The 273,959-nt window shown below is 53.6% G+C and overlaps 6 protein-coding genes across 24 annotated transcripts; 2 read left to right on the forward strand and 4 right to left on the reverse strand.

The window, feature by feature from the left end:
* Positions 1-48,979: 48,979 nt before the first annotated feature.
* LRCOL1 (leucine rich colipase like 1) lies at positions 48,980-76,670 on the reverse strand. Its single transcript, XM_037817107.1, has 6 exons — positions 76,275-76,670; positions 52,011-52,131; positions 50,785-50,910; positions 50,570-50,695; positions 50,337-50,436; positions 48,980-49,386 (listed from the first exon to the last, which is right to left on the reverse strand). The coding sequence occupies exons 2-6, from the start codon at positions 52,116-52,118 to the stop codon at positions 49,268-49,270; spliced, it is 579 nt and encodes a 192-aa protein (XP_037673035.1). The 5' UTR covers positions 52,119-52,131; positions 76,275-76,670; the 3' UTR covers positions 48,980-49,267.
* P2RX2 (purinergic receptor P2X 2) lies at positions 76,276-79,884 on the forward strand. 2 transcript variants are annotated; one of them, XM_037817106.1, is made up of 12 exons: positions 76,276-77,046; positions 77,198-77,333; positions 77,434-77,505; positions 77,589-77,664; positions 77,738-77,834; positions 77,964-78,044; positions 78,165-78,303; positions 78,589-78,719; positions 78,846-78,936; positions 79,013-79,078; positions 79,155-79,232; positions 79,412-79,884. In XM_037817106.1, the coding sequence occupies exons 1-12, from the start codon at positions 76,877-76,879 to the stop codon at positions 79,514-79,516; spliced, it is 1,242 nt and encodes a 413-aa protein (XP_037673034.1). In that variant the 5' UTR covers positions 76,276-76,876; the 3' UTR covers positions 79,517-79,884. The 2 variants fall into 2 exon arrangements, with proteins under 2 accessions (XP_037673034.1, XP_037673033.1); XM_037817105.1 differs by lacking the exon at positions 79,412-79,884 and having other exon boundaries at positions 78,183-78,303; positions 79,155-79,396.
* A 2,763-nt stretch (positions 79,885-82,647) lies between these two features.
* On the reverse strand, positions 82,648-151,077 carry POLE (DNA polymerase epsilon, catalytic subunit). Of its 2 annotated transcripts, none has more exons than XM_037817063.1 (49): positions 150,985-151,077; positions 146,052-146,193; positions 145,533-145,613; positions 145,066-145,110; positions 144,818-144,910; positions 144,421-144,575; positions 143,512-143,653; positions 143,316-143,396; positions 142,575-142,682; positions 142,241-142,351; positions 141,877-141,962; positions 141,544-141,663; positions 140,595-140,727; positions 139,757-139,870; positions 139,216-139,428; positions 138,715-138,822; positions 135,354-135,482; positions 135,176-135,278; positions 134,934-135,080; positions 134,436-134,581; positions 130,673-130,821; positions 128,951-129,043; positions 128,605-128,749; positions 126,068-126,225; positions 125,539-125,734; positions 124,213-124,427; positions 118,910-119,012; positions 118,462-118,542; positions 118,219-118,341; positions 112,603-112,815; positions 112,121-112,330; positions 111,765-111,908; positions 107,552-107,692; positions 106,860-107,013; positions 106,675-106,781; positions 106,322-106,498; positions 106,009-106,232; positions 105,577-105,797; positions 105,030-105,234; positions 103,378-103,551; positions 102,344-102,469; positions 97,926-98,058; positions 96,089-96,290; positions 95,033-95,164; positions 94,722-94,915; positions 85,227-85,427; positions 84,663-84,788; positions 83,176-83,265; positions 82,648-83,075 (listed from the first exon to the last, which is right to left on the reverse strand). In XM_037817063.1, the coding sequence occupies exons 1-49, from the start codon at positions 151,044-151,046 to the stop codon at positions 82,962-82,964; spliced, it is 6,870 nt and encodes a 2,289-aa protein (XP_037672991.1). In that variant the 5' UTR covers positions 151,047-151,077; the 3' UTR covers positions 82,648-82,961. The 2 variants fall into 2 exon arrangements, with proteins under 2 accessions (XP_037672991.1, XP_037672992.1); XM_037817064.1 differs by lacking the exon at positions 150,985-151,077 and adding an exon at positions 148,396-148,542.
* A 153-nt stretch (positions 151,078-151,230) lies between these two features.
* Positions 151,231-163,465, forward strand: PXMP2 (peroxisomal membrane protein 2). Of its 3 annotated transcripts, none has more exons than XM_037817309.1 (6): positions 151,231-151,444; positions 152,947-153,063; positions 154,575-154,737; positions 157,690-157,809; positions 158,464-158,651; positions 160,943-163,465. In XM_037817309.1, exons 1-6 carry the CDS (start codon positions 151,422-151,424, stop codon positions 161,076-161,078), a joined length of 747 nt encoding a protein of 248 aa, XP_037673237.1. In that variant the 5' UTR covers positions 151,231-151,421; the 3' UTR covers positions 161,079-163,465. The 3 variants fall into 3 exon arrangements, with proteins under 3 accessions (XP_037673237.1, XP_037673238.1, XP_037673239.1); XM_037817310.1 differs by lacking the exon at positions 154,575-154,737 and adding an exon at positions 156,169-156,184; XM_037817311.1 differs by lacking the exon at positions 158,464-158,651.
* FBRSL1 (fibrosin like 1) lies at positions 161,952-242,179 on the reverse strand. 14 transcript variants are annotated; one of them, XM_037817298.1, is made up of 20 exons: positions 241,588-242,179; positions 226,729-226,929; positions 216,077-216,181; positions 213,734-213,769; positions 198,117-198,146; positions 183,371-183,416; positions 181,923-182,283; positions 180,738-180,979; positions 180,172-180,240; positions 179,789-180,003; positions 179,028-179,078; positions 178,737-178,832; positions 177,304-177,372; positions 177,088-177,117; positions 176,840-176,911; positions 175,075-175,330; positions 170,802-170,879; positions 170,554-170,637; positions 170,113-170,317; positions 161,952-167,966 (listed from the first exon to the last, which is right to left on the reverse strand). In XM_037817298.1, exons 1-20 carry the CDS (start codon positions 241,888-241,890, stop codon positions 167,102-167,104), a joined length of 3,414 nt encoding a protein of 1,137 aa, XP_037673226.1. In that variant the 5' UTR covers positions 241,891-242,179; the 3' UTR covers positions 161,952-167,101. The 14 variants fall into 14 exon arrangements, with proteins under 14 accessions (XP_037673226.1, XP_037673221.1, XP_037673233.1 ...); XM_037817293.1 differs by having other exon boundaries at positions 179,789-180,240; positions 180,738-180,976; XM_037817305.1 differs by lacking the exon at positions 180,172-180,240 and having other exon boundaries at positions 175,075-175,207.
* Positions 205,689-210,924, reverse strand: LOC119519581 (translation initiation factor IF-2-like). 2 transcript variants are annotated; one of them, XM_037817307.1, is made up of 2 exons: positions 210,395-210,924; positions 205,689-206,839 (listed from the first exon to the last, which is right to left on the reverse strand). In XM_037817307.1, the coding sequence occupies exons 1-2, from the start codon at positions 210,432-210,434 to the stop codon at positions 206,121-206,123; spliced, it is 759 nt and encodes a 252-aa protein (XP_037673235.1). In that variant the 5' UTR covers positions 210,435-210,924; the 3' UTR covers positions 205,689-206,120. The 2 variants fall into 2 exon arrangements, with proteins under 2 accessions (XP_037673235.1, XP_037673236.1); XM_037817308.1 differs by lacking the exon at positions 210,395-210,924 and adding an exon at positions 207,321-207,830.
* Positions 242,180-273,959: the final 31,780 nt, after the last annotated feature.

Genomic DNA, 273,959 nt, shown 5'->3' on the forward strand with positions numbered 1-273,959 from the left:
ATTGATATCCTGCATATATAAAGAAATCCTACTACTCAACAATAATACAAACAGCCCAATTATAAAATGGGCAAAAGATATGAAAAGGTATTTTTCCAAAGAGGAAATACAAATGTCTAAAAAACACATGAAAAAAATGTTCATCTTCACTAGCTTTTAGGGAAATTCAAATCAAAACCACAATAAGATATCGTCTCACAACAGTAAGAATGGCCACCATTAAACAAACAGGGAACAATAAATGCTGGAAAGGATGTGGAGAAATTGGAACTCTTATTCACTGCTCGTGGGAATGTATAATGGTACAGCCACTGTGGAAGGCAGTTTGGCGGTTTCTCAGAAAACTAGACATTGAATTACCTTACAATCCAGCAGTTCCACTTCTCGGTATATATCAAGATCTGAAAGCAGTGACAGGTACAGGCATTTGTACACCGATGTTCATAGCAGCATTGTTCACTTTAGCCTAGAGATGGAAACAATCCAAGTGTCCTTCAACAGATGAGCGGATAAACAAAATGTGGTGTATGCATATGATGGAGTACTATGTAGCAGTAAGAAGGAACAAGGTCCTGAAACATATGGGAACATGGATGATCCTTGAAGACACAATGTTGAGTGAAATAAGTCAGACACAAGAGGAGAGATATTGTATGTTACCACTTCTATGAACTCCATGAACAATGTAAAATCGATGTCTGATAATGTAGAATATTGGGGACCTAGTGATAGAAGCCAGTGAGAGGGAATGTTAATCTAATATGTTCAGATATGTTAATGAGGTTGAATTCAAAGGTATGGAACTGGATAGGGGTGATGATTGTTAATGGGGTTATAAGTATCAGAGTTCTATTGAAGGCAAATAGGATTGAAGGGGTTTCTTCAAAGGCATATATCCCACAGATCAGCACTACAAATATAGATAGGTCCTAGCATGATATACTTCTAAGGTAAGGCACTGGTACAGAGAATAGACAACAGAATGCTATATGGGAAAAATCTACCTATATAGCATATTAGGGACCATAATTAATAGGAATACCATACTAGTATTACACAAATACTAGGGACAAATAATTAAGGGCTGAAAAGAGCTACCAGGTGTTTTGGGTCACGAGAATTGTTTAAAATGGAGAGTGATGAGGGTTGTACAACTAAATGATGATAATGTGAGATATGGATGGACTATTGTAAACTTAGGAACCCCCTACTTTATAAATCAAGCCCTCAATCATGAGGCTTGCTCTGGTGAAACTTATGGCTGTAAAGGGGGGGCTAAGCCCACCTGTAATTATGCCTGAGAGTTACCTCCAGGGAACCTCTTTTGTTGCTCAAATGTGGACTTTCTTTCTCTAAGCACAAGTCTGCAAATAAATTCATCACCCTCCCACTGACGTGGGACAGGACCGCCCAGAAGAATGAGTCTCCCTGGCAATGTGGGACATGGATTTCAGGAATGAGCCTGACCCTGGCATCAAGGGATTGAGAATAGCTTTTTGACAAAAAGGGGGAAAAGAAGGCAACAAAATAAGGTTTCAGTGGCTAAGAGAATTCAAATAGGGTCAAGAGGTTGTCCTGGAGGTTACTCCTATGTAAGCTTCACCCAGATATGCCAAATGACTGCAATATAAGCCCAAGTCAACAGCAGTCCTAAAAACCTTAAAGAATACCTGGATCCCTATCTGAGACTCTATAAAATTTCACTCACTAAGTTTATTCTTCAGAAACAAATCCTTCAGAGATCTCCTATGACAGCTAAATCCCAAAATCCAGAGGCAAAAGCCTCTTCAAGAACATCAACCAGATATGTCCACTTTGCTCATAATGTCGACACCCCTTTTCAATATGAACACATTAGGGTGGTCACTGCCTAGACATCCCTGAAGATTAGGGAAGTGATTAAACTAGAGGAAGGGGTAGCAACAGACAAGATGGAATTTAACAAAGGATTATGAATACTGAATCTCTATATAATTTTCTTTTTCTTAGTTTTAAGAGTATTAGAATAGCTAGAAGAAAAGAATTGAAACAGTGGAACTGTAACTCATAGAATTCTTTGAAATTTGTTCTACAGCTATTTGTTAAATTGTAATTCGAAAGTTATTAACTTTTTGTATATATGTTATATTTCACAATAAGGAAATAACTGAAACCATGGTGCTGTAATATAACATTTGTGGAAATTTCCTATATAACTACTTGCTAAAACATACTTTGAAAGATATTATCTTTTTTGTAGACACATTTCACAATAAGGAAATAACTGAAACTATGGAACTATAACCCATAACATTCTTTGAAATTTGCTCTCTAACCACTTGCTAAATTGCACTTGGAAAGTTATTACTTCTATGTATATATGTTATATTCTACAATAAAAATATGACTTAAAAATTTTATAAAAGACAAAAAGGACACTAAATAATAAACAAAGCTATTCACCAAGAAGAAATAATAATCATAAATATTTATGCACCTAACCAAGGTGCACTAAAATACATGAGGCAAACAGTGGCAAAACTGAAGGGAATAATAGACATCTGTACAATAATAACTGGAGACTTTAATACCCCACACTTATCAACAGATAGAACATCTAGACAGAGGATCAATAAAAAAAAAAAAACAGAAAACTTGAATAAAATGATAAATGAACAAGACATATACAGAAATTGCAACCTGAACAGCAGAATATACTTTTTTTTTCAAGTGCTCATGGATAATTCTCAAATATAGTGTGAGAATAAAATTAAGTTTAGCTTTCACACAGAATAGGTGTGCCTTGCAGGGTGGGGCAGTTAAGAAAGTGGCAGAAGGTTAAAAAGACAAACTGTAATCCACAGTCAGTCCCCCTGCTTATCCGCCCACTATCTACTATCCTTGCAAGGTGGAGACTCAGGGTAGAGGTTTCCAAAATAGCCTCATAACTTGTTACCAAACTAGCCCAGACTGGCTCTAAAGAGGCCTGGGCATACCCATTATAGTCAGGGGTGGAGATTTGTTCCAAGGGTTCCTAATGTTGCAAATTTGCATGGGAAACATATTTCAAATGTTTCCAATTTGGGCGGGCTGCATGTTTCAAATTTGCTGGGCTAGTTAGGCTTGTAGAATAGAATGTAACCTCTGGAGTATCCAGCCAATGGAGAAACAGGGGAGGGACTTGCGGTTAGGTGTAGGGAATAAATACCGCTGGGTCTATTCTGCGCGCCAACCCCCACATTTTGGTTGGGTGCCCGTTCTTGCAAGACTGTGAATAAATTCTTTTCTTCTCCACAATCAGGTAAGCATTTATGCCTTTTTAGGAATAGTGCTTGTTTCTCACAGATAGAACACATATTGGGTCACAAAACAGGTCTCAATAAATTTTAGAAGACTGAAATTATACAAAGCCTTTCTCTGAACATATTGGAATGAAGCTAGAAGTCAATAACAGCTGGAGAATTGGAAAATTCACAAATAAACAACCAGCAGGTCAAGGAAGAAATTGCAACAGAAATAAGTAAATATTTTGACACAAATGAAAACAAGAACACAATATATCAAAATTTGTGGGAGGCAGTGAAGGCAGGACTGAAAGAGAAATTCATAGTCCCAAATGCCTAAATTAATAAGGAAGAAAGAGCTAAACTCAAAGATTTAACTGCACACTTGGAGAAACTAGAAACAGAACAGCAAAACTAATCTCAAAGCAAGCAGAAGGAAAGAAATAAAGATTAAAGCAGAAATAAATGAAATTGAAAACAAAAAAAAATAGAAAGAATCAATAAAACCAAAAATTGGTTCTCTGAAGAGATCAATAAAATTGACAAACTCTTAGCCCCACTGATGAAGACAAAAGGAGAGAAGATTCAAATAAATGAAATCAGAAATGAGAGATGAATCATTACCACAGACTCCATAGAAATGAAAAATATCATAAGAGGATATTTTGAACAACTGTATGCCAAAGACCAAGACAACTTAGAAGAAATGGACAATTTCCTCAAAACACATGAACAACCTACACTGACATGAGAAGAAATAGAAAAACTCAACAAACCAGCACAAATAGAAATTGAATCAGTCATAAAAACCTACCAAGAAAATCCCAGGACCAGATGGCTTTACAGGTGAATTTTACCAATCATTCCAAGGAGAATTAATACCAATCCTGCTCAAACTCTTCCGAAAAAAATTTAAGAAAAGGGTAAACTACCTAACTCATTCTATGAAGCCAACATCACCTTGATACAAAAGTCTGAAAAAGATACTAAAAGAAAATTACAGCCCAAACTTGCTACTGAATATAGATGCAAAAATCTTTGCAAAATACTTGCAAATCTAATCCAACAGCCCATTAAAATAATTATACTGAAAACTTCAACTGTGTGAGACCAAAGTAAGAGATGTTTATTAGGTGCAAAATCTGTATTTTTTTTGTAACACACTATATAATTAAAAAAAAAAAAAAAGAATTATGCCCCATGATCAAGTGGGTTTCATTCCAGTTATGCAAGTGTGGTTCAATGCACGAAAATCAATCATTATAATACACTACATATTAATAAATTGAAGGGGAAAACCATGTGATCTTATCAATTGATGCAGAAAAGATATTTGACAAATCCCAGCATTGTTTCTTGATAAAAAACACTTTGAAAGGTAGGAATCAATGAAAACTTCCTGAACCTAATCAAGGACATATATGAAAAACCTAAAGCAAACATTGTACTCAACAGTGAGACTGAAAGCTTTATATCTACCATCAGGAACAAGACAAGGATGCCTGCTGTCACTGGTATTCAATACTGTGCTAGAAGTTCCAGCCAGAGCAATCAGGCAAGAAAAAGAAATCAAAGGTATCCGAATAAGAAAGAAAGATGTATAATTTTCACTATTTGCAGCCCCCCCCCCCCCAAAAAAAATACAATAGCAGGTGGGTCAAGATGGTGGCATAGGGAGGTATGGAATTTTGTTAGTCCCCTAGAGCAACTACCAAATAGCCTGGAACAACTAGAAAATAGTCTGGAACAAAATGACAGGGTACATCTGTGAACAGACAACATGATACACTAGTCATGATTGCAGGCAATGGCTGAGATTGCAGCACAGAGCTGTACATAAAGTGCTCCAAACTGCTACAGCTGGTGCCCCTCCCACATCGGCATGGCAGGCTGAATTGCAAAACTCTGCTGCAGGAAAAAGCAGTCCCTGCCAGGAGCAAAGGAATATACTTCAACCAAGCTCCAACTATGGTTTTAATTAACAAATTTGGACTACCGAATACATATTATGAGCACAGATAAACCCAGAGCAGTCAGGAAAGGAACCTAGAGATTTATCCTGGCAGAGAGGAGGCAGGGCTGGTGGAAAAAAAATACATAAATAAATAAAACAGAGGCTTTTGGAGTCTGCTGAGCTCAGAATAATGGAAAAGGGCTGTGTCCCAAGAAAAGGGGCATATAGAACCAGGTAGCAACTCCAATTTTTGCCCTGTGAACTAGAGGGCTGGGGACTGGCTCTGAAAAGGGGACTTCTTGTTTTTTTCTTTTTTTTTCCCCCTCTAAGTCGCTCATTAGAGTATGACTCAGGCAGTTTCAATTGTCAGCAATAACCCAGGTAAGGGTGGAGTTAAGATAGAGTCAAAGGAGAAATTCAAATGTAAGAGACAATTCCCTAAAGGATGTATCTTCCTCAAGAAAAGGGTGTGTGTGGCTCAGCTCAAGAGGCAGCCCTCTCTGAGAACTCAGACCCCAGGGCCTGGCGTAAAGAAAACAGAAACAGCCTAAGCTTGGCTTCTGGCACCCTTGGTCCCAGGCTTGGAGAGGGTCCACTGAGAATTAAATACAACACACCTCTTTACCCTGGTGGGGAGCTGCAGGCTGACAAGCACCAGCTGCTGGGCAGGATAGGAAAAGTACAGAGTCTAGAGGCTCCACAGGAAAGTCTGACATCTTCTAGGACTCACCCTCAGGGAAACCTGATATTGAATACAGTCTCCTCCTGAGACCTGGGCCCATCTGGTCTGGAAAAATCTGGGGTAATCAAGGAAACCAGATGTCTAGAAAACAAAAAATTAAAAATCACATTAGGAAAAATGAAGATATGGCCCAGTCAAAGGAACAAACTTCCACTTCCACTGAGATACAGGAATTGAGACAATTAATTATTAATCAAACAAATCTCCTAAATTAAATAAAAAATCAAACCAATGAGTTGAGGGAAGATAAGGTGAAAGAGATGAAGGATATAATGAAGACACTGGGAATTAAACTCCCCATTAAAAGGTATAGATTGGCAGAATGGATTTAAAAATATGAACCATCAATATGTTCCTTACAAGAGACTCACCTTAGACCCATCATTGCAAAGAAATTGAAAGTGAAAGGATGGAAAAAAATATTCCAGGCAAGCTACAGCCAAAAGAAAGCAGGGGTAGCAATATTAATTTCAGATAAAATGAGTCTTAAATGCAAGAATGTCATAAGAGACAAAGAAGGACATTATATACTAACAAAATGACAATTCACCCAAAAGAAACAACAATCATAAATGTTTATGCACCCAAATAAGGTGCTCCAAAGTACATGAGATAAACACTGGCAAAACTGAAGGAAACAGAGGAGAGATCCAAGATGGCAGCATAGAGAGGAGTGGAAGCCACTCAGTCCCCCTGAAACAACTAATAAACAACCAGGAACAACTAGTAAATAACCTGGAATAACTGCAGGGGGACACATGTGACCATCCACTCATCATACATCAACCTGAATTGGGAGGAATGCCCAAGATCGCAGCATAAAATCTGTAAGTAAAAACTGTGGATCCAAGCCAGGAGCCCCCTCTGCACATGGCCCAAGCTGCAAAGCCTCATGGAGCTAGAGAGCAGCTCTCTCTGAGCGAGCAAATAGCTCCAACTGGGGTTTTAATTAATAAGCGTGGACTGCTCGATATGAATCTCCAACAAGCACAGAGGCTTTGGGTGAAGAGTGACCTTGGAGAGCCAGAGGGTGGCTGCAGACTGGCCCTGAAGGGGGCTTTCTGTCTGTGTTTTGGCTCAGTGGAGAAAGCCTCAGCCATTTTCAGTTCCCAGTGCTCTGACCCAGACAAGGGTGACGATAGCACAGAGAGAGAGAGACTGTTGAAATGCTAATGACCTCTCCCTAGGGGGTCTATCTTCTCTAAGAGGAAAGAGGTGGGGCCAAGCTCTACTACCCTCCTTCCATTCAGAACCAGACCCCAGAGCCTGGTGGAAAACAGCCACAGGCCACACCTCTTACACCAGTCTGGAATTACAGGCTGACAGCACCACCTGCTGGGCAGAAAAGCACAGTGACCTGAGGCATCACAGAGTGTACCAATTTTCTAAGACACACCCTCAGGGAAACCAGATACTGAATATTTCTTCCCTCTGGGACCTGAGCCTGTTTTGGTCTGGGGAAACCTGACTGGGGTAACCAAGGAAACCATGCCTAGACAACAGAAAACTACAACCTACACTAAGAAAAATGAAGTTATGGCCCAGTCAAAGGAACAAACTTAGATTTCAACTGAGATACAGGAATTGAAACAACTAATGCTATATCAATTCTAAAAGTTTACGGAAGACATGGCAAAAGAGATGAAGCATACAATGAAAACACTGGGCATATACATGAGGTAGAAATCAAAAGTTTGAAAACCAACTGGCAGAATCTATGGAAATGGAAGGCACAACACAAGAGATGAAAGACACAATGGAAACATACAACAGCAGATTTCAAGAGGCAGAAGAAAACACTCAGGAACTGGAGAACAAGACACCTGAAAGCCTACACACAAAAGAACAGATAGAGAAAAGAATGGAAAAATATGAGCAACGTCTCTGGGAACTTAAGGACAAAATGAAAATCAGGAATCTGCACATCATTGGTGTCCCAGAAGGAGAAGAGAAGGGAAAAGGGGCAGAAGCAAAAATACAGGAAATAATCAATGAAAATTTCCCATCTCTTATGAAAGACATAAAATTATGGATCCAAGAAGCACAGCATACCCCAAAGAAAATCAATCTGAATAGGCCTACACCAAGACACTTAATAATCAGATTATCAAACATCAAAGATAAAGAGAGAATCCTGAAAGCAGCAAGAGAAAAGCGATCCATCACATACAAAGGAAGCTTGATAAGACTATGTGCGGATTTCTCAATAGAAACTATGGAGGCAAGAAGGAAGTGGGGTGATAAATTTAAGATACTAAAAGAGAAAAACCACCAACCAAGGTTCCTATATAAAGCAAAACTGTCCTTCAAATATGAGGGAGAGCTTAAAATATTCTGAAACAGTCAATGATAGAGTTTGTGAACAAGATACCTGCTCTACAGGAAACACTAAGGGAAGCACTACAGACAGAAAGGAAAAGACAGGAATGAGAGGTTTGGAAAACAATTTTGGGAGATAGTAGCACAGCAGTGTAAGTACACTGAACAAAGATGACTGTGAGTATGGTTGAAAGAGCATGTGGGACACAAAAACAAAAGGCAAAGGATAAAGCCTGGGACTGTGTAACTCAGTGAAACCTAGGGTGCTCAACGATTGTAATAAAAGGTACAAATATTGTTTTATATGAGGTAGAACAAATGAATGTCAACATTGCAAGGTGTTAAAAATAGGGTGGGATTGGGGGAAAATACAATCAAAGCAAACTGGAGACTATAATTAACAGAAACATTGTATTATGCTTCTTTTAATATAACAAAGGCAATATACCAAAGCGAAATGCAATATACTAAAGCTAAATGAAGGATATGGAAGGATATGGGACTCCTGGCATTGGTGATGTTGCCTGACTCTTTATTCTACTTTAGTTTAATGTTATCTTTCCTCTTGTTGCTTCCTAGCTGTCATGTTTTTTGTTGTTGTTGTTGTTTCTCTCTCTCTTCTTTTTCTTTTGTCTCTCCACCTTCTTTGACTTCCTCCTTCTTTGTGGAAGAAATGGAGATGTCCTTATATAGAGAGTGGTGATGGTGATGAATACATAAATACGTGAATATACAGGGAGCCAATGATTGTTTACTTAGGATGGAATGTATGGTGTGTGAACAAAACCGTCTTAAAAGAGGTTGATGAAAAAACCTTGAGGGCACTATATTGAGTGAAATAAGACAGACACATAAGGACAAACATTGCAGGGTCTCACTGATATGAACTAATTATATTATGCAAACTCATAGACATGAAATATAAGTTACCAGGATATAGAATGAGGCTAAAGAATGGGGAGCGGTTGCTTATTATGAGCAGAATGTTCAAGTAGGGTGAACTTAAATGTTTGGAAATGGACAGAGGTGATGGTAGCACGTTGTGAGAATAACTAACAGTGCTGAATGGTGCATGAAGGTGGTGGAAAGGAGAAGTTCACAGTCACATATGTCACCAGAAGGAAAGTTGGAGATTAAAATATGGGAATGTATAAAACAGTGAATCCTGTGGTGGACAATGTCTGTGATTAACTGTACAAATATTAGAAATCTCTTTCATGAACTAGAACAAATGTATGATACTATATATAATTAATAATAGAGAGGCATATAGTAAAAAAATATACCTATTGCAAACTATATACTACAGTTAGTATTTTAACATTCTCTCAACAGTAACAAATGTACTATAGTAAAACTATGAATCAATAATGGAGGGGAAGTGGTTAGGGGTATGGGAGGATTGGAGTTTCCTTTTTTGTCTTTCTTTCTTTCCTGGAGTAATGAAAATGTTCTAAAAATTGAAAAAATTAATTGTGATGGATGCACAGCTGTATGATGGTATGGGCAATAGAGCATACACTTTGGATCTTTGGATAGTTGTATGGTATCTGAACAATCTCAATTAAATATATATATATATATATGTTCTAGTTTGCTAATGCTGCCAGAATGCAAAACAACAGAGAAGGACTGGCTTTTATAAAAGGGGGTTTATTTGGTTACACAGTTACAGTCTTAAGGCCATAAAGTGTCCAAGGTAACACATCAGCAATCGGGTACCTTCACTGGAGGATGGCCAGTGGTGTCCGGAAAACCTCTGTTAGCTGGGAAGGCACATGGCTGGCGTCTGCTCCGAAGTTCTGGTTTCAAAATGGCTTTCTCCCAGGACGTTCCTCTCTAGGCTGCAGTTCCTCAAAAATGTCACTCTTAGTTGCACTTGGGATATCTGTCCTCTCTCAGCTTCTCTGGAGCAAGAGTCTGCTTTCAATGGCCATCTTCGAACTGTCTTTCATCTGCAGCTTCTGTGCTTTCTTCAAAGTGTCCCTCTTGGCTGCAGCTCCTCTTCAAAACATCACTCACAGCTGCACTACACCTCCATGGAAACTATCCAATCAGAGTCATCACCTACAGGTGGGTGGGGCGCATCTCCAAAGAAACACTCAAAGAAATCTAATCAAAACTGATAATGTCTGCCCACACAAGATTACATCAAAGATAATGGCATTTGGGGGACACAATACATTCAAACTGGCACAATATATATACACAAAAAAAACTGACGGAAGCAATAGATGTTTCCACAATAATTGTGGGAGACTTCAATACATCACTCTGTCCTATATATAGATCAGACAGACAGAGGACCAATAAGGAAACTGAGAACCTAAAAAATGTGATAAATGAATTAGACTTAACAGACATATATAGAGCATTACATCCCAAATCACCAAATATACATTCTTCTCTAGTGCTCATTGAACTTTCTCCACGATAGATCATATGCTGGGGAATAAAACAAGCATCAATAAATTTAAAAAAGACTGAAATTATTCAAAGCACATTCTTTGATCACAGTGGAATACAACTAGAAGTCAATTACCATCAAAGATCTAGAAATTCACAAATATCTGGAGGTTAAACAACACACTTCTAAACAATCAGTGGGTCAAAGAAGAAATTGCAAGAGAAATTGCTAAGTATCTAGAGACAAATGAAAATGAGAACACAACATATCAAAACCTGTGGGATGCAGTGAAGGTGGTATTGAGGGGAAATTTATAGCTCTAAATGCATACATTAAAAAGGAAGAAAGAGCTAAAATCAAAGAATTGACAGAACTGAAGAAGCTAGAAAATGAATAGCAAACTAATCCTAAAGCAAGTAGAAGACAAGAAATAACAAGGATTAAGACAGAAATAAATTATGCGGAGAATAAAAAAATAGAATAAATAAATCAAAAGTTGGTTCTTTGAGAACAAGATTGACAAGCCCTTAGCTAGACTGACAACATCAAAAAGAGAAAACCCAAATAAACAAAATAATAAATGAGAGAGGGGACATCACTGTGGACCCTGAAGATATTTTTTAATCATTAGAGGATACTATGAACAACTGTATGCCAACAAACCAGATAATTTAGAGGAAATGGATACTTTCCTGGAAACACATTAACAGTCTAGACTGACATGAGAAGAAACAGAAGACCTCAACAAACCAATCTCAAGCAAAGAGACCCAATCAATCATCAAAAAGCTTTCTACAAATAAAAGCCCACGGCCAGATGGCCTCACAGGGGAAATTTACCAAATTTTCCAAAAAGAACTGACACCAATCCTACTTAAACTCTTTCAAAAAATTGAAGAAAATGGAACATTATCTAACTCATATTATGAAGCTAACATCACTCTAATACCAAAACCAGATAAAGATGCTACAAGAAAGGAAAACTACAGGCCAATCTCCCAAATGAATATAGATGCAAAAATTCTCAACAAAATACTTGCAAATAGAATCCAAAGACACATTAAAAAAATCATACACCATAACCAAGTGGGGTTCATTCCAGGCACACAAGGATGGTTCAACATAAGAAAATCAATCAACGTAATGCAACACATTAACAAATCAAAAGAGAAAAATCAATTGATCATCTCAATAGATGCTGAAAAAGCATTAGACAAAATTCAGCATCCTTGTTTGAAAAAAAACACTTCAAAAGGTAGGAATTGAAGGAAACTTCCTCAATATGATAAAGGGCATATATGAAAAACCCACAGCCAGCATAGTCCTCAGTGATGAGAGACTGAAAGCCTTCCCTCTAAGATCAATAACAAGACAAGGATGCCTGCCGTCACCACTTTATTCAACATTGTGCTAGAAGTGCTAGCCAGGGCAATACAGCAAGACAAAGAAATAAAACGCATCCAAATTGGAAAGGAAGAAGTAAAACTATCATTATTTGCAGATGCTATGATCTTATATATGAAAAACCCTAAGAAATTGATGACACAGCTACTTGAGCTAATAAACAAATTTAGCAAAGTAGCAGGATACAAGATTAATGCACAAAAGTCAATAATGTTCCTATACCCTAGAAATGACCTAACTGATGAGTCACTCAAGAACAAGATTCTATTCTCAATAGCATCTAAAAAAATCAAATACCTAGGAATAAACTTAACCTAGGATGTAAAAGACCTCTACACAGAAAATTACACAACTTTACTAAAAGAAATATAAGGGGACCTACAGAGATGGAAAAATATTTTGTGTTCCTGGATAAAAAGGCTAAACGTCATTAAGATGTCAATTCTACCCAAACTCATCTATAGATTCAATGCAATTCCAATCCAAATTCCAACAACCTACTTTGCAGACTTGGAAAAGCTAGTTATCAAATTTATTTGGAAGGGAAAGATGCCTCGAATTGCTAAAAACATTCTAAAAAAGAAAAATGAAGCAGGAGGTCTTACACTTCCTGACTTTGGAACTTACTATAAATCCACAATAGTCAAAACAGCATGGTACTCACACAAAGATATACATATTGATCAATCAAATTGAATTGAGAGTTCACAAATAGATCTCCAGATCTAGGTCAACTGATTTTTGATAATGCCCTCAAATCCACTAACTGGGAGATAACAGTCTCTTCAACAAATGGGACTGGAAAAACTGGACATTTATATCCAAAAGAATGCAAGAGGACCGCTACTTGACACCTGTGCCAGTTTGGATGTATTATGTCCCCCAAAAATGCCATTATCTTTGATGCACTCTTGTGTGGGCAGACATATTAGTTGTGATTAGATTGGAAACGTGTGGTTGAATGTTTCCATGGAGATGCGACTCAATCGTGAATGAAATGTTTGGATAATTTCCATGGAGGTGTTACCCAACCCATTCAGGGTGTGTGTTAATTGGATCACTGGAGTCATATAAAGGAATTCATAGACACAAGGACCTCAGAGCAACTGAGAGTGACACTTTGAAGAGGAGCTGCAGCTGAGAAAGACACATTTTGAAGACGGGCATTGGAAGCTGACACTGACATACTGGAGAACGCCATTTTGAAATGCAACCTGGGAGCAAGCAGATGCCAGACATGTGCCCTCCAAACTAACAGGTTTTCAGGATGGCAATACCTCTCTCCAGTGAAGGTACCCATTGTTGATGCCTTACCTTGGACACTTTATGGCCTTAAGACTGTAACTTTGTAACCAAATGAGCCCCCTTTATAAAAGCCAATCCATTCCTGGTGTTTTGCAAAAGGGCAGCATTAGCAAACCAGAACACACCGTACACAAAAATTAACTCAAAGTGGATCAAAGACCTCAATGTAAGAGACAGTATCATAAAATTCCTAGAAGCTAATATATCAAAACATCTTCAAGACCTAGTATTGGGAGGTCACTTCTTAGACCTTACACCTAAAGCACAAGCAATGAAAGAAAAAAAGAGATAATAGAGAACTCCTCAAACTTAAAACTTCTGTACCAAAGGAATTTGCCAAAAAAGTAAAGAGGCAGTCAACTCAATGGGAAAAAATATTTGGAAACCACGTATCTGAAAAGAGACTGATATCTTGCATACATAAAGAAATCCTACAACCCAATAACAATAGTACAAACAGCCCAACTATAAAATGGGCAAAAGATATAAAAAGACATTTATCGGAAGAGGAAATACAAATGACTAAAAAACATGAAAAACTGTTCATCTTCACTAGGTATTAGGGAGATGTAAATCAAGACCACAATGGGATATCATCACACACCAATTAGAATAGCTGCCATTAAACAAACAGGAAATAAATGCTGGAGAGGATGTGGAGAAATTGGAACTCTTATTCACTGCTTGTGGGACTGTATAATGATACTGTGGAGGACAGTCTGGTGATTCCTCCAAAAACTAGATATCAAGTTACCCTATGCTCCAGCAATTTCATTTTTTAGCATATACCCAGAAGATCTGAAAACAGTAACACGAATAGATACTTGCACACCAATGTTCATAGCGGCATTGTTCACAATTTCCAAGAGATGGAAATAATCCAAATGTCCTTCAACAGATGAGCAGAAAAAATGTGGTATTATACACATGACGGAACACTATGCAGCAATAAGAATGAATGAGGTGAAACATATACAACATAGGTAAACACTGAAGACAATTTTGAGTGAAATAAGCCAGACACAAAAGGAGAGTTGTTGTATGTTACCGTATGCTGGTTTGGATGTATTATGTCCCCCAAAACTCCATGTTGATTCAGTCTTGTTGGGGCAGATGTATTAGTGCTGATTAGGTTGGAATTCTTTGAGCGTTTCCATGGAAATGTGATTCAATCAACTGTGAGTGAAAGTTTTGATTGAATAATTTCCATGGAGGTGTTACCCTGCCGATTCAGGGTAGGTGTTAATTGGATCACTGGAGTTGTATAAAGGAATTCACATTCAGAAGGATGTCAGAGCAGCTAAGAGTGACATTTTGGAGAGCAGCTGCAGCCGAAACAGACATTTGGGAGAACACCATCTTAAAATGCAACCTGGGAGCAAGCAGACACCAATCACATGTCTTCCCAGCTAACAGAAGTTTTCCCAATGCCAATGGCCTTTCTCCAGTGAAGGTATCCTATTGTCGATGCCTAACCTTGGATACTTTATGGCCTTAAGACTGTAACTCTGTAAGCAAATAAACCCCCTTTTATAAATCCAATCCATTTCTGGTATTTTGCATTCTGGCAGCATTAGCAAACCAGAACAGCATCCCTTGGGATTTCCTCTATTGCTGCTCATTGAATTGTGCCTTGAAGGTCTTCACCTTTCTGTATATACCTTGTACTGAGTAATAAGGAGAGAACTGAAATTGTGGAACTATAACTCATAACAATTTTTGAAATTACCTATTGTTCTAGTCTGCTAATGCTGCCAGAATGTAAAACACCAGAAATGGATTGGCTTTTATAAAGGGGGTTTATTTGGTTACACGGTTACAGTCTTAAGGTCATAAAGCATTCAAGGTAAGTCATCAACAATCGGGTACCTTCACTGGAGGATGGCCAATGGTGTCCGGAAAACCTCTGTTAGCTGGGAAGGCACGTGGCTGGTGTGTGCTCCAAAGTTCTGGTTTCAAAATGGCTTTCTCCCAAGACGTTCCTCCCTAGGCTGCAGTTCCTCAAAAATGTCACTCTTAGTTGCTCTTGGGGTATTTGTCTTCTCTTAGCTTCTCCGGAAGAAGAGTCTGCTTTCAACAGCTGTCCTCCAACTGTCTCTCATCTGCAGCTACTCTTTCAGCTCCTGTTCATTCTTCAAAGTATCCCTCTTGGCTGTAGCAGGCTCGTTCCTTCTGTCTGAACTTATATAGTGCTACAGTAAACGAATCAAGGCCCATGCTGAATGGGTGGGGCCACACCTCCATGGAAATTATCCAATGAAAGATCCCATTCACAGTTCAATGACCACATCTTCAAGGAAACATCCAACCAAAAGTCTGCAACCCAATCAACAATACTTTTCCTGCCCACACAAGACTGCATCAAAGATAATGGCGTTTTGGGGTACACAATACATCCAAATCAGCATGCATATATGACTGCTTGTTGAGCTGTACATCAAGAGATGACAGCTTTCTGTATGTAAGTTATATTTTACAATAATGGAAATGGCTGAAGTTGTGGAACTGTGACCCATGAATTCTTTGAGATTTGCTCTTTAACTACTTTGAAATCATACATTGAAAATTATCACTGTTATGTAAATATGTTAATGTTCACAATTTTAAAAAAATACCAAAAGAACAAAAAGAAAGAGAAGACATTGGGAAAACATAAGGAAGAACTCAAAAGTTTGAAGAAACAATTGGCAGAACTTTTTGGAATGAAAGGCACAATACAATGGGGACATACAACAGCAGATTTGAAGAGGCAGAAGAAAGGATTCATGAACTGGAGGACAGGACAGCTCAAATTCTACACACAAAAGAACAAATACGGAAAAAAATGGAAAAATATGAGCAGGGTTTCAGGGAACTGAATGACAACATGAAGCGCACTAATATATGTGTCATGGGTGTCCCAGGAGGAGAAGAGAAAGGAAAAGGGGCAGAAACAATAATGAAGGAAATAATCACTGAAAATTTCTCATCTCTTATGAAAGACATAATTATAATTACAGATCCAAGAAGCACAGTGAACCTCAAACAGAACAGATCCAAGTAGACTGACTCCAAGACATTTAATAACCAGATTATCAAAGGTCAAAGACAAAGAGAGAATTCTGAAAGCAGCAAGAGAAAAGTGATCCATCACATACAAAGGAAGCTCAATAAGACCATATGCGGATTTGTCAGTAGAAACTATGGAGGTGAGAAGGCAATGGTATGATATATTTAAGATACTGAAAGAGAAAAACTGCCAACCAAGAATTCTATATCTAGCAAAACTGTCCTTCAAAAATGAGGGAGAGTTTAAAATATTTTCAGACAAACAGACACTGAGAGAATTTTGAACAGTATACCTGCTCTACAAGAAATACTACAGGGAACACTAGAGGCAGATGGGAAAAGACAGGAGAGAGACGTTTGGAGAAGAGCATAGAAATGAAGACTGTCAGTAAGGGTTAAAAGAGAGAGAGAGAGGGAAAAAATAAAAGTAAAATAAGATATGACATATAAAATCCAAAAGACAAAATGGTAGACAAGCCATTATATTGAGTGAAATTAAGCAGAAATAAAAGGACAGATACTGTATGGTCTCACTAATATGAACTAACATTGATGAGTGAAATTTGAGAGTTGAGAACACAGGTTATCAGGAGACAGAGGTTAGAGATCAGGCATTTGATGCTAAAGGAGGGCAGAAGGTTCAACAGGATTGATTGTATAGATCCAGAAATGGAATGGATAGCAAATAGCATGTGATGGTAACACAATATTGTAAGGAACTCTGAATAAAGATGATTGTGAGTATGGTTGAAAGAAGAAGGCAGGTATGACACCAGATGGAAAGATAGAAGATAAAGACTGGGATTGTGTAACTTAGTGAAACCTAGAGTGGTCAATGATAGTGATTAAATGTACAAATACTAGGATGTTTTTAAGTGAGGGAGAACAAATGAATGTCAACATTGCAAGGTGTTGAAAATTGATGGTATAGGGGAAAAATACAATCAATGCAAACTAGAGTCTATAGATAACTGTAACATTGTAAGATGCTTCCATTAATTGTAACAAAGTCAATATACCAAAGCTAAATGTCTATAAGAAGAATAGATAAGGGAGTGATATGGGATTCTTGGTGGTAGTGATGTTGTCTGTCCTTTTCATTGTATTTTTATTTTTCTTCTATCTTTTGTATTTTTATTCTTCATTTTTTTTCCCTCGTTTTCCTTTTTCTTTGTGGAAGAGATGGAAATGTCCTCATATATATTGTGGTGGTGAATGCATAATTATGTGGTGATTCTGGGAATCACTGATTGTTTACCTAGGGTGGATTGTATGGTTTGTGAATAAAACCATTAAAAAATAAACAAAGGGATACAAGTGCTGGAGAAAACGCGAAGCAAGGGATTTACCTATTCCTTGGTGGGGAAGTAGAATGGTGCAGCCCATCTGGAGGGCAGTGTGGTGGTTCCACAGGAAGCTAAGCATGGGGTTGTGATATGGTCCTGCAACCCCGTTAGTGGGTATATAGTTGGAAGAACTGAGAGCAGGGACATGAGTGGACACTGAACTCTGATGTTTATGGCAGCCATATTAACAATTCACAGTGGCTGGAGGTGGCCTAAGGGTACACTGACTGATAAACGGAATGGTAAACTGTGGTGTGTACATACAGTGGAATACCAAGCAGCGGCAAGAAGAAACGAAGTTGTGAGGTATGCATGTGGGTGAATGGACCCTGAGGACAGTATGTTGAGTGAAATAAGCCAGAATCAAAAAGAGAAGCATTATAATGCCTTACTAATATGGATTAACTACAATGTGCAAACTCTGAGAATTGAATCTGAGAGCATAGAGCATAGGTTATCAGGGGGAGGCTTATGGTAAATTTTCCTAGATTATAAGCTCTTACAGCAGTCACATCTATTCATAAGTTGTAACGGTTATCTCTAAATTCTGAGATGCTAAGCTGGTCAGTCCCTGTAACTTTGGGTATCTGTATGACACCTAAGACTCAGAGCCAGAGTTTAACAGCTATGAATGTCAGCATGACCTCATACAGCAAATGGTAAAAAAGCTGAAAAAGAGATCAGACTTCAATTAGAGATATGAACAAAGCGGACTTGATTAGAACTAAGGTAAACCAGACTAAAGGGAAAAGGATGATATTGACTGTGTTTTAAAGCCTCAACTTCTGTGTGAGACCAAAGGAAGAGATGTTTATTTGGTGCAAAATCTATACTTTCTGTAGCATGCTATATAATTTAACTTGTTAGTCAAACACCATAATTACACAGAACCTTGAAAGGGGGTGCGATCTGGTAGGTTTGTACAGGTTAGTGTGAAACCCTGACACATCCCAGAGTAATTTGGGCAGAGAATAAGGAATATTTGCAGGGCCCCCTTGAGGGCCTGGGGGAAAATGTGGAAACATTAAACTTTCCCACCTGGGGAATTCCTAATATTCTGGCAAGCATTGGGGACTACCATTGTAGTAGGCCAAGTCCTCAATCTTGGGGCTTGCCCTTATGAAGCTTGTTACTGAAAAGGAGAGACTAAGCCTACTTATAATTGTGCCTAAGATTCACCCCCAGAGAACCTCTTTCATTGCTCAGATGTGGCCTCTCTCTCTAAGCCAACTCAGCTGGTAAACTCACTGCCCCCCACCCCCTTACGTGGGACATGACCCCAGGGATAAGCCTGGACCCGGCATTGTGGGATTGAGAAAGCCTTCCTGACCAAAAGGGGGGAGAGAAATGAAACAAAATAAAGTTTCAGTGGTTGAGAAGAGATCTCAAATGGAATGGAGAGGTCATTCTGGAGGGCATTCTTATGCATTACATAGATATCCCTTTTAAATATTGGGATATCTGTGTAATGATATTAAATAATATTTAATAATAGCTAGAAGGAAATACCTGAAACTGTTGAACTGAAATCCACTCTTCTTGATTCTTGAAGACGACCATGTAACTATATAACTTATACAGTGTGACTGTGTGATTGTGAAAACCTTGTGGCTCACACTCCCTTTATCCAGTGTATGGACAAACGAGTAGAAAAAAGGGGGACAGAAAGTAAATGAATAGTAGGAGGGAGAAAGGAATATGGGATATTTAGGTTGTTCTTTTTTACTTTTATTTTTATTTTTATTCTTATATTTTGGCGTAATGAAAATGTCCAAAAAATTAATTGTGGTGATGAATGCACAACTATGTTATGATATTGTTAACAACTGATTGTACACTTTTGATAACTGTATGGTATGGGAATACATCTCAATAAAGTTGCATTAAAAAACTACAACAAAGCTATGAGAGCTAATAAATGAGTTCAGCAAAGTGGAAGTATATAAGATCAACACACAAAAATCAATAGTGTTTCTATATACAAATAATGAGCTATCTAAACAGGCAATCAAGAAAAAAAAATTCCATTTATAATAGCATCTAAAAGAATCAAATATCTAGTAATAAGCTTAGCCAAGGATGTAAAGGGCCTGTATAAAGAAAATGAGAAGAAATCAAAGAAGATCTAAATAAATGGAAAGACATTCTAAGTTCATAGACAGGAAGGCTAAATGTCATCAAGATGCCAGTTCTACCCAAATTCATTTATAATTTCAATGCACTACCAATCAAAATCTGAACAGCCTACTTTGCAGAAATGGAAAAGCTCATTATCAAATTCATTTGGAAGGGTGAGGGGCCTCTAACAGCCAAAAACATCTTGAAAAAGAGGAATGAAGTGGGAGGAGTTACGCCTCCTGACTTTAAAGCATATTATAAAGCCATAGTGGTCAAAACACTTTTGAGACATATTGCTCAGTGGAATCAAATTGAGAGCGCAGAAATAGACCCTCACATCTATGGTTAACTGATTTTCGTCAAGGCTTGGAAGTCCACTCAACGGGAAAGAATAGTCTCATCAACACATGTTGCTGGGAGAAACGGATAAGCATATCCATATCCAAAAGAATGAAAGAAGACTCCTACATCATACGCTACACAAAAATTAACTCAAAGTAGACCAAAGACCTCAATATAAAAGACAGTACCATAAAACTCCTAGAAGAAAACAGAGGGAAAGTATCTTAAAGATCTTGTGGTAGGAGGTGGTTTCTTAGACCTCACACAAAGAGCATGAGAAATGAAAGGAAAAATAGATAAATGGGACCTCCTCAAAACCAAATATATTTGGGCTTCAAAGGACTTTGTCAAGAAAGTAAAAAGGCAACTGACTCAATGGGAGAAAATATTTGGAAACCACATATCCGATAAGAGTTTAATATTCAGAATATACAAAGAAATCCTATGGCTCAACTATAAAAAGACAAAGAACCCAATTAAAAATGGGCAAAAGACATGAATAGACAATTTTACAAATAGGAAACACAAATGGCTAAAAAGCACATGAATAGACGCTCCTCTTCAGTAGCTATCAGGGAAATGAAAATCAAAACCACAATGAGATACCATTTCACCCCTACTAGAATGGCTACTATCAAAAAACCCAGAAAATTACAAGTGTTGGAATGGATGTAGAGAAACTGGAACACTTATTCACTGCTAGTAGGAATGTAAAATGGTACAGTCGCTCTGGAGGACGGTTTGATGTTTCCTCAGGAAGCTAAGTGCAGAGTTGCCTTTTGACACAGCAATCCTGCTACTCAGAACATACCCAGAAGATTTGAAAGCAGGAACGCGAACAGACATTCGCACACTAATGTTCATGGTGACGTTATGCACGATTGCCCAAAGATGGAAGCAACCCAAATGTTCATGCACCAATGAATGATAAACAAAATGTGTTTACGTATGAGAGAATATTATTCAGAACTACGAAGGAATGAAGTCCTGAAGCACGCGACAACACAGATGAACACGGAGGTCATTAGGCTGAGTGAAACAAGTCAGATACAAAAGGACAAATATTGTCTAATCTCGCTAATATGAACTAATTATATGACGTAAACTCACAGACATAAAATGTAGAATACAGGTTATCAGGAGGTAGCATGAGGCTAGAGAAAGTAGAATCATTGCTTAATATGTGCAGAATGTTTAAGTAGGTCGAATTTAAATTTTTGGAACTGGATAGAGGTGATGGTAGTGCACTATTGTGAGTATAATTAACAGTGCAGAATGGTGTGTGAATATGGTGGAAAGGGGAAGTTTAGAGTCGTACATCACCAGAAGGAAAGCTGGAGGCTAAAACATGGGACAGTGAATCTTGTGGTGGACGATGACTCTGATTAACTATACAGATATTAAAAAGCTCTTTTATGAACTAGAACAAACATATGACACTATTACAAGGACGTCATAATAGAGGGGTATATGGGAAACAATGCACCTATTGCAAACTATGAAGTATAGTTAACAGTTAAATCTTAATACTCTTTCATCTACAGTAACAAATGTACCACATCAATGCTGGCAGTCAATAGTAGGGTGGGATAAGGAATATGGAATGTTTTAGGGTTTCTTTTTTTTTTTTTTGAGCAATGAAAACGTTCTAAAATTGATTGTGGTAATGATAACTATGTGATGATACTGTGAGCCAGTGATCGTATACTTTGGAAGGACTGTATGATATGTGAATACATCTCAAAAAAATTGCATTTAAAAAACCTCCCACATACCCTTCATCTAGATTTTCCAGTGGTTAACATCTTGGCATATTTATTTCACTTTCTGAACCATTTGAGAGTGGGGTGCAGATCTCACGACCCTTTACCCATATGCCTTAGTGTTTATATCCTAGGACAAGGATATTCTCTCACATGACCTCAGCACAGGTATCAAAATTAGGAATACAGTACTGCTAGCTAATTTACAGTCCATCTTTAAATACCACCAACTGTCCCAATAACAGCCTGTTCCCCCCACATGGCATCCAACTGAGAAACACCTGTGGCATTCAGTTATCCATATAGTCCTTATTAGCAGGGAAGAATTCTTCAGTGGCGTTATTATTATTTTTTTATGATGTTGACAATGCTAAAAAGTACTGGTCAGTTATTTTGCAGAATGTTCCCTGATTTTGCGTTTTGTGCATTTTTTTTGGCCCAAATACTCTGCAGTGCTGTGTTCTCGCAGCATGGCAGCAGGAGCCCACTGTTGCTCACTGTTTTATGATGGGGTCCCTCCAGTTTCATAACTGTTCATCTTTCTGTATTTATTTGTCTTCCTACTTCTCTTAGTACGCACGCATGTCTGTGTGTGTTTGTGTGTTGGTAGGTATGGTCTTATGGGCACAGACAATTTCTTATTTTATTCAGTGGGTGATAATCCATTTCTGGCTTTTAAACTTTGATGCTAAAACTGACCCAGTCTTCCCCGGGGAGGGAATCTCCTGGGACACAACTCCCAGGAACGAGCCTGGCCCTGGCATTGAAGGATTGAAAATCCCTTCTTGCCCAAAAGGGTGAAAAGAAAGGTAACAAAATAAGGTTACAGTGGCCAAGAGATTTCAAATAGAGTCAAGAGGCTATCCTGGAGGTTACTCTCATGCAAGCTCCAGCTAGATATCCCAAATGCCACCATATGCCAAGCCCTAACTCACAGTATCCCCGAAATACCCAGGTCCTATCTGAGACTCTAAAACAGATTCACTCACTAAGTTTATTTTTCAGAAACTTAAATCCACCAGAGTGTTCCTATGCCAGGTAAATCCCCAAACCCAGATGCAACAGCCTCTTTAAGAACAACAACCAGATGCAGCCCCTTCACCATAATGTAAACACCACTTGTTAGCATGAACAAGTTAGGGTGATCACTGCCCAGACACCCCTGAAGATCGAGAAAGTGATTAAATGCAAGGAAGGGTAGCAACAGACAAGATAGGATTTAATAAAGGATTACAAATTCTGAATCATTATATAAAATTTTTTTTTTAGATGCTAGGGTATTAGAACAGCTAGAAGGAAATAACTGAAATGGTGAACCTGTAACCCTTAACATTCTTTGAAATTTGCTCTGTAGCTACTTGTTAAATTGTTCTTTTGAAGTTATGACCTTTCTCTATATATCTTATATTTCACAATAAGGAAATAACTGAAAGTGTTTTCCTTAATCTTTGAAATTGTCTATATAACTACTTGTTAAATTGCACTTTGAAAGCTATCACCTTACTGTATATATGTAGTATACATCATAAGAAAGAAAAGGCTGAAATTGTGTAGCTGTAACCCATAATATTTTTTGAAATTTGCTCTCTACTTGTTAAGTTGTACTTTGAAAGCTATCACTGTTCTGTATGTATATTAAATTTCACAATAAAAAAATGTATTTTAAAAAACTGACCCAGTCTTTGCTTTTTAGAAGTTCCCTGGAGTTGCACTATATGGCTGACTGTGGTCACAGATACTCATCCTACAGGTGTAAAGAACAAGGTCTGTGGTCGCTGCAACCCACAAACTCAGGTGTGCAGAATGAAAATTTCTTTAACTCTTTTTCCTATGTCATTTTTCGGTAATTCCTTCTAATCTCGGGTCTCATGCCGTGTCTGAAGGCAGAAGCCGCCTCCACCAACCTCCCGGGGCGGAGACGCGCGCCCCGAACCGCCTGCCCCGGGGTCCCCGCGCCGGCTCCGGGGCTCAGGTGTGCAGCCGGGCCTGGCACCTGCCCGCACCTGGGCGGGAAGGCGTCCCCTGCAACGCGCGGGAACCGTTTATGCGCCGCTCGCTCCCCTTGGAGCCGAATCCCGGATTTTCCAGTGTTTTTCCTATGTCATACTGGATCCAGCCGACCACTGGTCCTGGGCTAGTAATCCTCTGCTGCCTGCTTAACCCAAGGGACAACAGATATAAATACAGGAGGTAAAGTGGTTGCAAAAAAAAAACCAAAAAACAAAAAACCTTAGTTCCTTTAAAAGTGAGAAGACTCTCCCTCAGCATAAAACACAGGTTATTCTAAGACAAGGAATCTGGTCTTCCAGGGCATTACTCAGAAGGTAAAGAAAGCTTTTTATAACCTGTTGCTAAGAGCAAACTCATGATGCAAGAAAATCTCCCTCATTTTAACAGAGGAAAAACCAAATTCTAGTCTTGCTGGATATGAAGGCTGTTTTAAAAATCTTGTAAAAAAATCCAACAAATCTTACCAAGCTTTGACCACAAAGAAATAAACTTCCTTTTTCACAGACCTTCTATAACTTTCCAATCCATTCAGGTTTGGGCTTAAATTTTCCTCTTTCTCCTTCTGCACAGTTTACCTTTTCCTTAATAAAAGCACACCCTGCACACCTTGCATACTTGACTTCACATAAGTCGAAGGTTTTAAGTTTTCAAAAGGCTTTGGAATCTATCTTTAAGCTGACAACCTACAAAACATAATTACTGTTGAAATAAAGTTTGTCAGAACAATGACTCAATTTGTTTTAATGCAAACTTACATTTTTTAAATTGTAAATATCTAATAGATACAATGCTAGCTTATTTGCTCAGTAAACCTGTAGGAGTTCTGGAAGCACATCTCCAAGTGGAATAAAAATGTGTGCTCGCACTTAACACTGGCAACTCAGAAGACATGGCCACTTTTCTTAAACCAACAATATTAAACTGGTCTCATTTGCCAAAAGCTGGGGTGACAATATTACTATGAGACTAAGTAGACGTTAGACCGCAAAGCCACCACGTGGTGATGAAGACGCATGCGTGAGGGAGGTGTTTACACCTGTGAGCCCCTAGTAACACAGCTGTAAACCCTCACACACATCCTTCCACTTACACCAATGACCTAGAAACAGCCAATCAGCAGAGACGGAAACTAGAACACAGGTGGCCAGGGATGTGGGTCAAGAGGAAGGCGGAGCTGTCGTTTGGAGAGTATAGAGTGCTTGGAAATTTTAAATAAAAGCATTTTTTAAAAAAAGTACAGAGCTTGCTACTAGAAAAAAATGCAGACCAATATCACTGTAGAAAAGGTGTGATAATACCTCTGTGACCTGGGGGAGGGCAAGGGCTTCTTAAACACAGTCAGCTTGCACAGACGACAAAGTGAAATCCACCTTCTTATATTCACATTAAAGATTTCCAGTCAACAAAGGACAGGGTGGACAAAGTTAGCAGATAAATGCTGTGTTGGGAGAAGATATCTGCAGCATCTAAAACCAAAATACACAAAACTCTGGCTCACACCCCCTTTATCCAGTGTACGACAGATGAGAAAAATGAGGACAAAAACTAAATGAAAAATTGGGTTGGGGGAGGATGGAATGTTTTAGGTGTTCTTTTTTATATTTATTTATTTATATATATTTTTTGGAGTAAGGAAAATGTTCAAAAATTGATTCTGGTGAAGAATGCACAACTATACAATGGTACCGTGAATAATTTATTGTACCCTGTGAATGACTGTAGGGTGTAGGAATATATCTTTTTTTAAAAAAATTCAGTTTCATTGAGATATATTCACATACCATATAATTATCCATGGTGTACAATCAGCTGTTCGCAGTACCATCTTATAGTTGTGCATTCATCACCCCAATCTATTTTTGAACATTTTCCTTACACCAGAAAGAATCAGAATAAAAAATAAAAATAAAAAAACATCCAAATCACCCCTCCCCATCCCACTCTATTTTTCATTTAAGTTTTGTCCCCATTTATCTATGCATCCATCCACACACTGGATAAAGGGAGTGCAATCCACACAGTTTTCACAATCACACTGTCACCCCTTGTAAGCTACATTGTTACACAATCATCTTGATTCAAGAGTCAAGGCTACTAGATTGGAGTTTGGTAGTTTCAGTTATTTACTTCTAGCTATTCCAATATATTAAAACCTAAAAAACACTAATCTTTTAATATCACATACATTTCTAACTAGTTTAATGCACTGGTAAGAGCATGGGCTTGAGAATGAGCTTGGAGCTTGAAATCCCATTCTACCACTTTCTGTGTGATGTTGGGTAAGTGACTTAACCTCTCTGCATTTCCTCATAAGTAAATTTTGTATTATTATACAATTGTTATAAGGATTAAATCAGGTAATATATGTAGGATATACAGTGCTTGACAAGTACATTCTCAATACATTATAGTGTTCATTTAAAAAATAAACACATAAAAGGGATGATGCACTAAAACTTCCTCTTTTAAAAGCTTAACTCAAAGCCAATGGCAGGCAAGATGGCGGCATAGAGAGGAGTGGAAGCTAAGTAGTCCCCCTGGAACAACTACAAAAAACCAGAAACAACTAGTAAATAATCCAGAATAACTGCGGGGGGACAAATGAGACCATCCAATCATCATACACCAACCTGAATTGGAAGGAATGCCCGAGAACACAGCATAAAATCTGTAAGTAAAACCTGCAGAACCAGGTCGGGAGACCCCCTCCCCCATAGTCCAAGCTGCAAAGCCTCGTGGTGCCAGAGAGAAGCTCTCTCCCAGCAAGCGATTATAGCTCAGCTGAGCTCCAACTGGGGTTTTAAGTAGCCAGTGTGAACTGCTCACTACAGGTACGCAGCCCCAAAACACAGACAGAGGCTTTGGGTGACGACTGACCTGGGAGAGCTGGAGGGTCTCCTTGGACCGGGTCTGAAGGGGACTATCTGTTTCTTTTTTGGCTCAGTGGAGAAAGCCCCAGTCATTTTCAGTTTCCAGGGCTGTGACTCGGGGAAGGGTGGAGACAACACAAGCAGAGAGCGAGACCACTGAAATGCTAATGACCTCCACCTGAGGGCTCTGTCTTCTCTAGGAGGAAAGGGGTGGGGCCCTTTCCATTCAGAATCAGACCCCAGAGCCTGGGGGAACACGGCCATACCTCCTCACACCAGTCAAGAATTATAGGCCAGCAGGCGTCACCTGCTGGGCAGAAAAGCACAGTGACCCGAGGCATCACAGGGTGGAGCAATTTTCTAAGACACACCCGCAGGGAAACCAGATACTGAGTATTTCTTCCCTCTGGGACCTGAGCCTGTTCTGGTCTGGGAAAACCTGATTTGGATAACCAAGGAAACCATGCCTAGACAACAGAAAATTACAACCTACACTAAGAAAAACAAAGTTATGGCCCAGTCAAAGGAACAAACGTACACTTCAACTGAGGTACAGGAATTTAAACAACTAATGCTAAATCAATTCAAAAAGGTTAGGGAAGATATTGCAAAAGAGATAGAGCTGTAAAGGAAGCACTGGGCATGTATACGGCAGAAATCAAAAGTTCAAAAAACCTACTAGTAGAATCTATGGAAATGAAAGGCACAACACAAGAGATGAAAGACACAATGGAAACATACAACAGCAGATCTCAAGAGGCAGAAGAAAACACTCAGGAACTGGAGAACAAAACACCTGAAAGCCTACACGCAAAGGAGCAGATGGAGAAAAGAATGAAAAAATATGAGCAACGTCTCCGGGAACTCAAGGATGAAACAAAGTACAATAATGTACGTATCATTGGTGTCCCAGAAGGAGAAGAGAAGGGAAAGGGGGCAGAAGCAATAATAGAGGAAATAATCAATGAAAATTTCCCATCTCTTATGAAAGACACCAAATTACAGATCCAAGAAGCACAGCGTACTCCAAACAGAAGAGATATGAATAGGCCTACACCAAGACACTTAATAATCAGATTATCAAATGTCAAAGACAAAGAGAGAATCCTGAAAGCAGCAAGAGACAAGCGATCCATTACATACAAAGGAAGCTTAATAAGACTATGTGCGGATCTCTCAGCAGAAACCATGGAGGCAAAAGGGAAGTGATGTGATATATTTAAGAGACTGAAAGAGAAAAACTGCCAACCAAGAATCCTGTATCCAGCAAAGCTGTCCTCCAAATATGAGGGAGAGCTCAAAATATTTTCTGACAAACAGACAATGAGAGACTTTGTGAACAAGACACCTGCCCTACAGGAAATACTAAAGGGAGCACTACAGGGTGTTAGAAGACAGGAGTGCGTGGTTTGGAACACAATTTTGGGAGATGGTAGCACAACAATGTAAGTACATTGAACAAAGATAACTATGAATACGGTTGAGAGAGGAAGGTGGGGAGCATGTGAGACACCACAAGAAAGGAGGAAAGATAAAGACTGGGACTGTGTAACTTGGTGAAATCTAGAGTATTCAACAATTGTGATAAAATGTACAAATATGTTGTTTTACGAGGGAGAACAAGCAAGTGTCAACCTTGCAAGGTATTAAAAATGGGGAGGCATTGGGGGAGGGATGCAATCAGCATAAACTAGAGACTGTAACTAATAGAATCATTGTATTGTGCTTCCTTTAATGTAACAAAGGTGATATACCAAGGTGAATGCAGATAAGAGGGGGGGATAGGGGAGGCATGTTAGACACTTGACATTGGTGGTATTGTCTGATTCTTTATTCTACTTTGATTTAAGGTTATTTTTCCTTTTGCTGCTTCCTAGCTGTCATTTCTTTTTCCTCTTTCTTTTGCCTCTCTACCTCTTTGACTCTCCCTCCTGCCTTGTGGAAGAAATGTAGATGCCCTTATATAGATAGTGGTGAAGGTGGTGAACACATAAATGTATGACCATGCAGAGAACCATCGATTATTTACTTGGGATGGGATGTATGGTGAGTGAACAAAACCATATTAAAAAAAAAAAATGGGTTGATGACAAAACCTCGAGGGCAATATACTGAGTGAAATAAGCCAGACACATAAGGACAATTATGGCAGGGTCCCACTGATAGGAATTAATTATAATATGTAAACTCATAGACATGAAATATAAGGTACCAAGATATAGGACGAGGTTTAAGAATGGGGAGTGGTTGCTTAGTATGAGCAGAATGTTCAACTAGGATGAACTTAAATGTTTGGAAATGAACAGGGGTGTTGATAGCAAGATGTGAGAATAACTAACAGTGCCGAATGGTGTGTGAATGAGGTGGAAAGGGGAAGCTCAGAGTCATATATGCCACCAGAAGGAAAGTTGAAGGTCAAAAGATGAGAATGTATAAAACTGAATCCTATGGTGGGCAATGTCCATGATCAAATATACAAATACCAGAAATCGCTTCCATGAACCAGAACAAATGTATGACAATACAATTAGAAGTTAATAATAGAGGGGCATATAGGGAAGAACTATATACCTATTACAAACTATATACTACAGTTAGTAGTATTTCAACATTTTTTCATAAACAGTAACAAATGTACTATATCAATACTATGAGTCAACAATTGAGGGGGGTTGGTTAGGGATAGGGGAGGATTCGAGTTTCCTTTTCTTTTTTTCTTTTTTCATCTTTCACTTTATTTCTTGTCTGGAGTAATGAAAAGTTTCTAAAAATTGAACAAAAATTAAGTGTGATGGACGCACAGCTGTATGAGGGTACCAGGGGCAAGTGATTGTGCACTTTGGATCTTTGGATAATTGTATGGTATCTGAACAATCTCAATAAAAATGAAAAAAAAAAAAGCCAATGGCAGTCCGACATACATGTGGCAGAGGGTTAGAGTGGGAAGGGCACTTGGAAATCATCTATCCCAAACCCTCGTCTAACTCAAGAGGATAGGAATTCTTTGAGGTGTTTGGACTTCCCAAAACCATGCTGCTTGTGAAGTTTAATTCCCAGCTCAACTGCTAAGCCTCCTGACTCCCAGTGCAAAGCGCTTTACAAACAGCAACCAGCTTGCATTTTCCAATTGTTCTAGGTGATGATAGTGAAAGTGTACTTTGGATGTTTTTTTTTTTTTTTTTTCTCAATTGTGGAACCATATATACAGCCTAAATCTTCCCATTCCACCCCCTCCCTAGCATTCCATTACTGGGATTAATCACATTTAGAATGTTGTAATGCTCTTTCCCACCATCCATTACTAGAAATTTCCCTTCACCTCAAGCAACAACCCTACACTCCTTTCTTAACTCCCCATTGCCCCTTCCCCCATTTCTCTTAACCCAAACTTTACATTTCATCTCTATGGCCATATTCTCTGATAATTTCTTTGTGTTTACTGTGGGGCTTAAAATTAACCTCTTAAATCCGTAACAATCTTGTTTTTCTTTGAAACCAACTTAACTTCAATAGGACACATAAACTATGCTCCTATACTCCTCCATTCCCCTACCTTTATATAGTTCTTGTCAAAAATTACATATTTTACATTGAGTTCAAAACTACTGATTTGTCATCAGAGTTTGTGTATTTTATATCATGTAGGAAGTAAATAGTGGAGTTACACAATTCAAAAATTATTGACTTCTATTTGTATTCCCTTGTGGTCGAGAATGTGCTTTGAATATACTCAATTTTTTTTTTTAATTTATTGAGGCTTGTTTTATGTCTCAGCACATGGTCCATTCTGGAGAAGGATCCGTGATCACTAGAGAAAAATGAGTGTCCCGCTGATTTGGGACGTAAGTTTCTATATATGTCTGTTAAAATTTTCTGTATCTCTTTCTCTTTTCTTTGTTTCTCTGTCACTAGGGCTCCCTTTAGTATCTGAAGTACGGCAGGTCTTTTATTGGCAAAGTCTCTCAGCATTTGTTTGTCTGTGAAAAATTTAAGCTCTCCCTCAAATTTGAAGGAGAGCTTTGCTGGATAAAGTATTCTTGGTTGGAAATTTTTCTCTCTCAGAATTTTAAATATGCCACTGCCTTCTCCCCTCCATGGTGGCCGCTGAGTAGTCACTACTTAGTCTTACGTTGTTTCCTTTGTATGTGGTGAATTGCTTTTCTCTTGCTGCTTTCAGAACTTGCTCCTTCTCTTCAATATTTGGGAGTCTGATCAGAATATGTCTCGGAGTGTGTTTGTTTGGATTTATTCTATTTGGAGTTCACTGGGCATTTATGCTTTGTGTATTTATATTGTGTAGAAGGTTGGGGAAGTTTTCCCCAACAATTTCTTTGAATACTCTTTCTAGACCTTTACCCTTCTCTTCCCCTTCTGGGACACCAATGAGTCTTACGTTTGGACGTTTTATTTTATCTATCGTATCCCTGAGATCCGTTTCAATTTTTTCGATTTTTTTCTCCATTCTTTCTTTTGTTCTTTCATTTTCTGTTCTGAGGACTTCTAGGACACTGAGTCATTGTTCAACTTCCTCTAATCTTGTATTGTAAGTATCCAGAGTCTTTTTAATTTGGCCAATAATTTATTTTATTTCCATAAGATCTTCTATTTTTTAATTTACTCTTGCAATGTCTTCTTTATGCTCTTCTAGGGTCTTCTTTATGTCCTTTATATCCTGTGCCATGGTCTTCTTCATGTGCTTTATATCCTTTGCCATGTTTTCATTCCTCGATTGTAGTTCTTTGATTAATTGTGCCAAGTACTGTGTCTCTTCTGATATTTTGATTTGGGTGTTTGGGATTGGGTTCTCCATATCATCTGGTTTTATCATATGCATTAAGATTTTCTGTTGCTTTTGGCCTCTTGGCATTTGCTTTGCTTGATAGGGTTCTTTGCAGTTGTAAAAAAAAAAAAAAAACCAATCTAATTTTTCAGAAATACCAGTTGGTGGCATACACTTTCTCTAACCAGCAGATGGCATCTGCGAGTCACCTATACCCCTCAAGTCAGTTCTCCCCAACTCTCTCTGTGGTGTGTGGGGAAATGATTCTTGTGGGGTTTAATTGGTGAACTCAGTTTGGGTTTCTTGTTGGAGCCGTCCGCCCTGAATGTGGGGTGTGTGTCTGGGTGGTCAGGGAGGCAGGGCAGCTTTAACATTCAAACCCTCCAGGTGTTCTCGGAGATTCAAGGCCACTGCAAGAGCCTAAGCCTTCATTTCAGTTTTGCCCCAGATTTTCTGTGTCGCTGACCCACAAACCACTGGCATTGACACAGCTTCCCTGGGTTCTCCGAGCGGGCCCCCCTTCTCAGCTGTGACCTTCCAGGACCTCTGCCGAGGGAATGCCGTGCTGCATCACCAGTGCACGCTGTCCCTCAAGGGAAGCCCTGGGCCGCCGGGCCGTGCAGGGGCGCTCTCAGCCTGATGCAAAGATGGCCGAATGGGGTGTCTCAACCCTCCCTCCTCGCACAGTTCCTCCTTCCCAGCTCCAGGACAACTGGCGCAGCTCTGGGCTGTGGGCACGGCCCCAGGCAGGGGTGTCTCCAGCCCTCCGGGGAGCAGCTGCAAGCAGCGGGGTTTCTTTCTCCTTCTGGCTCTCTCCTCCGCTCCCCTGGCCCTGAGGGAATCTGCAGCGGGCTATCCTCCACAACAGATACCGAGTGGCTGGCTCAGCCCGCTCCTGCCGTGCGTCACTGTGTGGTTCCCACTGTCGCAACTGCAGCCGCTCCTGGGTTTTTCCCTTTTTTTTTTTAAAGAACCAGTCGGCCTCCAAACGCAAACCCCCGGCTTCCCCACATGGCAACGTGGCCGCGGGACTTTCAGCCTGCTCGTCATATTTCAGCCTCGTTTCAGAACGCAGACTCCTGGTTTCACCAAGTGCACAGTCCCTGTGGTTCTAGCAGACCTCGTCCAGCTGGTGCATCGCTGAAACAGGTATTCTGGGCCACCTTCTGGTTTTTATCTAGTATTTTTCACAGAGGTGTTTTTTTGCTGTCTCACCTAGCTGCCATCTTAGGTTCTCTCTGAATATATCTTAATAAAACTGTATGTAAAACAGTTTTATTATGAAACTCCACAAGAACAAGACAAGAATCCCCCACTAAAAAAGGTCAAAGAAGATTCCTGACAAGACAGTCGGGGATTTGTGCTTTGGACTAGATACAGGAAATTTGCCCTGATTCCACAGGTCCCATTTCCTCTGGAATAAGACGGCTGATTTGAGGTAAGGGTCTTCTCCCTGGACCCCACTATCCATCCTTATTGCGGAAACCTCTGAGCAGAGTTTCTGGGAAGAGGCCAAACAGGCCCTTGACGAGCTGCCCCAGCCTTGTTCCAAAGAGAAGCCCAGGGAGCTGTCACTTCACTCACTGGGCTTTCCAACTTCTCGATTCCAAAAATTCTGTCTGAATATTTTTAGTAAAAATAAGAAGAACTGCAGAAGCAACCAAATCTGATGTTTTGTTTCAGGTTCAGGAAGCAGCCAGAGGCACCTCTGACTTAAGCTTACTGGAGAACCGCATCAGGAAGAACGGAGACTAAGCTGCCTTCTTGGACATCATCAACAATGCGGAGATTCTGGGGGTGGGGGTGGGGTGGGGAAGGAAACCCAGGGGAAGACGAGGGGAAAAAGCAACTAGTGAGTCTATTCCGGTTTGCTAACAATGCTGATTTGCAAAATACCAGAAATGGATCGGCCTCTGCTTTTATAAAAGGGGGTTTACTTGGTTACACAGTTACAGCCTTAAGGCCATAAAGTGTCCAAGGTGACACATCAGCAATCAGGTACCTTCACTGGAGGATGGCCAGTGGCGTCCGGGAAACCTCTGTTAGCTGGAAGGCACGTGGCTGGCGTCTGCTTGCTCCCAGGTGGCATTTCAAAATGGCGTTCTCTTGGGGCATTTTGTGCTCTCTTCGCTGCAGCTCCTCTTCAGTTGCTCTGTGGTCCTTCTGTCTGTGAACTCCTTTACAGGACTCCAATGATCCAGTTACCACCCACCATGAATGGGTGGGGTAGCAGCTCCATGGAAATTATCCAATCAAACCTTTCACTCACAGGTGATTGAGTCACATCTCCATGGAAACACTCAAAGGATTCCAATCTAATCAACACTAATACATCTGTTCCCGCAAGACTGCATCAAAGAATATGGCTTTTGGTGGGACATAATACATCCAAACTAGCACCGAGTCCCTTTAAGCTCATGAATACAGCAACATGAACTCAGGTGTAAACTCCTGCTGCTTTCCAGTCAGCCGTTTTGTATGACATCATGCAGCTAAGACGTACTCTACGTCGTCTTTGTCGTGCAGTTAGCATCAGCTGGAAGTCAAGGCCGACGTTTCATGACAGGCTCAGGGGCAGCTATCAAAGAGGAGCTGCCCTTGCTGGCATTAGGGTTTGGAAGCACAGGGAGGCTGAGCCCCACAGAGAGGGCACAGCTTAGCAACTGTGGGCCCAAGTGCAAACTCTGAGCTTAGCCTGGGCTGCCAATGAGAATCTACAACTCATAATATTGAAAAATAGTTCAAAATTTATTCTACTTTGCATAATAAAAGAGCTTTGTGACACCTTCATAATTCTCTTCTAATTAAACCTCATTCCCTTCTTAAAGGTGGGATTTCATCTTCCTGGTTTCACAGTTTTCCTCCATAAACTCAATTTTTATCTTCTGCTTCCACAGTATTGTGATGGTTTGAAGCTGCGTGTACCCCGGAAAAGTATCACCTTAAAGTTAATGCATTCCTGCGGGAGTGGATCCATTGCATGTAGGATCCTAAGTTAAGATGTGACCCACCTCATTCAGGGTGGGTCTTAATCCTTTTACTCTTTATAAGAGAATGAAACTCGGACAGGGAGAGAGAAAGCCAGGGAAGCCAGCAGCTGAGAGCAATGGAAGCCAGAAGAGAAGGGAGAGACAGACAGACGCCATGTGCCTGGGCACGTAGCAGAGGAGCCAAGGATCGCCGGCAGTCGGGCTTCAGGGGGAAGGTCTTGTCTTAATGACTCCTTGACTTGGACATTTTCAGAGCTTCAGACACTGTGAACTTGTAGGCTGACAAATGCCCATTACTAAAATCCAGCCCATTTTACGGTATCTCCTTTGATCAGCTTAGCAAACTGGGCAAGGTATAAGCAGCACTCTGCTGTGCTAAGGAAAGTGCAGAAGCTCCAGCAGGACTTCCCGGGGCTCTGGTGCTGTCCCCCGCCCACCCAGGCAGGGCTAGGTCACTGCGGGAGAGCCACGTGCCGAGCAGAACATTGTTTTTCACTAGACATTCTCAGGTTTTCTAGGTTTGCCTTCACTTGGCTTCTTTTTCAATATTAAAGTCACGTATTTCATTTCCTTGTGTTACTAAATTCATTGGAAACTACTAAACTAAGCCAGGGTCTTTCTTGAGTCCAAGTGCACAATTTTTGTGAATATTCCAAGCACACACAAAAGAAGGTAAGTTTTCCTTTTGAAGAAAGTGATGTTCTTTCATTTCAATGGAATTGAGCTTGGCTGTATTATTCAGTTCTTCTATGTTCCTATTAATTTTTGACCTATTAGAACTGTTTAAATCTGGAGGGGATTGCTGAAGTCTCCCAGTGAAATTGTATGTACTTCATTAGTTTAGCTCTAGCTGTAGTTTTCTTTACTTTTAGCTTTATAAATCAGTGTTTATGGATTATGTATAGTCTGACATTAATATTGCTACCCCCTTTTTTACATTTGATTATCATTTTTGTTACCTCTTTAATTTCAAACTTTTTGTATGACCTTGTTTTTTTAATTCAATTTTATTGAGATATAGTCACATACTATACAATCATCCAAAGTATACAATCAGTTGTTCACAGCACCATCATATAGTTGCGCATTCATCACCCCAATCTATTTTTTTGAACATTTTCCTTGTACCAGAAAAAGTGAAAATAAGAATAAAAAAGTGAAAAAGAACACCCAAATCATCCCTCCCACCGTATTTTTCATTTATTTTTTGTCCCCATTTTTCGACTCATCCATCCATACACTGGATAAAGGGAGTGTGATCCATAAGGCTTTCACAATCACACTGTCACCTCTTGTAAGCTACATTGTTATACAATTGTCTTCAAGAGTCAAGGCTACTGGGTTGCAGTTTGATATTTTCAGGTATTTACTTGTAGCTATTCCAGTGCATTAAAACCCAAAAAGGGTTATCTATATAGTGCATAAGAATGTCCACCAGAGTGACCTCTCGGCTCCATTTGGAATCTCTCAGCCACCAAAACTTTATTTTGGTTCATTTCTCATCCCCCTTTTGTTCAAGAAGATGTTCCCAATCCCACGATGGTATGACTTTGTTTTAAATACTTTTTTTTGAAAAAAACATATACTGGTTTGCAAACCAGTGTGACAGTTTGTCCTTTTTTTAAAATTCAGTTTTATTGCGATATATTCATATACTATACAATCATCCATGGTATACAATCAACTGTTCACAGCACCATCATATAGTTAGTTATGCATTCATCACCCCAATCAATTTTTTTTTTTTAAATCATCATTTTATTGAGATATATTCACATACCACGCAGTCATACAAAACAAATTGTACTTTCGATTGTTTACAGTACCATTACATAGTTGTACATTCATCACCTAAATCAATCCCTGACACCTTCATTAGCACACACACAAAAATAACAAGAATAATAATTAGAGTGAAAAAGAGCAATTGAAGTAAAAAAGAACACTGGGTACCTTTGTCTGTTTGTTTCCTTCCCCTACTTTTCTACACATCCATCCATAAACTAGACAAAGTGGTGTTTGGTCCTTATGGCTTTCCCAATCCCATTGTCACCCCTCATAAGCTACATTTTTATACAACTGTCTTCGAGATTCATGGGTTCTGGGTTGTAGTTTGATAGTTTCAGGTATCCACCACCAGCTACCCCAATTCTTTAGAACCTAAAAAGGGTTGTCTAAAGTGTGCATAAGAGTGCCCACCAGAGTGACCTCTCGGCTCCTTTTGGAATCTCTCTGCCACTGAAGCTTATTTCATTTCCTTTCACATCCCCCTTTTGGTCAAGAAGATGTTCTCCGTCCCACGGTGCCAGGTCTACATTCCTCCCTGGGAGTCATATTCCACGTTGCCAGGGAGATTCACTTCCCTGGGTGTCTGATCCCACGTAGGGGGAGGGCAGTGATTTCACCTTTCAAGTTGGCTTAGCCAGAGAGAGAGGGCCACATCTGAGCAACAAAGAGGCATTCAGGAGGAGACTCTTAGGCACAAATACAGGGAGGCCTAGACTCTCCTTTGCAGCAACCGTCTTCCCAAGGGTAAAACTTATGGTAGAGGGCTCAACCCATCAAACCACCAGTCCCCTATGTCTGTGGTCATGTTAGCAACCATGGAGGTGGGGTAGGCGAATACCCCTGCATTCTCCACAGGCTCCTCAAGGGGGCACTACATCTTTTTTTTTTTTTTTTTCCCCCTTTTTTTCTTTTTTTTTTTTTTTTTTTTTTTTTTTTTTTTTTTTTAACTTTCCCTTCTTTTTTCAAATCACCTGTATGAAAAAAAAAGTTAAAAAGAAAACAAACCATAGCAAGGGAGTAAGAAAAAGACAACTAACCTAAGATAACTGCTTAACTTCCAACATGTTCCTACTTTACCCCAAGAAAGTTACATAATATAGCAACATTTCAGTGAACTTGTTCCTACTACAACCATCAGAAATTAACAGACCATAGTCATTTCTGGGCATCCCCAGAACGTTAAATAGCTTATCTGTTCTTCCTGGATTATTGTTCCCCCTTCCTTAATTGCTCTCTACTGCTAGTTCCCCTACATTCTACATTATAAACCATTTGTTTTACATTTTTCAAAGTTCACATTAGTGGTAGCATATAATATTTCTCTTTTTGTGCCTGGCTTATTTCGCTCAGCATTATGTCTTCAAGGTTCATCCATGTTGTCATATGTTTCACCAGATCGTTCCTTCTTACTGCCGCGTAGTATTCCATCGTGTGTATATACCACATTTTATTTATCCACTCATCTGTTGAAGGACATTTGGGTTGTTTCCATCTCTTGGCAATTGTGAATAATGCTGCTATGAACATTGGCGTGCAGATATCTGTTCGTGTCACTGCTTTCCGATCTTCCGGGTATATACCGAGGAGTGCAATCGCTGGATCGAATGGTAGCTCTATATCTAGTTTTCTAAGGAACTGCCAGACTGACTTCCAGAGTGGCTGAACCATTATACAGTCCCACCAACAATGAATAAGAGTTCCAATTTCTCCACATCCCCTCCAGCATTTGTAGTTTCCTGTTTGTTTAATGGCAGCCATTCTAACCGGTGTTAGATGGTATCTCATTGTGGTCTTAATTTGCATCTCTCTAATAGCTAGTGAAGCTGAACATTTTTTCATGTGTTTCTTGGTCATTTGTATTTCCTCTTCAGAGAACTGTCTTTTCATATCTTTTGCCCATTTTATAATTGGGCTGTCTGTACTATTGTCATTGAGTTGTAGGATTTCTTTGTATATGCAAGATATCAGTCTTTTGTCAGATACATGGTTTCCAAAAATTTTTTCCCATTGAGTTGGCTGCCTCTTTACCTTTTTGAGAAATTCCTTTGAGGTGCAGAAACTTCTAAGCTTGAGGAGTTCCCATTTATCTATTTTCTCTTTTGTTGCTTGTGCTTTGGGTGTAAAGTCTAGGAAGTGGCCTCCTAATACAAGGTCTTGAAGATGTTTTCCTACATTATCTTCTAGGAGTTTTATGGTACTTTCTTTTATATTGAGATCTTTGGTCCATTTTGAGTTAATTTTTGTGTAGGGGGTGAGGTGGGGGTCCTCTTTCATTCTTTTGGATATGGATATCCAACTCTCCCAGCCCCATTTGTTGAAAAGACCATTATGGCTCAGTTCGGTGACTTTGGGGGCCTTATCAAAGATCAGTCGGCCATAGATCTGAGGGTCTATCTCTGAATTCTCAATTCGATTCCATTGATCTATATGTCTATCTTTGTGCCAGTACCATGCTGTCTTGGCAACTGTGGCTTTATAATAAGCTTCAAAGTCAGGGAGTGTAAGTCCTCCCACTTCGTTTTTCTTTTTTAGAGTGTCTTTAGCAATTCGAGGCATCTTCCCTTTCCAAATAAATTTGATAACTAGCTTTTCCAAGTCTGCAAAGTAGGTTGTTGGAATTTTGATTGGGATTGCATTGAATCTGTAGATGAGTTTGGGTAGAATTGACATCTTAATGACATTTAGCCTTCCTATCCATGAACATGGAATATTTTTCCATCTTTTAAGGTCCCCTTCTATTTCTTTTAGTAGAGCTATGTAGTTTTCTTTGTATAGGTCTTTTACATCTTTGGTTAAGTTGATTCCTAGGTACTTGATTTTTTTAGTTGCTATTGAAAATGGTATCTTTTTCTTGAGTGTCTCTTCAGTTTGTTCATTTCTAGCATATAGAAACATTACTGACTTATGTGCATTAATCTTGTATCCCGCTACTTTGCTAAATTTGTTTATTAGCTCTAGTAGGTGTATCGTTGATTTCTCAGGGTTTTCTAGATATAAGATCATATCATCTGCAAACAATGACAGTTTTACTTCTTCTTTTCCAATTTGGATGCCTTTTATTTCTTTGTCTTGCCGGATTGCCCTGGCTAGCACTTCCAGCACAATGTTGAATAACAGTGGTGACAGCGGGCATCCTTGTCTTGTTCCTGATCTTAGAGGGAAGGCTTTCAGTCTCTCACCATTGAGTACTATGCTGGCTGTGGGTTTTTCATATATGCTCTTTATCATGTTGAGGAAGTTTCCTTCAATTCCTACCTTTTGAAGTGTTTTTATCAAAAAGGGATGTTGGATTTTGTCAAATGCTTTTTCAGCATCTATTGAGATGATCAATTGATTTTTCCCTTTCGAGTTTTTAATGTGTTGTAATACATTGATTGTTTTTCTGATGTTGAACCATCCTTGCATGCCTGGAATGAACCCCACTTGGTCATGGTGTATGATTTTTTTAATGTGTCTTCGGATTCGATTTGCAAGTATTTTGTTGAGGATTTTTGCATCTATATTCATTAGGGAGATTGGCCGGTAGTTTTCCTTTTTTGTAGCATCTTTGCCTGGTTTTGGTATTAGATTGATGTTAGCTTCATAAAATGAGTTAGGTAGTGTTCCATTTTTTTTCAATGTTTTGAAAGAGTTTGAGTAAGATTGGTGTCAGTTCTTTCTGGAAAGTTTGGTAGAATTCCCCTGTGAAGCCATCTGGCCCTGGGCATTTATTTGTGGGAAGATTTTTGATGACTGATTGGATCTCTTTGCTTGTGATGGGTTGGTTGAGGTCTTCTATTTCTTCTCTGGTCAGTCTAGGTTGTTCATATGTTTCCAGGAAATTGTCCATTTCTTCTACATTATCCAGTTTGTTGCCATACAGTTGTTCATAATATCCTCTTATAATTTTTTTAATTTCTTCAGGATCTGCAGTTATGTCACCTTTTTCATTCATTATTTTGTTTATATGGGTCTTCTCTCTTTTTGATTTTGTCAGTCTAGCTAGGGGCTTGTCAATCTTGTTGATCTTCTCAAAGAACCAACTTTTGGTGATATTTATCCTTTCTATTGTTTTTTTGTTCTCTATGTCATTTATTTCTGCTTTAATCCTTGTTATTTCTTTTCTTCTACTTGGTTTAGGATTGGTTTGCTGTTCATTTTCTAGCTTCTTCAGTTGATCCATTAGTTCTTTGATTTTGGCTCTTTCTTCCTTTTTAATATATGCGTTTAGTTCTATAAATTTCCCCCTTAGCACTGCTTTTGCTGCATCCCATAGGTTTTGGTATGTTGTGTTCTCATTTTCATTCGTCTCTATATATTTAGCAATTTCTCTTGCTATTTCTTCTTTAACCCACTGATTGTTTAGGAGTGTGTTGTTTAACCTCCAGGTATTTGTGAATTTTCTAAGTCTCTGATGGTTATTGACTTCTAATTGTATTCCATTGTGGTCAGAGAATGTGCTTTGAATAATTTCAATCTTTTTAAATTTATTGAGGCTTGTTTTATGTCCCAGCATATGATCTATTCTGGAGAAAGTTCCGTGAGCACTAGAAAAGTATGTGTATCCTGGTGATTTGGGATGTAATGTCCTGTAGATGTCTGTTAAATCTAATTCATTTATCAGATTGTTTAGGTTTTCAATTTCCTTATTGGTCTTCTGTCTGGTTGATCTATCTATAGGAGAGAGTGATGTGTTGAAGTCTCCCACAATTATTGTGGAAACATCAATTGCTTCCTTTAGTTTTGCCAATGTTTCTCTCATGTATTTTGTGGCACCTTGATTGGGTGCATAGACATTTACGATTGTTATTTCTTCTTGCTGAATTGCCCCTTTTATTAGTATGTAGTGGCCTTCTTTGTCTCTCAAAACATCCCTGCATTTGAAGTCTATTTTATCTGAGATTAATATTGCTACACCTGCTTTCTTTTGGCTGTAGCTTGCATGAAATATTTTTTTCCATCCTTTCACTTTCAATTTCTTTGTGTCCCTGTGTCTAAGATGAGTCTCTTGTATGCAACATATTGATGGTTCATTTTTTTTGATCCATTCTGCGAATCTATATCTTTTAATTGGGGAGTTTAATCCATTTACATTCAACGTTAAAACCGTGAAGGCATTTCTTGAATCGGCCATCTTATCCTTTGGATTATGTTTGCCATATTTTTCCCTCTCTCTATTAATATCCTTTATTGTACCCATACCGAATCTCTTTAGTACTGAACCTTTCTCCAAGTCTCTCTGTCCTGTCTTTGTTTCTCTGTCTGTAGGGCTCCCTTTAGTATCTCCAGTAGGGCAGGTCTCTTGTTAGCAAATTCTCTCAGCATTTGTTTGTCTGTGAAAAATTTAAGCTCTCCCTCAAATTTGAAGGAGAGCTTTGCTGGATAAAGTATTCTTGGCTGGAAATTCCTCTCTCTCAGAATTTTAAATATATCGTGCCATTGCCTTCTCGCCTCCATGGTGGCTGCTGAGTAGTCACTACTTAGTCTTATGCTGTTTCCTTTGTATGTGGTGAATTGCTTTTCTCTTGCTGCTTTCAGAACTTGCTCCTTCTCTTCTATGTTTGACAGTGTGATCAGTATATGTCTCGGAGTGGGTTTTTTTGGATTTATTCTATTTGGAGTTCGCTGAGCATTTATGATTTGTGTATTTATGTTGTTTAGAAGATTTGGGAAGTTTTCCCCAACAATTTCTTTGAATACTCTTCCTAGACCTTTACCCTTTTCTTCCCCTTCTGGGACACCAATGAGTCTTATATTCGGACGCTTCATATTATCTATCATATCCCTGAGGTCCATTTCGAGTTTTTCAATTTTTTTCCCCATTCTTTCTTTTATGCTTTCATTTTCCATTCTGTCATCTTCCAGGTCACTGATTCGTTGTTCAACTTCCTCTAGTCTTGTACTATGAGTGTCCAGAATCTTTTTAATTTGGTCAACAGTTTCTTTAATTTCCATAAGATCATCCATTTTTTTATTTAGTCTTGCAATGTCTTCTTTATGCTCTTCTAGGGTCTTCTTGATTTCCTTCATATCCCGTACTAGGGTCTCATTGTTCATCTTTAGTTCTTTGAGTAGCTGCTCTAGGTGTGTCTCTTCTGGTCTTTTGATTTGGGTGCTTGGGCTTGGGTTATCCATATCGTCTGGTTTTTTCATATGCTTTATAATTTTCTGTTGTTTTTGGCCTCGTGGCATTTGCTGTCCTTGATAGGGTTCTTTTAGGGTTTGTAGACCAGTTGAAGTCCTTATCTCTAATTTATCAGATCTACAGCTTCGTGGAGTACACTTTCTCTAACTAACCAGCAGGTGGCGTCCACGAGCCACCTGTTCTCCACAAGCCAGATCTCCCCTGCTTAGCCTTTTTGGTGAGTGGGGGAGTGAGTCTTGTGGGGCCCAATTGGTGTCCCAAGCTTGCGTGTGTAGTTGGTGTTGCCTGCCCTGTATGTGGGGCGTGTTTCTGGGCAGTCGGGGAGGGGGGGTGGCCCTAACAATCAAATCTCCCTGATGATCCTAGAGTTTTAAAGCTACTGCAATAGTCTAATCCTTCAGTTCAGTCCTGCCACAGTTTGTCTCTGCCACTGACCCACAAGTCTTTGGTATTGGCGTATGGCTCCTGAGACTTGCAAGTGGGCCCCTCTTCCAGGCTGTGCACCCCGGGTCCTCTGTTGAGGGATGACTGTGCTATGTCACAGGTGAGTGCCGTCCCCCCAGGGCAGTTCTGGGCTGCTGGGCTGTGTTGGGAGGCTCCCAGTCTGCTCAAATGATGGCTGAATGGGGCTCTGTTAATTCACACTGCTCCCCCTTCCCAGCTCTGGGACATTCAGCTGAGGTTGCAGGGAAGGCTAATGTCCACGCCCAGTTTTGTGGTGTGTGCCTGTTATTTGAAGCACTTCCGTCACACTGGGTTGTCTGGGGCAGCTCTGGGCTATGGGGCTGGCGATGGGCAGGAGTGTTTCCTGTCCACCAGGATGGTGGCTGTGAGCGGACACCCCCCTTTTCTTGGGAAGTTGTGTTGTTTAGTGAATTTTCTCAGCCACTGGATTATTGCCTTTTGTCTCAGAGCTCTCTTATTTCTGCTCTTGACTTGACGTGCCCAAATTTCAATTCTTTGAAGCTTTCTGTATTGAGCTTCTTAGAGTAATTGTTTTAGAAAAAGCAAAAAGGATTTAAAAAAAAAAAAAAAAAAAACGGCCCTCCTCAGAGATCTAATGGGTTATTGAAATGCTAATAGACAAAGCAACCAGGGCCATTAAGGAAAGGTGCCCTGGGCAGAGAGATCAGCCTTGCTTCGGGATTTGCATATGCGCCTCAAGGCCTGATCTCCGCCCTTCCCCTTTCTGTGTTCACCAGAACTCCAAAAATCCTCTGCTTTTACTTTGGAGCTTCCCGTGTTGTTTTCCTTCTATGCCCGTCTCCTCTCTGCTGGGCTGGCTGCTCTCAGAGTCTCTGGTGTCTGGCCTCAGTCTATCTATGGTTGGAGTTTGAATCAGTAGAATGAGTTTCCGATGAGAGCAGCCACTGCAATTCTCCCTTCTCCTTCCCGGAGCTGACAGCCCCTCCTCCCCCGGGACTGAGCCTAGCAGGGAGGGGCGCGGGTCCCCTGGCCGCAAAAACTTACAGATTTCGCTGATCTCAGCAGTTCCACGTTTTCATGAGTGTTGTATGAAGTATGCCCAAAGACAGATTGCTCTGTGGTGTCCAGTCCACGCAGTTCCTGGCTTTTTACCTACTTTCCTGGAGGAGTAACTAAAACATACAGCTCACCAGTCTGCCATCTTGCCCCGCCTCTCCCCAATCAATTTTTGAACATTTTCCTTACAACAAAAAGAATAAAAATAAGAATAAAAAATAAAAGAAAAAATACCCAAAGCATTCCGTCCTTCCCATCCCACTCTAATTTTCATTTAATTTTTGTCCCCTTTTTTCTACTCAGCCATCCATACACTGGATAAAGGGAGTGTGAGCCACAAGGTTTTCACAATCACAGTCACACTGTATACGTTATATAGTTACACGATTGTCTTCAAGAATCAAGGCTACTGGGTTGCAAGCAAAACACTGTCAACCAAGAATTCTATATTCTGTTGCAACCCCCAAAAAGAACACACTGTTGGTTGTGGGAAAAAAGTAAAGAAGCTCGCTGAGCCGAAAGACACAGGTAAACACAGGACAACTCAAACGTCAGAGAAGGAAGTTGGAGTGAAGACCGTGTCCTCCAGCAATTGAGAAGCATTAAACAGAGAACAGCACATGCCTTCAAATTCTCTGCAGTGAGTTTGGGAGGGGCTGCAAAGAGGCCCATTTAACCACAAATGAGACACGCTGTTCCCACTCTCCACTCAGAATGAGCTCGCCTTGGTGTGAGAGGGACATGAAACATCTGCAAGTTATTATTCTTTTATTAGGTAGATATTTCCTCCTCTTAAAAATATCTATTTTGATATTAACCTCATTTTAGGTTTGTGCTTAACTGGAGGTTATGCATAAGTCTGATGTTTTTCCAGGATAGAAAATGCACATATCCTAACAAATTGATAATTTTATTAAGTCTCCATGGCTATGAATGCTGTTAGAGACAGAGAAAGGGAGAGAGAGAGAGAGAGAGAGAGAGATTTTCCAAATTAAGCAGACTATGCTGCATCCACTTTTTAAATAACTGTTCTGCAAGTACATTTCTTTAAAATGTCAAAATAAAGGGTGATGCTGATGACAGCTAGTCTTCAGTGTGAGATTAATTTGTCAAAAGACTAGGAAATTTGACTTTGAAAATAGAATAAATATTATTAGCTTGCTATGACACGCTGGCAAAGGAACTTGTATTTTCATTCAAACTGTAACAGTTGGTTCTACCGTTAAAAGAAATTTTTACTTTTTTGATATTCTGGGCCAAATTAACTATAAACTTGATTACCACAGAGAGATCTGTGGAAACATCTGAGTTTTGCTGCACTGCAAGCAAGAAACTACCTTCTGTACAAGTTCAAACCTCTATGATCTAAAATAAATTCAATAAAATATAAAATGTATCCGTAAATATAAAACATAGAATAAATTCAAATAAAAGTCACAATGTGTCATGAAGAGAAGAAATTTAAATGAAAACATAAGCTGTATATTCCATTGATACGTACCATAAAATAATACCATAGTATAGAAAATCCCAAAGAATCCTCAGAGAAAACTGCTTGAACTAATAAATTAATTCAGCAAAGTTTTCAGGCTGCAAGATCAGCTGTGCTTCTATACAGCAGCAAAGAATATTCTGAAATGGAAGGTTTTAAAAAATTCCATTCACAATAGCTCCAAACAAGAATAAAATAACAAGGAATAAATTCAAGCTGGGAGGTGAGGGACTTGTACACTGAAAACTACAGAACATTGCGGGAAGAAATTAAAGGAGACCTAAATAAACGGCAGAACATCTTGTGTTCAGGGATAGGAAGACTTAAGATGACTGAGATGTCAATACTACCCAAAGTGATCTCACAATCCCTATCAACATCCCAGCAGCCTTTTTTGCAGAAACGGCAAAGCCCATCTTCAAGCTGATATGGAACAGCAGGGGCCCCAAATACCCAAATCAATACTGCAAATGATGAACAAAGTTGGAAGTCTCACACTTTCCAATTTCAAAGCTCACTACAAAGTCACAGTAATCAAAACTGTGATATGGGCATAAAAGTAGACATACAGACCAAAGGGGAAGAACTGAGAGTTCAGAAATAAACCCATATAAATTTGGCCAATGATTTTTGACAAAAATGTCAAGCACATTAATTGGGGAAAGTGAAAAGCACATGAAAAGATGCTCAACACCACTGGCCATTAAAGAAATGCAAATCAAAACCACAAAGAGTTACCATTTCACACTCACTAGAATAGCTACTTACAACAACAACAACAAACAAAGCAGGAAATAAGTGTTGGAGAGAATGCAGAGAAACAGGGACACGGTCCCTGGGAATGTAAGAGGGTGCAGCTGCTGTGGGACGGGCTGGCGGGTCCCCAGAGGTGAAGTGTAACTCGCCATGTGACCTGGCAGGCCCCCCACTAGGGGTACTCCCCAAAGAACTGAAAGCAGGGGATCAGAAAGATGTTCCCTCACTGATGTTCTTAGTGGCATTATTCACAACCACCAAAAGGTGGACGCAACCCATGTCCACCAACCGATGAACACATAAACAAAATGTGGTCCATACACACGACGAATATTAGTCAGCCGTAAAAAGTAATGGGGGCCTGATACACGTGACAACCTGGACAAACCTCGAAGACATCGTATCGAGTGAAATAAACCAGAAAGAAAAGGACAAGTATCGTATGAGCTCACTGATATGAAATAATTAGAATCAGCAAACTCATCGAGTCTGAATCTGGAATCCAGGTTACCAGCGGCTGGGGCTGGCATAGGGAATGGGTGTTAATTCTTTATTGGTACCGGATTCCTGTCTGGGGTGACAGAACGGTTTTGGTAACGGATGGTGGTGATGGTGGCACAATCCTGTGAACATGATTAACATCTCTGAATTGTATATTTGAAAATGGTTAAAAGGGGAAAATTTTAGGTAATATGTAAGTTACTACAACAAAAACTTTTTCAAAAGGCATGACATTTAAACCACATGCTCAGAATTTAATCAGCTCTCAATAAATGTTAGTTACTATTGAAAATCCTTACCGCGGTGCTCGGGAACAGCTGGCCGTGTGCTGGTCCCAAGTGACGAGTGGGCGTGTGATGAGGGTCCGGACGCTGGGCCAGAGGAGGTGACCCAGCTTCCGGGAAGTCTTGGTCCGGCCTCATGCCCTGTAGTAACGCACTTGGGTCTTAGAACGGTCAGCAATGCCTGGGGAGGCCCTTTCAGTTTGGAACAACCCATTTATTATTTTACTTGCAATGACAAAATATCCTTAGAGCTCACCAATATGGACTAACCACAATGGGTAAACTCAGAATTGAATCTTAGAGCACAGCCTAACAGGGAAATGATTATTATAATGGCCCCTAGATTGTAAGCTCTTACAGCAGTCACATCTATTCCTGAATTGTAACGGCTATCTCCAAACTCTGAGATGCTTATCATTGGTGTATAACCTGATTGGTCTCTGGAATATTGGGTATCTGTGTGACACCTAAAACTCAGAGCTAGAGCTTGGCAGATAAGAATGTCAGTATTAATGCATAAAGCAACTGTTAAGAATAAAAAAAAAAAAAAAAAAAAAGCTGAAAAAGAACCCAGACTTCAATTAGAGAAATGAATGAAGCAGATCTGGTTAAGACTAGGGCAAACCGGGCCAAAGGGTAAAGGTTGAAACTGGCTGTGTGTTAAAACTTCAACTTCCATGTGAGACCAAGGGAAGAAATGTTTATTTGGTGTAGGATCTATATTTTCTAAACAACGTAACTTCTACAGTCAGTGTGTTCAAACACCACAATTACATGGAACTTTGAATAGGAAGTGAGATATGGCAGGTCTGTATAGGTTAGAGTGAAATAACTACACATCCCAAAATAATTTGGGTGGAGAATAAAAATATATATGCAGAGCCCCCTGAGGAGCTGAGGGAGGATGTGGAGGTGCTGGACTTCCACACCTGGATTGTTGCTGATGTTCTTACCAACACTGGGGACTGACGGCTTGACATGCTGAGCCCTCTATCTTGGGGCTTGCAAATGATGCTTGTTACTGCAAAGGAGAGGCTAAACCTTATAATTGTGCCTAAGAGTCTCCCCCTGAGTACCTCTCTTTGTTGCTCAGATGTGGCCTCTCTCTCTAACTAAGCCTCCTTGGCAGGTGATCTCGCTGCCCTCCCCCCTACATGGGATCTGACTCCCAGGGGTGTAAATCTCCCTGGCAACACAGAATATGACTCCTGGGGATAAATCTGGACCCAGCATCATGGGATTGAGAACATCTTCTTGACCAAAAGGGGGAAATGAAATGAGACGAAATAAAGCTTCAGTGGCTGAGAAATTTCAAACGGAGTCGAGAGGTCACTCTGGTGGACATTTTTACGCACTATATAGATAACGCTTTTTAAGTTTTAATGTATTGGAATAGCTAGAAGTAAAAACCTGAAACTACCAAACTCCAACCCAGTAGCCTTGACTCTTGAAGATGATTGTATAACAATGTAGCTTACAAGGGGTGACAGTGTGATTGTGAAAACCCTGTGGATCACACTCCCTTTGTCCAGTGTATGGATGGATGAGTTGAAAAATGGGGACAAAAACTAAATGAAAAATAGGGTGGGATGGGGGGAATGATTTGGGGGTTCTTTTTCACTTTTATTTTTTATTCTTATTCTGATTTTTTCTGGTATTAGGAAAATGTTCAAAAATAGATTGTGGTGATGGATGCTAACTATGTGATGGTACTGTGAGCAGCTGACTGTACACCATGGATGACTGTATGTTGGGTGAGTACATCGCAATGAAACTGAACTGAAAGAAACACGTATCCTTAGAGCTGTAAAAGCAGCTTTACTGAGGAATTTCCTGCAGAGGAAGGAAATGTGTAATTGCGAATCTGAAAAGCTCTAGCAGCTGCCCTCTCTTTTCCAAGTAAGACGATTGTTTTTATAACGTGATCTTTCCTTAAACAAGCTTCTTAGGAAGGGACTTATTGTATTATATCTGAACAGACTCTACTTTTTTATCTCCAGATTTTCTACAGCTTTTCATGTCTTTGTTATCTGACACAAATAGGGGCGATAAAACACACCTCCTTGTTCAATCGATAACATTTATTGATGCCTGTCCAGGACGTGCGATTCGCTCTCAGGGTACAGACCGTTTCGCTGTCTCGGGCTGGGTGTTTGGGAAGGCGGCAGGTGTGTCTACTCTCAGCAGTCGTAGCAGCTGGAGAAAGGGCAGCAGGAGCTGGGAGCGGACTCCAACCTCGTTTGAGGCCCGGGCACGGCCTCATCCAGCAGCCGCACGTTCGTGGTCCACGTCCACGTCACTGAAGGGAACATCGACAATTAGAAAATGTGCAGGAAGACAGAGCATCCACAAAGCAGGAGTGGGAGCACGTCCCCTGAACGGGTCGGGTCGACTCGCTGATAAAATGCAGGCTCCTGCCTGGGCTGAAGACCCCGTGGGAACGGGGTGGCTCACGTCAGGCTCTTCCACGGGCCGGCAGCTCAGAATCAAACACCTCGGGGAAGGCGCGCAGAAAGGAGCGTGGCTCTTAAGCTTCTGGGCTCAGGGGCCCCTTTGATGATCACACAGAAGTCCCAGAAAGGCCAGCATCCAAACGTGCACACAAACACCCCCACAACCGATCACACGCGTTCCCAAGGACACTGGCGGCCACTGTGCGCTTCGGTCTCCTTCTGCCCCCTGACCCGCTCTCTCCAGCTCTTGCCCACTCTGGGCCCAGGAGGCCGGCCGCTACGGCTCTGGCTCTCGAGTCCTCTTTCCTCCTGGATTCCCAGGTAGGTTCGCCCGCTGGAAGGCGTGGGGAGGCGGTCCGAGCATGGAGAAGAGAGAAGTCGGGAAAACCCCTGTCTCTCCCTCCAGCGCCTCGGCCAGAAGCCGCAGCTCCTGGAGCGCAGACCTCCCGGGGCTCTCACCGGCCTGGAGGTGGGAGCACCTCCCACTGCCGCTCACCCCTGGGGGCTGCACTGTGTGAAGTGGACATTAGACCCTGATAGCTAGATGGTGGCCTCTTAAAAAGGGATGCCTGTGCTTTTCTCTCTGCCCTCTCTCTGTCCGTGTCAGGTTTTGGAGATGGTAGACTGGGGCTCCGACCCTGCTCTGCCGTTTACTAACTACACGATCGTGGGCAACCTCCTTCAATCTCGAGTGACTCGGTCTCTTCCTCTGTGAACGGGGCGGTCAGGGAGATGGTTCACGCGGAGACACGAGTCCCAGGGCCCCAGTCCCACCCCCCTGGCCCGGGGGACTCACTGAGGGCAAGCACTGGGCCAGGATCCCGCTCCGGGGGGTGCACTGCAAGCTGCTGGCTTCGGTGGCCCTGAGGCAGCACCTGCTCTTGCACTCGCTGTGACTAATGCAGAAGTCTCCGTCGGGCTGGGGTGGCATGGCAGTGAGACGTCGCCCTCCCAGAGCCCCGTGGCACTCCTCCCTCCACCCTGGGCAGCCACAGGTGTGGGACGGAGCCCCCTCCAGGCAGGACCCACCTTGCGCCAGGGCACACACTGGAAGAAGATGGTCTTGGGTGTGCAGAACCACTGCGGGCTGTAGTGATGCTGCACACAGCAGCTGCTGTGGCACTCGGAGTGGTCCAGGCAGCTGTACCCGTTGGGCTGCAAGGCAGCAGGAGAACACACCCTGTTCCACACGAACCTCCCACCTCCCGCCCGCCCCGTGCCCCGCGCGAGGAGTCAGGGCACACCTTCCGCCACGACAGACACTGCAGGAAGACGGTCTGGGGGCTGCAGAATTTCTGCGGGTTCAGGCTGGTGGTGACGCAGCAGTCACTCTGGCACTCGGAATGTTTCTCGCAGGCCTCCCCGATCCCCTGCAAAGTCGGGGCTTCATCACCAGCTCCGGGACAAGAACAACTGCCTGGGGCATCTGTCCTGCAGACCTGGCCTTCTGGAAGGGGCTCTCAATTTAGAAACAGCTTCTACCTCTGCTCCTCAGTTCTTCCCTGGGGCGCCCCATCCTCCAACTTGGATCCTGTGCTCCGTTCCCTGGGACGCTTTCTGGAACCAGAAATCCTTCCCTGCTCCCGTTTCTCCAACAGTAGGTGCCCAGTGGGAAGGGGTCTGGCCAAGGAGGGGAAGGGAAAGGGGATGACCGACCACCAGATGTCACAGAGACAGAAGGGCAAACCGAGGCTCAGAACCACGAGGGAGGCCAGGGAGAGGCAGGAGGTGGGAAGGGGGAGGAACGCAGAGAAGGTTTCCAGGCTGAGCCCTGCAGGTCACGGGTGAGGGGCTGAGGCTCAGAGACATCTCCTGACCTGCCCGAGATCCCCGAGCTAACGAGCAGTGGGAGTCGGGACACGGACCCAGGTCTGCTCCACCAAGCCCGGCCCGGCCCGTCACAGGCACCTGTGGGCAGAAGGTGCTTCCTGCCTGCAACCAGAGGTCGGCAGTCCTTGGGGTCTCAAACCCCACTGCAGTCTCAAGAAGTCAGCGAGACCCCAAGCAGCTTCTGTGTGTGTGGGCTTTACCACTGGCTTTTACTGCATTAGGCACTAAAACTGAGAGAACTTAAAAATATTTGTGGATTAATGTATTTTAAAATAATATTACATTCATTACATGTTAACATAGTGTATTTTTATGAAAAACGAATTTCTGTGCAAAAACACAAAATTAGTGAGAGACTGGTACGGTTTCACATTTTTGCCACATTTTTTTTCTGACGTAGAAGACAGCTGGATGCCACTTCTGTCTCAGCATCTGCTGCATGGCACATGCAGGCTCTGGAAAATGCCGGGCCACTCGTGGGAGAATGTTATGGTAGAGACGACTTCCACCTCGTGGCCCCCAGAACGGGGCTGGAGACCCCCGGGGGTCCCAGGGCCTCTGGGGCTGCCGCCTGGAGGGGGGTGGCTAGAGCCGGGCAGCCCCGGAGAGACCCCGCGCGCGGCCAGGGCGCGGCACTCACCTTATGGAATCGCCGCCTGGCTCGCAGGACGCTCTCGGGAGCGAAGGACACCAGCGCCACCGAGGGCAGGAGCAGCAGCAGCAGCGGCGGCGCCCCGAGGCCAGCCATGGGCTCTGCAGACCTGTCAGTGCCGGGGCCCTGTGAGCCGGTCCCCACCGCCGGCGCTCCCAGCGGGACGGCGCAGGCTCCCGGCCCCGGTGTCGGTTATGAACCCGAGCGGGGGCCTCGGCGCACGGGCTGCTCCTCCGGGTCTCGCCTCGGGGTCCCCTGTCCGGGGAGGCCTCCTGGGCCCGGCACCTGTGCCCCTCACCGGCACCGCCCGGCCCGGACGGCGGCGAATGCGCCTTACCTGGTGGAGACTGTGCCCAGCGTCCCTGCCCGGGCACCTGTGCCCACGCGATGCGCCCGGAAGCCCCAGGAAAGCCGGGTGGTCGCGGCCCTTCCCGGGAACCCGCGGATGGGGGCCGAGGGCGAGGGTATGCGGGAATCTTGCTTTCCTTCTCCCAGGACGCGACCCTAGGGCGCCGGCAGCCACGCGCCCCCCGACGTGGGAGGCCCCCAAGGACGAGAGCGAGCGAGGGGGGTCGGGCGCGCTGCCCCAGCCCCCGTCCCCGGCCGGGCCCCAGCGCGTCGCCTGTGGCCTTCCTTCCCTGCTAACCGGGTTCACGGCGTTTTCTCCACTCGCACCGGGGCGTCCAGACCAACTCTCAGCCCCCGGAGCCCGCGGTCAAGGCAGGAGGAGCTCATGCAACAGCCGGGAATAAACTCCTCAAGGACGGGGGCGCAGCTAAAAGCCAGCGCGAGGGCCGGGGGCCGGAGGGGCCCAGCGGGCCCGGGAGGACCGAGGACGCGGCGCCCGCCCATTTGGAACACCAGGCGCGCGGACTGAAGGCCCCGAGGCCTCTTTCGGGGCTTGGCCCTCCCCGCCCCGCCCCCGGGACCGCGCACTGCGCCGACCGAGCTCCCGCAAGGAACCGGCGAGGCGAGCGCGCTGCCCCGGGCTGCACCTGGGAAGCGGGGCGCAGCTCGCAGCAGGCGCTGGGCGCACGTCGGTCCCCTCGGTGCCTGTTTGTGGGGTGCCCGCTGCATGGCAGCACTGTGCCAAACGCTCGCCATGCGCCATCGCATTCAATCCTCACGAAGACACGGGTCCCGGGAGCTCAGGAACTGTTCTGGGAGGAGAACCACAGCGAGGGGCGCGACGGGGCACTCCCCTCGCGGACCCCTCCAGCCCCGGCCGTGCACGGGCCTGAACTTCAGCGACCTCCGGAGTACGATCCCTGCGTTGTGGGAGGCCTCTAACATCCTGAGGTTCCCTTTTCTAACACAAATCTGTCTCCCATATTGTCCTAACTCGAGCAGTCAGAAGCCCCTGGACAAGTCTAAGCGCCTGTCCTTGCGACCCAGCACAACCGGAAGGGAAATGGGGCGCTGCCTGGTGTCCCCCCTCACCCCTCCCTGCGAGAGCGCCTCCAGGTCAAACGGGCCAGCGCGGAGCTCCTTCTTCAGGCGACAACGTGCTTGATCCACTCATTTTGTCACTCGGCTGCACCCTTTGAAGAGGGCCCGGAGGACTGACAAGGCTCCCAGGGGGCTCTGGGGACACCCGCTCTTGTTCTCCAGAGCTGCTGTGTGGCCTCGGGTGACCTACTCACACTTCCTAACGCTCCAGCTCGTCAAGTCCCTACGTCCTTTTACTCCAAGAGTGGAACACGCCATGCCCGTCCACGGACCCAGGCACCCAGCGCGAGGACCAGCGCCACAGGCTCCGAGGGGGGAGACGCCTCAGAAAGGGGGGCCCAGGAGATCAACCGACAGGTAAGAAGCAGGGGTGACGGCGGCAGGAGTAATGTCAAAAATTCAAAGGCAGAAATGTCGGCCGAGCCGAGGAAAGCCGTTGTCTGTGGTGGGGGTAGCTTAGCGTCTCCTCCAGCCCAGCTTTCCCGGAGCAGACCATTTCAGGCCTGTCCCTGCCACACGCCCCCCCAGGCAGCCCTGGGACCTGCCGGAGCCGGGTGGGTGCAGCGCAGAAAACAGCAGGTGCAGACAAATGGGAGGTCCAAGCACCATCGTCCTCACCTCTGAGGGCTGGAGATAAACCAAGGGGGAAATCCCAGGGCAGGGCGTGGGCAGGAGCCATGGTGGTGGTGCCTGGGGCTCTCCCGACGTGGGCACGTTCTGTCTGCCAACTCATCGAAGCCTCGCTTCAATCCACCCGGGGTGGTAGACTGCCGGCGCTGTCCCCTGCTGCACCCCCGTCCTGCCCTGTCGTCTGGGGTGCACGCCCGCTCATCCTGGGCTCGGCCTTGGGCCTGCGGTGGCCAGTGGGATGCTGGCAGACGTGAAGAGGCGAGCCAGGCTTGAGGGGGACTCACTTCTTCCAAGCGGGCATCCAGTAGCCCCAACTGGTTTAGTAAAAAGGTCTATTTCACCTCCACTGAGTGGCAACACAGTTTCACACACTAAATTTCCTTACATGTTTTGGACTTCCTCCTGGTTTTCTATTCTGTTCCACTGAGCTATCATTTTACTGTTTTAATCATTAAAGCTTTATTGTTTGCTTTAGTGTCTGGTAGCCACTGCTCTTTTTTTCCCCCTTAGCATTTTGATCTTAAAGATTTTTTAAACAAGCCTCCCAAAACATGAACCATATGCTGAAAATTTGATGGATTTGATTAATCAGAAGGATTTCTGTTCAATGAAGGATGCCATATACAAAACCAAAATATGTAGTTGCAATATCTAATATGTGGAATTGGAAAGAAATTACAGTAAATCTACAAGAAAAATACAGAAACCCCAATATGCAGTGAGACATTGATATGGATAAGCTAGGAACAGAAGGAAAATTTAAATGACTAACAAGACTATGAAGAGACATTCAAATTTACTAATAGTCAGTGAAATGCAAACTAAAATGACAGTGAGTTAACGCTACCTCATATGAGCAAAACAGTTAGGGAGACGGATCATTCTGAGTTTGGCCCAATGACCAGACCCTATATAAACAGAGAACTCGGGCCCCACCCCGTGTGGCCACAAGTCCAGGAAGCAAAACACAGCGTTTGAAGGTCCCAAACCGTCAGGACGGAACCAGCAACCACCAGCTTCCCAGTTCTGGCCCTGTTTCCAGTTCAGGATCAACCAGCAAAAGCCAAGTTTGCCCCCCAGACAATCACCCTGGACGCCCACTTCCAGCGAGCCGCCCCCAGCCCCCCACCCCACGGCCACCTCGGGGCGCGGCTGGAACCCCCCTTCCACTCTGAAGCCCCCCCACGCCCCCGCCAGCCTCAGAGGCCCCCCCAAATGCAGGTGGGGTGACTGCATGGAGACACATACGTATAGGCAGCCCCTGCTCCCACGTTTCCTGCCTTCCCAGCTGCCCTCACTTCTGTTTCCCCCGCAGGACATCAGTCACATGGTTCTGCAGAAAGGGCACCAGTAATTCAGTCACAGAAACACTTTACAGGATAAATGTGCAAATCCACAGCCCCTGTGAGAATTCTGCCCTGTTGCCACGTCATATCAAGCCTATTAGATATAATTTTATATAACTACTAAGAGTTAAATTGAATCAAATTTAAACACTTACTAATTTCAAATTTGCAGTATCCTTTTTTGTATTTTGAACCGGTAAATTTTTCGCTGGTCTCAAACTTTTTCACAGGCCCAGTTTCTGGCCTCAGGCACGCTGTGCCTGAGAGAAAACAGCCCCACACGAGGCACAAGAACAGCACATTCACAGCCCAAATAATTTTGAAATATTCTTCTATTTTTTGGAGTCTCTTTTCTGGGATAGTTGTTTATAAATCTCTCAGATCACAAATCTTTCCATTTTTCCTTCTAACCATGAGCTTCAAGTTTGAGTCCATCGAACTCAATCTCGATGCCAAATCTTGCCAAACAGGTGACAAATCCCAGTAAATTATTCCCCGAACAACAGCCACCACGGGTGAGCCGACCCCCGGAGGACAATGCCATCCCCACGCTGCTGTGTTTGGTCTTCACAGCGGCCCGGCGGCGGGAGCGTGGCCTCCTGGTTCCCACCAGCAAAACTGAAGTCGCCACCCAGGGACACAGCTGGGAAGGGCCCCGGGTCCTGCACGAGCCACCTCTTGCGTGTGTCCACACGGAAAAACAGAGAGGGTCAAGTAAATCCATGAGATCAAGTGCCCCTTGCAGGACAGTGCCTGCTGGCAGCTAATAATGGCTAAGTATTCGGTGCCTACCTTTTGGTCCTGCGCCCACCCACGTCTCCGAGACCGACCAGGCTCAGCTTGCGGAGGGGATCCCAACCCCAGAGCCCAGAACCGGGTTTAAACAGGAAGGAGGCTCGCCTGCCTCCCGAGGCAAAACGAAGCCAGCCCCTTCTCTCCAGACGAGGCGTCCCTTCTAGCTCCTGCTCTCCTCTTCAAGCCTGTGGGAGAGAAAGCCTTTGATCACGACAGGAGAGACTGAATGTACAGACGGACAGTGGCCAGGCCAGAGGTGACAACAGGACAACAGGACCGTGACCGTGAGAAGCCCGGAAGCCAAGGCTCAGCGGCCACAGCAGTGGGCCAGGCGGGCAGGACTCGCCCTCCACTAAATCAACCAGAGAAAGGCAAGCACACCCCAAAGCAATCACCCCGGACACCCCACTTCCCACGAGCCGCCTCCAGCCGGAGCACAGCTGCTGCCCTCCCACCCCCCTGCCTGGCCTGGAGCGGGATGGTGGCTGACAGCCAAGATCCGAATAAACAGCCTGTTTTTCTCTTTGGGGTGGTCTCTGTTCATTCAATAAGCTTCTATTCAAGGTCACCGTATGCCAGGCTCTGGGAGGGAAAAGATTGTGCCTTGTCGACGAGGGATCTCGTTCTTGCAAGGGGACTTTGCTACAGAGCACGCCACAACTGTCAGAGGAAGCCCAGGGTCAGAGACCGGGCAGGAAGTCTTGCCAGAGACACAAGCGGCGCCAAGTGGCAAAGAGGGGTAGAGCGTTCAGCAGGCAGAGGGAGGAGAGCGGGTGAGGACGGGGACCTGGGGCAGTGCAGCCTTGCCACAGAAGAATGGTGAGGAGGCAGAGAGCAGCCCTCGGACGGCTGAGGGGCTGTGGGAGCCAGCGGAAGGCGAGGGTCTCCCTTCCAACAGCGAGGAGGCGAGGAGGCGTGTGTCTGTGCAGCTCTGGGGGCGGTGGGCAGGCCTGGAGCCGAGAGCGTCAGAAAGAAGAGCCTGCAGGAGTCCAGGCTGGGGGTGAGGACGGCTGAGTCAGGCAGAGCAGGGCAGCAGACGCCTAAGAAAGTGTGAGAACCTGGTTGTGGCCAGACGTGGGAAGTGAGGGAGAGAAGCATCTGGAACACAGTGGGTGAAGGCTCCTTTCACTGGGGTGGAAATTAGAGGGCAGTACAATGGGCTCAGTTTATCACAGAGCTTCAGTTAGCTGCTGCTGCGTAACAAAGCACCCCAGAATACTGTCCCAAACCACCGTTGGTTATTATTCCCTGGGCCTGGGGGCTGACCGGCCCAGTGAAGCAGTTGTCACCCAGAGTCCCTTGGGCACCTGCAGCCAGGAGCCGGCTGATCTGGGCTGTGTCCAAGGCGGCTGCCTCACTCAGCATCTGCAGCACAGCAGGGACAGTGGAACGGCTGGGATCTGACCCAGCATCTCTCCCCACGCACCGTGCCCCCGTGGCCGGCGTGGGCTTCCCCCCGAGCACCGGCTCCAGGAGCCCAGGACCCATGAGGCTCCTGCTGACCAAGCCAGAAGTCGGGCAGCCTCCCTCCCATGGGGCTCTGTTAGTGAGTCTTCGAGACTGCCCAGGGCTTGTGGCGGGGAGAGAGACAAGAGTCTTCTGAGCTGGGGTTGTGTGGCTGAGAGGGGCCAGGGGGGACCACCCAGCGGAGGGGAAGAGTGAGAAGGGAGGTGGAGTGGAGTGACGAGAATGGAGGATACCAGGAGGATGGCCTCCTTACGGGATCATGACGAGGGCATGAAAGGCCACTGGGACAAGCAGTCAGGGACGGTCACAGAGGGTCCCGCAGCCCCCCACACGCCCCCTCCCTCAGGAACAACAGCTTCGCAGAGACGTCAGCAGCAGCACGTCCACCGGCGCTGCCCATGCATTCTCCTTCAGGGCACGTGCAGGGAGAGGGCAGGAATGGGTGCCCGCAGGGTCCAGCAGTGAGGTGTGGTGCTCAAGGACGGTGCCTACTTGAGGATGCCCATTCAAACTGGAAGAGATGTGCAGCGAGGGACTCCCAGCAGCAGGGGCAGTTCCCCCTGGAGAAAAGCCCCGGATGGGGCCAGAGCTGTGCCTGAGCTCCCAGAGGCCCTGCTGGCCACTCGGCCCAGCCCACACCAGCACGGCACACCCTTGAGCGGTCACCCCCACCCCCCCCCCAGCCCCCAACAACCACTAATCTAATTTATGTCTCTGTGGATTTGCCTATTCTGGACATTGCACATCACTGGAACTGTTCTAGTTTGCTAATGCTGCCGGAATGCAAAACACCAGAAATGGATTGGCTTTTATAAAGGGGGTCTATTTGGTTTCACAGTTATAGTCTTAAGGCCATAAAGTGTCCAAGGTAACACATCAGCAATCGGGTACCTTCACTGGAGGATGGCCAATGGCATCCGGAAAGCCTCTGTTAGCTGGGAAGGCACGGGGCTGGCATCTGCTCCAGAGTTCTGGTTTCAAAATGGCTCTCTCCCGGGATGTTCCTCTCTAGGCTTCAGCTCCTCAGAGATACCACTCTTACTTGCTCTTGGGGCATTTGTCCTCTCTTAGCTTCTCCGGATCAACAGTCTGTTTTCAAAGGCCGTCTCCAAAATGTCTCTGTAACCTGCAGTTCCTCTCTCAGCTCCTGTGGGTTCTTCAAAGTGTCCCTCTTGGCTGTAGCAAGCTCGCTCCTTCTGTCTGAGCTTATATAGTGCTCTAGTGAACTAATCAAGGCCCACGCTGAATGGATGGGGCCACACATCCATGGAAATTATCTAATCAGAGTCATCACACACAGCTGGGTGGGGCACATCTCCATGGACACACTCAAAGAATTACAATCTAATCAACACTAGTATGGGTTAACGGCAAGGGACCTGGGTGGATCTAAGATGGCGGCATAGAGAGGCGTGGAAGCTAAGTAGTCCCCCTGGAACAATTGAAAAAAAAACAAAAACAACTAGTAAATAATCCAGAATAACTGCAGGGGGACAAACGTGACCGTCCACTCATCACACACCAACCTGAATTGGGAGGAATGCCCGAGACCACAACATAAAATCTGTAAGTAAGAACTGCGGATCCAAATCGGGAGACCCCTCCCCCACAGCCCGAGCTACAAAGCCTCGTGGTACCAGAGAGAAGCTTTCTCCCAGCAAGGGAATATAGCTCAGCTGACCTCTAACTGGGGTTTTAATTAGCAAGTGTGAACTGCTCACTACGGGGTACAAATCCCCAAGAAGTAGACAGAGGCTTTGGGGGACGACTGACCTTGGAGAGCCGCAGGGTCGCCTTGGACTAGCTCTCTTCCTTTTTCGACTCAGTGGAGAAAGCCTCGGCCATTTTCAGTTCCCAGTTCTGTGACCCAGACAAGGGTGTAGCACAGGCAGAGAGAGACCACTGAAATGCTAATGACCACCCCCTAGGGCGTCTATCTTCTCTGAGAGGAAACGGGTGGGGCCCAGCTCTGCTACCTGCCTTCCATTCAGAACTTACACCAGTCAAGAATTATAGGCTAATCTTTGCATCAGGCTGGGAGCACCCCTGCACGGCCTGGCGGCCTGGGGCTTCCCTTGAAGGATGATGTGCACTAGTGATGTAGCACAGCCTTCCCTCAGCAGAGGTCCTGGAGAATCACAGCTGAGAAGGGGGACGCTCGGAAAACCCAGGGACGCTACGTCAATGCCGGTGGTTTGTGGGTCAGCGACAGAGAGGGTCTGGGGCAGAACTGAAATGAAGGCTTAGACTCTTGCAACAGCCGTGAATCTCCGGGAACACCTGGGAGGTTTGAATATTAAAGCTGCCCTGCCTCCCTGACCACCCAGACACACGTACCACGTTCAGGGTGGACGGTGCCAACAACAAACCCAAACTGAGTTCACCAACTGAACCCCACAAAAATCATTTCCCCACACACCACAGAGACAGAGTTGGGGAGACTGACTTGAGGGGTATAGGTGACTCGCAGATGCCATCTGCCGGTTAGTTAGAGAAAGTGTATGCCACCAACTTGTATTTCTGAAAAATTAGATTGGTATTTTTTTTTTTTTACAACTTGAAAGAACCCTATCAAGCAAAGCAAATGCCAAGAGGCCAAAAACACAGAAAATCTTAATGCATATGATAAAACCAGATGATATGGAGAATCCAGCTCCAAACACACAAATCAAGATATCAGAAGAAACAATGTACCTCGCACAATTAATTTTTTTTTTTTTTTATGGTAGGGCCAATATAATTATATATGAGGACAATGAAGAACAAATGGAGAGGGAACAAGTCGCACAATTAATTAAAGAACTACAATCGAAGAATGAAAACATGGCAAAGGATTTAAAGGACATCAAGAGGACCACGGCCCAGGATATAAGTGACATAAAGAAGACCCTAGAAAAGCATAAAGAAGACATTGCAAGATTAAATAAAAAAATAGAAGATCTTATGGAAATAAAAGAAATTGTTGGCCAAATTAAAAAGACTCTGGATACTCATAATTCAAGATTAGAGGAACTTGAACAACGACTCGGTGTCCTGGAGGTCCACAGAACAGGAAATGAAAGACAAAAGAAAGAATAGAGAAAAAAATCGAAAAAATCAAAATGGATCTCAGGGATACGATAGATAAAATAAAATGTCCAAACTTAAGACTCATTGGTGTACCAGAAGGGGAAGAGAAGGGTAAAGGTCTAGAAAGAGTATTCAAAGAAATTGTTGGGGAAAACTTCCCCAACCTTCTACACAATATAAATACACAAAGCATAAATGCCCAGCGAACTCCAAATAGAATAAATCCAAATAAACCCACTCCAAGACATATCCTGATCAGACTCTCAAATACTGAAGAGAAGGAGCAAGTTCTGAAAGCAGCAAGAGAAAAGCAATTCACCACATACAAAGGAAACAACATAAGACTAAGTTGTGACTACTCAGCGGCCACCACGGAGGCGAGAAGGCAGTGGCATGACATATTTAAAATCCTGAGAGAGAAAAATTTCCAGCCAAGAATACTTTATACAGCAAAACTCTCCTTCAAATTTGAGGGAGAGCTTAAATTTTTCACAGACAAACAAATGCTGAGAGACTTTGCCAATAAAAGACCTTCCCTACTTCAGATACTAAAGGGAGCCCTAGCAACAGAGAAACAAAGAAAAATGAAAGAGATATAGAGAATTTTAACAGACATATATAGAACCTTACATCCCAAATCACCAGGACACTCATTTTTCTCTAGTGATCACGGATCCTTCTCCAGAATGGACAATATGCTGGGACATAAAACAAGCCTCAATAAATTAACAAAACAAAACAAAACAAAACAAGTGAACATATTCAAAGCACAATTTCTGACAACAATGGAATACAAATAGAAGTCAATAATTTTTGAATTGTAACTCCACTATTTACTTCCTACAGGATATAAAATACACAAACTCTAATGACAAATCAGTGGTTTTAGACTCAATGTAAAATATGTAATTTTTGACAAGAACTACATAAAGCTGGGGGAATGGAGGAGTATAGGTACATAGTTTATGTGTCCCATTGAAATTAAGTTGGTATCAAAGAAAAACAAGATCGTTCTGGGTTTAAGAGTTTAATTTTAAGCCCCACAGTAAACACAAAGAAATTATCAGAGAATATGACCATAGAGATGAAAAGTAGAGTATGGGTTAAGAGGAATGGGGGAAGGGGCAATGGGGAGTTAAGAAATGAGTGCAGGGTTGCTGTTTGAGGTGAAGGGAAATTTCTAGTAATGGATGGTGGGAAGGCGATAGCATTGCAACATTCTAAATGTGATTAATCCCACTAATGGAAGGCTAGGGAGGGGGTGGAATGGGAAGATTTAGGCTGTATATATGTTTCCACAATTAAGAGAAAAAAAAAAAAGTCTAAATAGATGACAATTGAATCTCAAGGATGACCCTAGATGGGATCTGAGGATGGAGGACAGGAGGCTCAAAGGGACACAGTTGAGACATAAGGAAAAGGAAATATAGAATGTAAGCTTCGTATCAATGTTGCATCTCTTGTACTTCTTAGCTGCACTTAATGGGATTGCATAAAAGAATGTTCTTGTTCATGGGAAGTGTATTCGTGAATTATAGTGTTTGTTCAAGAATGTGTGCAGCTTGCTCTCATATGTTCAGAAGACAGAGAAATAGATGATGGATGATAGGGAGGGAGAGAGGGAGGGAGGGAAAGAAATAGCGGTCTGACAACATGTTAAAGTTAGTAGATTGGGGTATCGGGGGGGGTCAGGGAATGCTGAAGTTCTGTGTATGGGGTTTGTATTGTTTTTGCAACTGTTCCCATAATTCTGAATTTATTTCAAAATAAATGTAAAAAAAAAAAACAAAAACAAAAACACTAGTATGTCTCCCCACACAAGACTGCTTCAAAGATAATGGCATTTTGGGGGACATAATACTTCCAACTGGCACAGTCGGTGTGAAGTGGTATCTCATTATGGGTTTGATATGTATTTCCCTGATAGCCAATGTTGAGCAACTTTTTATATGCTATTGGCCATTTGCATATCTTCTTTGGAGCAATCTCTATTCAGATCCTTTTTCCATTTTTAAATTTGGTTATTTGTCTTTTTATCATTGAGCTGTAAGTCCTTGCATTCCTGGGATTAGTCCCCTCTGGTCATGATGTACAATCTTTTTTATATATTCTAGGTACAAAGTCTTTATCATATATAGGTTGAGCAAATGTTTTCTCTCATTCTGTGAGTTGTTTTTTCACTATCTTGATATTGTGCTTTGAAATACAAAAGTTTTATTTTTGATTCAGTCCAATTTATTCTATTTTTCTTTTGTTGCTTGTGCTTGAGGTGTCATATTTAACAAACAATTGCCTAATTCAAGGTTATGAAGATTTCCTCCTATGTTTTCTTCTAAGAGTTTTACAGTTTTGGCTCTTACATTTAGATCTTGGATCTGGGTTAACTTTCATGTCTGGTATAAAGTAAGGGTCCAACTTCATTGTTTTGCATGTGAATATTCAGTTGTCCCAGCACATTTGTTGAAAGACTATTCTTTCCTCCATTGAATTATTTTGACACTATTGTCAATAATCACCTGTTTTTACTCTATTTTATATATTTGTATTTTATTTCTGGACCCTTGATTTTTCTCCACAGATCTATGCATCTTCTTTATGACAGTACATAAGAGTGGAATTGCTATGTCACATAGTAACTGTGTTTTGATCCCTGTAGCTTTGTAGTAAGGTTTGAGATTTGGATGTGTGAGTACTCCAGCTTTATTCTCTTTCGAGGTTGCTTTGGCTACTCTGGATCCCTTGCTTTTCCATACTAATTTTAGGATCAGCTTGTCAATGTCTGCAACAAACAGACAAACAAAAACCCCAGCTGGGTTCTAATAAAGACTGCACTGAATTTATAGATAATTTGGGGAGTACTGCCATTTTAACAATAATAAGCCTTCCAATCTATGAACACGGTATGTCTTTCCATTTATTTAGATCATCTTTAATTTATTTCAGCAATGTTTTGTAGTTTTCAGAGTATAAGTCTTGCACTTCTTTTGTTAAATTTATTCTTAAGTATTTTATTTTTCTTGATGCTATTGTAAATGGCCTTGTTTTCTTAATTTCATTTTCAGTTTGTTCATTCCAAGTGTTGGAAATATTACTCATTTTTGTATATTTATAAATACTTGCATCCTATAGCCTTGATAAGCTTGTTGGTTCTAATTTTTTTAGTGGGTTCCTTAGGATTTTCTATATATAATATTATGTCATCTGCAAATACAGTTAGTTTTACTTCTTTTAAAATGTGGATGACTTTTATTTCTTTTTCTTCCCTAATTGCCTTGGCTAGAAACCTCCAGTACAATGTCAAATAGAAGAAGTAAAAATGGCCATCCTTGACTTGTTCCTGATCTTAAATGGAAAACGTTCAGTCCTTCAGCATTAAGTATGATGTTAGTTATGGAATTTTCATAGATGCTATTCTAGTTTCTAATGCTGCCAGAATGTAAAACACCAGAAATTGACTGGCCTTTATATAAGGGGGGTTATTTGGTTACAAGGTTACAGTCTTAAGGCCATTAAATGTCCATCAACAAAGGGTACCTTCACTGGAGAAAGGCCATGGGCATCCAGAAAACCTCTGTTAGCTGGGAAGGCACGTGGCTGGTGCCTGCTTGCTTCCAGGCTGCGTTTCAAAATGGCGTTCTCCAAAATGTCTGCATTAGGTTCCAACGGCTGTCTTCCAAATGTCTGCCTCAGCTTCAGCTCGCTATGAGCTCCTTCTCTCTGAGCTTATATAGTGCTCCAGTAAACTAAACAAGGCCCACGCTGAATGGACGGGGCCACACCTCCATGGAAATTATCCGATCAGAGTTATCACCTACAGTTGGGTGGGTCACATCTCCATGGACACTGAACCAATAGATGCCAACCCAATCCACACCAATACGCCTGCCCCCACAAGAATGCATTAAAGAATATGACTTTTTCTGGGGGACATAAATATACAAACCAGTACAGATGCCTTTTATCAGGTTGAGAAAGTGCCATTCTATTCATAGTTTTGTTTTTGTTTTAGTGTTTTTATCATAAAGAGGTATTGGATATTGTCAAATGCTTTTTCTGCATCTGTTGACATGTTTATGTAGCCTTTGTCCTTTCTTCCATTGATAGGGTGTATGATTTTAACTGATTTTGGGAAATTAAACCAATCTTGCATTCCTGGAATAAGTCCCATTTCGTCATGATGTGCAATCCTTTTTACACATCACTGGGTTTCCTACTCAAAGTTCCAAGTACTTATGGTGTTTGAGTAAACTGACTGTACAAGTTAAATTATCTGGTGTGCTACAGACCCACTTATTCTTGAAGGGTATTTTCACTGGGTTTAGGATTCTGGGTTGATAGTTCTTTTCTTCAAGCCCCTGAAAAATATCGTGCCATTTCTGGCCTCTATGGTTTCTGAGGAGAAATCTGATATCATTTAAATTGTTTTTCCCTATAAGTAAGGTATCATTTTCCCCCTCTGGATTTTTTCAAGATTTTTCTTTGTCTTTAGTTTTCAGAACTTTATTAACGATGTATTTTGACACGGATTTCTTTGGGTTTATTCTGTTTGGGATTCACTCATGCCAGTTTGGATATATTATATCTCTCAGAAAAGCCATATTCTTTAATGCAATCCTGTGGGGGAGACTGATTAGTCTGTTGATTAGGTTGGAACCTCTGACTGAATTATTTCCATGGAGGTGTGAGCCCCACCCATTCAGGGTGGTCTTAATTAAATCACTGGAGTCCTATAAGAGAGCTCACAGACAGGAGCTCAGAGCAGCTAAGACAGACTTTTGGAGAAATGCTGGGAGCTGACAGAGATACTCAGAGATACTTAGAGATACAGACAGAACATCTGGCAATGCTAAGCTAAGAGATGAAGCCCAGAGTTTATGCTGGAGAAGCTAAAAGAGGACCGCCAGATGCTTAGAGAGAAACATCCTGGGAGATGGGAGAAAGAAGCAACACGCAAGAGCTGAGAGAGAGGAGTTGAAATACAACCCAGGACCAGCAGACACCAGCCACATGCCTTCCCAGCTGACAGAGGCATTCCGGATGTCATCGGCCTTTCTTCAGTGACGGTGTCCTCTTGTTGATGCCTTAGTTGGGACACTGTTATGGTCACAGAACTGTAAATTTATAACCTAATAAATCTATTTCTGGCATTCTGCATAATGCCACATCAGCAAACTGGAACAACTCAGATTCTTGAATCTGTAGGTTTATGTCTCTTTCTAAATTTGGGAAGTCTTCAGTCATTATTTTTTTGCAAGTTCTTTCTACAGTTCACCCTTCCTCACTTCTTCCAGGACAAACGTTGGATCCTTTGTTATAGTCCCCCAGTTCCCTGAGGCTCTGTTCACTTTTGTTTTTTCAGTCTATTTTTCTCCCGATTGTTCAGTATGAGTAATTTCTACTGTTCTATTTCCCAGTTCACAGGTTCTTTCCTCTGACCCCTCCTTTCTTCTGTTTAAGCCCATCCACTGGGCTTTTAATTTCAGTAAATGGACTTTCAATTCTAAAATCCCACCTGTTTCTTCTTTATATTCTATTTATTCACTAAGACTTTCTTCTTTTCCCATTTATTTAAAACATTTTTGTAATTCTCATTGAAGCATTTTTATTATGCTGCTTTACAGTTTTGTCAGACATTTGTAACATCTCTGTCATGTCAGTATTGGCACGTATTGTGTATTTTTTCCACTCAGTGTGAGATTTTCTGGTTCTTGGTATGACGAGTGTGGGGGTTGAATTATGTACCCCATTATCACCAAGCCCGCTCCAGAGGCCTACTGCTTTGACGCTGCTGTCCGTTCTGGCAGCCTGTCCACCTCGTCTTCAGTGGTTAGGTGCCACCGCTTGGTTCCTGCCAACCCAGGGTCTGCTCATCCCCATGCAAATACTTCAGAAGTAGGCTGGCCGAAGTACGGGTAGAAAGAGGAATGTCTGTCTCCACTTCAGCAGCCTGCTTCTCCCAGGGAATCCAAAGTCACCTTCCTCAGTTTTCAGCTTGTGGCTTCTCTTGGGGAATCCAGCTTCACCTTCGAGCTTCCAACTTATGGCCTGCCCTATGGAACTCGGACTTACCACCCTCCATGGCCCGTGAGCCAATTCCTATAAAAAATCTCGTAATATTTACATATCCTGTCAATTCTGTTTTATTTTAGCCATTCTGAGGAAGTGAGTGAATCGATCTCATTGCTGTTTTAATTTGCATTTCCCCAGTGGCTGATGATGTTGAACATATTTTCACATGCTTATTTGCCATCTGTATAACCTCTTTGGTGAAATATCTATTCATCTCTTTAGCTCATTTTCTAATTGGACTGCTTTTGTTTTTTCCTATTATTCATTTATTTAATTAGAGATGTTGTGGGTTTACAGAACAATCATGCATAAAATACAGGATTCCCATACACCAGCCCACCGCCAACACTTGGCACCGGTGTGGAACATTTGTTACAATTGATGAGAGCACATTCTTATATGTATTATTAATTGAAGTCCATGGGGTAACTTAGGGTTCCCTGTTTGTGTAGTGTAGTTCCATGGAGTTTTAAAAATTTTTTATTTTGTTACCATATATACAAGGTAACATTTCTGCTTTTAATCATATTCAGATATAAATTTCAGTGCTGTTAACTGCGTTCACAATGTTGTGTTACCATCACCACCATCCATTAACTAAGCATTTCCAACATGCCAAATAAGAAGTCTGTATATTTAAGTCTTAACATCCTATTCCCTATCCCCACCCTTCCCCTGGTAACCTGTATTCTAGATTCTGACTCAACGAATTTGCTTTTTCTAATTATTTCATCGTGAGATCATACAATATTTGTCCTTCTTTGTCTGGCTTATTTCACTCAACAAGATATCTTCAAGGTTCATCCATGTTGGTGTATGTACCAGGGTATCAGGACTTCATTCCTTTCTACAGCTGAATAGTATTCCATTGTGTGGATATACCACATTTTGTTTATCCATTCATCAGCTGATGGACACCTGTGTTGCTTTCATCTTTTGGCAATTGTGAATAATGCCTCAATGAACATCAGTGTGCAAATATCTGTTTGAGTCTCTGCTTTCAATTCTTTTGGGTATATACTTAGAAGTGGGATTGCCAGGTCAGATGGTAGTTCTATATTTAACTCTCTGAGGAACCACCAAACTGTCTTCCACAGTGGCTGTACCATTTTAGATTCCCACCAGCAATGAATGTGTGATCCTATTTCTCTGCATATTCTCCAACACTTGTTATTTTCTGTTTTTAAAATAGCAGCCATCCTAATGGGTGTGAAATGCAATCTCATTAAGGTTTTGATTTGCCTTTCTCTGACGGCTAATGGTGTTGCCCATCTTTTCATTTGCTTTCTGGACATTTATGTATCTTTTTTGGAAAGATGTCAGTTCAGGACTTTTGCCCATTTTTTAAATTGGGCTGTCTGTCTTTTTGTTTTTAAGTTGAAGGATTTCTTTATATATTCTGGATATTAAACCTTTATTGGATATGTGGTTTCCATATAGTTTCTCCCAGTGTGTCAGTTGTTGTTTTACTTCTATGATAAAGTCCTTTGAAGCACAAAATTTTTTCATTTTGATGAGGTCTGTGCTAGTTTGGATATATTATGTCCTGCCAAAAGCCATATTCTTTGATGCAGTCTTGTGGGGGTAGAGGTATTAGTATGGATTAGCTGGAACCTATTGATTGAGTGTTTCCATGGAGATACGTCTCAATCAACTGTCGGCGAGAACTTCGATTGGATTGTTTCCATGGAGATACGGACCATGCCAATACAGGGTGGGTCTTGATTTAATCACTGGAGTCCTATAAGAGCTCACAGACAGAAGGAACTCAGAACAGCTGAGAGGCGTTTTGGAGACGGCTGCTGAAGTAGACTTTTGCTGACACTTTGGAAATGACAGCCCAGTGTTTGCTCCAGAGAAGCTAAGACAGGACAAAACGCCCCAAGAGCAACATTTTGCAGAACACACAGGAACTGAGAGAGGAACTGGAACTCAACCCAGGATCAGCAGATGCCAGCCATGTGCCTTCCCAACTAACAGAGGTTTTCTGGATGCTGTTGACCTTCCTTCAGTGAAGGTATACTTGTGTTGCAGCCTTAAGTTGGACATTTTCATGGCCTTCAGACTATAAATTTGTAACCAAATAACCCCCCCTTTATATAAGTCAATCCATTTCTGGTATTTTGCATAACAGCAGCATTAGCAAACTGGAACAAGGTCCCATTTATCTACTTTTTTTCCCTTGTTGCTTGTGCTTTGGGTGTAAAGTCTAAGAAACCATTGCCTAACACAGGTCCTGAAGATGCTTTGTTACGTTTTCTTCTAGGAGACTGATAGCTCTAACTCTTATATTTAGGTCTTTGATCCATTTTGAGTTGATTTTTGTACATGCTGTGAGATAGGGGTCCTCTTTTTTTTTTTTCCAAATAGGTAGTTTTCCTAGCACCATTTTTTAACAGACTATTGTTTCTCAATTGAATAGTCTTTGCCCCCTTATAAAAATAAGTTGGCCATAATGGAATCAATTTAATTCCATTAGTTCATATGTCTCTTTGTGCCAGTACCATGCTGTTTGGATTACCATGGCTTTGTAATATGATTTAAGATCAGGAAGTGTGGGACTGCTTGCATTTTAACATTGAGTTTTGAAACCTCTTTATGTATCGTAGATAATAGTTTTTTCTCATCTCTGTGGCTTGCAAATATGTCCTTCTACTCTGTAGCTTTGTTTTCATGCCCTTAGCAGAGTCTTTCACAGAGTGAAAGCTTTAAATTTTTATGAGGTCTAATTTATCAATTTTTCCTTTATGGATTGTGCTTTGAGGGTCAAGTCTAAGAACCCTTCACCCAGCCCCAGGTCCCCAAGATTTTCTCCTAAAATTTTTATAGTTTTACATTTTACATTTAAGTCTATGACCCAATTTGAGTTAATTTTTGTATAAGGTGTGAGGTTAAGGTTCATGTTTTTTGTCTACGGATGTCTGGCTGCTCCTGACCACATGTTGCAGAAGCCATCTTTCCTCCACTCAGTGGGTTTTGCACCTTTCTCAAAAATCAGTTGGGTATATTTTTGTGTACAAACACTGTGCCCAATGTGTTCAATTATTTTTAGCAAGAAGGCCTTTCCAAATGACCTAGAACATGTTCATCAGAAACCATTAGTCCATGAGTTGCTCATTTTGAATAGCTCAAGCAAAGGAAAATGAAGGTCCTCTCCTACACAGTTACAAATACAATACCTAATACTGTCAGGTTGTTTACCTGTTTAGTTAATTATTTACTCAAAAAGTTCTTAAGCACCTACTATGTACCAGGCAGCACCCTGGGCACTGGACACAGAGCAATGAGCACAACAGACCAAGTTTCTACTTTCATGGAGCTTACACAGGGATAACTGTATAATGTCCCAGGTGGTAAAAATAAAAATAAAACATGGTCAGGAAAACAGAGACCGACTGGGAGGAGCTGTATTTTATACAGTGTGAGGCTTGTGGGTATCTGGGGGAATATTCCAGGCGGAGGAGAAAGCGTGTGGAAGGTCCTGGAAGTGGGAGCGTTCCTGGACTCTCTGGGGAAGAATTCAGAGGCGCGGGCGGCTGCAGCAGAGTGAGCAAGTGGGGACTGTGGGAGTTGAGATCTGAGAGGTGACAGTAGGCCAAGGTGACGGCTTGGGATTTACTTCGGAGTTAAGTGGAAGCCAATGGAGTGATGTGTGCAGAGAAGTGACCAGATACAACCTCACATTTAATAGGCCACTCGGAAGAGTCCGAAGGGGGCAGGTGCTGAAGCTGAAGCGAGCAGGCAAGTTCATGCAACACACAGGCCAGAGGGGGTGGTCAGGATCAGGATGAGGCAGTGAGAGGCGCAGGGCTCTGTCCCCCACAGCAGCTCTGTATAATCAGAAAGAACTGCAGAAACATTTTTTCCAAAGCTCCAGGAAAGTGAGAAGCCTGCAGTAACAGGGTGGGCGCCGAATAAAGAGAAAGGCGACCTAAAAGCAGAGCTCAGGCGCCCTGGCTGGCCCCTCTCTCTCACCAGCTCAGTGCAGAGCCGGCCGTGCTCCAGTGTGGGTCCGGGTCCAGGTCCCGGTTCCGGAGATGGCAGCGGAACCTCCGGCACATCGGGGGCGTGTGTGCCGGGTCCCGCCTGTCTGCTGGTGGCCGAGGGGCCCGCCGTCCCAGAACTCGCCCCGTGTGTACAATGCGGCTCACCAAGCTCTGCTCCAGGACGCCGTGGAGGTGCTGCCTGGGGCAGGGGACACAGTGCAGCGCCCGGGGCCGTGCGGAAACTGTTTCCAGGGAAGAGGGGGCATTCGGACCAGGTAAATGGGGGGATTCCTAGGCCGCACGTGCCTGCCCCAGACAAGACAGGCACAGAGAGGACCAGGGAGGCCCTGTGCTCCGGCCTGGAGCTCGTCTCCAAACTCATTGTACGGAAAGGCCCTGAAGGAGAGCACTTGCACAGGTCAATCTGCGAAGACTCGGAAAGGCATTTTCTTTTTTTGTCAGCTTGCGGCATTCAAGGAAAGCTCTGTCATAACACTAGCTGGATACATGTTAAGGAACATTCGCCTCAGAATCTCAATCCCAGTGATAGCACATTAAAACATCAAAGTGTCCAGGTTTCAAAAAAAGATTACAAAACATACAAAGATACAGGAAGCAATGGCCCAGCAAAGGAGAAGATTAAAGTATCGGAAACCACTGAACAAACCAGACAAAGACTTGTTAAAAAGGGTCACAAATTTGCCCAAGGAGCAAAAGGAAAACATGGACAAAGAACTAAAGGAAATCAGGAAAATAACAGATGAACACAAAAAGAATATCAAATAGAGATGGAAACTATGAAAAGGAACCAAACAAAGCTGAAGACCACAGTAAGAGAAATTAAAAATTCCCTATAGGGTTCAACAGCAGATTGGAGCTGGAGAAGAATCATTGAACTTGAAGGTAAGACAACTGAAATCATTCAGTCTGAGGAGCAGAAAGAAAAAGGATGAATAAAAGTAAGCAGAGCCTGAGGAACCTGTGGGACACCATCAAGCTTACTGAACTACGCATTGTGGGAGTCCCAGAAGAAGAGAGAGAGAAAGGGGCAGAGAATATCTAAAGAAATAATGGCTGAAAACTTCCCAAATTTAACAAAAGCTATGGATATACACATCCATGGTGCTCAATGAACTCCAAACAGGGTAAGCCCAAACAGACCCACACTGCACCTTGTTAAAATCAAACTGTCAATGCCAAAAATAAAGAGGGAATTCTAAAGGCCACAAGAGAGAAGCAACAAGTCATGGACAAGGGGGCCTCAATAAGATGAAGTGCTGACTTCTCATCACAAACTCTGGAGGCAAGACGGCAGTGGGGAAACATATTTAAAGTTCTGAAAGCAAAAAACAAAACAAAAAAAAACTGCTAGCCAAGAATTCTATATCTGGCAAAACTGTCCTTCAAAAATGAGGGAGACATTAACATTCCCAGATAGACAATAGCTAGGCCATCCCCACAAGAGATGCTAAAGAGAGTTCTGCAGGTCGAAAGGAAAGAATACTAGACAATAGATTGAAGCCGCATGAAGAAATAAACATCTCAGGTGAGGGTAAATAAAAATACCAGTATTATTCCATTTTTTTGGTTTGTAACACTACTTTTTACTTCCTACAGGATCTAAAAGGCAAATGCATAAAATGTAATGATAAATCACTGGTTTTAGACTCAATGTATAAACATGTAATTGTGACAAGCACCACATAAAGGTGGAGGATGGCGGGGTACAGGGACATAGTTTGTGTAGACTACTGATGTTAGGTTCGAATCAAAGCAAATGAGATGGTTGCAAATGAGATTGTTATAGATTTAGGATGTTAAATTTAAGCCCTATGGTAACTGTAAAGAAAATACTGGAGAAGATGCAAGCTCACAGAGACAGAAATGAAAGCACAGGATGCCAGGAGTGGGGGCAGGAGGAACGGGAGAGTTAATGCACGATGTGTGTTGAGTTTCTGTTTGGGGAGATGGGAAAGTTCCAGTACCGGAAGGTGGTGAGGGCACCATAATATTGCGAGTATGATCCCACTGAACAGTGTGCTTGGGAGTGGTTGAGATGGGAAAGCTTATGTTCTGTACACGGTCCCACAATTACAAAAAAATAGAGAAACTGAAGAGACAAGGCAATTAAAAGCAATACATGATCCTGGATGGGATGTAACAAGGGAGGAGAAAAGGCTTACAGGGACATTACTGGGACATAGGAAAAACTGGAATATAAACTAAGCTTTATATCCATGTTAAATTACTTGAATTTGATAATTGCACTTAAGGTGGTTACACAAGTGAATATCCTTGTTCTTAGGAAACGTACTTGGCAGTATTAAGTGTTCAAGGAGCATGATATATACAACCTACACTCAAGTGTCCAGAAAATGGATGACAGACAGATGGCTGGGTGGACAGACAGATAGAAGGACAAGGTAAATGTGGCAAAATGTAACATCGCTGTGTCTGGGTATCTACGGGGAGAGGGGTAGGTTGAAGTTCTCTGTATTTCTATGGGCTTGTATTATTCTTCTAACTGTCCTGTAAGTCCGAAGTATTTCAAGATAAAAAAAAAATTTTTAAAAGATGTTGGTCACCTAAATCAAGGAAGAGGTGAGAATTGATGGTGAGAAAGAATTTAATGCTTTATATTTTTCCTGTTGCTTTTTATTGAGGTAAAGTTCACATAACATAAAATCAGTCTTTAAGTGTAGGATTCAGTGCATTTTTACATGCACAATGTGCAACCGTCACTTCTATCTAGTTCCAAATTATTTTTAGCATCCCCAAAGTAGACCCTATATACTGTAAGCAGTCACACCCCCAGTTCCTCTCTCCTCATCCCCCAGCAACCGCTAAGCTACTTCTGTCTCTGTGGATTTACCTGTTTTGAGCATTTCATACAAATGGACCATACAATATGTGACGTTTTATGACTGGCTTCTTTCAGGTGTCCTAATGTTTCCCAGGTTCATCTATATTGCAGCATGTGTCAGCACGTCACTCTTCTGCACGGCTGAGTGATTTTCTACTGTATGGATATGCTGGGTTCTGCTTAACTTTTCATCAGTTGAAGGTCATTTGGGCTGTCTCCATCTTTGGGTCATTGACAATAGTGCTGATACGAACCTTTGTGTACAAGCATTTGTTTGAATACCTGTTTTCATCCCTCTCAGGTACATACCTTGGAGTGAAATTGCTGGGTCATGTAACTCTAGATTTAACTTTCTGAGGAACTGCCAAACTGTTTTCTACATCAGCGATGCCATTTGACATTTCCCCAGCAAGGCACAAGGGTTTTAATTTCTACATACCCTTGCCAATATTTACTATCTGTCCTTATTAGCACAGCCAGTCCAGTGGGTATGAAGTGGTACCTCGCTGTGGTTCTGATTTGCACTCCCCTGACCACTAAGGATGCAGAGCATCTTTCCATGTGCTTTTGAGCACTGGTATATTTTCTTCGGAGAAATGTCTACTCATACCCTTTATCTACTTTTCAATTGGGTTGCTGCTGTATATTGTTGAAGGTAAAGCCCTTATGGTTTGTTTGCAGATGGCTTAGATGGGGATAATAGGAGCTAAGGATCAATACAAGGTTTTAACAGGATTTAAAATCATTTTCCTAGATGAGAAAGTCTGCAAGAGCAGTGGCCCGAAGGGGTGAACATCCAGTTTTGTTTTGCACCGACGATGCCGAAATGCTTCCTAAGCGTTTGGGATAGTGCTGAGGAGCCCACATGGATGTGGAGAGAGGGCAGGACGTAACGTGGGAGCTGCCACTGTAGCCGTGGTCTCTACGACCAAGGAAGGGATGGTCACCCCTCACCTGAGGATAAAGCTTCCAGGTTCAGAGGTCTGGGAGGCAAGGAGGAAAAACAAAGGAGCCTGAGAAGACGCAGTCAGGGAGGCAGCAGGAGAGCCAAGGCGGCGGGTGAGGAGGGCGAGGCTGGGACCGTGGGCGCCGATGACGGGCCTGGGGCTGCTGGTGGCTGGGCCGGCTGCAGGGAGAGCCTGTTGTAGTGAGCTCAGGGGAGGAGGGGAAGGTCCAGAAAAGCTGAAAGCCAACAACTCTCCCATACGGATTTGCTATGAAGAGAAGCTGAAATAAGCCAAAGCTGGCATGGCCCATGTAACCTGCAGAACGTCTGCTTTAATGTGGGAGATATCAGAGCATTTTTTGTTGAGGAAGAGGGAAATATTGCAGATACAGGAAAGAGTGTGGACGATTCCGGGGGTGTCTTGGAGCAGGAGGGAGTCAGGGTGGAGAGCCCAGGGGTGAGGCCGGGCAGGCCCGGGAGGGTTGCCCACATTCCGTGCGAGGGGCTGGTGCACCCCAGGCGGGCGCGCTGCTGTCGGGTCACCGCATTGGAGATGGGCACGCGAAGACGATCAACACGCCCCAGAGGAAATAACAGAAACTGTGGAATTGTAATCTATAAACCTATAATATTCTTTGAATTTGCTTACTAACCACTTGTGACCACTTTTATATATATACGTTTTACTCTACAATAAAAAAACATTATAAAACACACACACACACACACACACACACACACACACACGCACCAGAAAAGTGCAAGGAGGAGTGCGCTAGGAGCGTAGGGGCGGTAGGACCCAGGGGCTGAAGGGCGCGGTCCCGGGCTGGGGAAGGTCGGGCCGGAGTCAGGAGTCAGGACTCTGCACCCACAGCGAGGCGACCAGAAGGGGTGCTCCGGCTCGAGGTGCCACGGAGGTCGTGCCGTCCCCTGCCCTCCCCGCCCCGCGCACCACACACTGAGCCCCTCGGGCTCCCCACCCTCCCCTCGACAGCCCCTCTAAGAGAAGGGGCGGGAGGCCCTGCAGACCCCTCCCTCCCCCACTCCCAGGTCCCGTGAACTTGTGCAGGGGGAGGAAAATCCTTCTCTTTAAATACGTTTCTGTTCAATTGGTTTCTGGAAACAAACTCTCAAAACTCAATAAGAAAACAATTCATTTTAAAAATGGGCAAAAGTGAACCGGAGACATCACAAAGAAGACATGCAAATGCTCCGTATCGTACGTCAACAGGGAAAGGGGAATTGAATTAGACACCACTTCCCACCCACGCGGAGGAAATCAACGACACCTGCCGCTGCGGAAAGCAGAGGTGCCGCCACTTGGGGGGACAGTCGGACAGTGACTTGGGAAGGCAGACGCACACCTCCCGGGTGCTCGGCCCCTCCGCTCCTGGGGGGGCTAACCCAGAGAAACGGGAGCACAAGTCCATGCACAGCAGCTGTGTGCAACAGCAAAAACCTGGAACCCACCCAAAGGCCCAGCAACAGGTGACCAGAGCGCGCCGGTGTGCGCACGCGGCGGAAAACAGCCCCGCAGGAGAAGCGGCCAACTACCGGCCAGGATGAGCCGACAGCGACGATGCCGAGGCACGGGGGCCCGCCAGGGAAGTCCGTAACGCAGGTTCCACTTACGCGACATCCGGTGGCCGCAGGCAGGTGAGCGGCCCCGGAGCGAGGTTCCGCTCGCGGTGAGCGCGGCCCCCCGACCCGCCGCCACACCCCCGTCCAGCCGTGGAGAAGTGGCCACTCTGCTGAAATTCTACGACGTCTACGTCTGCCTCCCAGCAACGGCGCGGGGGGGAGGTAACAAGTGTGGAAAACCAAACGCGGTGGTCGCCGAGCGAGGCACGGGGGGCGGGGAAGGACGCGGCTCCGCCCCGGGGCTCGTCCCGGTCCCTGCGCGGACGGCGCTGCCTCCACGGGCGGCCACCGCGCGGAGACTCCACGCAGCCGCCGGCCGCTCTGCGCCCCTCCCGGGCCCTAAGGCAAGCTCCCGCGCAGGGAGGAGGGGGCGCACCGCGCCCGGGCCCCCCCAGAGCCCGCCCCCCCCGGGGCTCACCCGGACCCCCTCCTCGCCCCGTCTCCGCCTCTCCCACGTTCCCCGCGCCGGGGCACGCCCAGGAGGTGGGGCCTCCGCCGGGCCCGCCCCCGCCCCCCACCCCGCGCTGAGCCGGGGTCCCGCGGCGCCGGGGAGCGCGGGGCACCGAGCGGGGCCGAAGGGCCACCCCGCGCCCATGGCGGAGCCCACGTCTCCCCGCTGGGCGGCCGGGGCGCGGCGCCTGGCCCGGGGCTGCTGGTCGACGCTCTGGGACTACGAGACCTCCAAGGTGGTGGTGGTGAAGAACCGGCGCCTGGGCATCGTCTACCGCGCCGTGCAGCTGCTCATCCTGCTCTACTTCGTGTGGTGCGCGGGCCGAGGTCGCGCGGGGGGCAGGGGCAGGGGCAGCGGGGTCCCTCCGGGTGGCCCCGAGGGTCCCGCCTGGCTCCCCAGTTAGTGCCGCCGCGGCGCCAGCCCCCGGTCGCCTCCAGAGCCGCCCGGACCCCTGTCCCCATAGGTACGTGTTCATCGTGCAGAAAAGCTACCAGGACAGCGAGACAGGCCCGGAAAGCTCCGTCATCACCAAGGTCAAAGGCATCACCACGTCGGAGCACAAAGTGTGGGACGTGGAGGAGTACGTGAAGCCCCCCGAGGTGCGACCTGACCCGCGGCGGGCCCCCAGCCTCAAGCAGCACAAGGGTGGGCACCAGGGGGCAGGGGGCCTGCCGTGCCGACCTCTGCTTTCCCACCCAGGGGGGCAGCGTGTTCAGCATCATCACCAGAATTGAGGTCACCCCCTTCCAGACCCTCGGAACCTGCCCTGAGGTGAAGTTTGGTGCTAAGCAGCCAAGCTACGGTGTGGCAGGGGAAGGCTTGTCAGAACCCCTGAGAACCCGTTTCCACTCTAGAGCATAAGGGTCAGCAACGCCACCTGCCACTCGGACGATGACTGTGTGGCCGGGGAGCTGGACATGCTGGGAAACGGTCAGTGGGCGCCAGGCGGTGGGGAGGGGTCAGAGCCCCCCTCCCCAACACTGCCGGGCCGTCTGTCCTACAGGGCTGCGGACGGGGCGCTGCGTACCCTACTACCACGGGGCCGCCAAGACATGTGAGGTGTCCGGCTGGTGCCCCGTGGAAGACGGAGCCTCCGTCAGGTGTGCAGACGCCCACCCCGCCGTGTTTCTGCCCTTTCTCCTTGCTGACCAGACGAGGCCTGCTCCGGGGGTGTGTGGTTTATTTTTGGTGCTGCTGGTGGGGTAAACAAGTCTTCTGTGCTTCCTCAGCCAATTTCTGGGTAAAATGGCCCCCAATTTCACCATCCTCATCAAGAACAGCATCCACTACCCTAAATTCCAGTTCTCCAAGTAAGAGCCAGCAGGGGGGTCACAGGGGATCGGTGGGGTGGGGGCGTACCTCCTTTGCCCTCCAGCCTTGGGGGGGGCCCCTGCCTCTCACCCCCACCCGACCGGTGGTCACCCCCTTAGGGGCAACATTGCCGACAGGCCAGACAGCTACCTGAAGCACTGCACATTCGATGAGCGCTCGGACCCCTACTGCCCCATCTTCAAGCTGGGCTTCATCGTGGAGCAGGCTGGGGAGAACTTCACGGAGCTTGCCCAGAAGGTGAGTGGTGAGCATAGGGGCCAAGCCGCCAGAAGGCCCGCGTGGGCAGAGGACGGAGAAAGGCGATCGCCTGGAGTCTGGGTGTGGGTGGCGCCCGCTGAATTATTGACGCCGCCTCGCACCTGGGCCGCCGGGTGCACACCCAGCCCTGCTCCCCCGGCCCCTCCTGGCCTCGGGGCTGGCCCTGGCGCTCTGGGATGGCTCAGGGGCTGGACCGTCAGCCCTGACCCAGGCCAGGGCCCTTGAGGGTCCCTCCTCTCCCGCCCCCCCTCGCTTCCTTTGCAGGGAGGAGTCATTGGGGTCATCATCAACTGGAACTGTGACCTGGACCTGGCGGCCTCCAAGTGCAACCCCAAGTACTCCTTCCGGAGGCTCGACCCCAAGCATGTCCTAGCCTCATCCGGCTACAACTTCAGGTATCCTTGGCCTGGGGTCCAACAGGCAGGTGGTGCGTGAGCCCCTGCTAGAGCTGCCCACGACCCCCAAAGGCCCCAGTCCTGGGTGGGCAGCAGAAGCAGGCCCCGACGCGGCTCCCGCTGCAGGTTTGCCAAGTACTACAAGGCAAATGGCACCACCACTCGCACTCTCATCAAAGCCTACGGGATCCGCATCGACGTCATTGTGCACGGGCAGGTAAGGCAGCTGCTGGGTGCAGGGCCCCCGCCCAGGGGCCATGGAACAGCCCCTGAGGCCAGCCCGTCCCTCCCAGGCAGGGAAGTTCAGCCTGATCCCCACCATCATCAACCTGGCCACGGCACTGACCTCCATCGGGGTGGTAAGGAGCTCAGGCTGGGGTCTGGGCGGGGTGGGGGGCCTGCCGGCCATAAGCTCTGCTCTCTGCCGGCCCCCAGGGCTCCTTCCTATGTGACTGGATCTTGCTCACCTTCATGAACAAAAACAAGGTCTACAGCCACAAGAAGTTTGACAAGGTGTGTACGCCGGGGCGCTCCTCGGCCAGCTGGCCTGTGACCCTGGCTCTGGTGCTGGGCCAGGCCCCGCCCCCGCCCCGCCCCGCGGACCGACCACCCAGCCCTCCCTCGGGACAGGCGGGCCGCTCGCGGGGAGAGGGGCAGAGCTAGCCCCAGCCCGCCCACCCTGGTCTGAGCAGATGGCAGCCGGCCCTGAGCAGAGTCCAGGACAAGGGCTTTCTGCCTCCGAGCCTCCCCACCAGGGCTCCGTGCCCACGGACCCCAAAGGCCTGGCCCAGCTCTGAGCCCCGTGCACCTGCCTGCCCAACACATCAAGCTGCAGACCTGGTCTCGTGGGGTCTGGGGGAGCCTGGCCCACACACTCTCACAGCCTCACCTCTCCATAAAGCCAGGAGCCCGAAGGACCCGCCATGGAAGGGGGCAGTGCAGCTGAGAAGGGCTGCACTCCTGCCCTCACGCCCCCTTGCCCATCCCAACCCCCCAACCTGGGTAGCCAGACTGGGGCAAGCTCCTGCCTGCCCCTTCCTCTCCCTGGCCCGCTTGGCCTCCAAGTCCCTCCTGCCTCCCCAGTGCTGGGTGTTTCAGCTGCCCTGCCTTCAGAACCCCATTGCAGCCAAGAAGCCACAACATGCTCAGAGTCCAATAAACCCTGTACTAGAAACTTCCGGCCCCCCTCTTTTTTTGGGGGTGGGGGGCAAGAGCATCTTCATTCTGGGCTTGCACCGACTGGAAGAGGCCAGGGGTGCCCGGTCTGGGCAGTGTCCCCTCACTAGGCACCTGCAGTGTGTGTGGAGACCTCGGCCTTGGGGGTCACAGGTCATTGCCGAGCTCAGGACCCGTCGTCAGGCACTGGCTAGGTCCCCGCCCCCCCCATACGAGCTCACTGAGGAGAGCAGAGCCAGGGGGAGGAGAGGGGAACCGGATGCAGCCACAGGCTCCTAAATCAGAATGCTTGTCCCTATCCCCACATTCACGCAGAACAGGGAGCTGGTGTTAACTGGGTCAGGGCCTGCAGCCCCCTGGAGCCAGGAGAGGCCACTGGAGCAGCTCAGACTGGCACCTGCCTAAAGCCAGAACTTGGCTTGGTTGGCAGCCACTCCCAGCAAGCATTTTCAAGCAAGGTCCAGCTCCAGGGGCTTGACGTGTAACAGATCTTTGCGGCACTGTGGCTGTGCGCTGCCGGCGTACGACCCTCCGTTTCAGATAAGGAAACGGAGTCCCATGGAAAGGCAGCCACCTCCCAGGTCACGAAGCTAAAGAGGAGCAGGGTTCAGACCCAGGCCTGGACTCGGAGGCCAGAGCTCTGAGTTTCTTTTCATCTACCTCCAGGATCCCAGCGGTATTGCGCAGGAGGTGGCTGGGAGGGGCACCGCCAGGTGCAGAGACTTCCAACCTGCAAGGGGCCCCCCACCAACAGGCTCCAGCCATCCTTAGGGCATCAGTTTTCAGGCCATCGGAATGCGGTGACACCCTGAGCACTTGGTCCACAAGATAACCAACCCTGAGGCTGGAGAAACTGGCTTTTCCAGTCTGGCTCCTGGACACAGCTCAAGAGCCTGGCCCAGCTCAGGTCTCCCTGCAAACCGTAGCCCACCCTTGTGGCCAAAGCCCTCGCCCTGAAGTTGGCTTCGAGGTGTACTAGCGGAAGCCCCTGTCTACCTGGAGCTGCTGGAATGGGGTGCCCTGTCCCTAGCCCCAGGTTTGGCCACGGCCACCCAGCTGCACCCCCACCCCCACCTGCAACAGGATTTCGGGAACAAGCAGGCAGCATCCGCGGGAATCCCTGGGGCCGGATCACTTTCCTCCTGGCTCCCTCCACAGCCCTCATGCTGCCCCTTCCAGGAAACCTAGTTAGCCTGCCGTCTCCTCCCTCTCCAGCCTAATTTGATTTGGTCTCTTCTCTGACTCTTGCTCCCGCCATGCCGGGAGCTTTGGGTTTCTTGCGTCAGATCCAACTGCTGCCTGGCGCCCAGTGGCACTGCGGGCTGAGCCTTCCCCAGCGGCCAGACTGCCCCGACCCCAAGTTACGTATTCATCTCGTGCCAGAGAACAAGCACCCACACAATAAAACTTGGAGTAACCTTTGGAGAAACCAGATGGCACAGACAAGCTTAAAGCAGACAGGCAGGCCCCAGGAACCAGCAGTTCCAAGAAGGGCGGCCTCCTGGGAGCCCAGGGTTCGTCGTCTGGCTTCCCGGGAGCCTGGCCACCTCCCTAAACTGCCCACGTTCTTGTTTTTCTGCTTCCTGTCGGTCTTACAAGAGGTCTTCAAGACGGAGAACAGGAGAAGGCCTGCATCTCATCAACCGCGAAGTGGACAGGGCTGGTTCTTCTCCCTTTCCTAAGACCCTGGAGCAGAGAGGCTCACACCCTAGGAGAGCAGAGAATCGGTTCTTCCCACACACGGGCTCCAGGACGCCAAGCAAGAGTTTACGGGAGGGAGAATGGTCACTTCCAGCGCCTAAAACTCTCCGCCCCTTACGACTGACACCGGCAAACATCCTTCCGGCTCTGCATTCAGCTGTGGGTGCTCGGCAGGAACATCAGACTCTTTACAAATTAGGTAAGTTTTCCACTTCAGAAAGTGGTCACGTGGTGGGGGTTATTGCTAAATGAGTGCGAGTTTTGCTTTAGGGTGATGAAGACAGTCTGGAAACAGGTGCTAGTGAAAGCCACATGGTACTGTCCACGTACTTTAACCTCACAGAACTGACTACCTAAAATGGTTAAGGTGGTATCTTTTTGTTGTATATATTTTACCAATTAAAAATAAATACTCTTTAAAGAGTGGTGGTGGCCGGCCCTGGAGAGCAGCCTGCGGGGACAGAGCCCTCCTGCCTGCAGCAGCCTCAGCACACTGGACAGACAGATGCCCGCTGCCGGGAGGAAGCACAGACCAGAAGGTAAGGGCACGCACACGTGAGAAGACAACGCCTGTGCCCTGGGGCGGCCCTGCTCGGCCACAGGAAGGGCCTTGGGCCTGAGCCTCTGGAGCTGGGAGTGGCGGCCAGAGCAAGTGGCTTCTGTTCTGTTTCCCTCCTCCCCAGAGCCCCCACTCCTTCCTCAGAGCCAAAAGAACCTAGTCTTCCCAAAACTCAGGTCTCGGCATAGATGCAACACTGCGATAAATGACGCACACCTGGGCCCCTCCGTCCCTCAGGGTGGAGATCCCCACCCAGAGTCAGGACTGACAGACGAGGCAGAACCTGGGTTTGGGCCTTAAGTAAGACAAGCAGGCATTGCCCATGAGAAGCCGCTGGGCTGGCAAGCCCCCCATTGCACCCCCCTGGCCCGAGCTCCCCCTGCTGCACCTTTCCCCCACGCTCAGCCCTGGGGCCCCAGGGCACACAGTCAACCACCTTGATGGGCACACCTGCCGCCCCCACCCTGCGAAGCGCAGGAAGCAGAGGGCCGAGGGTGGTACAGTGTGTTTATTCCAGGAGAAGGCACCCGGGGCCACCCACATCCTCCGACGTGGTTGGCAGCATCTGCCCACGGAAGGCCCAGGAGAGGGGCCCTTTCCTGCCCGCCTGCTCACGCTTCCACACGCTTCCACCTGAAAGCTCCTGGAGAACCTGTTTTCCTCGGCCTGCCCCCTCTTCTCTGGACCTGGGCTGCTAGTTCAGAAAATCGGACGGCCAGTGGCCTGGTCCACCAGAGGAGCCGCTCCCCTCGGACTGGCTGACGTGGCTGGGGACGGAGGATGCCCGGCCTCGGGCCATGGGCAGGCTAGCGGCCAAACTGCGGGTTCTTCTGCAGCAGCCACTCCAGAGTCTCCAAGAGGTAAGACATGCCGTAGTGCTGGGCAATGTTCCGGAAGATTCCAATGTGTTCCATGAAGACCTGCAGGAGTAAGCAGACAGCTGGACCCGAGTCCTACACAAGGAACACGAAAACAGTGGCCAGGTGGAGGCTCAGATGGTGGAATGGAGAGAGGACCCACCTGGCCAGGGATGGTGAGGGCGAAGTCCCCCGCACAGCTGCAGAAGACAGGCATATGGGCCTCCTTCACACCCCTGCACTTGAGGCAGACCTGAAATGAGCAGGAGCCTGATGAGGGAGGTTGGAGACCCAGGCACGGCTGTGCAGGCCCCGTGGGTGCTGCCCGGGCTCTTCCCGGCCTCCGGCAGGAACACTCAGGCCACTCACCTCCCCCACTGCACTGCAGCAACTTTAAAGGCCCAGAGCACATGCGTGCACATGTGGCCAGACACATGGACACACACAGGTGTCACTTGGGGGATGCGCGGGGCGCTGAGCCCACCCGTGGACCCCCACTAGAGTCTACTAGACGTCATTACATCACGTGTGCATTCTTCTGCTGGTTTATCTGGTATAGTCCAAAATAGAAATCAAGCCCAGTGCCCACCAACAATGGAAGGAGCCTGTAAATCAGGTCTATTTACATGCTGGAATGGACTCAGTAATGAAAAAGAACAAACTTAATTTTAGCCTTCCTAGCCCTATGGCCTCGTACAACTCACCTCTGCCCCTGGGTTAGAGCAGCTGGACAACAAGCAAACGAATGAGTGTGGCCGTGAGCCAGTAAAAACTGTATTTATAGGCACTCAAATTTGCATTTCCTATAATTCGTGGTTACAGAACATTATTATTATTTTGATTTTTCCCTCTGACCATTTAAAAGTTAAAAACCATGATTGGCGTGGGATTTTGCCCCCAGGCCGTAATTTGCTGAGCCCAGTGAGATTCCACTGATAGGAAGTTCAGGACAGGGACAAGCCATCAAGGTGAGAGTGGTGAGGGCAAGGCCTCTTGCTCCCAAAAGGCCCAGGTGCCATCTGCGTGCCAGACGCCCAGACAGCGGCCCCACAAGCGTACGCATCCCCCCAACGCTCAGCAAGCTTCACTCAACGAGCAGTGTGAGTGGTCTTCCAAGACCTAAAAACAGGCTTTGTCCAAACCAGGCAGCACCCCCGCCCTTTTCCTCCTCATCTCAGGGTCCCGCGATGGCCTGTGCCCTGGCACAGTCCCTCTGGTGCCGGCTGGTCTCGGCCTGGAACCCGCTCCCCAGAGGACCACACAGCTCGCTCTGGCACCCCCCCGAGAGCTCCTTCACCACCCACCTACACCGCACAGCTTCACGCACGCACACTCGTGCACAGACACTTCCCCATCCACTCTTAGACTTACCACCGTGGATGTATCTTACTCATCTTGCTAACTGTCTAACCCTCCACTAGAAAAGCCCCATGAGGCCAGCACCTGGCCCGATGCAGGTGTCCGACACGTGCAAGAACAGGTCAGCTGACTCAGGGGCTCGGGCACACCACACCGGCCCGTCTAGGGGAGATGCCTTCCCACTTGACACCTGCACGGGACCTGAGCTCCCAGGGTGTGCACATCATGGCTAACCCCGTGGTGACCGGGCAGAGGGCCACGGGTCCCGAGCGCCACGCCCCGGCGCCTCACCAGGTCCTGCAGCGTGAAGGCCATCAGCTTCCTCTGCAGGGCCTCCACCAGGGCAGTCTCGATGATGCTGGAGTCGTAGGCGGCCCCGCAGTTGGGGCAGAACCACTGACGCAGTGCAGCCCCATCCTAGGCAGAGAGAAGGGGATGGTGACTCCTTGCCCAGCCCTCTGCCAGCTGCCCCCAGAGGCAGCGCGCGTCGGCAGTGCCGCTCTGGGCTGGACACGACGGGGCGTGCGCAGGTCTCAAGAGGGAAGTGACTGGGCAGGGAGAGGGCTGCGAAGGGCAGGTTCGTGGGGTGCTGCCTGTCGCTGTGCGTGTGCACGGCACAGCTCCAGGCCCTCTCATGTTGTGGCCACTGTGCACCCGTGTCACATGACGCCAATTACCCAGCACGTGGCAGCACAGCGGCTTCAGCAACAGCGCCTTTCTCTAACCCATGAAAGCTGGCAGGGTCTCAGCAGGAACAGCCCACAGGAAGCTGGTGGTGGTGGAGGGTCAGGGCTCCTGGAGAGCAGGCCCAGTGGCCTGTCCTGTCAGCTCGGACCACAAGTAAGGGGCACACACCTGAGAGAAGGCGGAGTCTTTGCACAGGTCCAGGTCCCGGCAGAAGTTACAGCTGCGGCAGATGATCTCAGGGAGCACGTACGAGCGGCAGGGGTCTCGGAACTGAGCCTCCTCCGAGAACTCGCCAACGTCGACCAGGCGAAGCAGGTCGCGGTGCAGCTTGTTCACCTGGTTTGTGATGTTCGTGTCCAGAGACAGCACCTGTGGGACAGCCCGCGTCAGGGGGGCCTGAGGCCTCCAGGCTGCACGCCCTCTGGATGGGGAGACCCCACAGGAGACCTTCTCAGCATCACCTCTTTCTTGGCTCCGTCAGGAGCAGCAGAGGGAAGAGCTGACTTCTCCAGGTCAGTTCTCGAGCCTCAGGGAGCCGGGAATCACGTGAGGACGTGGAGACCTCCCCTGTTCAGGCCTTGGAGGCTTCAGCAGCTCCAGGTGACTCTGAAGCACCTAACTGCAGGTGGCCCCGAGTTTACAGAGCTTTCTAGTCTCCTTTGCAAAGGAGGGAGGCTCAGCTCCTCTGTGGGGTGGGACTCCGAGTTCAGCATAAAAAGCCTCTTCGCCACATGCCTGCTCTTAGAAAGAGCCAGGAGCCTGGTGCTCAGCCGCAGGCGCATGTGTTGGCCCCCTGTCCATACAGTGAGGGGGAGGGACCCGCAACATGCTGGCGCCCCCCCCCCCCGCCCTGCTCGGGGCTGACAGCACAACCAAGCGTGGCTGGATGGTTTTCTGGAGACTGTGTTTATGGGCTAATTTGGAGCCTGCCTGACCAGTGAGTCAAATTCCCTTGTCCTTCCCCAAGATCTGAATCACTAACAGTGGCCCACAGCTGCCGTGAGCGCCTGAGCGAGACGCTTCAGACTTGTCTTCCCTGTCCTCCTCCTCATTCCTACTTGGTATAAGGTGGGAGGCCTGAGGAGGGGGAGGGAGGCCGGCCCCACTGCTCCCCTCAAGCACGCCCTGCCTTTATGAGCCGGTGGCTAAACAAGACCAGGGAGACAGACAAGCCCACCACTGGTCCAGCCTTGTGATAGCCCCCGCCGCGATCCGAGTCCACTTTCTTTATGGGCTGACTTGCCCTTTTAATTTAAACAGGTCCAGGGAGGACCAGACACACCCCTTAGCTGGGTTTGCGTTTGGAGATCGACTGTTTCTTTTAAAAAAAAAAAGGAAAAACCCAGGAGCGGCTGCATTTACAATGGTGGGAACCACACAGTGAAGCACGGCAGGAGCGGGCTGAGCTGGCCTCTCAGTGTCTGGTGTGGAGGATACCCACTGCAGATTCCCTCAGGGCCAGGGGGGCAGATGGGAGAGCCGGAAGGAGAAAGAAACCCCGCAGCTTGCAGCTGGCTCCCCGGCGGGCTGGAGAAACTCCTGCCCGGGGCCGTGCCCACACCCCAGAGCCGTGCCAGTTGTCCCAGAGTTGGGAAGGAGGAACTGTGTGAGGCGGGGGGGCGGGGTTTGAGATGCCCTGTTTGGCCATCTTTGCATCAGGCTGAGATGGCCCGGGGCTTCCCTTGAGGGACGGCATGCACTTGTGACACAGCACAGCCTTCCCTCAGCAGAGGTCCTGGAAGATCACAGCTGAGAAGGGGGGCCCGCTCGGAGAACCCAGGGACGCTATGTCAATGCCGGTGGTTTGTGGGTCAGTGACAGAGAGGGTCTAGGGCAGAACTGAAATGAAGGCTTACACTCTTGCAACAGCCTTGATTCTCTGGGAACACCTGGGGGGTTTGAATATTAAAGCCGCCCTGCCTCCCTAGCCACCCAGACACACGCCCCATATTCAGGACAGATAGCCCCAGCAACAAACCTAAACTGAGTTCACCAACTGAACCCCACAAGAGTAATTTCCTCACACACCACAGAGACAGAGTTAGGGAGAACTGACTTGAGGGGTATAGGTGACTCGCAGATGCCATCTGCTGGTTAGTTAGAGAAAGTGTATGCCACCAACTTGTATTTCTGAAAAATTAGATTGGTATTTTTTTTTTTTTACAACTTGAAAGAACCCTATCAAGCAAAGCAAATGCCAAGAGGCCAAAAACAACAGAAAATCTTAACGCATATGATAAAACCAGATGATATGGAGAACCCGATCCCAAACACCCAAATCAAAATATCAGAAGAGACACAGTACTTGGCACAATTAATCAAAGAAGTACAATCGAGGAACGAAAACATGGCACAGGATATAAAGGACAAGAAGAAGACCATGGAGCAGGATAAAAGGGACATAAAGAAGACCCTAGAAGAGCATAAAGAAGACATTGCAAGAGTAAATAAAAAAACAGAAGATCTTATGGAAATAAAAGAAACTGTTGGCCAAATTAAAAAGACTCTGGATATTCACAATATAAGACTAGAGGAAGCTGAACAACATCTCAGTGTCCTAGAAGTCCACAGAACAGAAAATGAAAGAACAAAAGAAAGAATGGAGAAAAAAATTGAAAAAATCTAAACGGATCTCAGGGATACGATAGATAAAATAAAACGTCCAAACTTAAGACTCATTGGTGTCCCAGAAGGGGAAGAGAAGGGTAAAGGTCTGGAAAGAGTATTCAAAGAAATTGTTGGGGAAAACTTCCCGAACCTTCTACACAATATAAAATACACAAACCATAAACCCAAAGAATAAATCCAAATAAACCCACTCCGAGACATATTCTGATCAGACTGTCAAATACTGAAGACAAGGAGCAAGTTCTGAAAGCAGCAAGAGAAAAGAAATTCACCACATACAAAAGAAACAACATAAGACTAAGTAGTGACTACTCAGCGGCCACCATGGAGGCGAGAAGGCAGTGGCATGACATATTTAAAATTCTCAGAGAGAAAAATTTCCAGCCAAGAATACTTTATCCAGCAAAACTCTCCTTCAAATTTGAGGGAGAGCTTAAAATTTTCACAGACAAACAAATGCTGAGAGACTTTACCAATAAGAGACCCGCCGTACTTCAGATACTAAAGGGAGCCCTACTGACAGAGAACAAAGACAGGAGAGAGATTATAGAGAATTTTAACAGACATATATAGTACCTTACATCCCAAATCACCAGGACACTCATTTTTCTCTAGTGATCATGGATCTTTCTCCAGAATGGACCATATCCTGGGACATAAAACAAGCCTCAATAAATTAAAAAAAAAAAAAAAAATTGAATATATTCAAAGTACATTCTCCGACCACAATGGAATACAAATAGAAGTCAATAATTTTTGAATTGTAACTCCACTATTTACTTCCTACATGATATAAAATACACAAACTCTAATGATAAATCAGTGGTTTTGAACTCAATGTAAAATATGTAATTTTTGACAAGAACTATATAAAGGTGGGGTAATGGAGGAGTATAGGAACATAGTTTATGTGTCCTATTTAAGTTAGTATCAAAGAAAAACAAGATTGATATGGATTTAAGAGGTTAATTTTAAGCCCCACAGTAAACACAAAGAAATTATCAGAGAATATGACCATAGAGACGAAAAGTAGAGTATGGGTTAAGAGAAATGGGGAAAGGGGCAATGGGGAGTTAAGAAACGAGTGTAGGGTTGCTGTTTGAGGTGAAGGGAAATTTCTAGTAATGGACAGTGGAAGAGAGATAGCATTACAACATTCTAAATGTGATTAATCCCACTAATGGAATGCTAGGGAGGGGGTGGAATGGGAAGATTTAGGCTGTATATATGTTGCCATAACTGAGGAAAAAAAAAAAAAAAAAAAGACAGTCTAAATAGATGACAATTGAATGCCAAGGATGACCCTGGATGGGATCTGAGGATGGAGGACAGGAGGCTCAAAGGGACACAGTTGAGACATAAGGAAAAAAAAAAAAAGGAAACATAGAATGTAAGCTTTTTATCAATGTTGAATCTCTTGTACATCTTAGCTGCATTTAATGGGATTGCATAAAAGAATGTTCTTGTTCATGGGAATTGTACATGTGAATTATAGTGTTTGTTCAAGGATGTGTGCAGCTAGCTCTCATGTTCAGAAGACAGAGCAACAGATGATGGATGATAGGGAGGAAGGGAGGGAAAGAAATAGCAATGTGACAGCATGTTAAAGTTGGTGGATTGGGGTATCAGGGGAAGTGGGTCAGGGAATGCTGGAGTTCTGTGTATGGGGTTTGTATTGTTTTTGCAACTGTTCCTGTAACTTTGAATTTATTTAAAAAAAAAAAACAAACAAACAAAAAAAACAAAACACATAAGCATCCAAATGTGGGGCAAGGGATCACAAGGATCTGTCCACACGACAAAACACGACTGCTCTCAACATGCGGGGAAGGAGTATTTAATAACATGGAAAAATGTTGCTAACTAAGTGAAAAAGGCCAGCAGACAGCATGCTACCCTGTTATGTTTAAAAATACATACACTGCACTTAAACAGAAAATAGCCTAAATTGAACAAAGAGAGAGAGAGTAAAAAAGGAAAAGAGGCTCCATTGGTAAATGCTACCAAACATTTGAAGAAGAAATAAGGCTAATTCTATAGAGTATCTTCCAGAAAAGAGAAGAGGGGGCACTCCCAGTCCTTTCACGGGGCAGCGTCAGCCCGACACCAAAGGTCAATGCACAAAATCCCGTTCCTGTATTTTATGAATAACAGCTGGAAACCGTGGCAACCCTGCCAAGCCACCACTGGCGCCATCTTCCAACCATGTGTGCTCTCTTCATGTACCTGCGTTACATTCTGGTAATTCTCGTGATGTTTCAAGCTTTCTCATTATTGTCATATCTGTGATCAGTGATCATTGACACTACTATTGTAAATGTTTTGAGGCATCACAAACCACATCCTTTAAGACTGTGAACTTAATGGATAAATGTTGGGTGTTCTGACTACCTCACCCAACAGCCATATCCTCAACTCTCTCCCTCTCCTTGGGCCTCCCCAGTCCTTGAGACACAGTAATTCCTAAATTAGGCCAATTAATAACCCTGCAATCACCTCTAAGTATTCCAGCGAAGAGCTGCACACCTCTCACTTTAAATCAAAAGCTAGAAGTGCGTAAGCTTGGGGTGAAAGGCATGTCAGAAGCCGAGACACACTGAAAACTAGGCCTCTCGCACCAGTCAGCCAAGTTGTGAATGCAAAGGAAAAATTCTCAAAGGAAACTAAAAGAGCTTCTCCAGGGAATGTGTGAACGATAAGAAAGGCAAACAGCCTCACTGTTGATGTGGAAAAAGCTTCAGTGGTCCGGATAGAAGACATAACCAGCTACAATATTCCCGAAGCCTAATCCAGAGCAAGGCCGAACACTCTTCAATTCTGCAAAGACAGAGATGAGGAAGCTGCAGAAGAAAAATCTGAAGCTAGCAGAGGTGGGTTCACGAGGTTTCAAGATAGAAACTGCCTCTATAACATGAAAGTGCAAGGTGAAGCAACAAGTGCTGACGCGGAAGCTGCAGCAAGTCATCCCGAAGGTCGAGCTGAGATCGCTGATGAAGATCACTCCACAAGTGAGATTTCGGATGTAGATGTAACAGTCTTCTGTGGGAAGAAGATGCATTCTAGGACTTTCCTGGCTAGAGAGGTTAAGTCCATGCTTGACTTCAGGGCTTCAAAGGACAGGCTGACCCTCCTGTCAGCGGCTAATGCAGTTGCTAACTTTAAGTTGAAGCCAGTGCTCATTTACGATTCTGAAAATCTTGGGGCCCTTAGGAATTCTGCTAGGTTGACTCTGCCTGTGCTCTGTAAAAGGAACAACACAGCCTGGATGTCAGCACATCTGTTTACAACATGGTTTAGTGGATAGCAAACCCAGTATTTCACCCAACGCTGAAACCTGCTGCCCATTGACAAGGCACCTGGTCGCCCAGGAGCGCTGATGGAGATGTACAATGAGATGAACGTTGTTTTCATGCCTGCTAACACAATCCATTCTGCAGCCCATGGATCAAGGGGTAATTTCAACTTTCAAGCCTTGTTATTGAAGAAATACATTTGGTAAGGCTATAGCTATAATAGTGACTTCTTTGCAGATCTGGGCAAAGGAAATGGAAATCCTGGAAAGGATTCACCATTCTAGATGCTATTAAGAACATCTGTGATTCATGGGAGGTCAAAATACCTGCATCAATAGGAAGAAGTGGATTCCAACCCTCCTGGATGACTTTGAGGGGTTCAAGACTCCAGTGGAGGAAGTAACTGCAGATGTTGTGGAAACAGCAAGAGAAGTAGAATTAGAAGAGGAGCCTGGAGATGTGGCTGAGTTGCTGCAATCTCAGGATAAGAATTTAACCAATGAGGAGTTGCTTCAAGGATGAGCAAAGAAAGTGGTTTCCCGTGATAGAATCTACTCTTGGTGAAGATGCCGTGAATGTTGTTGAAATGACAACCAAGGATTTAGAATATTAAACAAACTTAGTTGATGAAGCAGTGGCAGGGTTGGAGAGGACTGACTCTAATTTTTAAAGAACTTCTGTGGATAAAATGCTATCAAACAGCACCACATGCTACAGAGAAATCTTTCATGGAAGGAAGAGCCAATATATGCGGCAAACTTCATGGCTGTCACTTATTTTAAGAAATTCCACTGCCACCCAACCTCCAGCAACCACCACCCTGATCGATCAGCAGCCTCAACATCAAGGCAAGACCCTCCACCAGCAAAAGGATGATGACTCACTGAAGGTTCAGATGGTGGTTAGCATTTTTCAGCAATAAAGTAATTTTAAATTAAAGTACTGTGATGGTTTGAAGCTGTATGTACCCCAGCAAACAGGTCCTTAAACTTAATCCATTCCCGGGGAGGTGTGAACTCACTGTAAGTGGATCTTTTGATGAGATGCCTTCAGCTAAGGTGTGGCCCACTTCAATCAGGATGGGTCTTAATTCTATCACTGAGTCCTTCATAAGACCATGAAACTCAGACACAGAGAAAAAAGCCATAGAGGGGACAGCCAGAAGTTGAACATCAGCAGACTGCAAGAGAAGGGAGAGACCAGACACAGGACAAGCTAAGGACCAGGGATCACCAGCAGCCACCCCTAGCACACCTTGGTCTCTGGGGACAACGCATTGCCTTGATGATGACTTATTTGGACCTTCTTTTAGCCTCAAAACTGTAAGCAATTAAATTCCCATTGTTTAAGCCGAACCATTCCATTGGCATTTGCTTGAGCAGCCTGGGAAATTAAAGCAGGTGTGTACATTGTCTTTTAGGTATAATGCTAATCCACATTTAAGAGATGACAATATAGCATTAACGTAACATTTTGTGCAGTGGGAAACCAAAAAATTCATGTGCTCCGCTTTATTGCAATATTCACTTTATGGCAGTGGCCTGGAACCAAACCCATCATTTCTCCAAGGTAGATCCTGTACCATTTACAAGAGCATCTAAAAGTATGGAAACCTTGGGGGTAAATATGTTCAATGTGCTGAGAGCCACAAAGCGTCGATGAAGGCAATCAAAGAACACCTGAGTAAATGGGAAGATGCACTGGCCTGTGGGCTGGGAGTCCCAACATTGTTAAGAAGTTAATTCTCCCTAAATGAATCTATCAATCCAAAACAATTCCAAGAAACACCTCAGAAGGATTTTTTTGTTAGCAATCGATATGCTGATTCAAAGAATTATATAAAAACGGAAAGGAACTAGAATAGTTAAAATAATTTTGAAAAAGAATAAAGGTGAAGCTTCCCCACTACTGATTTAAAGCCATATTATAAAGTTACAGTAATAAAGAGAGCATGGTGGTGGTGAACTGACAGATATTCAGAACAAAGGGGAGAGTCCAGAAATAGACACTTACTTTGTATGGGCAACTAAGTTTTGAAAAAGGGGCAAAGATGATTTAATGGGGGAAAGGATAGGCTTCTTAACAAATGACTGGAATAACTGGATATCCATATGCAAAAATATGAATCAATCTATAACATGCAAAATACAAAAATTCTAAATGGATCTCAGACCTAACTGTAAAACTATAAAACTTCTATAACATAGGAAAAAAATCTTTGTGAACCTAGTTAAAGCAAAGATTTTTTCTATACAACACCAAAAGCATAATCCATTAGGGAAAAAGTTGATAAACTGGATCAAAATCAAGATCTGCTCATTGAAAAATACAGTTAAGAGTAGGAAGGCAAGCCAAAACCCATGCAGAAATATTTACAAATAATATATCTGATAAACGATTTATACCCTGAATATATAAAGAATTGTTAAAACTCAATAACAAAAACCCAATAAAAAAACAAATGGGCCAAGGTTTTGAACAGACATCTCAACAGAAGACACACAGATAATGAATTAACACATGAAAAGAGGCTCAACATCGTCGGCCACTAGAGAAATGCAACTTGAAAACATAATGAAGCACCATCACACACGTTTGAACAGCTAAAATGAAAAACGAACGATGCCGGGTTCCGGCGAGGAAGTTCGTCCAGGTCAGCCGTCTCCTACAGCTGCTGCCCAACACTCACCACGTGACCCAGCTCCTCTACCCCCAGGTTTTTATTCAAGACAAAAACTTAGGGTCACAAAAACCTGTAAGAGAATGTTTATGGCTTGATTCATAATCGCCAAAGGTGAAAACAACCCAGATGCTCTTCAACCTCTGGACGGACGTACAAACCACGGAACATCCACACAACGGAAAGGAGTGAGCTGTGGATGTGCACACGGATGATTCAAATGACCCAAAAGGCGACACAATAGAGGAGTCCATTTATATGATATTCCGGGGGCAAAACCACAGGGACAGAGGACGAGATCAGTGGCTCCCAGCGGCCAGGTCTTGGGGGGACCTCGGGAATTTGGGGGATGATGGGGCAGAGGTGGTGGGCACATGTGCCTTTGTCAAAACTCAGGCTGTACTCTCAAAATGGGGGGGAAGTCATACCTTAATAAAAAACAAATTTCAGAAGCTTGGAAGTGAACAGAGGAATTAAAGGTGTTCACTAATGATATTCCTTTCACACAGACAGATTTCAAGGGGGCCACCTAACCTCGGGGCACTGCGCGGCGTGGTGAAATGCAGCTCGCCGGGAGAATGCTAAGTGGCTGTGGACGCACTTGGCACGGTCTTTATGTAGAAGTGTCATCTATCCATTCGACTCAACCTGCCTTGTCCGGAAAGCCATGCTGGTGTCCACGTCCGCTCTCACTGCAGTTCCTCAGCACATCACCTCTCCCAGCACACCGAGTTGAGGCCATGCTGACCTCGGCCGCTGCCCAGAACACTCTTCCCTCCGGCCCCTGTGGCGGCCCCCTGGTCCTGTGTTCTCGGCTCCAACACCCTTCCGGAAGGGCCTCCGTGTAGCCACGCGGCCGTGCCAAGCGCTCTCACACCTCTCACCTCCGCAGCACTCACCTAAGCTAACCTGGCCCCTCACTGGAACAGGAGCCCCATGAGGACATGGGCCCTGCCTGCCTGTGCACGCCCGAGTCCCTCACACCCAGTGCAGTGTCCGGCACACCCTAGGGGCTCTGCCACCGTCGTGGAGTAAGCAGATGGCTCCTCCTTGCACCCTCACCTTGCACACAGACTTTATGAACTCCAGCGCAGGGTTACTGAGCAGCAAGTGTGAACCCGGGAGGCGAGGGAACAGCTCCGAGAGCTCAGCTGAGTTACGAGAGCCTGTGACTTTCTTCTGAATCTTCTGGGTAATGGTGAAGAAGTTTTGGGTGAGCTCATTTGCCACGTACTCCTGAGAGAAGGTGATCATTCCTGGGGAGGGAGGGCACGGCTGAACCCGCTGCTGCTGTGCACAGTGACTGGGCACCAGAGAGGGGCCCCTCTGGGCGAAGCTCACCCCTCTGCACGGAAGCCCCGGGGGACACTCACCGGGAAGGGCGCCGGCTGCTCCCTCGGCCTCCTGGGTGGACCGGCTGGGCCCTCTCCTCCCCACGGGGGTGCCGCCCGGGCCGCTGCGCCGCAGCTCCTCCTGCATGCTGTGGTACACGGCCACGATGTAGGCTGCGGAGGGAAGGGCCGGCCCTGAGAGGAGGCCCTGCGGCCAGCCAGAGCCAGACGCCGCCTGGGAGACGTCATTAGCTACTTTCAACAAGCCAGAAGTCACCTCGGGAAGTGGGAGTAAGTGATGCCCGAGTTGACTTTGAGAAGAGGGTTTAGTAATAAAAAGACACGATAACCTTCGTGCTGGAAAGTGAGAGCAGAAACGAAGGCCAGACTCCCGGGCCAGCCGGCACATCCCAACGTTTCAAAGGAGAATGTGGAGAGTTAAAGACCCAACGACAGGTAGACAAAAATACAAGACAATCGCAAATCAAACCACCCTTGTCACTATCTATATGTGTCTATCTGTCGATGGCTGAGTTTATGATGGTCATCGTGAACTCTTCTGTTTTAATGACAAAGGGTGTAACTTGTATCCTTCATCTGTGCACCCACCTAGATAACGGGACTAGCAAACAGTAAACGCTCAGCCCTAAACCACCGCTCACCTTACACGAGTACATCAGGCCTCAAGGGGCAGCCAGTGGACAGCTGCTTCGGGAAGTTTCTGGTCTCCCCACTACTCGGGGTTTACCTCTACTGATTGTAAGTGCATCTGCTCCCAGCTGTTCCTGGAAACTGTACGTGAAAGCCTGGAAGCAGATCTCTATATAACACCCAGATCCTCAACATGTCCTCGAGGAGCAGCCTTTCCTGACAGGCCTCACAAGAACCAAGCCCAAAATAGAAGGATGTGCTGCCCCCAGCCCTCCGCAGCCTCCCCACTGTGCAGCAGAGGAGGCACTATGGCTGCTTTGGGCAGCCGGCTCCATCTCTCTCGGCCTGCCAGGCACACTCCTCCCGGACATGCTTTTCCAGCAGCAGCCCTGACCCTAGATGCCCCCGAGTGCAGACGGTGGTGGGCAGCGCGGCCCCGAGGCTCACCTGACACAATCATGAGAAAGTAGCTTTGGCAGGAGGCTGCCTGCGGCAGAAACTGCAGAATATTCCAGTTGTTTTCCAGTAAATCCTCCACTCTGGATTCCTGCAGGCCCTCCTGGTCCTGCTCCTCATCCTGCTCCCCCTCCTCGTCCTGTTCCTCCTCCTCGTCCTGCTCGCCCTCGGCTCGCTCCCCAGCAGGGGTGTCCTGTGGTAACAGAAGCGCCAACCCCAGCTGCATTCTCCCTGCAGCTGCATGACATGGAGCATCACAGCAGCACGTCACTCGCCAAGTGTGACTTCTGTCCAGTGTCTTTCTCGGACCCCTAGTAAACGTCCTGCAGGATGGTGAGAACGCGCCCGGCACAGCAGGGGACACGCGGCAGGTCTCCCCACGAGGTGCTGTCACCCTCGTTCTGCTCTTCAGAGAACTCACCACGACACTGACCCCACTCCCAGACGGCGCTGCCCTGAGGTGCAGACTCTGCTCCTGGGACCCCCTGCAGCACACTCCAGAGCGTCTCTCCCGAGCGAGCCCCTTGGCCCTGCACGGTGGGACCTCACATCTCACTGTATCACGGCCACCCCACTTCCCTCCATCCCACGCACCCTTGCTCTCCCCCTCACAGCTAAACCCTGGAAGTGGGCCGTTCACACCTCCTGCTCTTCCCTTCTCCCATCTTCTTCTGAACCCTCCCATCAGGTTTTATCCTCATTCCATAACGGCTCCCGTCAAGTTTCCAGTCATCCCTGCATTGCCCAAGAATACCTGCCCCTCGGCCGCATCTCACCAGCGGGTCCATCCGCCCTGTTTCGATTCCCAGAATATTCTCCTGCCTGCCAGCAGCTTTGCGAGAGGCCCCTGGTGAGGCGCACAGGACCCGGGCCACTGGCCTCTGCTCCCGAGCCCGGCGCGGACACCCAGCCCAAGGGCCCAGGTCCCCAGGTCACATCTGGGAACAGACACTGTAGGACACTTGGGCAAGCTCGACCTCTGCCCCCTGACCTCACGGATGCCCCAGAGATGTCCGCGCTGGTGTGAAGCTGTATGTAGGGCAGAAAAATGTTCTTGAACCTAATCCATTCCCCTGGGTGTGGAGCCACTGTAAGTGGGATCTTTTGATGAGGCTCATTCAGGTTGGGATGTAATCCTACTACTGGAGGCCTTTATAAGAGAAGGAAATTCAGACACAGAGAGAAAGAGAAACCCACAGAAGTAAGAAGCTGAAAACAACAAAACCTGGAAGAGCAGGGAGAGGCCAGGAGACGACCACCCTCACATCTCCCATCTGTCCCCCCATCTCCCCCTGGACCGACACTGACTGCCCCCCACCCCCACCCTTTCTTCAGCTCACCCCTGGCTTTACCTCCTGCAGCCGTTATCCAGAGGGGCCGGCGAGGAGTCAGGTCCTGGCACTTACCCACACAACACCTCCCCTTCTCTACTGAAACCCAGTCCCACCACAGCCCACGGCCCCAGCCTCCTCCCTCCCTGGTGTTCCTCACACACGTCGCGACACACCTGCTGTGGAGCCTGTTAGCCCAGGGCTGCCCCTGTCAGAGCTCCCCTCCCACTGCTCGCTCCATTCTGCTTTCACTTCACCTCCTCACTGCTCGCACTGCGTCTGTTCACAGCCCTCACCACTGCCGACGCTGTATCCTACATGTGCTGGTCTAAGAATGACCTTCCCCCTGAACCCAAAGACAGCGGGGACGCGGCCTTCTGTGTTTCCTGCTGGGCCACCAGGGTCTAGAATCGGGGTGGCCGAGTAGGTGAGCCCTAAGGAACTGCCGAAGGAGTGAGTGCTGACCTCTGAAATCCTTCACTCTCCAGACCTCTTACCTGTCCGCAGTAAATACTCGATGAAACCTTTCCTTTGATTCCCCCATAGTTAGACGGATCCATCCAGAGAAGAAATTCCCAGCATCGAGAGAAAGAAATTGTCAAGGAATGGAAGATATCCTTGGAATGAATGCTGCAGAAGAAGCGAAACAGAAACTGCTTAAAATTGATAGTGTTTCCCATTTTCTCCATGTTCTACTCTCCACTTATTTAAAACTGAATTTAAAGTGGATTCAGAATATATTAACCCTTAAACTTTCTAGGGAACAACAATAAACATGATTCTAAGGAGACTTCACTTCCAGCCAAGACCAAATTCCCCTCCTGCCCCCTGCCCTGCCCCCAGCAGGCAGAGCCTGGCAGAGTCTCAGCTGAGGAAAAGGATCGGAAAATCTGGAGGAGCCTGCAGGGAAGAGGAGCAGGAGGGGAGTGCTGCCCTCAAGCACTCAGCAGTGGGCTGCAGGCCACGTGCACCTGCGACAGCTGTGCCAGGCCCGGGAGGATCCGCTGGAAGCTTGGGGGGGACCGTGCTCAGCTGTCACCAAGAACGAGAAGTGTACCCGTTTCTCACCACCGCGTGCGGAGAGCCTCGCAATTCACAAGGCACCGGGTCCAGCACTCGGAAGAGACTTGCGCCAGCAGGGGGGACACGCTCTAGATTAAATGCTGCTCTGACCCTCCCAACAAATCTTAAAAATAAAAAAGACCCGAAAGGACCAAACTGTTTCCAAGTAAAAGTGATGCACCATAAACTACAACTCAATCGTATTTACAGGGATGCAAAAACATGCAACACACAAGTAAGACTCACAACATCTGGCATCTATTAAAAAATTATCAGGCAAGAAAAGAAGCAGGGAAATAACACACATAACGAGGAGAAAAACCAATCAACTGGAAAGAGTCAGACGTTAGAATTAGAAGAGCAGGACATTAAATGAAAAATATGTGGCAGATTAGACATTGCAGAAAAGAAGATCAATTAATTTAAAGACATAACAATAAGACTACCCAAAATGAAAAACACAGAGAAGAAAAAAGGCTTTCAAACAATGGACAGAGTTAGTGAGCTGAGTGACTACTTCAAGTGGCCTAGTATACCTAGTTTACATGTAATTGGAGTCCCCAAAGTAGTTGGGGGAAGGGGAAAAATATTTGGGGAAATAATGGCTGAAAATTTTCCAAATTTCATTAAAATTATAAACCCACAGATCCAAGAAGATTAATAAGCCCAAGCACAAGAACCATGAAGAAAACAATACCAAAGCATGTAATAATTGAATTGTTTATAGCCTGTGATAGAGAAAAATGTTTAAAAGTAGGTGGAGGTGAACAAAAAGGCACACTAGAAACACAGAATCAAAGATAAGGATGACAGAAGACTTCTCCCTGTAAACAATGCAAGCAAAGACAGTGGAGAAACATCTTAAAAGTAATAGGGAAAAAACTGTCAACGTAGAATTCTATACCCAGTGAAAATATCTTTTAAAAACAAATGTGAAATAGATACTGATATAGAAAAGGTGCATGAATTCATTGCCAGAAGATCCACATAGTAAGAAATGCTAAAGGAAGTGCTCCAGGCAAAAGGAAAATGGTATCAGACACAAGCAGTGATCCAAACAAAACAATGAAGAGCTATGTAATGTATATATTATTCTTTTTCTCAGTATTTAAATCTCCTAAAAAATGCAGGTTATTTAAACCAAAATAAAAACAATATAATGTGGGGTTTATAACACATGTAAAAAAAATGTTTGATAACAATACAAAGGCCAAGAGAGTAAAAATGAAGTAAACTACTGTAAAATTCTTACACTACATGTGAAGTGGTATAATACTGCTTGTAGGTTGTAGTTAAGTTAAAGATGTATATATCAACCAGAAAGCAACCACTGAAATAAAAAAACACAATTAAAAAAAAAATCCAAAAAACAGGTAAAAAGAAAAAAGAAAGAAAAGAACAAAGAACAAGTGGGATAAAAAGAAAACAAACCACAAGATGTTAAATCTAAACCCAATCATATTAAAATTCATATTAAATGTAAATGGTCTAAACACCCCAATTAACAGGCAAGAGACGGTCGGATTGGAAAATAAAGCAAGACTCAACTAACTATATGTTGCCTTTAAGAAATCCACTTTAAATATAAATACACAAATAGGTAGAAATCTTCTCTTAGGGTATAATAAATTCCACTGAAGTTAGAATAAAACTTCTGAATGATTTAATTCCTCAATAAATATAGCCCGTGTCCATGACTTGGGATAAAAGGAATCACCTCAATGGTCAGAGAATAAAACAAATCAGCAAATTTTAATGAGAATAATGACTGTACTGCACTCATCACATTGAAAACACAGGAACTACTAAGGGAAAAAATGTGATTTTGAAGAATTCAAAGTTGCTAAAATGTGTAATAAGCAACTTAAATTGGCCTGTTGCCCAGATGAGTGAGGGCTACAAATAGGAAAATCGGATACATTCCTGTGCTCACCGGCAGGCTAAGAGGTTAACTTCCTCTGCTTCAGGACCTCAGACAATCTGCAACTAATTACAAGCAACCAATAACATTGCTTCCTGTTATAAAGTACGCATATGTTATCTTCATTATTATCACTTCAAAGTCAAGTCTGCATTGGAGGCCTATTAACAAAAAAGAAAAGGAAGGAAACATAAAGGCAGGCAGGCAGGTGTGCAAGAGGGAGAGAAGACTGACAGAAAGGAAGGAAATCCTAAATATACTATCCATCAAATCACAACTCCTCCAGGAGGGTTTTGTTAGTTTGACTGTTTTTAAGATATTCCTAACTCAAGGGGGCAGAGAAAGGTGACCTGTTTCTTAGAGTGTCCCCAACCCAGCCATCTAAGGGCACCACGCCCTCCTGGAGCTGCACCTACATCACAGTTCCTATCAGTAGTTCAGACACAGCCTGGCTGAGCCAGGTTCATCCTCACCTCACAAAGGAAGGGTCATACTGGAGAACACAGCACACCTTGTGAGAATTAGATCAAGTTTAGCTTTCATACAGGGTGGGGGCCACTCAGGGGAATGGCAGAAGGTTAAGAAGTCAAGATGTAATTGGTGGCCAGTCCTCCTGTTTATCCGCCCACTATCCTTGCAAGGTGGAGACTGAGGGGGTAGAGGTCCCTAAAATAGCTTTATAACTTGTTACCCAACTAGCTCAGACCGGTTCTGCAGTTACAGAACAAAGGAAAGAAGGTGGAGACTTGTTTCAAATGTTTCAAGTTTGCACAGGAGACTTTCCAAATGTTTCCAGTTTGCACAGGCTGCATGTTTCAAATTTGCTGGGCTAGTTAGGCCTGTGGAATAGAATGGAACCTCTGGAGTATCAGCCACTGGAGAAACAGGGGAGGGACTTGCGGTTAGGTGTAGGGAATAAATACTGCTGGGCCTATTGTTCTATACGCCAACCCCCCACACTTTGGTTGTGCACCCATTCTTGCAAGATCGTGAATAAATTCTTTTCTTCTCCGTAACTGGGTGAGCAAGTTTATTCCTTTTTAGGTATAGTGCTTGTTTCTCAGAACCTGGCGCTGGCCCACAGGAGCACAACCACACTGGTTTTGTGTTTTAAATTACCCCAGTGCATGTATTTTGAGTAGAACTAAAAATCTTAATTCTACCTCTTACTCTTTAGTAACAAGATCTATCTTCTATTTAGTGACAGCTTTTTCTGCCAGGCTCGGTGCTGCCCTTGCACACACACTCAGGCAGACCAGCTTTAATCCTAGTGTCACCCCTCCGTGCACTCACTAGCAGTTTCTCCGTGCTGAGACGCAAGCTTTATTCATGTGTTCAACATAAACACCCTGGGAGTGTGAGCTTCCCACTAGAATTCAACCAAAAGGAGAGGCACTGTCGGGGGCACTTTGCCATTGCTTTGTCTTCTGCTTACATTTAGAGAATACCCAGAGCCCGATGTGCCCAGTCAGATCCGAAGAGGCATTTCATTAGCATGATGTGAAACGCAGGCAGGCACTCTCTAAAGGCAGAAACTGTAACACCCAGCGCTGATAAGCAAAACCTTGGCGTGAATGTTATCACCCATGTGCACACACTCTCAGCTGATGACACCATCATCTTTGAAAGGTCTGTGCTCCAACACCCTCCTGGACGCTCTCAGCAGAGGCAGCGTGCCCAGGGCATACGGCACAGCGTATCTGAAAATCTGAGCGTAGGCTATGTTTTGAACCAATCATTGGATGATTAAAAATGACCCTTTTTTAAATGTTATTGCTTTACTATCGTGTGTGTGCTTCAGGGTCTGCAGCGCAGCCCCTGGAGCATCAACCCAAGAGAGGATCCTCCAGCTTCTCGGCCTCAAGTGCGAGCAGCGCCCCAGCAGCTCAGGCCGCAGCCCCAGCACCGCCACGAGCACGTGCCCGGCCCCACCTGTTGGTGATGTACTCCACGTAGGCCACGGCATCTCCAATCCGGCGCTTCTTTGTGCAGAGGATGATGCGGTTGAAGTTAGCGTACACAACCGATGACCCCAGGCGCTTGAACTCGGTGATGAGCCTGGGGAGCAGGTTCAGAACTAATGGTCAGAAGCGACAGTGCACGAGACACAGGCTACCAGAGGAAATCATGAGAAAAAAAATGTTGTATAATCCTGAACAGGAAAACCATTCTAAATGCACTTAAAATGCAGACGTGGTAAAAGAACAGTGATAGAGCCAGCCGACCATATAAACATTAGAGTTCTGCAGGGCATAAACAAAGCCAAAAGACAATCAAAGGCTGAGGGGAAAAATTTTGCACATCAAAGCAAAGAAAAATGGCTAATTTTTATATGGAAAGAGCTCCTCCAAACTAATAAGAGAAAAACCAACAAAATTATAGAAAAATGGGCAAAGGATATGAAGAGAAAGCACAACTTCATCCATAAGAAATACAAATGAAGAGAACACTGGGACAGTATTTTAACTAGTCAGCTTGGCACTAAATACTGTGGAGGGCTTTGGGAATATCTATCAAATTATCACTTCTTACCTAATTATAATTACCTATCAAACCTGCAACAGTTTTACTTCCTGGAAACTGTTCTCCAGGTATTTTTGCTTGACAAGGTCACTTGTTGATATGTTAGATGTGTGAGCGAAAAGCTAGAAACAGCTTGAGTGGTTATTAGTATGCTACTTCCATACAATTCCACGATATGTTATTAACAAAAACAAGCTAGATGCAAAACAATAACTACATTTTGTGACTTGTGCAGAAAAGGGTGGAGAAAACACGATGTATTCACCTAACATTTCTCTGGAGGATACTCAAACGCAAAGCTACAAAGCCAGTTAAGCTTTTCCTGGGCTTCTCTCGATTTTTATCATCAACCTAGCCACAGACTCCTCCTATCCAAGAAGTGCCCACAGCCATTTCTCTGGGTTTGGGGCCTGAGGTCCCTGAGGGCAGCCGCCCCGACTCACTGCAGGAAGAGCTTCTTCATCATGCTGTGCAGCGTCCGGTGCAGTGCAGGGTCGTGCAGCAGTGACGCCGGCGACCGGAGCCAGCGGTAGAAATGCACCACCTGGTTGTCGGCATAGGCGTTGTGGTACTGGGTTATCTCCCTCACCCAGCCCAGCACCATGCTCTTCAGGATTCTGAAAGGCAGACCAGAGGGTTGTGGCTATGTGCGAGCCCCCAGCCCCACTCGCGGTGCCGCTGTGGGCACCCTACTGCGGTTGGTGCCAGGTTGTCACTGCCCTGCTGGCTCCACGTCTTTATCGCCTGTGCCTGTGCCCTCCTCACCGTTCCACTAGGTCACGTGCCAAATGCCAGCAGTAGCTCATCTATTTTTTTTTCTGCTTCACCCCTTCATCGAGGCCAGGCCTCAGCACCTCCTGACCTGACTCACTAAGCATTCCTCAAGTCTCAGTGCCAGGACGTATAAGCACGACGGGGCCCTCGCCTTAGAGAGAACCGCACGTGAGGCAGTGAGCGGTGAGAGCCGGGATACTGTGTAGGAACCCAAGGCAGGGAGCACTTGGCCTGGGGACAGAAAGAGGAACCTCCCGTTGTCTTCTTGGCTCCAGTGCCACCTTCCCACATCACCAAGGGCACCAGGACCTTCCCTTGCTGAGTCACCTCTGGGGGCACTGGAAACAAAGCCCATGAGTGTGACGGTTTAGGCCGGCCGCCATCTGACCTGACCTGCCTTTGGGACGGTACTATAAGCCCATCTGTCAAGCACCGGCCCTGGCCCAGAATGCGTGATGCACACTCTACCCCCACGCCATTCTTTCCATCCCCCCTGCCTATTCCCGAGTTCCAGCTCAAATCCCCTCTTTTGTGAGAAAGCAACAGTGTCATTGTTAGAGACCCAGGTTTGGGACTCACGGATGTGTTTCCAAACCCCAGCTCTTCCACTCAACAGCAGCCTGAACACAGGCAAGACAGTGACCCTCTGGCCTCGGTCCCCTCACCTCTAAAAGGGGCAATGACTGCACTCACTCCAGGGCTGTGCGAGGACCAAGGCAGAAACAAGCAGTAAACGTTCAACACGTTACTCGTCATCAGCAGTGCCCACAGGAGCTGTCCTCGACCGCCCAACCCACAGGTCTCTCCTCTGACGTCTTGGTGATTCGTGCTCGCCTGGCTGTCTCTGCCTCCCTTTACACATTTACCTCCTGTCTGCAGGCCCTCGGCAGGCATCTGATCAACACTTACACGCCCACGGGCTAACGAGACTGACAACCGGCACACCTCTACCACATGCACAACGAAGCTGAGCCCAAGAAAGTTTCTCTACGTGAGACGTCCCAGGCCACGGGACGATCGTCCAGGCAGCCAGACAGCACCACGTGTTCCCGGGTGTGTCACGAAAGGAAGGGAATCTCGTCCCTTTTCAGTTTCTTGTGCTGCCAACCTGGGCTAAGGAAAGCCCAAGTGACATCAAGTCTTGGACTTTGATTTTCCAAAATCAGGGAAAAGGACAGAATTATTTCTGTGTTCCTTCTGCATCTAAAATTCAATCATGCCACCTTAGGAGAGGCAGAGGGACCACAGGAGAACAATACCAGGTATCGCTTCAAAGGGGACGAAGGTCAGATGTGACCCCACTGCTATGGCTCAGCCGCACCTGAAGGTGTTGGAGCAGAGCGCCGTCTCGTCATAGCTGGCGGGGACACTGGAGGCCTGGTTGCCCGTGATCATGTCCTCCAGGGACGCCTGCTGGATGACGTCGAAGCTGATGCCCACGCTGTCCGCCCCCTCCATGTCGTTGACGTGGTGTGACTGCATGATGGTGCTGACGGCAAGGTTCTGGAGGTCCAGCTCCACACACACTGCAGGGAAGCCACCGCCGTCACTGACCTCGCCCTGCCCACCCGTCATCTCTCTAAGTTCAACTCCCACCGAACATCTCCTTGGGAAAGGCCCTGCCCAGCGACCCTCGAGCCGCAGCGCAGCACGATTGAGCATGTACCTAACGCTGGTGCCAGACTCAGGCCCAAATCCCCTCACAAAGCTGCCGGCAGCTCGACCTGTACCCACCAAGACTCAGTGGGGCCCTGCAGGCCTGTGAATCTGAGGTCCCCACCTCTGGCTTCTGCTCTCGCCATGCAGAAGGTTCCTGTGCGGCACAGACACCATCGGGCCCGTGTGCCCGCTCCCGGCCCACCACTCACCTGTGGAGTAGCAGCCTGGGCTGTTGATTTCCACGGTGGCCTGGTCATCGAACTCCATGACCAGACGGTTGTCGTCGGCCTCCTTCCCGCCCAAGTCGGGGCGGGGTGTGGGGGAGAGCCAGAGCAGGTGGTTGTGGCGCTGCAGGTGGCGGGCAAAGAAGAGGTCAGAGCCAAAGGTGGAGATGTCGTCCGGCAGATTCCCAACAGGAATGTGGAAATACCTGCACGGAGGGCACGGAATCAAGTCAGAGAGGAAGTGGCACGCAGGTGAGGGGCAGACTCGGCCCCCGGAGCTGAGCGCAGCTGTACTGCCTGGGACTGCACACCTGGCAATGACAGAGGAGCAAACCACAAAGCGATGCTTGACCCGGCTCAGCAGCGATGCCCAGGCGTCCAGCTTCCGTATATCAGCACCCCTTTTCTCCCGCTCACCTGCTCATCTCAAAGGCCTGGGACAGGCAGGTGTCCAGGTGGAGGTAGTGCTGGATCATGCGTCGGGCTCCGTGGCGCTGCCAGTCCAGGACGCTGTAGCTGACCCTGTCGGCCACGTGGACAGGCACCAGGGGGAACTCCTCCAGGACGGGAATCTCTGCGGCCAGCCTCTTCAGCTCCCAGGTGGACTGAACAGCAATGAGTGTGGGGCCGCGGCGCTCTTCCTGGGTTCAGAACAGATGGGGAGGGGACCCAGGTAAGCACAGCCTCCTGGGAGGGGAGGCATGCATGGTGCTGCCCGACGGCCCCTCACCTTGTAGGACAGCAGGAAGCGCTGGACGGCTCTGCAGATGGTCTTCAAGTCAGTTTCAGCGCGAACCTCAAAACTGTGTTTGGGGGGAGGGAGGAGCTCGGGACCCACTTTCTGCAGCAGGAGGCTGTGCTCTGAGGAGTACGTGCTGCTCAGGCTGGGCATCTGGTTACTTCGCACCTGGACGCACAACAGCTGCATCAGTCCCTCCCGGCCCTGGGGCCCTCCTGACCGGCTGCACTACTCCCTCACGGACAAAGGCTCAGACGAGGGTGGGGAGGGCACCTGAACCACGCCCCTCCCCTGAATCCTGCCCAAGCACATGCTCCCACCAGCCTCTAGGCCCGGGAACTCACCGTATCCAGCACAAACACAGATGCTCTCCTCTGGGAGGGAATGAAGACACCAAACAGCGCTTTGTGGCCCTGCGAGTGATGGTACAGGTAGATGTGGCGGATACTCCCTGCAGGGGGGAAACGAGCTGTGGCCCTGCTGTCTGCAAGGAGGCAGGCCTGGGGGAGGGCGGCCGGCACCGGCGTACCTGGTTCCAGGTAGCTAAACTGGGCCAGGGACCGCATTTCCAGGTGCTCCAGAGCAAAGGTCTCCATCTCCAGGCCTGAAAGGCGTCTCGCCAGCTGTCTGCTGACCACACACACACAGCCAAGGTGCACGAGGGCCCGGAACAACAGCGGCACCTTGGAAGAGGCGGGGGGGCCGGCTCGAGAGGGCTCAGGCAGAGGCCACGCCCGCCGGACACAAGGTCCTCCTCGCAACCCCAGGTGCCAGCTGCACCCACTCCCCAGGATGCACACCGGTCCTGGGCCACGCCCTCTGCCCTCTGGACACAAGGTCCTCCTCGCCGACCCCAGGTGCCAGCTGCACCCACTCCCCAGGATGCACACCGGTCCTGGGCCACGCCCTCTGCCCGCTGGACACAAGGTCCTCCTCGCCGACCCCAGGTGCCAGCTGCACCCACTCCCCAGGATGCACACCGGTCCTGGGCCACACCCTCTGCCCGCTGGACACAAGGTCCTCCTCGCCGACCCCAGGTGCCAGCTGCACCCACTCCCCAGGATGCACACCGGTCCTGGGCCACACCCTCTGCCCGCTGGACACAAGGTCCTCCTCGCCGACCTCAGGTGCCAGCTGCACCCACTCCCTGGGGGCCCCACCACTGCTGCCGTTCTGCCCTCGCCCTGAGGGGTTCAGCCGGGAGGGCTGGAAGACCATTACCTGAGTCTCATACACACCCTCGACGTCTGGAGCCGACAGCTCAGTGTTGATCTCGTTGATGTGCTCCTGGTACATGTCCTCGGGCACTGAGTACTCGTACAGGTTGTGGACCACGTTGGAGCGAGGGAGGACGCGATTCACCTGATAAGGTGGTTGTGACAGTCGATGACATGGTTTAAAGGATAGTGTTTTTTAAACACACTCACACACAGTATGGTTTAAAAGCCGTGAATGGAATTAAACATATACCCCTCTTCTCTCCGGAAATTCCACTGAATTTAAGACAAGAAATTATTAAAAAAAAAAACAAAAAACAAAAAACAAAAAAGAGGGACAAGGGAGTGGGGAACAAAAGTGTGCCACCCCTGGAACGCAGGAAGGGCACCAACTGGGAGTAAAACTTTTAGAAGTTTCTAGATGGGATCACACCGGTGAGCAAAGCGGTCGCCTCCACACAAAGCGGAGTCCACACTCCACCCTCCCCCCACCTCCCAGGTTCCTAAAAGAGACCCACAGAAACCCTCCAAACTGGAAGTAACAGGGCCTGGAACACGGGCAGACCGTGGCTCTCCCACAGCCAGGCGGTCACTGCACAGCCAACCCCATTTCCAGACGAAGTGTGGGATCTGCTGAGCACTGGGCCAAAGAGAAAAGGAAGACAGCGCTCCACGCTAACTCAGGGAAAAGCAAAGCACAGCTCAGCCCAGGCCAAAACCCTACAGAGTTCCCAAGGAATCACAAAAATGATTTTAGTTAGTGAGTTCAGCAGGGTCTCAGGACACAAGGTCGATATGAAAACTGCAGTCATATGTCTATATACTAGCAAAGAACAAATGGAAACTGAAATTTAAAAAAGTAATTATAATAGCTCCAAAAATGAAATACTTAGGAACAAATCTAACAAAATGTGTAGGTTCTATATGCTGAGAACTTTAAAATGCTAGTGAAAAAAAACAAAGAAGACCTCCAAATAAATGGAATATTAGATATGATACCAAAAGCAACATCCATAATAGGAAAAATTGATAAACATACTTAACATGTGGGGAAAAAAGATGATTAAAATTGATCTTAAAATATTAAACAAAGATTCATGAGTCCACAGTAATACTTAGAAAAAAAAGTGAAAGGAAAAAATCCACTTGCCAATAAATAAACTTAAGCATTTATCTTGCCTTTTAAGGAAGAAACTATAGTCCATCTCCAACTGATAGGCTAATGAAAGGTGACAGAAGGATAGAATTAGGAAACCCCAGTACTGGAGTGCGATGAGATAACGGGCTCGGGGGAGGCTCGGCAGACTCCACGGCCAGCACGGGCCCACGCCAGCCTGTGCTTCCAGAGGCAACTTGGCCACAATGGAAAGAGAGACCTAAAAGGGCATTTTCCTATATAATCACAATCCCACAGCACATCCAAAACATTTTGTAAGATTCCATAATTCCATCTAAAATCAAGTCCATATTGAAATTGTCCCCAAAATGACTTTTTTAAAAAACTGCGATCCAATTTAGCCTCATCTTTCTATTTCGTCTCTTTAATCTCATTTATTCTAGCACAATCCCTCACATTTTGGTTTATAAGTTTGTTTTTTAAATTTATTTTTATTTATTTATTTACTTATTTTAAAAGTGTGTTTTATTTACTAGATATTTAAACTAAAGATGAAATTTTAAATCAATGGAAAAATGGACACAGTCCACAGAAGAAAAGCAACCTTGCTCATTTTTGCAAATAAAGAAAGGTAGACTGCCTGCCTCATACCACTCCTAAAACTAAATCCCAGGTGGATTCAGGATTAAAATATACAAAATAAGCCCATAAAACCACTAAATAACTTATTTTGGAGTGGTGAAGGCCTGTCCTAAACCCAGCACAAATGCCAGAGCACTCAAGGAAAAAACTACAAATGAGGCTGGAAAACGTCATCTTGGCAAAAGACGTCCTACACAAAGCCAGCTGGAAAAAATGCTTTCAAAGTAAGTACATACCAAAGGACTGATTTTCATAACATACAAAGAGCATCCACAAATTAGAGAAGGGACAGCTCAGTAGAAAAATTAGGCAGCAGACACAGGTAATTTGCGGGAGAAAGACAAATCCATGAAAACTTGAAAAGACGCTCGGGACAGATTTCCGTACCCTAGGAGCACATGGTCCTGAACCACTCCTGGGTGGGAGGCCAGTGAGTAGGAGCTCTGGGATGTTACTCTAGCTAAGGTGTGGCCACCTGAGACAGGTCGGGTGTTGTCCAGACTGGCAATCTCCACAAGCAGAAGAAATTCAGTCGCAGTGAGAGAAGCCCCGGGAGCAGCCAGGCACTGCAGGTCAGCGTGCCCGGAGGAGAAAGGAGAAGACCCCACCGTGTGCAAGGCCACGTGACGGAAAAGCTATGGACCAAGGATGGCTGGCAGCCGGCCCCAGAACACCACAGTCTTCAAAGACTGACACCTCGATTGTGGACGTCTCCTAAGCCTCCAAACTGTGAGCCAATAAATTCCTGACATTTCAGTCAACCCACAGTACGGTGTTTGTTTTCGCAGCTAGGAAAGTAAGACAACGCTCAACCTCAGAAATAAGTGTAGTTTTTGACATTACTGAGATTTTGCACACCGTCAGACTTACAGATTGTTGAGCCCTGACAACCAGTTAAGCAGGTGAGAACAGGTGTCCTCACTGTGGCTGGGAGGGCAGAATTGTAAGACCAGCTTGGGGGCAATGTGGCAACACTATTCAAAAGTGAAAACGTCCATCTTCAGGTTAAATAAATTACGGCGTACACATACACCAAGAGGCTAGATAATCGTTAAAGTAACAAGAAAGAAAAAAGAGAGCTCTGTCTATGTACTGACACCTCCTGTCCTGTGACAAAAGCCAGTTTCAGTACATGTGCGTGGTAGATGCACAGGAGAAAACCGGAAGGACAGACAGCAAATGCTAACCTTTATCTCTGAAGGGATAAGGGATACTCTCAGGTTTTCCTTCAAGACTTACTTTGTTTTAAACAACAGATTTCACTACATCTATGAGGAAAAAACAGAAGATGCTTAAGAAGAACAAAACCCTCACGGATGTTCCCTACAGGGCCGGCTGTGGTGGCATCGGCCTTCGCCCCAAACCCTGGGACGGAGTGAGGCTGGGGGCCCAGGGGCAGCTCGGGGAAATGCCCCCTCTCTGCCCAGTCCCTGTGCCTTCGGCTCCAAATCCTCCCGGCACACTTTCTCTGAACCTCCCAGTAGAGCTTCTCCTGCCCCCTCCCCACCCGAGAAATCCGCTCCCAGGGCTCAGCGCGCCGCTCCTCCCAGCCCCAAGCCCAGACGTCCCGCCCACACCCGGTGGTCACTGCTTGTTCTGCCACCAAACAGGCTCACTCTGTTCTGTCCTGTGTCCTGCCCTGTCCTCTTTAGTGCCCACATCCTGCCGAAACTTCCAGTTGAAATCAAGTATTGGCTTCTCCAGAAACCTTCTGTCTTGCTCTGAGATACAAATGTGGATGCGCTGTCCTCAACCAGACTGACAGCCTGTTGATGCCACTCACAGCTTCCCGGAGGAAACCGTGCCAGGACCATGCCAGGAGAGCCTCAGCAGAGGCGGCTCGGGGGGCGGAGCCTCCCGGGGACCCAGGCCTGTGGGGGCCACGCAGCCCCGGGAGACACTGGTCAGAGAGTCTGCAGAGGGGACAATCCCACTGCAGTGAAATGTGCAGAACAAGCAAATCTATGGGCAGAAAGTGGATCTGTGGGCATTGCCAGAGGGTGAGGAGGATGGGGGATTGAGGGGGTGACAGCTAAGGGGTACAGAATTCCTTCTTGGGGTCATGAAAGTGTTCTGGAATTAGTGGTGACGGTTACGACTCTGAATATACTCAACACCACCGACTTGTTCAGTTTAAATGGGTGAATTATATCCCAGTGAAGCTGCTGAGAACAAATGAGCCTGTGGAAGCAGAGCCTGCAGCCTCTGGCACACGTCTCCCCAGCCCCCACTCCACCAACGAGCATCGCAGAAGATGCCGGAAAGGATGTGCACCAAGGTTGCCCAGATGATGAGGTCACCAGGTCAACACCCCGGTGGCTCCGCCCCCCAAGCACTGAGCACATCGTTTCAGTTAATTCTTAACACACCCCGACAAGACCCTCAACAACGGGGCACAACAACACCTCACGCAGGGCGCTCTCCAGCCCCAGCCCCCAGACTCCAGCTCCGCCCGCACCTTGCGATACGAAGGCCCTTCTTCTGCTTTCGCCACCCGCTGGTTGACATAGAACACGCGTGGGATGTTCAGCTTGATGCAGTGCAAGTCACTGCCGATGACAGCCCACAGCCGGAACAGGCCGGCCTGGCAGGTCTCGCTGATCTGAAAGGGAAGAGGTGGTGCATGGGGCCCCGGACAACAGTGGACAGAGCCTGGCCCAGGGTGAGCCCCAGCACGCAGCCTGAGTGCCCCTCTCCCCTCCATCCCAGGCCCTGGGAGGGCTCCTGGGCCTGGGCCAAGGACCACCCCAGGACTGCGAGCCGGCCTGGCCCCCACCCCACTCGTGAGCTGCTGTAGACAGGGCCTGGGCACACCTGCACAATCTGCCAGGGAAGGTCCAGGACACTGCGGGCCGTTCTGCGCAGGAAGCTCCCCAGCCCCGCAGTGAGCCCGTCTCGGATCGCCCCGGCCCGTGGTCCACCCTCTGCAGTCTGCAGACACCGCCTCTTTCTGCGCTCAAGCCGCTGTTGGGCTTGCAGCTGCCACTTCTTCTTGTGGAAACGGAGCCAGACCAGCCACTCTTCCTGGGACAGGCCGTGGAATTGGCCATGGAGAGGAGACAACAAACATACAGGTGAACATGCAGAAGCCCTACGATGCCAGCTTCCCTGTGCACCCAAGGACCAGGCACCTTCTCACAGCCACCCTCTCTTGGGCTCTGTTCAGTCTCTCACAGGCTCCAAACACAGATTTAAACATGCACAGTCAACACCCCTGGGCGAGGCAGCCCTAGCCTAAACTACCTCTGCTCCCTTCTCGTGGGGACCTGTCTCTTCTCACTCTGGACACTTCTTACCTTGGTGGTACCAAGGGCAGGAGGCTGCCCCAGGACGTCCTGCCAGGGCACAGTGAGCTCCAGGTCCTGGGGCTCCTCCTGGCTCTCCCAGAGGATGCGCTTCCTTTTTGTAGCCACGGGCACGGCTGGGCGCAGAGGCTTTGTGAAGCCGAAGTCCTCCATGTCAGGGGTGCCGCGGCTCTGAATGTCGTCCGGAGCCTGGTTCATCGTGACCTGGAAAGAACCAACTGGGCCTCAAAAGTGCCGATCACTCGTCTCTCCAGAAATTCTGCTTCAAAAAAGCTACCATAAGTACATGGTATAAAATGGGACAAAATATGCATATGTACAAATGTGTTCATTCACAGACTGTTAACTTGTAATTTTTAATAGTGAAAAGGTCACACAGTAAAATGAGGAAAATAACAACACCCAAGTACCTGCCACCAGTACGAAGCAAATGTTTACATTTTGCCATGTTTGCTCCAGAACTCTTTCTAAAAGAAGTAAAATATTGCGAGTAATGGCTAAAGGCCCTCCCTCCTTCTAAGAGGCAACCCTAACCCCAAGAGCATGCTATGACGCCCCAGTTTCATTCTGTTCCTGCATATCGATAAACAAAAGGACACTGCTTTGGATTTTAAGCTCATATAAACAGCAACACAGAGTATACATCCTTTTGTAACTTACTCTTTTCACTCAGCAATTTATTTTTGAGGTTTATTTCTATTGGTACACGTAGATGTAGTCCGTCCATCCGAACTGTTGTAGAATATTCCATCATACAAATAAAGCAGTGCACTGATCCATTACATTCCAAGTGAGGAACAGTAGTTTCCCCTTTTCCAAAACCACAAACCGTGCCTGAACAGCTACACCGTGCCCAAAGCACCTGTGTGCATTCCTCGAGGGTGGGCGTGGTGGTGTCTGGGTGCCAGGGGACAACCCTCCTCACCTCTAACTAATATGAGCTAACACTGATGAACAAAATTCGAGAGTTGAAGTTGAGAACAGAGGTTATCAGGAGACAGAAAGAGATTAGAAATTGGGCATTTGATGCTGAAGGAGGGCAGAAGGTTCAACAGAATTGATTGCACAGATGCAGAAATGGAATGGATAGCGTAATACTGTGTGATGGTAGCACAACATAGTTAAGTACTCTGAACAAAGATGAGTGTGAGGACAGTTGAAAGAGAAAGGCTAGGGGCATGTATGACACCAGAAGGAAAAATAGAAGATAAAGACTGGGATTGTATAACTTAGCGAAACCTAGAGTGGTCAATGATGGTGATTAAATGCACAAATATAAGAATGTTTTTAAAAGAGGGAGAACAAATGAATGTCAACATTGCAAGGTCTTGGATGATACAAGGGAAAAAAATAGTCAGTGCAAACTGGTTAATGTTAACATTGTAAGACGTTTCCATTAATTGTAACAAAGGCAATACACCAAAGCTAAATGTCTAAAAGAGGGGGTTATAAGGGAGTGATATGGGATTCTTGGTGGTAGTATTGTTGTCTGACCTTTTCATTATATTTTACTTTATTTTTATTTTTTCTATCTTTTATATTTTTATTCTTCGTTTTTTTCTCCTTTTCCTCTTTGTTTGCAGAAGAAATGGAAATATCCTCATATAGGTTGTGGAGGTGAATGCGAAACTATGTGATTATACTGGGAATCACTGATTATTTACTTAGAATGAAATGTATGGTGTGTGAATAAAATTGTTTAAAAAATAAACAGAGGGATACGCGTGCTGGAGAAAATGTGGAGAGGGATGTACCTATTCCCTGCTGGTGGGGAAGGAGAACGGTGCAGCCCAGCTGGAGGGCAGTGTGGTGGTCCCACAGGCAGCTAAGCACAGGGCTGCCATAGGGTCCTGCAACTCTGTTACTGAGTATATACTTGGAAGAACTGAGAGCAGGGACATGAGTGGACACTGCACACTGGTGTTTGTGGTGGCAGAACTCACAACTCACAGTGGATGGAGCTGGCCTAAGGGTACACCGACTGACGAAAGGAATGGTGAACTGTGGCATATACATTCACTGGACTACTGAGCGGCGGCAAGAAGAAATGAAGTTGTGAGGTTTGCATCTGGGTGACTGGACCTTGAGGACAGTAAGTTGAGTGAAACAAGCCAGAATTGAAAAGATAAACATTATAACACCTCACTAATATGGACTAACTATAATGTGCAAGCTCTGAGAGTTGATTCTGAGAGCTGAATCTTGAGAGCATGGGTTATCAGGGAAAGGCTTATGGTAAAGGTTCCTGGATTGCAAGCTCTTACAGCAGTCACATCTATTCATGACTTGTAATGGTTATTTCTAAATTCTGAGATGATGTGCTGCTTGTGTATAACCGCTCAGTCCCTAGAACTTTGGGTATCTGTGTAACACCTGACACTCAGAGCCAGAGTTCGGCAGCTTTGAATATCAGCATTACCCCATACAGCAAATGTTAAAGAAGCTGAAAAGGAGATCAGACTTTAATTAGAGATATGAACAAAATTGACTTGGTTAGGACTAAGGTAAAGCAGACTAAAGGGAAAATGTGATAGATTGTGTTTTAAAACTTCAACTTCTTTGTGAGAACAAAGGAAGAGATGTTTATTTGGTAGAAAATCTATACTTTCTATAGCATACTATATAATTTAACTTGTATGGTGAGTTTATTCAAACATCATAATTACATGGAACCTCAAATGGGGGTGAGATCTGGTTGATTTGCATAGGTTAGTGTGAAGCCCTGATGCATCCCAGAGTAATTTGGACAGAGAATAAAAATGTATTTGCAGGGCTCCCTTGAGGGCCTGGGGAAAAATTGGAAATATTAAACTTCCCCACCTGGGGAATTCCTGGTACTCTTGCAAGCATTGGGAACTATCCTTGTAGCAGGCCAAGTCCTCTATCTTGGGGCTTGCCCTTATGAAACTTTGTTACTGCAAAGGAGAGGCTAAGCCTGCTTGTAACTGTGCCTGAGTGTCTCCCCTGGAGAACCTCTTTGTTGCTCAGATGTGGCCACTCTCTCCAAGCCAACTCAGCAGGTGGACTTGCTGTCCTCCCCCCTACATGGGACATGACTCCTGGGGATGATCCTGGACCCAGCACTGTGGGACTGAGAAAGCCTTCCTGACCAAAAGCAGGGAGAGAAATGAAACAAAATAAAGTTTCAGTGGCTGAGAGATTTCAAATGGAGTCAAGAGGTCATTCTGGAGGGTATTCTTATGCATTTTATAGATATCCCTTTTTAGTTATTAATATATTGGAACAGCTAAAGGAAATACCTGAAACTGTTGAACTGCCATCCTGTATCCTTAATTCTTGAAGACAACTGTATAACTAAATAGCTTATATGGTTGTGACTGTGATTGTGAAAATCTTGTGGCTCACACTCCCTTTATCCAGTGTATGGACAGATGAGTAGAAAAAAGGGGGACAAAAAGTAAATGAATAATAGGGGGGTAAAAGGAGTAGGAGATGTTTTAAGTATTCTTTCGTACTTTTATTTTAATTTTTATTCTTATTTTTGTTTATATTTCTTGGAGTAATGAAAATGTTCAAAAATTGATTGTGGTGATGAATGTACGACTGTATGACGATACTGTCAACAGCTGATTGTACACTTTGGATGACTGTATGGTATGTGAAATATATCTCAGTCAAATTGTATTTTAAAAAAAAGAAACATCTCATCTATTTTGATTTCAGTTGTTCAAAGTTTTCATCAAGAACAGATATGGAAGACTTTCAGATTTTTTTTTTGCATATCTGAAATGCTCCTATGCGTCTTTTCCTTCAGTGATGAATTAAATTAACAGATTTCTAAAGTTAAACAATACTTGCTGTTTCCAGAATAAACCCTACCTGGTCATAGCATTACTGTTTTTACATGTTGCAGGATTTAGTTACTAACATTTGTGCATTTATCGCTCATAATTAAAAATGGTTCTTATGCTGCCCTTGTCAGTTTTGTTACCAAGGTAACAAGTGTCACCAAGGTTACCAATTGAGCTGTGGAGCTTTTTCCTATTTTCCGGAACAGTTTGTATAAAACGATTTGATAAAACTCCTCTGAAAACCCATCTGGGTTTCTTTTATCTTCATAATTATGATTTCATTTCTTTAAAGGTTAAATTTCTATTCAGAGTTTCTATTTCTTCTTAGGTCAGTTTTCATAATTCTTTAAGACATTGTCTACTTCACCTAAGTTTTCTAACTTTTAAGCATAAATTGGTAATTTCTTTAAATTTTTAAAGTCTTTAATGTGTTTGTAATTATGGCTGTTGTCATTAGAAAAATAAAACAAAAAAATCTACCTTGACAAAGATTTGCTATTTCATAAGTCTTTTCAAAGAACAGTTTTGATTTCATTGATTCTTTCTTAGTATTTCATTTATTCCTGCTCTTGCCTCTGTAATTAATTTCTACTTCCTTTCGGTTTACTCTGTTGTTCTCTAATTGCTTCAGCTGGAAAATTATAAATTTTTGTTGTTTTTCTTTTCTAATGTATAAATTTAAATATATAAGTTTGCATATAAGTACTTCTTTAGCTTCATACACCAAATTTTGGTATTTGGTATTTGTATTTTCATTCATTTCTAAGTAATTCCTAATTTCCATTATGTCATCTTTGATACAGAATTGTTTATAAATGAGGTTTTTAATTCCTCAATAACATGGTCTGCATGTAAATAATTTCGAATCTGCCTCAACTTACTTTATCAGTGTTTTATGTGTTCTCAAAAAGAGTATGTATCCTCTAATTGCAGGGTTGTATATTTGTCCACTAAATTATACACACAATTAGTTAACTGATTTTTGGTCTGCTTAATCTGTCAACTATTGGAAGAGGTATACTAAAACCTCCCATACTGACTGGATGTCAATTTCTTCTCTAATTAGGTAAATTTCTACATGATTTAACTTGAGGCTTCATTATTAGAATTATTAGATAAACCTGGTGACCTTTGACCTTTAGTTTTATTTAACCACTGTCCTAATTCTCACCAACACTGAGTGCTGAAAGGCCATTTTACCCGGCACTAACACAGCTCTAACAGCTTTCTTTTGGTCAGCATTTACCTAGCATCTGTCTTTTCTCAGCCTTTTACTTTAACCCTTTCTAAGGTGTTATGTTTCAGGTGTATCTCTTATATGTAAGATATAGCTTGAATTTAAAATCCAATCTGAGAATCTGTTTTTATCAGGTGAGTTTGTGCACTGCTCTGATCATTTTTAGCATTGAGAATTTTCTTTTAGTTCTGATTTCAGCTGTCATTACATTTTATCCAGTATTTCTAAGTGTTTGTAACAGATAGGTTTTCATTTTACAGGTTAGAAAAAGGTACCTCAGGTCCAGTGACTCATTCCAAGTCATTAGGCCTAATTAGTGGGACCTAACGGTCTTCACTTAACTGATAACTCACAAGTAGTTACTAACATGAAAGGAAGCTCTGGAGGGAATTAAAGGGAAAAGGGGAAAGTATCAGCAAGTAGGTAAACAGACAGCCATCACGGATCGCTGGCAGGGAAGCACCACGAGATGCCAAGCAGCTCGGGGCCTGATGGCTTCGGGCGGCGCGGCCCATGTGCCCTCAGGAGGACCAACGCCCCACCATCATGGCCCCTTACCTGTCTCTTGCCCTCGAGGACAAATAACTCGCTGATCTTTTTCTGCTTGTAGATGTCACTCTTCTCCAGCAGCTTTTTGTGTAGCCAGTCGGGGTGTTTGACCCGAGGCACTGGGTTCTTCACCTGTAGGGAGACGACTCAGCTCAGGGGAAGCCCTGGCTGATCCCGTGAGGCCAACGTGGGCCTGGGTCTCCGCAGGTGTTTAAGCCACCGTGGGCTCTGCCATTGGGCTCTCAACATCACCTGTTGCAGAGCTGCAGGAATCGTGATGATCTTCTGTATGGCACTCCCCAGCCGCTCAAGGTAGTAGTCCCAGTCCAGGATCTAGGCAGGGAACAGGTGGTGATGGGGACAGATGTGCGTAAAGACAGACAACAGCAGCAGCTGCCGCTAGATGCCCATTTTAGGGAGGACACTGAGGCATGGAGCTCAGTGACCCACCAAGGGTCCCAGCGCCGGCACTGGAGCTCTGAGCATGCGCCACCCAGGAGGACCGTGAAGGGCCTCCCTGCATTGAGCGTGCCTGATTCTGCCCCAAAGTGCTACTATTTCCTCTATCCCTCAGCACATATCAGAAAGGACATCGAGAGTCAAGACTCCAGACAAAAAGGCGACCCGAGTCAGACATGCTCTGCTCTGCCCAGCTTTCCTGATAAACGTTTGCGAGTAGACAAAATAATTAGGCACTCACAGTCCGAATATCGAAGTCTTGTAGGGAAGAGCTTTTAAGCCATTTCCGGAGAAAGTGCTTCCTCACCGTGTGTTCCGCTTGGAAGATGGCGAGTGGGATGGCCCTGGGAGAGGACAGGAGGCAGAGTCCACACACTGCAGCCACCCCACCGTCCCTGTTAACTCTCAGCAGGCGGCCATGCACTTTCCGCAAAGTAAGACAGGTGTGTAACCCAGCTTGTGGCCACGTTTTCACTTGTTGTTTTGTACAAACTGCACCTTGCGTCCAGGACTTACCATCGTATTACGATACCCGGCTGAAGGCACACCCCTCCAGCGCTGGCCTTGGTCCTGTTTCGGTGTCTCGTCGCTGGAAGGAGAGGTGCTCACCCACGTCTTTATATAAACTTTATACTCCCCACCCTCTTGGAATACTTTTCTCTTAAAATGTTATTTGCTGGGCAAAACATAGGCAGAGTCAGGCTGTTTTTTGGAAAGAATAAGCCAGTTTTCAATCACTAGCAAAGCAAGAGGGCAACACTGCCTTTCTTTCACTGGAGAAGGTAATTTGTTGTGAAATAAAAGCACAAAGTGACTTTGGTGGGATACTCCCATGGAGGCGTGACCCGACCCATTCAGGGTGGGCCTTGATCAGTGGAGCCATATAAAACGTGCTGACTCAAAGAGACTGGACGGAGTGCAGCTAGGAGTAATGTTTTGAAGAGGAGCAAGCTTGCTAGAGAGGAACGTCCTGGGAGAAAGCCGTTTTGAGGCCGGAGCTTTGGAGCAGACGTCAGCTGCCTTCCTAGCTAACAGAGGTTTTCCAGACGCCGTTGGCCATCCTCCGGTGAAGGTACCCGATTGCTGAGGTGTTACCTTGGACGCTTTGTGGCCTTAAGTCTATAACTGTGTAGTGAAATAAACCCTCATTTTATAAAAGCCTATCCATCTCTGGTGTTTTGCATTCCATAGCATTAGCAAACTAGAACAGCTAGCTTTGCTGCTTTCTCTCTATAATGGAGATAATACACAAAACAAAGATCTAGATGAAGCCCTGTGTGGGCTTTCTGATGATCTCCCTCCTTAGACAGAAGTAAATACAATCCTTATTTTGGTATTTATCAATCCCATGTGTGTTTGTACACTATTCCTATTTGTACCTGTCTATTTTAAAAGAGTATTTTTCTGTCTTTAGATTTTATATAAATCCAAGTACACTGTACATATTACCCTGCAGCTTTTTGTCTAACACTGTTTTTTTAGAAGTATTTATTTTATTAAAAGTAACTATTTGCTAAAATTTCCAAGACAACTACTGAAAACTCAACAAGAAGCTCTATAATATACTAATAGTGATTTCATGAGTGAATAATTTGAAGTGATCAAAATAATACTTATAACTACTTTTCTTCTTTCTGTTAATTATATCTCTACTCTGCATTGATTATATTTTCCCCCCAATCCTACCCTATTTTTAACATCTTGCAATGTTGACATTCGTTTTCCCTCATGTAAAAACATATTTGCACCTTTTATTACAATTGCTGTGCACTCTAGGTTTCACTGGGTTATATAGTCTGTCTTTGTCTTTCTTGTTTCCTTCTGGTGTCCCACATCCTAACCTTCCACTTTCAACCATACTCACTGTCATCTTTGTTCAGTGTACTTACATTGCTTTATTACCATCACCCAAAATTGTGTTTTCACTCCTGTCTTTTCCTATCTATCTGTAGTGCTCCCTTTAGTGTTTCCTGTAGAGCAGGTATCTTGTTCACAAACTCTGTCATTGTTTGTCAGAGAATATTTTAAGCTCTCTCTCATATTTGAAGGAGAGTTTTGCTGGATATAGGATTCTTGGTTGGTGGTTTTTCTCTTTCAGTGTCTTAAATATATCACCCCACTTCCTTCTTGCCTCCATGGTTTCTACTGAGAAATCCACACAGTCTTATTAAGCTTCCTTTGTATGTGATGGATCACTTTTCTCTTGCTGCTTTCAGGATTCTCTCTTTATCTTTGATGTTTGATAATCTGATTATGAAGTGTCTTGGCGTAGGCCTATTCAGATCTATTCTGTTTCCGGTATGCTGAGCTTCTTGGATCTGTAATTTTATAAGAGATGGGAAATTTTCACGGATTATTTCTCTATTATTGCTTCTGCCCCTTTCCCCTTCTCTTCTCCTTCTGGGACACCAATGACATGTACATTCCTGCATTTCGTTTTGTCCTTAAGTTCCCGAGACATTTGTATTTTTCCATTCTTTTCTCTCTCTGTTCTTTTGTGTGTAGGCTTTCAGTTGTCTTATTTTCCAGTTCCTGAGTGTTTTCTTCTGCCTCTTGAGATCTGCTGTTGTATGTTTCCATTGTGTCTTTCATCTCTTGTGTTGTGCCTTTCATTTCCATAGATTCTGCCAGTTGTTTTTTTGAACTTAGGAGTTCTGTTATGTACGCCCAGTGTTTTCATTATACACTTCATCTCTTTTGCCATATCTTCCTTAAATGTTTTGAATTGATATAGCATTAGTTGTTTAAATTACCATATCTCAGTTGAAGTATAAGTTTGTTCCTCTGACTGGGCCATAACTTCGTTTTTCTTAGTGTAGGTTATAGTTTTCTGTTGACTAGGCTCTGGTTTCCTTGGTTACCCCAATCAGGTTTTCCCAGACCAGAATGGGCTCAGATCTCGGAAGGAGGCAATAGTATCATGTCTCACTGAGGGTTTGTCTTAGAACATTGGTACACCCTGTGAGGTCTCAAGTCACTGCGATTTCCCGCCCAGGAGGTGGCCCCTGTCAGCCTATAGCTCCAGACTGGTGTAAGAGGTGTGGCCCGTGGCTGTTTTCCTCCAGGCTCTGGGGTCTGGTTCTGAATGGAAGGTGGGTAGTAGAGCTTGGCACCACCTTCTTCCTCTTAGGGAAAGTATACCCCCTAGGGCAAGGTCATTTACATTTGAATAGATCCTATGCCTGTGCTATTTCCACCCTTGTCTGGGTCAAAGCGCTGGGAACTGAAAACGGCTGAGACTTTCTCCACTGAGCCCAAAGAGGGACAGAAAGCCCCCCTTCAGGGCCAGTCCACGGCCACCCTGCGGTTCTGCAAAGTCAGTCGCCACCAAAAGCCTCTGTCTGCTTGCTGGGGATTCGTATCTCGTATCGAGCAGGGCACATTTGTTAATTAAAACCCCAGTTGGAGTACAGCTGAGCTATATTCACTTGCTCCAAGAGGGCTGCTCTCTGGCTCCACGAGACTTTGCAGTTCGGGCCATGGGAGGAGGGGCTCCCAGTTTGGATCCGCAGTTTTTACTTACAGATTTTATGCTGCGATCTCGGGCATTTCTCCTAGTTCAGGTTGGTGTATGATAAGTGGATGGTCACGTTTGTGCCCCCGCAGGTATTCCAGATTATTTACTAGTTGTTCCTGGTTGTTTATTAGTTGTTCCAGGGGACTAACTAGCTGCCACTCCTCTGTATGCCGCCATCTTCTTCCATCTCCCTAACACTGTTTCTGAGCTCTCTGTGTTGGAATATGGACTTGTAGCTTACTCACTGTAACTCAGGCATAGTATTTCACTTTACAAAAAAACCACATTTATTCATTTTATAGTTGATAGACATTCATGCTGTTTCCAAAATTTTGCTATTAAAAACAATGTGAGAAGTATTCCTGCCTGTACATGTGAGCACGGGGCATATACTTAGAAGCGGAAGCTAGATTTTGGAGGAAGCAGGCAGCTTTCCTCCAAAGGAGCTTTATCACTCACGGCCTGTCAACATTGCACGGAAGCCACTGTATGTTGTTTTCATCAGTAACTGTTTGCACCAATCCAACCCATGCTTTTAAAACCTGCATTCCTATGACCTGTGAGCTGAACATCTCATGAATTGGCCATTAATTTCTTCATTTGTGAATTGCCCATTCAAATATGTTGCCCGTTTCTCTACTGGGTTGCCTCTTTCTTATCGGTATCTAGGAATCCTTTATTTTACTCCTTACACTAATCTATTTTAGCCTTCTGTCAAAGTTCTCCTTTTGTTATGACTCCAGGGTTTTCTCTGCAGCAAAATATTTCTGTGTTCTATTTCCTCTTTTGTGCAGGCCTGTGTAGGTTAGGCCAGTGTGACTTTCAAAGTCACAAGCCTAGCCTGTTACCTACTGCTGTACAGCAAAACACTCCAAAACTCAATGGAATCAAACCACATCCATTTTTCTCTGCTCCCCATTCTGTAATCTGGGCTGGCCTTGCCTGGGGTCACTCGTGCAGTTGCAGGCATCTGGTGGCCAAAGCGGCCGTGCTCCCATGGCAGACAGTGGTGCTGCTGGGCCTTCCCCACGTGACCTCTCAGCCCCAGCAGGCGACACCAGGCTTCGCAGCACCCGGGTGCAGGGCAGGAGCAGCACCGTAAGGCCTCTTGTGACAGACTTGAGGAGTCCCAGCCTTGCTGCTGCACACCTCCCAGGAAGGCAAACCCAGGACACCTGAGGCCCCTGAGCTCCTCTTGACGGTGCTCGGCAAAGTCGTGCGCTCTGTGCACACATGCCCCGGACCTTCCCATGCACCCCCTTCCAGTCAGCAAGTTCTCGGGGCAAGCTCTCCCTTTCACTCCAGGGTGGGCAGGGTAGTTCTCTCCTCCTCTGTGCACCAACAGGAAAAGCCAGCCTTTACCAACCCTGCATTTTCCTGTCTTGCTCATGCAGTCCTTGCAGAGCTCCAACAGCCCAGGGCACACTGGGTGACAGGAGAAGGGCCTCTGCCGCCCCTGACGGTTCTGCTAATCCAATGGAAGCCTTTGCTGTGACCCTGCATGTGTTCCAGAGGTAAGAGGACATTTCTTTCTCTGTAGTAAAAGTGGTTTAGGGGAGCAGGAACTGGGAGTAAAGAGTCTTTTTACATGGGAGCGCTGTAGACGTCCTCGGCTCTGCGAGGCACGCACGGGAACCAACCCAACAAAGTGGCACCGCCTGTCTGCAGGTGGCACAACAGGAACCTGCCCTAACCCCGAGTTTGACCTTGTGATGGGGACTCTGGACCTGACCCTTCGGACGCCTGTGACAGGCAGAGCTCTCGCAGGCTGACCCCCAAGAGCCCAGTGCCTCTGGGACTTCAGGGACTGGCTTCCAAGGCCCCCCTGGGGCTTCCCTGAGAGGAACTGACAGGCCCCAGCAAGATCTTCCCATTGTCTGATCTGCAGGGCATCAAAGACCCAGTTCCTTCTTTCAACACTGAACCGCTCCATGTTCTTTTTACATAGGCTCATCCCTCTACAGAAGTAAGCCAAAGGTCTAGAATAGGCTCAGATTTTTCCACCCGAAAGCCGCGGGAACCTTTACCTCTCCGTGACAGGAGACCCTTCAGGCTTGCGGGAGATGATGTAGCGGCAGCTCAGTCCTGCATCCTTTACCATCTGGTCTCCCAGGAACTCGGCCAAGCGCTTGGCTGTGCTGATGGAGGTGGACTTCTGATCCCCGTAATCTTCCAGCTTCCGCGACATGGAACGGTTCTCAGAGATCAGTTCAAACAGCTCGGAATCAGGCATGTTGGCTGCCTAGAGAGCAGGCAATGGTTAAAACAACACTGCAGAAGTAAAGAATCAAATCACAGCTCACCCAGCACCTTTCTTCTCTGGAACTGTGTGTTTCACTAACCTGACAACCTAAAGGAAATTAATTTCAGAAGGCTGTCTCATACGAGTGTACAGCAATACTTAAAAAACAAAAAAAAAACCCACAAAAAAACTTAGCTTTTACTTTAGTAAACTGTGCACAAAATATCAAGAAGCATTTATTGAATTCTAAACACCAAGACTGCAAAAAAGGGAGAAGTGGTGATTTTTCTCCAGAAAGGAAAAGAATGAAGGGGAAAGTGGAAACAGAAGGGAGGGAAGTTAGGAGCGCTGGAAAGGGTGGGGCCAGGGGAGCCGCTGGCTGTGCCGCTGCACCCTGAAAGCCTCTCCTGGGCCCGGAACAGCCCTTGCCCGCAGTGCTCCCTTAAGGCCGCTGGACTCCTGAACGTTCTGTGTTTTCTCCCCCTTGGGCTCACTTTCACACATGGGTCAACTCAATCTAGAACAAAGATAACCTGCCAAGAAATGGCAGGCCGGGAAGCAAAGGACGTCGGAAAAATGTTCCAGAACACTAGCATATTCAAGTATTCCTTTTGCCCAGAAAGCTGATTCCTAGAACATTACACAAAAGAGGGAGGTAAGGCATATGGATCAAGACACTCACTGCCACCTGATAACGACAGAAACATAAGAAACCTGATATTCAACTGTGAGCTATTTCAGCAAACTGTGGCATGTAAATGTGTGAAAAGTTATATAGCCTCTAAAGGTACAGAGATGACAAAGCAACACAGAAATCATTACATATTCTGTGCAAGTATACGTCAAGAAAAGCCAGCAGTGTCGCAAAAACTAAATACTGGGTCCATTTAGGGCCTCTGAAGACTTCTAAAGATCAAAGAAGCTGATGTGGTTGCTGCTAAACTTTTCTCTTGCGATCCCTTTTATCATGATGCTGTTTTGAGAGTGTCCCTCCACAGAACTCTGTCACTGGGTGCGGTCGGCAGGGCTGGATCTCATGGGGACTGGCCCTGACCCTGCACCTGCAGCCCCAGGCCCCGAGAGGTGGCCAGCAGGGAAGGGAGGCGCTTGCCTTGCTGTACAGCACATCCAGCCAGTAGTCGGCTACTTTGGCGACTGAGCCGTACACTTCTTCCAGCGTGCTGCCTTTGAGAAAGGCCTCAAACACCGAGGACTGGAAGATTTTAATCAGCTGCAGTTCCCCACGACGCTTGACCTCAAAGCCCTTCAGCTCTGCCAGGGAACCATCTTCATTGAATACAGCATATCTAGGAAAGAGGCAAGCAGGGCAGTGAGAAGTCCCTGGGGTAGTACCTGCTTTCACCCCTGCCGCCATCCCCTGGCCTTCCCCCTTCTCTTTCTATCGCCCAACAGACAGTTATGCTTCTCAGGAACAAACGCATTCAAGGCCTGTAGCTTACACAACAAATGTAACACATCACGAATAAAGCTGCAGGCATCAGTGGCTACAATCTTTCCACATGTGAGTCACTGAGAAACAATGACTAGCTCCTGGTCCACTATTCTGATTGGACTGTTGAATCTAATCCACCCAACTCAACCCACTTCCTTTCCCAAGCACAAGGGTGTGTGGTTCTTACCTCTTCTTCAGCTTCTTGCCTTCTTCCTTGGAGGCGGGCAGGATCATGGCAAGGTAGGGCCCATCGACTTCAAAAAAGATGCTGTTCTCGGAGCGGGTGACGTAGGTGAGGGAGGAGGGCCCGGCAAGCTCCTGGTACTGGTCATTGGTGAAACCTTCCTGCAAGGCAAGGGAGCAAAGGGGCAGCAGCGCCACTCACCATGGCCAGCCCTGGACACAGCCCAGATGCCCCCTCCAGCATCGGGACGAACAGCTGCGGCTCTGCCGCACCAGGGAACACCACTCAGCAACCACCTGGACAGTCTCAGGTGCACAGTGCCAAGAGGCAGAACCAAAAGGTTACATAATATATTTTTCTGTTTATACGATATTCTAGAAAAGGCAAAATTACAGGGACCAAAAACATCAGTGGTTGCCATAGTCAGGAAGGGCTAGCATTGATGACAAGGAGGCAGCACGATGGAGCTTTTGGTGGCAGGCAGGAGACCCCACACATCTCTCAAGACCCACAAAGCAAACACAATAAAGAGTGGATTTATCGTATGCAAATTTTAAAGTCTGGGGAGCCCCACATAGAATGCAGACTGGGGCGCATTAACCTAAGTGTGTCATTAACAACAGCGATGAAGGGGTGGGGGGAACAGGAGCTGACCCCAGTCACTTTGGAAAACCATGCTTTGCCTGGACAGAGTAAGGCCAATACAAAAAGAACTGCAACCAAGGACTGAACCCTGCTGGCAAGTTTGTTTCTCACAGGATCACAATTTCGTTAGCAATTCTGCAGCTTTTTCACACATGACCATGAGAGTTCTGTTTTCACTGCAGTAAAAAAAGTTACTAATAAGGAAAAGGGGAGAAAGGAGACGATATCGAGGATGCCTGCTTCTAAGTGCAAATGCACAAGGACAGGCACAGAAATAAGCAGGCATGTGTGAGCAGGGGTCATCCTACACACGTGTCTCCTGGCTGGAGCCTCTGGGGGCAATGGGGAGCAAGGGCACCCCTACCAGATCAGGGTTTCTAAATCCACTCTCCCATACAGGGGACCAGGCTCCCTGAGACAGGACAGATTCCAGGCTGGAAAACACAGGATGAGCCTGGAGCAACCTGTGGTACCAGGAAGTAAGCAAGTGTTCAAAAAGTAAAAGTTAAAAAATAGGATGGGGGCACATCACAAAACACATGGCTCCTGACAGCCAAAGTAGAACAACACAAGCCACGAAATACATAACCAGGGGGCCGAATCATGACCCAGAAAGTAAAGAAAGGGCCACGAATCCATACGGATGGAAACGAATGGGGGAGAGGTGGGACAACTCCTCCTTACAGAGGAATTCCAACTACAAATGAAGAAGGAATGAGGGAAAGAGGGAAAGAGAAAACCACCACCACAGTAATAACTGCTGCAGATGAGCCACCAATAAATACCGAAATTAACGGGCAAAGGTTAAGGAGACACTGGATACTTGCAGTCTCTGCAGTTCTCTTCTGTACCATTTATGGTGGTGGCTTTAATATCTGCCAAGGAATTCTTTGCTACCCCTCCCTCCAGGAGGGGACACTGAATTCCTCCCCCCTGGCGTGTGGCTCCCAGAGAACAGAGTGTGGAGAGCAAAAAGCAGCCACGGCCCAGGGGAAGTGCCACCCATGCCCCTGGTGGAAGGCGACAAAGAGGCACCGCGGCCGAGCTGCTCCCGAGACCAGCGATCACAGCCCCGTGAGACGCGGCAGCCCTCGTGCCAGGGCATCCTGCAAAACCTCCGACCAGCACTCTCCAAGAGTACAGGATCACGAGGGGCAGGGACAGACCGAGGGACAAGGACAGACTGGAGGAGAACAGGGAAGCTGACGGCCAAGGACAGCGTGGGGTCCTCAGGCAGAAAGGGGGCACTGGTGGGAAAATGGGGAGCCCCGTGGAGTATGCAGTCAGGTCAGTCTCGCACCAACGCATGGACCAGGTCATACAAGATGCCAACAAAAGTTGGCTGAAGGGTGCATAGAGGTTTTGTTTTTACAACTCTTCTGCAAGTCTAAAATGATTTCAAAATGAAAAATTAAAAGTAGGTCCAGCATAAAAGGGTATATGAGAATTCTACTTTCTGCACAATTTATCTGTAAAACTAAAACTGTTGTAAAAAATACAATCTATTTAAAATTTTTAAAAACAATTCATTGGCTTTGAGAGCACTAATTTGCAACGGAAGTTTACAACTGAAAGTTAAAAGCAAAACAGTCTTGGGTGCTTGACTGAAAGAGAAAAAGCAGAACTAACTCAGGTAACCTTTGAACATAGTACTTTGGCTACAGATTCTCAGGCTAAAGAAAATCAATATGCACAGCTGGAGTGGAACGGCCTAAAACTAAGAACCTGCCGGCCGAGGTGGGACAGTCTAGACCAGGAATGTGGGCACACTGACTAAGGCGCTTTGAGAGAGCCCACATACCGTCTTTCCAAACTCCCCTGGTGAAGTGCCCACCAGGAAACCTTCCAATCACCAAACAGCCAGATCCCAGCCCTAGCTCATTCCCCAAACTCACCTTGACCATGAGGTTTAGCATGGCCCCAGGGTAGGAGATGGTCACCTTGGGCTTTTTCGCATCAGTGGTCTTGATGACAAAATTTTCTGGAAAACTATTGGGCAGGACACACCATATTCCATCTGTGTCCAGCTCCAAGGGTCTCCTGAGAAGCAAGAGAGGCAGAAAGCTGCATGGAGGTCGGGCCACCACTTGAAAAAGCAGCCCCCGGAGGGCAACAAGGCCTGTTCCCCCACCTCAAGCACAACGACATAAAAGGCTGCAGTTTCCAGTACCACCTCCACCAGCCCGCGACTCGCCCAGTTGCCCTTCCCCTCCGGCGGCTGCAGGACCTCGCAGTGCTCACCCGATCTGCTCCACCAGCTCCCGGGCCTGGGTGATGATGTTGGCTCCCGTGAAGCAGACGATGCCGGCCATTTCCATGGAGTACCAGCGGGCCCTGAGGAGCGGGGGCCCAGCATGAGGGGCCGGCACAAGGCACATGCCTCCAGGAAGCCACCAGAGAAGAGAGAAGGGGAGGGAGGAGCGGCAGGTGGCTGAGCAGGACTAGGAGGGGCTGCTGAGGAGGAACTTTGCTCTGCCCCAGGGAGAAGTCCTGGAGGTGCAGAGCGCAGCGAGGGGGCCAGTGTGCACTGCGGCCCCCAGGCCCAGAGGCTCCTGCTTCCCTGGCATGAGCACCACTCCCCCGGGGCCCAACGCGGGCCTTCTCCAGTCTCTTCCACCCTCCATCGGCCTCCGCTCTCATCTCTGACTTCACAGAGGAAACGAGAGCCATCAGAGCCCCTCAACTCCCTGCTGTCAGGTCTGGGCCCTGAGCCCCTCTGCCATCTCCCTGTTTTGCAAAACCAGGCTGCAGATCAGACCCTGCCTCACACAGCTGCCCCCTCCCTTTCCCCATTTTCGTGTGCCACTTTCTTTGTTTGCACCCATCAAATGCCCCTGTACCTTTCCCTCACAAATTTATTCCCTACCTCCCCTCTCCTGTTCAAATGCACAAACCAGGCATTGCCAAAGTTACGAGATAAACTACGTGTAACCCCCTATTGGCCAAAGTTCACATACCTTACACCGTGTAACCTCCCAATTGGCAAAAAGCCCTATAAAAAGAAATCCCACCACCCGACTGCGTGCTTTCCCCTGAGAAGCCCTTCTGTCAGCGGGGGCCGCCCTGAGGCTTCTCTCAAATAAAACTCTCTTTAATACCTGCCCCTTTGGCTTCATTGCCGTTCTTTCAAACCGAACTACCTTCCACTTGCCCACCCACCTGGAGCTGCGATAGTTTCCTCTCTGTCCTTCCTGACCACTAGCCTCTGCTCCCCTGGGGCTGACCGCGCCTCCCGCACTCTGGCCCCAGCCCTCTGCTCCAGGAGCCTTGCTCCGGGCTTTCGTCCTGCCCTCCTCACCCTCTCCCCTGCAGCTCTCCCAGCAGCATTTACAGATGGGGTCTCTGTCATTAACAAACAGCAAAAATAAAACAACCCTCACACGCACCCCTGGAGTCACCTGGGGCGGCTCCCCCACATTCCCTACACTGACCCCCAAGGCCATTAACAATCTGCAGGTAGTTAAACCCCAAGAGCATGCTCGGCCCCTCCCGCCCTGAACATCGCAGGGCAGCCGGGATGGCCACTGGAAGACCCCCCACTCCTGGTTTTCCTGACTTGTCGGCTTTCAGCCTCTTACATTACTTGCTCCTCTGCCCATCCTGTAAAAATGCACCAGTGTTTCTTAGCAGTTGCTCTCCCTGTGCAGCCAGAAACGTTAAATCACGATATTCCCATGAATACCTCCAGCTGGTACTGCTCTCTCTTAGCCCAGAGGCCACGGAGCCCCATGGCCTCCCAGTCCCCTCACCTTCCCCAGCCCCAAAGCCTTTATCATTCCCTGAACCCAGTGGGCGTCCCCTGGCCGCGCCGGGTGCCTGCAGTCAGGCCCGACTCTCCCTTCTCTCCAGTCACCTGGGGCTCCCCAGCACGGAGCACCCACTCCTTTCGTCCACCAAGCACCTGCCTCATGTCAACTGCTTGGGAAGCTGGAGAGAGCAGTGACCCCCACTGCCGCCACGTACCCCTTCCGCATGACATAGCCGTAGAAGGAGTTGAGGATGCACTTGTGGGCCAGCTGCAAGGAGTCGTAGAGGATCTCCATGTTCCTGCAGCGCTTCACTTCAGCCGCGTCGCCTTTCTCCATGGCTGCAGCCAGCTTCTTCTTCCACACCTGAGGACAGCAGGCTGACCGTTGGACACGCTCCCCACCCACCTCGACATGACCAGTGGCCAAACTCTACCTTCCGAGAAATTTCAAATCTACATGAAATTTGAAAACGCGGTGCATGAAGACTTCACACTCTTCTCCTAGAGCCGCCATTGCTAGCATTTCCCATTTCCTTCACGTCCGCCTGTTGATTCAAGCATCGCGGGTTGGCAGACAGCGTGACCAACGCCCCTACCTGCTTCAGGGCACAACCGGGGCCGGGGCACCGCCCCCCTGCCAGCCCTGCCACGACAGCGGCACAGACCAGGCCGCCCTCCCCGTGCCCCCAGGAGCACCCTTCGCGGGAGCCTGCCACACGCCTGAGTCCCTCTGTGAGAATTAGATTAAGTTTAGCTGTCACACAGGGTGGGGGCAGAGGGTTAAGAAGATCAGCTGTAATCGGTGGCCAGTCCTCCTGTTTATCCGCCCACTATCCTTGCAAGGTGGAGCCTTGGGGGTAGAGGTTCCTAAAATAGCCTCATAAGTTGTTACCAAACTAGCTCAGACTGACTCTGCAGTTAAAGAACAAAGGAAAGAGGCCAGGTAAGCATAGAAGTGGTGTCAGTGCCTTATATGGGCATAACAGTTACAGTCAGGGGTGGAGACTTGTTTCAAATGTTTCTTGTTTCAAATGTTTCAGATACGCAGGGGAGACTTATTTCAAATGTCTCAATTTTGCGTGGGCTAAATGTTTCAAATTTGAGCAGGTTAGTTAGGCCTGTCAGATGGAACCCAACCTCTGGAGTATCAGCCACTGGAGAAACGGGGGAGAGACTTCTGGGTTAGGGGTAGGGAATAAATACTGCTGGGCCTATTGTTCTGTGCGCCAACCCCCACAATTTGGTTGGACGCCCGTTCTTGCAAGATTGTGAATAAATTCTTTTCTTCTCCACAATCAGGTGAGTGTTTATTCCTTTTTAGAAATAGTACTTGTTTCTCACACCTTCAGGCCAGAACTGCACTGCCCGAGGCAGGTGTTCTGAAGGGATCCCAAAGATAAGGACAATTCACATTGCGTTTATATTTCCTGTGAAACCAGGGATGAGAAGAAAACACTCAATTACGGTAGCAACCCACGGATGCACTGCCAACTTTGGGCAGCCTCAGCCCTCTGGGACAGGTCCCAGGACCCAAAAAGACGAAAGCAAGATGTGAAGCCAATATCAAAGACCATGACGTAGCAGCGCTCCTCTCCTTCCAACAGGCCATGGCTCCCAACCCAAGGCCTTCATTCCATTTACTCTTATTTAACGCACTTGCCTCGTGAGCTTCTCCAACCACAGAACTCTGAATCTGCTAACAGACCAAGAGGAAAGGGTGTATCATGAGAAGTAAGCAAGGTGGCAAAAGACTTACTGTGCTAAAATTTCATTCATTTATCAAATATTTACAAACTATTATCAGACTCTGTGCTGAAAGACACAGACAACCAAGCTAACGCAGAACTGTCTACTAACCTCTGCATTTCAAGTGGATAATAACCAAGCCAAGGCAGAACCGCCTGCTAACCTCAGCGTTTCGAGTGGGTGACGACCAAACCAACGCAGAACCGTCTGCTAACCTGTGCTTCACACAGAGAAAAACCAAATCAACGCACAACCGTCTGCTAACCTGTGTTTCGCACAGAGAAAGACCAAACCAACGCGGAACCGTCTGCTAACCTGTGTTTTGCACAGAGAAAGACCAAACCAACGTGGAACCGTCTGCTAACCTGTGTTTCGCACACAGAAAGACCAAACCAACGCGGAACCGTCTGCTAACCTGTGTTTCGCATAGAGAAAAACCAAACCAAGGCGGAACCGTCTTCTAACCTGTGTTTCGCATGCATTTGCTTCTGCACATTGACTGTGGCAGAGGTTATGTAACTCTATGCGTTTGTGGAAGTTCATAGCACTGTACACCTAAAAAGGCTGAAATTTACTGTGTGTAAACTTTACCTGAAAGAAAAGTGGACACGACTGTGAGGACTCCAGTGGTGACAGATACTGGGCACTCAGGAGCAGGGAGCTGAAAGCCATACCTGCCTGAGCTAGAATGTCTTTCCATGTTGCTCTCCAAGTTAGATAAAGTTACTGTCGTCAAACATTGCACATTCTCTTTTTCTCTCAAAACGTTTCACCTTCACTGACCCCCGGTTGATGGATTTCCAGCACGAGTCACAGGCACTTGATAACTATGTGCTGGGAGAGTGAAAGGACACAGAGAACCTACACCAGAGCAGCCACCAGCAACCATGAAGGCCGGGCCTGGGCAGGCATGAGTCCCAGGGTGTACAGGTGCCGGTGTCCACAGCACCCAAGGACGTCAGTGGATGCCACAAGCCTCCGAGAAGAGGTCAAGGTAAGGCTGAGGAGCAGTGTCCCCAAAGTAGTAGTAAAAGGCACATTAGGAATTCGCTCGGCCTGCCCCTCCCACCACGTGGCAATGTGGCAACGAGCATGGACTGTTAGAGGTAAAGGAAACAGCTGTGCTGAGAAAACTCTGCAGTGTTACACCAGGATGAAGTGCCTGACTCAAGCGGGTCTCAGCTAAGATGTACTGTGGAGCAGACTTGAGACAGGGCGCAGCCGGCTTCCGTTGCGCGTCTGCCCCTTGTGAGGTCAAAGTGTCCCACGAGGAGAGAGAGATTTGTCTGTTTCTGTACTGAACCCAGGAATTAGGGGCATAGTAGCTACCCACAAGGCTCCAGTTAAAGGTACTCTACAAACAAACGCAGACAAGTCCATAAACATTGCAGCCAATTTCCCATTCAATATGAGAATTTTTTTATTTACTTAAAGATTTGGTGTTTAAAGTGAAAGAATGAATGAAGACCCTTGTTGAGTGCCTACTACCTGCCAGGAGCTAGCTCAGGAGCGGAGACAGATGCAGTCGCTGTACTGTGGGCACGCATCTGACAAGGGAGACCCCTCCACAGCTGGTATCACTTGGTCTGAGTGGGCGAGGGGCTATGGGGCGCGTGGGGTGCCGGGGGCCTCTGCGAGCCCAGCAGCTGGGAATGGTTCTCAGAGGAAATGGCCTGAGGTGCTTAAATCTCTACTACATCCTGGTGATGTCAGGTACCTACAGTGCTCCTCTCTATCCTTTGATCCCATTGGAGGATTTAAGTCAGTACAAGCCCCTAAACCCTCTGGACCAGAGGTCAGCAGGACTCTTCTTAAAGGGCCAGGCGGTAAAAACCTCAGGTTTGCGGCCCTCATGGTCTTGGTCGCAACCATACAACGCCATGTTGTTGCGCAAAAGCAGCACAGTGTGTGATTGTGGCTACGTTCCAATAAAACTTTATTCACAGAAACGGAGGCCAGCTCAGCTGCAGTTTGCCAACTACTGCCCTAAATAACGAATTCCAAAACCACCATTCAGAGCAACCCAGAAGCCTCAGGACGATTGTGACCCATCTCTTTCTGGACCTTAATTCTGCAAAGTTGGTCAAATCTGCGCATTTTTAAATGCATGTGCAAGCTCAGAGAGTCCAGACCAACATACTGCAGCTCAGGGAGCCAAGAGCACAAAGACCAGGCAAGCACAGCCTGCTCGTCTCAGCAGCTACCCCCGCCCCACCCGTACCCCAGCCTCACCTTGTGGAGCCCCTTGAACTCGTAGCGCCGGTCCCGGAAGGCGCGCACCGTGTCCACGTAGAAGGAGTTCTCCCGCTGGCAGATGGTGGTGAGGCGCTCCTCCACCTTGGTGACGTGGACCTTTTTGTACGCTTTCCGGCAGTAATCTGAAACAGGACCACAGAGGCGCCACATGAGAGCCTGCCCACGACACAGCCACCTCTTCTAGAGCACAGCTAGGGAAAGAGCTGGGACATAATGAACACGGGGTTTCTAAATTAACACCAAGGCGGAGAAGCCAGAAGAATGTGCTGCTCATCTGTCACAGAGAAGCAAGGAGAGCCCCTGGGTAACAGGCCAAATGCAGCAGGACTACAGGAAAAGCGTTTGGGATCTGCATACTTCCTGAGGGAGAAAGGAAGAAATGTGAAGAGAGGAGCTCTGCAGAAAGAACATGGCACTCTAAACCAGACTGCGGGGCAGGAGGTGAAGGACACAGTGAGCTCCCGAGGTGCCCACCTGCCAGCCTCCTCTTCTCATACTTCGCCTGCTCCTCCCGAGACAGCTCGTGAAACGCCCGGGCTGGCCCCTCCGGGAACAAAGGAGGGAACTTCTCAGACTCCAGCTGGTGCTGGATGCGATGGAACTCACTGCGACTGGCGGGCACTACACGGGGGGACAGGAGCAAGTTCAGAGGGAGAAGGGGGCAGGCTGCCGAAGACATGCTCACCGCGGAGAGGCCTGCCCTGGTCGGCACTCACTGAACTCGCCCCTCCACTGCCAGGCCATCTTCCTCTGGCAGTTCGCTCCTGGCCTGTTAAAGTCGCAGGCAGCACAGGTTGCCTCGTCCACCATGGCAGAGGGCTGGACAGGAGAGAGGGAAAGGGGTTCAGGGTTTGGGAGGGGGAGTTTTCCGACTGATGTGGGAGCCACACTCACCTGCAGCCGGTTAGTGAGGATGATGTTGGGGTACATGGCTCCCACGTCCAGGTGATAGATGAGTGGACACTCGATCCGGTTGGGGACATCCCTCAGGGAAGTGAGCTGGGTCTTAATCTGATCGCACACCTACAGAGAGAGGGAGACAAGTGGAAGGTGGGGACCGACATCAGGGGGTACTCAGCAACGCCCAAGTGCACCGTGTCGGTGGGACATGGTAGCATCCACCCCAAAGGAATTATCCAGTAGGGGGAAGGTTCTGGGTCTGCCTGCACGTGGCATGAGCCCGAATGCAGGCTGCATGTGGTAAGCGTTGTACTTGCTGCAGAGCGGCCCGTCTGCCAGCAAGGGGTGCGTCATCCGGCCAGAGCAACAACAGGGATGCTCTCCTGAGGGCCCACTACCTGCCAGCTGGTGCCAAGCCTGTGATGTGCAGCCCTTCAGTGCCACCACCCTCCCCAAGGGGTCAGTGTGGGCCCGTGTCGCACACAGAGAACTCAGGGCTGTCCGTCCGAACGCCAGGCTCTGAATAGTGTGCTGTGCTGTCTCCAGCATTACTTTATAAACCAAATGAACCAGACTCCCGCTTCCACCAACAGGTTAAACAGTTAGCCTAAAAACCCTCTGGACACTAACAACCTAGAAAGGCCACAATAATATGAAAACTACCCTTACAAATGCATAGTTGAGATTACAACAGAAGCCATCAATCCCAGAGAGTAGAAACAGGAGAAGTTGAGACCTGAGCAGCAGCAGTGCTGTCTCGGAAGGTGCCCAGGCAGGGGCAGCTCTCACAGCCGCGCAGGGACCGACGCGCAGAAGGAGACGGAATGCGGAGTGCTCCAACGTCACCCCTCTGCTCAAACCTCATCAATCTCAGGCTTGAAGCAAAGAAAAGAGCCTTCCCTGAGCGTCTGTCACCTACAGGGCAGTACCTGACAGGTTTGGGATTTAGATGTGTCCTCCACCCGGTCAGGGAGCCCAAAGAAACCAAGATAAAAAGCAACCCCCGGCCTGCAAGGCTCCTGTAGAACCAGGCGAAACAAAGGCAGAACCAGCAGAGTCCTCCCTGGTTGCACAGGGCCCCCACTGAGGTGCCTTCCACCCTACACTGCAGAGCGCAGGAAGACACAGCCCACCGTGCTGAGAGCAGACGCCACAGGCATCACCCGACAGAGCTCCGGGATTAGGAACTCTGAAGTGAGTGCATCTGAAAACATTAAAGACAAAGATCCAACACACTACACTAAAAAAAAAAAAAGGAACCAACATAAGCTTCTAGAAATAAAAGCAGACACTAAAAAACAAAAAGTCACTGAAACTGTACAAAGCTAACGGTAGACAGGCTTCTGATCATACGTTTCTATTCACTCCCCAAACCTTAATCCCACTTTTAAATGAGAACATTATATGTGTGCTCATGTGACAAATTCATTCCATACAAGATGTGTGCAACACCAAGAAACACAGCACCAAAGCTGAGAGTCATTCTTTTACGAGCTCAATAATTACGAGAAACGTAGTTTAATACACTGGCATTCTTAGACAAATTGCTAAAAAAACACCCTTTAGATCAGGGGTTAGCGAACTTCCGTACAGGACCAGATGATCAATATTTTAGGTTTTGTAGTCACATACAGTCTGTTGTATATTCTTTGATTTTCTTACAACTCTTTGAATACGCTAAAACTATTCTTAGCCTTCAGGCTGCATGAAAATAGGCCTCAGGGGCTGTAGTTCACCCTTGTTTTAGGTATTGAAACGTTGGGAAAGTGGGAGAAACCTAAACAGAGTAAAAACTGACCAGAAGAAAAGTTAACCAGAAGAGTAGCCATCATTTTTATGAAATACATTAAATTTGGCAAAGTCATCTTAGAAAATCACCTGAATGCACAACTTTCTAGCATTTAAAAAAAAAAAATCCTTAAATCCTCCAAAGTTGTCAATTGAAAAAAAACACCCAGAACTTTAAGGAAGAGTGCTGGGACACTGGGCGGCTGAGAATCCCCGGCCACTGCCGGGAGAGGGTCGAGCAAGCACGTGGGTGTTTCCCTTCTCCCCGAGGACCGTCTTCAAGGACGCTGGGAGCGGCTGGCGAGAGAAACCGCGTGAGCTGTGACAACGCACCTCCTCTTCCCTCCGCGTCCTCCCTGTATTCAGACACTCCTGGCCTCACCTCCTTGCGTCTTTGCTTGTATCTTACTGGCAAGTAATTGTCCTTGCTCCTTTAAGATGTTCTTTAAATCGTTTTTGTTAGCTCAGACTAGTCTTTCTTCTTCCCACGTTGACTCACTCAGAGTTCCCTGAAGTATAATAACGACCATAGTAACAACATCCAGACGGCACTTTACAGTTTGCAAAGAATGCTCGTACATTCTTGTCTGACTTTGGTCTAGCAAACTAGTTGCAAGATGTTTCTTGACGTCAATGCTAAAAGTGTTCAACTCCAAGCTACCGCAGTGACTGGATATGCCGTCGTGCTGAACAGTGCCACGCCGCCGCGTCCACAGGAGCAGGCCGACCAACCCAACGGGCCCTGGGCCTGGGTTCTCCATGCACTTGGTCATTGGCACTTTCTAACCATTATTTCAGTAGCTTTTTATATTCACTACATTCTACTCTGTAATTTGTATGAACTTAACTGTCATCATTTAAAAAGTCTGCTTAACACCAAAAAACAAATGAAATTAAAAATCTCCATTGGCTCCCCGGATCCAGTGAATGGGCAGATGGATAATAAAAAGAAGACAAAAAATATATATAAATAATAGGGGGGATAAGGGATATGGGATGTTTTGGGGGTTCTGTATTTTTAAATTTTTATTATTTTTGGGGGTAATGAAAATGTTCTAAAATTGATTGTGCTGCTGAATGCACAACTTTACGATGATACTGTGAGCCACTGATTGTGTGCTTTGGATGGATTATATGTTGTGTGAATATATCTCAATAAAATCGCATTAAAAAAAATTTTCACTGGCTCCCACTGCCTACAAAATAAAGCCCAGCTGCCTTAAAACTGGGCATAAGATCCACCACAATGTGGCCCATACTTGCCTTTTTCCTTCTGTGCTACCCAGCTCTTGTTTCAAAAGCCAGCTTGTCTGACGCCTGCTCAGGTAGCCCGGGCCACCTCATCCAGCCACACCCCATCCTTCCGGACTGGAAGCCCTTGAAGGAGGAGCTCCTGGCCCGGCCTCGGTGCCCACGGGACCAGCACACACTACGTGCTTAATGAACATTTCACAGGAAGAAGCCCGCAATGACATCAAGCACGAGGAGAAATACTGTCACCTCAAGCCCCCCGTCTTGGCCTCTTCCCTAAGAGCAGACGGTGGAGGCACTGCCCCGGGACCCTCACCTCCTGGAAGTTGGTGACACGCTCCACGGGCACCTTCTCCTCCTCTTCAATGGCATGGCGCATCGTCTTCTCGACCCGCTGCAGCAGGAGGTCGAAGGCGGCAGGATTCTAGCACAAACGGCCACAAAACAGCACAGATGAAACAGGAAAACGCGACTGCACCGAGCCGCCTAGAAACACGTCAGAGAGGCTGCCGCGGTCAGCGCCACTGACGCCCTGTGTGACGAGCACACGGCCGAGCTCCAGGGGGCCGGGGCATCACCGGTGCCCGTTCCCGCCGCACTGCAGGCCGGAGGCGCCCGCTGACATCCTGCCCCCTCAGCCAGGAGGACAACACGAAGGGCAGCCAGATGAATACAAGGGAGACAGAGGGGCATCAACAGGGAGAGAACGGGAAGGATATTACACGAACTCCAGCCCTCTGTGGCTTCTAGATCTTACCACGGGGCCAATTGGGAAGAAGCTCAAATCCTAAGGAGAGAAACCAGAAAGGAGGCGCACCATCTTAAACCGGCAGGGGATGTCGCTGCGGAAGACACCTGACTCGAGGGCCTCCACGTGGCCCCCGACGTAGGTCTCTGCGTCCAGCACGTGGCCGTCATCGGTGAGCTTGTTGAACTCCTGCTCCTGCTTATTGGGGAAGACTATGTTGGCGTGGAAAGCCTGGACCATCAGCAAGGCTTCACACAGAGTTCCGGAACCCTTCCGTAGCACCTGATGGGAAGAAACACAAGGCTTCCAACCAAAAACTATCCGAGTTCCCCAAAACCACACCAAAGCCAACAACCGGAAAGGCAGCTAGTTGGCTAGGAAAGAAAAGGTGAGAAAGCCAACCGATGAAGTGCTATCACCCGGCGCCACAGCCATCTCACAATGGGGTCCCAGATCCCCAGGACGGTGGTGGTACCCTACTGCGGCACGCCACACCCGCTCACACACGGCCACCCGTCTGTCAGGGTCACTGCATCCAAAACTGTGCAGGGCGGGGAGCAGGGCGCCCTGGCGTCAAACGCACAGACCCGTTTGGCAGGGTGGCACTGACCTCATCGGGCTCCATGGGAATGATGGTGCAGAGCGCGAAGATGAAGGGGTGAACGTACTTCATGTACATGTAGTAGGTGGCAACGGCGTCCGACACGGAGTATGTCGCCAGGGTCTGAGGAGAGGGCACCGGAGAAGCTCACTCAAAAGTTACATCGAGGCAAAAGCCGGGAGCAGCCCAGGGGCCCATCGACAGACAAGTGGGAAAACCAGACATGGTTTGCCCAAACGACAGGCAGCCCTGACACACACGGCAACACGGACAGAGCCCAGACAGCAGGTTGAGGGCAGTAAGCCAGACCCATGAGGACAGGCGCGGCATGAGTCCAGTTATGGGAAATATCCAGAATAAGCAAGTTCACGGAGACAGAAAATGGATCAGAGGTTACCACAGGCTGAGGGGCTCTGAGGAGTTACCACTTAATGGGTACAGAGTTTCTGTTTGGGGTGAGGAAAGGAAAAGTCTTGGTAATGGATGGTGGTGATGACTGCACGACACTGTAAATGTCATCAATGCCACTGAACTGTCCACTTAAAAATGGTTAAAAAGGGAAATTATGTGTTATGTTACCATCATATAAGTTACTGGCAAAACCAAGGTGGTGGGCATACAGGTGCTCACTAGAAAATGCCTCCAACGCTATGTTTGAAAATATTGACAACAAAATACTGGGATAAAGTCTTAATGCAGTAAAAAGTATGAGTCCCCCCCACCCCCCTCCCTCAAGGAAGACATGTCAAACAGAGCCACCAAAACCAGGGGCTCAGGGACCCGAGGGTGGGGCAAGACCACGCAGGCGAGGGCAGCGCACGTGTCTGAGTCCCGGGCTGCTCAGCACCTGGGGCCGCTCGCTGGCCATGCGGCACATGTCCTCGGGGTCCAGCTCCACGGGGTCGTAGCCCAGCTTGGCCTTGGCTGCCGCCTTGAGGTTGTGGCTGCCCACGGGGAGGTAGCTGTCTCTCTTGACCCACCTGTGGATGCAAAGGGGAGCTGAGGGCAGGGGTGTTTCCAACCTGGAGCCTGAGAGCCAGTGGGAGCAGGCTCCCCGGACACAGCGCAGAACGTAGAGCCCTGACAGCCCCAGGGGCTCACACCAAGACCCTCCGCAACGTGCTTCATCCATGGCAAATCCACATTTCCACACAGAACGTGAGGAAAGGCCCGAGCCAGTCCTGCAGGCCCCTTGCCGTAACTCTCACCCTCCACAAATAGGCAGCTCCTGCTGCACAGAGGGAAAAGCAAAGCAAATGGGGCCCTTGCGGGAAGCCACTCCTGCCCCCCACCCAGCCCTTCCCCACAGCTGACCGGCCTTCCTGGCGGTACCTGTGATACTCGCAGCCTCGTCCTACAACCTGCCATCAAACTGTGCCCCCTCAGCACGCTCAGGCCGTCTACCCCTTCTTACAAGAGACCGTCACCAGCCTCCATCCTGTCTCGCTGTCTCCACCTCCTTCCCAAGCCCTCTGCCGACCTCTCCCCGGCGAGGTGAGCTGCCCTCCGTGAGCTCCCACAGGCCTAGAACTTCACTCTTCCCCAGCTTCCCCTTCTCGTCTTTCCACTGAACCGAGGGTGGACACTCAACATATGTTTGCTGGCTAAATGAATGCACGATTAAAGGCAGTGGCCATCTTTCTGAGGCCACGTTCTTCTCTCACAGGTTTGTCACTATGGACAAATCTGTACCAGAAAGGAGACTGTGGCCATCAAACCACCCCACTCATAAAACCCTTGCAGTAAGACGCAGTGGTGAACCCCCAGGTACACGGCCAGTCCACGATCCACTGTACCTGAGGCAGTCCATGTGTATACACTGGGGGGCCTTGTATTCCCCCTGGCTATCCTTCTGGAACCCTATCTCCTGATGCATACTCAGCCCGTGCACTGCAGCTCTGGCTTCCACAAACGGCCTAGGGCAAAGAGAGGATGGAAAAGCACCCGGGAGAGATCAAGCTCTAATTTCTCCTTGGAGGTTCCCAGAGTAAACTCTAGGAGCTCCTCATACCAACTCTCTCCTCAAACAGAATAAGAAAATCATCCACGCTACCAGACAGACCTCCTCCTGTTCACCCCACACATACCAAATGCTTTTCAGTTACTTGCAAAAAATACGACAAACTCACCAGTCAAAAAAATCTCCGTTGTAGGTCACCATGATGGTGGGCTTGGTCTCCTGGACATGCTCAAACCATCTCTGGATCAGATGAACCTGAACTCAACAAATTACAGCAATCGTAGATTTCCTTTCCTCCTCAAGCTACTTTCAAATACCTCTCTCAAAGTTCAGAGCAAGGGACCTCTGTCAGCATTTTATTTGCACCTCCCCTGCAGTCTCTACCACGAAAGACAACACCACTGAAGACTGAGTTCAGGAGGTGCCAGTTCTGATCAAGTAAATGCAGCAAGGCATCAAAAAGATCAAAATGCCTCTGCTTTCCATTTCACACCAAAATATTTGGGCAATTTCCTAAGTGGCACCTTATTTACCTCGTCAGGTTCATTGAAGACACAAAACGGCCCTTCATATTCTGGCTTGGGGGTAAACTCAAAATCTTCAATATCTTCTGAAACAATCTCCCTGTTAGTGATCAGGTAGCCCTGGGAAGTCCATCAGCATCAGCGTTAGTTAAAGACAGCAAACCAAGACACAGCCTCTGGCCACCCTACCCAGAAACCGCGTGGAGGCCCTCACCGCAAAAACCTCCACAGCGACCTGAAGGCGCCAGCCCAAGCGTGAACTGTGGGTCAGGTGCTGCTCTAGTTCTGGGACCGGACGAGACCCTGCTCTCGGCGCTTCCTCCCAAGACGCCCAGCTGCTCACCTGACCATCAATCATGTAGGAAATCATCATGATTTGGTCCGCCTCTGCATCAGGAAACTTGAGAGGTAATTTGGTTGTTTCAATGTCAAATGCCAAAACTACAGGATCCTGAAAGGACAAAATGTAGAGCTGAGCCAGTAGTAAACCAATCTGAACTCTGAAGACCCAACTTAGTCGACACCTATCCACTGACCGGCTCACTCCCCAGTTTCTAAACAGGAGTCAAATGCCAGCTGGGAAAGATCTGAAGCAGATCTTGGGGATTGACTGACCTACAACAAGAATGCCGTAATTCAGTGATGGTATGAAAACTCATACCATCAGATTCGCCCGCAGCTGTCATCTAAAACGAAGCTGACATCTTCATTTTAGAAATGAGAAAACTGAGTACAATGACTTTTCCAAGATTATGTGCTTACACTTGAACCAAGGTCTTCCAACTATACATCCAATGTGTTTTCTACCTGTCACTTTGCCTATCAACTCCCCAAAAGGAACTCACAGCTTTTCCTCGAATGTTTAAATCCAGCCCAGCTCAAGTAGTGCGGTCACATGATAATTCACAGGTGCAAAATGAAAGTGTACTCCCAGGTGGATGAAAAACTTTTATCTCCATTATTCTTTTAAGAATGTATTTGTGGAAAAAGAGCCAAACAAATCTTTGAATCAAATCTACCTTTCAGTGCCAAATTTTTGAAAATAGGTGGGAATTTCAGGATGGAGAAACGCAGCAATACTCACAGGCCGTTCGACGAGGTCATCTCGGCGCGTGATTTCCACTGGAAAGGCGTCTCCCCGGTATCTGACATTGTACCAGTGAGCCTGCGGGAGGGCACTGCACTCACTGAGAAGTCCTGCAGGCACGCCCAGCTCTGCCACTTCAGTGCCTGCAGGAAGCCATGTAAGGACAGCCCCCAGCCTCAGCCAGCGCACTCACCACATGGATCTTCAGGTCGATGGAGAGGCGGATGTGGTACGGGACATCATATTCGCGCATGTCCACTATGTTGTCCATTTGGTCAGCTACCTTCTTAGTGGAGTCCTCTTTATCCGTGATTACACTGCCCCCTTGCAGAACACTATAAAATGAAAGGAGAGAACTGCTAACTAAATGACACTCGACCAGCAGCCAGAGGCCGTGAAGACCGAAGTCGATACTGAGTCACCAGGAACGGTAAACGTTGGGGGATGAGATCACCCGCGCAGAGATAGGAAAGTCCCCTCAGTGCTGCTCCCAGGAGAGGGCCTGGGCGTGGCATGGGGATCGCCCCCACCCATGTCAGCCCAGGTGCGGGTCACAGCTCTGCCTCCTGAGATGGAGATGGCACCTCACTAAGCATCATTTTTGTGATGGTGACTACAGCGGGCCAGCCCCTCAGGAGCGCCCTGAGGACACCACAAGCAACAGCCGCGAAGTGCTTGGCGCAGGGCCCAACCAAGGCCCAGGGTGCAATCTCAGCTGGTCTGATCATGTCCCAGGGGAAATCGCTGTCACCAGGATGTTCAGAGCAGGATAGGCCACTACACTTTCAAATAATGAATGGAGTATTAAGGGAAAAAAGACAACTAAGCCCCAGAAGGCTCAGGCCGCTGGGAGGCATCTGATTAGAGTGCTCACTGCAGGAGGCTGGGAGACTGCAGCCACCCTTTACTTAACACACACAAGCATTCAAGAACTTCCACCTAATTGCTCAGAAGCATTTCCACATCAGACAAAGCCAATAATTATGTTAGCTTTACAGCTAAGCTTTTCCTGCTCCTTATATCCATTTGTCAGTGTAGGAAAAAACAGGAACACAGTAATTCTGAGCCGATCAGCCGCCGGGCCCAGGAACACGGCGCTCACCTCGAGAGCATGGACGTGTAGGCGTCGCTGGCGTGGGCCTGCTCTCGGCTCTTCTTCACGGCAGGGGATATCTCCTTCCGCACTCTGACAAGGTCCTCCACGGTGTTAAAGGACAGTTTAATGTAATTTCGCTTCAAACCCACTAAGTGATTTGGCTGTAAAGAGGACAGATTCATGAGTTCAAGACAAAAGGGACATTATTGGTGACGAAAACAAGGGGATAAATACAAAAAAGTAAATACAAGCAAGTCAAAGGGATGGTAACTCCAAAGTGCCTTGTCTAATTTGCTCATGGCACCAACAGATGCCACTAGTTCTCTGAAGAGGACTTATATGCAACCACCAAAGCCCCGTGGGCAATGGCCTTTTTAACCCTGGACGGCACAGGGATACTCACTAAGTCCAGATCCTCTTTGGGAACAGTCTCCACTTTAGCAATTTTACCCTGAAACTTCTTGGAGAGAAAAGATGAAACTTCTCGTTCACAACCCTAAATGAGAATCAGAATTAAAGAACTTTTCATTAGTAAAATCTATTTATCTCCTTACCTATTTCTCTAAAAGCCTTTTTGTTTCCCAGTTACAAACCCCACTACAGAATAAGACACAGTTCACATGACCTTAGCCTATGGAATGCAAGACTTACCTTCCTGGTTGCAATGTAGAAATATGGCTTATAGGTCAACGCCACCTGCAAAAGTGTCACCAACACACTCAGGGTAATGACAAAGAAAAAAGTGGGAAGAAAATGAGGATGAACTGTCTCCTGTCATAACCCATGGGCAGCTTGCATCCTTGACTTGGACGTCTCTTAGGAAAGACAGTTCGATAGGAAAACAGATTGTGCACGTATCGCCGGGGCGAGCATCTAAGAGACACAAGACTGCTGATCCTTCCGTCTTCACAAGCCAACTTCTTCTAGGAAACCTCCAGTGAGGAGCAATGGGGCCCCAGAGCTCATGTGTTCCTGACAGACCACAGGCAGCTGCATATTCCCAGCTCTCTAGCCCGTAGCCTGAGCCATCACAGAGCTAAACGCATACGTGTTATTCTGGACTCGGCTACTCCTTGTATCTAAATGGAATTTAGCTTCTCTGGCATTCAGACGCTTACCTTAAATCTGCTTCCATCTTCTTGAATAAAGTAGTAATCCACTGCACTGACTAAACGTTTGTCTTCATCTAAAATCTCAGTCTGAAAGACAATACAGCAGTCAACGTAGGCACAAAGTTATTCTCTACATGGTATGACAGCTCTTTTCCCTCCCTGGGAAAAACGAGCACTTGACAAGCAGAACCCTTCTCCTCTAGCTCTTAACTCTACCACTGCATAAACACCCTCAGCCTGATTTACCAGAATCGTACATCACCAGCCTCCAAGCCGGGATCCCTCCTGATTTCTCCCTCATAACCCTAGAAATCATCATTCTGACGGTAATGTGGCCTTCCCCATCCTGAGGCTTCCTGCTGTGGTCTCTTTACTGCCCAGGCTCAGAGGGAAAGCAGGAGCCCCACAGACACCAACAGCCCATCCGCACCATCAGAGACCCCACACGCCACCTATGCCCAAGGCAAGGAGAAGGTCCCGGCAGAAGGGGTCCAACCGCCTCCCGCGTAGAAGGACCGTGCTTACGGGATGCATGTTGATGAGCCAGCCCGTCTTCTCCCCGGGCTCCTTCAGCCTCTCAAAACCAAACCGCAAGTCCATCTTATCCGTCCACTGGCTCCGCTCCCAGCGCTTGGGCACCGAGACAGAGGGAGAGGGACCGCCATCCCTGTAGGGTGGGGGAGCAGAAAAGCCAATGCTCACTCCTCACGATGCAGCAACTGGCATAGCCCGCAAGTCACCCAGTGCAAGCATCTTGGCCATAACACAGAGCATGCATTTCTGGAAAACCTCACATCTGCAAAACAGCCCTTTAAGAGAACAGGACTTTTGGGAAAAATATGTTTGGGGCAGAACACTCAAAACCTAACCACCTTTGTGACCAGAACACTCACAAAAACAAGAATTATGGCAGGACCCTGTCTCATGGGATATTAAAAATGCACAAAACCCAAGAATTGCACTCTTGGGCATTTATCCCCTGAAATGAAAATTCACATTCACACACATAAAACCTGTACATAAATCCTCATAGCAGTTTTATTTGTAAAAGCCAAAAACTGGAGAACAGACACATAACTCTTCAACAGGCAAACAGGTTAAAAAAACCATACCATAGAATTCTACTCCACAATAAAAGTTACATACTGCATGATTCCATTTATACAGCATCCTTGAAAATGCATTAATAGTGATGGAGAATATCTGCGGTCACCAGGGGGTGGGGTGGGGTGGGGTGGAGGAACGGAAGTGGCAGTTGCTATAAAAGGGTAGCACAACGGGTCCTGGTGGAGGTGGATCTGCTCTGCATCTAGGCTGCAGTGGCCACACTAACCTGCACATGTGGAAAAATGCAGGGAACTAAGTGCACACACGAGTGCATATGAAACTGCACAGAACTAAATGCACATGCACAGGAATGCATGGAAAACTGAAGAGCAAATGCACACCCACACAAGTGCATGTAAAATTGCACAGAACTAAGTACGCACAAATGAGTACACGCAAAAGGGCACAGAACTAAATGCACACCCATGAGTGCATGTGAAACTGCACAGAACTAAATGCATATGCACAGGAATGCATGTAAAACTGAAGACTAAATGCACACATACACAACTGCATGCAAAAGGGCATAGAACTAAATGCACACCACGAGCGCATGTGAAACTGTACAGAACTAAGTGCACACACACAAGAGTGCACATGAAACTGCAGAGAACTAAATGCACACACACAAATAAGTCATATGAAACTGGTAAAATGTGAATAAGGTTGATGGATTTTATCACTGTCAATTTCCCTGATTGTGAACTTGTCCTATAGTTATGTCACAATTATCGCTGGGGGAAACCGGGGCAAAGGATATATGGGGTATCTCTATTATTTCTTAAACTGCTTGAGAATCTATAATTACCTCAAAATAAAAAGTTGTTTTATTAGTACATGAAAACAAAAAGTGGAAATGCAGGCTTGTGAATCTTGAGACAAAGAAGATGCAAATGGACCTCAGAGCACCAGTAAAGTGTAACCTGCCACAAACTGAGAACTGTGCAAGTCACGGGGTACACCCCTCTGGGAAGGGAGGCCCAGTGCAGGGTACCGATCAAATTTTGGTAAAACAGAGCTGAAAGGGAGCATATCTGCACAACAGTCGAGCTATGGGCTTTTCCTTTCCTACTGAAGATTATAACCTTTCCCTCTCTTTTGGTCCCCCCCAGCCTAGGAAAAATCACAAATGAACAAGTACAATCTCCATGTTTTACTGACATCATTCTCCATTTACTAACTGTATGCTAATAGATGTTATAGAAACACTGGCTGCTGCAGAACTACACACTAAAAATGTAATACATCCTTCTGGGATGCCAAGGTCTGAATATCGGAACTAAATATGGATGAAAAATGGGAGGCATAGAATTGTTCTGTGAGAGACGAAGGATCTCAACTGATAACAAGGCACCTTACTTTTCTCAGTTCTATAACACCCATATACCCATCTCAAACTTCTCAAGTCTCTCTCGGGTAAGGCTCTTCCAATAGCTGTTCTTACCGTTTTTAGCACAAACCTCAATAAAAAACACAATGAAGACTTCTGACCACTACAACTATTCAAACCTGTTCTGATTCCAGAATTTAGAATCTCCCCAACTTGTTCTCAGTTGTTAACTCCACAGGTGTGATCCCATCTGGATGGACCAGATTACAGATTGTGACACTTGCATATTTTGGGGCAGAAGCCCTATTTATTTCCTACTTATATTCTCCACGCCTCAAAAATGTATAGCTAAGAATCTATACCCCAAGCCTTTTTGTCTGAATATAAATACCTGAGCTACTTTATAAAGCAGAAAGCAGAGAAAACACGTACCTGTTTAGGGCTAGTGCTGACGAGGTGGGTAGGAGGTGGTGCGGGCAACCACTCGGCCTCACAGGCACACGCAAGTCCAGGAGCTCCCGCTCCCGCCAGATGCTTTCCTGACTGTTTCCCTACAGGCTGTTCCTGTGCTCTTCCAAACAACAACTACTGCTGCCCCGATAATCAGGGACCCCAGGCAGCTCTGCCCCAACCATCCACAGATATGCATCCCCGCTGAGGCCACCCCTCACTTCCCAGGACCCGCTCTAGCCTCCTGCTCCATGTCTCAAGGCTCCAAGGACACTCAATTCTTTTGGTGCAGTTATACGACCACTCCACCTGCTCACTCTTAGATTTCACCACAAGGTGAGAGAGTTTCTCAAATATTGCCATCACTTGACCTAGCAACTCTACTTCTAAACATCTATGCCAAGGAAACTGATGTGCAGGAAAACCTTTTTTGACACAGAGATGTTAATCATAGCTTTGTTTATAACGGGGGGAGAGGGGAAGAAGAAGCAATCTAAGTAAACTAAATATCCAAAATAGGGACCAGTAGCGGAACATTTATGTGTGTGTGTGCGCAGGCATATAAACTAAGACTGGTCAGAATCCAGGCCCTTAATTACTGTAACATATCTCATATCTCACCAGTTATTGGTTTATAAACAGAAACAGACACAGAACATTCTTAAGAAAATCTGGGTCCCTCCGCTGCAAGAACAGAATGACTGTATTCTGAGACGGGGGCCCTTAATTCTCACCGAAGTACAACACCTGCGTGGGCAGAAACTGCCCAGGTGCGCAGATGCCCTCCCCTCATCCCTCGAACCGCATGGGCAAGTGGGACTCTAAGGATGTGCCGGGTGAAGGGCCCTGGGAGGGGGATGACCCTGGATTGTCTGGATGGGCTCTAAACGTCACCACAATGGTCCCCAGAGGGCTAGAGCAGAGGAAAGGCTGGAAGACGCCAGGCTGCTGGCCGTGAAGACGGGGTCTGGGCCATGCTGAGGGGTGCACACCCACTGACACCTGGACTTCAAGATGCACGACCTCCAGGACCCTAAAGAGTAAATTCCATTATTTAAGCTGCTCAACTTGTGGCAATTTGTTACAGCAGCAATGGGGCACTAAACTTTACCATGTGACTGTTTAATCTCTGAAATACCTAGATTCTCCTGCAATCAAAATCCAGAAAAGCTGGGTTCCAACCCTTGCTGGAGAATCCCGACTCATTCAGAGGCCCAGGCCCTGGCTGCAACAAGGCTGAGCGCTGCGGGCCGCACCGCACTCCTGCAAATGTCCCAGGTCTCAGCCTTGCGTCAAGAGAGTTGGATGAAGTGTATTCAAAAACTGCTCACTATGGCTCCTAGAAAATCTGAGAAACGTGGATAATAGCAACAAAATAATGACCACTCGCTGACTACTGGTTCCAAGGCAACCACTGACTGTCCTAGGGCCCGGCGCACGCCGTCTTGCTCACTCTAAAGGCCCCGGGGGGCGCCGTTGAACCCCCACCCCCAGAGGAGCCGAGCCCGCACCGGCCCCTCTCCTCCGGGCATCGCAGCTCACCCGGCTGCTGTGGGGTTAAATGAGCGTCCAGCAAAGGCGCCTGGCAAGTGCTGCGTGCTGGCTACTTTTGTTTTTATTCCAGGGGAGCCTCGCCTCTGCTGCAGGACCCTCCGGGGAGGGCCGAGCGCGGGCTCCCAGCAAATGCAGCCAAGACTCGCAGGGCTTTTCAAGAGGCTTCGACACGACAAGGAGAAAGCACTCGGCACACACTAGTGGTTACCGCTGTCGTTGCTGGGGTTATTACCTAACGCGCAGCTCAGCTTCTCCTCGGTGGAGAATTCCGTTCAGAGCCAAGTGCTGGGGAGAAGCTGAGCGCTCTCGAGGGACCGGCGCGTCCCCTCCCGGGGCTGACGGCGACCAGCGCCCGGGCAGGCTTCCTGCGCTCGCCGGCGGGTCCGACGCTAACTCCCGGGGTCCCCGCCCTCTAGCGCACGTCTCCCTCCAGGCTGACTTCGTTACTGTCTAGACTCTGTGGAAGGTCCCAAACACAGCTGCGGACACGGCGAGTCACGAATAAAAACATCCAAAGAGAAAAGGAGCGAGAGGCGGTCACGGTGAGACGATGCTGGGAAAACACTAGGCGATAAGGGGCGCGGAAACCACGGCTGCCCCGGCCTCAGAGCCCCGGAAGGACCCAGACGTGCCCCGCTGGAAGGGGCTTCACTGAACACCCGAGCGCAGAGCGGAAGCCGGGCAGCGGCGGTTCTCAGCCTGTTTCCGCGGGGAACCGCCCCCGGAGAGAGTCCTGGCTGCACCCAGACGGCCCCGGGCGGCCCCCGCGCAGGCGGCGACGGCCGGAGAGACCCCCGCCTCCACCTCGGGTCGGAAGGAGCCCTCAGACCGGCCCTGGGCCCGCCAAAGCCGGGGACGGCCGGGCCCGGGCACGTCCCCAGCCTTCCGCGCAACGGGAAATTTCCCACAGGAAGGCTTCAAAGCCCAAGGCGCGGACGGAGACCCGCCGCGTTTGGCAGGAACTGCCCAAAGCTCCCCACGAAGCCGCCCCCGCGCCGGCTGCCCGGCAGCCCTCACCGGCCGGCCTCGGCGTCCGCGCCCAGCTCCACGCGCCGGCGCCCGCCGTTCCGCAGAACCATCACTCCGGGTGCGGCGCCTCAGACTTTCCCGGTAAAAAATTGGCGCGCTCCCGTTGACTCTCGCGAGAGACCGGAAGCGCGGAGCCGTCCAATCAGTTGGCAGAGCGCGCCCCGCCCCGCGGCGCTGCAATCGCCTACGGCGCCCAGGGAGGCGGGTCCGGCGGTCACGTGCGCGCCTGCGCATGCGCGGGCCCCCCGACAACCCCACTCTCCCCCGCCCCCGAACCCTGGACCCCGAACCCAGGACCCTGACCCCTCGGGCCTGAGGCGGGGGCGGCGATGGCGCCGGTGGCATCAAGGCTGCCGGCCTAGGGGCTCGGAACGCTCCAGCGGCGGGCGCTAGCCCTGTACCTGCGCCTCCTGCGGCTCCACCCCATGCTCACCAAGGCGGCCACCAGGTGGGCGCGGGCGGCCCGGGAACTGGGGGTCTCAAGGTGCCAGGGCTGGGGTGTCTTGCGGAGCCCGGGGCTATGGGTCTAGGGGATCCATGCGGGGGTGTCTTGAGGGTCCAGAGGCCGGGGTCAGGGACGGGGATGTTGAAGGGGCAGGAGCCGGGGGGCGAGGGGTCTTGGGGATCCGGGCCCGGGAGTTGGGGGTCTGGGGGGGCCAGGGGCGGGGTTTGGTGTGAAAGGCCAAGCGCCCGGGTATCCGCATGGCCCGCCGAGGCCCACGGCGTCGGGTTGTGTGGCCTCGGCCCTGGGGAGTGACTCAAGTCAGAGGACCGATTGAGGAGGCAAAGAGCACGACCCGCGAGTACACCCAGTCCCCGGAGGTGACCCGGGTGCTGCCCTCACGGCCTTGGCCTGCTCGTGGGTGCCTGGGTGGCAGTGGGAGTGAGGGTGTTGGGGTCAGTCCTTTGGAGACAGCGCTGGAGGGCCGGGAGAGGAGTGGCACAGCCTTGGGCAGCTTTCCACTTGGAAGCTGACCTCACCCGGCACTGCCAGCTCAGGGGCCTCAGGCTGCCCCGTGGCACTGCCCTTCGATTTGAAGGCACAACTTTGGACAAGACCTCTCCAGCTTTCCATCGTGTTCGTTATCCTTCCCTCACTCAGCATCTCCCCGGGAGGGATGCACGGAGTGCTCCCCGCTATTGGGATTCACCAGTGGCCAAGAGCTCTACCGCAAAAGCAGCGGGCCTAAGGGAAGGAGCTAGCACTCAAGGAATGGAAGGAATGCCTTCCTTGCTGGAGTAAATGACAGTGAGCATCGGAGGAGAGGAAAGGTGGCCCAGGGCCAGACCAAGGAGGGCCAGAGTCTCAGAGCATATGAAATTCTACGGCTCAGAGAGCTTCTCAGGAGGCAGCTGCAGCCCGAGCCGTGGAGGGAGTGCTGGGCCAGTCTCCACCTGTTTCAACTGACAATTTTGAGATGATTAGGGGTCCACATGCTGTTGTGAGAAATAAGGCAGAGATCTCACGCACTTGTACCAGTTTCCCTCAATGGCAACATTTTGCAAAACGAGTGCAGTTGCACTGGTGCCATCCACGGATACACACTCTGCCCCATCACTCGGGCTTAAGGATTTAGGCCAGGGCAGCTTCGTCCACGTCACTGCAGTCAGGATGAGGGAGCTCCCACATCTCGGGGACCCCCTGCACCTCTGCTCCCTCCCCCAGGGGAACCTTGTGCAAAATGGTCGCATGATGTCACAACCAGAAGTGGACATGGATACAGGCCACCAGCCTCACTCAGGTCCTGTTCTCCTCATACCTGTGTGCACCTGTGTGCACGTGTGTGGGGGGCTGAGTTCTGCTGTTGTGGTTGGGGACCCTCATGGCAGCCTGTGTGACAGGACTGGATCTCAGTCCAGCCACAGCAGGGCCCCCGAGCACCTGCCACTTTGCTCGCGGGGAAGGGACTCGGGCTGACTGCTCCTGGTTTCTGATTTCTCTGTCTGCAGTGGCATTTTGTCAGCACTTGGGAACTACCTGGCCCAGCTAATTGAGAAGAACCGGAGAAAAGAAAAACGCTCTCAAAACCTAGATGTCATTGGACCGCTCAGATATGCCATTTATGGGTGAGTGTCAACAGAGCTGGATTCCCCAGAGCAGACTGAAAGCCAACAAGGCAGTTTCTTGGAATAATCTAATTTGGAAAAATATTAAAAAAAAAAAAAAAAAAAAAAACGATATAATCATGATGGGAAAAAATCTGAGCAGTGTTATTTTCACTTATTTGGTAGTTTAATGTGCTTTTTTAATTTGGATTGCTTGGGGGTGGTGGGTGGGGGCATCCTAAAATGGGCTGGGAGACAGCCGAGGGCAGACAGCTCTCCAGAACCTAGAACCAGACTCCGAGGCTCAAAGGCCCTGACGGCATCCTGGGGTCATGGAAGAGTGAAACTGACTCACACAGGGCTGGTGAGTTTCGGTTATATTCTGAACATCCAGAAGAGAATTAGGTATCCTTCTGAAAAAAGTTTCCAGTTTCTGAGCCACTTTCTGAGTTGCAAAAGCACAGAGATTCTGGAGTTTTACCAGCTAACTCTGCCATGAGCTTTTTGTCTGACAGGAGGGTTAGAGATGGGCTATTTTGAGGCCTTCTGCATCTGGAGGGAAATTTTTTAATTCCAAGTTCATAGTGCCATTTTTGTGCTTGCAAGCGTACTAACTTCAGGCATCATGTTTTCTTTACCTCTAATGTATTTAAAGCAGTAATTCTCCAGGGAGGGGGACTGAATCAGAGGCACCTGGGAGGAATTATCCAATTACACAAAGGTTTCCCATCCCCAAGATTTTCTTTCTGTCCCCACAACAATCACTGCTATTGGCCATTTGACACCTGTGGTGGGGTGGAAAAAACAACTGTGAATCACTTGTTCAAAAGTCATTTCAGAGTCAAAAGCTGAAAGACTCTTGTGTCCGCTCCCCTTTTTAATGCTGAGTTTTTCCGAGCTGCAGGCCCTCTGTAGCTGGATTCGTTTCTCTCCCTAGTAGCCTGTATCCTTGGGAAAGAACAGTAGCCGTAGACCAGCCCGTGCAGCTCCAGGTGTCATCCTTGCTAACGTCCCTAAAGAGGGTGACAAAAGCTCTGTCTCCAGGGCAGACGTGCCGCCTGTTCATTCCGAGCACCTTCAGCAGGCCTGGCGCTGATCTGGGTGCGAAGGGCACTGCCTGCGTGTTTGCCTTCCGGGGGACGGAGGATTCTGTGTAACTCAGCAAATGAGAAAATGATGCATAGCGACAGACACCAGGGTCTGGGGATGGGAGTGAGCAGGACGGGTGCTTGCACTGCCTGGGGCCGCCAGGGAAGGCCCCCCGAGAAGGGTACTGGGGCTGATAGTGTTGAGGCCACCCCTTGAAGACTGGGAGGAAGCAGGACGAGCAAAGGGAAAAGCAAGTGGGGAGGGCCCCAGGCAGGAACAAGTGTGGCCTCTTTGGGACAAGAAAGAATGCCTACAGCAGAATCAAAGCGTTTTCCAGAGGCCCCGGCAGGCCCGGGTGTCAGTACCGAGGCCGCCCCAGGAAGGCAGGGCAGGGCCTGGGGCTCGGGGGCTCCAGTCGGCCGGTCACCCGCCGTGGGATGCAGGTTCTTCTGCACAGGGCCGCTGAGCCACTGCTTCTACCTGCTCGTGGAGCGCTGGATCCCTGCCGAGGCCCCCCTGGCAGGTGTCCAGAGGCTGCTCCTGGAGCGCGCCCGCTTTGCGCCGGCCTGCCTGCTGCTCTTCTTCCTGAGCATGGACCTCCTGGAGGTGGGTGTTCTAGTTTGCTGATGCTACCGGAATGCAAAACACCAGAGATGGATTGGCTTTATTAAAGGGGGTTTATTTGGTTACACAGTTACAGTCTTAAGGCCATAAAGTATCCAAGGTAACACATCTACAATCGGGTACCTTCACTGGAGTCAGTGGTGTCCGGAAAACCTCTGTCAGCTGGGAAGGCACATGGCTGGCATCTGCTTGCTCCCAGGTTGCATTTCAAAATGGCGTTCTCCCAGAACGTTCCTCTCTAGGCCACAGCTCCTCTTTGAAATGTCAAACTGTCTCTCATCTGCAGCTACTCTCTCAGCTTCCATGCGTTCTTCAAAGTGTCCCTCTTGGCTGTGGCTCCTCTTCAAAATGTCACTTAGAGCTGCACTGAGTTTTTTCAGTTTGTCAGCTCATTTATATGGCTCCAGTGATTTTAGACCCACCCTGAATGGGTGGGGCACATTTCCATGCAGACAACCTAATTCAAACATTCCAACTTAATCCCCACTAATATGTCTGCCCCACAAGATTGCATCAAAGAATATGGCTTTTTTCTGGGGGACATAATACAAACAAAACAGCACAGTGGGTCTCTGCCACACAGCCCCTGCAGCAGCCCCTCCATGGCCAGGCTCAGAGCCTGCATCCAGGGCCCAGGAACGTTCACAAAGCCCCAGCTTCCTGAGCACAGAGAGCAGACGGCAGCAGTATTCGCAGTCCCTTTGGTCCCTGTAGAAATCACAGACATTTCTGACGTCCCACATCCGTTGTCGTGGGCGTCTCAGAGTACCATCTGGCTCCGCATACTGCAATTACGGTTTGAGTGGACCTAACCCAGATCTTCTTTAGTGTGTTAATAAAGAACTACAGAGTTGTTTTCATAATATTTAGATAACTGTAGTTCAGTCTAATTGGTCTCCTTTGTAGTCCCATATATTTTATTTTACACATTACGAAACATCGTTCTGAGAAGGGTCTACAGCTTGACCGGACAAAGAAACAGGGCCAGGAGGCTGAGGAGCCGGAGCCTTTGCTTCCACGTGCCACGCACACGCAGCACTGCATGGTTCTCTCGCCTGCACCCACGTCCTGGTTTACTGGTACCAGCGAAGCCGCTGGTTTGCTGGAGAAAGGCGCTGGGTCAGGCCATTTGTCTGAGATGTGTCACGTTCACCCTTGACATGTATTCCAACCAGCCATAGCAGGTGGGTGCTGCTCCGGTTTTGCTTTCAAACACCTGAAGACCTTGCAACTGTCTACACTGGCCCTGGGGGCGGGGGGTTAGGAAAGATGTTTAAATGCGGACTGCTGTGGAGTCCCTGAAATAAGCAGAAATATTCCAGGAGTCCTTAGCAAATCTGAGGCAAGAGGAAGTCGGGTGACACACGCTAGGAGAAGTGTGGGTGACGCCGCTGTCCCTCTTCTTCCTTTCAGATATGAAGAAGTGAAGGTAAAGTATTTATGCTACATGTCACCAAAGTGTAAAGTGACCACCTGTAACGGGTAAAAGTGGGCTCGCTCTCCACCGCCGTGCGCCACCTAAGTGCCCACCCGCAGGTGCTGCTTGTGGGCGTCGCGCCCCCGCTGCAGAGCGTCCACCGCGGGCCTGTCCCTAGAGGAAGGGGTCCTGCTGGTTACCCCAGAGCTTACTCGGCTCGCCCTGCGGCGTGTAGCAGTCGTCCCCAGCCCTCGGCGGCACCTGCCTCGGTCGAGCCCAGCACCCTGGGCAGCGCCCTCTCCTAACGGGCCCCGAGCGGGCAGGTCGAGGGTCAGGCCCGGGGTTCGCGGTTCCAGAGCCCGTGGCCGCTGAGCTCTTCCCGTGAGGGGGTTTCCCTACACCTGACAGCTGTGACGCTGGTTTTAAAATAGTTTGCAATCTGCTAGTGAAAAGTGTCTTCTTAAAATCTGCATATCTTTCATGAGGTTGAATACCTTTTTTATATGTTTATCTGCTATTTGTGTTTCTTCTGTGAACTTTGCTCATTTTCTGCTGGTGTGTTTGTTTTTCTTATTGCCTTGCAAGAGCCCTTTGTATATTGTGCATACAAATCCTTTCCCATTTTTTAACTTATATAAAGTTAATTTTACATAAGGTTAAAAAGTTAAAGTTATATAAATAAAGTTATTTATAGTGTCTTTCTCTACACCAAAGTTTTACAACTTCATGAATTCAGAGTCTTCCTTTGTGGGCTTCCTTAAGGGAAGACAACGGAAATACTCTGCTAAACTTACCTCTTCTACTCTTAGGGTTTTGTTTTGTACATCTTGATACCCATAGAGATGATAGAAACACTGTCCTGTGCTTTCCTCTGACACCTTACAGCTTGATTTTTTATAGTGGAAGACAGAGTTCTGTCTTGGTTTTTTTCCCACTTCCCGTTATTGTTTTTTGAACCCCCCCAGTATTCTGAAACACTAGTTTTGTCCTATTCTCACCCCCGTGAGTACCGGCCAGCGCCTGGGCTCTTCTGCTGGATGCTGTTTGTCTCCGCTGATGTTTTGTTTGTTTGCCGTTGCCATCGGACATACTCACCACAACTTCATACATTATTTTTCTCTTTACTCTCTAGTAATGTAGTCTTTTCATTATTCTTTTCAAGACGGCTATTCTTATGCATTTATTCCTCCAAATGACCTTAGAATCATTGTGTCACGGTCAGTGAGGCTAGATGGGAAACACTTCAGCTTGGAGATGGCCGTGGGAAGAGCTGACCCCGAGCCATAGCTCTCTGGCACCGGTGGCACGGGCTGCGGCGGCAGCTTGGGTGTGTGAGCGGCCAGCGGCCGGGCCAGCGTCCCCCGCACACGCAGCGCTGCCCACGCCCGGCGGCTGTGCTCTGCGCCTGCTGATGGGGTGTGCGCTGAGACGGGCGGCACGGGAACCCTGGCTGTTCTCACAGCTGTGTGCTGGGCCCCAGTGGGAGCCCTCGCCCCAGTTCTGTGCCTCACTTCCAGGGAAGAAGCATGGCCGCCTTCTCCACCAAGATGAGGGAAGGTTTCTGGCCAGCGCTGCGGACGAACTGGGAAGTCTGGACACCCGTGCAGTTCATTAACCTCAACTACGTCCCTCTGCAGGTGAGTGGCCGGCCAGGCCCTCCACACGGAAGCCATTCTCAGCAAAGGAGTTTCTCTCAGCTTTTTTTTTTTTTTTTTTTTTTTTGCATCCTTTCAACAATTCACAGTGTTGCTTGAACCTCAGCTTCACCACAAATTTCAGACTCTCCTGGATCACCCCCAGGCCTTCCTCATCCCAAAGAGTTTAAAGGGCTTGGTTTGGGAGCAAAGCAGCAAGAGGGGCTCTCGACAGTGGGCCGCACTTCACCCTTCTGTCCAGCAGATATTTATTAAGTAGCTGCTGTGATGACCGCGCTGGGGTCTCAGGTGTGTTGAAGGCATCCCCGGCCCTGGCTTGAGCATGGCGCAGGGCAGGCAGGGCCCTCCATGGGCAGCACGTGGTGTGGACGTCGCTGGTAAAGGGTGAGCACAGCTCGCTGGAGGGGGCTGATCCTGAGCCTGAGCAGCACTGCGGAGGGCCCTGAGCCACGGGGAGGGGAGTCCTGGGTGAGAGCTGGTCCCCAGGTGGCTGCAGCGCTGGACTGGCCCAAGGCCATCGCAGCCTGGTGTTTCGTCGGACACTGCCTGGAGGCCTCTGGACAAGGCAGACACTGGCCAGGGCAGGCCCCACTGTTTCCTGTTCTTTCCACACAAAGTAGAACCCCTTTGTGCCAGGGCCCCGGACACAAATCAGAGACCCAGCATATTGCTGCACTCCTAACCGAGACTGAGGACACACAGCTGGATCCTGGGGGAAGGCGCTGCAGTCTGCAGGAACCCGGGGTGCCCACACACTCTCCCCTAAAGGCGCACAGCGGGCCCTCTCCCCCAACCCCGTGCCTCGTTTCTGCCGAGCTGGTCAGGTAGGATCTTTGGAATTCCAAAATTCCACACTCCCAAAAGGATAGCAGATGTTTTGCACAGACCACACAGTTTGCACAGAGTCGAGGCACCAAGAGCCGCTCTTCTGACGGGAAAGTTTTGTCAGTGGAGAGAGCTGTTTGCCAGCCGCGTTCCCAGGTGCCAGCCCCAGGCCAGCCTTGCCAGCAGGCCCTGCCCTGTCAGCCCCGGCACCCCGGGAGTGACCTGCTTGGCCTGCAGGGGCTGCTTTTCCTCTCCTGCTCTAGAGAAGGGGACTGAGGGCAGAGCCGCTTGGGAGATGGCTCCACTGAGGACTAGACAAGGAAGGTAAATGCAGGGTTAGTGAGCACATGTACCCTGGCCCGGTCGGGACAGGAAACCGGAGTGTAGTGGCAGGACAGGGGAAGCATCTGAGGAGGGGCGGCTGGCTGGAGCGGGCGTTGCAGAGCTGGAGTAGCAACACAATTGGGGTGTTTCCACAGGACTTAGCACTCAGGACCTTCGGTGGACTGATGGGGGCTGAGGCCACGTGGCAGTGGACTGGGGAGTGGATGGGGAGAGATGGTAGTGAGGGGTGTGGGCTGGAGAGGTGCCTCAGCAAGGAGAAACGGGCCCGCCTTGGCGTGCAGACGCGTGGGTTGGGAAAGCGGTCCGAGGGTGCTGAGGCCGGGCACGGCACCCAGAGGCAGCTCAGTGCAGGGCGCCCCTAACCATGTCAGAGGGACGTGCGGGGGCCGCTTCCTGTCTGACAGCCTTTCTCCGAAGGTGCGAGGATGAGCTACCTGCCGAGGTCGAGGGGGGAGGGGAGGTGTTCCGAGGACAGTAAAGACGGGGTGTGGAGGCAGGAGAGCGCACCATCTGGAGAAGCAGCGTCCTGGGAGGGGAGCACCCAGCTGACGCGGAGGCCATCGTGTGTGGGGCCGAGAGTTTGAGGCGAGAAGGTAGAGAGGACGGAGGTTTTTCCAGAGTGTAACCAAAAGGCTAAAAGGCAAGGAACCTACAAATGTGGACCACGGGTTCTTAGGTATCAAGAAGGCAGAAAGGCAGAAAGAGGGCTCTGTGGATGCAAGTACAGAGAAACCAAAAAATAGAATTCCTCAGAGTAGGTGAGGGGTGCTGAGTGGCTGCAGGGGGCTGCGTGAGCCTAAGGGGCAGGGGGTTATCAACAAACACTCTACAGCCCAGAGCCTTGGATTCCGTGAACAGAGGCGCTAGCAGGATAGGCACATGGCTGGCACACCCTCAACACACTTAGTGACCCACCATAGGCAGAGACTTGGGGTGGGGTGGGCACGGTTAGACTGTCACAGCAGAGGGTGAGAGGAAGGGCAGGTGGCCACAGGAGGGAGGACAGGAAAGGCTGGGATTTGTACGCAGTACCCTCACGGATGGTGGAGCCACCAGCATGGTGGCCAGTCTTGGTGAGCTAACTTGTTCAGTGAAGGGGGGTGAGTGACAGTTACCTGCTTATGCAGTTCCTGTGTCACTGTCTGTCTGCCCTGCTGGCCGTAAGCGTTGCTGGGTAGTAACTGTCCTCCTCACCTCTCCCTGCCCAGTGCCTGGCATAACACTTGGTACAAAATGAAGACTCAATAAATACTAATACTGGATGGATGGATGGGATGGATGGATGGATGGATGGATGGATGGAAGGATGGATTGGTGGCTGGATGGATGGATGGGTAGATGTGTGGATGGACAGATGGGATGGATGGATGGATGGGTAGATGTGTGGATGGACGGATGGGATGGATGGATGGATGGACTGGTGGATGGATGGATAGAGGAAGGAAGGAAGGATGTATGGATGGGTAGATGTGTGGATGGATAGATGGATGGGTGGATATGTGAATGGATGAATGAATGGATGGGTGAGTAGATGAATGGACGGGTGGATTGGTGGATGGATGGATAGAGGAAGGAAGGAAGGATGTATGGATGGGTAGATGTGTGGATGGATGGATGGGTGGATATGTGAATGGATGAATGAATGGATGGGTGAGTAGATGAATGGATGGGTGGATAGATGGATGGAAGGATAGATAGGTGGATGGGTAGGTGGATAGGTGGAAAGAAGGGAGAGTGAGTGGATGAATGGATAGGAGAAAGGATGGGTGAATTGAGTAGGTAGAAAGATGGATGGATGGGTGGGACAGTGGATGGATGATGGATGAATAAAAAAATAGATGAACAAATGAATGAACTTCCATCCTGGGTGAATGATGCTTAAAAAGTGTGGTGATGGTCTCCTGCTCCCCAGAGGCCCATCTGACTCTTGGTATGTTCTCTGCAGTGCCGGGTGCTTTTTGCCAACCTGGTGTCTCCTCTGGTATGCCTACCTTGCCTCTCTGAGGAAGGGAGGATGGCCTGGGGAGAATGCCAGATGCACAGAACAGTCCGGGAAGTATCCTCCGCTGGCCAGCATGTGAGAGCAGAATCAGCAAGCCAGGAATTTATCTGACTTTAAATCATGTGATTCAAGATGCCCTAAGTGATGGCTAGAGAAAAAAAATCTCCTAATGTTGGAATCCCATGTTTTAAAAGGCAGCGGCTGACTCCAGCTGTCCTTGAAACTTAACTACAGTGGAGACAATTTCCATAATCATGCTGGACTGAAATGGGATCACAATAAACTATATTGCAGCTTCTCTGGTGATTTTAATTTCTCAGAATGACTGTTGCTCTGGAAGAAACGGGTGGTCAGAAGGCTGTCCACAGACTTTGAAAGAACTATTTTTTCTTTTCAGCATCTATGGGATGGGGTGAGGTAGGTCCCAAAGGAAGAGGCTTAGGGCAGAAGGAAAAGTAGCAAATGCCTCCTGCAGTTGCTGTGGATGGACAGATACTGGCTGACCGTGTTGATATCAGAACCCCACTCTTTTTCCTGGCTGGCATGGCTGGGCCCCGTTTCATTTATCCGCTCACCTGTCAGTGGACATGTGGGGTACTTTCACTGTGAATAATGCTGATTTGAACCTTGGTGTGTGAGAGCTGAGAGGGCTCTTCTCACCGAGCTGCCTCAGGAGCCGTCAAAGCTGCACCCGCTCCCGGAAAACCAGGCCGTGGAGCCGAGCAGTTGAGAGGTGTGAGGGTGGCCCGAGAGCAGACCAGTAGCTCAGGGCAGACATGGCAACAGGAATGTGTACTCGTGAGAACTTAACTTCCAATAAAAGGGCACTTCCAATCAGTAGGGAAGGTGTGGACGGTTCAAAAGATGATACTGGAGAAACGGGCTATCTATCCATCTGGGAAAAAATAGACAAGATGCTCAGTTCACATCAAACACAAAAATAAGCTCCAGATGGGATAAAGGATTTATATATTAAAAAGTTGTCTATGAAAGTATTATAAGGAAATATAAGCAAATGGGTCAAATAGCAGGTCGGACTTTCTCAAATAAGCCATCAAAACGGAGATTTGGTACAGGAGACAATCAATAGATTTGATCTCCTAAAATGAAACCTGGAGAACTTAGCAGAAAGAATAGCAAGACTCCGGACTGTCATCTACCGGGAAACATAAAGTCAGGGGAGTGCTGGTGGCTGCCCCTGATCTGAAGCCTAGTAGTGAGGTCTCCACCCAGAGACCGTGAAGTGTGGGCCCTGCAGGTGGGGGACACGGAGGACAATTGTCCGACACTCACCTGTAAGTCAAGTCTGCAGGCAGGACCTGGACAAAGCAGCTGTCACGAAGAAAAGAACCTGACCCAGCACTGCCTCACCGGGGCGGGCAGCATGCAAAGGGGCCCCATGCTGGGAGGGGGGAAAAATGAACTTGACATTACATTTGGAGGTTTTCACTCTACTAAATAGGATCGATATTCCAGTGCCCAAACTGAGGCTGTATTTTGTGACTTCAGGAAACTGCAGGGCTTTGGTTTCCTAAGAATAGCAGGGATGTCAGGAGGTGCTGGGTTGTCATCTGGAGCAGAAGGAGGACTCCCCGCTGTGAATAAACTTTAAAGAGAAGTGGGAGACAAAAATAAAATAAAGCTGCCTTCTGGATGCACACCCGGGATTCTCGTTTAAGCCGACCAGTAGCGCCATGGGCTGGACAGGGGATCGCTCGAGGCCAAGAGACCCTCTGTCTGTGGGGCAGACCTGCAGAGGCTGGTGGGTGTGTGACCCTTGCTCACGCAGACGTTCAGTGACTGTAGTGCATCCAGTTGTAAGATGCACCCCAACAGCAACAGTGTCCCAGGACCTGCAGCCAGGCCCGCTGGTGGCTATTCTCATTGCTTTGCCTCTCCCTATAAATCTTAGAGTCACTTCCCCCATCCCTCCAGAAAGTCCTGCCGAGGCCATGAGAAACCACAGGTCAACCTGGGGAGTCCTGGCAACTTGCCCCAGTCCAGGGCCATGGCCTCCCTCCACCCACAGGCCTCGCTGGGAGGACAGGACCGGACAGTGGGTGCCAAGATGCAACCCGGCTCCGCTCCACCACGTTTCCAGCAGCTTTTTTAATTATGCCATCCGAGAATAGAGACAATTTATATGCCTTTTATTTCTCTTGTCAAATGTTCAGTTTGCCACATGTACTTGCATGAAATTTGAGGATTTCATGGTTTTGCTCCATCAGTCTGTTAATGTGGTGAATCACATAGATTGATTTTTAAAGGTTAAGCCAGCCTTGCAGTCCACATTTATATATTGTTAGATAATCAATTGTTACTATTTGGCTGAAGTTTTCCACATCTGTGCTCACAAACAATGCTGGTCTGCAGCTTTCTTTGCTTGTAATGTCTTCAGTATCGGGACAAAGGTGCCCTCATTAAATGAGTTGGAAAGAATTCCTTCCTCTTCTGTTTCCCGAGGAATTTGTGTGGAACTGGTTGATTTATTCCTTAAATGTTTAGAATTCCCCGTGAAGCCATCCAGGCCAGGAGTTTCCTTTGTGGGAGGGTTTTTAACTACAAATTCAGTTTCTTCAATAGACAGTGGGACTACTGGGCTTATCTGTTTTCCTTGAGTGGCTTTGATACTTTATTTCTTTCAAAGAATTCATTCATTTCACCTAAGCTGTTGAATTTTTGAGCAAAACGTTGTTAATAACATTACCTCATTGTCTTTCTAATGTCTGAAAGCTCTGTAGGGATGTCTTGTTCCTTTCTGATAGTGGGTATTTATAAATTCTTTTTTTCTTGGTCATTCTGGCTAGCAGCTTACCAATTTCATTGATCTTGACATATCACCAGGTTTGGGTTTTATTTTTTCCTGTTGTTTTCCTGTTATTAACATAATTCACTTCCACTCTTTCTATATTATTTCATTCTTTCTGCCTGCTTTGGGTTTAATTTCCTATTATGTTCTAGGTTTTTAAGGTAGAAGCTTCAATCATTGATTTGGAACTTGTCTTCTTTTTTAATATAAGTATGCAATGCTATAAATTTTCCTCTAGGCACTGCTTAAGCTGCTTCCCATAAATATGAATATATTGGGTTTTCATTTTCATTAAGTTCCACATACATTCTAATTTCCCATCTGACCCCCTTTGATCTAGGGTTACTTAGAGTTTTAATTTCCAAATACTTGGGGATTTTCCAGAGAGATCTGTTATTAATTTCTAGTTTAATTTCACTGGGGTCAGCGAACATATTTCATATGGTCTCGAATATTTAAATCTGCTGAGACTGTTTCACGGGCCACAATGGGTCTGTCTTGGTGGCTGCTTTGTGTGTCCTTGCGAAGACCACGCAGCCTGCGGCCCAGACCCCCGTGGACCCTGTGTCGGCTGAGAGAGGACAGCTGTGCTGCCTGCTGCCAAGGCAGTTCCCGCAGCCTCCGCCTCCTGCGTCTTCAGGCCTCGTCGGGGCACTGACGTTTAGCACGGGTTCCTGGGTGAGTTAACTCAGCACGCGGCCCCGGGGGACGTGCCCAGGGTGCTGCACAGGCAGTGCCCCTGCAGGACGCCCCTCCATCCTGGGGACGCTGTCTGTGGCACTCCTCGCTCTCATGCACTGCTCCTTCCCAGGATACCCTCGGGCTCCCAGGTTCTCGTGATCAAAGGACGACCGTGAACTGCCCTCCCCCTTCCCCAAATGTACCTCCCAGGTGGGTTACCAGAGGTGGGGGTGGGGGGCTCACAAGGACTGCCCTGCCCCCCTACTTCTCTTCATTGCCCCATTCTGCCCTGCAGGCATCCTGGCCATGGTTCAGGATTTTAGGGGACCCCAGGCAGAGGGAGGTGAAGAGCAGAGGGGAACGCAGGGCAGAGGGGGGCCTGGGGCAGAGGGGACACAGGGCATAGCAGGGCTCGGGCTGAGGGGGGCCCAGGCAGAGGGGCCTGGTGTGGGGCTCTCTACCTCTGCAGGGCTCCGGGCCTCACAGTCACTGGTGCCGCGATGCTGCTGACTCCTGCAGGAACTTCCAGGCCGAAGTCACTCTTGAAGATCCGCCGTGTGGGGGAACAGTTGGGACAAGGAAAGCACAGAAGTGCAAACAAGCCGAGTGGCTGCCTGGGGGAGGCCCAGGGAGCTAAGCCCCAGAAGCCCTTGGGAAGGAGCTGGCGGCAGGTCCAGGCCCCGGGACAAGGCCCCATGGGCACAGCATGCAGCTTTCCCCTCCTGTTGCCTTCTGGACGAGGAGCACCCCCACCCCCTCACGAGGCCTTCCCCTCCTGGGCTCAGGGCACTCTCAGCGTCCTGTGTTTCCAAACTGTGGATGGAGCCAGGGGTGACAGCAAGACCAGTGCAGTGCAGCCCTTGGGGCCTCCCGATGGGCAGGCACTGGGCACTCCCTGCACGGGGCTCCCTCCTGACGGCCTTTGTCATCAGCTGCTGCCCTACAGCGTGAAGGCAATGACCGCAGCACACGGGAAACCAGGCGGGGGGGGCATGGCTGGGAGGCCACTGCTTCAGCCAGGAGGCTGGGGAAGGGGTCCCAGATGGCATGATCCCTAGGATTCCAGCATCAGATGGAATCACCCCCACAGAGGCCAGCAGGGAGGGTGAGGGAGGGCACCAGTGCAGGTGGGCATGCGGGGGGCCCGGCCAACCCCATGCAGCTTCCTGGGCAGCCCCTGCAGGGGCTCAGCAGGTGCCGGGGGGAAGCGAGGCTGTGCCTGGGCACACTCCCCCCCCCCATGCCCAGAAAACACTCAACCACCTTTTCGACCGAAATCAAGGTTATATTTGTCTTCACTGGTTGCCGCGGAGCATGTGCAGAGCGGCCGCAGCCACAGTGCCAAGACGGGGTCAAGAGCACAGAGACGGACAAGCAAAGAGCTGCAAACGCCACCTGTGAGGCTCGGAGCCCAGCAGAGACACGAACTGTGGACGCCGAGAAACAAAAAGGAGTTTACGGGCGGACGCAGCCATGTGTGTCTGGCTGTGAAAACAAAACAAAACCGGAAGGAAAGGGTGCCAGGGTACCCAAGTGTGGGCTCAGCACTGAACAGACATCTGCCGGCGGCCTCCACGTGGGAAAGAAAATATACAAAAGTGATTCATTTTTTGTAGTTAACCGTTAGACTCTTGTACTTCTAAAATTCCACTTGGCTGGTGTACAGATTTTGAGAACACTGCACAGCTAGCACAAGGGTCCACAGGAACCGTCCTTGCCGCCAGCTGGGGCAGGGGCGTGGGGTGCTGGCACCCAGGCTGGGGGCTCTTCCCGGCAGGCCCGCGGCCCCCGAGGCGCGGGGCGCTTGCATAGTTGAAGGAGAGTTGCTGCAGTTAAACTTATGAGTTTTCCCAACTGACAGCAAGTGGGTTTTTTTTGACCATGTTAAAGAGATAACCAAAAAGGTTTCTATAAACCATTTTTATAAAGTCTACCTAGCTTAGCAATTTAACACGGCGTTTATATTAATAGACTATTTACACTTGTTTCCTTTGTTGTTGCTTTTGTTTTTAAAACAAACCAAAAGAAATTCTCACACTTCTGCATAATAGAATAAGGCAAAAAACAAAGCTTTCTACATTATTATTATTAATCATTTCAACAGATTTCTGTAACTTCGGTTCCAAGTACCGAGGGTGGGCCAGGGCCTGAGTGGGCCTCACAGTGCGTTGGACAAAATGACCGTTTTCTTCTTCCATAAATAAGACAAAGAAACCCTGGGGCTCCGGAGAAGGAGCTGAGGACTTCAACTACAAACCAAACCAAAGACCCAAAAGCAAAAGTTTTTCTTTTTTTGGTTGTTTCTTTCAAAAAAGCACAAAATTAAAAAAAAATACAAATCCATTAAAAATGCCTATCACCTTTGGGAAAACAATGTATAAACTTGAATTTTTTTTCCCCAAAACCTCTTCTCAGGCTCAGAAAACAAGAGATGGCCTTCAGAAAAGCTGAGTATTAAATTCCCCGGGCCACAGGCTGCACGTGGAAAAGTTTCACCCCAGGATTTACGGAACTGTGCTTAAGTTCTATAAACTCGCGTTTTAACAAGTTGACACCAGTGCGTCTGTCACAGGGCCGGGACAGGGTTTAGCGCCCGCGGGGCGGGGCCGGGACTACCGCGCCTCCACCTCGGGGGCCTTGCGCGAGGGCGAGTAGTCGCGCGCTTCGCCGGGCCCGAGGGGCGCAGTCCTGCGCGGCGGCGGCCCAGGGGACGAGGAGGGCCCGCCCGCGGCCACCAGCGGGGGCGGCGCGCCGAGGGCGGCGGCGCCGGGCGGGGTCCTGGCCAGCAGCCCCGGGGGCAGCGCGGCGGCCGCGGGCCCGAGGCGCGGGAAGTGCAGGGCGCCGAGCGCTGGGCCGTCGGGCGCGGCGCCCAGGTGCGGGGCGCGGGCGCGCTCCAGCTCGTCGCGGCGCACCTCCCGCGGGCGCTCGGGGCTGGGGTCGTTGCGGCTCGCGGTCGCGGTAGGCGCCGCTCGGGGGTCTCTTGTGGGGCGGCGGGGCCGGCGCGCCGGGGCGGCTCCAGGCCGCGGTAGGCGTCGCGCAGCGGGTCCCACGCGAAGGCCGGCGGCGCGCGCGGGGCGCTCGCGGACTGCCGGGGGCCCCAGGCCGAGCGGTGGCACGCGGGGCCGCTCCGGGACGCCCCCCGGGGACTCGCCGGCCGCCGGTAGAGGGAGGTCGCCGTCCTCCCTGCGCTCCTCCTTGACCTTCACGGCGCCCAGGAGCGGCTGGCGCTCGGGCTCGCGGCCCAGCAGGCCGGCCAGGCGCGGGCTGTCCCCCAGGGCCGCCCTGGCGCCGTCCTCCTGCGGCCGCCGCTCCCGGCCGGACTCCTTGGCCGGCGAGCGGCTCTCCTTGACCCGGGGCTCGGCGGCCGGCGGCTCGGTGTGGGCGCCGCGGAGCAGGAGACTGCTGATGGGGTGGCCCCCCGGGGGGGCGGACGCCGGCGAGGCCCGGCTCAGCAGGCGCGTCTTCTCCAGGACGTCCCTGGGGGTGGACAAGACACGCACACGTCGCCCGGCGCCAGGGCCCTGCAGTCCCTTGGGCTCCTGCGGCGTTGCCAGCAGAGCCGCGGACAACGCTGGTGACAGTCCGTACCCCACCCCCCGGCACCACGGAGAAACCAACTTCGGAGCAGCGCCCCGGGGTCCGCGCGCAGGAGAGCCCTGGGGATCCGCCGTGAACCTGAGCGGGGAACACCCGGCCTGCAGGGATTTCGGGGAGGGAGGGGGGGGGTTGCTTCGTGGAACCCGGAAGCAGCGGCTGCCCCCCGGCTCCTCTGAGCGTCCAGCCCCGCAGGCCTTGCCCGGGCCTCGGGCCTCGTGCCGTCCCTGGCAGATGGTGTCAGGCCAGGGGGACCCCGAGGCCTCGCAGGGCCCCGCTGGGCGCAGGCCGACCCCTGCCGCGAGTCCTCTGCAGGCGTTTGGGAAGGGCTGGTGTCCCACTCGCACTTAAGCAGCTGGCCCTGGGCTCCTCTTTGGTGGAAGGTTCCTGAGTACCGAGTACTTATTATAAACTTGCTGAGGTTTTCTATTTCTTCTTGAATCAATTCAGGTAACTTGTATTTCTAGAAATTTTCCCATTTCATCTGGATTATCTAATTCATTGTATATAATTGTTATAGTGTTCTCTACAGTCCATTTTCCTTTGTCTAGCTAAAAGTTTATTTTGATTTTTTTTCCAAGAACCAATTTGTTGTTTTGTTTAGTCTCAACTGTTTTTCTATTCTTTATTTCATTTATCTCTGCTCTAATCTTATTTCCTTCCGAAAACAAAACCATGGATTACTTTCCTCTTCTTTTCCTATTCAAAATCTGAAGCTAGGCTACTCATTTTATCTCTTCCTTCCTTTTTAAATACAGGCATTCGTGACTATACATTTCCCTTTGAGCGCTGCCTTCACCACATCCCATAAGTTTTCATATGTTGTGTCTTTGTTTTTATTCGTCTGTATTTCCTGATTTCCTTTGTAATTCTTCTTTAGCCCACAGGTTCAAGTGTGTTGTTTCACTTCCACGATCTGTGAATTTTCCAGCTTTCTTCCTAGTACTGCTCTCTAGCTGTACTGCACTGTGGTTGGGGTTACTCTCCTTTCCCGTATTTTCAAGCGTCCTGAGACTTGCCTCCTGCCCTGGGACATGGGCCACATGCCTTCCTTGCAGAAGCGAGTGGCCTCTCTTGCTGGGGGTCTGGTGGCTTACAGCGCGTCCCCGTCAGCCCACACCCTCCCCTGGCTGTTCTGCCCCTACTGAAGCTGGTGTATTACACCTCCACTTGCTAATTTGAACTAGTTCTCCCTTCAATTTTGGCAACATTTGCTTCATTTAGTTTGAGGCCCCCTTTTTTATTTTTTTATTTTTTTTGGGGGGGGCATTTTTGACGTTTTAAACATGTCAGATTTCATATAGCCACGCAAACACCAACACTCCCCCACAACAGGCAAATGAGACCCCTGCTCTTGGCTGCCCAGCTCCCCACCCACAACTCTGCCGAGGCCCCCCAGACCCAGGCCCTGCTGCCCTGTCCGGCCCTGGCCCAGCCCCTGGGAGCAGACAGACCCAGGCCCCACCTCCAGCCCAGGGACGTGTGGGGCCCAGGGCAGGGCCAGGCCCAAGGAGGTGCCCCCAGACCCCAGCCATCAAACCCATTATGGGAGCACTGCCTGCCTGGGTGGCTACACCACCCTGAGACGTCAGAGCTTCTTGCCCTACCTCCCCCACCTCTACAACACAACCAGCTGCCCCTTCAGCTCTCAGCTGCCCCGTGGCCCTCCTGGGATCCAGCCCACCCCCCAACCCTGGCAGCCAGGGAGGGGGCTGTGCTGCGGATGACCTCACCCCCTGCTCGGATCCCTCCAGAGGCCCCCCCAGTGTGTGGGAAGCACATCCAGACCCTTGGCATGGCTGGCGAGCCTGAGTGGCCTGCCCTGCCCGCTGCTGCCCTGGGGCCTGTGTGTGTGCTGCTGTGCAGCCTGGCCAGCTCCTGCCCCGGCTCCAGCCTCCTGTGCCAGGAGGGCCGGGAGTGTGTGTGTGTGCCTGTGGGGAGTGGGTCCCGCCAGCCCAGTCATCCCAGCTGGGATAAGGGACAGAAGGCAGAAATGGTCCCACCCTCTGCCCGGGAGACCCCCACTCACCGCTCTCGCTCCTCCTTGCCCTTGCCCGGCTCCCGGTCATGGCTGGTCAGGGCCAAGGCTCGCTCCGCATCTGTGGGCTTGGGCCACGGCGGCGGCGTGGGGAAGGAGGGCGGGGCCCGGTGCAGCCGGTTCCAGCCTTCATGGGGGCTGGGCAGGCCGTGCAGCACCACGGCCTCCTTGGGGGCGAAGAGGCCACTGGCCGGAGCTGCAGAGGCAAGGCCCAGTGCCTGAGGTGCACCCCACAGGGGCTGCTGGGGAAGACCCCGGCCAGTGGGCACCAGCAAGACCTCTGACCCGGGCCTGGAGCCCCCAGAACCCCGACCACCTGCACGATTGGCCACGGTGGCCTCTGCGGGGGGTGGGGGGCAGCAAAGGCTGCTGCGGGGGCTGTGTACATGTGTGTGGAGGGGAGACGAGCCGTGCACGTGGGATGGCACTCACTCAGCGCGTGGCTGCCCAGGCCTCCGAAGGCGCTGCTCCCCAGGTTCCCGAGGGCCCCAAAGGTGCTCGATCTGCTGAAGGAGTCTGCGGGGGCAACCAGGGACTCAGAACACAGGCCTGCTGGGCTCCACCGCCTCCTCCACACCAGGGCTCACCCCACTCTACCCACACCCCCCGTGGCTCCCGCCCAGCCCGAGGTCTGCAGGGGACAGCAGCAGGGCTGCAGTGACCTTGGGGGCAGCGCCTACCTGCCAGATGACCGGTGGGCAGGAAGCTGCTGTGATGGGCTGAGGGTCCAAATGGGTGGGTGGTGGGATGGGCAGCACCTGGTGGGGTGGGGTCCAAATGACACAGGGCCCAAGAGAGCAGGGTCTCAGGCTCCCTACAGCCGCAGGCTTGGGGCTGGGCGGCTTTCAGGGCCTTTACTGGGGAGTGGAGCAGGGCACACCAGTTTCTTCCTGGGTCCTCACCCCAATGCTGCACAAAGCACATGACCGGGCTTGTCCAAGCAGAGCAAGAAGCAGAACTTAAGATGGCTAGGAAGGGAGCCCTCCTTTCCTGCACCCGGGAGGTGTGACCCTGGGTGTGGCTGTCCAGGAGCCCCAAGGCAGGAGCAAGGAGGGAGGTATGGGTCACAAGTTGCTGCCCAGAGCAGAGACCCTGGGCACAGAGCCTTGATTGAGCTGCTCCTGAAGCCCTGCGACCCTCAGAGCTGACAGTGCACCTTTCTGCTTGAGACAACGGGCTGGGTTCTCTGTCCTGATGGCCACACGTGGTGGAGCAGACACCCCCCTCCCCATCCACTCGGGGCAGACCCAGGCCACAGGGCCCGTCCAGCCTCCATGGGGGCACCTGCCCTTCTTCACTCCAGATGGTGGGTTTCTGTCAGGACCAGCAGGAGCTCCTGTCAATTACGTCTCTCTGGCCCCCTCCCAGCCCTAGTCTCGGGGGACCCCCTCCCCATGGGCTGCCATGTGTGCTGTAGGCAGGCACCCCACTGCTGGCCAGAAACGCTGTTTCCCGTCTCCCCGAAGCTTGCAACTATAAAGTTAAAACCCCACTTCTACTACCTAACTCGTGTGCCAAAGAAATGAAAGTGGAAGTTAGAGACTAGCGTGGCCTGTGCGCTAGGAGAACAGTGCCCCAGACAGACAGGGGGGCACAGCCAGCAGGCGAAGGGCTAAGGAGCTCACGCGCCAAAGGACAGCAGCACAGAGGCGGAGAAGGGACAGCAATGCACCGAGGATCACCAGGTCAAAGACTGCTTCTCAAAGGCTAATAAAACCTGACAAACCTCTGATAAGATGCAAGGGGGACAAGAAAGAGAAGGCACAGCGGATGTTCTTCAGAATTACCCGGGCCTAGAGTTTTCACTTGTGAGAGGAGAAACAAAATGCAAACAGCCCTATACGAAAAAAGAAAAAAGAACCAATAGTTTAAAATATGGGCCAGGAAGCTTAAAATGTGGGCTCCGATTATGACCTCAGTCTTAGGAAAATTCTTCAAGAGAAGAGAAAAATGGGAAAATTCCCCAACTCACTTAAGGAGGCAAACATTCCCTTCCTGACAAAACGAGACACAGACGGTACAGGCAGGACACGACAGACTCCCTCGGGAAAGTGGATCGGGAAGAAAATACAGAAAAGGGATTCCAGAAATACTAAAAAAAAGTCTACACATCAAGACCAAGTAACTTTCTCCCAGGAATGTGAGCTTTTCTTTCCAGATTGGTTTCTGATATTAGAATGTCAGTTTGTGAAAATGAACACATTAAGTACAAAGGAGAAACACAGTATGATCAACTTAACAGATACAAGAAAAGGACTCGGTAACTCAACACCCGTTGTAGTAAAAATGATGATCAAACCAGGAGCAGAAGAAATCCGATAAAGGCATTCACAAAATTCCTGCAGCAAACGCCACGCTGTGAGGGGGTGCCGGAAGCCCCCCCTTCTGACGGGGAGCAGATGGGGGCACTGGCCAGCGAAGAGAGAAGGAAGGAATGGCCACGTGGCTGGGAATAAAGAAACAAAGTCATCCTCATGTGCAGACATGCTGTACAAAAGCAACGGAAATGCACAGAAAACGCACAGGAATTCACAGGTGTGCCAGCCTGAAACGGTCAGGGACCCCTGGAGAACCTTGATCTTTTAATCCAGTCTTGTGGGATGGAACCTTTTGATTGTTTCCATGGAGATGTGACCCACCCAACTTTGGGTTATTTCCATGGAGATGCGGACCCGCCCTTTGCAGGGTGGGTGTTGATGAGTTCACTGGAGATGCAGACAGAAAAACATTTGGAGATGCTAAGCTAAGAGATGAAGCCCAGCGTTTGCCCTGGAGGAGCGAAGTGAGGACCCCCAGGTGCTTAGAGAGAAACGCCCTGGGGGAACAAGCAAGGAGGCACAGGACTGAGAGAATGGAGCTAAGAGAGACAGAAGCCCAGAGACATTTTGGAGGAAGCCATTTTCACACACAACCCAGAGCAAAGAAAGGAGCAGCAGACGCCAGCCACATGCCTTCCCAGCGACAGAGGAGCCCCAGACGCCATCGGCCGTTCTTCAGTGAAGGTGTCCTCTTGTTGATGCCTTAGTTTGGAACTTTTATGGCCTTAGGACTGTAAATTTGTAACCAAATAAATCTCCTTTATAAAAGCCAATCCATTTCTGGTGTTTTGCATAACGGCAGCTTTGGCAAAGGGGAACAACAGGCAAGTTACTTGCACTAATAAGGAATGATTTAGTTAAGACTACTAAAGTAACAAGTCAACACATACATCCTCTACACGTCTATCTTCTAAGAACAGCCCACCAGAAAGTGAGAATTGAAGACGCCAATCCCAGAATCAAAAGGAAATGCCCAGCACGTGGGAACGGCCCGGACATAAAAGCCTGGGCCAAAGGGAGACGCTGTGTCCAGGGGTGAGAAGATGACACCAAAGCTGTGGATTCCCCTCAACTTCAAGTACATTTTCAACCCAATTCCAGTAAACCCCCGGCAGCATCCTGGTGGAACGAGACAAGCAGATGTAAAATTTACACGGAGAGCAGAGAAGGGCGAGATGGGGCTGATGCGGCGACGCCTGTCCAGTTGGGGAGGGCCCCGTGGCCAGGGCCCGAGCACACGTGGACAGGCGCACACGACGAAGCAGCGAGAGAGGGCCTGCCGGGGAACCACGGCCCTGGGCCTGGCTGGGCGGGCACCAGGACCCCTGGTTTGGGCAGGGAGGGGCCGGGCATGGGGGCGGCCGAGGCTCAACTCCGTGTGGAAAGGCCTGAAGGCCGGAGCCTGGGCCAGCATCCAGCTGGAGGTAGGACCTCTGATTTCCAAGGGGCTTGGCCAGCTAAGAACCCACCACCCAGGCTGGGGAAGGGAGGGGGCCGGGCCATCGGGGCTGGGGCTGGAAAAGCCACAACAACCGTCAGGACAGCCCCGGGGACCAGCAAAAGCACGCTGGAGCGTGTGTGAAGAGACCCTACAGCAGAGGAGGGGGCAGTGGGTGCTGGCGGAGGCCTGGCAGGCAGGAAGGGGGAGCTCAGGCCACGCCATCCACGAGACACTGGGCCGCGGGGGACGCCGAGCACGGGGAGCAGACGCGAGCTCGCATGTGGACCTGCCATACCACCCTGGGCAGGTGCCTGGACTTGGAGCGCCTCAGCCAACCGAGCACGCTGCGAGGCCTGCACTGAGCACCTGCCCTCCCAGGGTTGGGACCCGCAGTCTGCGCCAGAGGAGCCAGCGTGACCAACCCTGCTGGAACCCGCACACGGAGGCCCGAGGAGGGCCCTGGTTGGCGATGCTCCAGGCGTGTTGCCGTCACCGCCCTGTGCGGGGCCTCCGGAAGCTGCGCCCCGTCTCTGGACTCGGCCCGCCTGTCTTTTGTCTTCGTGATTCTGCTTTGGGCTCTTTTGCTCCAGGGACTCATGGCTGTGTAACCGGGGAGGCCGCCGAGCGAGTCCCTGAACTGGGGGGGCTGTGGGGCACCCCGGAGCAGCGTCCCAGAGGAGGAGCCAGGCCCTTCCTCAGACGGAGGTGGGGGCTTGGAGCAGGGAAGGGAGAGCAGTCAGGCCTGGGTTCGGCCTCCAGCCCCCGAGAAGGGGTTCCCAGGGCGAGGCTGGCGGCAGTGAGCAACACCCCTCAAGGCCACGAGGCCTGGTGGCCAGACGATGCTGGGTGTGGCATCCTGAGTGACAAGCAGTCCCCGTGGGCCTCCGGACCTCCCAGTCTGCCCCCAGCCCACAGGGGCTCAGATCAGCTCTGGGGAGCGGTTGGGGGCAGCAGCTGAGCTGCCTCTGTCTCACCACTGTCAATAGTACGAGAAAATGGACACGACGCCGCATCCACGATCCCTGCTCCCTGACCCAAATGAAGTCAAGAAGAAAAAGGCAGGGTGCTGGCCCACCAGCACTGCTCAGGGCCCCCCACCTGCAAGGGGTCCCGAGCCAGGAGCCTCTTCCCGTGGGCGGGGCAGCCCTCGCTCCACAGCCCTGGGCAGGCGGCCCCCAGCTGACTATGCCTTACTAGTGCTGCAGAAGAGGGGCCGGGCGAGGTCCTGCGGGCAGTGGAATCCGGCAAACACGCCTGGGGCTGGAGGCCGGCTGAAGAGGTCCAGCTTTGCGCCCACCTCCAGCTTGTGGGGGTCCAGCTGCATCTGCTGAGGGACAGAGTAGGTCACGCCCCCGGGGGTCCCGGGCCGCAGGGGCTGCAGGCTCGGGGTGGGGCCGCAGACGCCGTCTACAGCCACGTGAAGGTACCAAAGAGCCACGGGTGAGATTAACTGTAACAACACAAGGCATCTAACTCAGGGTAACCATCGCCATCAGTCCAGTGTAGAAACAGTACAACAACCAATGAAATGCTTTACTTCTTAGCATGTTAATCTTTACAACCTGGTGTGTGATCTGCAGTCAAGCCCGGGAGGGAAGGGGGAGCCAGGAGAGGCTGCCGTGTGCCACGACAAGCTGAGCGCCAGCTGGCCCGGAATGCTGGGCTCCAGGGAGAAAGCATTGCCTTCAGGATGCCCTGCCTGGGACTTCAACCAGCCTCAAAACCAGGATCTAGTCAATTCCCATTTTTTTTAATCCAATCCATTTCATGATGTTTGCTAAAGGAACCCAGAAAACTAAAACACGTGCCCAACCTTTTCCTGACGTGCATTTTTCAATCAATGGATCCTGTGTCAGTATTAAAATTTAAATTAAACTGAACAAAACAAACATTCCTGTTCGTCAACTGCAGCAGCCCTGCTTCAACGGCTTAGTCCCCATCGCCCCCCGCAGGCCGTGGCCACTGTCCCGGACAGCACAGTCTGGGCTTCCAGAAGCAGGGCCTGGCCAGGCTGTGGCCCGGGGAGGGGAGCCTGGGCTGGGAGTGCCCAGTGACCGGGCAGGAACCACCCCCTTCGTCCTACTTTCTCGTGGACCCCGCCATCGCACTCACACCCCCACATCCGAGTCCCTCTTCATCGACCTCTCCTTCCATGCCATCCACACTTCGACAGCTGTGGCTTCTCCAGGGGATTAGGAAGAAACCCATGTGCTCAAGGCCTCTCTCCTGGCCCGTGGACCCTCTGCCCACTCCCTGCAGCAACCCAGCCCCAGGGCCTCCGCACTTGCCCATCCCAGCCACCCGCTGCGGTCGGTGTGCTGAGGGGGCAGGGCCAGCACGCAGCAGGCGCTCGGCGAGTGCTGCCAGGTGGGAGGCCCACGGGGCCCCCTGCACCCGGGTGGGACCTGGGCAGGCTCACCCCCCTCAGCTGCCGGCCCGGCCACAGCGTCCTCCCTGCCACAGCCCAGCCAGCGGGGACCTGGACTGCCTCCTCCCCACCTCACCCCCAGGGAAGGGCTCGAGGTGCCCCTCCAGGCCTTCTTCTGTGGGTCACCTGATCCTCAGGCTCAGCGGCCACCCCCAGCTCTGTGCCCTTCACACACCAGCCCGAAACAGGCTGCTCTGCACTGGCCTCTCACAGGACGCCACTGGGCCACCCAGAACAACGCGAACACTTGAGCGAGCCCCCTTCCAGGGCCGCCCCCATGCTCAGGGGCTTCCCTTGGCCCCTCCCCACCCTCAGACCCCACCCACCCAGGCCCCGCCCCACCCAAGCCCTGCCCACCCTCAGGCCCCGCCCCACCCAGGCCCTGCCCCACTCTCAGGCCCCTCCCTGCACCAGGCCCCGCCCACCCTCAGGCCCCACCCCATCCAGGCCCTGCCCCACCCAGGCCCCGCCCCACTCTCAGGCCCCACCCCACTCAGGCCCCGCCCAGGCCCGCTGGCAGGGCGGCCTCACCTTGATCTTCTGCTGGTGGTGGAGGATCTGCCAGGCTATCTGCACGTGCACCGCGCACCACTTCCCTGGTTTCTGCGACAGTGGGAAAACGGCAGGTGCCGAGGGGGCTGCCCCTCACCCCTCTCCCCTGCCCTTCCCGATTGCTACTGTCAGGAGAACCCAGTGGCGGACAGGACATACCCAAGACCCTTCCCCCAGCCCCAGCTGTGGATTTCCTTCTCCCGGATGAAAGACACACAGCCACCTACCCTAGCTGCTGTCCGGAACGGGTCCGACACCTGCGGGCACAAACGGAGGAGAGTCACACACCCGCCCGCAGCAGGCCGAGTCGGGGGAGGGTGCACTGCCGAGGCCCTTCTGCTTCTGCCAGCCAGGGAGGGCTGAGGCCCCCACACCGCCAAGGCCATCTCCACCTTCCGGGAAGGAGCCCAGAAGTGGGGGGCGGCTGCTGGGGCCACACCTACCCCAGGAGCTTTCTGGAGAAGGGTGTGCACGGCACTGGTCCAGCCTGTCACCTCGAGTGGGTTTGATGTCTGGGGGGTGAAGGGGGTGAGTGCACAGGAGCCGCCACAGCCAGCGCCCAGCCCACCCCACCGTCACCTGGGGTCCCCCAGTGCAGGGGACGGAGGGACTCTCGGTGCCGACTCGCCAGGGGGCGTGCCTGCCCTTGCCGGGGAGCCACTGTGTCACTGAGCCACGGGGGCTATAGCCAAGAGGGGAGAGGGGTGCACCCCACCCCCAGTGCTGGGGCCTGGGGATGAGCACAGAGATGGGGTCCCAGGCAAAGGAGGGGTCCCAGTGCAGTGCAGATGGGCCTGCTGGCACTTCCCCGTGGCAGCAACTCAGCTCTCCTGGCTCCTTCCATCCGGAGAAGCGGCAGGTGCCGCACCCAGACCCCAGGCCTGCCCTGCTGCTCCTGGGAGTCCACCAGGACTCGAGCAACCTGTTCTCAGTCTTGGTTCCCTTCCTGTGGGAGTGAACCCACCATGAGGTGGACCTTCTGAGAAGGATGTTTCAGTGAAACGCCTCAGCACAGGCCTTAACCCCGTGACCGGAGCCTTCTAGAGAGAAAGCCACGGGGTGGGGGTGTGGTCAGAAACTAGAAGAGAAGGGAGCGGATGCTGCCACATGACGGGAGAGCCCGGGAACCCCAGGTGCTCCCAGCTGCAGGCTGCCCGCTGCGTGGTGGTTCACAGCCGGGAGCTAAGGCAGCACCTCATGCACCGGCCCTCTGTGCCCGGGGCTTCCAGGGTTTCTGGGGTCAGTGATCCCACTGAGTCCAGGGTGCAGACACCCCTGTGCTCGTCACAGGTCGTAAGACAGGCACTGCCTGACCTACGTCGGGGCCCGAGGGGCCCTGGCTGTGTTGTGAGGGCCATGGGGCCCGTCTCCAGCCAGCTTCCCAGGGTGAGCTGAGGCCCCAGAGCTATGGGCCGCTGTAGGGGCTGGGGGAGGCGGCTGGGCCCGGGAAGCCACGGCAGCTCGGATCCTGTGTCTGGGGCCGAATCACCGCAGGTCGGCCCCCACGCTGTCACCCCTCTGGGCAGGGACGAGCAACAGCTCACCCAGGACAGCGCAGGGGACCCTCTGCTCGCTGAGGGGCACACCCCCACCCCGGCTTCCTGCAGGCCCTCCCCTGCGCGGTTCCTCCCCCGCGACATGGTGCTCCCAGCAGAAGGGAAGCAAGTGGCACCTGCCTCAGGCTGCTCCCCAGCCGGGGAGACAAGGGCAGGGGCTCCTGGCCAGGCCCACGGGTGCCCTGGCTCTCCCCTGTGCGCTGTCCCCGCCCTGGGTGATTCCGGTCCAGACGTGCCCACCCCGCCCCCACCCACTCACGACACGCACGACCCCACGGTGGGCACACAGGGACTCCGCTCCTGCTGGGGGCAGCGGGTACCTTGGGCTGGAAGGCACCCTGCAGGGAGCCGAAGGGGCCTGGGTGTGGGAGTAGCGTGGGCACGCCAGGCAGGGCAGGAGGGTAGGACGAGAAGAACTGCAAGAGAAAGAGAGAAGCATGGCTCAGGGGCAGGGGGCTGGGAGGCTGCGCCCACCCAAGGGGCCCCCAGAACAAGGCGCCCTTGCCAAGATGGGCTGCCTTGTTCTCCCCACCGTGGCCCGGCCTGCCACACAGAGGGCAGCACACAGCCGTCAATGGCAGGCCGAGCATGTGGACCCAGCTCCCACTCACGTTGGAATGTCGGAAGTAGGGGCTGTCCAGCTTGGGAGCACACTTGTCAAACTGGAAGGGAAGAGACGGGGCGTGAGGCCTCTCCAAGCTCGCCCAATGCCCCCAATGGGCCCAGGACACCCACACTGCCAGCTGGCCAGGCCGTGCTAGGGCCTGCTCCCGGCCCCCCAGGGCGGCAGCCTGCAGCCAGCTGCCCCCAGGCTTCCCGCACCCCTGCTCCGCAGCCCCGAGCAGCTGCACACCGGCTTCCAGCTCAGGGACCAGGTGTGGAGCTCCCAGCCCACGGGCCCACCCCAGAGCTGGGAACGGGGCTCGTCCGAGCAAGAGGGAGCACAGCCGCCTGCACTGACGTGGCTGAGAGAGGAGGCGGCCCATGGCCGCAAACACGCCCGGGCTCCTGACAAGCCAGCGGGCAGCAAAGGAACGTCTGGGCAGGGGCGGCAGTGACCCTGCCCAGCAAGGCAGCTCAGCTTAGGAGATGTGGCCTCAGAGGCCCCAGACAATGGTGAAGGATCCAGAGTCCCTTTGGGTCCCTCCTCCCACCCGGCCTGAGCTCCACCAGCCGTGGCATGACCCAGAGGGAGGCAGGGCCCCCACCGGACGCCCCCAGCGGCTAGAGGGGCAGCAGCCTGAGACAGACAGCGCGGCCACAGAGAAGGGGGCAGCCCACCTGCCAGCCCGCGTGTATACAAGCGTGCGTCTGCGTGTGCCTGCCTGGGCCCCCTCTGACCTGTCCCCCGCGTGGCCCGGGGCCTACGCACCGGCGGGGGCGCGGCGGGCGGCACGAGCGGCGTTGGGGGCAGCCCCGCGGGGAAGGGGGCGAATGTGTGTTGGTGCTGGTGTGTGTGCTGGTGTGTGTGCTGGTGCTGGTGGAACTCCGCCCGCAGCAGAGCCCCCGCGCCCAGGGCGCCCCCTGGCCGCTCTGCGCTCTGGACCAGAAAACGCGTGTTCAGCTCTTGCCTGAGCAGCTCGTGATCTACGAGAGAAAAGAGAGAGAGACGGAGAGGCACGTCGGCCGTGGGCTCCGGTGGGGCGAAGCGGATAGTCACCTGGCACTCCCGGGTTCGGCCGGCCAGGCCGGGGGGGCTGCTGGCCACGTGAGGACTCGGGGGTGGAGGGAAGAGGGGTGCCTGTGGCCAAGTACCAATCAGAATCCCCGAGGGAGGCTGGCAATACATGATTGGTTGGTGGAATGAGACCAACAGGCTGGCATCTAAAGGCAAGAGAGAACACGGTGAGCCGCGGCCGCCCGCCCTGCTCGCCCCCGCCGGGGGATCGTAAAGGGGGGTTCCAGCGGGGGGCCCTGCCCAGCCACCCAGACCAGCGGCCAGCCGAGACTGTGTGACTGAGCCAGCTGAGCCCCGGGGAAAGGAGGGGAGCCCTGCTGCCGCGTGGGAAGGCGCAGAGACCGCACCCGGAGCTCCAGGCCGAGCCGCCCGCCCCACACCCTGCTGCGGCTCTTCCCGCCCCCACGAGTCTGCACGTGCACGTGTGCGCTCCTCTGTGAGTGTGTGTGCACGTGCACGAAGCGCCCACAGCTGGGACCCCCTGTGGAAGGCCGGCCCGGGGGTCCAGGCCACGGGGGCTTCTGGGCAGCTGGTGAGGGGGCCGGGTAGCCTCTCGCGGGTCTGCCGAGTCCTGCCCGGGGCCCCCGCCCCACTGCCCGTCCTGCTGCAGGTGAGGAGCAACACCCTCGGGCCTGGGACCTACCAGCTGGGTGTCCCGGGATGGCCAGGCTGTTGGCAGGGAGCGCGGGGGTGGGGGGCAGCGCTGGGGGGGCAGCGAACATGGCCACCGCGTGGTGCTGGTGCTGGGCCTGGGACCGGAGCGCAAAGTGCGAGGTAGAGAGGTTGGAGCTGGGCAGGGCCAGAGTGGGGCCCGGCCTGTGAGGTGACAGGGACACGTGCTTCAAGAGGCCGAGGCTGGCGCTACTGCTGGTGCTGCTGCTCCTGCTGGGGGGAGCGGGGTTCACGCGGCCGGCCTGGCGGACGACCCCTGGCCCCGCAGATGACCCCCGGCCCCGCGGACAACCCCCAGCCCAGCAGATGACCCCCAGCCCCCATGGACATCCCCCCACCCCACAGACAACCCTCCACCCAGCAGATGACCCCCGGCCCTGTGGACGACCCCCAGCCCAGCAGATGACTCCCAGCCCCCACAGACAACCCCCCACCCAGCAGATGACCCTCAGCCCCCACGGACAACCCCTGGCCCCTGCGGACAACCCCCGTCCCCTGCGGACGACCCCCAGCCCAGCAGATGACCCCCAGCCCCCATGGACAACCCCCAACCCCACAGACAACCCTCCACCCAGCAGATGATCCCCGGCCCCACAGATGAACCTTGTCCCCACAGACAACCCCCGGCCCAGCAGATGACCCCCGGCCCCGTGGACAACCCCCGGCCCAGCAGATGACCCCTAGCCCCCATGGACAACCCCCAACCCCACAGACAATCCTCCACCCAGAAGATGATCCCCGGCCCCGCAGATGAAGCTTGTCCCCACGGACAACCCCCAGCCCAGCAGATGACCCCCAGCTCCGCGGACGACCCCCAACTCCACAGACAACCCCCCACCCAGCAGATGACCCCCAGCCCCGTGGACAACCCCCGGCCCAGCAGATGACCCCCGGCCCCACGGACAACCCGACCCCATGGATGACCCCTGGCCCCCGTGGATGACCCCCGGCCCCACGGACAACCCCTGACCCCACGGATGACCCCTGGCCCCCGTGGATGACCCCCGGCCCCACGGACAACCCCTGACCCCACGGATGACCCCCGGCCCCCACGGACAACCCCCCAGCCCGCTGACGCCCCCCACTGACCCAGGACGCCCCCCTCCCCGGTCTCCATGGACAGCCCCTGGTCTCCCAGGTGCTCCAGACGGCCTACCTGAGGCTGTGCAAGCCGCTGGGTGTGACCTGGCCGTGGCCCGGGAAGGCGCCCAGGGAGAGAGGCCCGTGGGTGGGGAGCAGGATCCGGGGCTGGGGCGGCACGGGCAGAGGCAGCGGCTGCGGGCTGAGGCGGGGCAGGGCCGGGGCCTCCTTCTTCACCAGGGGGCTGGCCCGGGGGCCCGGCGGGGGGCGCGAGGAGGGCGCCGCAGCAGCGCTGGTGGTGGCTGTGGGGACAGCCACAGGGCTGGGCACGGCCAGCAGGAAGGGCGTCTCAGTGCTCAGCTCGCAGCTCCGCTCCAGCCCCGAGATCTTGGGCACGACTGCGGCCTTGGCCTCCCACCTCTCGCCCAGCGCGGGGCCTGTGGAGAGAGGCGGCATCAGAAGGCGGCACCTGGGATGGGCTCCCCGCCCTGCACCCCTCAGGGGCGCCCCCAGGCCCTGCCCCAGCAGTCTTGGGGCTTCTCCGAGACCCTGCTGCTGCCACAGGGGCCCTGGAGGGCACCACCCTCCCCACTCAGAGCTCCGTGCCGACGCCATGAGCCGGCCTCCGGTGGGATCCCTGCGCCTACCACCACCTGGAGCCTCCCCGGCGCCCCGGCCCTGGGGTAGCCGCCCCACCCTACTGGCCCCAGGCTGCCTCGGTGCCCTCCGCTGGGTGCCCCCGAGCAGCTGCCAGGCCCCTGTGCCTCTCGTCTGCCAATGCTGCGAGGTGAAGAAAGGCCCTGCCTGGAAGGCGTGAGAAGGTAGCTGTGGCCCCAGGCCCGGCCTGAACCTTCCACCCAAGGTTCCAGTGGGGTCTCAGGGAAGCAGGGCTGCGGCTCAGGAACCCAACAGCTAGACGCCCAGGGGCCTGCAGGGCATCGGTGGCCCCTTCTTGTAGAAGGCAGGGCCACACCGCCCCTCGAGCCCCTGATGGTGCTGTCTGTAAGCCCCCAGCCCACAGGCTGCTGCGCGCTCCAAAGGGGCCGGGGCCAGTGCAGAGGCGGACCCCGTACGGCTGCCCAAACTTAGTCGTCTTAACAGCAGGGACCATGCGAGCTTAGGTGCTCGGGCACCTGCACGTGCCAGGGCCACAGGGGCCTGGAGCAAATGTGGCTCCGAGACCGGGGGGGGGGGTGGAAATGTGTCCGCTGCCACTGCTAAACAGTGCTGACGCCGCCGGGCAGAGACCCCAGTTTGGAAATTGCTGCCCCAGAGCGGCCTGCGGGGTCCGGAAGCCCTCAGCCAATCACCAGCACCAGTGCCTGCCTCAGGCCCTGCGTCCAGGGGGCCTGACCCACGGGGAGTGGCCATCACCCACGGGAGGCACATCCTCCCACGCCCACCCACAGGAGGCACGCCCGCCCACGCCCTCCCCCTGTGCACCCCACCCCCTCTGACCAGGGCCCAGGTGTTGTCCTTTCCCCACCCGCCTCCGTGAAGCCAGGAGGCAGAGGCCGTGCTTACCTCTGCCAGCTGCCGGGGCAAAGAGCTTCTCAGAGCCCACGGAAGCCTGTGAGAGAGAGCAGAGGTGAGAGGCCCCAGGGGGCATGCGGTCCAGCCCCCAACCCACCCAGGCCCAATGCCCAGGAAGCAGGTGGGGGCAGCTCCGGGACACCTCCCCGCACCCCCACCGTGCGGTGCACGCCCCGCTCCGTGGCACCACCGTCCACAAGTCAGGAAACGGGGCTCCAAGTGGCCAGCAGCCAGGAGGGCTCGGGGAGCCAAGGACTGCAGGGGCACTTCATGGGGCCTCCTACCCCCAACACCTCCGGCCTCTCCAGGGGCTTGAGGCAATGGTGGGTCGGGAGCTGTTCCCACGTTCCCAGCTGCGCTGACAGTTGGGAGAAGCCACCCCCAGCACGGCCACCACTCCCTACACCACAGCCGGTGCTGTTGGCCCTGGACGCATGCTCACTGCGGACTCCAGTAGTTGCATGGGGAAAGCCCACACGGCTATTTTAGGGGTGCCTGGGCGGTGACCCTTAGGCCAGCTTCTCAGCTGGCACCCAGGGGGCTGTGGGGCAGGCCCAGGGCAAAGGCAGGGGGTCCATCAGTGGGAGGGGCAACGAGGGGTGCATGTCTCCGGGGAGAAGGGGCAGGCGCTGGGGCCTGGTGGTGGGAGCCCATGGCAGAGACACACATGCTGTAAGCTCACGCTGTCCGGCTCCTCGCACCTGCGCCCCAGCTGCAGCAACCACGAAGTGCAGAGGCCAGTGACGCCCCAGAGCCGAGACAAAGGGTGTCAGGGGCTGACGGGAAGGAGCAGGACAGAAGGGGTGGACAGGCAGGACCTGCTCTGGGTTGTGGGGACACCCCCACCTGCCTGTCCTCCTCTCGGGGACATGAGCCGTCACTCTTAACAGTAATTAAAAAGAGGGCCCCCAGCAGTAGGCCAGTTACAGAGTCTGCACACCAGAGGCGCAGCTCGGCTGCGACGTCCGACGGCCCCACAAAGCCGCCGGCTCTCGCCACCCGAGGTCTCAGTTCACGGCCCCCATTCAGAGCCTGGCAAGACGGTGCTGACCAGGCCTGCAACACTGGCAGCTTTCCCGGGCCTCAGTGGGGCCTCCAAAGATCCCCACTGTCGAGCGCCATGAGGCCGGGGGCAGGTTCAGCCGCAGCGGGAGCACAGATGCCCAGTGCCCCCCGCACTCCCGTGGCACAGCCGCCCCCGACACTGCTCGGCCACAAACAGGAGTGAGCTGTGGAGATGTGCGCGGGCGGGCCTCAAAGGCACCGCATGCAGCCAAGGAGCACACGCGGAACGGCGCTATCTGTGCAAAGACCCAGAACATTCTCACCTGCACTGTCCAGAAGCAGCAGGTGGCTGCTGGGGGAGGGGCAGGGCGGACAACCAAAGAGCAGGAGGAGCTTTTGGGGGCGATGGAAAGGCCCTGTGTCTTGACCGGGGCAAGGGGCACGCGGTCAGGTGCATTTGCCAGAACAGATCACACAGCATCCTCAAAACAGGCACAGCTTACTGCACAGCAGTTACACCAAGAAAAACTCCGCAAAAAAACACATGGCCCTGATGCAAGAGCAGACGGGGACAGACGGAGCAGAAAACCCCAGGCAGCCGCGGCCACCCAGGAACCCAGCGCTGCTCCAGGTGGTGTCTCACGTCTGTGGGGAAAAGGGGGTCACGCAAAGAACGCCAGGTGACCAGCAGCTCCTGGCCGACAGAAAGCAAAGCCGAGGCACCCGTGTCACTCCAGATGGACTGCAGACACCAATGCCACATGGAAAAACCTTTCTGAGCATGTCACAAAAGCTCAAACTACAAAGGAAACACACCGGCGAAGAGGGACATGTGAAAGCCCTTCCCCAGGGCACACAGGAGCGACAGGAAAAGGAGGCACCCCCAAGAGGGATGGGCAGAGGAGCCACTGCAGGCCCCCACATGGCACGCCCTAAGATGGATCAGAAATGGGGGACGCTGCACGGGCTCAAGGACAGGCGGAGAAACGGGCTCCGCTTCCACCTTGCTGAGCGGTCAAGCTGACGTCAACTAAGAAAGGGACTGGCCCTGGGACGGGACAAGCGACATTGCGCAAGCCCAGAGAGACATTTCGGCGTCTCTCGGGTGAGGGGTCTGTGGCGGGCAGCACGTGCAGATGCAGGGGGCAGCTTCGCGCTGGCTGAGGGTGTGTAGCTGCAGGCCCGGGAGGCTCTGGCCCTCACCCAGCCCCCCACCCACCTCCTGGACCCCAGCACCACCGGCCTCGTGCCTTCCTGCTTGCTGGGTTGCACTGCTTGGGAGCTGCACCCCAGGGGACCCCCAGGCTCATAGGCGCCTGCCTCCCTGCCCCCCCCCCCTTCATGCCACAGACCTCAAGCTGCCTGGGGTCAGGACCACCACGGGGACCCAGGGCCAGCGCAGGGACAGTCTGCAGGAGTAAGCCGCTGACAACACGCGAGTCTCAAGGAGAAGCGCAGCAAGGAGGAAAGGACAACGGGGCCGAGGCCAACAGCACAGTGGGTGGGCCCTGGTCCCACTGGCCGCTGCTCCCGCCAGCAACGGCCTGCATCGCTGGGAAGTCGGCTCCATCCCCTCGGACGCCCGAGGGCCCTCCAGTGGGTCCTCCACAGAGCCCTGGGAGTGGGGGCGGTCCTGTGGTCACCCCCACCTGGGGTGAGGGATGTGGAGACTGGACCACTGGCTCCCGGGCACAGAGCCCGGCCCCACAGCCTGCTCGCTCCCCCTTCTGAGGCCCAAGGTCGGGGAGGGGGGATGGAAGCACGAAGGGAGGGGAGAGGAAGGACAGGGGACAGTGAGGACAGAGGAGCAGGGCCACCTGAGGACGATACACGGATGGGGGGATGGGGGGAGGGGAGAAGGGTGAACAGTCCCGCCCCGTGCCCCGATCCAGGACGCTGGAAACGGACATGCCGGGATCCTGGGGTCCCTACTCCTGAGAACCCGGGCTGAGCCCGCCTGGCTGCAGCCGTGCCCTCCATGCCTGGGGACCACACCAGCCCCGGAGCCTGACGCCCTCCTGCCCCTGCCCTGCGGCCCAGGTGCAGTGCCTGCCCTCTGGGGTCCCCTCTCTGCAACCCCCAGATGACACTGGCAGTGCCAGGCACCTGCAGGAGAAGGCACCGTTCGAGCTTGCCGTGCCTGCCGGGAAGCCCAGCTTCTGCCCAGCTGAAAACCAATTCTCCACAGAGCACATCACAGCCCTGCTGAGGACACTCCAGTCTCCCACGGCCCGAGACAGGACCCTCGCTCCTCCCAGCCCCCGGGCCTCAGCCCTGCACCCCCACCCTCCCGCCTCATGCCCCTCAGGCCTCCATCCCTGCCCCCACACTTAGCAGAACGCCCCTGCTCTGGTTTCTTTCCCAGCTGTCGTCGGCCCACCTGTCACCTGCCGCCCTCCACAGGTGCCCGGGGTGGAAGGGGCGAGGAGGGCCCAGGGTCAGCATGTGCGGGGAGCGCTGGCCATCGCAGACACTCTCCGGTGACGAGGCCTCCCTCTACAGTGCGCTCTGCCAGCCCCCGAGGGCCCCACCCATCGGCACTGCTAAAGGGCCTCCCTGCGCCTTGCTGGCAGCAGATGCCACAGACGAGCTTGGGGCCGGGCGCCTTCCCGGAGGACTGGGAAGGAGAGAAGCAGCAGGGTGCTGGGCGAAGGGGCCCCGCCCGTGCCCACCCACCGGCCCTCCTGCCAGGGTGGCTTCACGAGAGGCGGCAGGGGCCGCTGGCCCTGCAGGGTTCTGCACCTCCGCGCCCACGGGCATCAGAATGCAGAAAAGGTGCGTCCACAGGAGGACAGACGGCACGTAGTTCAGGGGAGGCACAATGCCTCCTGCTCCCTGGTGCCGGGGTGGGGGCATGGGGGTCTCCACCCTGGAGACCATACACGCTCCCACGGAGTCCGCTCAAGGCCACTGCTCCACTGCTGGTTCCCAGGCCCGCAACGGGGTGCGTGTGGAGCCAGGAGAGTCAAAGGCAGTCGCGAAAGGGGGCCTTCTGGGCATCTGCCCAGGCAAAGGGCCCTCTTCTTGATCCCTCTCTCTGCCCCTGTGAACCCCAAGGCCAGAGAAAGCCCACCCTCCGCAGGGCCCCAGGCCCACAACTTTACTCAGGGAAGCTGCAGCTGGGAACCCAGCGCTCTGTGGAGTCCTGGGCACACACCTGGCAGCCTCCAGTGCATCTAGCCAGGGTCTGGGGACCTGAGCCAGTAAAGCCGCGCCTCTCTGGGGAGCCTGTGGACACAGGAACCTCCTCCAAGCCTGGGCACCCTCGGGGTGTCTGCTGGACACAGGGGTGGGCAGCTCTGAGCAGCCACCAGGCCTGGGTTCTTAACTCCCCCGGGAATATCTGCAGGGACGTGATCCGGAGCTTCCAGTAGCCACATCCATCTCCAACTGCCGGCACTGAGCCAAGGTAAGGGGGGAAGGTCAGGGGGAGGCAAGCTCAGGGTCCCGGGGGCGCAGACGGCCAGCCGAGAGTGTCAGCATAAGCACTAACGCCCGTTGGGTGCGAGGTGCAATCCAGCCCGCGCGGAGCTCGCAGCGCTCTTTGTCTGGGCGCAGCCGAACCTTCGGGACAGGCTCGGCGCAGACACGCGGCGCCGCCCCGCCCCGCCCCAGACAAAGACTCCAACTCGGCGCAGGTGAGCGGCCGGGGGCCAGGGAGCCGACCCCGCCGGGCGGTCTGCAGCCTGCGCAAAGGCGCGCGCCCGCCCGCTGCACTCGGCCCGGGGGCCGCCGCGGGCCCCACCAGCGCCTGGGGACCGCTCTGCGGGCTGGGCCCCTGCACGCCACCACACGCGTCCCGAAGCCCAGCGGAGGGACACTAAGGGCCCCGTGCACCGGGATGCCGAGAGATGGCGTTAGCGGGGCGCCCGGCTGCCCGAGGGTCCACGCTGGCTCCCCAAAGTCCCGCTCTTTCCCCGGCCTTCAGAGCGCGCGCACTCACCGCGCGGGCACCGAGCGCCCCGGATCCACCGCGCTTCGCAGGCGACCGCAACTAGTCCCGGAGCCGGAGCCGGAGCCGGAGCCGGAGCCGGAGCCGGGCGGCATGGACGCAGGCGGCGGCGCGCGGGGCCCCAGCAGCCCCAGCCCGCTCCGGACTCCGCGGCGGCCGGCCCCGCTCCCGGCGCGCCCCGCCTAGCTGGAGTTCGGGCCCGGCACGCGCGGGGCGCACATCTCGGCCGCGCTCAGCTCGGGTGGGGGTGGTGGGGGGCTCTCGGCCGGCTCGTCTCCTCTGGCCGCCGCGGGTGCGGGTCCCGGGCCGGCGGCGGCGGACGCACTACTGGCGGGAGCGCAGGCGGCGGCGCCCGCGCGCGGGGCGGGGCGGGGGCTCGGGCAGACCCGACTAATCCAGCCCGGAGGCCGGGATCTCTCCGGGCGGGGCGCCGGCTCCGGGTTCGACGGATCTCCGCGCGCTCAGGGCCCGCAGGACTGGATGTGCCCAGACCGGCCCCGCCGTCACAGCCAGTTCCTGCTCCCACGGTACGGAGGAGGAAACTGAGTCGCCGACGCGCGAGGTCACTCGCCAAGTTCCAGGAGCTGGCCCGAGTCCAGGGCCCGCCCGGGCCAGCTGGCGACAAGCCTCCCGCCCCTCTGGCCTCTGATTTCACCGGCGAACGGGGATGCGACCCAGGACACCTCATTTCAAGCTGCCGCGGTGACTGCAGATGCTTGGGCCCGCGCTCACCTCCACCACGGTCCTGGAGACGGCTGTTTTACGCACGGGGTGGCACGGCTTGCAAACGGCAGAGCCTGGCTCGCCAGGGGAGGAAGCCGCACTCACACCCAGGCTGGCGGGCTCTCAGTGGCCTATGCCCCAGGTGAAGGCCCAGTACCTGCTGGTAGGTACCAGGCAGGCGGCAGCACCGGGCGGCAGGGGTGTGGTGATGGAGGGGTGGCAAGGAGCTCGTGTCCACAGCTGCATGGCTGAAGGGGAGTGGCCAGAACTGGGCACCAGGAGGCCAGTTCTGATGGGGCACATTCAGGGACCCCACTGCGAAGGGGTGTCCACGTGTCTGTCTCTGGGCTTGAGAACTGTGCGCCAGGCAGGGCGAGTCTGCTGTCAGCCAGTCGCAGGGTCAGTGCATGAGGGTTCAGACCAAGGCTGGGGACCAGCTACCGAGTCCCACGCAGAGTGGGCTAGCATTTCCCCTTCCAAAAGGCAACTAAACCTACACAAACACAAGCTCTTACAGATGCAGAGAAAACCAGCAGCAATTCAGAAGAAATGGCCAACAGAGGTGGCCTCCAGGGTGGGATTTGAGACCAGGGGTCAGGTTTGAGAAGACTGTAAGTTTTTTTGTTCTGTTTGAATTATTTACCAAATATTTGTATACGTATTTTTTTACTAATATACATATATACACACACACACAATTTAGCATCAGCTCCAAAGTTCTGCTATCTCCTCCCGTACACCAGCACTGTGTGCCCGGCACTGTGTTAAATGCTACATAAATACTCAGTCCTTAGGCCTGTCAAGTAACACTGTTGCCATCCGTGATGACTGATTTCATGTGTCAACTTGGCCAGGTGATGGCATCCAGCTATTTGGTCCAGTGAGTGCTGGCCTGACTATGCTTGTAAGGGGATTTCATGATTTAAATCATTAGTCGGTTGAATGCATCTACTGCTGATGGCATCTACAGTCAACACAGGAGACTGCCCTCAGCAATGAGAGAAGCCACAGCCAATCAGCTGGGAGAACCGAGGAATTCAGCAGTCAGCAGAAGTTATTTCTCCTTCTACTTCAGCCAGCCAGCTTTTGGGAAATTCCTCCTCAACATCAAGTACCAACCTGAGGTCTGCCCTGCAGAATTCAGGTTTGCCAACGCCCACGGTCACGTGAGCCAATCCCTATAATAAATCTCTTTGATGTTCACATCTCCTGTCAGTTGTTTCTCTGCCCACCCCCCACGGCCCCGCCTGTTCAGCCCCACCCCTGGCGACCCTGACTCACATGTAAAAAGTGCCTGAAAAGACATCACGGAGGAGCCGCCACTGCCAGGCCTCGCTGCCCCTGCCCCTCTCTGGTTTGGGAGTAAAATCAGACCTTAAAAAACCTGGGGCTGGCCTGTTTTTAATTTTGTTTAGAAAGGAAAGAAACTGTGATATGAAAGATTTAACAAAATTAGACATCTAGAAGGAAAGGAAGTGGGAATACATTATCAAAAGAGCACAGTGACGGTAACGATGATGCACCTAGGAGCTCAGTGGGGTTTGCAGAGGCACCTTCTGCACAGCTCATGACTCAACACCCAGTGGTAGAACCGCATTCATCATCGTTATGGGGAGGAGGCTGCACAGAAGGTCTGGCCAGGAGCACAGGGTCATGTGTGGATCTGGCTGCCACCACCCCACCCCAGCACCCTGAGCATCCCAACCTCCAGGCACTGGGATGACAGGAGAAGGGGCAGGGCCACCCCTAGAGCTGTCCCTCCAGAGGCAGAGCCACAGGGAACTCCGGAGGGTCTGGAAGAAGACGGTGCCCAGGATAGGGACCTGCAGGCTGGGGGAAGGAGTGGGCCTGTAGGCCTGTCCTGGAGCAGGCCTCGGGGCTGGGAGAGGGGACTGGTGTTGTGGGGCTGCCAGGACTGTGTATCATCCCCAACCCATCCCCAGTACAGAAAGAACACGGGTCCGGCCATAGCTACTGCGTTCCAGTCTGGCGCCAGCCCCGGAAAGACCCTAGGCCCTCCAAGAAGAGCTGAGCCAAGGCCATGGAGGATGGGGCAGGCCGGCGGGGAGCCCCCGGGACCCCAAGGCAGAGCTCAGGCCCCTCCTGAGCCAAGCATGCTCACCACCCGTCTCCCCAGTAGCCGTGTTGGGAGAGAAGCGAAAGGCACAAGAAACTAAAATCTTTGTGTGTGGCTGGAAACGGACCCCCTCAGACACCCTAGACAGGATGGCCAGCCGCACCCTCATTACCAGACCAGAACACGCAAGCTCAGCGCAAATCAACTACACGGGGAACTGTAGATCCTACAAAAGATGTGGGATTTCTGGAAATCTAGAAACCCCCGCGGAAAGCGGAGGCAGACTAGGACATGGTGGCTGAGGAGCGGTCACCCCCGAGGAGGCCCCGGCTGAGGACGCTGCCGCAGACCCCAACAGGCAGCACGGGGAGACCTCCGGCCAAAGGGCCCTGCGGGTGTGATTTTGACCAGGGTCCCGAGGGGAGGTCACCCTGCACCATCCAGGGGGCCCTGAAGCCAACAGCAGGGTCCTTAGAGAAGAGGGGACAGCGATGAAGGCCGAGGGGTGGGGGCATTGCCAGGGTGGTGGCCGGGCAGCCCAGGGCCGGGAAAGGCAGGGCTCAGAGCCCCTCGGCCTCCAGAATGTGGGGAATCGACGCCTGTGGCTGCAGCCGGCGGGTTTGTGGTGCCTCGTTACAGTGGCCGGGAAAGTAACGTGCTTTGTGCTGCCTTGTTGGAAGGAATGACCTTGACACCAAAAATCAACACCCAGCGGCGCTCGCCTCTCCAGCGGCAGCCGTGGTCCCCTCGGCAGGGGACCCGCCCCCTGCGCTGGGTGAGGTGTGTGGTCGTTTGTCCCCGCTCTGCAGGTAGGCGCCGGGGGCCGGGAGGGCGGCCAGTGGCCACTCTGAGATGCGCTTCCAAACTCAAGACACCGTTCCCGTCGCCCAGCATAGAAGGAACACGATGTATGTGCGGTGTCAATTCAATTATGCTAATGTGAATTCACTCATTAAAAAGACACTCCGTGAAAAAACTTTTTGTGGACTTCTGGCTTTAAATGGCTGCCTGTCTCGGGGAGGCCCCGAGGAGGTCCCTGTCCCCGTGGCACGCTAACTCCTGAGGCCTCTTGCGTCCCCAGCTGCTTCCTGAAGAAGGGGTGAGCCCGCAGCGCATTCTGGGGGCGCAGGAGCCGCTGTGCGTCCAGGCACGTGCACCGTGAGCAGCGAGGGAAGAGCTCCGTCCAGGGGCTCCGAGGCCCACCTGCTTCCCGAGGCAGCAAAGGCTCCTCTAGAGGCCACAGCAGCGGGACCTGCCTTCCAGAACCTGCTCTGAGCAGCTCCTGGGCCAGGGACACACAGCCGCTCTCCTGGTGGTGGGAACCCAGGGGCTCAGCCGCAGAGAGCGCCCCGATGCTCCCCAGGACCACAAATGGCCTTTGTCCAAAAGCGTACAAGACCGGGGGCCACGGACGCCCTGGGCTCGGCATGCCCGACATCTGGTCGTCCCCACGGCCCACAGCCTGGCCAGTGTCACAGACGAGGGCACGAGGCCAAGAGCAGGGGTGTCTTGCCCAAGGATACTGCTTGGGGTGGCAGCTGGAGGTGCAGGCTCCCTTCCCACTCGGGGCGAGCCCGGCCAGCAGGGCAGAGTGACCCTCAGCCCGCTCCTTCCTGCGTGCGGCCCACCAGGGTCCAGGACCCACTGCTCCCACTCCAGCTGGGAGGGGTGGGCAGACTGCAGGCAGAACTCTCCAAAAGTGGGCAGGAGAAACCCTGGAGGCTGATGCCAGGCAGGGCGGGGTCCTGCCGCCCCAGGGGCTGCCCTTCCTCACCTGCAGCAGAGGCTCCCCAGGACAGCCGGCTGTGGAATCCAGTCGGTGTGCCCAGGCAGAACCCTCCGGGGCCGCGGCCGGGCCAGGCAGGGTGAGGACTCAGACAGCCTGACCCAGCCACGTGCCGCCCACTGCCGGCCCTCGCCTGCCTGCTCCCAAGAGCGGGGTTCCCCTCTGTCTGGACCCCTGGGACCCCGCTCTGACGCATGGGGAGTGAACGAAGGAAGCGTCAAGCCCAGCCCTAGGCTCTGGTGGGTGTGGGCAGGGCGCCCTGAGCCGCCCCCATCCCAGGAGGCAGCGCAGGGCTGTGGGTGGGGCAGGGGCAGACATCCGAAGCTGCCAAAAAGGAGGGGCTCAGGGGACGTCCCCGTGGGGGCGGATGAAGACGCCAGGGGGCGGGAAGAGGGGCGCGGCCCACGGAGCCTCTGCCCTCGGCTCCCACCAACACGACACGCAGCAGCTGCTGCGCACACGCGGCACCCCTCCCCCAGGACCCCTCAAGGCCCAGCAGCTGAAGGGTTAACCCCACCCAGCGGGAAGCCCTAGGCAGCCATCTGTCTGTCTGTCTGTCTGGTTAGCACTCTCGCCACTCAAGATCTTAAGAGGTGAACCTCGCCGGCCACATTTTGGAGAGAGGAAACCAAAGGTTCCAAGGAGTGGATGGGAGTCTGTGCTCGTGGCCATCGGGCTGGCCGAGGGGGACGGCAGGGCACAAAGGGGGTCCCCACTCAGCTGTGCCCCGCTGTGTCTTGCCCCGGGATTCCCCCAGCGCAGAACCATGGCTGAGGCTCAGCATTGGGGGAGCGTCTGGGGGTGGGGGCTCCTCCTGGCCCCGGACCACGCCTGGCAGACAGGCAGACAGGCAGACATCCTTCGAGTGAGGGTGCTCAGGGCCCCTCGCAGACGGGCGTTACCGGGCCCCACACTATCGTTCACCCATGTTTTTCTGGCAACGCAGCTCACACCCTCCCCAGCCTCGCGAATAGCTGCGGCAGGGTGCCCGGGGGCCAGAAGGGAGCACTGGGCAGGCGTCTGCAGAGGGGGAGAGGGGTGCGGATTTCCTGTCTGCCTGTCTGCCTGCCCGGGGACGGGATGGCCAAGCATGTCAGCGCCTGGCAGGGGTGGCTGTCACAGTCTGGTCCATCTGTCTGAGCCTTGTGGGACTGTCTGTCCTGCAGGCTGGCACGCCCCTGCTGGGTGTCCGGCTGGGGACCTGGGGAAGGGCCCTCTTGGAATCTTGGTCTGTCAGGACGGAAGTCCCCTGTGGGATTCTGTCTGCTTCTTGTCCACCCATCTGTCTGTCTTACCTGCTGGCCTGTCTGCCAGAGCCTCACGAGGTGCTGCTGGCTGGGGGTCCTTGACAGGATCTCGATCCGTCTGTCTACTTAGTGGTGCAATGTCCCCTAAATATCTGTCTGCACCTGATGCAGCCACAGAGCCCCGAGGCCAACCCCAGGGGAGCCCAGGAGAGGATAGACTTGAGGCAGGGGCTCAGGGACCAAGCCTGTCACGAGCCCCAGGGACTCAGCTATGTTCCCAACTGCCCTGCCCCAAATGGAACCTTCCTGGTGGCTTCTGGGAGTCACTCACCTGGGCCCCAGCCTCCTGCCTCCGCTCCTCCTCACCTACTCTGCTAGCGCCACATTAGACGTTTTATCGGTTCCTAGAAGATACCAGAACTGTTCCTGCCTCACGTACAGGAGAATTTGATAAATCTGCATAAAGAAAGGTCAGGGAGTTGGGACATAAGAAAAAAAAAAAAAAGGAAATACAGACAATTAAATGCCAAGGGTGATCCTGGATGGGATCTGAGGATGGAGGAGAGGAGGCTCAAAGGGACACAGATGGGACATAAGGAAAAAAAAAAAGGAAATATGGAATGTAAGCTTTGTATCAATGTTGATTTTTTGAACTTCTTAACTGTGCTTAATGGGACTGCATAAAAAAATGTTCTTGTTCATGGGAAGTGTACATGTGAATTACATTGTTAGTTCAAGGATGTGTGCAGCTTGCTGTTGTATGTTCAGAAAACAGAGCAATAGATGATGGAGGATAGATAGGGAGGGAGGGAGGGAAGGAGGGAAAGAAAGAAAAGGTGGTGTGACAGGATGTTATAGTGGGTGGATCAGGGTATCGGGAGGGGGGTCAGAGTGTGCTAGAGTTCTGTGTATGGAGTTTGTACTGTTTTTGCAACTGTTCCTTTAAGTTTGAATTTATTTCAAAATAAAATTTAAAACAAAAAAATAGAAAGAAAAGTCAGGGAAGGTGGGATGCAGATGAGATGTCTGGTGCTACAGCCACCCCTAGAGGCCGAGAGGGGACCCTGAGGCTGGCGGAGCAGGAAGACGACGGAGCCTGGTGGCCGCGGGCTTGCCGTGCATGCCTGGAGGGCCCACCCCGGCCCTTTCAGGTAAGGAAACAAAGTCCTGCTTTGTCTAAGCTGCTGTGAAACACGACATCGCAGCAGGCAGACAGTGCCGAGCTGACCGGACGCTCTGCTGGAGTTGTGGACATCTGAGCCCTGAAAGCCAGGATGGAGGGCAGGGAAACCCTGCAGGCCGCAGGAAGCCCAAGTCCTTCCGGCGAGGGCAGGGAAGGGAGCAGACAAGCTGGGGCTGTGCAGGACCCAGGGCCAGGCGGAGGTGGGCAGGAAGGGGTGGAGGGGTGGGGGGCAGCCTGGAAGCAGCGAGAGGTGGTGCACTGGGCCCAAGCACACACTCCAGGGGCTGGCACACGCCCAGACAGCAGAAGCACGGAGCCTCTTCCACTACGGGTAGTGAATTCCCCACAGACCTGCAAGCAGCCCGCACCCAGGCTGGCCTCTCGTCTGGGAAGCACAAGACACCCCCCACAGTCTGGGCCCCTCTGCAGCCAGCCAGTGCGCAGAATCTCAGGACTGCTCAGAGTGCCACAGCCCCCAGGCCCTGAGCCTCAGGTGGACATGGGGGGCGCCCTGCGGGCTGGGGTGGGGAATGGACCTGCCCCACTGCCCTCTGCCACCACCTCACAACCACCAGAGTCCCCAAAAAGGCCCCAAGGCATCGAGGCCAGTGTCCGGCCGCTGGTCCAGCGGGGAAATCCGCCCCAGAGCCGCGGCCTCAACAAAGGACTGCAAAGCTGCGCTGAGGGCTCCGGACTGCACCGCAGCCTCCCCCGCCATCCCTGACCCCGAGGAGCACAGCTCCCCCCTCGCAGACCCCGCTCCAGACCCTCGGGCAGCTCTCGCTGGCCCTGGGGCTGCCCAGGAGCCCTGGCAGAGCAGCTACACATCTCCAGGCTCCCGCGGGGCACTGCTTTGTGGAGCCGCACCCCCGGCCGGCAGCGCCAGGTCTGCCCAGAGGCGAACCCGCAGCCAGCGGGGGGTGGGCGGCCGGGGTCAGGGCAGGGGGCTGGGAGTCGCCGCAGATGAGCCCACCCTCCAGGCAGCTGCCCGGTTCCCTCTGACGGCCGCCGGGTCCTCAGGCCACGCCACGTGTGGCAGAACTGGGGGAAACGCCCATGAAGCCCCTTCCCCTCCCCTCGGCCTCCCTCTCAGAGCAACCCGGCCTCCCAGAGCGTTTTCCCTGCAAACTGGTTTTAAATTAAAGGAGGTGATGAAAGCAACGTGCCGGCTCAGCGTTTTCCCAGGCGCACTTGATCTAATTTCATTAAAGAGATCAGGACGGGTGGCTGCTCCCATCAAAATGTGAGCCCTGTCCGCTTCTGCATGAGAAGCCCCTCTGCCTGCCATCGCGGTGGGCGGCTGGACGCTAGCAGGGACGGAGTGGCTTCCCCAGGGCAGCGCCGCCAGGCGTGTTCCCCCTGCACAGTGGGCAGGAGGAGAGCACCCGCGCCCCCCAGGACACGGCGCAGACAACGCGGGGCCTCGAAGGCCCACACAGCAGAGCGAGCCTGGGGCGTCCCCGGTCCCAGGGTGCCCGGCGGCTGTCCTCGGGGCAGAGGGCGCTCCGTTCCTCTAAGCCCACCCCTGAGCCAGAGTCAGGGCCCTCACCGCTGCTGCTCCCTCTCTCCTGTGCCCCCCGATCTCTCCTGCACCTCCTCCTTTGTGTGGCCCCATGTCTTCCCGGCTTCTCTCCAGCCAGTGCTGAGCTCGCTGTGGGTGCTGGGTGAAGGGCTGTGGCGGCCATGCTTCGGGCTCTGCCACCAGGACCCCATCTCCTTACCTCAACGAGGACTCGCACACACCCACGGCTCCTGTCTCTGCAACCCCTCCGTGGCCCTCCACGGCTCCCCACACCTGCCTGGGGCCTCTGCCCACATGACACCTTCTTGGAGCCCCCACGGCGGCAGAGGGGCCCACCCATCTCCCTGCAAGCATGAGGGCCCCAGCGCAGCCCCTAAACTGACCGCTTACTTGTTTACGAGTCGGTGAGGTGTGCGCTTCCGAGCCTGGCACCTCCCTGCCTGCCCCCACTGCCCCTGCAGAGGCCCTGGCCGGTGACATCAATGTCCCAGGCACACAGGGGCCGGCACAGGCCTGGCCTTGGCCTCAGACGGTGCTGCAGGGCCCAGGAGAACCCCGGCTAGGCCCCGGGAAGCAAAAGGGATGTCCCAGAAGAAGGCTGCCTGCGGCCGCAGCCCCAAAACCAGTTCTCCCATGTGTTACCCGGGCTGAACGCTCCAGCAGCGTAAATCTTGGATTAATGGGGACTTTGTCATTCCTGGAACACGACGCTAATTGCAATCTACTAACATGCAGCTGCTATGAGCAGGAGCCTCTGTCTCCTGTGTGACATTTACGGCCCGGCCTGGAAGCCCGGCTTACGCCATGAAGCACCTCAGGCAGAGGCCACCTCTCGGAGTCTACGTGCCCAGTAGGGGCCAAAGCCAGCCCCGAATGGAGCGGCCCCCCATTCCAGAAGCCCTCCTGCTCGCCAGCCGAGGGCCAGGACCCAGGGGCTTGCTGCAGTCACCCCAAGCACAAAGGCCGGGCACCCTCCAGGTTCACACCAAGGCCAACCGGCCCTCCCAGCTCCAGCGAGCCCCCCAGGGACGGCCGGCGCATGTCACTTCCTCCTGTCCCCACAGCAGCCAAGGCTGGGGTCCATCCCCTGGGCAGGCCGTGAGGCCCCACTCCCAGTCACAGCGGGAGAACTAAGGTCAGGGGCTACCCTTCTGCCTGGCCTCCGGGCCCACCCCTCCTCTGCCAGGGGACAGCCAGGGGTTGGGGCAGGCGGTCGGGGGAGGGGAGCAGGAGCGGGCTTACCTGGTCGTCCACGTCACTCTCGCCGTCACACTGCAGGGGACACAGAGACGGACAGTTAGTGCCTTCACACCCACTCAAGCACCACCCACCGGGGCCCGGCGGCCAGCTGCAGGGGGCGGGCGGGCTGTCTCCCTGAGCCTGGGGGTCCTGGGGGACAGCGTGGGGTGCAAAGGTGCTGCATGTGGGCAGTGGGCCCAATCCCGGGGAGCAGGGGGAGCGGAGCCCAGGCCAGCCTGGCGGGGCCCAGCCACACACCCCGGCCCTGGCACAGGCCTGTGGCCCCGGAAGGCAGAGCCCAGGCCGGAAGGGGTCCTCGCCCCTCAAACGGGCAGTGCACTCAGGTGTGGGCAGGCCCCGTTCTCAGGGTGAGGCCCTGCGGCCAGGGGAGGCCTTGCTGGTGCCAGACCCACTCGAGCGCCTCTCGGGCTTCCTCAAGCCAGCCAAGGGCCCCCACCCGAGCCAGCCCAGAGGAGACACGCTGCCCCCACCTGCCCCCTGAGCCCTGCCCACAGACGCCCACAGCACCCTTTCTGCACTGCGCCTGCACTCCTGGGCATGGGGAGGGCAAGGGAGGCCTGGGGCCTGCACCGCGGGCACTGGACACAGGGATCCAGACCGGATGAAGGAGAGGAAGCACAGCTGAGAGCAAGTCCCCACCTCCCTTCCAGAGAAAACCGTGCCCTCGAAAGCAGGGCACCCAGGGCCTGGGTGGTTGACGAGGGGCACCGGGGCTCCCTCTGCCAATGTGCTCACGGCACAAAGCCCCGACTCACGTCGCAGGCCCTCCGTCAGCTCAGCTGGCTGACGAAGACAGTACCAGGAAATCAAACCTTTGTTTTCTGCTTTCACTGAGCAGGGCCTTGAAAAGAACAGACTGCTCTAGAAATCACAGCAATGTCCTCCCTAAAAGGAGAAAACAAAATTCCCTTCCTAGCAACTGTGATTATGATATGTTCATGTCAAATGAATTACATTGCTGAAAATAAATCTCCCCAAATCCCTGAGACGCTGGTGTGCACCAGACGGGTGTGCACTGCTGGTTTCACTCGGCTGATATCGGTGATCATATTGTGAGAATTAGATTAAGTTTAGCTTTCACACAGGGTGGGGGCAGCTCAGGAGAATGGCAGAAGGTCAAGACGCCAAGCTGTAATCAGTGGCCGGTCCTCCTGTTTAGCCGCCCACTGTCCTTGCAAGGTGGAGACTCAGGGGTAGAGGTCCCTAAAATAGCTTCATAACTTGTTACCAAACCAGCTCAGACTGGCTCTGCAGTTACAGAACAAAGGAAAGAGGGGTGGAGACTTGTTTCAAATGTTCCAAGTTTGCACAGGAGACTTCAAATGTTTCAAATTTTCTGGGCTAGTTAGCCTGTGGAATAGAATGTAACCTCCGGAGCATCAGCCACTGGAGAAACGGGAGGGTCTCGCGAGTTGGGTAGGGAATAAATACTGCTGGGTCTATTGTTCTGGGCACCAACCCCCACACTTTGGTTGTGCGCCCGTTCTTGCAAGATCGTGAATAAATCCTTTTCTTCTCCACAATCGGGTAAGCGTTTATTCCTTTTTAGGAATAGTGCTTGTTTCTCACAGTATCATACTGCCTTCCACCGTGCCCCCAAAGTGGAGGCTCTAACGTCTTCAATGACAAAGCCTGTGGAGTTGTGTGACGCGTACCTCAGGCTGTCCCAGCCACTTGTGATGCAGGTACAAGGGACGCACAGCCGCCCAGCTGCCAGACAGCTCCTCCTGCCCCCAAACTTCCCTCGCAGCCGACAGGGCTGGGCCGCGGGGCAGGAGCAGCACGTGGGCAGATGGGTCCCTCCGGGCACACACAGGAGGCCAAGCCCCTCCCTGGGTTGCCCTCTCCTGGATCCACAGGACATGGCTGCAGTCAGCCTCTCAAGGCCTGAGGTCACGTGTGGCGGTTGAGACGCAAGGCCGGGGGCAGCCTGGGCAGGTTGACTCCAAGCACGAAGGCTCACGGAAGCCGAGTCGGACCGAGGAAGACACTCATGAAGACCCAGCACCTGCTGAGGCTCTGGGGCCACAGCAGAGAACCCATGCCTGGGTCACAGGCGCCAGTGCCTCGGTGAGCAGAAAGGACCCTGTGAATGGGACCCGCAGCCCCTTGAGCGTTGCTCCGAGCCCAGTGCACCCGTCTCGCCGTGTCTCCTGCCAAGGCCGCTTGTCCAGCTCTGGGCTCCCCTGCCTGTGCATCTCCAGCTGGCCTCGCCCAGCCCATCCACCCAGATGCCAAAGCGTTCTGGAGTGTTCCCCGGGGACACCCCAAGGGCGGCGCTGGGCGCAGATGTGCTCAGGGGAGGGGCTGGCGCCGGGGGCTATGGCCCCAGTGGTCCTGTGGAGCTTGTGGCCGCTGTCACCTGTGCCCCATTCAAGCACCCCCTCCTCCCAAGAGGCCTTCGCAGTGCACGGCCCGAAGTGGCCCCAAAGGGCTCCCCAATCTCCTGGGTGGGCAGCACTGGGGCAGCCTCAGTGTATCCGGGAAGAGCCCTCCCTGCAGGACTGTCAGGCCCAACCTCCACGGGGCCCACAGCACCATCACGAGCATGTCCGACCGGGCAGCTCCAGCACTCGCGTCTGCACAGCAGTCACCTGGGGGTCCCCCAGCAATGTCCCCGAGCACCCCGCAGCCGAGTGGGTGCAGCACGGCGCCCTGCGAGACACCAGGCCCCACGCTCCTGGACCCGCCAGGCCGCGGTCTGTTCCGGAATGGGCCACCGACTGCCCACCACGCAGGGTCCGAGAGCACTCAGGGAGCCACTGGTGCTGCGCAGCCGGGAAGGGCGGGTCCAGGCAGGGCAGGCGTGGGGCTGTGCAGGGCCGTGGGGCGTCTCTGCTCCAGGGAAGGCCCCGGGTGGGGGCATCAGAGCCGAGGCGACCTCAGATCCCGGAAGAGCGTCCCGGGCGGGGGAACAGCAAAGGACCTCTGTGTCTGGGCTGGGAGTGAGAGCAGGGGAGGTGGCTTGGAGAAGACAGAGGTGCCAGAACATACTGGAACATGCCGGAATATACCGGAACATGCCGGAACACACGGAGCTACTCGTGGGAGTTCGCATGTCACTCGGGGACACAGGAAGCCTTGACCAGGCTTCAGGAAGGGAAGTCCTGGGATGTGACGGGATCCCCGTGGCGGACGCAGAGCCAGCCAAGCAGAGGTTCCCACGGAGCTGCTGGAGACCCCACCAGGCCTCCTGCTGCGTGGTGAGCGTCGTGGAGCCCCCGCGTGGAAACTCCCCGGGCTGCCAACAGGGACGAGGACTTGGGGCCTCGGGTGCCCGGCTCCCACCTGGGGCAGGACACGGGCCAGAGCACAGCACAAACATGCTCCCCAGCGGGCGCACGGTGCGGACGGCCCGGGCCCGTAATCAACCAGACAGACACCACCGCCAGCGGGGTGCGGGCAGCACCGCGATGAACTCATTATTGTCCTACCGAATTAATGTTTAACTGCAACAGAGTCGGAATTGAATGAGGCAATTAATCAGGGCAAGAGAGAAAAAGGAGTCACATCCATCTCGTGGGAAGTGCCTGACTGGGGTGACCTTCAAGGGGACAGGCAGGGGCTCGCAGCCCTCGGGCTCTCCCCACACGGGCTGCTGCTAGAGGACAGGCCAGGGGGCCGGGGGTGCTGCTAGAGAGGACAGGCTGGGGGTCCAGGGCCAGGGTGCTGCTAGGAGAGCACAGGCCAGGCCCCAGGGGCATGCCCGGCTGAGGCAGGGCTGCAGAGCAGACACCTGCACTCAGGGAAAGCGGCTTGACTTCTCGGGTTAAACTAATGTACCTCAGCCTACAGGGCTGTCGTGCGGCCTAAAAGACTTCATATATGTGACATGCGGTCTCAGCACCCAGAATGCAGCAAGCACGATGCAAACACAGTTATCACCACCCTCTTCCTTTCCTCGCCATCATCCTCATATCTCAGCACCTTCATCACCACCATCACCACCACGTCACTACTATCACCATCACTGTCACCATCACAACCATCAGCACCATCACCATCATTAAAACCTGTATCTTCACCTCCGTCGTCATCCTCATTTCCTTCATCCCCATGCACCCCAGCTCCCTGCCTGGCCCTTGGAGCGCCTGAGGCCCCTCTGACTGTGGGGACTGGGTGCCATCCCTCCTCACCTGACCAGTGCCCCTGTCCCCCAAGGGAGCGCCACGTGGGAGGCCTGGAGAACGGGGTCTCCACCACACAGGCCACCCAGTCCCCAGGGTGTGGCTGCCCATCACCCCCAGCAACCAGGACATAGATCAACACAGCCATTAGGCAGCAGCAGAAACGCACCTTTTTCTTTTCTCAGCGTGAGCATTAATTACCGCTTAGCAGCAGAGCTGGGAGGAGGGCAGACTATCTCCCACTTCTCAAACAAAGGCATGAAAAATTCATGAGCGGAGGGGACCTGGCCACTGGTCCTTGCTGCTCCTTCTGCTCCCGGCCTGGGGGGCAGGTTGTGGCCAAGCGGCTGTGTGGGGGCTGGTCTGGGCCCTGCCCTCAAGGAAGAAGCTGATGACCCCCCCAATGCCCACCCAGCCAACAGGCGCTGAGAGGCAGACCCATGGGTCCCCAGACAGCACCAGGGCGAGTGTGCACTGAGCAGGGCCCGCGGCAGGGCTGCAGCCTAAGCTGGGGACTCGTGTCACACCGGGCGTGGCCTTGGTCGTGGCCTTGGAGCCGGCTGCCGGCGTCCTCCCCCGGGGTGCCTGTGCTCTCCCATGCCCTCCCAGGCACCCCGCCATCCTGGGCGTGTGTCTGTTTCCAGGCACGGGGCAGCATCCTGCAGTGTGGACACATGGACGCCAGGGGGCTTCCGGGGCGGCCACGTGTGCCCAGGCGACCTGCCAGGGACTGAGGGTCCCTCTGTGAGTGCTGAGTGAGCCAGGCCTGTGCCCCGGATTCCGGCCCCTTCCGTGGCTCTGCAGAGCGGGCAGACAGGTGGAATGTGGCCTCTAACTTGTTCTCTCTGGGGTCTCAGGCACATCAACTCCAGCTCGCTTGAGGCTCTCAGGTTCTCGCTCAGGCCGGGCCTCCCCCGCATCGGGCACTGGCACCAGGTGCTGACCCTCCCCGGGCCCCTCATCGATTGGCGTTGGGGGCGCATTGCAGAGAATGCCCCATGGATGACGACACCGCAGACTGTTTTAGCACCTGGGGTCCTGACAGAGGGTCCCTTCCACCCTCCAGGCCCCCTCTTTCAGGGAGATGGGCAGGCTCCAGGGCGGGGGGTTCCGGCCGAGCTTCTCCTCCCCTCCGCTCTGAACAGGCCCAGTGAGGCCAGACACACAGACAGTGTGCGCGGGGGCTTCTGGGAGACGGCCAAGGATGGAGCTGCGCTCATCAGGCACCTGCACCTCGTTAGCACTGGCCCTCCAGGTCCCACACCCGGGAGGCAGGGACGGGGCCTTCCCTAGGAGGATGGCTCACCACAGCCCGGCCCCCCATGCCGCCCCTGCCCCACTTGCTCCCACTGTGCTCGCCCTCAGGGACCACCCGTGGTGGGGCACTAACTGCGAGGGCTCTGAGCCCAGGACCCCCGGGTGGGTGCTGGGGTGCTGCGTGTTCCCTGCCTAGTGGCCCCATCTGCAGATGGGACGACTGGAGAAATGCACTGCGGCCTCAGAGGACAGGAGGTGGGGCACTGACAGGGGGTCCCAGGGGCCGTGGCCTCACAGGGGTCGCGCCCCCCGCTGCGTGACAAGGACACTGAGGCACGGCCCAGCTTCAGCCCCCTGGGGCTAGGCGGCGCCCGGACCCCAGCCCTGGAAGGCTGATCTCTGCCCCGATGAGCAGGGGGCAGCTCGCCAGCACTTCCCACACCCGCTGTCCCCGAGGCCGAAACCGGAAAACCTGACCAGGACCCCTGCCACGCTCCCCCAGCCTGGCTCCTATGTGCAAGAACCAGGAGGGAGGATTCTGAAAATCCCGTTCTTATTTATTCAGCTAATTCACTTTTTATAAGTGTTTAGAATGTAAAGCAAAACAAAGAACTAATTACCCAATTAATATGCAATTAAGTCACCAGGAACTAACAGCCCGAGCGCTGACTGCCTTCACAGGCTGACAGGAGCCAGAGACCCACTGAGCAGAGACATTCGGCTGGGCCGGCACAGGGTGACGCGCGGCCTCCGGAACCCTCCAGAACCCTCCGACCCACTGGCGCAGAGCCCGCCTGGACACGCTGCAGCTGAGGGGCCTCCCACCTCCAGGGCCAGTGAGCGTGAGCCCCGCCTTTGCCACCCGCCAGGCGGGAGCACGAGGCCCCGACGGAGCCAGCCCGATGGGGGCTGGGCGGCGCCTCCCCCGCGCTCTGGACCTGCCCCGAGGGCACAAGCGACGGGAGCGCCCAGCCCCTGGGGGAGGCACCCGGCCCCTGGGGGAGGCACCCGGCTGGCTGCTCCGGACGCCCCGCACAGGCCGCCCGCCTCGCTCCCCCTCCGCCCCGCACCTCCTGCGCCTCGTCGGGGCCCCCAGTCCCCAAGCGCACACTCCCCAGAACCCCGCAGGCCCAGCCCCTCGACCGCGAGGCCGTTGCTGAGCCACGTAAAGAAACCCCAGGCACCACTAGCTCACAGCAGGGAGCGGCCGTGTCCACACCCTCGCCCGGCTGCTAACCTGCCTCACTCTCCTTCTCGTCCCATCAAAACCCAAGTTTCCAGAGAACAAGGATCTCGCTCCTTTGTCACACCCAGGAGCTGAGGCGCGGCCAGACGCAAGCCCTGAGGGGGGCAGGGGCGGGAGAAGGGGGGCGCCCTGCCCACGAGCCCCAAACCGCTCTCACCCTCCACCCGTGCAGCGGTCCCCAGGCTGCCTCGGCTGTCACCACGACAGGGCGCTCGTTACAGCACGCGGGGCGGGGACGGCAGCCACAGGGAGCACCGTCCAGAGCCTCGTGCAATTCTGGAACGTTCCGCCAGATGCTCATGGAAAAACCTGCTTTGTGTTACCTGAGCCTTGAACCTCCCATTCCAAACAAACAAACCATTTTTAATTTTTTCAGATTGTCATCAGCACAAACATGAAGGAAGCAACGGGTGTTCTGCTGGTGATTCCGGGAGACCAGCCCCTTGGATGGCCGCCCCACGCCTGCCGGCCTCTATGCCGGGACCCACCCACCACTGCTCGGGGGACACCCCGCAGCGCCCCGGGTGCTCAGCTGCGGCCGGTATGCTCAGAGGGCTCCCCCCATCCCGCTCCCCTCTGAAGGGCACGGCGTTCCTGTTCTCTCGTGCCGGGCAGGCAGGTTCCTGGCCGTGACCTTTCTCCTGAGATAAAGGGGCAGAGCGCGCCTGGTCGTAGCCCCTCCTCCGGGGTCATCGGCTGGCCCGCGACCCGTCCTCCTCCCCAACCCCTCCAGGCTCCTCCTGCTGCAGGTCCGTCTCACAGGTGCCTCCAAACCCCCAGGACCCTCCAGCCACGCCGGCTCCGTGCAACCCCACCACAGGCCCCCTCTGCTCTCCGGTCTCCCACAACTGGACACACCGTGTACTTTTTGTTCTATCTGCCCTCTGCATCCCTCCCTCCCTAGGAGGAGCCCCAAAGCAGCAGGCGGCATGCAGTAGGTGCTTAATAAATACCTGGGTGGCTGGCGGCAGCCCCTCCGTTCGCATCAGCCCCCAGCCCCATCAGGAGCTACACCGGACACCCTCGGTGCACAGCCAGGACCAGGCCTCGCAGGCGGCAGCTCAGACTGACCCGGGCCCGCTGGGTGCCCTCCCCGGGCGGCAGCGACTGGGGCCACCGCCTTCTCGTTGGCGCCTCAGCACCGCGCAGCCCAGCCGGGCCAGAATAACTAACGAGCCGCGGCGGAAATGAATAAAAGATGCCCGCAGCCCCGTCCGCGCTGACCTTTCGCAGCGCTGGTGTGTTAATATATTCTCCTGTTGTCAGGCGCAGAGCGCTAACTGCCTCATGAATTATTTATCAACACAGAAAGCCTGAACCAGAAGCAGTGTTAACATTAATTCCTGACACTCGGTGTCACCGCAGCCCGCCTGTTCCGCATAATTGAATCGCAGCTTCCAGCGGGAACCCCAGTGCGGGCCGGGCACGGAGGCGGCCGCTGGGAGGGCCGGGGCTTCTGGCCTGCTGGCCTGGACCCGGTGCCCGCCCTGCCCAGCAGCCCTGCAGCACCCCCACCGTCGGCTCTCGGGCCTCCCCAATCACCACTGCCCGGGGTGTTGGCCCTGGTGACTTCCCTGGGGCCCTGGTCCAGGCCAGGGGAGCTGAGACCTCGTGCTGGGAAGGCAGAGCTGAGAGCGTCAGGCCTGCCCTGGCCGGGCAGCCAGCAGCTGGGTCCTGCAGAGGTGCGAGTTCCCGGCCATGCGGCGGAGAGGCTGGTGAAGCACCACAGGGCCCGTGAGGCTGAGGTGGCCAGAGCGGACCCCCAGGCTCCTTCCCTATGGGGCACAGGGTGCCAGGGGGCAGGAGGGAGGGTGGGACAATGCAGGGGTGGCGCAGGTATCCGGGCGGCCAGGAAAGTTGGTGCCGGGACTTGCAAAGGGCGTGGAACCCAGAGGATGTGGTGACACCGTCCAGACATCGGACACTCACAGGGAGGGCCACAGCTTCCTGAGGCAACAACAGGCCTGGAGCCTGTGCCTCGGTTTTCCACTTGTGCATAATGGGAATAACAACTTCAACGGGACTGCTGCCAGTTTGAAATGAAACAACGGAAGGGAGACAGCTTTGTGAGATCCCTAAAAAAGACCATAAAGCAGACAGCATTACCACAAACAAGTGTTCTTTACATAAAACCTGACATATGATCAGACAACAACACAAGAAGAGTGCACAGCTGAAGTTACACAGACACAAACACAAGTGCAGGACAGAGGCTCCATGTGCAGCTGTGCGTGCAGGTGTGCAAGCAGGTGTGCATGAGGGAGGCTGGGAGCAGGGCGGAGCCTCCATGTGCAGTTGTGTGTGCAGGTGTGCATGGAGGTGTGCATGAGGGAGGCCGGGAGCAGGGCAAAGGGCCCGTGTGCAGGTCTGTGTGCAGTTGTGCATGGCGGAGGCCCTGTGTGCAAGTGTGTGGGCACATGTGCATGAGAGGCTGGGAGCAGGGTGGAGGCCCCGTGTGCAGGTGTGCATGCAGGTGCGTGTGCAGGTGTGCACATGCCCAGGTGGGGCTAATGACTGACAGCCAGGAGCCAGTCTGGGGTGCCCAGGGTGCCTCACCCCTGCCAAGGCTGCGACAGTATCTCCTCCCGACTGTGACCGGTGGGGGAGCTCGCGAGGACCCCACCCTGGTGCTCACGCAGGCCCTGCTCCGTGGAGAGCAAATGTGGGGCTGAGAAGGGAGAGCTGTGGCCTCCCCAACGGCAGGGCCCCTGCACCCACCCCCCAACACACACCCTCAGCCACACCAAGCACACGGGCTGCACAGGCCACCCAGCCCCACGCAGCCAAGACAAAGGTCTGGGGGTGCAGGGCTCCCTGGAGCTTGGGAAGGGTCTCTGGCCAGAAAGTTCTGAAGGCCCCACCGCCTCGGAGAGCCTGGATGGGACCTGGACATTGGGGGAGAGAGGAAGGTCGCCAGACCCTGGCAGGGCCTCAGGACCCCCTTCCCCCATTGGCCTGGCCTCTGGTTCAGCACAGCGAGGAGCCCAGGACCCCAGAATACATCCCCACCCAGACTCCTCACGACTGTCCAGGCCTGTGGTCGTCCAAAGCCCCCTGGAGACAGGCCTGTGCTGGCCCTGCTCACTGTCCCCTCTGCCGGCCCCAACCTTGCAGCCCCTGCACACGGCACACAACCCCTGCAGGCCTTGGCGCCCTCTGCCTGCAGTACTTGCCCTTCTTGCATTCTCACGTCCCTCCCTCACCTCCGCCAGCTTCTGCTGCTCCGGTGCCACTCCAAGGGGACAGCCGCCGCCCCAGCCCAGCCCGTCTGCACAGCCCCTGCGGCCCTCTCCCCGCCCAGCTTTCCCCTCTGGCCTCCGTTTCCCCATCACTGTCTCACGCAGCACATGTCACACACATAGCTTCCCTGACCCCCTTCAGGAGGAAGCTGCTGCCAGGCACAGGGCCAGGGAGACGGGCAGAGGCACGGAGGGCTCAGCCAGCCCACGGGGAAGGACTCCAGGGATTCACCAACCGGACCAGGCACCCAGCTGCACCCAAGGGGCAGCGCAAAGGCTTGGGAACGAGTAATGACGGGCAACAAAAGGACAGGTGGGTGGATGGATGGACAAACAGCCAGATGGGTAGGTGGATGGGCAGACAGATGGGTAGGTACTCGAATAGACAGACAGACAGCTGGGTGGATGGACAGATGGGGGTAGGTGAGTGGAAGGGTACATAAATGAATGGACAGATGGGTGATGAATGGATGGACTGGCAGGCGGGAGGATGGTCAGACAGATGGGTGGGTGCGTAGGTGCACAGATGGACAGGTAGGTGTGTGGGCAGGTGGGTGTCCAGCATCCGGCCTGAGACTCTCCTGCACTGGGAGGTCAGGAGGAGAAGTGCCTGCGACGCACAGAGGGCTGATCTTTTCTGGCCTTTGTACAAACCACGGCACTTGCGGTGGCCTGAGGAGCAGACAATGGCAGTCGTAAACCCGCCTTGGAAAGACACAGCCGGTGCCACGGCACAAGCACAGCAGCTGAGCGGAGCTGCGAGGTCTTCGGGGTGCATGCAGTGCCCCCCGGGTAAGATGGCGCTGCTGGGGGAGGGGGGTCGGAGTGGGGTGCACACCCGCAGGGCTCCTCCCAGGAGCCCCCTGACAGCCAGAGCCCACCCAGGCCCTGGCAAGAGCAGGACCCTGCGAAGCCGGTGCCCAGGGAGCCTGGGCCACCACCTCCTTCCCCTCCAGCATCCGGGGGACTCCCAGCCCACTCCCAGCCCCCCACCCCCACCCCCGTGTGGCTGTCCCCACCCTCCTGACCTCACTCAGCCCACAGCTCCAGGCTCCCCGCACTCCGGGGGCCTCAGAATCGACTCAGCAGGACTCTGGATGGGGCCCGGGGGACTAGGGTCCCCAAGACCCTTTTGGAACCTCTGCAAAGACTACACTGTTTTGACTATTTTCACTCAGCTGGTTCTCGCCATTGTGCTGAAGGCTAACCCAAGTGTGCTGTGTGCTCCAGACTTCAGGAACGCCTCCATCTTAACTCCCACAATGGTGAACCCCAAGAGCACTCATTGCGCCTGGAGGCCCCCCGACTGCACCCCATGGTCACTGCTGAGACCCTTCTTGGGGCTACTGCCCGCCTTGCTTTCCCTGCAGCTAGGACCACACTCCCACAGCACCCAGCCCACACATGGCTGCCTGGGAGCTTCTAGAACGAGCAGGTGCCCTTCGGGACTGCTGGAAGGCCTCCCTTGCGCTCACGGCCTGGCTCTGCACCAGGGCTGGGGAGGCTGGGTCAGAGGGAGCCAGGGGCCGGCTGCAGCAGCTGTCCTCTCCAGGAGGGCCACCCCAGTCCCACCCCGTCTGCTCCTCCCGAGGATGAGGGGTCTCCAGCCCCCCTGCATCTGGGTGGCATATGTGACAAGAATCCGGGGTAAGGGCAGCCGTGCCTCCTGACTCGCGCCCCGAGGCCCGCCCCGTCAGCATCGAGCACTGGACGAGTGCACCTCTGGCAAGCCCAGCTGTCGGGGGGCTCCCAGTAGGGACCCCTGACCACAGGAGGCAGACCAGCCGCTCCTCGTGCCCTGCGATGGGCCACAGCTGTGCAGGGTCACCTGGCCTTGGGGCCGCTCGTTACGCAGCCACACTGACAGGTGTGCCCGCACCCGTCCTCCCCAGCAGGCAGGCCCCAGCCTTTTCAAAACCCCTTGGGCTGGATTGGAGCTGTCGTACCCCATTAAAGACCCTGTTCTTTAATCCATTCTGGGGGGGCAGACCTACTGTGGGTGGGATCTTTTCATTAGGTTGTTTCCTTGGAAATGTGGCCTCGCCCATTCACGGTGGATCTTGATTAGTTTACTGGAGTCCTTAGGAGAGCTTGGGGACAGACACAGACCCAGACGCCTGGAGAGGCTGAGCTAAGAGATGACGCCCAGAGCCACCAGTGGGACCCAGCTGGAAAGGAAGGGGCTCCACAGCGATGAGGGGCCCCAACAATCTGAAACGGGGGCTGGGGTGTGATTCGGGGGGCAGGGAGGATGGCATGGAGCGGGCCTGCCCGTCGCTGGGCAGCCTGGGCCCTGGGGAGACCCTTGCCCTCAGGGCGGTCTCACCCAGCAATGCCTCCCACATGGGGAGCAGGGATGCTGACGAGGCACCCACAAGTGAGAACCAGCACCTTGTGAGCCGAATCCAAACTCTCCAGCTGCCAGCTCCATCCTCAGTGTCGTCACACCTGCCGGACACAGGGCTCCTTCCAGAACATTCCACCTGCCTGACGGAGGGGGGAGCACCAGGTGGCCAGGGCGTACCAGGGGGAGTCACAGAGTCCCATTTCTCTTTAATAAAGGGACCCCCCCACAGCCCCTGCTTCTGTGGGAAATGGATCGTCACGTCCTTGGCACCAAGCAACCAAAGGAAGAAAATCACTTTCAAACTAACTTGATGGGGCTAACGAACACGGGAAGGTTTGCCGGGGAGGCCGCGCCAAGCCCTCCGCGTGAAAGCGCCTGCGATGAGCGATGGCTGGGCACTTGTTGGGAGTAAAATGTAGTGAAATTAAGCCACGTTTAACGCAGTCAGGTGACCAGCGCCCCGGGTCGCCCGGCGCAGCGAGGGCTGCTGGGGAGAGCTGTGGGGGCCACTGCGCACAGCACCTCCCTGCTGTGCCCGAGGCCCCGGCACACGGGGATGGTGTGGTTAGGCACCCCCATGAGCACTGGAAATACTCCAGTATAATCACGGAAACAGCAGAAGTTGTGGAACTGTGACCCACGACACTCTCTAAAATTTGCTAACTACCCAATAAATCATACTTTAAAAGTTATCACTGTTACGTATGCATGTTAAAGTTCACACACAAAAAAAACATTAAAAAAAACACAAAGGAGCAGGCCTACAGCAGCCAGAAGTACACATGGACACACTCGCAGGTACACGTAAACATGAAGACGTGGGCGCACGCAGGCACACGCAGACGCAGACACACACGCGGATATACAAGTGGACACAGAAAGACACACAAACACAGAATCAGCCCAGAGAGAAACTAAACACAGGGCAAAAGATGCAGCCACCTGGGCACATGGAGCCGCGCCTCCGACAGGGAGAGCCACGCAGGGCGACCAGGCCGACACGCGGGGCCCACCCACTCACGCCCCCGCAGCCCCTGCGTGCCGAGGAGGCCCAGCAGCGTGTGCACACCATGACAGAGGGCCCCACGGCCATTAGCATCATCTGGAGAGGTGTCGCAGCCGGCCGAACCCTAGCCCTGAGGGTTCCAGCCCCCCACACCTCCAACAACCTCAGCCCCCACACGCCCCAGTCTCCACATCCCCCAGCCTCCCTGCAGCCTCAGGACCCCCATGCCCTGCAGCCCCCCCACCCCAGCACCCGCACATGCCCCAGCCTCCCCACCCCCTGCCAGCAGGCCGCTAGCCACACAGCCCTGGGCGTCGGATCCGGGGAAGCAGGCAGCCCCTGCAGCCCCTCCAGCCCAGCCTCACACCAGGGACTTCTGGGGAGCTCTGAGGAGGCGGCTGCTTCCCCACACACCAACTGGACCAAGACAGACCGCCGGGGTGAAGGGGGCACCTGCAGGCTCGAACCACCAGGAGCCAGAGCCGGGCGCCCACCCTGCAGTGCCCAGTCACACGATCCGGGGCTGGGGATGCTCCCGCCCGCGCCAGGGCCCGCCCAGCCTCCCCACCGCCCGGACGGGGGCTGTGCCCTGCCGCGGCCATCTGTCACTGCCTGGGCGACAGCTGTGGGGATCTGAGCCACCAGCAGCTGGCTGGCAACTGTATTTATTTCACAAAACTTTTAAAGCAGTTACATCAGGGAGACGACCGTGGGGCACGGGGACGTGGGAGCAGGAGGCTGCCCGGCAGAGCCAACTCTCGGCAGGAACCACCGTGGCCTCACCAGACAACCAGAGGAGCCCCCTCCTGTGGTGCGAGAGCCGCCCCAACCAGCCCCGCTGGTGAACAGAAAGGACCCGGCCGACACAACAGGACGGTCACAGCCACACATCCAGAAACGCCCCAAAGCCCGGGCGTGGACAGGGGCCCCGGGGCTGCTACACCGTGGGGCAGCTCCTGTGCTCCACCCCAGCCGCTGGCGAGGGCACCCTGACCCACGTCTGACAGCAGCTCTGGGGACGGCCGCGCCACACCCCAAGGCCTGGACTACTTCATTCTTGGCCCTGACTGGGCACCAGGCCCAGCAGCAGCCCTCAGCAGCGCCCCTGAAAGTGCTGTCCCAACAGGCAGGACAACGAGGCTCCGTGGCCAGGACATCTGCCCTAAGGACAGCCCTGCCAGGACCCCAAAGGCATCACAGCCCCCCTCACCTGCCCTGTTTGTCTGGAGACCAAACATACAGAGAAGATGGGCTGGCTGGGGGGGCCAGAGGCGGGGTCCACTGGCTGTGCAGGGGTACCACCTGCCCTCTGCTTTCCAGCTGCCAGAGGAGCTGCAGCCCTGGGGCAGGGAGGTCACCGCCAGGCCTGGGCCTGGCTGGGTAACTAATGAGTTAACTGCAGGCCCAGGAGAGCCCAGGGCATTCAGAGCATAAATCTGGGACCTGGGATGAGGCAGGTAGAGACCAAGCCCCCTCCTGAGCTAAAGCAGCAGTAAATTTGCAGCCTTTACGGAGCTCTGAGTTTTACGGTGCCATTCACGTCCCTTTTGATGCTTAAAGGGCTGAAGGGAAGGGCCAACGGGGGCTGATCCGGAGTTGTAAGGAGATGCAGGGCAGGGGCAGGGGTGCAGCCTGGGCTGCCACGAGTGCCTCTGGGAGAAGCAGGCGCCAGCAAGCAGCTGCAGAGCCTTTCCCTGAGCACAGAGCCTGTGGCGGCAGGAGGCATGGCCGCCCAGCGAGCCCGCAGCCAGCTGGCAGAGGCTCCAGGGAGCCCGGGAGCCCACAGGCAGGGGAGCCAGTTGGGAACACGAGGAGAGGCTTAGCAGGAAGCAGGTTCAAGAGGGAGCTGTGGAAAGAGACAGGCATGGGGGACACACGAGGTCCTCATGCTCCTGCACACACAGATGCAGAGACTCGAAGCCCAAGTGCACGTGCACCTGCACAGAGGCCCCGGGCGTCCACTCCGTGCTCTCAGGGACACGCAAGAACCCACGGGGCCGAGCTCCACCAGCCACAGACGCATGGACCCCACGTGCCATCCCAGGGCCACAGCACCAGGAGGTGGCTGCCCTGCCCGCAGGGTTCCTTCACACCTGCCCACCCAGTCCCAGCATGGTGAGGACCCCAGAGCCACCTGCTCCCCACAGCCCCGGCCCATGCTTTGCAGGCCCCCAACGTGCTCCCTGTGCTCCCTGGGGGAGGCCACGGCACCTGCTGTGAGACAGGCTCCCTCCCAGAGGCCACCTGCTGCGGCCCCAGTGAAACGTCAGCAAGTACCCCTCCCCACCACGGTACTGGTGGAGCCAGGATCTGGGAGGGTCGGGGCCCTCTCCAAGGGTCCCGGGATGGCAGATGAGGGAGGGGCTGGGATACTCACAGAGTAGCCTCCTCCAGAGACCGCGTACGCTGAGCTCTGCGGGAGGAAGCACAGGAGGGTCAGGGAGGGGTGGCCACAGCACCCGCCACAGCCACAGCCCAGGCCTGACGGGCAGAGTCCCACCCTGGGGGTCCTATGCCTGGCCCAGGGCAGCCTTCGGGAGAGGAATGCGGAGTCCGAGGGCCTCAGGGACCCTGCCCAGCCTGACACAAGCCCGGGGCTGCCCACCCACCGGGGCGGGATGCTCTGCCCTCGGCCTCCACCACCCTGAGGCAGGTTCTCGCAGCAGCCCTGGGCTGGGAGACAGGGTGCGACCCGCATACGGGCTGCCAGAGCCCTGGTGTTTCCCTCGGGCTGAGGCCCTGCCAGAGCACTTCCTCGGGGAGCAGGGCAGCTCCGGGACCAGCAGGCCGTCACCTTCACCTGCCCAGCAGCCTCCCGGGCATAGGAAAGGCCGGCCCCCTGCTTGCCCCGGCCTCCCCAGGGGCACAGCATCCAGCCGCAGAACCCAGAAGACGCCCTGCTGGTCAGGGAGGGCCTCCAGGAAGAAGCTGGAGAGGCACCTTGGAAATGGACAACCAACGGGGTGGCCCCAGACAGCACTGGATGCACTCGCCCTGGCTCGAATGAGAAGAAGCCAGTGGCGAGGCCAGCGAGGCCAGCGGTCTCACCCCACTGCACAGGAAAACTCTCACGAACACCGGGCCCACGTCCCTCCTGGACTCGGCTGCACCCGGGCCCCTGAGTGGCAGGCTGCGGCAGCCCTCCCGGGAAACTGGGTGTGCAGACGCGACGCAGGACAGAGGCAGGACTGAGGTCTGCCAGATGGACAGACGGACAGACAGGGCCTGGTGCCTGAGTGAGTGAGGGAGGGGACCTGAGAGTGGGGGCCCTGCCCGGCCACCAGTGTGGGGGTTCGAACGGAGACATGCGAATGTCCCACACGAGGTGCAGGAAGTGCTGGCGGGGTGAGGCCTGGGGACCGGGGGCCCTGGAGGGCTGCATTCAGGTGCTTCAACCCCACTCACAGGGGCAGCACGGCGGGGAAGTAGGGCTCCGTGGCCGGGAGCTGGGGCCCACAGGGCCTCCCGTGACACCCGCCCCTCGCCTGTCCCCCTGCAGCCCCTGCCGGCGGGTCACCTCCTGGGGCACTGGCCCACCCCGGGGGAGCCAGAAACAGGGCCCCAGCAGACCCGCCCGCTCAGGCCCGGCGGCCTAATTGCCCGGGAGCTCTGGGCCTCATGCACTGCCGCGCCGCCCAGGAGCCGCTGGGTCCAGCAGGGCGGCAATTAGAGGGGCCAAAACGAGGGCAGCCCCGCGGCCCTGGGCAGTCACCGGCCTGATTTCCATCTTGCGCAGCAGGACAGGAGCAGGCAACGCGCTCTCGCGGCCTCCCTCCCAGCCCCCAGGCCTGCGCTCCCGCCACCGAGGCCTCCATTTAAACGATAACAAGGCAGCTAGTTTGATTCCGCCCTGCAGAAATCATCAGGGTTCCACTGCCGCTTCTGGAGCTCAGGGTCAAGGGAAAGAGAATGGCCCCTTCCCAGGGCTGGGGCACCCAGGCCAGGGGCCCCCTGGGACTGCAGCCCTGGGGAGGGGTACAGGCTGCCTGCAGCCCTGACGGGCCCCTCTTGGCCTCCACTCCAGGACTCAGGGGCACCTGTCCTCCAAAGCCCTCCTCCAGTCGCCCCGTGTCCTGGAACCTCCGTTCTGGGCTGATGGGGGCTCAAACCTACCAGCAGCCAAATCCCAAGTGTAGGTCCCCACAGGTTTTGGGAGGGGGCTGGTGAGCCAGCCTCAGGGTCCTGCCCCCTCTACAGCCCCTGAATGGCTCCAGGGCGACCCCCATAACTGTGCTGTCTGGTCTAGAACCCCCCAAGCCATTCCGGGGGCCTCCTCCAGGTCACACCAGATGCCTGTGCTCTGCCCCCGGGACTTGGAGCTCAGGGCCCCTGACTCTGACCCCACAGGCTTCTCCCACTGGGGCCAGCACACCCCCGGAGGCCCCCAGCCTGCAGCCTGAAGAGGCCCCACCCTCAACAGCCCGACACATGCCTCTGGCGGGCCCACCCCTGCCCCTGCCCACAGCCTGCCCGTGGGAGCCAGTCGCAAACAGCTGCTTCGGCTCCTTGCACACAGACACTCTGCAGGGCTGGTGTTTAGACCTGCCTCCACCAGCCTCCGAATGCTGGCCTTCATCAAGATGCCCTCCATGTGGGGAAGGTCCTCGTGAGGAGAAAACCGCGTCCCGATGAAGGTACGATGCCAGCTGCTGCCATGGAACGGGCCAGACCCCGGCAGGAAGGGGCTCGGCGTAGGGACCCCAGAGCGGCCGGTACTCACATCACTGAGCTGGTCCCGGGAGCTGCTGTGCCGAGAGCTGGCAGCTTCGTGGACGCTGTCATCGTCACTGTTCTGGTCACCCCCTTTGGGCACAGCAAGCTTCACCTGGGGAAGAAGAGATGCGCTCAGACTCCAGAACCGACTCGTCGGCACCAGGGACCCCTCTCGGCCACAGCCACGGGCAGCAGGGCAGGGGCGTGGGGAGTGGGCCACCAGGCCCTTCCTGGGCTCCTCCCCGACCCAACAGCCCAGGGATTTCCTTCAAGGTGTGTGAGGACCCCACCCCAACCTAGCACCCCGCCCAGCCGGCCATTCACAGGCCAGAACGCTCCTTCCTCCTGGCAAGAGAGATGCCAAAAGATGGGACGGATGGGGTGGGAGCACAGCTGTCAGGCAGGAACACACAGCCTCCAGCACTGACCCCCGGCCCCGGACGGCCCCCACCCGGCCAGCACAAGGTAGGGGGCGGCTCCCCAACCTTGCCACACCCTTGGTTTTGCCATCTGCAAAATGGACCTGATCCTCCCCCTCCTCCCGCTCTCCACTCTCCTCCTCCCCCTCCTGCTCACCATCCTCCCCCCTCCCCCAATCTCCTCCCCCCTTCTGTCCACCCCCTGCCTGCCCTCCAGCACCCCCTCCCATTGCTGACAGGCACCACAGGCACCAGGCACCATCCTCAGTGCCCCACACACACAGACACATCTAAACCTCGTGACGTCCCTGAGCAGATCCCCTTTTGTGCCCATTTTACAGAAGAACACATGAAGGCCCAGAGAGGTGGATGAGCCCTCAAGGCACCGGTCACGTGTGACAAGACTGGTTGGGACCCAGAGCCCTACGTGTGTTTTTCAACTTTCCACTTTACTCAGAAGCAACTTGGAACTTAACACGAGGCTGAGGGTAAGTCAGGTTTGCCACAGCCTTTCCCCCAGTGCTTCTGAGAACAGGGCTCTCATCTTACAGAACACAGCCCAGCCCCCCGGCTCAGCTCCTGACCTGCCACAGCCTTCTCCCAGGCCCCGACCCCTCAGCACCCTGTCATCCGAACGGCTCCACAGCTGGCTGTCCTACGACAGGGACATTCCGGAGAACACATGACCCCACCTGCTCCCGACCCTGGGCTTGCCCGAGGTTTCCTCCTCGGCGCGATCACGCCCAGGGGCCGAGGGGCCAGCTCAGGGCCCCACTGGAGATGAGGCCGTTCTCATGCCCGTGTCCCAGGTTGGTTCTCTCCTGGGGTCCCCGGGATGTCTCCTGGTGCCGAGGAGCAGGGTGTGGGGCACTTCAGGAGCTGGCAGAAGCCCCTGAACCCCTGGACCTCGTGCGCAGAGCCCGGTACCCCAAGCCGCTCTGCGGGCCTCACTCCAACAGTGCACTCGGGGAACTCCCTGGCCAGAGGGCCAGTGGGGGCAAACAGCCGCCTTCGAGCATGTGACCCTGGATGCCCCGGGAGTCTCCCCAGGGCCCCGCTGTGCCCCTGCTTGCTGTCTTGCGGGACAAGAAGGGGGAAGAACATCGAGGGTCCTCAAGGCGGCCCTGGGACCAGGTGCACCCGCGGCACCCAGGAGACAGACTCCCCCACACCCAACTTGCCCCTGGGCATCCGAGGCACCGTCAGGTTTGAAAAGCGCGGCTCTCCCAAGGGATCTCTTGTGGAGCTTGAGAAACGCCCCCCAAAACCCCTCTCCAAGCTGGGTGGGCTTCCCGGGGCCCCGGGGTGTGGCTGGGACAGAAGCTTCTGCTGTGGGGGCAACATAGGCACCCCAGGCTCTCCCATGGCCTGGGAGGCTGCAGGACAGGGCAAGGGCCTCGAGTGGGTGCCCCCCACACCACCAAGCATGGGCGCCTCTGCTAGGGGTCCCAAACCCTCAGAGCAGGGCAGGCCTGGCAGTGGGTGGGGGTGGGGCGGGCGGTCACAGAGAGCCTGGGAGGGAGCTGGGGGCAGCGCCTCGGGCTCAGGGAAGTTGGGAACAAAATGGCACACAGGGCCCTTCCAGAGGGAAGCCGTGCACCCCTGCTCAGAGGACCCCGCCCTGCCCAAGGCGGCAGCCCCCCCTCACCCAACACGGCCAGCAGAGCCTGGGAGAAGGGAGGCAAGGTGGTGTCCTCCCACCTGGCCACCCAGCCACAGAGGAGCCGGGGCCCACGGGGGAAGGGGAGCGGAAGGAAAGATCCCCTTCCACCCAGAGCAGGCAGCCAGCCGCAGTCCAAACCCACACCCCGAATAGCAGGATGAGGACTCTGCTCCCCGACTGGTACCACCCTTGGGCGAGCAGGCTGGGAGTCCGCCAGGGTGCTCCTTAAGAACCAGAGAACAACGACCACCTCGAGGATGCCTGCAAATCTAACAGTGGGCTCTCGGGGGCTGAGGGAGGAGGGAGGGGAGGACACAGTGGGGGGAGGATGGAGAAGGGGAACAGGAGGAGGGGGAGAGAGGAGATGCAGGGGATCCCAGAGAGCCTGGCGGACAGCGCCCTGACACGTGGGACCAGCAGCGGGAGGTGCTCTGGCCCGCACCCCGCCCTGCCACCCCCTTGGCCAGGCCCCTCCCTCGGCCCCACCCCGCCCTGCCCTGCACTCATCCCCACCCCCTCGGCCCCACCCCGCCCTGCCACCCGCTTGGCCAGGCCCCTCCCTCGGCCCCACCCCGCCCTGCCCTACACTCATCCCCACCCCCCGGCCCCACCCCGCCCTGCCACCCCCTTGGCCAAGCCCCTCCCTCGGCCCCACCCCGCCCTGCCCTGCACTCATCCCCACCCCCTCGGCCCCACCCCACCCTGCTACCCGCTCGCCACACCCCTCGGCCCCGCCCCTCCCCCCAGCCCCACCCCACCCTGCCACTCACTCGGCCCCGCCCCCCGGCCCCACCCCGCCCTGCCACTCACTCGGCCCCGCCCCCGGCCCCACCCCTGCCCTGCTACCTGTTCGCCACACACACCCTCGGCCCCGCCCCTCCCTCGGTCACACCCCGCCCCTCCCGTCCCCGCACCCGAGCGCAGGTCCCCTCCCGGGCGCCGCAGGGCCTAGATGCTGCCCCTGGAGACACCCTCCGAGCGCAGGTGAGCACAGCGCTGGCCACCAACGCCCAGCCCTCTGCACCCTCTTCCAACAGGGCCGCCGGCGCCCCTCCCCGGACAGGCTCTGGGACCACGGAGGCCACCCCCAGGGCCAGCCCACGCCCTGCAGAGCCCCCAAGTGCCCGCAGATCCTGCCAGGGCCCGTCGGGGCTACTGTGCCCACCCACCCACTGAATAGCCTGCCTGGTGTTCAGATCCCACTTTGCAGAGGATACTGAGGCCCATAAAGGGTAAATGGGTGTCCTTGGGCTGCCCAGCACCTGCATGGGGGCCCCTGTCCCCAGCAACGGCCCCTCTGGGGCTGGGCGAGGAGCCGGGTGCTGCACAACCTGGGCTGGACCCACTGGGGCTGGGGTGGGGAGGTGGGGACAGGACCCCCACTCCAGAACCTCAAGGCTACGAGGCTGTGGGAGAAGTGCAGACCAAGCCTCAGTGCCCTCCAAGGTGGGGACAGGAGCTGGGGATCCAGGGTGACAGACCCCAGACCAGGCCCAGGGCACAAGAACGGCCAGTGCAGGGCTTTCAGGGTCCCCAGGAGGAAGTCCTGGGCACTCGCCAGCAGGTACCAGCTAGTAAAGTCAGAGCCCGTGTCTCACCCCTCTGCAAACCTGCCAGGACCGAAGCCCCCAAAAAACACAACAGTAACAGGTGGACACTGGCCTGGGGGGCAGGGACGCACCAATGGCCACTCGCACTGTCCACCTGCACCAAGTCCCTCAAGGGCCCGGCCTCGGAGGTGGGCTCAGGATGCAGCAGGGGGCTGGGGGGAGCAGAGGTGTGGGCAAGCTTCGTCCTGAGGGCAGAGGGACCCCACCACCTGCAGACGGGCTGGGGTGTCGGCCAGGGTCAAGGGGCAGCAAGGGACCGGCGCTCCTCGTTGACCTCCCTGCTCCAGGTTCCATCACCTGCCACGCTGACCAGGGCAAGGAGCTCACCTGAAGGCCCGGGGTGTCCCCACAGCCAGGGCCGCGGCAGGAGGGGTGAGCGCGACCGCCAGGCAGGTCAACGCCTCGGACAGACAGGGGACTCCTCGGAACGTCTTTCACCCGGGTCAGCTTTGGCACAACACTGGGGTCTGCCAAGGAACTCGTCCATTCCGTGGGGGCCGTTGTGACCAACTGGATGGAGGTAGTGCCGTGTCACTCTCTGGGTGCCAGCAGCCCCTGCGGTGACTTTCCTTTCAGCCCCAACACTGGTCATCTCGTTCTCTCTTCACTCCTTCACCCTCAGGTCTGTGGATGTTTTCAAAGAAACAACTCCTGCTTTTGTTTGTTTTCTGTATTGTTTGCTTTCTATTCCATTAATTTCTATTTGTATCCTTATGTTTCCTTCCTTCTTTTGGCTTTTTTTCTATCTAGCTCCTTGAGCCACAGATTTTAGACCTTTCTTCTTTTCTAATACAAACATTTAGAGCCACAGATTTCCCCCTAAGCACTGCTTTAACCACAGCCCCCCAGTTTTGGTGCTGTGCTTCATTATCACGGAACTGTTTTCTAATTTCCCCATGAAATCCGGTTCAGAAAGATACGGGAGATGCAGCCAAGGCCCCGCCTGGGTGTGGCTGGGGACAGTGTGAGGGTGAGAGGCGGCTCCCGTCCATCTGGAAGGGGGGAAACAAGCCGAAGCTGATGTTCTGCTTTACTCATTCCGAGGGCCCGTGTCACAGGGGCTGTGAGAAAGCCACGAGGGCAGGTGAGCTGGAGAAGTGCAGGACGGCGAGGACGAGATGCGGACCTGCAGGGAACGTCCGTGTGCCCACAGCCTGGGCCGCGGTGGTGCGTGGCGGGAGTGTGGGAACCAGCCCGAGCGGCGGGAGACGCGCTGCAGCCGTGTGTACGCGGGCTTCCCAGGCAGGGTGGACACGCAGAGGGCCCCAGTGACGCCTACACTGGTTTTATGTCGACGACGTGTTGAAGTATTTTGGACACATCGAGTTACACGAAACGTACCACTGAGATGACTTTTACCTGCTATGTTAATGTTTTACTGTGACTACTAGGACCCTGTGCTCACGTTACATTCCCTGTGACCTCATCTTAGAAACGCCCCCCCCCGCCCGCCCGCCTGCAAGGACAGACGCCCCAGGGAGCTTGTGGGCACTTCCCGGCTGTGACCTCCGGTCCACCCCCTCCGCTGCCCCGGCTCCGGTCCAAGTCCCTCTGGTCAGTGGAACAGCCCCCAGCCGCGCACGGAAACCAGGGCCCCGCGGACTCCCCACGGCTGAGTCGCCAGACAGGTCCAGCCTGTCCGTGCCGCTGGTGGAGGCTGCTGGAGGCGAGGGGCAGACCCACCAGCCTCTGCAGGGCCAAGGCCCCCATGATGGGCCCTCCCCTCAGACCTCTGACCTCTGACCTCTGTCCCAGCGCCGGCTCCAGCCTTACCCCCCTCCCCTGGCTCCGCACCTGCTGCCCTGGGGCCTGCACACCCTCCCCAGCCAGGCCCCTCTGCTGAGAGCCCCCTCTGCCGGCGCCAGGACAGGCACTCTCCGTGCGGGCCCTGCCGGACCCTCGGCCCCCAGAGCGCCAGGCCCGAGGGAGGCCGCGGGGGGGCCCAGGCCGGCCTCACCCACCACAAGCGCAGCATTTCCCACACAAGGATCGAGGCATTTCAGGGGCGGCTGCTGGAATTTAACCATGGCATGAACTTGCCAGAAAAGGCAAACACGTGTGTACACACGTGTATGTGCGGAGACATAGGGTGGGGAGTCGTCTCGGGCCAGCTCTGGGGGGATACCCTAGCACTTGGGGGACAGCCAAGGCTGTGGATGGGCCTGCCCCCCACTGCCCCTCCACCCCACCCCTTCGTGCCCCCTCCCACAGGTGTGGGTCTCAAGACACCCCCTAGTATAGGCGCTGCCGCCTCCCCGCCCAGCCCTCGCAGGGCTGACACAAGCAGAGCAGGAACGAGGCCAGCCGCCGCTGTTCCCCGATGGCCCAGCAGGCCAGGCACTGCACCAGGGGCTCTCACAGACACAGCGTAGAGCCAGAAGTGGGCCTGAGGGTGGCAGAGGCGGCCTGCCTGCAGCCAGGACCCTCTGCACGGGGTGGTCTAGCCTGAGCAGGACAGGGTGGCTGCCAGGCAGTGCTCAGCCAGGCAGTGGACAGCAGCCCCTGCTGACACCCCACTCCAGCCTTTATGTGGGCTGCCCCAGACTGTCCCCTACCTGCTGAGGACCCTCCAGGGCAGGCCCACCCCACCCAGAAGCAACAAGCAAGGGGCAAGGCAGCCCCACCCCCCACCCCTCAGTCTCGGGGCCCAGACCACCAGTGAGGGCCACCTGCACAGGGTTTCCAGAAATTAGAATGAGCCACCAATGCTGGAAGGAATCACCAAATCCACCACCACACCCAGATTTGCAGCTGCTCTTTCCAAAGATCCAGGGATATTGCCCTATCCCCATAGCTGGCACTCGGGGGGGGCTCATGGTCCAACGCAGCACCTGCAGCTGGCAGGTGAAGCTGGTGAAGCCGAGGCCGCTGTGCACGGCTGCCAGCCCCCACCCCGGGCTCAAACGGAGCCGGCCCGTTTCCTGGGCAGCCTCCCACGAGTTGGTGCTGGGGCTGGGAGCGGGTGCTCAACAGGCAAACCAAAGCTCTCCCTGGGGCAGGCGGGGTGGCCCGACACAGGTGTGTCTCATGGGGGTCCTTCCAGGGTCCCAAGTTAGCCAGGAAGAAGTGGGGATGCCCAGTCCTACCCCAGCCACCCCCCACCAAGTGGCGCTTGAATGCTGCACATGCCCCCAGTCCCAGCGATCTGCCGTCTCTGGCAGCGAGACCACCTCATCCCAGCCCAGGGAGGCCCTGTGGCTCCCTTACGCCCGTGTGGGCGGCCGGGTGGACACACACATGTGCACTCACAGACGCAGGCCCACACCACACGCACTCAGCAGCCCTGCTCCTTCCTCGCCCCAGGGCAGGCCACAGCAGTCTGAGGGGGCTCGGAAAGCCCCGACTCCTGCCCCGGGCCCTGGGGACCCAGTGGTGGGGGATGAAGCAGCCCAGACCCCTCGGCCCTCTCCCCACCCTGCTGCTGCCACGTGAGGGCGGGAGGCCTGCAGCCAGGGCTCGGTCCCTGGGCCGCCCAGGTGGCAGCCTTCATGGACGGGAGGGGAAGGCCCCCATCATGCCGCACCGCTGAGACTGAAGGGCAGCGGGCAGGGAATTCAGAGACCTGGGCTCACCAGCTCTGGGGGGAACCCAGCGCCCTCGCCCACCCCCAGCTCACAGGAGGGGACGCAGGCCCGAACGCCACCAGTGGGCCAAGCAGGGATGGCAAGAACAGACTCTTCCCAGCTTTGCAACGTTCCTCCATAAGAATTTAATGAATCAAGAGAGAAGTTCAGGTGCAATAAAAAACCATTTGTTGGAATAAATCAGTACACGTAAGACATATGCTCATCTGTTTAAATTACAAATGCTTCTGCAATTATAAAAAATAACGGCACAATATTTTTTATTTTCTTTAATCAGAAAAATAAATCCTGTATTTCCAGGAGGGCGATGCTGGGAGAGCACCAGACACCTGTGGGCAAACCCCCCGCCCCCACGCAGTCTCAGGACCGCCCTGGCTGGCTGGGTGGGCTCCTGGGTCTGCATGCCACTGGCAAAGTCTGTGGAGGGGCCAGGGGTCCTCGGGAGCAAATCCCAGGAGGCAAGGGGCAGCCCGGGGACCAGGAGACGGTCGTGTCTAAAGAGCAGCCAGCCCAGAGGCAGGGCCGCAGGCTCTCCTTGCAAGCCAGGTCCACACCCAAGGCTGTCACCCCGTGAGAGGAGGCACTGCCGGCCCGAGACCACCCTGCAGGAAGCTGCAGGGGATACCTCTGGGAGGGGAAGAGGTGGCCCTGGAGCCCCCAGCAGACACCCCTCAGGAACACGACCCCGGGGACTGGGCACAAGTCCTCGAGGAACTGCCCTCTGGGGTGGGTGTGAGCAAGAGCCCCTCACGCAGCCACGTGGCACTCACCAGGGCAAGGGAGGCGCCAGGTGGTGGGGGAGGAAAACAGGTCCCGGCCGACAAGCGGGGGTGGCATGGAAGCCTGGGCCCAATTCTCAGCAGTCGGCCCCAGCTGCACTGCCCCAGGCACAGGGTGTGGGGTGCCCACTGGTGGGGCAGGGCCAAAGGCCAAAGGCCTGCGCTCAGCACACCCCAGACCAGACGCCTCCAGGCTGCACACCAGGCACACTCTGCAGCCGCGTGGGCGAGCTCAGAGCCAGAGACCAGCACAGTGTTGGCAGCCTAGAGGCACAGACGAGGCAGAGACCCCCATGAGCCGAGTCCTCGCAGGGCCGTCCCCTTTCCCTGGGGCGCACGCACAAGCTGCACACACTCAGCAGCGGGCACCACACTACCACAGGCCGCACCCTCCTGGGCCGTGCCCTCTCCCAGACTGGGCAGCCTCGGTCCAGTCCTGCAAAGCTTCCATGCCTCGTGGGCGAGGGCCTGCCAGCGCTCGGCCCGCACCTGGAGACAGTCTGGAAAACGCAGCCAAGCAGGCGCCGATGGGCAGGCATCAGGCCCCAGGGCTCACGGATGGGGCCTGGCGGTCCACACCTGGGGTGGAGGGTCGAGTCCGCCGCGGCCTCAGGGGCCGGCAGGGGTGGCCCAAGGCTAGGAGGGAGACCCGGGGTGGACGGGCCTGGACCAAATCCAGCAGTGACCGCCGTGGCTGGTACGGGTACCCCAGGAGCGGCCGGCGGCGCGGCGGGCCAGGATGCCCGAGGAGCGAGGGCCGGTCTGGGATTGGAAGTAACGGCTGGGGTTTGCAGAGCTGACCCGGGCCCAGGAGTGACCGCAGGGGCCGGCAGGGCTGGCCCGGCCCCAGGAGTGGCCGTTTCCGCTGGCACGGCTGCTCTGGGCCCAGGAGTGGCTGCTTGGGGGGGCGGGGCTGCCGCAGGCCCAGGAGTGGCCGCTTGGGCTGCTGTGGGGCTTTGACTATCTGCTGGGGCTGCCCGACCCCCAACAGGGAGCGCCGGGGACGGCTGGGCTGGCCCAGGAGAGCTCTCCGGGGCTGGCAGCGTGGACACGGGGCAAGAAGTGCCCGCTGGGGGCAGCAGCACTGACCGGCAAGCGAGGTGGGGGGCTGGTGGCGTGGACACAGGGCGAGGAGTGAACGTGGGGGCTGGCAATGCGGACACTGGACCAAGAGTGACTGCAGGGGCCGGCAGCGCTGTCCTGAGGGTGCCCGACGGGGCTGGCAGCGGAGACACGGCGTCTCCAAGGACTGCACAGGCCAGCAGCGGTGCCACAAGGCCAGCAGGGAGCGCAGGGGCCGGCAGAGTGGACAGGGGGCCAGCAGGGAGCGCAGCGGCCGGCAGAGTGGACAGGGGGCCAGCAGGGAGCGCAGCGGCCGGCAGCGGTGCCACGGCGCCAGGACTGAGTGCAGGTGCCGGCAGTGGTGACACGGGGCCAGGACGGAGCGCAGGCGCCGCCAGCGCTGCCGGGGGCCCGGGAGTGCCCAATGTGGCCGGCAAGGCTGGGCCAGGATTGACCGCTGGGGCCGGCAGAGCTGACCTGGGGCCGGAAGTAGCTGCTGGGGCTGGCAGGGCTGACCTGGGCCCAGAAGTGACCGCCGGGGCTGTCTCAGGCCCAGAAGTGACCGCTGGGGCCAGCTGCGCTGACCCAGGAGTGACCGCTGGGGCTGGCAGGGCTGCCCGGGGTCCGGGGGTGCCCGACGGGGCTGGCAGCGCTGACACGGGGCTGGGAGTGACCCTTGGGGCTGGCTGGGCTGGAGCTGCTGCTGGCGCTGGGCCGGGCTGTCCTGGTCCCAGGGGTTGGCTGGGAGCGGCCCCCCTTCTGGGGAGCACACCTGCATGGAAGAAAGAGCACGTGTCCACCCAGGCAGGTGTGCCACGCCCCACCCCCACCCAGCCCCTCCCTGAGACATGCTGCCCCCACGCCCAGCAGAGCTGCCGGTGCGGTCCCGAGACACTGAGCAGATACCCTCCCCAAAAAGGAGGCGCAAACCCAGGATCCAGGAGAGGAAAGCGGCTGCAGGTGTGAACCACCCTCCAGGGCGGAGACCCCACACTCCACCGCGGCACAAGCCTCCCATCCCCGCTTCCGGCTGCCCTGGGCCCCCCACTCCAGCTCCCATGGAGCAGTCCCGCCAGGCCTGGAAGCCGAGCCCCTGCTTCGGGGCCACTCCTCGGACCTGGGCACTGAGCACAGCCACGCGAATCCCCGAGGCCAGCAGGCCGCGCCCCCAGGCCCAGACACAGCAGCACCTCGGGGAGGGGGCACGGGTGTGCTCTGTAGGACACACTGGACACCCCGAACTCGGCGGAGCCTCACGACGCAACGGGCGACGGGGCCAGCCTAGCACCTGTGTGGTCTCTGCGCCGTGCCACGTGCACCACTTGCTGCCACCCACCCTGGCCCTGCACGCGGCTCCAGGCCTGCTAGGCTCTGTCCGCTCCCGGCAACCCCAGCCCCAGCCCAGCGAGGGCAGCTGCCCCAGGCCCGAGCTGCGCGTGCCCCACACCCCAGGCCAACAACGATGGAGGGCATTGCCGGGCAGGCGGGTGGTGTCCAGGCGCTAGCGCTGAGGGCTGGGGTGGGCAGGGGCCCAGGGCTCACCTGCTTGGAGGGCTGCAGCGGGGCCTTCTTCTCCGCCCGGTCACAGGCGGGCTCCACATCCTGCTCAGGGCCCCCCGCCTGCGGGGGCCGCCCGTTCTCACTTGGCTCCACGGAGGGGCCGTTTTCCGGCCCCCGGGGCTTCTTGGCCAGGCGCCGTTCCCATTTCTCCTTCCGCTCGTGTGGCTTCAGGGCCATGTCCTTCTGCAGGGGTGAGAGAGGAAGAGCCGGTCAGCACGGCCGCTCGGGCTCTGCCGGGGGCCCGAGGAGGCTTCTGGGGAGCACACGTCCCAGGGGGCGAGCCCAGACGTCGGAGGCTGGATCCCCCCACCCCGCGGAACACTGTCCCCCCGTCCTGCCAGGCACCCTGGACAGCAGGCAGGCCCCCACCTGGCCTCCCCCCATGGCCTCCACCTGGTGATACAGGAAGGACTGAAGCCCAAATCCCCTGGCCTGGGCAGGGAGCAACAGCAGCCCCCAGACGGCCCCAATGAGCTCCCGGGGCACCCCCACCCCTACCCTCCCTCCTACCCTAGTGGCTTCCCCCCATAACACAGCCCTTGCCCGCAAGCACCCCCACTCGGGGGCACCTCCTGAGTCCCCTCCACAGGCTACGAGGCCGACAGCACAGCCTCTGGGCCCCTGAAGGGGTGGCGGGGGGGACACCCCAGTCCGTACTACGAGGGGTCCCCATGAGCAGGCTGCACTTCCACCGACAGACTCGCACCACTCACAGAGGAGGGGACAGGAACAGCTCCGCGGCAGCCTGGCCACCCGGGTGGGATTTTCCTGCAGGGGAGGCAGCTGCCCCCGCAGGAGAGGAGAGCAGGCTGGCAGGGCAGCAGGCGCATCGCAGGACGCCTGTGAGCGGACAGCCCCCCCAGGGCCAACATGGCAGCCCCTGGGCCGGCCAGGGGGACAGAGGGAGGCCAGCAGCTGACTGGGCCCCCACCAGGGCCTACAGGGAATCGGGACAACACCCCCAGCCCTAGTGTCCTGACCCCGAGCCCCGAGGACACGTATGCAGAGCCCGGGCACTGATGGTGCAGACGCCGCGAGAGGGAGCTGCTGGTCAGCCAGGGTGACACGTGGACAGCACGGGGCAGGGCTGCAGTGGGGGCGGCCGGGGAGGGCCTCTAGGACGGCACGTAGTACAGGCACACGGGGTGCAGCACAGGGCAAAGCTCCAAGACGGGCTTCCCCGGGCACGGCCTGAGGGGGTCTCTCCAGGGAGGACGCTGCTGATGGGCGGCGAGAGCAGCTCCCCCTTCCCCGTGCACAGGCAGCCCCGACGCTTGGCACCCCGTCTGCCCCCCCCAGCCCCAACACACCCCAGGCTCCCTGCCGACAGCCTGCCCCCTCCCAGGTGGCACTCAGCTGTGGGGAGCCAAGGCGAGGCCTCTGCCGGCAGAGCCCACCCAGGGAGGACAGCCGCAGGCCTCAAGACGCCCCAAGACCACTGCCAGAGGCAGCCAAGGGAACACCCCAGGCTGCCTCCTGCTCACAGGGTCCCCGGCAGCCCGTGGCCACCCCCCACCACCCCCGGGGTCCCAGCTGGCTGCACAGAGAGGGGGAGGCCAGAGGAGGCCACAGAACCCTCTGGGGGCACAGTGGGCTCCCACACTCGCTCTCCATCACTCCCGAAGCTGGGCACAGCAAGGTTCCCGAGTGCCTCTGGGTGCCCCGACCCCCCACAGTCCCCCCACAGGTGCAGTCAGTGCAGACAACAAATGTCACCTGCCCCAGGCTTTCTGGAGCTGCTTCCTGTGAATGACACAAGGCCCCGAGGCCGTTTCCACAGCCACCTCCCCCTCTGCTCTCACCCAGAAGGTGGCCTGAGCCCTCGACAGCCCCAGCACGGGACCCACTGAGTGTTGCAGCTGTGGGGCGTGTGCGACCCGACCCCACAACAGAGAAGCAAAGCCTCACGCGCCCTCAGGTCTGCCAGGAGTGCCCCCCACAATCCGCGCCGACTAACCAAGTCCCCTGTAACCTGTCCCAGTGTTCCTGAGCCAGAGGCTGCTGAGTGCGGGGGCAGGAAGGCCGCTCGGTTGAAGGCAATGCAGTGCTGGGGGGCGGCTCCCCTGTGCCCATCCAGGAAGCAGCAAGGCCTCCGGACCTGTCAGACACTCCACCCGCTCCTCACACCCGGGCTGGGCGGGTCCTCCACAGCCACTGGGCACAAGCTGGTGAGAAACCCTGGATCCAGCTTCCCCGTAGACTCACACAGGTACCCTTAGCGTCCCCAAACGTTACCTCCAGGCAGCACCCACAAAACTCCTAATCGCACCCCGCTAGGCCAACCATGCAGCTACGATGCCAACCCACCTCCCCGGCATCAGGGCAACTACCAGCTCCTGCTGCACCTGGGCCACTTTCGGGCCGGGCTTCAAAATCCCACAGGCCCTAGAGACCACGCCAGCTAGGCCTTGCCGGCAGTGGGCTCACCAGAGAGAGCCCCAGGCCTGGGTGTCCTCAAAGCGTGGGACGGGAGCCCACTCCCCACTGGGGCTGGGAGGCCATGGACAGACGTGGCACCACATCCCCAAAGCGAGTCCAACAGCAGCCATCCTGGGCTGAACACTACTCCATGGTTCCAGAAGCTCGAGCGAAAGCATGGCCGCACCGAGGCTCACCAGTGCCAACAACCCTGAATGCGTTTTTGCCCGGACACCCCTCAGCTCTGTGCACCAAAGCACCCAGCACCTCTGCCCAGGGCCTCTGCATGGCTCGTTCCCACTGACTTCATTTGATCCCCTTGTTTAAAACCACAGTCCCGGGCCCCCTCCCGCCCTCGGGGTTCCTGAGATCCGGGGGCTTTCCGTGCTAAGACAGGGCCTGTACTGGGCGTGGGGCAAGAAGCACCCTCCACCCAGAAGCAAACTTTGGCCAGGGCCCCGCCCCCCACAGAGGAGGGCTCGGAGAGAGGAGGGTCCCTGTGCCTGGCCAAATCCCGGCTTGAGCGCCCACAGCGGACCCCGCTGACCCCACATGCTCTCCCCGGCCCTGCGCCTGCAAGCATGCTGGCACCTTCCCCCAGCAACCGTGCGAGCTGCCCCAGAGGTCCCCATGGCAGCCCCCACAGCCCAGCTGCCCCCCAGCCTGTCGGGGTCTCTGCACACATGGCCAGCCCCCAGCTCACCTTCTCCCCACAGAGCCCTGCGCCCCTCATGCACCCCCACGCCATTCTGCCTCCGGGGCTGCCTCCCATCTCCAGTGCAGTTACTTGTCCGCCCAGCCCGAGAGCAGGGACCATCCATGCCGGATTCGGCCAGCGCCTGGCCAGGGGCAAAGCCGCCATCTGCAGGGGCGCCGGAGAAGGTCCCCGGGACCCTCAGGTTGGGCAGCCGCAGACCAGCTCAGAGACTGCAGGCATCCCTGGTGCCGGCTCGAGGATTCAAATCCCCCAGCGCCCGGCTGCAGGGCTGGACCAAGGGGAGGCCATCGGCTGGCCCCCAGCCCCTTGGCTTGTCACGGCCCAGATGGGAGAGCTCGCCACCTCCCCGGGGTCATGAGCCGCTCGTTGCCTCCCTCACTCGATCCCTCACACACTCGGGGGCATCACTGAGCACCTGAAGACAGTCCAGATGCTGTCCAGACAGCAGAGACCCCCGGACACAAAGGAGATACGGCTCCCACACTTGTGGTGTTGGCACCAGGTCTGGGTCAGCGTACGGGCCTCGGGGGGTGGTCCCTCAGGGCAGAGGTCGGAGGGGCCACACCGAGCTGCTGGCACCCGAGGGGACATGCCGTTGGTACGGGTGTGAGGCCCGTGTCCAGGGAGGCAGGCGGTGGGAGCTGGGCCTCCTGCTGCTGGCATCCCCTTGCCCGCGCTGGCCCAGGGTGAGCCCCTCCGGCCCATGTACCACCACCCCACGTGCCTACCAGGACCTGGAGGGCAGGCCGGTGGCTCGGCAGAGAGGCTCCAGGCCAGATTCTGCTGTGTGCCTCGGAGCCCAGGTGCATTTTCTTCCCTAAAGCTCCGATTAGGCACCAGATGCCCTTTCCACGCCTCCCTGGGAAACACTCGGACTTGGCTGTCATTTCACTCACTGAACTCTGACCTCACCCCACGGGGCTCCCCCCAACCCCTGGGCTGTGTGGGGAGCACAGACGTGAGGAAGGAGGAGAAAGCGAACCCGGGGGGACAGGAACCAGGGGACAGGCTCTCCAAGCAGGCAAGGCCGGACAGCCGGGGCTTCTGAGCACCCTTCTGCGAGCCCCGAGGGCCTTGGAGGCGGGCAAAGGATGACCAGGCCCACGGGGGCCCCACAGCCCATGGTCAGCTCGGTCCCGCAGCCGGCTCCACACGGGAGCTGCTCTTTCCACGCTCCTTGCACAGACCAGCTTCTACAAACCCCTTGGCTGAGCAGGTGAGGATGCCCCCTGTGGGAGCACGGACATGCAGCCCCGCGACAGATTCAAGGAGGGCAGCACCTCCCCTAGTGCACCCTGCACCTACCAGGGAGTGCGGGGCCAGCATGGTGCAGCCCAGGCTGCAGCCGGCACCCAGGGCCAGGGGGACACCTCTGTCCACGCCTGCCCTTAGCATGGCCCTGCCCAGAGCAGGGGTCCTCGTGGGTAGAAGACAAAGTACTGGGCTGGGTGCCTGGAGCACCTGCTTCTCCACCTGCCGGTCGGGGGACCCCACTTGGAGCAGGACAGAGACACAGAATGACGGCCTAGGGAAATGCTTGGCGTCTCGCGGCTTCAGCTCCTGCATGTGAACGTGACACCCCGAGACAGCATCGCCCCAGAGGTGGGGGGAGGGGAAGTGCGTGCCCCGAGCAGCACACTCAGAGCGGAGCTGGCAGGCTGTGGGCGTGGGCAGCACGTAGCTGACACGGGTCCTGGAAGACGGTGCGCTGACCTGGGGAGTGGGAGGCACCAAGGGGATGCCAGAGGGAAGGGGCTGGAGCGGTGGGGGCACAAGCACAGCAGCAGTGGGGAGCTTGGCCCTGTGGGTTCCCGGAAGGACCTGGCTTCTACTGGAGGTGGGGAGGGGTCATGCCAGGGCCACGGGGCATTAACAGGACTCCCGGCCCTGGCTAGAGAACAGACTGCAAGAGGCCGGGGCTGCCCATGGGAAGCAGATGGCCGGGGTGATGGGAGGCCCTGGCCAACATGTGTCTTGGTGGGACCACAGCCAGGTCCCCGTCCTGCTCTGCCACCAGCTGCCTGCAGATGCGGCAGCAGCTCACCTTCACCTGCAGGGGACGCGGGCTCGGGCGGGCTCTGTGAGCTGTCGGCAGGTGTGGAGGGAGCCCGGGCATCTGCTGCTCACTGTCACGTGACCAGCCCGTGCACCCGCGACCCTCCCTGGAAAGGGCTGTGGTCCCACCGGGGAGGCTGGGTGGGGCGGGCGCCCTTCCGGCCAGCCAGGACACAGGGCCAGTCCCCAGACGAGCACACGCAGGCTCACAGCACACAGGGATGCTCAGCCGTCTGCCCGCAGAGAGGGCCCTAGAGCAGACCCCCCGGCACTCCCCATGGCAAGCTTGTGGCTGTGGCCAGAGAGCAATTCTGCCCAAAGCCGGGCTCTGAAAGGGAAGGAGGCGAACAGAGGGAAGCAGGTCCCTTGGCTGGCCTGTGGCCTTCTCAAACTATTCAGGCAAACCAGGGCACCGAAACCAAACATCGGGGTCCAGCCCGCGAGGGAGAGAGGCACCCCCCCGGCTGAGCTCAGCAAACTCCAGGCGCCAGCACGAAGGCCCAGGGCAGCGAGGGCGGCTGGTAGTGTCCTCAAACGGCACCGCACCCCAATGACCCTGAGCCGAGGCCACACACAGCGGGGAGGGGGCTGCAGGCAGGGCTGTGAAGCCCAGAAGTGCGGCACGGAGGCTGAGGCTGGTCCCCTGTCCCCACGGCCACCCGAAGTCCCCACAAAGGTGCCACCTCCCACGAGGGTCCTGAGGGGGCCGCTGCCACCGACCCGCGGTGGGGGATCCCCGTCAGCACGGAGGGAGGGGCATGCTGCAGCCCCTCAGTCACTGGCAGACAGCGCCTCCAGAACCCCCAGAAGCCCTACCCTTGGCCGAAGCCCAGACCACTGGGTGCCTCCACCGACCCAGTTACGCCGGCCTCTCCCTCCAGGAGGAGGAAGGGCAGGGGCTGCCCCGGGCTCTGCACACAGCGTGGGTGTGAGGAGGCAGTGGGCACACGGGGAGACCGGCGCGGCCTGGCCCGGGACTCAGGCGCACAGGGGCCCCACCTGCAGGCATGCCCTTGCCTCTCACCTTGCTGGGTGGGGACACCGAGCTGCCGACAGCAGGACCGGCGCCCTCACTGTGGCCCTGACGCCACTTCAGGCTCTGGGCAGGAGGGCCCGGTCAGGGCCAGTGGCGACCACCCGGCAACACAGAGCCCCTTGGAATGGGAAGCCCATGGCCAGCGGCTACGGGCGAAGCCCCACGCGGCCCGGCTGTCGGGAGGTCAGGGCAGGGCCAGGACCTGCAGGCAAGAGGCTGTCCGGGTAGGGCTACGGCCAGACGACTGCTGGAGGAGAGGACAGGAGCCCCCGGAGCCTGCCCTGCGGATCCGCCCCTAGGGTCAGTGGCCCAAGGCCCTACCTGCTCCCTTGGGGCTCGTGAGCATGTGCCATGTGTGTGCATGTGAGCACACCACAAAATGCCCATGCAGGAGGGGTCACCCAGAGCTCCCTGGGGTCCTCAGGCACCCCCTCAGCAGAGGTAGCAGCTAGGGGCAGGGCAGGGTGATCCAGCACACGCTGGACGTGATGCCACTGGTGGCTGGTGTGGGTCTGCACGGGACAGAACGTGAGGCCATGGGGAGGCTTGGGGGAAGGTCCGGTACCACCTGGACGCCCCCACCTCTGGGCCCTGCCGTCCCTCCTGCCAGGTCCCCAGCACCCCTCAGAGGCCCTCCAGACCCCCCATCGGCAGCGCCGCCTCAATCTCCTTCTGACCCCCTCACCCCCTCCTTCCCAAGGGGAAGGATTCTGGGCCCTGAACTGGTCACTTGTAAAATGGGCCACGGCACCAAACACCAAGTCCTTCCCCAGCTTTCCAGGAGGGGCACAGCTCCTTTGCCATTAGGACCGTTCCCAAGCACAGGGGACTAAAATGCAGCCCAAGCAAGACCCGCAACAGCAGACGGACTTGACTCAGAAACCTGGGACCAAAATCCCAACTAAGACACCAGCAAAGCCACTGCAGACCCCCAGCTCGACCGTGAGGTTCTGAGGATGACCAAGGGGGGCTCAGCCCAGGAATTCCAGCTCTGCACACACAGGCAGACCCTCCGGGCCGGGGCCTCTGTGCGGGCGCAGTGGGGAGGGGCTGGGCCAGGGGCGCCCTCTCGCCCGGACGAGGAACCTCCTTGTGCAGTGAGATGCAATGGCCAAGGCGACACGGGGGCTTCCGAGGAGGAGACGAGCTGACAGTGCCTGCAAGCAGCTCTCTCGTTCCACCTCGTTTAGGGAGCTCTAGAAAACACAGTAAATTACAAGGACGCAAATAAAAGGCGGGAAAAATCACTTATGTAAGCAGCAACGACCACCAAGAACGCGTAACAAAACGACCCTTCTGCTCCAGGAACAGGGACATGGGACAGGACAGGATGCGGAATGGCACAAGCCAAGGGGTGAGCCGCAGGACGGGCCATGGAGCCAGGACACAGGAGCCCCTACAGGGCACAGACCAGCAGCTCCCACCCAGGGGCTTCCGAGGATACAGCTGCAGGAGCTGCTCTCAGCATCGGGCAAGACGGGGCGAGCCCTGATGGAGGGCAGGAGGTATGTTAGGGGCAGATGGGCCCATGCACTCTTGGATGGCAGGGGGTGGGTTAGGGGCAGGCGGGCTGAGTCCTCGTGGACAGCAGAAGGGCGAGGACACAGCTGGCCAGGCCAATGGTGGCAGAGGCCTGTGCTTCACCTAGTGAGGAGGAAGCGCACAAGTGACACAGGCAGTGAGAGACTGCAGGCAGGCACCTGCTGTGTGCACGAGGGGTGGTGGGGCGGCTGGAGCAGTCAGGAAGAGCAGGCAGCATGGGCCGCGGGGTACCCAGGAAAGACCTGGGATTTCACTGCAGAGGACCGGAAGGGAGTGGAGGCTGGACCCAGGGCCGTGCCCGAGCGAGAACTGGCTACACCCAGGTGCAAGGGCGTGTCTCCTGCAGCAGGCCCAGCCCAGGCCGGCAGCCCAGAGGCCCATGCTGCGTGGGGGCTGCCAGAGGCAGGGAGCGGGGTCTTGCTGGAGCTCTGGGTGGAGCATGGCCGGTGGGTGTCCGGATGGGACTAGGACAGACAAAAACAAAGGGTGAGACACACACACACACACACACACGGTGGGTTTGCATGCATACCCAGGTAGGAGCACATACGTGTGTGTACACACATGACACCGGCCACCCACACACTCCTCCCCACAAGGCACTGCCGTCCACGGGCTCGAGCCAGGGAGTGGACGTGGCTGGAGATGGGCCTGGGGCCTCCCCTGCTGCACTCCCTGAAGATGCCTGCCCCCAGAGCCCCCAGGCCCATCTCCAGCCAGGTCCACTCCCCGGCTCAGCACAGCTGCCGACCCTATGGCCTGCCCGCCTCTCACGCACGCCCACGGCCAGCCTGAGGGCCCCGGGCATCCCCTTCCCTGGGGCCCGTGTGGTGCTCTGGGCCAGGACGGGAGAGGAGAGGGACCGGCTGCAGGGGCCCGAGGTGGAAACGCCCTCCTCCTCAACTGGGGTCCGGGTGTCCCGCCGGACCAGTTAACCGTGGAGGGTGACACACGAGCGCATCCACGCGGGGACCTGGGCGGCAGGAGGGCTGCTGCGTCCTGGGGGCTCCTGGAGGCCCAGGCTGAGCCAGTGCTGTGCCCCAGGACTGACACCCTGTGCACCAACAAGTGGCCTTGGGGAACGCGGGGGCAATGGGAGCCAGTGCTCGGAGTGCGTCCAGTGGTAAGTCACCACTTACGCGGTGCTCCAGAATGGGCAGGGCTCTGGGGCTGCCGAGGGCGTCGTGACTGGACATGATCAGCAAGGCTCGCAGAACCGTGCTCAGAGGAACCAGCTTGACATCCCGCGCCCAAATAGAAAGGGGGTGGGAGCAACCACCAGGACAGGGCCCGCGGGCAGCCAGGAGGACTGAGCTGGGCTCTGTGGACACCCCCTCTGCGGAAGGGCAGGTGGGGGGGAGGCACAGGGACCAGCCACCCTTCTCTGGATGACCCACTTCTGGGCCCTGCCACTGAGGCCTCGCCTTTCTCGGGGGGAAAAGAGGTGTGCTGTCTGGGTGGTACAGACTCTCTCCCTGCATGCCCCCATGCCCCAGGCCGGGGGCTCACCAACTGCACGGGCAGCTGGTAGAAGGGAAAGCTGGTGGACCCGAAGATCAAAGGAAGACCCCGAACCGTGAGCACAAGACAGCTGGCCAGGTGAGTCCATTCACTTCCACAAACATGATCAGGCCACACGGGGCTGGGCCGGAGGGCATGGGCCCACTGCAGGGAAACTGAGGCCAGGGGGATGGGGGCACACCCGAATCACAGGGCACAGGAGCCGGCAGGAGCACAGCCCAGAGAGGTGGACTTGACAGCTGTCCCCACATCTGCAAGACCTCAGCTCAGTTACACACCCAGAAGCCAGAGAACCACTGGCTGGCAGACAAGGGTGCTGTCCCGGGCCACGGGTCACCAGCTTCGGCACACGGCCACCAAGGTCCTCTCCCTCCCACACAGCCCCGCACGCCGGCCAGGCCACAGAGGTGACAAGGCAGAGGCAGCCCAGCCTTTGGGGTCCCCAACCCTGACTCAGCAGAGCTGCGTGTGCGGACGCTCTGCTCAGCCCCCCACAGCACTGGGGGGCACGACTGCCTGTCCGTGGAGCAGGGTCAGCCCATGGGCATCACAGAGCACTCTGCCAGCCGCCTGTGCAGGATGCCCCTGGTCAAAGCCACAGGGATGCTCTGAAAAGCGAAACGCTCAACAGTGGGGTCCGAAAGGCCAGCACGAGCTGGGATGAGCTACGCAGTCTTGTGACCCAACGACTGGGGCCCTGGGGGCAGCCCAGCCCTGCAGCCCCCAGGACAGACCCGGGGCAGCATCCCCCTGCAAGGATGGTAGGAAACAGCCGCCGCCCCAGGCCAGGGGCTCAGGGTGGGCCCAGAGCCCTCATCCTGATTCACAACATGGCTGTGGCCCAGGGTGCCCAAGGAGCCCCAGGGAACCTTAGCTTTCCACACTTTAGTCTGCCACCCCTAGAATGCAGCAAAGCAGGCCCAACACAGCCCTGAGCAGCCAAATGCCATCCCAGGCCCCAGCAAGCCCGTCCCGAGACATCAGGGACTCCACGAACCTCCCGGATGTGGCCTGGGGAGCCCTGGTGGGTTCCTAGGCCCAGGCTGACACCCCCATAGGCCTGGCACACCCCCATAGGCCTGGCACACCCCTGTGGCTGTCGTCACCAGCCGGAAGCTTATACCCCCAGCCCCAGAGGCCCGGCAGCTGCTGGGGAAAGCACAGCTGCTTTCTGTTAAAATCTGCCTGAGTCACTCAATCACAGCTTGCCCCAGACAGCCGTGGAGGGCGTCTGTGTGGAGCTGAGCACGTCGGGCTCTGGTTTTGTGGATTATCAGACTGATACATATTGATTACAAAAAAACAAAAAACAGACAAAAACCAGAAAAGCAGCTGCCCGATCCCGCCACTACCACACTGGGCATTTTCCTGCCTGCAAAGCCATGCACACCACTGAGCACACACCCCGAGTGCACACCTCCGAACCCCATGCACACACCTCCTAGCATACATACCCCAAGCACAGACCCCAAGTGCACACCCCTGAGCACTCACCGAGCACACACTTCTGAATACACGCCTCTAAGCACACACTCCCAAGTGCATGCCCCAAGTGCACCACCCCCAAGCACACACACCCAAACACATACACCTCTGAGCACATGCCCCAAGCGCACACGAGTGCACACCTTGTGCACACACCTCCCAGCACACGCCCCAAGTGCACACCCCTGGGGACTCCCCTCCGAGCACATGCCCTGAACACACAAGCACAGCCCGAGTGCACAACCCCTGGTGCATGCAGGGGCTGAGGGGCAGCTCCTGAGTGAGGGCATTAGCACACACGCCTGCCTTGGGCTCTTCCTATACAAAGATGCTCCAGAAGGACCCGGGACCTGCGGGGCTGGAGGTGTCTGGCAGAGGGGAAAGGTGTGGATGAGAAACTCTTCTCAGCACACTACTTCTCTTAGGGCCAGACTTTTGAACAAGAGTCGAGTTTGCTGTACAAAAAAGTAAGTTAACAACAAAAAGTCACACAGACACCAAACCACATCTTGCATATCACAGTCCAGCCGACACCTCAGGAGGCAGGCAGAGCTGTGCTCCATTTTGCAAAGGAGAACCCAGTTCTGGGCTCCGAGGTGCCCCAGCTCCACTCCAGGCTCCAGCAAGGGGATCGGGGTGCAGGCCTTGACTCTGCTAGGAAACCAAGACTGCACCCCAAGCCTGTGCACCCCAACTGGACCTTTCCTCGGGAGCCCTGGCTGGTCCGCCTTCTCCCCCTTGCTCCGGCAGCAGCCCCTGCAAGGTGACAAGGCACTTTCTGGAGGCCATGGCCACAGGACCTTCTTCAGGGCCCCCTGAGTGGCCACACACCCACCCTGACCACCCCTCACAGAGCACTGGAGCAAGCTGGCCCCGCCTCCCCCCACACTCTGGCACTGAGTCCTGCCAGGCTGCTGTGAAACCCCTGCACGAACAGAAGTGGGTACAGCCAGAGAGGGACTGGACACAAGGAACTCGGGTTCATGTCTACAACAGGCAGAAGCACAAGCAGATGGCTGAGGGAGCCCCTCGCCCGGAGGCCTCTGTGCCCCTCCCCGTGTGGCCCTCCAGAGCTCATGAACCTGGAGGCAGGTTCACCCACTCCTGGGAACCGAGGGCAGGTCACCGTGGTCCATGCTGGCTTCTGTGTCCCTCAGAGACCCAAGAAGACAGGGGCGGCTGCCAGCTCAAATGAACGGGAAGATTTGAGCATTCCAAACGCTCCACCTGACAGACGACAGGACAGCTGCTCCAACTACAGCCAGGGGGCAGCCGAGAGAGCCGGGCAGGACCCAGGAGGGCAGCCAGCTGCAGCAGCTCCAGGCACCCGGCCCAGCATGCACCATGGGCTGCCGGCACAGGGCTGTCCATGTAGCTCGCCACCAAGCCCACCACCCCAGACGGCACTGGTGAGCGGGGCAGGCTGGCTGGGTCGTGGGCCCCTACTGCCACCCAGGAGCACAAGGAAGCAGGGCATCTGGCAATTCTTAAATACTAGCAACTATTTCAATTGTTTAAAAACTCTGGGTAAGCAAAAATAACACGAACAAAAACAACAATACACACACACACACACAAAACCCCACTGTAGCTCAATGACTCCCTGTAAGCACACACGACCCCCACCCAAGGGCGATGTGTCAGGCAAGACAGTTAGGAACAAGGAAGCTGGAGGCGGCAAAGCCACCCAGGAGTTCCCACCTTCAGGGCAGGACGAGGAGGAATCCTGCCAGGGCACCCAGTGCAGATCCTTCCAGAAGGAGAGAGCCTGAGGCTGGGGGATCCTCAGGGCCTGGCAGTGTGGGCAGAGCCACAGGGGTGTAGTGAGGCGTGCCATGCAGAGGCCACAGGACGGCCTGGACACTGGGCCCCCGTCATCTGCCCCCCCATCCCCGACCCTGCAGTCCTCACCACACGCACAAATCAGGTGTCAGAACAAGTCTGGAAATCTGCAGCCTGAGCGTTTAGGGCCGGTGACTGCTGGGGCTTAGTTGGGCTTCTCTGACACAAGACCATCACCTCCCCAAGGACAGGGGCTCCAGCTGCATATCCAACTGGACACGGCAGGCCCTGCAGAGGACCGGTGGCCCCAGCCTGTGTGCCTCAGCTTTCCCGTCTGTAGAATAGGTCACGCTGAGCCAGCTTAGGGCAGCGTCTGATGGAGAGTAAACATTAAACAAACACTGCTTGTTGCTAACAATGTGATTGTGACTTGTCTGAACCCTGGGGGAAGCACAACGCTTCAGGGAGGAATGAGGCCCTAGGAGGGTCCCTGGGCCCGGTACTTTCCAAGGCAGGAACTGCAGGTGCAGGACGGTGCCCAAGGAGACTGGCAGTGGCAGCTCCGTCTCGCTGGGACACGTACCCCAACAACCCGGCCCCAATTCTGGCCACACTACAGTCAGCCAGCAACCTTCGGCATGTGGCCTAGCCTCTGAACCGCAGTTCCTCCTCTCGTTCGTTCTTTCACTCCGTGAGCATCCATGCCGCACTGCTTATTGCCATGCTTGGTCTGAAGCTCTGCGGGTCCCTCAGAACAAAACAGACGCGGTACCTGCTCTCTTCCCACTTACAAGTTCCTGTGAGGGAGCCACCAAAGCAGAAGAAAAAACAATACCCAAAATCATTTCAGAGAATAGGAACTGACGTGCAGGAAAGTGAATGGAGTAAAAGGGGCCACTTCAAACAGGGATCAGGGAAGGCTTCTCGCAGGAAGTGGCATGTATGCCGAGACCCGACGGGCCAAGACGCAGGCAGAGGGAGCAGCAGGTACGGCCCCCCTGCAGGAGACCCAGACAGGGGCTAACGTGATGGCGCAGAGGGGTGAGGAGGGGCAGGAATGCAAACGGACAGGAGGCAGACTGGGGCAGGCGGGCCTTCGAAGCCCAGTTAGGGGCTGCCCCCATCTGGAAGGGGGAGCCAAGGGGACAGTGGGGTGGCCACACACCTGGAACCTCGTGGGCTGCAAGACACAAACTGTGCAGAGAACCTGGCCAGATAAAAGCGCTCTATACACAAACTGTTGTCTTTAATGAGGCAGAAAGCAGCTCTGAAGCCAGAGCCCCGGAAGCAGCTTAAGTGGGTCCCCTGAGCCATCTCAGAGCCACCTCACACACCCACTTCCAGATGCCCCACCTCTGTCCATCCATCTGCACAGCATAAGAAGCAGCAAACCTGTCTCACGCTACCTTCCCCTCGGCCACCAGCTCTCCAGACCCCTGGGCTATGTACAGACTCCAGTAGACCCCAAAGTGCGGGTGTGAACTAGAAAAGACCCGCGTCAAGGACCTGCACAGGCCCTTCTCCGACGCAGCTCCCCCAAATCCAGTACTGTGCAGGACACAGCACCTGGCCGAGGTCTCCAGGCTTCTAGGGGGCAGAAGGGCTGGCTGAGGCTCACAGGACCCCTCGAGGGCCTGGCCAGCCTTTCTCCTCATGCCTGGTCCCAGCAAGGCCACCACCCCGCTAGCCCACTCTGGGGTATTTCATTTTCTCCTCCACTCAACCGGGAGGCAAGAAGGGCAGTATTTGCTCAGCAAATATTGTCTGCGATAACCCAGCCAGACAAGTAATGTTTTTTGCTAACCTGTTAAACACGCAGCAAACAGCAGTCAACAAGAGGGGTCTCCAAGCCGACTCCCCTCCTCCTTTTCTAAGAAAAATCCTGTGGAGTGGGGGGAATGGTGGAGAATCCCCAAGTATGCCTTTTATCACTGTCCCTCTCCCAGCACACCCTGACAGGACTGAAGTGATAATTTGGCAACAGACACACAACCAAAAAAGGCCGACCGTGAAGCCGATTCTCAGTGTAATTTCGAGGTTTTCTCCCACAGCTCGACACACAACTGCCCGGAAGCCCAACCCGACGCCAGGCCAACGCTGGGCAGACCTTGTTCCTTGCCAAGGCCAAAGGGCCCGGGAACGACGGGGATCCCCTCGAGCGCGCCCCTCCCGCCAAGGCTGCGGAAACTCGCGTTTCCAGGGCCTCCAGGGCCTCCAGAGCCTGCGCCCCAAGCCCGGCGGCGGCGTTCGCTTCCCGGGCAGGCCGGGAGCCCCGCGCGCCTACCTCCAGGGCCTCCAGGGTGCTGAAGCTGGCGATGGCGAAGCCGTCGATGAGCTCCTCCTCCTGCGAGCTGGACTCGCGGCGGCGGCGGCGCGGGGGGCGCGCGGCGCGGGGGGCCGGGGCGGCGGCGGTTCGGGCCGGCGCGCAGTTGTGGCTCGTGTTCTCCTTGCCGGGGCTCGGTTCGGGCTCGTCGCCCGACGACGGACTGTGGTTGCGGGCGTCGCGGGCAGCGGCGGCCGCTTCCCGGCGCCTCACACGGTCTCGCTGCGCGCGCGAGCGCCGGCTCTGGCGGGCCTTGGCCTCCATGGCCGCGGGCGCGCCCGGGGGGCCCGGTGACCTTGGCGCGGGCTCCGCGGGCCGGGCCGCCCCCTCCTCGGATTCCTCAGGCTCCTCGCGCTACGCGGCGCCGCCGGCTCCGTGCGCCCCCGCGCGGGCTCGGGCCCTGGGCGGCGGGCGGCGGGGGCGCGGGGCCGGGGCGGGCATGCCCGGGCGGGGCGGGGCGCGGGCGGGCTCACGCGCCGGGCGCCTTCGGGTGGCTCCGGGCCCGGCTCGGCCTGTACGCCCCGGCCCGGGCGGACGGTCGCATCGGCGGGGCTGGCCGGCGCTCATCGGCCCTCGGCCCGAACCCCGCCCTGTGGCCCGCCCCATGCACGGCGGGAGGTCGGCCGTGCGTGGCCGCCCGGGGAGGCTGGCGAGGCGGGCGGGCGCGTTCCTCCGGCCCGCGCACTCGTGTGGCGGCGGAGGCAGCGACGGCGGCGGCACCCGGGGCAGATAACAACTGACGTACTTCCGCCCGGCCGTGTGATCACAGGAAGTGAGCCGCTCCAGAGGCGACGGCACGGAGCCCCGCCCCGCCGGGCAGCGCCAGGCTTCCGCCCCCTCCCGCCGGCCCCGCCCCTAGGCCCCGCCCCCGCGTGCGGGTTCTCCCTCGGACGTCTCGGAAGTGGCGCCCCCGGGGCGGGCGGGCAGGGCCGTGCCTGTGCGCCCCGGCTGCGCGGGTGGAGACTGACTCGCAGCGCCGCGGCCACCAGCCTCCCGCACACGTGCGCGCTGAGACCGCCCGGGCGAGGGGCGTGTGCAGGCCGCACGCGGGCGGGCCTCCCCGGCCCCCCACCCGCCCGCACCGGGCTGGGAGGCGCGGGCAATTTCCAACCGCGGAGTCCCGGCCGTTCTCCCCTCCCGGCTTGGTCCCCCGCCTGCCTGGCACAGGGGCCCGCGGGGCTTCCTGACTCGGGCTGGGTGGGCGGCTCCACCTCGGGAGGACACGCACCGGCAGGGGCAGCTGGAGAGTTGCAAGAGCTATACGGTGAACTCCCTCTTTCGCCAATGGGAGACAGCTGAGGAATGGGGACTTGCCAGATGGGGTTTTCTGGGCGCGGGATGGGGGTCACCTGTATGGGCAGGGCTGGCAAAGGGGGTGCGGAGGGAGGCCGTGTTCCTTCCCCAAAGTTTGAGGCCATTAATTCTTGTGACCTGTCTGTCCCAGGCCCTGTGGGTGATGGAACCGGCAGCACTTTCCTACGGGGAAAGACCATAAACACAGCCAAATAAAATAGTATCACGTGATGATATGAAGGAACTCTAGAAAGGAGGTGCCACAGACAGTGGGCATTGAGGGGTCCCGGAAGGCCTGCCTGAGGAGCCGCCTAGGAGATGGAAAGGCACAGTCTGCAAAGTGGGGGAGGCACAGCCGTGCACGGGCCCCAGGGCAGGAGACAGTGGCTGGCCTGAGGGGGCAGGGTGGGTGAAGGGAGCACAGGGGGTGGGGTCTTGCAGGTGGCTGGACAAGCGCAGGCCTCCTTGCTTGGTGGGAAAAGGGCTGGCCTGGGCACTGCAGTCTCCCCAGCCTTCCGGGACTCACTAAGGGGGTCCACTGCCCAGCCCCCCACCTCGTGCAACCGGTTTCTGTCAGATCCCAGAAAAAAAGAGTCTAACATATAGGAGGAATGTCTGATCCAGGGGCCCCGCAGCTTATCTCATAGATACCAGGTGCGCCATAAACTAAGGGTTAAAGGCTGTTTTAGAAATCCCAGTCATAGTGGCGCCCCGACCCCCAAAGGTGGATAAGACAAGATCAGATAGGCCCGTAAGATGAACGACCACAAGCAAGCCAAAAGGCCTGTTTCCTCCACATAGATAATACAGTGCACATCAAAGAAGAGTAGTGTGTTAGAACCCTAGCAAGCAATCAGCTCAGAAGTTGATAAGCCCTCACCCACTCAAAGCACAGGACACCCTTCCCTCCCCATGTGTTTTTTTTCTTTAAAAAATGCCACTTTCAGAAAGAGAGCTGGAGACATTTTCTTTCTTTGTTTTCGCTGAGTCCCACCTGCTTTCTTCCTCTAATAAACCTTGAACTCTCTACTTAAACCATGACTCGCTGCGTTGTGTGGGTTCTTGAAGGTCTCCCACCTAACACTTCCCATACTGCACCCTCTGCTCCTTGGAGGGCTGAGGACCCCAGTGTGTGCAGGATGGGAGGTGTAGGGTCTGCAGTGACAGGCAGGGGCTGTCCCGGGGGGCAGTTGGGAAGGGGCTCTGTGACGCTTCCGGGCATGGGGTCTCACGCAGAGCCACGCGGCCCCTCCCCCTCAGCCCTCCCCCTCCTGCGGGAAAGCCCGCCTCCCTCCTCGTCCCGGGTTTTCTTACCAAGACTCTTTCGTGCCCCCCAGTGCCCGGTTAAGAAGATGCACAACCCCACAGGAACTATTTCTGGGCATTCCTGCTGTGCCGTTCCCCTCGGAGGACCAGGAGAAGAGCCGGAAAACACAGGCAAAGCCCGTGGAGACGCTCTGGGGGGTCACATGGTGCTGCCCAGCTGCAAGGGGAGACCTCACCCCCAGCCCCGGCACCCGGCTAGACCCTTTCCTGCCTCCCCCCACAGGAAGGGCCTAGGGTCTAGTTCTGAAGTTTTTAAATACACAGTTTTTTTGCTCATCTGGAGTCCAAAGGCGCTTGGGTGTCTGTTCCTGCTGAGGGGCGGGTTCCCTGGAGGCCCCCTGTGGCCTTTCCTTCTGGGTGCCTCCGGGGTCCCCTGAGCTCTCCCAGGGAGGAGCCGCCTGGGGTTTTTTCAGGTCTTGGGTTCCTTTGTCCTTTTGTTAGTCTCCAGGTGCCGGCCTGGCGACTTGGGAGCCAGACGCCGTTCCCTGGGAGGCCTTGCTTTGACTGATGGTCCCCTGGAGAGGACACCTGGGAGAGGGCACCCGTGCCCTGGTGTCCACCTGCCTTTGGGTCCATTCTCGTTTTTGTCTCAACGAATGCACATTTGAAGTGAATGATCATATAAGCACCCTGGGGTCTCAGAATTTATTCCCCAAGGTTTGCAAGGACCCTGGGGTGAAGAGATGAGTGCTTCCCCAAGGAACACAGCGCGTGCCTTTGGCTCTGAGCTGCTGTGTTTGCACACAGCCTTTGCCGTCTTGCTTAGATGTGAGAGCGCTTCAGGCACACAGGCTGAGGCGGAGGAGGCTCCCGGCCTGACGCTGTGCTGGACTCCTGCACCCCTGCTGCTCTCCTGCACCCCTGCTGCCCGTGCGGAGGTCCCCAGCCACTGGAGATGCGCCTAGTACAGCTGAAGAGCTGGGCCTTGCATTTTCTCTATGCACTTCATTCTAGAATTAAATAGCCTCATGTGGCTGGGGTGACCGTATTGGAGAGGGCAGATCTAGAACCAGACTGACTGGTTCCAATCTCAGCTCTGCCACTTACGGTACTTGAGGCAAATGGCCTAACCGCTCTGTGCCTCGGTTTCCCCTCCTTAAAGTGCTTACAGGTATGGACGTTTCAAAGACTCCATGAGAAGTAGTTCAAGTCAGCGGTCTTGGGCTTTAATGGGCATTGGAATCACAGGGTGGGGACGGAGTATGATAGGCTCCACAGGGTTCCCGCTCCATCAGGTCCAAAGTGAGGCTAGAGAAGGCACAGTTCTCAAAGCTCCCAGGTGACGCGGGCGCTGCTAGTTGGGGACCCAATTTGGGGAACCCCTGCGCGTCATAAGGGCTGTGGACACGTATCAACAGTTAGTGTTTACGAGCAAGTACCCAGGTGACACCGGGCCCTGCCGTCCGGCCATGGCCCCAGCCCCTGGAGATGACGCTGCTGCAGCTGAGAGCCGCCGGCCTCCCACCCCAAGCTCACCCGTGGGGCCGGACCCTGCTGCGCACCAGGTGCTTTCTCCTCTCTGCCCGTGGTCCTACTTGGTCCTGAGCGTCTCCTTCCTGGGCCCCCCCACCAGCCCAGGCCTCTCCTGCCACCGGACACTGTCCCTTGGGACCCCTCCTGCCGCAGGGGCCCTGCTGGCTCAGAAACCGCCTGGCCGACCCTCAGCCTGCCCATCAGCCCCACGCCACCGCCAGCCCTCCTGCGGCCACCGCTGGGCTTGTGCTGGCCACCGTGGGGCCTTCAGTGGCCTCCACCGCTGTCTGGCCCAGTTGTGAGAGTCATTGCAAGTAATTAGCTGCTTCCAGGAGAACTCTGCAGCCTCATCAATCTTAGCCGTTTGGTTTGCCTTAGAGCCTGCCACTGCTCTCCTGCAAGGCTCTGACGGAAGATAATTGGCGTGAAACTATATTCAAAATTCAATTTGCTCTAACAGATCCAAATCAGGCCTTGGAAATCAGCCCAAGCCATCTGCTTCTTTTGGGTTCAAACATGCTCTTTGCTGGTAGGGTGACAGCCGGAAAACGTGTCCGTGTCCACCGGGGGAGCCCCCTGCTGCATCTCTGAACCAGCTGTTTGCTCCATGAGTGGGATAGACTTGCTGGCTCTAACCCTCCCGGCACCTGTCCCGCCTCCTTTCAGGATCGTTCCTCCACTCTGAGAACTTCGCCTCTCCCGTGGATGTGGTCTGCCGGGGCAGCTCACCGAGGCGCCCTCCTTCCCAGCCAAGAAATGAGCAGGGGTGTTGGTTGGCCTCTGTGGTGATAACGCGGCATAACAAATAGCCCCCGCATCTCGGTGACTTGTGACCAGTGGCTCCACTTCAGGCCGGGGGTCCAGTTCAGGCCTGTGCTGTGTGTCTCTTTTTCTGGGGGAGCTCCTGGGGCATTTTCTTTTAAAGCCGACTTCTGCACCTTGTCTGCACAGTCCTCATTGACCAAAGTGAGGGCCAAGCTTGAGGGCAATGGGCAGGGAAGTACTTGCCTCCCCTCGGGGTGGGGTGGGCCGCACAAGGCCCCATGGCTGGGGTGGATGGACGGCCCATTGCAGCGAACACTATTCCGATACATCACAGCAGTGACCCAGCCGCACGAAACGCAGCCCCTGTTCCTGGAGGAGGGGACAAGGACAGGCACAGGGTCCCGGGCAGCTGGACTCTGCTCCGTGTTCAGCCCACACCCACGGGCTGAGGTGCACAGCCAAGCCCAGGGTTAAGAGGTGGAGCAACACACCGTCTCACAGATATCAGGGGTAGCTCAGGGAGGGCAGAACAGGGCTGATAACCCACCAGCAGTGGCGGTGGACTGAGCCCCAGGGGGTGGGTCACGATTGCCCAAGCCAGGACAGCCACATTTGTCCTTGACCGTGATGGGCCGGTGTTGTGCCAATGAGATACAAGGCAAAGTCTGCTGGAGGCTTCTGGGATAGATATTCTTTTCTGATAAAGACAGGGAGTGACATGAAAAAATCTTTTGCCATCCTGTCTACTCACCCCCTTCCTGCCTCCAAAGGCTGCCGTGTTGCTTGGAGCTATGGCAGCCGTCTTGCACCCATGAGGCAAGGGGCTTGAGGGACAGAAAAACCAATGTGCTAAAATGATGGAACAGAAAGATGAAAAACCAGCCTAGAGCAGCCTACCTTGGGATGTCCTATCAGGAGAAATATTGCAATGTCTTCACAGTTTAAGCTGCTGTTTGCTCGATATTCTGTTGTTTGCACTTAAGGCAGCCTAACGGCTACTCCTCACCCCTGTAGACTTGGCTTCTGGGTCGAATGTGACAAGGGCAATTCAGGGACACAGAAACGCTGCTTGGTATTCAAGCCGAGAGAGATTTAATGTGGGGAACTGGTCACATGAACGTGGGATGGGCAGGAGGAGCAGTCACAGAGCAGGGAGGTGCCGGCGGTGAAGAAGGGTGGATGGAGAGCTCCCCCGAGATGTGTGCACCGGGTCCTGCCAAATCCCCCAGGAGGCTGCCGTGGCTGGCATGAGGGCCCGAGTAACTTCTCCCTTCCCCACCTTGTGCCTTCCAACTGCAGAACCCCAAGACGCCTTCCAGGCAGGAGCTGGGTGCATGGAGAGGTCAGCCGGCAGGACTGTGTGCAGATCAGGGGCAGTGCTGCCAACAGAAGCAGCAGTCGTCTGGGGCCTTCTGGATGGTCCGGAAGTTTCTCTGTCCTGCAGAAAGGCCCAGCAAACCTTCTGGAATCCCCTACACCGGAGGATGCTGAGTGCCTGCACCATCTGGCTGGGCACGTGTTGCACAGAGGCGTCCCACAGGGTCACGGGGGGAGGTTTCCTGAAACACTGTGTCCTTCTTGGAGAACATAAAAATCTTTCCCAAGCAGGCACGTGCGTTTTGTTAGATTAGTCACCCCAGAAAAATCATTGTACATGTGCACAGACACATACAGCAGCACCTGTACCGAAGCATTTCTTGTTAGAAAAATTATAAATTGGCGAGAACACACGTACCCGTCCTCGGGGAAGTGAGGTGTGAGCTGCAAGCTCGGAGCACTGTCCGCTGCACGGGGCATGAGGTTGAGCCACCAGGGAAGGTGGACAAGGGCGTCCCCTTGTGCCCAGGGTAAGGTCCCTCGTGCGAGGAGAGAGCCACCCTTGGAGCAAAGGTTCGCGTTTCCCAAAGTCTCCATGAAGGTCTGTAAACACAGAGAGAAAGGTCCGGAAGGGTGCGTGCCACGCTGCCAGCTGCCAACAGTGGTTTTCTTACCCTGCGGGGGTGGAGTGGGGACCCTGGTCAGCGTGTCCTGTGGGAGGAGGGAGGGGAGGGGGCCTTGGGCAGCCGTGGGCCTCCTGGGGGCTTCCCAGACGTGCCGCCGCCCGCGGCAGAGGACCCTGGCCTGGCCTGCAGCCTCCTTGGAGAGGGCAGGGGTCCCTGTGGAGGCTCAAGGCCCAGAGGCCCCGGGGCCTGTGAGGTGAGGGTGGAGAGCTGAGTTCCTCATCGCCCCCCCGGTCACCACAGGACCTGGCACCTCCAAGTCATGCTGTGTGCAGCCTGCTCAACTGTACAGGGCAGTCCCTGCACTGGCACTGTATGAACTGAGACGAGGGGTGGGGGTGGGCCCCAGGTGAGAGATGGGGATGCCATGCCTGGTGGGAAGTGACCGACTGGGGGTATACCTGAGGGCATGGCCAACGGGATGTGTCGAGGACTCATCTGGACAAACGGTGAGAGGAGAGAGAGCTGGGCGGAGCAGGCCTGGGCCGTGGTAGCTGGGGAGTGGGTTTTGCACATGGGACATCGGACGCTTTTAGATGTCAAAGAGGGACTTGAGAGGCAGCTGGGGATGGGCATCTGCAGTCAGGGGAGAGCGGCCTGGAGCTGTGAGTTCGGGTGGCGGGAGGGGCCAGGCTGCCCGGCAAAGCCCAGCCCAGCTCCACACCACTAGCACACTCGCCCACACTCCCCTAGCACACTTGCCCGCACTCCCCTAGCACACTCGCCCACACCCTGCTGGCACACTCGCCTGCACCCCGCTGGCACACTCACCCACACACCCCTAGAACACTCGCCCGCACCCTGCTGGTACACTCGCCCGCACTCCCCTAGCACACTCGCCCGCACCCTGCTGGTACACTCGCCCACACTCCCCTAGCACACTCACCCACACTCCCCTAGCACACTCGCCTGCACCCTGCTGGCGCACTCACTCGCACCCCGCTGGCACATTCACCAACACTCCCCTCGCACACTCGCCCGCACCCCGCTGGCACACTCACCCACACTCCCCTAGCACACTCACGCACACTCCCCTAGCACACTCACCCGCACTCCCCTAGCACACTCGCCCACACTCCCCTCGCACACTCTCCCGCACCCCGCTGGCACACTCACCCACACTCCCGAAGCACACTCGCCCACACTCCCCTAGCACACTCGCCTGCACCCTGCTGGCACACTCACCCGCACTCCACTAGCACACTCACGCACAGTCCTCTAGCACACTCGCCCGCACTCCCCTAGCACACTCGCCCACACTCCCCTCGCACACTCTCCTGCACCCCGCTGGCACACTCACCCACACTCCCCTAGCACACTCACGCACACTCCTCTAGCACACTCGCCCGCACCCCGCTGGCACACTCGCCCACACTCCCCTCGCACACTCTCCCGCACCCCGCTGGCACACTCACCCACACTCCCCTAGCACACTCGCGCACACTCCCCTAGCACACTCTCCCGCACTACCTAGCACACTCGCCCACACTCCCCTAGCACACTCGCGCACACTCCCCTAGCACACTCGCCCACACTCCCCTCGCACACTCGCCTGCATTCCTGTCCCGACTCCAGTGAGGGCGTCTCACACTGTCTTAACCCCCCATGTCCAGTGGGTGCAAGTGCACACTCACACACACACACACGCTCGTGTGTGGACCCAGAATCTTGATAATGTGTAACCCGTGGAGCCCTAAATGTCCAGATTTATTGCAAACAAGCCCCCCACCCCTGCCACACAGCTGGTGCCCTTGCTGCTGCAGTTCTGCGGGACAGCAAGCCCTTCAGGCCATTCCCAGAGACCCCAACTCGGGCTGTGCTCCTTCTGGGGTCAGGGGGTCCCCCCAGGGGCATTTCCTGGGGGAGGGGCTGCCCTGGGCCATTGAGCAGGGAAAAGGCAGGGGTCCCCCTTCCCCGAGCAGTCCTGGCCTCCCCGGAACCCAGGGGGCTCCCAGAGCTGCCTGGGCACCTTGCCCCTTCCTGCCAAGACCTGCGCCCCTACCAGCTTCTGCTCTTCTAGGGCAACTGGCTCGTCCCCTTTGCCCGGACTTTCCTGGGTCCCCTCCTTCTATGGTAAACCAGGCCATGGGCTGTCCCCGCTCCCCCTCTCTCGCGGCCTTACGGATTTCCCTGGATTTCCCTGGGGCGGGGTGGGGAGCTCTGTGGTGGCCTCAGCCCCCTCCCCAAAGGTGGGGCTCTGCAGAGCTGCCTCTGGCCTCGGGCCTCAGGAGAGGGGGGACCCACCTCCCCCCTGCTCCGCTGCAGCCCCGGCCGGGACTCTGTTCCCGCTCCACCTGCCCGCGGGCACAGCCGAGGGGGTTCCCTCAGCAACAGGGAAGAGAAGTGGGACCCGGAGTCATCCAGGTTCTGGGCTGGGCAGGGCTGGGGCTGGAGGGGCCTCCTGTCTCCCCAGGGGCCGGGGGCTCAGAGGGACCTGCTTCAGAGGCTCAGGGCAGTGGGCAGCCCCCTGGGGCTCTGACAGTCCCTCTCACGGCCCAGTCACTGCCCACCCAGCCCTGTCCTCATCTGCTCTGCGACATGGCAAGACCCCCAGCTTGGCCCTCACATGTGCTCATGGCAGCCCACTTGCTGGTCCCAGGTTTCCTTAGGGGCCAGGGCTCCTCCCAGAGAGAAGCCAGGGCTGGCCCACCCGTGCCCCAGGAACAGCTCCTGCTCCATCCTCAGGGCCCGGTCTCCCCAGCACCCCCATCCGCAGGGCCTGGGCAGCAGGCTGGGGCAGGGAAGGGCTGAGTCCCCAGGCTCCCCTGGGCCGGGGAGGTTGATTGGAGCCCAGGGCCCGGCACCGCCAGCCTCTAGCCCCCGCTGCTCGGCGGCTGCAGTAAATCCTCCGTCTGAGGAGTGACGAGGCCCCGAGGTGGGCTTGGCTTGGCCCCACAAATTGCAGGTGTAAATTTCCCACCTCAGCGCAGGGATTCTGGAATTTAATTAGATCCACCGTCCTCCTGCTGCCAAGCCATGGAGAGGCCAGCTCTGGGCTGGGTGAAGGGGAGCCCCGCTGGGGGTCTGCTCCAGGCTCCCCTGAGCTGCCAGTGCCCCCCACCCCAGCGCAGGGCCCGTGGGCCAACTCCAGGGACACAGCCTGCAGACATTGGGGTCTCTGTCACTCCAGGCACCTGGGCACCTGCAGGAAGAGGGTACAGGCAGCAGGAGTGGGTCATGGAGGGCAGAGAGCAGGAGCTGTGCTGGGCCTGTGGGTTGGGGCGGCCCCAGGCGGAGGGGGCTCCAGAGGCAGTTCTGAGGCCTTTGGCTTCTGTTCTGGAAAAGCCGGGAGCCAGTGGTGGTCTGGAGATGCAGAGTGGATGGCCCCACGCGTGTTTTTAAAGGATCCCGTAGGACTTCTGATGGCATCTGTGACATCAGCTTGTGCCAGACCAAAGCTCCCTCTGGAAAACAGCTGTAAAAATTGGACCCGGAAAACCAGTTCTGATGGCATCAGGGGGCAGCCGTGCTGGCCGGGGAGGGGACACGTGGCTGCCCCGGGGCACCTGCAGCAGGGGAGTGTGCACGGCCGAGGGCCCGAGCAGAAAGCAGCCACCTGGCCTCGCTTCTCCTGCTGACTCCCACACCACAGGCACGCAGGAAAGTGGCTGCGGAGCGTCTGCACAGCTGGGCCACGCGTTCGGCAGTCTCCTGGTGCTGGGGAGACCCAGCCGGGCGTGAGGGGCCGGCCACCGGCTTTTTGTTGAGACCCTTGGAGCGCTACGCCCCAGAAGTACGGGAAACCTAAACTGGAGCAGCCCCTCCAGGGAGCCGCCTCTAGCAGGGCGAATGGCCCCTTCTCCAGCCGCCACCAGAAGGAAAACAAATTCTCTCTGGAGGAAGAGGCCTTCATCCAAGTCACCGGAAGTTTTAATGTTCTATGCCAAGGTTTCTGTCAGAAGCTAACAGGCTGGGCAGTGGACAGGACCAAGTGATAAAACAGCAATAACGAAAAAAAAGAACGACGGAAACAGAAGTGCCCACTGCTCAGATACTGGCTGACCTGCCACGGCGTTCGACACCACGGCAACAACACCCAAGGTGGGGAATTTCACCAGAGATTTGAAACTGATGAGAAAAGAAGGCACAACAACCCACATTTCAAACTCAGTAGCTGGGTTTCTGGCCTTCTGAGGCACACTCACCTGCACACGCACTGCAAGAGCTGCCGGCACACCCAGCTCAGGAGGAGACGCACCCTGAAATACACCCCAGTACCAGTCGCATGCACCCGGCACACCCCAAAGCACAAGAGCACACACCAGGTGCAGTCGCTCACACCCCCCATGACGGTACCCTGAGACTGACACACACCCGGCACACACCCAGACACACTCAACAGAGCTTGGGGTCCTCTAGCCCACCCTCATTTCTGATACTAACTGCAAGTTCGGGGGTCCCTGAGACCACCCTCAGGTTCAGCAAACGCTGGGAAGGCCCATAGAACTCCCTGAAAGCTGGTACACCCACGGGAACAGTTCCTCACCCCAAAAGTCAGGGCGAGAGGAGCGTGGGGCCGAGTCCAGGGGAGCCCCGGAGGTTCCGGGAGGCCCAGGTGTGGGAGGAGGGACCCCAGCCCTCCCTGCAGGCCCAGCCCCCCGGGTGCAGCCCCTCTCGGCAGAGCCCCGAGTCCGCGGCCGGGACGGGAACTGCGAGGCCACCCCGGGACGGAGGGCGCGCGTCTTTCCGCCACTCAGGAAGCGTCCCCGGGAAGGTCGGCTTGTACCCCGCGTCCCAGGCTTCTGCACTCCCTGGGGGGGGTCACCCACCAACGCCCTCGTGCCGGGCGCGGCCAGTGGTCTGCGGGGGCAGGGGCCTTGGAGCTTGGTTCCCACGCTGCGGTGTGCCTGGGGACCCTCGGGGGCTGCCGTTACCAGCCGCCGCGGTGGGGGCCCTCCCGGAAGAAACAGCCTCGGCCTCCGAGACCAGCGGGCGGCCGCCGCCCGGGGCCCCTCCGGCCCCTCTCGAACGGGCACGTTCCTGCAGCCGGCCTCGCCTGCCTGTGTCGGGGGCTCCGCTCCACGAGCTCAGCCTGTCGAGAGGCTCCTGCAGCACAAACGACAAGGTCGCGCGATCCACGGGTGAGTGTGAAAGTTGAACGTGGCCTGCACGGAGCTGGGGACACGCCTGCAGCCAGGCCAGCCCTGCCCGAGCGGCCGGAGGCTGACTGCCCATGGGCTGGACGGAGCCCTTGGAGGGCAGGGACAGTAGAGCTGCTCTGACTGCCCACCCACCGCCTCTGCTTGGAGGTCAGCGGCCGTGCTCAGTGAGTGTTGAATGAATGAATGAATGAATGACTCCCCCCACCCCCTAACCCCCTGGGAGGCCAGGACAGCTGAGCAGCAAAGGGTTCATGCAGCAGGCCTGGGGGGCCTCAGGGGCACGTTCCAGACAGAGGCCCACATCCCTGGGTCCTGGAGTGTCCCCCTGGCCCGTCGGACTCGGTTTACCTGGGGCCTCGGGCCACGCCAGAGGGTCCGTGCTGATGTGCTCAGGGTGGGCCATGAGGTGTCAGCTGAGAGGAGACACACGGATGCTCAGCCACGTCTGTAACAGAACCCCGGGCCGAGGTGTGGGGGCTCCCCGGTCTGCAGCTGAGGGTTCCGCGGGGAGAGACCCCGGAAGCTCAGCCTGGCGTCTCCCGCTGCCATCCTCTCGCCCTGCGCTTGTGCGTTCTTCTGAGAGCGGGGAGCCCTGCGCGAGGGGCTGGCCTAGGGAGGCCTGGGGCCCGGAGCAAGCGGCCCATCCTCGGTCCTCCCCACAACGTGCTCCAGCCGCCCATGCCCGTCCCGGGCTCCCGGCAGCCCTGTCACCCACCCCCAACGGGTACGGAGGCTCCCGGGAGCCAGTGTCCTTCCCGGAGCCGCTGTCCGTCCTGGAGCTGGTGTCCTTCCAGGAGAAGGTGTCGTTCTCTGAGCCGGTGTCCCTCCGTCCTTTGGGCTTTATGAAAGTGACGCCCCTGAGAGCTGTTAGTGGAACTTCAACCCCCAACTTGCCGCCGTCTCCCTTTTAATCCAGAGGTGCAGGGAGACACAGCCGCTGCCTCCCAGGCACGAGTCCTGTCCAGGGCCACATCCCGTTGGTGGCTCCTGACCACCGACCGCTCAGGAGGACTGTGGGCGGCTCCGGGTGCAGAGCCAGGCTGCGCGGGCTCGGATCACAGCGCTCTGCTCAAAAGGCCTCTCGGCCTCTGGCCAGGTGGGCAAAGACCCCGCTGCACCCAACACACACACATGTACACGCACATGCGTATGCACACACACACACACACACACACCCGAGCCTTAGGCTGGTGAGTGAGTCACCTCTGGGCTGGGGTGCAGGGTGCTGGGCTGCCATCGGAACAGATGATTAGGTGGACGAACAGATGTCCCCATCGGGGGGGGGAAGGGAGGGAGGCTGACAGCTGGTGGACAGAGCTGGGGGTGTCTAAGGCCCCATGTCCAGGCTTCCCTTACCCCGGGGGCCACGGGGCCACACCCCCACACCCTCCTCCTTGAGGCAAAGACCTCACCCGTGCTGCAGAGTTCCACACCCCTGCGCCCCAGCAACCCCCACACCGGACCCCAGCCCCTGCCCCAGCTCAGAGCCTCCTCGCCCACCCCAAAGCACCAAAACACCCCCTCCTGGCCCCACCCCCATTCCCCTCCCAGAGCCCCCTCCCCCAGACAGAGCCCCCCAACCCAGCCCACACCCCCTTCTCTGCGCCCCTGTTCCCAGGCCAGTAGCTTGTTTCCCGGACTGTAGGCACAGGGATGACATGAAGGAGTTCACGGGGGGCGGGAGGTGGAGCCCAGCCCCTCCCCCATCCGCCCATGACCTAGTCTTCTGCGGGGGTCAGCGAACCCCACACCCGGCCATCTGCTTGGCTGGAGGGTCGGAGAGGACCCAGGCAGGGGCTGGAGAGCTGCCTTTAATCGGAGCAGCTGGCACCCAGCCAGCAGCCTCTCAGACTCAACCTCCCTGAGGGGCAGGTGCTCTGAGCACCCATTTCTGGACTAGGAAAGGAGGCCCAGAGAGGATCTGTGACTCTCCCAGGGTCACACAGCAGGGCCGGAGCAGCTGAGAGCATGAGGTTGTGGCCTTTATGTTGGGTCGCTGCTGCCCCCAGCCTGGCGGGAAGCCCCTCACCAGTGGAGGTCGGGGCTCCCTGGGGAGGGTGTGAGAGTCCTGGGGCCTCCCCGCTGTCGGAGGCCCCAGGACGCCGTCGTCTCAGATGGAGAGGTGCTCTCAGGGCTGTGGCCCCTGGAGAGTCGGCCCTGGGCCCGCCGTCCAGTCCACTCCTGCCCCCGCTGAGGGCCCCTGGCTCCTCCCACCACCTCCACCTGCCACCCGACAGGGACATGGACACGGACGTCCCCACACCCGGGGGCCTCTGGGGGCAACAGGCAGGAGCCGCCTCCAGGAGGAGAATCTGGTGCCACACGTAGACCTGGTGTGAACCTGCCGGATGTCACCTGGAGGTCTTGGCCTTACACGACTTTGGGGTGCCCTGGGGTTGCCTTCCCTGAGAGTGACACAACTGGCACCAGAAGGGGGACTGCAGGAGTCATTCAAGCGAGTCTCTGATATTTTGGTCACCTGCCCTGACACGTGATGGGGTGAGACCTTCAGCTCCCCTGAAATGAGACCTGGCCCCACCACTGCTCTGTCTGGGATGTGTGAGCCGGTTCCCTACTTTCCGCCTCGAGGGACCCAAGGAGCAGAGGCCCCCGTGAGCCCACTGGACTTTACTGCATGATGCTGCAGTGAAGTGAGAGATGTTTGTTACGCGGCACAGCCTGGCGTGGCCTGACAGGCACATAAGAGTCTGGGCCACTGGGGGCAGGGCTGTTTCTCAGGGATGTTGATACAAAGCACCTTACTCCTGGGTACTGAGAAGCAGTAAAAAGAAACATGCCGGCTGGGGCCTTCGGAGGTGTGGGGCGAGCCTGGGTGGAAGGCAGCCGTGCCCTCTTGGGGTGGAGCTAGGGGAAGGACTGGGCTTCTCAGATCCCCGGCTCTGTCCCCGAGGGATGTGCAGTTCTCAGGGCCTCTCACAGGATGTCCCGCTGACGGATAGACAGACTAGACAGACGGGAGCTCTCCCCTCCCTGCCGTCTGCTGGGGGCTCCCTCCCTGTGGCCTCATCTGCCCAGAGCCCCACGAGACCACGCACAGCGGAAGGCCTCGAGGAGCCTCCGATCTGCGTGTGTGCTCCGACGCGGGATTAAATGCCATCTGTAAGGCAGCGTGTTGATAAAGGTCATTAATAACCATGCGGATTTGTATGGGTCCCCCACAGAAGGAGCCTGCTCCCCGGATGGCTACTGGTCTTTTCACACCCAATTTTCATCCATGTCTAAAGATCACCATCTCAACAGCGTCTGGTGTAGACACTGGGAGGCACCTACACTTCACGGTGTGTAAATCTAATACCCATGGCCTCAATTTTCTGGCTGCGGAGTCAGTTTGCATCTGTGGGATTTTATTCTGGCATCTATTAGTGCCCCACTCCCCTCCCTGCATCTTCCCTCCTTTCTCTCTCAGCACCCCCACACCCCCTTTCCCGAGCTCAGTGCTGCAGGAAGAGATCCAGGGATACAAAGTCACAGGCTTTATCTCTTTACAACCAACCCCACCGGCGTGAAGGACGCGGAGCTGCTGATGTCTGCGGTGGCCCCTCCTTGACCTTGACCGGAGAGGAAACTTCCGGGCCTCTCTCCCTGGACCCCCAACGCCACATCCTGACCCTAGCGTGCAGAGGAGGCGCTTCCGGCAGCTTCCATGGGTGGGTGGGGGCTGGCCCCAGGGTCCCACCCCGCAGGCCATAGTTACGCCGTGTGCCCTGCCCAGCAACCCCTCGCAGCCACCCTCGGAGCTGCGTGCTGACCCCTCCGGAGCACGGCGTGGACACAGGACGGGGAGGTCAAGCCCCTGCTCGTAGGGGCCCCAGCTGCGGAGCCCTGTGCTCGTCCCCAGGCCGATTTGGACTCCTGGCTGCTTTTCATCAAAGGCTGCGTCTGTCCGTCCTGGGCTCCATGGAGTTCCGTCCAGTTCCGTGTGCATGGCATGTGTGCTCCCCTCCTTCTGAGCAGCCCCAGCTTTGCCCCCCAAGGAGCCCCGAGACCCCCTCCCCAGCTCAGCCATCGGTTGAGGAGGAGCCCATGGCCCAGCAGGGCCACGGGAAGTCAGGCTGGGGACAGGCACACTCCCAGGCCCGTGAAGCTGCTGGGACCCGCGGGGGCTGGGAACAAGGCCACCCGTGCGGCCATCGGGGCCGAGAGGGTCACGCCCTCCCTCACCTCCCCTGCACGCCTAAGCCCCTTGCCCCCGTCTAAAAGGCCTCTCTCCCCTCTTCCTTTGAGTAGTTTCCGTTGCTTGCATCAGGAAGGTTCTGGCACATGGGGAAGGGGCCATGGAAAGCCCAGCTGTGATGGGAGATCCTGACGTGTGGGTTTGGCAGGGGCAGGGCGAGGGGGACTGAGTCAGCGAGGAGCCCCCCAGCCCTCAAGGGCAGCCGGGAGCTGGCGTCCCTGTGCAAGGCAAGTGCCAGTTGAGGCGGAAACCTTGGCGTGCTCCTCCATTGCCCTGCCGCGCCCCATCAAGAGGTGAGATCTGTTCCCCCCACACACCCCAGCTGTCTGGATATGAGACTAACGACGCCTTGTCACAAAAAGGAACATGGTTTCTGCCTGGTGTCTTCCTGGAATCCACTGGGTGGCACAGAGAGGAGGCCACACAGAGAGGCCCCATGGAGAGGAGGCTGCATGGAGAGGCTGCAGGGAGAGTGAAATTGGCTTCAGCCTCAGCTGCAGTTGGAGACTCAAATAATGTCATCAGAATTGGCCTCTCATCATCTGTTTCCTTTCTAGACAGAAACTTTCCTCATGGTGACAAAACGGCTGCAGTGGCTCCAGCCCCACAGTTTCTCCAGTTCAGAGACAGAGGAGACGAGAGTTACAGAAAACAATACCATTTAATTGGACTGGCTCTTACTGGGTGATGTGGAGGTTCCTGGACCAGTTGCTGTGGGGAATGTATCGGTGTTTGGCAGTGACCCATCAGAAGAACCGGCCTGTTTGATCAGCCCCCCTCCTGCAGTCACTGTCTTCACCTAACTTCCCAGACACTGCCTGCCATCTTGGCTTTCCCCCTGCTTGCCTGACTGCCCCCTCCCCTCTTGATGCTGCATGCCTGGGACTCGGAGCTTGAGCCCCCTCTCCCTCCCTTTGGCACATCATCCACTCTCGTGGCTTCAAATACCACAACTAAGTCAGGAGCTCGGAACCTCCTGTGAATTCCAGACTCCGGGCTCAGCTGCCCACTTGTCTCCCGTGCTGGGTCACCCCATGAAAGTATCAAAGTTAACAGGTGTTACCACCTTGGGGAGCCTTGGGGTTATTTGACTCCCCAGCCCCCATATCTAGAGGCCTCCCACCCACAGCTGCCTGGACATGAGTGAAGGCATCTACAAAGCTTGTCTTAATTAGCAAATGAAGTTTTCTCCAGATTAATCACCTGCATTTGCATGCCAACATTTAATTTACTAAAGGAGTTTAAAACAGAGAATTGAATATTTTCTCCTAAGTCTTTTCTAGTAGCCATCCCAGAGGCCAAAATCAACACTGGCTAAGCCCTGAATCATAAAATACTGGTTGACCAGGCACTGCTCCACTCTGACCCTCCATCGATCGGGGCAGAACTGGACATAGGAAGCGGAATTGGGGTGCTTGATGCCACCGATGCAGGCCGCGGGCAGAGCCTGACGTGACACCCATGCCATGCAGGCAGAGTCTGGCAACACTTGGGATGCTGGATCAAGCCATATCTGAAGGCACAGGATGTTCTGATTATGTAATCAATCAATTCCTATTTTTAAAATTTCATGTTACTTTTGTTGATCCAAATTCATTCAGTGTATCACTTGTAACTGAAAGATTCCTGCGTGTTACGAAAAAGGACCAATGGACATTCCTTCAAGAACGTGTATATGGACTACAGACTTATCCCCTTCTTGGGTCCATTTCTTCATGCTGACTTTTTGTGACCTGTTTCCCCATCAGCTGGTTTTCTTTACAGTGAAATGTGGCTTTTCCTTTCATTTCACTCCTCTCCCTCTGCAGCTTCGACTGAAATTGCTCCACAGGGCCCCTTCTGAAGCGACCGCCTGCTTCCAGGTGCTGGATGTGCATCTCTGTGTTCCACTTGCTTTTCATGGGCTGCACATTCACCCGCCTGCTGTTTGACATGCTCTGCGGCTGCGACAGAAGATGCCACACGGCATTTTTATCTCATTGTGACCGAGCAAGAGTCACGAATAGGTTGGTGTTTTCTGCCCACCTTCCCTTCCTCCCACTGAGGGAGGGTCTCTGCCAACTTAGACCCTGGAGCATTTTGGATGAGATGCTGGGAAAATGGGAGGGAGGGAGGGATAGGGCATGAAATGGAGGAGGAAGAGGTGGGGGTGTGTGGCTAGGGACACAAACTTGGTCTACAGAAAAAAGCTGGGGGAGGGGTCAAGAGAGAAACAAGTTCTGCCAGCTGAGGGCCCTGGAGGAAGGGGTTGGCCTGGGTTTACTTCCATGAGTGGGCATTTGGCGGCTGGGTGACTCCATCTCAGATGGGGTGCAAACGACTCACCAATTAAACCCGTGTGGAGGGAGCCGCAGCCACTGGTTTCCGGGTGCCTTTATCCCTCAGGGCAGAGCTGTTCTCTGTGCCTGAGCCCATCTGGTGCCCATGTCTGCTTTCCCTGCTGGTGGACTGAGGGCCGGGCCCCGCTGCCCACGTGGGCTCAGCTCTAACAGCATCTCCCTGAGGCCTCGTGCATGTCGCTGGAGCTGCCATTAGACTGACCCCTCCCAGTGGGCTCGGGTGGTGCGAGATGGGCACTTCACTGCACCTGCTGTCCCCAGGCCGCACCGCCTGGAGAGCCAGCCCCCCTCCACAGCCATGTGACCAAGCCTCTCTCAGCCGACGCTCACGGGAGTAGGTGCAACTCCTGAGTCTGAATCTGGGACTTGGAGACTCAGTTCCAAGGAGTGTCTTCTAAACCTGAGGCTGTCACTTTGTGGTGGTCGCCTTCCACTTGTGAGAAACAAGCACTATTCCTAAAAAGGAATAAACGCTCACCCGATTGTGGAGAAGAAAATAATTTACTCACAATCTTGCAAGAACAGGTGTGCAACCAAAATTTGGGGGTTGGCGCACAGAACAATAGACCCAGCAGTATTTATTCCCTACGCCTAACCGCAAGACCCTCCCCTGTTTCTCCAGTAGCTGATACTCCAGAGGTTACATTCTATTCCACAGGCCTAACTAGCCCAGCAAATTTGAAACATGCAGCCTGTGCAAATTGGAAACATTTGAAAAGTCTCCCATGCAAACTTGAAACATTTGAAACAAGTCTCCACTCCTCTTTCCTTTGTTCTGTAACTGCAGAGCCAGTCTGAGCTGGTTTGGTAACAAGGTATGAAGCTATTTTAGGGACCTCTACCCCTGAGTCTCCACCTTGCAAGGATAGTGGGCGGATAAACAGGAGGACCGGCCACCAATTACAGCTTGGCTTCTTGACCCTCTGCCATTCTCCTGAGCTGCCCCTACCCTGTGTGAAAGATAAACTTAATCTAATTTTCACACACTAGGTGCACGGAACCTGGGATGACCAGTCTTAAGAAAGGATTAGTGTCAAACTTCAATTTTCATGATGTTAAAAACCACCTATGCCATACTGCTATAGAACAATCATGTGTCAAAGATTTATTCAGTTTACTAAGGGGGGGACAGCAGGGCAACAGTGGTGGCCCCAGGGGCACCTGCGGCCCCGGGTGCTTCTGGGCACTTGGGAAGAGAATGTTGCAATATGATGCTACGCCAAATGCAAAACTCGTTATCCTGCAGGGCAACAAAATTGTAAACTTTACATTATCTTTTCTAATTAATTTCACTGTGATCAGGGAATCTCTGTTGCAGGATTTGAATCCTTTTACGTTTGAGATTTACTTCATGGTCCCCAAATGTGCACTGGGAATGTCGGGTGGGACATTCCATACACATCGACACTGTCACTTCCGTTGTCTGTATCCACATCCGTGTTTTCGTTTCCTTGTTCTGTCAGTTATTGAGAAAGCAGTACTGAAATTTCCAACCATAATTGCAAACTCGTCTCCTCCTCCTCACAGTTTTGTCACGTCTGCTTCGTGTGATGTGAGACTGTCACCTGGTGTGTAAACAGTCAGGATTGTGCCCTCCGGATGAGCTGATTCCTACATCACCACGAGGTAACCTTTGTTCCTGGAAACATTCTTCGCTTTAAAATGTACTCTGGTATTACTACAGCGCCCGGCTTTACTGTGAGCCGCGTTAGTGCAGTGTATCTGTTTCCTGCGACAGCCGTCACAAAGTATCGCAAACCCTGTGGCTTCAAAGAAGAGGAATCCATTCAAGGGTGTGGACCTTCGTCTCTTGGGAGAGCTGTCTGGGAAACACCAACGGTTATTGAGCACTGACTGGATACTGGGCAGCATGTGAGAATTTTTCATGAGTCGATGCACTGAACCCTTTTTTGTTTTTGTTTGTTTTTGCAATTTTATTGAGATATATTCACACAACATAAAATCCTCCGAAGTGTATGCACTGAATTCTTGTGACCACCCTGTGACGTAGGCGCTTTTTTCATCTCCATTTGAAGACGTAGAAACTAAGGCACAGAGAGGTTAAGATACATGGGCAAGGTCACACAGCTTGTACCTCGGATAGCTCTAAACCACGGGTTTCCTGCCGCCTTGTGCATCCAGAGCACAGCCCCAAAGCCTTGGGGGGCACAGAGCGTCCCTGTGGCCAGACGAGCTTCTGCCTTCACACACTTGGGGCGTCCTGTGGCTCCCAGGTCCTGGGTAAAAGGAGACACAGGTGCCAAGCCCTTACAGTGAGTGCCTGGGAGGAGCAGCCATTACGGTTATGCTGTGGAGGAGTGAGGGGGTCCTGTGCGCCCCATGGAAAGAAAGGGACAGTCCTCTTCTCCAGCGCAGTCCAGACGCTCCGGGCTTGTCTCTCCAGGTCCAGATGCTTCCGGGCTTGTGTTCTCTGCACGTTTTCAGGCCTCAGCCTTTTCCTCCTTCCTTGCCCTGTGTACCTGCCCACCTCACCCAGCACCTTCCTAAAAGCCCATCTTCCCGGCCCTGGGCCTTTGGACCACGTAACTTCCCAGAAGGATCCCGAACGTCACCGGAGACGAATCCCAGGGACTAGCCCCTCTGGGAACCCTTCCCTCGTGCCCAGGGGTCTTCAGCTGCCCTCCGTGTTCTCACTGCACCATGAGGAGAGCAGAGCAGTGCGTGCCCCCATAAGCGTGACTGCATGGACCTCGGCATCGTTTTCCATCGAGACAGAAACACACCCCTAGGGTTCTCGGGGGGGATCACCCGGCAGGGCCAGCGATGTGCGCACACTGGGCCGGGTTTGCCGTCTGTTTTCAGCAGACCTGAGTCCCCCTGCGGCTGAGCAGCTCGCTGCCACTCACCAGCAACTGCTGTCCAATGTCTCAGCCGTGGCAAGCAGCCTCGTATCTCTTAATAGTTTCATCTATTTGGATCAACTCTGTACTGTTACTTTCACCATTTCTAAAATTCTCCCAACAGCCCCAATGGGGGAGCGGAGAGAGCGTTTGTGACGGTCGGTGCTCAGGGTGATGAGCTCCGGTGCTGGCCTGGGAGGAGCTCCCTCAGGACGGGTCCTGCACGTGGCTGGAAATTTAGGAAAACAGGTGATGGTGACATGGATTACAATCAACCTGAAGGGTTACCTAGAACAGGCAAACTCATGCAAACATTATAATCAGGGGCTCCCAGGGTTTGGGAGAGGGTGGGGAGGATCTGTTGCTTAATGGGTCCAGTTTGTTTGGGGTGAAGGAAAAGTTCTGGAAATACTGGCAATGGTTACCTATTGTTGTGAATGTACTTAACACCACTGAATTGTACACTGAAAATGGTTAAAATGGTGAATTTTAAGTTATGTGCATTTTACCACCATAAAAAAGGAAAATAAGTTAATCTTCAGGGTTTGCAGCATCAGATACATGCTGGCATTCAGATTTTCAGCAGATTGTAGAGTTATAAGCGATCCAGCGAACTGTCATTCATGCTGATTGCTCTACCAACAAAAATCTACAATGAAAGTCCATTCACAACAAAAGGATGTTAAAATTGGAAAAAATTTCCAGAAAAAGTCAGGAAATAAGAGAGCAGAGGGATTTGTCCGAAATAATTGCAACATTGATTTTCTGAGAAAAACCTTGTCGATAATTTAGCACCTGTCCTCTTGAAATAGGCTGAGTCAACGAGGACTTTCTCAGTTACGCGATAGGAACCCGCATCGCAGAATGCCAGGACATGAGCACTTGATCGGGGAGTCAGGAACTGTGACTCACGTGGCTGGGTGCAAAATCCAGGCCCCGGCGGCCGAAGGACAGATGGGTCCTTCCCCCGCAAAGGCCACGGTAGGGGAGGCGTCTGCAATTCCGGACAGATCAGTGGAACACTCCTTTAATGAAGCAAGGTCAGACGCGATAGGAATTTCACAGATGATACAAGCATGACGCGAGAATGTTTCTTGTCACCCGGAGCGCTGAAAGCTCAGCACCAGCCGGGACCACATCCACTCAATCTGTCTTGACTGTTTACCCAGGAACGTGGCTGTAGCTCAGAATTTCTCCACGTTCCGTGGCCTTACCCACTCGCTCCAGCAAACTCACAAGCTCATTTTGTCCATGTTGCACCTCAAAGCCTATCACCCTTGTCCTCGTTTGTGCAGCTGAGCACCCCACATGCTTCCCGGCACTCGGCAGAGCCACACACGAGATGGAAGGACGTCTCCGTTCTCGGGCACCTGGGTTCCCAGGGACGGCGACGTGCACACCAAGCAAATAGGCTGTGGTTAGATGAAGAACCGTGAGACGGGAAGGGGCCGGGATGGGACTGGGGTGGGCCGCGGGGGGCGCCTTGTGGAGGTGATGGGTGGGGGCCCCGCACCCACTCTTACGTGGCGGAGGTTCCTGCTGGGTGGCTGCTCTCAGGGACTGCCTGGTGGTCCCCCACGATGTCGGCCCTCACAGGGAGGCCATTGTTAGACTCAGGGCCCCTCACGCAGGATGGCTGTGTCGTAACTCAGACATATCTGCAAAGACTCTATTTCCAAGTAGGCTCCTTCTGAGGATCTGGGTGGACAGGAATTTTGGGGGACACCAATCAGCCTGTATTCGTGCACCCCCAACTCCAGTGAACACATAGAGCCCCCACCACTTCCCTGGTGCCCCTGCCAGCCCCTGCTCCCGGTGCCCTCCCCACCAGCGGCCCCGCCGTCCTGGCACGTCACACGCGGGGACCATCCCTTCACCCACACCTGTCTCTGCCCTGGACGTCAGCTCTGTCTCCCGGACATCCTCTCACCCGAGGGCCCCACTGCCCGGGTGGGAGCCGTCTCCTGTCTTAGACAAAACCTCCAAGGTTTGTTTTTTCGCTTAAACAATGTGAATTTATTTGCTTGCGGTTTTGAGACAAAGAGAAAGTCCTAACCAAGGTGTCGCTGAGGTGATGGCTTCTCCTGAACACTGTGGGGTGTGGGATCGCTGCCCGCCATCCTGGAGCTCAGCTTGTCGCCTGGCCGCACACGGCGGCCTCTCCGGGCCTCCCCCTTCCCTTCCCAGCTCCCTCGATGCTCAGCTTCTGGCTGTGCCCTCGGGCTTTGTCTCTCTGTCTGGATTTCATTCTGCTTTTGAAGGACTCCAGGGAGAGGATTCAGACCCACCCTGACGGGGCCGCACCTCAGCTGAAGGGCTCAGCACAAGGTCCTCCTTACGATGGGCTCACAGCCACGGGAACGCGCCAGGGCTACTAACCACAGCTCCAAGCCAGCCCTGCGTGCGCCTGTCCACGCAGCCGAGGGCCGCCCAGCCCAGACAGGTGCACGTAGACCCCGGAAGCTGAAGGAGCCTTTCAAATCATTTAAATGTAGAAAGATTTTGGAAACTATTTGCAACCATCACCCTAACCTTAGCCTTGTTCTTAACTCTAACTATAAACTTAAACCTGACCTTCTCCCTAACCCGCACCCTCACCTACCTCGATGTGTACACACGGGAATCTGGCCATCTGGGCCACGTCCTTGACAACGTAACAGCTCAACCACTGTCGTTCAGACTCTCTTCCAAATGACCCTCTCGCTCAGAACATCTCGTTGAATTTGGAAATGATACACAACGTGTCTGCCAGGAGGAGCCTGAAGACAGGACACCCCGTGGGAAAGGAGGGCACCCGAGCTCTGAGATCCCTCCTCCTGGCCGGGAGCCGAGGGAGGACGGCCGTGTTTACATGAAGACGTCCTCCCAGGGCGTCCCGGCCTCGAGGGTCAGCACGGCCACACTGCAGCCACCCAAGGGGCCTGGGAAAGACTGTTGGTTTCCCCGGAGACCACCTGGTCCCACTGAGGACGGCTGAGGGCTGGGAGCTCCCCGGCCAGCAGGAGCTGGTTCCGGCTATGGGCCTGGACTCGGAATCTCTCCCAGAAGTGCAGACAAGCTGGGGGCTGCCTCGGGGGCCTCCGTGCAGGTGGGGTCTGGGGCTGGTCCTGGCAGATGCTGGCGGGTGGGTGCCGAGTCCAGCTGGGGACGTTTTCTGGAGCCTCGTTGAACACGGGAGAGGAGGCACCTGGGCTGGGGAAAGGGATCCATCACCCAGAGCCTTCCAGCCATCCGCTTGCACCCGTGCCTCTGCCATGGATTCGGAGGGTTTCCGTGACATTCGGCCGACGGGAGGGCACCAGAGAGTGGTGGAGTGTGCGTGGGGGTCTGAGAACACCCTCCTGGGCCATCCCCAGCAATTTCTGACCGGACACGGTCATAGCATCTTGAGGGCGGGTCACCAGACACTGGAGCTGTATGTGACTGACGCCACCCATGGGTCACTCAGGCCACCTGGTCCAGCACATCATCAACCTTGAAAAAGAACACTCACCTCTGCCTCCCCTAACCCTCACCCTAGCTCAAGGTGGGGACCCTGGATTGGGAACCAGTCCCTGTCCCACAGACGGCCAGGGGACGGGGCCTCCCTCGGGTGGGACGTGGGGCAGGTCCTCGGGGCAGATGCACCAGGTGTCACCAGGCGGTGCCAGAACCCGCAGACCAGGAGGTGGTGGGCTGGGACCCGTGGAGGCCAAGCCCCTCCCGGGAGGGGCAGGGAGACCCGTTCCCAGCCGCCCGCAGCCTCCGGTACTTTCAGTGTGACGTTTGTCTGGTGAGTGCCCAGCAGGCTGCCCGCCCGCGGTCACACAGGGACAGGCCCAGAGCGGCCGCGAGCCCCTTGCTTCGGCGCAGGAAGTCTGACGGGTCTCGTCATGTTGTCTGTTTCTCACACAGGTGCTTGCCCTTCCCTCCACCTTCAGGGAGTGCAGGAGTAGCAGCGTCTCAGGGCGTTTAATGCTGTTGTCTGCGCCGTTTCTGGGTCTGGTTAGAGGAACTTTCCCTCTACTCGATGCCCCATGGGTTTCGAGGCTCTTCCACCCAGGCGGGGACGCCAGCGGTCACTGCAGCCCCGTGGTAGCTCCAGGGGAGGCTCCCTGCTCCTTTCTCTCCTCTTGGCGGCTCTTTGCCTGGGAGCTTCCTCACAGCCTGCCCTGAGCCGTGCTCAGCCGGAGAACCGCACGGAACCCTGCACCGCACGGCAGTGTATGTATTTTTCCCTTTTTGCCTAATACTGAAGTGCAAGGGGCCACCTGCCCACCCCCACTTTACTGAGAAGAACTGACGCAGGAGGTGGGGCGTGGGGTCGGAGCCGGAGCGGGCCCCCCACAGACAGCGCACTGTGTTGTCAGCAGGCCACAGAGAGTGACGTCAAGGAACTGTTGACACAGGTCTCGCGTCCTTAGTGGTGACGTTGAACTAAAGCAACAGTCAAACAAACGCTCGCAGGAAGCCGGAGTTGAACTCTTCATTTCTGAAATCACTCAAATGTGTCTTACAAGAGTCAGAGCCTTGACCTGTCCAGCGATCGTTCACGTGTGCAGGGAGGGGCCGTTTGAGAACAGCCGGGCGATGCGGGCTTCAGAGGGCCCCCGCTGCTGGAGCTGCCACAGAGGAAAACGGCAGGAGTTGATCCTCAAGCCAGCACGGCCGCGGCACTGAGCTGACGTGTGAAGGGTGGCAGGAGGGGGCCGGGCTGCCCTGGCCACAGCGGGTCTGCAGGGTTGCCCGGCTCCGCCGTGTGGGCCAAACCCACCAGGGTTTAGGGCTTCTCATGGTTCTAGAACCCTGGAGCAGCTGCTCTGCTTGGCTGGGGCAGGCGTCCTGTCAAGCCTTCGGGGATCGGACCTCAGTGTTTCAAAAGTCCCTGAGTCCCAGAGTCCTGACATATGACAGGTATCACCGTGTCACATCCCGACCGACAGTGTTTGCACGGTGTGCGTCTGTGTGCGTGGCTGTGAGCGCGTGGAGCAGCCGCCCAGTGCACCTGAGGCTGCTGGTGGTACTGGGTCAGTCACGGTTCTCCAGGAAACAGAACTGACAAGAGACATACATGTGTGTATAAAATATGTATAAATATCGTGAGATTTATTACAGGAATTGGCTCACGTGACTGTGGGGATGGGCAAGTCCGATCTCTATGGGCAGGTTCGCAAACCGGGAGAGGCTGCGAATTCCCGAGGAGAGGCTGGCCGGCCGGAGCAGAGATGGAAATTCTCCCTGACTGCCGAAATCCTCAGCGCTCCCTTTAAGGCCCCCAGCTGATTGGACGAGTTGATTCCTCTCATCGCTGAAGGCAGGCTCCTTTGTTGATTGTAGATGCAATCAGCTGACTAATGATTTAAATCCACAAAATACCCTCACAGGGACAGCTGGGCTGGCACTTGCTTGAACAAAGTAGACACCATCATCTGGCCGAAGTTAGGTTGGGTAAAACTAAAACCCATCCCTCGACTACGATAACCAAAGTCCTCTGTTACACCAACAGGCTGCATACCCAATACAGCCACTGAAGGCCTGGTCTCAGGCTCTGTCATACACGCCTGACACACCCTGGAACCTCAGTCTCCGCTTCTGTAAAATGGGTTGACAGTAGCAGCTATCCCTTAGGGGTACATGGGGAAAACCACTGACAGTAAGGTGCGAATCCCCTGGGCTCTGGGTGGGCATCGGGGATCCTGGGCTGGTCAAGTCTTCTGCCTGAGGGGATGGAGCAGAGCCCCCTCCCTGTGCACCAGACTTGGGGGGCTTCAAAGGCACTGTGGCCCCTGAGCTGTGTTAACGCAAAACCCACACGGTTTAATTACGAGCATATCAAATTCTGCATTCGATCTTGATTGAAAAGTAAAAGGCCCTGGCAGGCCAATTGCAAAATTTTTCTCCTCAAGAGGGAGAAGGAAGGGGGGCTGCACAGTCTCCCCCGGACTGGGTGCTGGCCCAGGGACTGCTCAGTCTCCTGTGGATCTCTCCGAAATTGCTCTGGGGTTTGCTGAGCCTGCCCCAGGGGGCTGCAAATGGAACCCCAGGAGGGTGCAGTGGTCCTCGGGGACCAGGTTGGGCAGGGCTTCCGGGCTGCTTCAGCCACAGGGACATGGGGGCAGCCCTGGCTCTGCTCCCCCCTCCAGCTGCCTGCAGCTGCAACACTGAGACCCGGGTCCTCGCCCTCTTGTATTGGTTGGGACCCTAATTTGTTTCCCGTGAGAGTGGGCAGCAGAGTGTTAGCGGGATGCACTGGAATTTAGAGCAAAAAGCAGCGGCTGTGCAGGCAGAACTGGAAACCTGGATGCATCCCAGCTGCGTCTCTCCAGGACATGACGGGTTGTCCCTGCCGCGGTTTCTTATGGGGCTCGGACACACCAAGCTGTCCTGGGCAGGGGTGGGGGGCTGGGGGGCCGCCTGGGGGGTGTTCTGAAGGGGCTTCTCTGGGAGAGCCTGAAGCTGGGGCACTGCCACGGCTCCGGGGGCCAAAGTGGGCTGGGCCTGCCCGGGGAGCAGGCACCCGGGCTGCACCGACGGGGGAGTCAGCGCTCGGGGCCTCTGGGCTTCAGCTGCAGGTGGGGTGATCGTGGCTGCCTCGTAACATGGTTGAAAATGATGCCGACGTGAGTAAAAACCCGTCCTCCTTAGCTGGTATTATTGTTATTATTCGGTCACTGTGAGGCAGTGAGGCGGCTGACCCGGGAGCAGGATGGGGAGCCTTTGTAAACGGTCTGTGGTGACTTTAGAATTTGTATTTCATAGTTGCTTTTGTTTGTTTTCAGTCCTGGTGTTTAAAGTGGCCCGTGAGCCCCTGGAGAGCGGGGTCCTTCCGAGGATGCCCCTCAGGCCGCACAGTGTCTGGGGTGGAGGCCCTCCTGCAGGGCCCCTGGTGAGGACGTGCCCCTCTCCGGGCCCCCTGGGTGCTGTTCAGGGTCCCCCCTTTGCTCCCTGGGGGCTGCTTTGGGGTTCAGGGGCTCCCAGGTCACGTGGCTACCCCATGTCCATTCGAGGCTGCGCCTTGCAGGGTCCCTGGGAAGGCGCCGCTGAGGTGCTGCTCCTCTTGTTGCCCCCACAGAGGCTTCCGGGCCCCAACGGCCCCCCAGGCTGCCTGTGGTTGCCATGACAACGGGATGACCCATAATCATCCATCCCTCTGCTTGGACCTGGGAAGGCCGGGGGGGATCCTAAGGCCAGCGGGCAGTTTAGAGAGGAGGACATGAGCAGGGTGGGCCAGCTCCGAGGGGAGCTGCGGTAGGGGTCCTGCCTCCGGCTCCCCCACCCAACCCCCCAGCAGAAATCCCACAGTCTGGGGTGAACCCAAGGCCAGTGGAGGAGGCCAGTGGCTCGGGGTCTCACTCGCTGGGCAGCCGGGGTGCAGCACCCCAGCAGGGGGAAGGCCGAGGCGTGTAGCAGCCGGGGCTGAGTGGGGGGCGGGAGGACGGGCCTGGGCGGAGGGCTCCAGGGAGGGGCCTGGGGCAGGTGAGGGTCGTGGGACCCTCCTGGGTGGTCAGCTTTCAGCCCCCTCTAGGGACGGCCCCGTCTCCTCGTGCCTGGCGGGGTGGGGGGCTGAGCTGGAATGGGCACCCAGGCTTGTGTCTTGGGGCCAGAGGACGGGGGCTCATCCTAGTGTTTAGCCGGACCCTCAGCCTCCTGGTCACTGCACCCAGCAGCCTCCGTGCCTGTGGGCAGCTCTGTCGGTCTGTCGGTGACCTGCTGCCCCGGGGCAATGTCCAGGCCCTCAGTCCTGCACGGCTGCCCAGCGCAGCACTCTGCCCCGGGCTTACCCACCCTTCCCGGCACCCAGCTCCTGCCTGGGTCCTGCACTGACCGCCTCCCTGTCCCCAAAGTGTCCCCTCTGCTAGGAGGCTCCTGTCCTGCTCCCATCCACACACCCCTCTCCTGCCGGGGCCAGTTGTGGTCTTGCTTCCTACAGGCAGGCCTCCAGGGCTGTCCCTTCTCCTCCCGTGGCTCCTGTTGGACGGGGTCCCCAGGCTGTGGTGGCTTTGGTGGTGGTGGGGGGGGCAGTGCCACGGAGGCCAGGACGCCGGGCTGGAGTCCACTGCGCACTTCCAGCTTCTGGAGCTGCCGTCCCTCCTCGGAAACAGGGGCTGTGGCTCCCTCGTGGAGCGATCCCAGAACAGTGACCCTCACGCCAGCTAGGAGCTGACCTGCTATCCCCTCCCTAGCCCATAAAGAGAACTCTGGAGAAGCTTCTCTCACCCAGGCCCCTTCCTCCTGGGGGTGCTGGTGACGAGGGAAGGGGCAAGGAAGATGAGGGGTCTCTGGGGGGGGGCTTGGGAATATGTTTAAAAAAATACAGCATGTTCCCTGGTGGTGTTACAGAAACCTCAGGAGCCACGTCAGGCAAACCCCCCACCACTACCATGTAGCCCAGGAGACCCCCGAACTGGGTCCCTGCCCCATCCAGACCCAGCACCCCCAAGGCCCACCCCCTGCTGGAGTGAGGTCGAGCCCCCCCCCAGGAGCTGCAGTGCCTTCTGCCCTCCCCGCCCCCCTACCGCCCGCCTGCTCCCCCTGCTGCCGCACTCGCCCCCCACAGGCCCCCAAAGGCACCGGGCTCGCCCCACCGCAGGGCTTTGTGTGGCAGACCCCTCCTCCGAGTCGGCCGCCCCTCCCCAGGGCCGGGGGCTCCTCCCTCCCCGCAGGTCTCTGCTCCCACGCCCCCTCCCCGCCCGGGACTCACACCTGCCGCCCCAGCGGCCCGCGGCTCTGTGTGTCACCCCCGTCTCTCTCCGCGGGGCCTGGCTCAGCCTCGCCCTTCAGACGGACGCGGACCCCCCACGCCCCTAGGGGTGCAGTGGCCGTGGCCGGAACCGGACGCCCGCCTCCCCGCACAGCCCGGGAGAACTGGGAGGAGGCCGCCACCGCCACCGGCCACCCGTCCCCCAGCCTCAAGGGGAGGGGCCAGACCCGGTCTGGGGAAAGCCGTGGGATGGGAGACGCTGCAGGAGCGCCCTGGAAAATGCCATCTGCCGCTTCCTAACATGCCCGTGGGAGGAAAGCCCCCCAGGACAGGCTCACCGTGCACCCCAGTGCCCAGCACGGATCCGGGCGGTCCAGCAAATGGACACACGGAATGACTGCTCTCACGGGCTGAGCCTGGGGAGCTGCTCTGGGACCACGTCATGTCCCCGGAGTCCCTCTGCCCACCCCGGGGTCAGCCCTCCCTCAGCCGTGCTCCAGGGGCCGCGGGGTTTCCCGCCAGCCTGGACAGCAGCATGCCCTGCCCAAAACAGGACGTGCTCTTCCCACGAGGCGGGGCGCACTCTCCTCTCCACCCCCCAAGGACTGGCGCTGAAACCAGCTGCCTTGCCCGGCGGCTGTCGAGGTTACTAATAGCCCCGCACACATCTGTGCTCCATTAGGCGCAGAAAATGCACAATGCAAATCCCGTCGTGGGCAGAGCAGCTTTGAGGAAGCAGGTTCCCTTCCTGTGCCCGGCAGGCATCTGGCTCCCACCAGCTGCTGTGTTTGATGAGCACTTTTTGGTTAAGTGAATCATTCATCCAGGTGACAGCTGATGCACACATCCCAGCTGGCCAACGGGCTCGACACATCTGGCTCCCGGGATCCCGGGATCCCAGGTGGGACCATGTGGTCCCTCCCGGGATCCCGGGATCCCAGGTGGGACCATGTGGTCCACGGCCCCCTACTGCTTCTGACGAGGGTGGGCTCCTGGGAGGGGCTGCCTAGGGCTCTGCTTGGGAGCCACAGAGGCAAGTGGAGGCTACAGCCTGCACGGGTCACGCCGGAAACGGGCAAGCTCACCCACAAGCGTTTGTCACGCACCTGCCCTGCGCCAGGCACTGCTCTGGGTCTGGAGAAGTGACCGTAAAGAAGACAGGCAGGCCTGCTGCCTCCACCCCAGCAGGGACGCAGATGGTGGACAGGAAGCCAGCGGGAACCAGCGCAGGTGGCGAGCGGAAGGGCAGGTCTGGACGAGGCCCAGCCGTGGGAGACCCGAGAAGAAGGTTCGCTTTCTGCTCAGCACATGCAGAGGTCCTGAGGCTGGGGAGCCTGGCGAGTCGGAGACAGTGTAGGCCAATACGGCAGATCTGGTGGGCAGCGCGGGGATCTCGTCCAAGAGGAAGGCAGGAAGTTTGGGTTCTATCTGGAGAGCAGCAAGGAGCTTCTGGGGGTCTCGAGCAGGGGAGTGGCATCTGCTCTGGGCCCTGCTGCTGGGGTGAGGCGGAGTGGAAGTGGGGAGAAAGGTTGGGAGGCTGCAGCTGTTTTGAAATGTGTCCCCAGATCCCTGATGCAACCCCCACTGAGAGGTTGAATCCCCCCGACCTTGAATCTGGGAAGGCTGCCGACGGCCTGGGTGACGTCCCCGTGGGGGTGACACCGAGTGACCCTGAGGCTGGGCCGGGAAAGGCTGTGCAGCTCCCGATGTCTTGGGGGGTCCGAGGAGGCCGGCCCACCATGCTGGGGTGCTGTATGGGGGTGCCCTGACACCGCACGCCGAGCTCCCAGCAGCAGGGCACGGAGCAGACATCCCTCGTTGGCCGTCCCGCCCGGTCAGCCTGCAATGACTGTGATCCGGCCGACGTCTGACCACGGCACGCAGGGGAGCAGTGGGCACTGCCCCACAGCATCATGAGAGCAAGGCGGGAGTCATCTTGGGGTCCCAGTTAGCTCAGACAGCTCCTGTGGTGCAGCAGCGTTTAGATTCAGAGTGGTGAGCAGACAGAAGTGGCAGGGATGTCGAGTCAAGGGAGGGCGAGCGAGTGGGGGCAGGGACATGCTCGGGCCCTGCCATCCTGCCTAGGCCTGCCCAGCAGAGCCACAGCCGGGCCCCAGGGCCGCCCCTCCTCGCTCTGGGTCCCCCCCCCAGGACCCGCTGGTGCTGCTCCAGGTCAGTGTCCCCCGTGCAGGACCCGACCTGCGGGCTCAGCCCAGTGAGCGGACGGTCCGGCCAGCCAGGCCTCTGGATCCAGCATCCGCCCCAGGCAGCAGTGGCCCTGAGCAGGGGTCCGGAGCGG

The sequence above is a fragment of the Choloepus didactylus genome, chromosome 23, assembly GCF_015220235.1.
Source record: "Choloepus didactylus isolate mChoDid1 chromosome 23, mChoDid1.pri, whole genome shotgun sequence".
Taxonomy (NCBI): domain Eukaryota; kingdom Metazoa; phylum Chordata; class Mammalia; order Pilosa; family Megalonychidae; genus Choloepus; species Choloepus didactylus.

Bases quoted from the DNA above. Each gene is read 5' to 3' on its own strand.
- POLE (XM_037817063.1), bottom strand. From the start codon at position 151,046: ATGGTTCTGCGGAACGGCGGGCGCCGGCGCGTGGAGCTGGGCGCGGAC. The intron at 135,081-135,175 runs GTGAGTGCCGAC...CCCCCCGTGTAG, and splicing joins GCAGTGGAGGGGCGAGTTCA to TGCCCGCCAGTCGCAGTGAG. The intron at 96,291-97,925 runs GTAAGAGGTCTG...CTGTTACCACAG, and splicing joins CGAGTATTTACTGCGGACAG to GACACCCCTGCTGGGGAGCG.
- LOC119519581 (XM_037817307.1), bottom strand. From the start codon at position 210,434: ATGGAGCTGGCAGCTGGAGAGTTTGGATTCGGCTCACAAG. The intron at 206,840-210,394 runs GTGCTGGTTCTC...GGTCTTTTTTAG, and splicing joins GTTTGGATTCGGCTCACAAG to GGATCTCACAAAGCTGTCTC.
- FBRSL1 (XM_037817292.1), bottom strand. From the start codon at position 241,890: ATGGAGGCCAAGGCCCGCCAGAGCCGGCGCTCGCGCGCGCAGCGAGAC. The intron at 183,417-198,116 runs GTAAGCCCGCTC...TCTCTCTCACAG, and splicing joins AGAGTGACGTGGACGACCAG to GCTTCCGTGGGCTCTGAGAA. The intron at 170,880-175,074 runs GTAAGGCATAGT...CCACCCCACCAG, and splicing joins GCCCCTCTTCTGCAGCACTA to GTGCTGCCCATCCCACCACC.
- LRCOL1 (XM_037817107.1), bottom strand. From the start codon at position 52,118: ATGGCTGGCCTCGGGGCGCCGCCGCTGCTGCTGCTGCTCCTGCCCTCG. The intron at 50,911-52,010 runs GTGAGTGCCGCG...CCGACTTTGCAG, and splicing joins CCAGGCGGCGATTCCATAAG to GGGATCGGGGAGGCCTGCGA. The intron at 50,437-50,569 runs GTGGGTCCTGCC...CTTCTGCATTAG, and splicing joins AGTGTGTGCCCTGGCGCAAG to TCACAGCGAGTGCAAGAGCA.
- PXMP2 (XM_037817309.1), top strand. From the start codon at position 151,422: ATGCTCACCAAGGCGGCCACCAG. The intron at 154,738-157,689 runs GTGGGTGTTCTA...CCTCACTTCCAG, and splicing joins TGAGCATGGACCTCCTGGAG to GGAAGAAGCATGGCCGCCTT. The intron at 157,810-158,463 runs GTGAGTGGCCGG...CCTTTGTGCCAG, and splicing joins TCAACTACGTCCCTCTGCAG to GGCCCCGGACACAAATCAGA.
- P2RX2 (XM_037817105.1), top strand. From the start codon at position 76,877: ATGGCGGAGCCCACGTCTCCCCGCTGGGCGGCCGGGGCGCGGCGCCTG. The intron at 77,047-77,197 runs GTGCGCGGGCCG...CTGTCCCCATAG, and splicing joins ATCCTGCTCTACTTCGTGTG to GTACGTGTTCATCGTGCAGA. The intron at 79,079-79,154 runs GTAAGGAGCTCA...GCCGGCCCCCAG, and splicing joins CACTGACCTCCATCGGGGTG to GGCTCCTTCCTATGTGACTG.